General features: G+C 47.9%; 6 protein-coding genes and 1 long non-coding RNA gene across 14 annotated transcripts; 4 read left to right on the forward strand and 3 right to left on the reverse strand.

The window, feature by feature from the left end:
* Window positions 1–65,113: 65,113 nt before the first annotated feature.
* On the reverse strand, window positions 65,114–71,299 carry Syf2 (SYF2 pre-mRNA splicing factor). 2 transcript variants are annotated; one of them, XM_034504073.2, is made up of 7 exons: window positions 71,143–71,299; window positions 70,876–70,983; window positions 67,704–67,829; window positions 67,084–67,201; window positions 66,580–66,670; window positions 65,968–66,066; window positions 65,114–65,779 (listed from the first exon to the last, which is right to left on the reverse strand). In XM_034504073.2, the coding sequence occupies exons 1-7, from the start codon at window positions 71,164–71,166 to the stop codon at window positions 65,614–65,616; spliced, it is 732 nt and encodes a 243-aa protein (XP_034359964.1). In that variant the 5' UTR covers window positions 71,167–71,299; the 3' UTR covers window positions 65,114–65,613. The 2 variants fall into 2 exon arrangements, with proteins under 2 accessions (XP_034359964.1, XP_034359965.1); XM_034504074.2 differs by having other exon boundaries at window positions 70,876–70,980; window positions 71,143–71,291.
* Window positions 71,300–75,778: 4,479 nt separating this feature from the next.
* On the reverse strand, window positions 75,779–79,775 carry Rsrp1 (arginine and serine rich protein 1). 2 transcript variants are annotated; one of them, XM_034502704.1, is made up of 5 exons: window positions 79,604–79,775; window positions 78,891–79,495; window positions 77,724–77,863; window positions 76,331–76,414; window positions 75,779–76,223 (listed from the first exon to the last, which is right to left on the reverse strand). In XM_034502704.1, exons 2-5 carry the CDS (start codon window positions 79,444–79,446, stop codon window positions 76,107–76,109), a joined length of 897 nt encoding a protein of 298 aa, XP_034358595.1. In that variant the 5' UTR covers window positions 79,447–79,495; window positions 79,604–79,775; the 3' UTR covers window positions 75,779–76,106. The 2 variants fall into 2 exon arrangements, 1 of the variants encoding a protein (XP_034358595.1); XR_013110388.1 differs by lacking the exon at window positions 75,779–76,223 and having other exon boundaries at window positions 76,358–76,414; window positions 77,343–77,863; window positions 79,604–79,766.
* A 142-nt stretch (window positions 79,776–79,917) lies between these two features.
* On the forward strand, window positions 79,918–81,736 carry LOC143442320 (uncharacterized). The gene is made up of 2 exons (XR_013110389.1): window positions 79,918–80,109; window positions 80,215–81,736. It is a non-coding gene; the product is annotated as an uncharacterized LOC143442320 (long non-coding RNA).
* Window positions 81,737–86,916: 5,180 nt separating this feature from the next.
* Window positions 86,917–101,776, forward strand: Tmem50a (transmembrane protein 50A). Its single transcript, XM_034502758.2, has 7 exons — window positions 86,917–87,057; window positions 89,207–89,311; window positions 92,865–92,977; window positions 95,688–95,755; window positions 97,402–97,494; window positions 100,190–100,250; window positions 101,350–101,776. Exons 2-7 carry the CDS (start codon window positions 89,219–89,221, stop codon window positions 101,393–101,395), a joined length of 474 nt encoding a protein of 157 aa, XP_034358649.1. The 5' UTR covers window positions 86,917–87,057; window positions 89,207–89,218; the 3' UTR covers window positions 101,396–101,776.
* A 1,188-nt stretch (window positions 101,777–102,964) lies between these two features.
* Window positions 102,965–147,577, reverse strand: Rhce (Rh blood group CcEe antigens). Of its 4 annotated transcripts, none has more exons than XM_076933990.1 (11): window positions 147,313–147,577; window positions 137,863–138,076; window positions 127,868–128,054; window positions 124,427–124,619; window positions 116,854–117,016; window positions 115,062–115,225; window positions 112,973–113,110; window positions 108,757–108,881; window positions 106,799–106,878; window positions 104,553–104,626; window positions 102,965–103,179 (listed from the first exon to the last, which is right to left on the reverse strand). In XM_076933990.1, exons 3-11 carry the CDS (start codon window positions 127,954–127,956, stop codon window positions 103,153–103,155), a joined length of 1,053 nt encoding a protein of 350 aa, XP_076790105.1. In that variant the 5' UTR covers window positions 127,957–128,054; window positions 137,863–138,076; window positions 147,313–147,577; the 3' UTR covers window positions 102,965–103,152. The 4 variants fall into 4 exon arrangements, with proteins under 4 accessions (XP_076790105.1, XP_076790104.1, XP_076790103.1 ...); XM_076933989.1 differs by having other exon boundaries at window positions 137,863–138,080; XM_076933988.1 differs by lacking the exons at window positions 137,863–138,076; window positions 147,313–147,577 and adding an exon at window positions 136,411–137,011.
* Window positions 147,578–147,768: 191 nt separating this feature from the next.
* On the forward strand, window positions 147,769–208,893 carry Maco1 (macoilin 1). Of its 2 annotated transcripts, none has more exons than XM_034502346.2 (11): window positions 147,769–148,128; window positions 166,271–166,412; window positions 167,827–167,953; window positions 170,661–170,784; window positions 172,854–173,032; window positions 175,074–175,575; window positions 195,872–196,030; window positions 197,457–197,639; window positions 199,532–199,652; window positions 202,889–203,063; window positions 206,978–208,893. In XM_034502346.2, the coding sequence occupies exons 1-11, from the start codon at window positions 148,049–148,051 to the stop codon at window positions 207,178–207,180; spliced, it is 1,995 nt and encodes a 664-aa protein (XP_034358237.1). In that variant the 5' UTR covers window positions 147,769–148,048; the 3' UTR covers window positions 207,181–208,893. The 2 variants fall into 2 exon arrangements, with proteins under 2 accessions (XP_034358237.1, XP_076790102.1); XM_076933987.1 differs by lacking the exon at window positions 147,769–148,128 and adding an exon at window positions 167,247–167,510 and having other exon boundaries at window positions 166,273–166,412.
* Window positions 208,894–241,267: 32,374 nt separating this feature from the next.
* On the forward strand, window positions 241,268–263,630 carry Ldlrap1 (low density lipoprotein receptor adaptor protein 1). Of its 2 annotated transcripts, none has more exons than XM_034502206.2 (9): window positions 241,268–241,460; window positions 250,465–250,607; window positions 251,598–251,710; window positions 253,713–253,827; window positions 258,577–258,649; window positions 258,978–259,061; window positions 259,545–259,675; window positions 260,693–260,724; window positions 261,860–262,159. In XM_034502206.2, the coding sequence occupies exons 1-9, from the start codon at window positions 241,376–241,378 to the stop codon at window positions 262,005–262,007; spliced, it is 924 nt and encodes a 307-aa protein (XP_034358097.1). In that variant the 5' UTR covers window positions 241,268–241,375; the 3' UTR covers window positions 262,008–262,159. The 2 variants fall into 2 exon arrangements, with proteins under 2 accessions (XP_034358097.1, XP_034358096.1); XM_034502205.2 differs by having other exon boundaries at window positions 241,269–241,460; window positions 260,690–260,724; window positions 261,860–263,630.
* The last annotated feature ends 21,237 nt before the right edge of the window (window positions 263,631–284,867 follow it).

Below are 284,867 nucleotides of genomic sequence, written 5' to 3' on the forward strand. Positions count from 1 at the left end.
GACAGACACAGAGCTTGGCTTGCTGCTACAGCTAGCTGTGCAACGCTTGTGGGTCCCCAGTCTTCGCTGATCTTTGCTTTCCTGAGAGAGGAACAGCCGAGAGCTTCTCCTGGTCTTCTTGTTGGTCCCTCCTGCTGACTCCAGCCAAGGCTGAGGCCTGGCAGTCTCTACTAGGTCACGTCACTGCTGCTGCTATCCCAACTCTACCAAACCGGACTGCTGGTGTATCCGTGATGTGTTTGTGAGTGGATTGAGCTGCTACTAGTAGCCCGCTAACCTGTGAACTGAACTGGCAATGTCCAGACAACACAGATGGGAGTTGCTACAAAGAACCATTTTTAAACAGGTCCACTTCCCCCAGATCCTTTCTTTTCCACTGCCTCTGGTGGGTGGTGGGCTACACGGAAGGTTAAAGCGTTTAAGAACCATCATTAAAAATAGGGTTCGAAAAAACTAAAGTTGCATATTTGTGTATCGGCTTGCCTCCTCTGGGAGCCTTGTGATCATACCCATGTGCACCTGCCCTCGGTAGACTGCTGGCAATGAGACATAGCTCCTCTCTCTGTCACCCCAATTCTCAGCTACCCCTATACCTCACCTCCACATACCTGCCTCAGCCTCCACCCCTGACAGTACCCTGAACTACAGCCCTGCCACGTTGACAGAAACCATTGGTACGCCCATGATGCAGCCCCACTAAAACAGAAACCCTCTCTAAAAATGTCTGCCCTCCATAACAATGATCCATACCTCCGAGTGTGCCAATCAACACCACAGTACGTCATTTCTAGATTGTCACAGGACTTCCAGGGCTTTGGATAAGACCTTAGAAACACTTGACCTCAGTGAAACTGGACACCATGTTAGAAATCCAACTAGCTTGAGCCCACCATGCTGTAAGGAACCTCGACTAGCCATGGGCACGTGACAGGAGAGATGTCCAGGCATATCCCGTGTCGCAGCAACCCACTGAAGGGATACATTCATGAGCCAAGAGGGTACTCTCACATCCAGCCCAGACAGGCCATAGGATGACATTAGCACCGTTTCTATGAATGTAACTCCAGGAGAACTGCTCCCACAGAGCCCTGTCAATCTACAGAGCCCACCTCAGTGTGGGAAGATTATTAATGAACCGTTCTTTTCAGCCATTGAATGAGCTATATTTCTCACCAGAAAAGCTCCCAGAATTCACCAAGAGACCATTGCATCAGCCTGTTCTTGAGTCAATCAACAAACTCTGAAAGCAAGGAGAACCAAATCCAGACTGGCGGGAAGTCACACTCAAGCAACACCCCAAATCTGTGGCATTGGATCAGGAACTCTACTGGTCATGTGACAGAAGTCACAGCATTTGAAGGAGACTCTGGTATCACATTGCCTGGGTCCTAGTTTGGGGTTAACACTCACTCAACAGTCACTTTTGACAGTAAATTTGACCTCTGTTTATGGCTTCCCCACAGCAGCATAGATGGAGCCCCAAGTTAAGGTCCACACCTACATACTCCAGCATCTAGGGGGAGACCCAAGGGCCCCATGCCATTAGAGAAAGATTGCGTACAAAGGGATAGAGGAATGTCAGGAGTCTCAGATGAGGGGACAGTGACCTCTTCTCTGAGGGAATGTCAAGACTCCACAGACCCGCTCCTGGTGGCCTCTTGCAAACAGACACAGCTAAACTGAGGACGACGATGGCTGTCTGCCTTAGGGGACTGCATTCCACAAGAAGTGCACGGTGTTCTGGTCATCCAGAGGAGTTGTTGATGTTGCCATGCACCTGAGCACCTATGCTTCGGGGAACTTCAAGAAGAGAGAAGACAGAGAGTAAAACAGGTCAGAAGTAAAGCAAGTGACCTTCAGGGTTCCCAATGAGGACGTGCCCCACGAGGCAAGAGACCCCTCAGGAGCCAGGGAGGTAGGCCCAGAGTTCTAATGTCTTAAAGGTCGGAGAATGACTTCTAGCTAGATGTTAAAGGAGCCAGGCTCCTGGAGGAGGTGGCTTTTGAGTGAGCCAGAAGAGATGGACGGGGTAGCAAAATAGGAAAGCAGGATTCTGGGAGAGTAGACCTGTCTTGCTCACTTGTCCACTGGCTGTGGAAAAAGCACTTGGCACAACAATGAGGGTTGAGGTAGACCAGATGGTGATTTAGGCACAATGGTGAAAATTAAGGTAGATTAGATGGTGATTCTGACAGTTCTTTTTATTATTATTTTTACACCAGAGCCTCCAAAGAGAGACTAGAGAGGTATCCAAAACACCCCTTGTTGTACCGTGAATATCAGGAGCTAGAACTGTCTGTCTGTCTGTCTGTCTGTCTGTATCTATCTATTTATCTATCTATCTATCTATCTATCTATCTATCTATCTATTTCTGTCTCTCCGTGTGTGTGTGTGTGTGTGTGTGTGTGTGTGTACCCAGGTGAAAGTGCATGTGTGTGGAACCCAGAGTACAATTGTTATTCCCCTCAGTCTCTGCCCTCCTTGCTATTGGAGACACAGGATCTCCATGAACCCCAGGGCTCATCAACTCCACTAGACAGGCTGAGCCTCAAGCCTCAGGGAGCCCCCGGCTCTCCTCCCCCTGCGCTGGGATTATGGGTGTGTGTATCACGCCCAGCTATGTGGGCTCTCCTGCTTACAAGCCAAGCCCTTTACTAATAAAGCCATCTCCTCCTCCCACTTCCGTTTCTTGATGTGAAAACTGCCAGCCCTCCCCCCACACCCCGAGTTCAGACCACAACTCTACCACTTTCTAGCCTCATGCCAAAGTATGGAGTGTTCTCTGCCTCACTTCTCTGGGCCTCAGTTTCCCGATCTGGAAAATGGGACTGAATTAGGAAATACAACCAAGAGCCCAGGAAATAATAAGGGCACAATGAACAGCAGGAGTTCTGACCACCACCCTGCCTCCGGTTCTGTTCTCCACTTCTGAACCCCCTACCACCTTCTACTGTCCTATCAGGTGCCTCAAGCACACATACCTTCCCTGCTCCTGCCTGGCCAGCCCATTGCTTTGGGGGTGCCTAGCCAGGGGCCCACTTCTCTCCTGCCTGCCAGTGGAGACTTGGATGTTGAAATTCTTCCATTCCGCAAGGCCAGACACTTGATTATGTTATTAATTGAAGCAAGATGGTGTGCCTGGGAGATTTATTTTCTTTCCCATATCTGTGGCTATAAATGCCACTCACAGAGCTCAGAGGCCCGTGTCAGCCGGAATCAGGCTCCTGAACAGGCGTTTTGTTCCCGATCTGGCCTCCTCCGCCCCTCCTTCTCAGCGTCAGGAAGGAAGTGTGTCGTGACACACACCCCTCACCCCGATTTCCCTCGCTTCATTTGCACAAGGCAGAGAAGGGGGTGGGAAGGGTGCCGTGGAACTGGGAGGGAATTTTCCAAGAAATTTGTTTTAAGTTTCTTCCTCATCATTAAAGGGCTTGCACGTTGCTTTTTTTAGCTGCGTGAAGGAGCCAAGCTCACAGCCCCTCTCCTCTCCCCCTGCCCCAACCTTTGTTTATACAAAGCACATGCTGAAGCCATTATTTTAAATCCTCCAAACCCACAATTGTTCAGGTAGATGAAGAATTCGGCCCTTATGGACGGTGCTCACAGAAGGAACTATGGTTCATCCATGTGTGGATAACACACAGGAGGCCCAGCAGAGTCCAGAAGCTTCTGGACTCATGTGGCTCCAGCTACTCAGTCTAGAAAAGGAGCCAGCTCTAGAGGGTCTCCACTCCTGAACCCCTACCACCTTCTACTGCCCTATCGGGTGCTGGCTCAGAAGTCCACAGGACATCATGGCTGAGATTTGAACCCAGAACTCCCAACCGTCATTCTCTTTCTATTCAGAGCTAGACAGTTTGAGCTAAGATCCTAGGTGCCAGTTGTTTGCTGTGAGGCCTTACACAAGTTACTAACCCCTTCTAGACCTCATTTTCTCTCTATAAAGTGAGGACATCAGCCAGATACCCAGTTTCCACCCGTGGAGGCCGGAGAGAGCTCGGCCGGCGAAGCACTGACCTGGCAAACATGAGGCCCTGAGTTTGATCCCAGGAATCCACATGGTAGAAGGAAACAGCTGACTTCTGCACGTCGGCTTCTGACCTCCACACATATGCCATGTGTCCCGGCCAGTCGTGTGGCAACTGGACACAAGTACAGCAGTGGTTCTCAACCTTCCTAATGCTGCGACCCTTTAACATGGTTCCTCAGGGGTGGTGACCCCCAAACATAAAATTATTTTCATTGCTACTTCATAACTGTGATTTTGCTACTCTTGTGAATCGTAATGTAAATATCTGTATTTTTTTTAATGGTCATAGGCAACTGCTGTGGAAGGGTCGTTTGACCCGCAAAGTGTTCCTGACCCGCACACACACTGAGGACCGCTGAACTATAATCATCAGAGAAGAGGGAGCCTCCATTGAGAAAATGTCTCCATAAATTGGGCTGTGGGTCATCCTGTAGAGCATTGGTGACTGACAGGGGAGGGCCCAGCCCATGGTGGGAGGTGCTGTCTCTGGGCTGATTGATGGTCCTGGGTTCTATAAGAAAGCCCCTGACACATACACAATGATAAAGCTGCCTCTGTATTGAGACCGTTCTCCTGTTCCTGAAACAAGATGGTGCAATGATCACTCACACAGCATTTGCACCGTTGGGTCTCCTAAGTCACAGACCATCTAAGGAACACAGGTGGACCCATGGGTTCTGTGCAGACTCATCGCAGAAAGGATTCAGGCATCCTCAGATTCTGGTATCTGCTGGAGCCCTTGAGCCTTTCCCCATGGGTACCAAAGAACAACTACAGATTACTTCAACAGATCCAGACACCAGGCCAAATTCCTTCTGTTGACCCTAAAGAAGCTCCACCACACACTCACCGCCATACTTGTGACCAGAGTGAAAGGTGTCAGTTTCAGACGAGAAGGCCTTGGGGATGCTGCCTCTTTACACGTCTGCCTGTGGATTCCAGAGCTGCGTGGGCTCAGTCCACAGCATGGCAACCAGTGGGTGGACTCGGAACCCCTGGCAGTGCACTGGTGACACCTAGCCCTGCTGCACAGTCCCTGCTCTGGTGGTCGCCAGAGCTCTGCCATATGATTCCTGGTGGAGTCTCTCCATAGGTTAAGTAAGAAACTCTTGGGGTAGGTAAGGATGCCCTCGCCCCCTCTCTTCCTGAGTTGAGTCTTCCTAATCTATTAGTTACCATGGTATCTAATACCTTATCCATTTTCCCCTTAATATGCCCACTTCTATTGCTTGAGACAGTCAGCCAGTTCAGGGTTCAGTGAGCTGTCTCAAGAAACAGGGTGAAGAACAGCTTTCGGGGACACTCACCACAGCACAGCTGCGTTAGCAGGGTTACTCTGATATATGCACAAAGGAACACATAGCCACACAAAAAATAAAGGGAGAGAGGACTAACTTCATCAGATGTTCTTACCCAACTTTAAACAGAGCCAGAAATTTTACCCAGATTCCCAGTCTTGAAGGTATGCGTGCTTGAAATGGGCCCCGCTGTCTACATAAACAACTAAATTCTCAACAGTTTCCACTCAGAACCAGGGACATACGCATCTCGAATCTGGATTCGGCTCCAAAGCACATCTCCCCAGATTTCAGTCTCTTGTTTCTCATTTCTGTCACACAGCCCAAGTTCTAACACTGAAGACTTTTTTTTTTTATTTTAAATTTTATTTTCATTTTAGCTGTACAGGTGATTTGTCTGTATGTATGTTTGTGTACCGTGTGTGTGCAGTGCCCACAGATGTCAGAAGAGGGTGCTAGATCCCCTGGAACTGGAGTTATAAACGGTGGGGAGCCACCAGTGCCAGGAACGGATCTTGTACTCAATTGAGTTTGAAATTCAATTATCCTCAGTTCCTAAGTGCACACTGAGGATAATTGAATTTCAAACTCAATTGAGTACAAGTTGTCACACAAGCTTAAAGACTGCTGCTACCCACGAACCAGCATAACGGAACACCTAGGCTCTCGGCCCAGAACGGTGCAGAGTGACTGAGCAGACAAGAACAACATATTTCCTTTTCGTTTCCCTCGAAATTTTGTTGATTCATTCAATCTTGAGTCTGAGAACAGTCCATCCGGGACATTGTGCTATGAACACTCACCGTCTGAGACTCCACTCCTGTGGCCAGTTGCAACATCTTCATTAATTCAAGTCTGTGGTTCTGTTGTTTGCCTGTGTTTGCTTTCTGAATCATCTGACTGTCATGGGACATCTTTCTCCATCATTTTTCTTCTCGTTATCTTTATAGAGGGAACGGAGGCGATTTTGATTCCTTAATTGCATTTGATGGAAACAAGACTCACGCTGATATGAAATGAACCTGCAGCACCCCCTTCACTCAAGGGGGTACAGTGTATCCCAGACTGACCTCAAACTCATGGTGTACTTGAACCTCTCATCCTCCTGCCTCCACCTCCTGAGTACTTCAGGGATCACAGGAGAGAACCACCAGCCTGGTTTACACCATGCTGAGGATTGAACCTGGGGCTTTGTGCATGCAGGGCAAGCACTCTACTGACTGAGCTAATCCCAGCCTCAGCCTTCTTTTTATGTCTTCTGCCAATGCAGTGTTTTAGGTCACTAGATTAGCTCCATCTTGCTACTCTCACACAAACACTGTCACACACACACACACACACACACACACACACACACACACGGGAAGGGGGGGGGGAGCCAGAGACAGAGTGTGTGTTCTGGAGGTCCAAGTCTAAAGTGAGTCTGTTACAATTTGAATGGGAAATAGCCATGGACTCATGTTTGAACATTTGTTCCCCGGCTAATGGCACTGTTTTAAGAGGTTGTGAAACTTTCAGGAAGTGGAGTTTAGCTGGAGGAAGTGGGTCACTGAGGGCCGGGTCTTGAGCTTTATAACCCAGGCCACTTCCTAGTCCCTCTCTACTTCCTGATCTACCCTGAGGCACTTAGATGTGAGCAAACTCCCTGAGCCACAGCCGAGAGCTGCTCCCACCGCCAAACTTTCCCCGTCATGATGCACTGTGTCCCAGGAAATCATGAGCCGAAATAAAACCTCCTCCCTTGACTCAGACTCACACAGACAAACACAATAACTAACACAGTCTCACAGGGCTAAGATCAAGCTGTCAGCAGGACAGCAGCCTTTACTGGGAGTTTCCTTTCTAGAGTCTTCCCTGGCTTTGAAGGCCACTCACACTCCTTGGTTCATGGCTTCACTTTTCCATGTTCAAAAGCAGCAAACACCAACAAGTCTTTGGTGGACGCCTCTAGTTCTCCCCATCCATAGCCACACCTTCTATGAATGTTTCAGGGGGCCATGTGATTACCCCAAGTCACCCAGATCATTTAGAATAATCTGTCACAAGGTATTAATCACATCTTCAAATTCTCTTGTGTAAGGAAACATCCAGGTTCCACGGGGTGGAGTGTGGATGGCTTTGGAGTCCGACCTTTTGCTCAGCCCAGCGACACCCTCAGAAACTGCCAAGCCACCCAGCAACAAGGGCCCATGTCATCATGACTTCATCCTTCTGGATGCTTCCATTTTACCACTCCATCTTCTTATTTTAGTCTTTTCAACATAGCTGAAAGTCATGATGAAATCATTCTCAGGAAGAGAAAATCACCAGTTTTCGAGGGATTGAAAAAATTAGATTAATAAAATTCAATAATATATCTGAGACTTACAAAAGTGTTCAATGGTCTCATGTGCAAAAAAAAAAAAAAAAAGAAACATTTTTATGTTTGTTCTGTGCCATGGTGGCCGGCACTTTGTGCAATGATTGACACCACTTTGTAGCCTGGCTGCCTGTAATGAGCAGAACATCCTTGCCTCAGCCTCCTGAGGGATGCGATTCCAGGTGCACCCCACCACACCAGCTGAAAGAAATCCTCTGCTGTCTAGAAATGAGAAGTAAGCTAAACATAGTAGCAAACACCTTTAAGCCCAGCACTCAGGAAGCAGAGGCGGGCAGATCTCTGTGAGTTCAAGGCCAGCCTGGTCTACAGAGTGAGTTCCAGAAGGGAGGATAGACAAGAACAAACTCGCCTTGCTCTTTAGAAGACCTCAGATGAGGAATAAACGCTGTGAAATGCCAGGCCTGGCAAGCAGAGATACTCAAACAAGAGACTGAGCTAGGATCCTGGTCCAGAGGATCCCCAGCACATCTGAGGATCAGACTGGGTGAGCCCCAGCCCTGCCCACTCCTCCACGGCAGCCTGCATCTCAAACTCTGATTCTCAGGGTAAATGGGTTACAGCAAGGGAGTCAGGTTGAAGATGCTGTGTTCCTTAGAGAAAAGTAAAGTCAAATAAGAAATCCCACCTCCACTCTCCCTCACTCTTCCCCACCCCTTCCCTCCACCCCACCCTATATGAGGCTTTTCAGCTTTTGAATGCCCAAAAATGACCAGTAATTCTTAGTGGGCCAAAATAAAAACCCGGAAACCATGGGCACATCTCATGACTCTACCGTACTCAGGCCCTCCCAAGGTACCTGGACAGTTACATCTCAAAAAAATTCCCTGGGGTGACTCTGCCACAATTAGGGTATCCTGGTGATGGATCTACATGAGCAGCCTAAGGTGTTCTTCATGGGGTCTACCAGGCCATAGTGTGGGGCCCCCTAAGCTGCTTCAGATGGCCTCAAGCTCAAGCCTGGATCCTTGTCCCATGTCCTGAGTCTGGCTCTCAGCAGACCCTGACTAAATATTTGCTGAATTGATTATTTCTTTGCATGTGTGTATGAGCATGTGTGTGCACATATTCATGTGTGTAAGCATACACATGTGTTTGTGTCATATACATATCCCCGTGCAGTGCGTGATGCCACAGGACAACCTTGGCTGTTGTTCCTCAGTCACTGTCCCCCTTGGTTTTTGAGACAGCATCCCCTACCGGCCTAGATCTCAGCACGTCAGCCCAGCCATCTAGCCAGGAAGCCCCAGAGATTGACCTGTCTCTGCCTCCCCAGCACCCCCAGCACTGGGGTTACAAGCACACCTCCACTCCTGAACTTACCATTTCTAGCCCTCAATAGAGACAGCAGAATGAGGGACATCCTTAAAATACCATTAAACCAACAGACAAAAAATCTACACATCTCAAAGTGATAGAAAAAATAAGTGTCTGATATGGTCCCTCTGAGCCGAGGCATTTCCCAGGCCCTCCGCTACAAAGTGAGCCTATATCTGATTTCAGCAGGATGCCAAGATTCAGGAGGGTAGAAAATTGTCCTGGGCCCAGGCAGACAGTGACTTACTTGCATGCAACACACACACACACACACAGAGAGAGAGAGAGAGAGAGAGAGAGAGAGAGAGAGAGAGAGAGAGAGAGAGAGAGAGAGAAGGGGGCCCACTGGAGTGCAGCTGGTTCAGCCTCAATGCTACACTACCCCGTTCTCCCTTGGTACACACAAAGCCATCGTGTCCTTGAGGCTATCGTGTCCTCTGGTCCATGGGCCAGTCCTCAAGTGCTCCGAAGTTCCAGAAAGTAAAGACAGAGCACATGCAGGGTAGCTCCAGAGAGTCCTCCCTGACAGCTGAACCCACACTATGGCTCCTCCCCAGACACCCTTATCTCCTCAACCTTAGCCTTTTGCTCTTTGGGAAGGACACAGACTCTTCTCCCAAACTTGAGGGTTGCTAGGCAATTGGATGAAGGATAGGACATGGGTTCCGGAGATCCCCTTCCCTAACAGTGTCACCTTCAAACACCCTTAGGACGGAGCACAACCTTAATGAAGATTTTTCTCAATGACCTCAAGGCCAAGAGCCACAGAGGAAGGAGGGTGGGGTGGGGCTGTTCTCTCAGCATACAAGGAGTTCAGGGTCTGGATCCTGGCTCAGTCAGTAAAACGCTGGCTATCAAAGCATGGGGAACTGAGTTCAGATGCCCAGAACTTATAAAAAGATGCATAAGTGTTGGTATACTTTTGTAATTCCAGCACTGTGGCAACAGAGACAAGACGTACAGCACTGAAGGTCAGTGACCAGTTAGCAGAGAATAGTGATTTCCAGACCAATGAAACAAACACACACACACACACACACACACACACACACACACACACACACGTGGGTACACAAGCACACACAGACATACAAGTGCACACCAAAGCTGGGCCCCAAGGACACATTTCCTGGGCCCTGCTCATGTGTGGCTTGGAATGTCCTTTATATCTAGATCTTACACATCCCAAGTTCATGCTGAAACCCATCAGGAAGGTCTTTGTCACCCGTGTCCAGGGATCTATTTTCCCAATTGAGGCAGACAGGCAAAAAAATAAATAAATACAATAAAAAATAAATAACCCGCACAAGGCCACAGACTTAATACTCTTTCCATGTTTCTGGGCTTCCAGCCTAAGCTGGAGGCTTCTGGAGAAGTCACACCATCTCCCAAGCTCGTGGAGATCCAAGATCATCTGCTCCCTGGGCAGCCAGGCAATGGGACTGTTGGCCACGTGCCGTTCCAGGTCACCTGACTTGCCTCCCCACCAAGCTGCTTGCCTTGCAGAATGTCCTGTTTAATGTTTTATTTCTCCTGTTATTGATTCGGCCCCTCGCTGCCTGCCGGGTCTGACCAAGTAAGCTGGGAGCGTTTGTGTAATGTCAACTTCATCAAAAATGCAGGAGCTGGTGTTTATTCGTCTGCATACTACCTAGACGGTTTAAGTCGATGGTCGGCGGTTTCAGCGAGCCAGGGAGAGCACTGGCAGCCATGGGCTGGATGCTCTGAAGTGAGGCTGGGTTTCCAACGATCTGGGATGGGGGAGCAGCCCCTCCAGGTGGAGATGAGCTCTTTTGGTGGTAGTGGTGGTGGTTTGTGTGGCTGAGTTTTTGTTCTGTTCTTTTTCTGAGGTGAGGCTTCACTCTGGGATCTTCCGGCCTCAGCTCCCCACAGCTGGGATTGCAGACACTTGTTGCAGATCTGGCTGTGTGCTGTGTGCTTCTATTTCCAAGGGTTTTGGTTTGGGGGTTTTGTTTTGTTTTGTTTTGTTTTGTTTTGTTTTGTTTTGTTTTGTTTTGTTTTTAAAGGCCTGTATGTCTATCTATTCAAAGAAAAAAAAAAGGCAGGAAGGAGCAGGGCTGACGATGTCATCCTGGACTGTGGTTTTTCATTTTCTATTTTCTGCTCACCTGAATTAGCTCCATTCTGTGTTTCTGGTGCAATGCAGAACTGGCATAGCCCTGTGTCCCACTCTCCAAGAAATTAGGCAGAGAACCTCAAAATATTTCTCACTGGACCTCTTCCATCATCCCAGATGGGAAATTCAGCGCTTCTTAGTCCCTGAGTCACCAGAGAATCATAGCACTGTCTGGCTTATAGTAAGGGCTAAGAAATCTAATGCAATGTCCCAAGATGGCCACCAGTGTCCACACTCCCTCCTGCTGGGAGTGTGTGTACCAGCTTCCAGCCCTCTAGGGAAACCAAACTATTCCATCCTTGGTGTCCTCATACCCATAGAGGCTACACTAGTCTGCACTCTGGCTGTGAAGGCCCAGGAAGCAGAGTGCTAATGGTAACCATGGCAACAAACTCTCTTCCACCTAAGGAGTTTCCCATCTGATGGGGGCTTCCTGACAGCCAGGGCACCCCAAGGTAAGGAAATACACAGGACAGAAACAACCAAAAAAAAAAAAACCAGTTGGGCAGAAGTCCTCCAGAGTCCAATCCAGAACCCCAGAGGCCACCAGGCCAGGAAAGAGGAAAACAGCAGGCAGTGGCCTAGGAAGACCAGAGCACCAACCTGAACAGGAAGACTTCTGGACTGCACTTCCTTGATGGGTCTGGTTTATAACCTTATTTACATACCGAAAGTCACTTGAATTTGGATGGTCCAGGGATGATGAGCAAGAGGTGAGGAGAGCCTGATGGGAAAGAGAGGACTGCCAGAGGCAGATCCACTGGAAGCTCCTGGAGCCCCAGGCTCCTGTGCCACGCACGGAGGGCACTGGAGCACATCCCGGACACAAACACGGGTGCAGATGGGTGAGGGCCGATCACTCCTGCCTCGCAGACCCCACACTTCAGCTGCTGATACCAAAGCTGCTCTCAGCTTTGAGGACCTGCCAGAGACAGGATGCCTGCTGCTTCTGCTCTCCCTGCTCCTGCTACTCCCCCTCCTCCTGCTGCTCCTCCTTCTCCTGCTGCTGCTCCCCCCTGCTGCTCCTCCTCCTGCTGCTGCTCCCCCTGCTCCTGCTCCTCCACCTCCTGCTCCTCCTCTTGCTTCTGCTGCTCCTGCTGCTGCTGCTCCTGCTCCTCCTGCTGCTCCTCCTCCTGTTGCTCCCGCTGGTGACCCACTTTCTGCTGAGTTGCTCTCAGTTGACACCCCGAATCTCTCTGAGAGCTTCCAAGGGCTGTAACTGTTCTCAGAGGCATTCCTGGCTACCAAGTGTTCAAATTTGTTCTGCTTAAGTTAGCATTTCACACAGGCTTAAAGTTATCTAGTTTATTGAAGGTTGTTAATCCTGAATCAGGAATAAACACTCCCACCTGAACATTCCATATTATCTAATTACTTCATTTTTAGAAGGAGGGTGAACAAGAACCCCCAGTAGAGGCAGGAAGATAGATGGTCTCTGCCAGCCTCTTAAACCCCATCCATGTGGCACCAACTGTGAGCCTTTGACAGGAAAGGTGGCACCAAACACTTTAAACATTGTCAACATCATTTTACCAATAAGGAATCCAAGGCTCAGAGAGGTCAAGCCAATTACTAAAAGTCACACAGCCAGGACACTCAGGAAGCAGCAAGCTGACTCCAGCTCCTTCATCCTGACCACTGAGCTACACTGTCTCCCTCTCTTTAGCTGGGTTTTCAGGGGCAGGGCATCACTGTAGAAGGCCCACCTACAAGGACTTTGTGACCTAAGGATGACAGCCTGCTCTGAACACCCAGAAGGTGTTGTGTGGGACTTCTGGGGAAGTGTGAACATCTACTCATCCCAGAGAAAGTATGGCAGACCAGAGGATTCCCCTAAAGTCCAGCTTGGTAACTAAAAGCTCTTACTCGGGTGACTTACAGGAGTAAAGATGGGTGGTTACTCACAGAAACAGAGATGACTCAGATGACTACAGCACCAAAATCTCTCCCCAGCATGGATGACAACTCACTAAAGCTGCAACCTTGCATTCAGGCAGACCACGCAACAGCAGGCAGGGCTCCTTCTAGAAGCTACGCTGGATGAACGGTCTCCACCAATAGTTGGTGACTGTTCCCAGAACCTCCTGGAAGGACCTTATGAGTCTAATTGGGTTCCAGAACTTCCTAAGACTTGTGTTATTTCCTTTCTGGCTGTCATAAGCCTCTCCCCTTCTTCCCTCCTGGATGGAATGTTTCCATTGGGAAGAAATCACAGGGTGGGAGGCAGCGGGACACTGAACACAGGGGCAGGGTGTGGCTGTGAGGTAACCCTGCTTTAAATGCTACCCACTGCTCACATGCCATCTCAGGCTTGTCCTTCCACCTCCTTGGGGGCTCTGCGTCCTCATCCTGGGGAGATGAGACGCATCACGTTGTTCCTGGAGATGCATGAACAAACACGTACTCACCTCCGATAGGGAGCAGAAAACAGAACAAATTAAGGATGCCACCGAAGTCTAACTCAGCAACCCAGTGAGCTTTGCTGGGGTGACTTACAGAAGGGTGGGTGATGAGTAACTGCAAGAACAGCAATGACTCAAAGACAGATGGATCACTAAAACCCACATCAGCAGAGGGACGGCTCATAAAAGCTGCAAACCCAGAGTGTGGCATTCAGATGGCAGGCAGCGGGACACCTTACATGGTGTCCTTTTTGAGCGCCCAGTTGGTGGCTTCTCCTTTCAGGCAGCTGCTGAACTACCTGAGCCCAGGTGCTAGGGGCCCCTTGGTTTTATGGGGATGGTCTGCAGTGTGCACACTTCACAGATGGAGAAACAGCTGCAGAGAGGAGAGCTCATGTCCTCAGGACCACACCACTGGGAAAGAAGAGGGCCAAAGGTACTCAGCTTAGTTCCAGACCCACCCTACCCATCCCACCCGCTGGCCCGGGGAGCCTTCTGTCCTCCCAAGACCCCTCCCCATGTGGTCCCAAATCCTGTAGACTCTAGAGGTGGCGGCCCAGTCCTGCTGGGAGCGGATCTCAGTTGTCAGGCTCAGGGAGACTGATGGTCCTTCTCTAGCCAAGCCTGGCTCTTAGCTCTCTGCATGCTGGACCCTCACAGATCTCCCGGGCCTGGCCACTCTTCAGAAAACAAATGCAGGATGAGTGTGGAAAGAAAATCTAATTAGGCCCCATTGGAGCCCCGTCTCTCCCTCTTATTACATTAACCCCTTTGAAGTAAGGCCAGACTCATTAGAATAATTCCAGCATAGGAATTGTTTTCTGTGCTCCTGAGCTAAGAAAAATGACTTTCAAAATTGCATTTATTTGAGTCCCGTGTCCCAGTCTCTCCCAATGGGACAAAGGACATTTCAATGGCCAGAGAACTGATCCTGCCTTAGAGAAGAGCCTGTGGGATCTGGGGAACCAGCTTCCCCTTGGGTCGAGATCACTGAGGCCAGGGACGAGAGGCCTGTACAGGTCTGCGGAAGGGGTTCGTCAGGTTCCCCGCCACACACACACCAGCCATGGCCCCAAATCGGAAAGCATGCCAGGAATAGGTGGCCCCAAAATGTCTTCCTTGAACACAGAGCCCAGGGCCATTCCACATACTCTGACCCACTTGGTCAACAGAGTATGCCAGGGGCCATATTGTTTAAAATTCCCAGGTTCTTCAGAGGCTCAGCTGGCATTAAGCCCTTACCAGTCTCTAGCGACTGGGACTCTGTTTGGGGACTTGGGTTCTATGCCTACCCTATACCCTGAATCTCTGATGGAGACCTGGACAAAATAGTAGGTTACAGAAGGCAAAATTGTTCCTCCCAGGCTGGCTGACGGCTGCACACTCAGCCCTGGGGTCCTGCTGCCTTCTTGTCCCAGGATGCTTGGCTGCCTACCTTGCACCTTCCAGGATCTCCAGCTGGGCTTCAAGCTATTTCTACACATTTCCAGTTCAGGAGAACAACCGTGTGCCTTCACCAAGGGCACAAGTTGTAACCTCTGCCATGTATAGGGGCAGGGATTTGAGATGTCAGGTACCTCTCATTTGGATCTGTCTCAAGTATAACCTCCTCCAGAAAGGCCTGCCCCAGGCCTGCTCCACCCAGCGCCCACAGACCCAGCCCTCCCCTACCCCAGGTGCTTTTTAAAAATATTATTTATTTTATATAGATGAGCACACTGCAGCTGTCTTCAGACACACCAGAAAAGGGCACCTCCTCCAGAAAGGCCTGCCCCAGGCCTGCTCCACCCAGCGCCCACAGACCCAGCCCTCCCCTACCCCAGGTGCTTTTTAAAAATATTATTTATTTTATATAGATGAGCACACTGCAGCTGTCTTCAGACACACCAGAAAAGGGCATCGGATCTTATTTTAGATGGTTGTGAGCTACCATGTGGTTGCTGGGAATTGAACTCAGGACCTCTGGAAGAGCAGTCAGTGCTCTGAACTACTGAGCCATCTCCCTAGTCCCCCCAGGTGCTTTCAGTAGGTCACTCCACATCCCTGGCCATGAGGAGCCAGTGTTAGCAGCTTCATGTGACTTTGTACACTGGGTCCTATGAGTGGTACCCAAAACAAATCTTCTCAAAGACAACCAGTCCAAGTCTGAACCACCCATCCTTCCCTCACTAAAGGCAAGGTGACCTGAGGCCTGGAATGGGCACACAACTCAGAGTCCTGGTCCCCCACCCTCCTCCACCAGCTTCTTGTCCCTGCTGAGGAATCAACAGACATAGGGGTGTCCCCCCTCCCTACAGACTCTTCCGAACTTCCTGCAGGAGGAAGGAGCTGGACACAGCCAGCTGTCCCACAGGTGACTCCTCCAGAGCAGAGTCTGGATGGGTGTCTGCACATTGATGAGTCTCCAGAAGGAGCCGTGGTGTCTCCATTTAGAAACAAATGGCTGTTGCAATGGCCCTTCCTGCTCCTCAGAGTTCAGGTCACGCTGACTCACTTTACCAACCAAGGGCAAGGTCTCCATGCTCAGGGGTGACAAGCTGAGGGGAACAGCATCTCTATGGACTCTGCATCCTCACCTCCCCTTTCCCAAGATCTCAACAACTCAGCTAAATGTTTGGTTCCCAGAAAAAGATTCTACCAATGACCCTGAGATGGAGCCGGCCCAGCCTTTGCATTTGCATGCAAAGAATTCTCCTGCTGTGACATTCCATTAATGTCAAAGGCAAGCAAAAGGGCAATCTTCAGCAGGACAGATGCTGTCTGTCAGATCGCAGCTTCTTTCTTCTGTCCTGGTCCTTCGTTCACAAGGAATGAAGCCTCTGTCCACAGTGTGCCGGCAGAACCCACCTGCCTTCCCAGCAGCCTGGATTCCCTCCCTAGAACTGTTGCTTTAGACTTGCCCAAGTATGGTCTGTCTTCTGTGACCTCCTTGTCCTTCAGCGACTCCAGAAGGTATCATAGTAACTTTAGCCTCACAGAAACTTATGGTCCAGAGTGTTTCTGCCAGTTTGTAACTTTGGGAGGATGATATAATCTCTAGACCTCAGTTTCTATGTCTGTAGAATGGGCACAGGCATGGCTGTACATGAATGTATCATGATTACTGTATTAATGACATATCTCGGTGTGTGGCCAAGGAGGGGGTCAAGAAGTATTTGGGAGCGGGGAATACGGCTCAGTGGTTAACATCCTCATTGTGTGAGAGTGAAGATTCAGCTGGGAAAGATTCTTAACACCAACGTTGGGCCTTGCATGCATGTGTATCCACACTCACGTGTGTGTGTGCCCACACATATGCCCAACACATACGCATGAAAACAAAAAGGAGAGGAGAAAGGGAAAATTAGCATTTATTAAATTATTTATTATTTCCCATTACAAGGTGGGGAAACTGAGGCTCCAAGGGAAAATGTTTCCCATGAGACACCTGAGGAGTCCCTAAGATGAATGTCTCTCTCTCCGATTCTTCATTCTGGAACTTTCTGATCCTATAACACTCAGAGTTCAACCTTCATGGTGACCTTGTCAGCACAGGTGCAGAATGGACATGAGAAGAAAATAAAGTAGACGTATCACAGCCAGAGGATCCACTGAGGGCCGGGGGACGGGGGGGCTCACCTGGTTCCCGATGCCATCAAGGACACAAAACCACAAAGGAGCTGGGCATGGCGGCACACACCTGGAATCTCAGCACTCAGGAGGCTGCAACAGGAGGACCATATGTTCAATGCCAGCCTGAGAGCAGAGTGAGACCCTGATTCAAGGGTAAATTAATTAATAATAAGCAAGGTAAAGAGATGGCTTAAAACCCACATAAAAATTGGTGGAGTCTGGGCCACTAAGAAACCCCATCTCAATAACCAAGGTGGACAACACCTGGGGACAACACCAGAAGCTAGCCTCTGGCTTCCACATGCCGAGATACACACATACACTTACACATATACATATATTAGATAAACAAAAAGGCATTAGCAAAGCAGGAGGCAGGGACAAAGGGGAGGCTCTGTGACACTCAGACCCACCACGCCAGGCAGCCCCAGGCTGTCTCCAGTACCCATAGAGGACAGGCTGGTACCACAGAGGACTCAGCCCACTGCCAGCAACCCTTGGCCTCAGAGGCGGCAGCAGCTCCCAAATTCCTGGTCTCTGAGTCCAGCTTGGGAACGTTGTTCACAAAGTCCCAGAGCCAAAGTAAACGTGGGAACCCCACAGTGGAGTCTTGCCACTGGAAGGAAATCCAGTATGTCACCCAATGTGGCCCAACCCTTCCAGCAAAACCGCAGCAGCCCTGTCCCCGGCAGATGCTAATTAGATGAAGAGCTCTAAATGAAATAATAAAGAACTATTAGGGCTGGGCTGGGCAGCCATGCCAGAGGTCATTAGCGCTGAATCGCTGTCTAGAGAAGACAGCGGGCGGGACCAGAGTCAAGCCTGGAGAGCACACAGGGGAAGCCCAGGGCTCCCGCCATGTTTAAACCTGAGCTGACATGGAAGCAGCTGGTGTAGATCATCAGGGCAGTAACCCAGGAAAGTCTCCAGTGTGCCTGCTGGTCCATAAGAAAGAGGGAAAATGGCCTCAGTCTGTCTCTCTCTGTGTGCCACCCCTCCTGAATCCCCTTCCCCTCCCGTGCCTCCCAGGCAGAGCTGGGGATAACTGGTCAGACTCTCCATCCCGTGGACACCAGGCCCCGCCCAGATACACCATCCCTCATCCAATCACTGGAGAGGCAACAGGTGAGTGGGTAGAAGGTTCAGTCCCCGGCCGGGCATCTGTCTGGCTTACAATGAAAATGTCCAGAAGGGAAAAAACAACCCCTTGATGAGGAAGGGTTCAGGCAGAGAACTCAGGGTGACATACCCGGGCTTGACCTGCATCTCCCATCAAAACCACCAGTGTCTCACTGAAGGGACAAATGTGATACAGCACACATGAAAAAGAGCCCAGTGCCCCAGTTCAAACCACAGCGAGCCGGGCACGGGAGTTCAGATCTGGGGAGGTAGAGGTAGGAGAACCAGAGATTCGAGATCACGAGACCATTAAGATGGCTCAGTCAGTAAAGACCCCTGGCCTGCCAATGGCTGTCACTCAGGGTCCTTCCCTACACAGACTTGTGCATCTTAACTGTGTTGATGTTTGTATCCTGGTTTTTTGTTTTGCTTTTGTTTTATAATTTTGCATAATGTTACCTCGGGGTAAACTGAGTAAAGATACACCCAGTCTCTCCATCACGTCTTTACTACTGCATCAGAATGGTCAATCATTCCCAAGTTAGATATTTGTGTAGTCCTGGGGACAGGGCGCCGAGCCTTGTGTTACAGTTAGGCCAACCCGTGGCTAAGGTATAGCCCCAGCCCCCAGGGAATTTTTTAAAGATTTCTTTATTACATAAGTGGTTTGTTTGTATGTATGTATGTATGTATGTATGTGTGTGTGTGTGTATGTATGTGTATGTATGTATGTATGTGTGTCACACCCAGGCCTGGTACCCGAGGAGGTCAGAAGAGGAGATCAGGTTCCCTGGCTCTGACATTATGGATGAGCCACCATGTAGGTGCTGGGAACCCAACCTAGATCCTCACAAGAGAAACTAGCTGTCTTAACTGCTGAGCCATCTCCCCAGAGATTCTCCCACCACACACACACACACACACACACACACACACACACACACACACACTTTTTTATTTAAAAAGAAAGCTGAGGCTCAGTGTTTAAGAGCACTGGCTGCTCTTCCAGAGAACCTGGGTTCACTTCCCAGCTCCCACAGACAGCTCACCACCATCTGTGATCCCAGTTCCAGAAGATACAATGCCCCCTTCTGGCCTGTGATGGTACTACATGCATGTGGTATGCCTGTGGACATACAATTAAATAAACCAGTTTTTAAAGGGGGGGGGAGGGGAGGCAGGAAGCTGATAGGCTGGCTCAGTTAGTACAGTGAGTGATTTTTGTGCAAGCATGAGGGCCTGAATTTCCTCCCCACCATTCATGTAAAAAACAGAATGTGGGGGTGCATACCTGGAATCCCAGCACCAGACAGGTCAAACCTGGGACTCACTGGCCTAGCCTGTTTGTGAAGTTCAGGCCAGATACTTTGTCTCAAAAAATAAGGTGGACGAGGCCGAAGAACAACACCTAAGTTTGACCTCTGATCTCTAGATGTACATGCACACATGTACACAAACACCTGCCAGCACACATATGCATATATGTACACATGCCTATACACACACATGCACACACACACACACACACACACACACACACACCACACCACACCACCAAAATGCAAGATTAATTTACAAGGTCTGGGATGAGGCTTGAGTTTGTTTGTTTGCTTGTTTGTTTGTTTGTTTGTGAAGTCTCCACAAGAGTTGAAAAGGATCACACAATGAAATTATTTCCAAATTTAATTTGCCTGAAGGTTTAACTTCTTAATGTGAAAAATGTATCAAAAAATTCCAGTGTCTTGCGGATTCAGGCTAGAGCTTACAGCAGCCCCAGCAGAATAGGCAAGAAAGGCCTGGAAGATTGAATTAGGACCCCAGGAGTGCTGAGCTGGTCCCAGGGAGCCGCCTGCTTCTGCTAGCTCATGGTCTGGGGTGGGAGGGGGGCCTGGATGGTTCCCATTATAACCAGGAAGCGTTCAACCATGTAGGAAGCAAGGGATGCTGGTTCACAGAAGAGCTTAGCCCTTCTGCCCCACAGCGGAAAACCCCCCACCAAGCCCTCTTAGCCGAGCTTTTGAAGGTGACAAATGGTGTGTCACCAACAGAGACTGGAACTCTTCTCCACCATCTATGCAAGAGTGGGTGGGGTCGGCTGCTGAGTGTCAGTGGTGCTCCTTTAAGGCCTTTATGGATGGCAATGAGAGCTTGGATTGTTGTTTATTATTTTTCTCCTTCTCTCTCTGTAATTAACCAACTAATTATCCTCTTCAGCCTGTTAATGAGTCACTGGAGTCGCAGGAGGGAGAGGAAATATCTGGGATGCTCTGGGATGCTCTGCTGGGAGGTCTCCAGTCTCCCTTCGGTGCTGTCCACAGGCTCTGGCCACCAGGCATGGCTCCTTCACCATTCCGAGCAGACAGCTGTAAACTTGTGATCTGAGGCCAGTTCACCTCACAGCTATGTGCTGAGTAGTGTTCCAGGCAGCTTCTGGAGCCAGAGCAGTGAGGCAGAAGGCGCCCAGAAGTTCAAGGTCAGAGAAGCTGAAAAACCACAGAAGGGAGGGTCCAACCCCATTCAGAAAAGCTAGCTGCTCACGAAGTGGCCCCAGCCACAGGCACCTCCCTCCCCATCTCCCTAGATCTTTTGTCCTGGTGTTTCTGGCAGCAACATCCAGTTTGCTGGGTGGCTGCTTCCAGAGAGTCATTCACCTGAGCCTGCCACAGACTCTGTGTCTCTAGAACCTTCCACACAGAGTTCTTACTGTCACACAGTCCCTGGAGACAACATGGCTACTCCGTGAAGAGCAGTCAAGGAGAGGCTCACTCCAATCTCCAGAACTCCTCAAACCTGGTGTGTGAAACATGGAGCCGGAAGCCTCTGAGCCCCTCAGCTCTGCACAGCTCAGACCCTCGTGAAACACCCATGGCCGCAATATCATATTCTCAAAGACACATGTATGCATACACATGTGTGTAGCATGTGTTTGTGTGTGTATGCAACCTTATGTGTGTTAGCATGTGTGTAGAGAACCAAGGTCTTGCCCCCCCCCCCTTTTTTTTGAGGCAGGCTCTCTCACTGAACCTGGAACTCAACAAGTTGTCTAGACTGACTGGCTGGCCGGTTAGCGCAAGCAATCTTCCTGTGTCAGCCTGCCCAGTGCTGGGGTTATAGGTAAATCCAGCTATACCTGGTTTTACATAGATTCTGGGTATCTTAGGATTTTACTGCTATGAACAAACACCATGACCAAGGCAACTCTTATAAAGACACATTTACCTGGGGCTGGCTTACAGGTTCAGAGGTTCAGTCCGTTATCATCAAGGCAGGAGCATGGCAGCATCCAGGCAGGTGTGGTACAGGAGGAGCTGAGAGTTCTACATCTTCATCTGAAGGCTGCTAGCAGAATACTGACTTCCAGGCAGCTAGGACGACGGTCTTAAAGCCCACGCCCACAGTGACACACCTACTCCAACACCTTCAGACAGTGCCACTCCCTGGGGCGAGCATATACAAGCCATCACCCTGGGGATCCAAACTCAGGACCTCATGCTTGTGTGGCAAGCACTTTACTGACTGAGATATCTTCCCATTCCTTTCTGAGACTATTTAAGGACATGGGAGCATCTCCCAATGGCCTGTGGGTGGTTAGTGCAGACAGAAAAACTGCCAGGAGGCCTGGACCAACGGCTGCAGAGAGAAGAGAAGGGTGAACTGCAGCACTGTGCAGCGGCTCTGGCTTCCCTGAGCAGCCAGACGATAGAGGAGGGGCTGGGGTGGCCATCAAGATATTTTTGTTACCGTGAGAGCATTCCCTTGTGATGCTTAAAGCCCACAGAAATACTCTTCAGTGTCCATGGCTGTTATGAGCCATTTTCAATTAAGTAAAATATTACAAAACCCCCTACTCTGTAATCCAGGTTTCTCAGCAGAGGTGTTTGGGACACACGTCTGGATGGTCTTTCGCTATGCCCATAGAGCCTTGCTAGGCTCACTGTAAGGGGGAATCAGCCTTGAGAGACCCAGCCTGACTTCGGGAGGCAAGAATGGAAAGGTTCAAGCTCTGCCCTAGTCTAGGCATCTCCATGAAGGAACCTGTGAATACATCCCGAGGCCCAGGAAGGCTCGGGTTGGGAAGTGGGGTGGGAGGAACATCTCAGAACTGACGTTGCCCAGGCTAGCTTGAAATAGGCTGTGATAGCTCTGGGGACCTTCAGGCTTTGGGCAGGTGGCACTGTTTCACACTATTATAGCTAGAATGAGAATATAGGCTGTGGACAGGAAAGCCTGGTAGTCACCGCCTGGCTTTTCTATTCCCTGATACTTCCCTGGAGTTAACGGTGAGTCTGTCCCACTCTGGCTACCTCCCAGAGTCACAGGACCTTAGTGTGTATCGGAAGTGGAAGGGTCCCACGGTTATCAGAGAATGGACTGCCCGCATTAGAAAAGCGGATGGGACTACGCTTGGTTTCCAGCACTGTGCCCCATAGTGGCTCATCCCTGTAGCCTCCATAATTGAGAGGTGGAGGCAGGAGAATGAGAAGTTCAAAGTCATCCTTGTTATACAGTGAATTCAAAGATAGCCTGGGGTACATGAGACCTCATAAAGAAACAGGACCAGTGACCGGTCAATAGGTAAAGGTGCCTGCTGCCGAGCCTGCTGACGGAGTTCCGATCTCTAGAGTCCATGTGCTGTCTGGACACATTAACCTGAGCATCTGCAACCAACCCAGTGTCCCTGTGGGGAGATGGGAGGTGAAGACAAGGCACTCTCTACAATCCATCAAGGGAGACCAGGACAGGCACTAAAAGTTGCTCTCTGACCTCTGGACGAATGCCGTGGCACACAAATCCTGTCCACAATCACACAGATACACACAAAAGATACATTAAAAATATAAGTACATAAGTAAATAGAAGAGGAGATGCTGGTCCAGGGAAGAGGAAGATTTGGGCAGGTGGCACTGTTTCACACTATTATAGCTAGAATGCGGACGTGGGTTTGGACGTGGGAAATCCAAAGCCTCCTGGATTTCCTCCGAGGAAACCCGCAGCCTCCCGTTCCAGAGCAGGCCTAGTGTCTGCCATTCCTGCTTTGCAGGGGCACCTGACAGAGCAGTGACCACAGCAGGCTGCTGGGGGATGCTGCTGACTCCCTCCTACCATCCTGTCCTCCCCCGACCCCCAACCCCTGAACAAGCTAAAGACCGCAACAGGGCCTGCCACACACGGAGGTCAGCCCTAAGAAACCAAGACTGACCACAGAGTGGTCTGGGTGCATCAGAAAACCGGCAATGACATCTACCTGTATCCTCCGCACAAGGAAGGACCTTCTCTTAGCCAGGTGTGGTGGTCCAAAGCTGTCACAACAGCACTCAGGAGGTCACAAGTTCAAGACCAACCTGGGTGGCACAGTAAGACTGTGTGTGCATGAGTATGTGTGTGTGAGAGAGAGACAGACAGAGAGAGAGACAGACAGAGACAGAAAGACACAGAGAGAGATAGACAGAGACACAGAGACAGAGAGACAGAGAGAGAAACAAAAACTTGTGGTAGTCAGGCAGGCCAGGTTTAAAGTCCCGACTCTGCCTCTTCCAAGGTATCTTGGCCACAGGTACTTATATAACCGTTCGGTGTCTTCCTTTCCTAATGTATCAGCCAAACAGAACCTGCTATGGTCATTATAAGGATTAAATTAAATAACATGCAGAAGAGTGCTTATCCTCTCCTGTCAGCAGGTTGTTAGGCTGAGGGCATCAGGAGGGCAGAGAGAGGTTGAGGCCATTGAATCCACTCTAAACCGCAGGATCAAACAGAAAGCCTGGCCTTTAGATAAGAAGCCCATAAAATAAAAGTGAGTGAGTGAGTGAATGAGTGAGTGAATGAGTGAGTGAGTGAGTGAGTGAGTGAATGAATGAGCATGCCAACCCAAAGTGAAAATCCAGAGGTGTGATTGCCGGATCCACTATTTGCATGTCCCAAAACAATTTAAGAAAGAAACACCCAGGAGCCAACTCCACGGGGTTTCCTGAGGAATGGCTGGGAGGGCAAACTGCACATCTTGTGCTTGCCAGAGACATGGTACCGATTCTCTCTAGGCCCTTCGACCTCCAACAACCAAAGGTATCAGCTAAGGCACATACTTGTTTAACTGCTTGGATACACTCTCAGAAACAGAAGACACATTCAGAACCAAGCGTCAAAGGAAGGTTGGGGTTGAAGGGGGCTTCGTGTACGCAGAAGCCACAGAGGGGAGACTAGACACAAAGCATGGAGCCCACCCAGGGTGAGGATTTTAGTAGAAACCCGCTCTGCAAAAAGCTAAGTCCCCAGAGTCGCCCACCGGAGGCACCGTGGTGGGGACAAAGCTCCCTGGACTGCTCTCTGCTCCCTGGAGAGGATAGCCCAACAAATTGCGCCTATGGAACCTTGGCAAGAACAGGGCGAAACTCCCTCCTTAGAGTTTGTAGGGGAAGCCAACCAACCCTAATAAGAGGGTTTGAAGCCTCAATTCATTCTATGTGGGTGGTCTCAAGAATACCTAGCCAAGAATTCAGTCTAAAGTGGTCCCAAGTCGGTAATGACCACAGGCTCCTGGCATGAGGCTCTGCTAATCCTTCTGTGGGAATCCACCTCCACCTAGACGCAGAGATTGCTCCAAGAACATTTAGCTATAGCAACTCAGCTGGGCACCGTGATCAGCTAGGCAGCAGTCAGTCAGACTCTGGGCTCGCGCAGCACAGGATCTCAAAACACCTTTATCAGGCAGGGCATGGACTCAGCTAACTTTCCCCTTTTTATTCAGTCCTGGACCTCAGTCCAAGGGACAGTGCCACCCACACTCAGGGTGGGCCTTCCCACCTCAATCCAATCGAGAAACCTCAGCATAGGCACGGCCAGAAGTTTGTCTCTTAGGCCATTCTAGACCCTGTCAAGTTGACAATATTAACATTTTAGCAAGTATTTGCTACAAATACACCCCTGGGTGATATTGTAAATGCATTTGCAGACCAGTAATAGGTAAAAGCACTTGCTGCCAAACCTGGGGACCTGAGTTCGATCCCAGGCCTCACACGATGGAAGAAGAGCGCCAACTCCTGAACTTCTCTGATCTCCAAATACATGCTGACCTACACACACACACACACACACACACACTATAATGAAAAATTAAAATGTGTTTGCTACTTATCTAAATTTAACTAGATTCCTTTTTTTTTCTGGTGACTCATGGGAGTGAAGCTTCCAATCACCACACAAAAAGGTAGAAGTTTCTAGAAGCACTGGAAGAGAGGAGGACCAATGCATCTGAGTCAGTTACAACCGAGGGGTTTTCCCTCCTTTTTAGAAAAATTGTATGTGCATTGCGCTTTGACTGCATGTGTGTCTGTGTGAGGATGTCAGGTCCCCTGGAACTGGGGTCATAGACAGTTTTGAGCTGCCATGTGGGTGCTGGGAATTGAACCAGAGTCCTCTGGAAGAGCAGCCAGGGCTCTTAACTGCTGAGTCATCTCTCCAGCCCAGCATCTGTCTCATCAAGAGCAGCCAGAGAGAGTCAGCAACACTCCATGGACTGGCAGCTATAACCTGTGGGGAAAACGTACCTGGTACAGCTAGAGAAAATGCTTTTCAAACTGAGACTCAAGGAAAAGGCTTGGTCAAACAAAAGAAAACAGTGAGTTTGTCAAATTCATGCTCATTTTCAAACCAAATTACCAAGCCAGAAGTAGTGGTGCACACCTTTAATCCCAGCCCTGGGGATGCAGAGGCAGATGGATCTCTGTGAGTTTGAGGGCAGCCGTATGATCTACCTGGTGAGTTCCAGGACAGCTAGGGCTATATAGGAAGACTCTGACTCAAAAAATAAAATAAAATAAAATAAAAATACATGAATTGTCAAAGGACAGACTTGCTCAGCAGGACCAGGGTGATGCCAAGCAGCACTGAGAGGGGTAGGAGACAAGGGTCAGAGAGAGCATGGGTGCGTGGGTGTGTGGGTGCGTGGGTGTGTGGGTGCGTGGGTGCGTGGGTACATGGGTGCGTGGGTGCGTGGGTGTATGGGTGCGTGGGTGCGTGGGTGTGTGGGTGCGTGGGTGCGTGGGTGCATGAGTACGTGGGTGCATGGGTGCAGGAGTACGTGGGTGCATGGGTGCGTGGGTGCATGGGTGCATGAGTACATGGGTGCATGGGTGCGTGGGTGCATGGGTGCATGGGTGCATGGGTGTGTGGGTGCGTGGATGCATGGGTGCATGGATGTGTGGGTGTGTGGGTGCATGGGTGTGTGGGTATGTGGGTGCATGGGTATGTGGGTGCATGGGTGTGTGGATGCATGGGTGCATGGATGTGTGGGTGGGTGGGTGCATGGGTGTGTGGGTGCACAGGTACGTGGGTACATGGCTACGTGGGTGCATGGGTAGTGGGTATATAGGTGCATGGGTGTGTGGATGTGTGGGTGCATGGGTGCATGGGTATGTGGGTGGGTGGGTGCATGGGTGCATGGGTGTATAGTTGTATGGGTACATGAGTACGTGGGTGCATGGGTAGTAGGTGTGTGTGTGCATGGGTGCATGGGTGCGTGGATGCATAGGTGCGTGGCTGCATGGGTGGGTGGCAGCATGGCAGTGTGGCCGATTAGCCAAAACATTAACATTGTGTGGAACTGAAAACCAAGGAGGAATAAAAACAAATGACTAGATGTGGTATGTGTGTGAGTGTGTGTGTCTGTATGTGCCTGAGTGAGTGTGTATGTGCATGCAAGTATATGTCTGTGAGTGTGTGTGCATATGAGTGTGTCTATGTGTGTGTGTCTGTGTGTGGGTGTGGGTGTTGTAGGGGGTATCTGAATGTGTAAGTGTGTGCATGTCTGTGTGAGTGTGTGTGTGTATGTGAGTGTGTGTATGTGAGTATGTGTCTATGTGTGAGTGTGTGGTGTGGGTGTTGTAGGGAGGTATCTGAATGTGCATGTCTGTGTGTGTGTGTGTGTGTGTGTGTGTGTGAATGTGTGTCAGTATGTCTGTGTATGTCTGTCTATATGTGTATGTGTCTGTGTGTAAATGTGTCTGTGTATGTCTGTCTATATGTGTATGTGTCTGTGTGTAAATGTGTCTGTGTGTATATGTATGAGTATGTGTACATGCATATATGTGTGAGTATATGTGTGTGTATGCATGTATGTGTGTGTGTGTGAATGTATCTGTATGTCTGTGTATGTCTGTATGGATATGTATATGGATGTATGTGTCTGTGTGTAAGAGTATATGTCTATATTTCTATGTGTATATGTCTGTCTGTATATGTGTATATGTGTGAGTGTGTGTGTGTGTGTGTTTTATTGGAATTTGAACCCCAACTCTCACACAATCTGCACACACTCTCTACCACTGACTTACACCCCAGCCTTCCTTTTACTTTATTTTTTTAAATGTTTTATTTTATGTGCAAGAGTGTTTGCCCAAATGTATGTGTCCATGGGGAACAGAAGAGGACACTGAATGTCCTGAAACTGCAGTTATTGGAGGTTGTGAGCAGCCATGTGTGTGCTGGTACCTGAGCCTGGAGTAAATACTCTTAACCACTGAGCCGTCTCTCCAGGCCTCTCTTTTTACTTATAATTTGAGACCTGGTCTCACTAAGTTGCATAGGTTGATCTGAACTCACTCTATAGTCCAGGCTGGCTTTGAACTTGTGATCTTCCTGTCTCAGTCTCCCAAGTAGCTGGGCTTATGGACCTGAACTATGAGGTCTAACAAAATTTTAGAAAAATTTTATATTGGGGAGAAAAGGATAATGATTTCCTTTGTACTTTGAGTAGGTGGATACATTCCCAGTTTTTAGAATTAAATTTAAATTTGAGATGATAAGGAACAAATACATTTTTTAAAATGTTATGTTCCAAAATATCACACAGGGGTTATTTATACTAAAAATAATGAGTCACTAAAAGCTCCCCACTGAGATCGGGCACAGGGCAATCTCCTCTGACACCCCCATTCAAAAGCATACTAGAATTCCTAGCTAATGCAATAAGGCAAGAAAAGAAAAAGAATCACAGACCAAGAGGGAAGAAAGAGAGAAGTGTTTCTTCTCAAATTAGTTTAGTTTTTTATGTAGAAAATTCAAAACAATCGGTCACCAAGTAGAAAAAACCTTACAAGAGGCCAGGCATTACCCTTCTAATGCTGGGATTCTGTGCATGCCACACTATGCCCAGACCATCTGCTCCTTAAAAATAAATAAATGAATTGTGTGTGTGTACATGTGCACATGTGTGTGTAATTTTTTTTTTGTTTTAGAACAGTTGTATATTTGTAGAAAAGTTACGAGAACAGCACACAGAGTCCCTGCCCGCCCTCACCCAGATTTCCTGACCCTTGGCCTCTCACCATTAGTCTGTTACTACCCAGCAGATCCACACCTGTACTTTCACTAGTCCGCCCTCCTCATGCTCACTGTCTACTCCCAGATGCCATCCAGATCGTCCCACCGTGCTAAACGGTTTGTTCCCTTCTCCTCTGGTCTGACAGTGATAAAGGATTCAGGGACAGGACAGGACAGGACAGGAAGACTCTCCTGCCCTGTGAACTTGAGTGCTGATGACTTAACAGCAGTGTCCCAGGAGGCTAAGGAGGTGGCTCAGCAGATAAGGGTGATTCCTGCACAAGTTTGAGCCTGAGCCTGAATCCCAGGCACCCACATAAAAGCCAAGCACGGTCACATGTGCCTGTGACTTCAGAATTGGAGAGAAACAGGCAACTCCTGGGGGCTTGCTGGCCAGTTAGCCCAGCCAACATGGTGAGTTTCTGGTTCAGAGAGAGACCTGACACAAGAAAATAAAGCAGAGAGAGAATAATTGAACAGGATGCCTTCTCTAGCCTCCGAAGGAATAAGAACATGCACATACACACACACACCCTACAAGCCCTATACACTAACATACCACACACACACACTCATGCACACTAACATGCATGCACACACACTATACACACACACACCACACACATATATATTACACACATGCCACAAATATCACACACACATATCACACCACACACACACACAAGCCCTACACACTAACATACCACACATACACATGCACCCATGCACACTCAAGTGCGCACACACATACCACACCACATACCATACACACACACATACCACCCACCACACACACATCACACATACATATATTACACACACATACCACACACACCACACACATCACACATACATACCACACCACATACACACCACATACACACAAGCCCTACATACTAACACACATACACACACACACACACAGGACAGCACATACACACTCACACACATGAAAATAATGTTCTGCAGCAAGAAAAGACAAAATGTGAATGAATGCCTGTCCACACACAGGAATCTGAGGGATCAAAATAACTGTTCTTTGGCATTTTCTGCATAATCAAAACTTTAAAACTCAGGCAAAGGGTTCTAAATCTCAAGCAAAGGGTTCTGCATCTCCAAAGGCCCTGAGACCGGGTGAAACACAGCCTCTGTGCTCTAAGAACAGTGAGCAATAAACAAGATGGTCTGGCAGAGTTAAGTGAGACTTGATCCTATAACCACAGCAGGCAACACCCTTACCACACATTCCAGAGGGCCCGGCCCCTGCCATGGCTTTCCCCAGAGCTCTGGCCTGCCTTGTTATCACCCGGTGCCCACCCCAGTCCAGGCTCTGCTCTCTCCTGAACATGACATTGTCCCCTTCTCCTGAAGGCTACTTTTTCTAAAGAGGTGTTCGGAGCCCAGGTTTCTGTGGGCAGATGCCCCGGGGCACACGCACAAAGGCTTAATTGTCTGGTGCCCTGCACTGGACCAGCAGAGCAAGATTCTGCCTGATTCAACAGCCCCACATCAAAGAGATGACGTCAAAGTTCCAGCAGCCACTGAGACACAGACAAGCCCTGATGCCAAGGGCTCCCAGGAGGCTAATCCCACCCTGGAAGGTAAGAAAAGGGTGGACACAGTGAGCTAGCAGGAGTTAGGGGGCGCTACTGTGCTGGGGGCCTTGACAGCATAATTGCCTGTAGTGAGCTGCTGTTGGCCTGGGCATAGTAGTCAGAGAAGCGGTAATCAGAGTGTGCCAAGGACACACAGCCATACAAGCAACCAGCACCTTGGTTTCCCAGGCCCACATCCTATCTGCATAGGACACAGTCACCCAACAGCCACAGAGTGACCAATAGAGACACCACAAAAAGCCCTCCCCCCCCCCCCGAAACACCACCACTTAGTAGCTAGAGTCTGAGCTGACAATGGCTTTCTTGACCTTGATCTTGTGGCCTGCCAAGAGACATGTCTGATTTGTGTTACATAGTCAGTCAACAACCCCTGACTGTGACACAGACAGCAGAGAGCAGCTCGCCTGTCCCAGCTAATGGGCAATGAAATACAAGGAGATCCAGGGCTCTGAGGAACAGAGCACCCCTGGTCAGCTCCAAAGACCCAGTGACTCTGAAGAGCTGGCTATCTCAGTCTACTTTCTGTGGCTGTAACAGCATGCTCAAGACTGAGCCCATCACAGAAAACAGAGAATTCGGCTCACGGTTCTGCAGGGCCCACTTCCGGGAAGGGCCTTTCCCATATCTGACAGTGGGAAAGAAACACGGAGGCCGCACCCAGAAACTGATTTACTGATTTACAGTGTAATTCTGGAACCCAAGTGCAACTTTGATTTTTTTCAAAGTTTACTTTTAATGATGGTTCTTAAACGCTTTGACCTCCCTTGTAGCCCACCACCCGCCAGGAAGGGAAAAGAAGGGATACAGGGGAAGCGGACCTGTTTTAAAGGGTTCTTTGGCGCAACTCCCATCTGTGTTGTCTGGAAATCGGCAGTTCAGTTCACAAGTTAGCAGGCAGCGGCAGCTCAGTCCACTCACAAACTGCTCACGGATACACCGGCAGTCCAGTTCAGTAGTTAGGACAGCAACAACAGTGACACAACCTAGCAGAGACAGCCAGGCCTCAGCCTCAGCTCGAGTCAGCAGGAGAGACCCTCAGGAATGCCAGGAGAAGCTCTCGGCTGAGCCTCTCTCATGGAGAGATCCAGCTCCATGGAGTCCTATTTATACCCTCCAAACATCACTGGTGTCCTGCCTCAGCACGTGCATCCAATCAGCCTGAGCCCACAGCGGAAGCAGCAAGAAACTGCAGCACACCACCAGAGATGTTTGGTGCGTTTCTCTCTATGGCGTCCCAATAAATGCAGCTCAGCTACACAGTGTAAGGCGGCCCAACACATGTGTGTCGTTAGCAAAGAATCCTTCATCACGTGTCCTTTCATGTGTTTGCTTTAGACCCTCTCTCCTGGGTCTGCTTCAGTGAACCATTCCTACACGAGTCTGCCTTAGCCTTTCACACGTGTGTCCACTTTAATGAGACACTCCTTCACGTGTTTGCGACAGCAAAACACCATCCAACTGACTTTCCAAAGAACCCTTAAGTTTCCACTTCACCTAGGGTAAGTTCATCCTCCCTTCCCGCCCAAAATCTTCTCCAAGAATAACAATATGTGTCCACTCAGGAGGCCTCAGCCCCTGGGCCCTGTCCATCTCTTAAAGATCCCAGTTGTTCTCTTCCCAGCTGGTCTGTTTCTCTTCTATTTTATTTTTATTTTCTGAGAGTCTTGCTACACAGCCCAGGCTGGGCTTGAACTAACATCTTCCCAGCTTATCCTTCTGCATGATAAGATTATAAAAGCACATACCCTTGACTGGTGTTTCCATCACTTAATACTAGAACAATGACATTAAGTTACAGCATGAGGCAGGCGCAGATGCACACACCTAAACTCCTAGCACTTGGGAAGTAAAGACAGGAGGATCAGACATTCAAGGTCATCACTGGCTATATAGCCAGTCTGATGTCAACCTGGGCTACATGAGACCCTGTCTCAAAAACAAATCCTAAGTTTTAGGGGGGAAACATTTGACCGTTAGCACTTTTAAACAATAAGTGGGATAGAAAAGGAAGACCGAGGACTGTCTCCAGGTTTTGGTTCTTGTGTCTGGAAGAACAGAGTAACCACTTAATGAAGGAAAAGGTTGAGAGGGGGACTGGAGGAATCTGAAATTTCATGGCTACTGAGGAGAAAGGGGACATGTCAGGAGGGCAGACCTACAGGCTAGTGGGTCACCAAGGGAGCTAAGTTGTGTTATAGAGACATGACTTTGCTTCTCTGAGTATGCAGTCTCCAGTCCACTAGGGCTGCCATTGATGTCACCAGCCTGTAAGTAAGTGTCTTCAGTCAGCAAGAGAACATTCCCCTCCCTCCGTCTTGCTGCGTCCTTTAGACTTGGCTGTAAGGGGTCAGTCTTCCGGCAGGTTCCATCTAGGCCCAGCACCAGACCTCAGTGCACAGGGATGCTGGGCTGTGTGGGATCCTGAAAACAAACAATCAAACAAACAAACCACTCCTTCAGAGAGAGAAAGAGAGAGCGAGGCCTTGGGACAGGGAACGAGGCAGCCCTTCCTGCTGATATCACCTCTTTCTGGGCCTGAATCTCTGAGCTCCAGCTCCTCCTTCACAGCCTTATCCCCAGGGATGCTGAGATCACCCTTCCAGCTGAGTTCCGGATGCCCAGAGCGGGTTCCCTTTTTCCTTCAGTATCCTTCACAAGCTCACATTGCTTCTACCTTGGTTTCCCTCCTGCCGGCCAGGCAGATGGTCTAGTTGGTCAGCAGTGTGTGCTGCAAGAACGAGGAACCAAGTTCAATCCTCAAAATTCATGTTCGTGGGTCAGGGGGGAAAGTGTCATGCGTGAATCCCAGCACTGTGGAGGGCAGGCGGAAACAGAAAGGTTGCCTGGAGCTCACTGACCACCCTATTTGATAAACCTTAGGCCAATGAAAGACCCTATCTCAAAATACAAAGTAGAAGATGCCTGAGGAACACCTAAGGTTATCCACTGACCTTGACACACATGTCACAGACACTCCTACACACGTGTGCTGCACATACATGAACACGCATACACAAAGCTTATAAAAATATAGTACCCACACAGTAATAGTGGGAGAATTCAACACCCCACTCTCAACAATGGACAGATCATGGAAACAGAAACTAAACAGAGACACAGTAAAACTAACAAAAGTGATGGACCAAATGATTTTAACAGATGCCTATAGAATATTTCATCCAAAACAAAAGAATATACCTTCTTCTCAGCACCTCATGATATCTTCTCCAAAACTGACCATATAATCGGTCACAAAACCATCCTCAACTGATACAAGTAGATTGAAATAATCCCTTGCATCCTATCAGATCGCCATGGACTAAAGCTAGTCTTCAATAACAACAAAAACAACAGAAAGCCCACATACACGTGGAAGCTGAACAATGCTTTACTCAATGAAAACTTGGTCAAAGAAAAGATAAAGAAAGAATTTGAAGGCTTTTTAGAATTTAATGAAACTGAAGGCACAACATACCCAAACTTATGGGATACAATGAAAGCAGTGCTAAGAGGAAAACTCATAGCTCTGAGTGCCTCCAGAAAGAAACCGAAGAGAGCATACACTAGCCGCTTAACAGCACACCTGAAAGCTCTAGAACAAAAAGCAGCAAATACACCCAAGAGGAGCAGACGGCAGGAAATAATCATGCTTCTTTCTTTTTCTTCTTTTGTTCTTTCTTTTGTTCTTTCTTTGTTTCTTATCAAATATAGTCTAACAGGAGTCAAACTGAAAAAGGAAACTTCAGTTGAGAAAATGTCTCCATCAGATTGTCTAGTAGACCAAAGATCATTGAATATTTTATTGACAGATGAATCGCCACCCCTGAACAGCTGGAATAAGAAATCAGTCTGCTCAAGACAGTAATTCTATTCCTTTATGGCCTCTTCTTCAGCGTCTGCCTCCAAGCTCATGTTTGATTTCCTGTCCTGACTACCATTCCTGATGTACTGTATGATATAAGATGAAATAAACTCTTTCCTCTCCCCCCCCAAAAAAAGTAGTGCCCAGTTAGTCTTTATCTGTCATCTAACTATCCATATACCCATCCCTCCCTTCTTCCTTTTCTCTCCCCCCCCCCTTCCTTTTATATCTGCCCACTTATCTATTCCATGTGAGAAGACTCTGGAAATAAAATCCATTTGTAAGGCCCCAGCTTTGGAGAACCCTCCAGAGTTCTGGAGTCCATATTCTTCCTTTAGTGATGAAAAAGAAAGAGTACCCCCAACCTCACAGACAGTCCAGGGGACCTGTTTCCATGGTGATTCTAAACACCATCCAGCTGACAGGATTAACCACCCCATCAAGTCATAAATTTGTATCTCAGGTGTCCCATGATTTAATCCTGTCTTCAAAAGACGCCACATCCAAACATCAGAACAAGATTTTTTTAATCTTTAAAAAAAAAAAGTGTGTGTGTGTGTGTGTGTGTGTGTGTGTGTGTAAAAGAGACAGACAGACAGACAAGCCAAGGCCAAAAAAGGTTGAGATCTCCTGGAGCTGGGGTTACAGGTGTGAGCTGCCCAATGCCAATGCTAGGGACCACTGCTAGAGTAGCAAACGCTCTTACCCATGAAGCACCTCTCCAGCCCCCAGGATAGCACTGGGAGGACTGAGTTCCCAGTACCTGACTGACATCACTCCCCACTACTGAGCGCCTCCCACCTCTGCCTCTCTCTCCACATGCCTATTTAAAACATCAGTCCCTGTCAGCCCACTATTCCCACTGTCCCTTACTCATCATCCGTTTTGTGACCTACCTACCTACCCTCCGATGGGAGCACGACCTAGGCTGGTTCTGTTCTCCGTCATGTCTCCTGTGCTTCTGATATTCCCTTGGGACAGGAGCTGAAGGAAAGTGTGTTGAAGAGAGGAATAAACAGATGACTGGGGGCCTCCGTTCCTCCAGGTACAGCGTGTGGGTTTAGAATTACCTGGGAGATGCACTTCTGGGCTTGCCTGTGGGAATATCTTCAAAGAGTAACTAAGGAAAAGACCCGCCCCGGATGTGGGCCTGCCTATGGGAGTGTCTCCAGAGAGGAGTAACTAAGGAAAAGACCCGCCCCGGATGTGGGCCCACCATGCCACGGACGGCGCCCAGATGAAGTTAAAGAAGGAAAGCAGAGTGCAGTGGAGTTTGGTGAAAGGAGATAGAAGAAGGGACGGAGGGAGGGAGGGAAGAAGGCCAGCCGAACACCAGCATTCATCTTTCCCCACTTTGATCATCCCACTCCCACTGCCATGATCTCAGCATGTTTTCCCAACTATGAAGGATACTACTTCCCCATGCTTCGAGCTGGAACTCTTTCTCCCATATGCCGTGTGTGTTAGATATTCAGACACAGTGACTAGAAGGGGAACTAAAGTGCTGGCCAGGGCCAACCTCCACACAGCCTTTGGAACTCGGTCGCTACTACAGGATCACAAACGGAATCCATCAGCAAAGGAGACTGAGAGCTCCTGGGTGAGTAGCTGGCTATCAAAGACAACTACAGAGATCCCCAGGGAAAAATAAAAGCCATTCTAGGTGGGTAGTGTGACAGTGGGACTAACGGTACTCCCTGGAGACTTGTCACATCCCGTGCATTGGACAGAACACTTCCGTGGAACTATCCTGCCTCTTCAAGTGATGGCAAATGAAGACGGTGATGCTGGGGACAGGTGACAGCTATGCCCAGAAACCAGCTGTAAAACCAGGGTTTTACAGAACAGCAGAGCTGATTAGATGGATGGATGGGTAGATGGATGGATGGATAGATGGATGGATGGATGGATGGATGGATGGATGGATGGATAGATGGATGAGTAGATGGGTGGGTGGATGGGTGGATGGATGGGTGGATGGGTGGATGGATGGATGGATGGATGGATGGATGGATGGATGGGCTGGTGGATGGGTGGATAGGTGGGTGGATGGATGGATGGATGGATGGATGGATGGATGGGCTGGTGGATGGGTGAATGGATGTGTGGATGGGTGGATGAGTGGATGAGCTGGCAGATGGGTGGATGGATGAAAGAAAAGGTGGTGTGTGGATGAATAAATTAATACATAGGTAGGTAAATGGTTGGGATGAGTGAGTAGTTGGGACAAATATGTGGATGGGAATGAATGGGTGGCTTGATGGAAAGGCAGACAGACCAACAGGCAGACAGACCAACAGGTAAACAGATCATTCACATGACTGTGAAGACTAATGTGTTCAAATCAACAACACCAGTCAGCAAGCTAGAAATCCAGGCAGGAGCTGAGGCTGCAACCTGAGCCAGAACCCTGTTCTTTCTGGGCAACCTGAGATTTGCTCTTGAAATCTTCAACCAATCAAATGAGGCCCACCCACCTTACAGAGGGGAATTCTCCTTTCTTAAAGTCAGCTGATAACAGATCTGAAGGGCACTGGCATGACACCTAGGTTGTGTCATCAAGCAATGGGCCCCCATAGCCTCACACCCCGATTCCCCCTCATCTGCTTCCCATCCTTAGCCAGAATTAGCCAGAAAGCAAGCCTCACAGGGTCCATGTGGGAGACCGAATAGAATGAACCAGAAACAGCTGAAGACGGACCCAGGATCTGTGCTGAGCAAGCACTCCACAGGTGAGCTGTCCTCCGGTCATTTTCACTTTCCATTGTGACACAAGGACTCACTAACTTTACCAGGCTGATCTTGAACTTGTCATCCTCCCGCCTCAGCCTCCCAGGCAGCTGGTATTACACCTATACCACTTTTCCAGGCATCAGATGGAGTAACTCTCAGGAACCAGAAAAGAGACATGGATTCGCCCAGTTAGACTCTTAAGACCCTGAAAACAAAGTCCTGTTCCCCAGACAGGCTGTCCTGTCTCTGGGTGCTTTGTCTTTTTCAGGTCCATGAAATCCTTGGGAACCCGCTGTCTCTCTCCAACATATTTCTGCAATCTGTATTGTAAATCTGCTTCATTTGAAATTCACAGCTAATGACCTAGCCCTCGCATGCAGGAAACGGAGTGAGGTTCCGGCTCTTAGAGACCAGGAGTCTACTAGCCAGAACATGACAAGCATTACAAAGTATAGGCTTGCTCTAAAAGCACTTAAGACACGGTCTCTGTCAGAAATTTCCAGAATATCTTCAAATAACATCATTTATCTGCCAAGAGGCCAGAAAGAGGGGGGCGGGCAGGGAGGACAGCAGTGGGCAAAGGATAAATGAGTGTTTGATCAAATCCATACCTTCAGCTCCCCAGGGAGAGGAGTAAATATTTACTAACCCTTCTCCTCACCCTGCCCGGGTTTGTGTTGATGCCTGTGTGGACACAGGCATGCATATGAGGTGGGAAGCTCAAGAGGAGCTGTGCTGTGGACCACGGCAGGCAGCATGCCCCTGTCCACCAGCCCCATGGATGACACAGAGACTCCACCTTAATCGGACTCAATGACCCAAGAGGTAATTAGATAAAGCCAGCATCCCTGTTTTGGGGGTTGGCCCATTTAAGTGAAACCCAAAGCCGGCTCTGGGGTAAATTGGACCAGGGAGGAATCGATTAGGCCCATCCACACTTTCTCAGTTTCAATGGAGTCAAGGCTTAACCCGGTTAATTTTTGTTAAACACATTACCCAGGTACTCTCCTCTTACCAGCCCAATGATTTTGTGTCGTGCCTGAAGGATTGTAATTGGGATCCAGGGCGAAGCCCTCGGTGCAGGGTGATTGAGTAGAGGCCCTGCAGCCCACTCGTCTGCCACCTGACACTGCGCAGTACCGTACACAGCACACCCCTCCTGGACTCCTCTCAGGATTGATCGCTGAAGGTGCAGAGCAAGAAAATGAGGAAAAAGCATCCCTGGCAAGAAAAGAACCCTGTGACTTTGGACCCTGATTCTGGGACCCTCCCCAAGCTCAGAGACGGTGGGGGGGACTCTTATCAGAAGCACTGGGCATCCTAGCTCAGCCATAGGTATTGCTGGTCAGCCCATGTCACACTCATGTCCAGGGTGTGACCTCCGAGGTATTGCACAGAGAACATTGTCCAGCCTTCTGTTATGGTCTCCTCCTGACCTCAGGCCTCAGGACACTCCCAGTCATCTCTTTAGGCCGACTTCCTGCTCCTCTGTGCCCACACACACTTAGGCTTCTGTCTGCCCAACATCCACCAGGCATGTCTGTGTTCTCGTCTCCTCGCCTACTGGACAGGGTAGTTGTCTGTGCTCACAGAGAAGCGAGGACAAAACCTAGAGACTAGAGGCTTACTAACAGGAAGTGCCTGTTGGTGGTGTGTCCCTGAAGTTGGAGCAGTGGAAGCACCGTTTCCTAAATCTCTATTATTTGGAGAAAGGACCTTGGGAAGTGGGTAAAGATCTGGTCCCATAGAACTGTGGATTGCTGGGCTGTAGAGTGGGTTTGTTGTACAGTGGAGTCCTCCCTGGCATGCCATGTGATGCCCTCTGCTGTACCTGATGCAGAAAGAAAGCCCTCACCAGATGCCAAGCAGATGCCAGTGCCACGTTTCTATGCTTCCCAGTCTCAGAACCACAAGCTGCTCTTTAAAAGCCCCAGTCTCAGGCTTGTGATAGCAACAGAAAACAAAGACAACCCGACTGTTAGTGTTAACTGCGGTTGTGACAGGAGACATAGCCAGTAACGTGCAGATGGGGAGATGCTGGGACCCAGGGACAATGCTGATGAGAGAAAGTTGGCACTTTTCTTTCTTTTTTTTCTCTGTTTTTTTTTTTTTTTTTTTTTTTTTTTCGAGACAGAGTTTCTCTGTGTAGCCCTGACTGTCTTGGAACTGGAACTGGCTCTGTAGACCAGGCTGGCCTCCTAAGTGCTGGGACTAAAGATGTGTGTCACCACTGCCTAGAAGTTGGTATTTTCTTTAAGTTGTATATACTTTTACTAAAAACCTGGAAAACTTACCCAAGAGAAATGTAAACATATACACACACAAAGAGCTGTATGTGGGCATTCATAGCAATTTTATTCAGAAAATGTGTCAAAAGCAGAAACAATACAGATATCGATCAACAGATAAATGGGTAAACAAATGTGGTAGGTACACCATGGAATATTATGCAGCCACGAAGAAGAATGACATAATGATATGAAGGCGGCAGAGGCTGGACCCTCACCTTATCAAGAAGGTGGCTGCTATTGCTGGCATTCAGATCTGTTAGTTTGTTTTGCCAGGCAGATTAAAAGTCTTCTTTGGAACAGAACAAGATCAGCCCTGTGGACTGGGGAAGTCCTCAGTCAGTACAGTGCTGAAGATACATGTAGCCCAGGGATGGTGCCAGCATCGCATAAACCCAGTGAAGGCTCACTGTGCAGCTGCAATCCCAGCACTCAGAAGGCAAAGGCAGGAAGATCAAGGGTTCAAAATCATCATCAGTTATATGTGAATTTGAGGCTAGCCTGGGCTACCTGAGACTCTAAAGTAGAAATTTCTGGTTTCTTAACAACTCAGATGTGTCAAGTGATGTTTTTCTGGACGCTGTCTTGTGAGAGGGCATGGGATGCTTTGCTGAAAACAGACACTTGAGAGAGCGTGTGATGTTTAGAAAGAATAAAAATGGATCCCCACAGACAGTGCATTGTGCACCGTGCACTTCGTAGAAGGGAATCCACCAAAGAATTTCTCATGGTAGTACAGCTGTTTCTGGCTGCTTCTGCTGACTTGTGCCAATTCGGCGGAGCCTTGAGGTTTCTGCTGGATCATGCCACAGCTACCGAATTGTGTCTAGTGTTTACTGTTGAACTGGATTGCTGGTATCCTGACAATGAAGATTAGAATCGCCCCAAAGCACTACTTCCAAACAGATTCATAACCCCCTTTTCCTATTCGCCTTCTTTCTCCCCCACCTCTGGTGGGGTAGAGGGAGGTTGAAGCATTTAAGAGACCTAAATAAAGTAGATTTAGAAAAACCTAAGCCTGCAGACCCTCCTTAAAAACAAGACTCTTGACTTTGCAAGGAGGGCCTCTCCTCAGGAGCCGTCTGGGTGGGCTGCCTCCACCTTAGAAACCTGGCATCTCTTCTCTTCCTAAGCAGAACCCGAGGCTGGTGGGGCAGTGGGACCATGCTGTCCTCTGCAGCACCGCTTCTTGCAGTGAGGGTGTCATCGCTGTGGTCTCTCCCCACTGGAATTTGAGCCTGAGTTTGGGTGGGAGAAGGGAGAGCATGTGCTCAGTAAATGATCACAGCTGAAGGAAGAAACAGAGAGGTAAAGGAGGCTGGAGGAAAGGCAGGGAGAAGCACCAGTGTGGAAGGACCCTCCCACAGTAAATAACAGTGAGACCCAGAAAACCTCTCCCCCCCTCCCGCAAAAAAAAAAAAAAAAAAAAAAAAAAAACAGTCTATGATCGTAGCACTTGGGAGGAGGAGATGGGAGGATCAGAAATTCAAGCTCTGGGGCTTGCAAGATGGCTCAGGAGGTAAAGGCACTTGCCACGGAAGTCTGTCGATCTCAGTTTGATTCCTGGAACCCAAGTAAAGACAGGAAAGGAGAAATCCAACCTCATAAAGTCATCTTCTGACCTCCACATCTGCACATCTGCCCTCCAAAGCAGGGACTCTCTTTACTCCCATTTTACAGGTGAAAAGACTGAGGCCCGGAGGGCTGAGGTAACCACTCTAGTTACTAAGTGACAGAGCCACATTTGAATTCAAGGTTTGACTCCAGAATCTGTGTCCTTATTCTACAAGAAGGTTCCAGAAGAGAGTGGGGTTCTCACTGAGCAACATTTCTGTTCCCCCATGAAGGGGCTTAAGAACCGACATAAGAAAAAGGGCCATCCTTAACAATGGATGCTGGTTGCCAGAGCACTCTGTCCCTGTGCCTCAGGCTCTTGATTTGTACAGAGGGAACAAAAGCCACACCGTGTGCCTCCTGAGACCGGGAGCCTGGGAAAGCCTGGCATGCATCAAGAACCCCAAAAGTGTTTATTGGGGTCAATTTGAGGCAGGCCCTGGCTTGCTTAGGGGAATAGAAAGCACAGGCTTTCTCAAGGGAGCCAGAGGGCTCATAAGGGAAATAGAGAAACTATCCACTCGGGGGATTCTTGTTTGTTTGTTTGTTTGTTTGTTTGTTTGTTTGTTTGTTTTGAGCAAGGTTCTCATGTAGCCCGGGCTGGACTAGAGAGTCTGTGTAGAACACAAGGATATGGGGCCAGAGAGGGCCTGTGACCTGGTAGCTTGGAGAGAAACAGCCACTGTGGTAGGTGATTTACCTCTCCTCTCTGTCACCCTAGTCTACTGAGCAGAGATGAAAACCACTCATCCAGGTTGTGGTGGCCAGGGACGGAGGGCTGAGCCCCTGGAGGGTCAGGACATTGCCCTTGTAGAAACAACATAGACACGTTGTCCAGGGGCAGCTGTGAGGGCGGGTGGGGAGGTGTCATGATGTTACTTTGTAGCTGAGGAAAGCTGGCTTGTCACTGCCCGGGGTGGCTAAGTGTAAACTTTAGGAGCCACGATGAAAAGCCAGCTGTAGAGCGGTGCCAGTCATGGAGAGGCTGAGGGTAATGCAAAACACTTTTAAGCTCCAGTGAGATCCACACAGCCATCTTTGCAAAGTGGCAGTTGGCTGTTGCCTCTCCCTCTGCAAACCACGCTCGCTGGCAGGAGGAACAGGCCCTTAAGCCTTCCTCCACACAGTTCAGGAAGGCAGAAAAATAGCTATCTCAGGAGACGGTGACAGGAGGAAGATAAATGGACTCCTACTCGAGCCAGGGCACCAATCTCAGCTGATATTCCGACCCTCACCTTCAACAACACCACAGCCACTTCCAAGGAGCAAGAGCAGCCAATGTCGTTCTCTGGGCAGGCGATCAGGCCTGGCCTAGACGATCATTTACAGGTAGTCTGTGCCTCAGTTTCCCCCTGAGAAAAACAGAGATGATGATAACCCCGTCTTCACCCCCCACCCCACCCCTGTAGCTGCCGCAAGAATTCTATTCAAATAACCGAGTTTGGAGACCTAGGGATGGAGCTCTCACGGTCACTGCACAGTCCCTCCCTCATTCTGCCCAAGGTCTGCAGGTCCCAAAAGGCCAAGTCATCTAAGTTTTATAGCTGGTCAACAGGACACACACACACACACACACACACACACACACACACACACGGGGAACGTGTTGGGGTCTATGTGCACTTGTGACAAATGTACTCCATGGAGATCATCCAACAGGTGGGGAACCCTAAAAAGAAACGGAGACTAGTGAGTAAGTCTGAAGAGAGGATCTAGCTCAGGGCCAGCAAGAGGGCTCAACAGGTAAAGGCGCTTGCTGCCAAGCTACCTGAATAAGTACCGAAAACCAACACGGTGGAGGAAGAAGAGAGCCGGCTCCAGAGACCACAACCTCCTTGTCACTGGGAAAGGAAGGAAGCCAGGGACACCCTCACCCATTGGGATGGGTCTCCAGATGGTTTGCCTTTCTGACTCCCAGTCATCTGAATAGACTCACCCAGTCCTCAAACTAAAATGCCTCTCCCACCCCAGAATCCCAGGCTGTCCAGCTAGGTTCAGCCCTCGCAAAGAGCTCTGCCAAACTCTCCCAGACTCGCTCTCCTGGCACCATCCCCACCCCCGGCTCTACTAGTTCTGTCTGCGCCTGCTGCTTCTATGCCTCCATCCAGCCTGCAAGTCTCTCCCACATATACCACGTAGCAAAAAGAAGCTTCAAGCTGGATGAGGTGGCTCACACCTTTAATCCCAGCACTCAGGAGTCAGAGGCAGGTAAATCTCTGTGAGTTTGAGGCCAGCCTAGTCTACATAAAGAGTTCTAGGATGGTCTGGGCTACCTAGAAAAACCCTGTTTCAAAAACTTAAAAAAAAAAAAAAATACAGAAAGAAGAGGAAGGAGGAGGAAGAGGAGAAGGAGAAGGAGAAGGAGAAGGAGAAGGAGAAGGAGAAGGAGAAGGAGAAGGAGAAGGAGAAGAAGAAGAAGAAGAAGAAGAAGAAGAAGAAGAAGAAGAAGAAGAAGAAGAAGAAGCAGCAGCAGCTTTAAGCAATTCATTACCTCTATCTGAGAACTTGACCTTGAATTTGGACCTGATGTGAAAAGAAACAAAAAAGACTTTTTTCCTAGCCCCGCCCCTCTGGAGACATTTTATTAGCTGGTTCCTGTTCACTTTTAGGTCCCTTACCTGTGTGGGACAGCTTTCATGTATGTCCTGTGCCACTACTGGGTTCTGAGTCCATACAGATGCTGAGCCAGCAAGGAACCTTGATTGACAGCAAGGGAGAGGGAAGGCAGGATGAGCATTCTCCCAAGTCCCCAAGAACACACGGAAAGCTTGGCTCTTTCATTTTGCAGATGCAAAACACTCCTACTGTACCTCATTCAGCACTCCATGGTGGCTTCCTCCCCTACCCTCCACCTCAGTCCCCAAGCTCAGAAACGAAGAGCTGCCCAAGAAGTTGAGGTGGGACATGCTGACTGGGGAGCCCTGTCCCTGGGAAGCAGCAGTGTTGCCTGCCAAGGTCCCCAGAGACCTCTACCTCTCCTCCACTGCTGGGCGCTCAGCAGCGCCATCTTCAGGCTCCTCTTTGCAGGACAGTGGGACAGTAACCTCCTGATACATACAGCACACTGCAGGCCCACTGGATTCTCCCCACCCTGTTGTTGACTCTCTCCCCACCCACTCACGGTGCACTCTAAGTGCCTCCCCCTCCATCCACAGAGATCCTTTGAGAACAACCCCATAGTCGCCCACAGCCAGAAAGCTCAAAAGCACCGCACTGAGAGGAGGTCCCTGGGTGCTCCCAGAACAAGAAAGTCCCCACCCCTGCCCTAGGCACTTCATCACACTGTCAGGGATGGAGAGATGGCTCAGAGGAACTGAGTTCAATTCCAAGCCAGGCATCCCAAGCCAGGCCTGTCACAACTGCCTGTAACTCCAGCTCCAGGGAGTCTGTCGCCCCCTTTTGGCCTTCAACTGAACCTGCACCCACATGTACCTACCCAGACACAAATATACATAATTAAAAATAAAATCTTTAGGGCCAAGCATGGTGGTACACACCCTTAATCCACTGGAGAGGCACAGGCTGACAGATGTCTATTTGTTCAAGGTCAGCCGTGTCTCAAAATAAAGTTAAATAAAATCCTTAGATGAAAAGGACTTGAGCCCAGTTACGTGCAGCCGTTTTACTCCCAAATTCTCAGAATCACTCAAATGAGTTTCAACAGGTGAACGAAAAACAGTGTGGTTTTTCCCTCCAAGGAATTTATTTAGTAATAAAGAGAAATAGACCATGATCTGTTAACAGTATAGGGAAACCTTAAAAGCATCGTGCTAAGTGAAAGACAGTGGCAGGAGATGAGACTCCAGACTCCGTTCACACGAAGTCCCAGAACACCCACCCCCAACTAGGATGCTAGAAAGGAAAGGCAGTGGTGGCCTGGGGGTGGGAGGGAGGGATTACAACGGGCACAAAGAGCCTTTTAAGAGTGAGAGTTATTTTTTGCACACCATTTTAGACCAAGGTGATGGCGCGGTAGGTGTATGCAATGTGGTGGTTATATACTTTAAATATACACAGTTGGTTTTAAGATTTTTGCATTTGTTTATTTGGGGGCCACCTGCATGTCATGGTACACGCGTGGGGGTCAAAGGACAACTTTCAAGAGATGATTCTCTCCTTCTACCACGTGAGTTCTGGGCTGGCACCAAGCCTTTGCCCACTGAGTTGTCTCAACCACTTCCTTTTTGCTTTTTATTTCGAGGCAGGGTCTAAGTTATTCAAACAAACCTTCCAGCTCTAACTCACCCTTCTTCTATCTTAGCTGCCTGAGTAACTGGACCCCCAGACCAGAGTCTTCAGACTTGGGTATCCAGCTTGTTATAGGCCAATCACATCTCAGTAAGGTTGTGCACATTTTTAAACCTAAAAAGGTGAGGGGCAGCCTGGTCTACACAGCAAGTTCCGGGCCAGCCAGGGCTACATAGTGAGACCCTACCTCTAAAAATAAATAAATAAACTTGAACACGATTCGGCGTCCAGAAAAGCAACAGCTTCCAAGCTAAGCTGGATTTCACCGAGCCAGAAAGTAACAGCGCACACACCCACTGTCAGGAAGATTCCCAAACACAGCCAGCCTCTGTGGTATGAGTCCCAGCTTGTGGCATTTGCTGATTTCTGCGGTGTCACTGATTCCTGCCACAGCCCATTCCAAACCACTCACGTGAAGCCACTCAGCAGCTTCCAGCCCAAGACACAGCAACGCAAATGGCCTCAGAGCATCCGTCAAGGCGGAGCACAGGAAAGTCACTAGGAAGTGGTAAGTTTAGAACGCCTGTGGTCTTTTTAAGTCTGATCTAATTGTAAGCTTGTGATTTGATCCTTAATGAGGCCCGGTCACAAAGCTGCTGACGATTTAACCGTTGGGTCCCCCAACCCTGGACTGACCAGATCCCACAGGACAGAATCGAGAGCCCACAGCTGAACCAAAGCCCTCCCCTATCCTCCCTCCCCCCCAGGGTCCCACAGATGGATCAGGATAGCTAAGTGACAGAATCTGGCTTTACAGCAACAAGAAGCTGGTGGACTAATCCTGAAGAGCTGGGCCACCACACTCAGAACACAAAACCAGGTCGGTGAGACTGTTCAGTGGACAAGGACATTGCTCTGCAAACCTGGAGACCTGAGCTCTCTCTCTGGACCCACGTGAAGGAAGGCGAAAACTGATTCTCGCAAGTTGTTCCCTGACCGTCACACTGGCACCAAGATGTACGCGTGCGTGCGAGCGTGCGAGCATGCGCACGCACACGCGCACACAAAATATGAAAATAAATATCCAAAGCCAGGAGGGACGAGACAGAATAGTCTCAGTGAGCCCTAATGTACAGATCATCTATTGGTGGTATTGTTGGTGGTGGTGGTAGTGGTGGTGATGGTATTGAGATACGATCTCATGATTCACTGGCAGGCACAGAACTCACAGTGGAGAATTGCCTTGAACTCCTGATCTTCCTGTCCCTTTTCTGAGTACTGGGATCACAGGTCTGTTCCACTCTGGCTGACTTCCATGGTGTTTGCCAAGCCAGCCAGGCATGGTGTTAGGTGGTGACCAGATATTGCCCTCCCCCCCACTATGAAGTAAGCCTCAGCTACCATGAATGTTTGCTGTGGGGCGTGACAGTGCAGACTTTGACACCACCCTCTTTTCCTCTGACTGTTGCTGTGGTCTGCTACATCCACTGCAAGATTCACTCTGAGAGTTAACTGTCACTGTGTGTGACATTAAGAAGCAGGACACTGCCGGGCAGTGGTGGCATGCGCCTTTAATCCCAGCACTTGGGAGGCAGAGGCAGATGGATTTCTGAGTTCGAGGCCAGCCTGGTCTACAGAGTGAGTTCCAGGACAGCCAGGGCTACACAGAGAAACCCTGCCTCAAAGAAGAAGGAGAAGGAGAAGCAGGACCCCAGCTGGAGAGATGCCTCAGTGGGTAAGAGCACTGGCTACTCTTCCGGGGTTCAGTTCCTAGCACCCACATCTGCCTATAACTCCAGTTCCAGATCACTTCTGTCTCCATGGCACACAGACACCCATACATATTAAGAAATAACTACTTTAAAAGAAAAAAAGGTATGGGCACATATGTTATCCTGAAGTAGAGGCAGGATAAGATGTCCTAGATCACAGGGCAGTGGTGGCATGAGCCTTTAATCCAGCACTTGGGAGGCAGAGGCAAGCGGATTTCTGAGTTCAGGGCCAGCCTGGTCTACAGAGTGAGTTCCAGGACAGCCAGGGCTACACAGAGAAACCCTGTCTTGAAAAACAAAACAAAACAAAAATAGTCCTAGATTATCTTCCACTACATAATGAGTTTGAGGCTAGCCTAGGCTACATGAGACCTCACCTAGAAAGAGGAGGAGAGGAAGAGGAGGAAGAGTAGAAGGAAGGAACAGAGGAACAAAGGAACAAAGGAAAGAAAGAAAAGAGAAAGAAAGACAGCTGATTTAGGAATTTCCATCCCAGACTGCAGAGGCTCTACCCCATCCCCCAGGAGACACTGGACTTTCTTCCCAACAGTCTCCCTGGTTCTGCTTCAACAGTAAGTGAGAGCAGAAAGTTCACCTCAAACACTGTCCCAGAAGCAGTGCAGGGAATGGCTTATTGAATCTTTCCAAGCAGCTGTGTAGAAATGTGTGGTTGTTCTCCCAATGTGACACAAGAGGAAACTGAGGCACGGAGGGTTTAAGGAACACAGCCTGAAAGAGGTTAGGCTGGGTTTTAGAGCCAAGCTGGGCCTCTCTACCCTCCGGCCTGTGCAGCCCTCGACACCATCCCCCAGGACATCCCGAGAGCCGTTGAGAGCCAGGCAGCAGCATGGTCGAGTAGTGTGATTTTGATCTTGACAAGTGGCCCTTTCACAGTTGCTATTTCCCCACCATACCACAAGCGGAAATGAGAAGGGGAGAAAAAGAGAGAGAGGGACCTGGCAGGGCCTGATGTATGTGAGGCTCCATTGCACCTTGAAGACAAAATCCCATTGTCTTTTGTCTACCCAGAAATTGTGTGAGAATGGGGGTCGGGGGCAGAGCGAAGGCACGCCTAAGCCCACATGATAGAAGGTCTTGGCACATCTCTGGAGGCCTGTGCAGGGCCCTGTCAGACACCTCTTTCCCCAGGACAGAGAGCAGTAAGTACACACAGGCTCCTTACATGGGATACATCATACACAGAGTCACAGGACAGCCTTCCGAATTATCCTGGAGACTTCAAAATGTCCTAAAGGGACAAGCCAGCTAGACTTGAACTCTCTGACCCAGAGAGTCCTTGAGGACACTTTTCACTTTTATCATTCTTACATTTGTTGCTGGGTGGCACACATCTTAATCCTGCCACTTGGGAGGTGGAGGCAGGTGGATCTCTGTGAGTGAGTTCCAGGTCAGCCAAGGTTACACAGTGTGACTCTGTCTCAAAACAAAGGGCTGGAGAGCACTCCTTTGGAGGCCAAGGGCACCTGCTGCTCTTGTAGAGGACCCAGGGTCGGGTTCCAGTACCCACATAGTAGCTCACAGCTGCCTGTAACTTCAGTCCCAGGGGAGTCAGAAAAACTCTGCTGACCTCCAAAGCCACAGTGCACATGTGGTGCCCAGACATACATGGAAGCATACACATGAATTTTTTTTTTAAAAAAAAAAAAGTATTTTTAAAAACCAAACATTTATTTATTTAGCATGTGTTCTGGGAAGGGTGTGTCCAAGAACGGCTGTGTGCGTGCTGTGACACTTGTGGAGGTCAGGGGGCAGCTTGAGGAAAGTAGGTCTCTTCTCCCATGTGGGTTCCAGGACTTGAACTTGGGTCATCAAGCTTGGCAGCAGGCATTTTCTCCTCTTGAGCCAGCTCATCCACCCATGGAAAAACATTTCTTTTGTGGCCTCAAATCCCAAAACAGCACGCTTGAGACCTAACCTGCCCTGCTGAGATTCATGACCTGGGAAGCCATCTGTGGTCCTGCATGCAATGCCCATCTGGAGACTACAAGTGAGCCAGTGTCTTCATAGGCTCCCGAGAATAAACTCAACACACACACAAAGTACTCCAGGCTGCCAGCCATGGGGACTGGCGGGGGGGGGGGGGGGGGGGGTAGGACAGGTCAGCCAGACAGTGAAAGTGGAGTCAGGAGAAAGCTCACCTCTGAGGGCGGGGCCCAGCTGGTGGGAAGTTCACCGAGCATGCGTGAAGCTCTGGGTTTGATGTCGGTCACTGCATAACAAGTGTGGTGGTGGTGGTCACGTGTAGCCTCCACAGATGAGCTATGAAAGAGGAAGGATCGGAAAGTTAAAGCCATCCTCAGCTGCACAGCAGGTTCAAGGTCAGCCTGAGCTGGAGAACTGGCTCAGTAGCTAAGAGCTCTGGCTGCTCTGGCAGAGGACTAGGACTAGCTCATAACCATCCGTAAGTCCACTTTCAGGGGATTCAATACCCTCTTCTCGAGTCAGGCACCAGGAACACACACACAATGCCTACACATACACGCAGGCAAAACACTCATATGTTGCGGCCCGCTCTGTCCACAGGTCGGGGTCTAGCAAGAGAGAGAGTGGGGGGAAGAATGGAAAACAACCCAGAGGATCTGTAGTCAAGTCTCCTTTACTGTCTTCAACACACACAATTCCTACTCTTCTACACCACCACTACACCACACACTACACCACCCTACTCCACTACTACACCACACCTTTACAAGGAAATCCTGGGTATTTATAAGCACAAACAAGAGAACACAGGTGAAAACACTTTACCACATGCACCATACAGCTGGGGTCACTAAACAGCAAAACAAGCTATGTGGGATAAACAATATATTTATCAGAGTGTGCTTCAGCTGTTATAGGCTTTTGAAAACCAAGGGTATATGGTTCCAGATGGTTGCAAAGTTGATCTAGCTGCTTTCTGCTTAAAGTCAGCTCCCAACACTCATATACATCAGATTAAAAAAGATGATGGGTGCAGTGGCACACGCCCTTACTCCCAGCACTCTGGAGGCAGAGGCAGGTGGATCTCTATGAGTTCCAGGCCACCTAAAGTTACATAGTGAGACTCTGCCTCAAAAAAAAAATCTAAATAATAATAAATAAAATTAAAAACTCATCAAATTCATCAACTGTGTATTAAGATCCAGCCCGAGTGACACAGCAGGAGATCCCAAAATCCTCCTCACCGCTCTGTGATGTACAATTCTCTAAGAATCTCTGTCTTCCAAATGCCCAGCGTGAGTAACTGATATGTCAGGATCATAGCCAGGGACAGAGCAAGAATCTGAAGTAGCCAGTAGATGGCTCCAGTAGACGAATGGAGACTTAAAAGAATAAGATTGAGGTGACCAGGCTGGAGAGATGGCTCAGCAGTTAAGAGCACTGGCTACTCTTCCAGAGGTCCTGAGTTCAATTCCCAGCAACCACAGGATGGCTCACAACCATCTGTAATGGTATCTGACGTATTCTTCTGGTGTGTGTCTAAAGACAGCTACAGTGTACTCATATAAATAATAATAAATAAATAATATTAAAAAAAAAAAAAAAAAAAAAAAAAGATTGGCCGGGCGATGGTGGCGCACGCCTTTAATTCCAGCACTTGGGAGGCAGAGGCAGGCGGATTTCTGAGTTCGAGGCCAGCCTGGTCTACAGTTCCAGGACAGCCAGGGCTACACAGAGAAACCCTGTCTCGAAAAACCAAATTAATTAATTAATTAATTAATTAAAAATAAATAAATAAAAAAGATTGAGGGGACCAGCCAGACCTTGGAGCGCTTGGACAGAGCAGGAGGATATGTGTGGAAGACATGCCCTACCCCTGATCTTCAGGAGCCCTGAGGAGCCACCTCTGCTAATAGAAGCCAGACAGAAGTGGTTCTGAATGGGCAGAGCCACCTCAGCAGGGAAGAGATGTCACCAGGGGGGTAGTCAAGCAGGGCAACAGAGCCTATGAGAACTTGAGGATGCACCAGACTTGCCAGGCCTTGACTGGAAGCACAGAGGGTAGATGCAGATGGGAAAGGAAGCTTGTCACCCAGCAGCTAGATAGCTGTCGGTGGGTGGCCAAACCCTCCTACTAGCTGACAGGTAATCAATCCCCTGCCCGGGGCATCTTTGGCTGGATTTAGCAACTGAGCCTTTTAGATGCTTGTGGCTCACCTAGAACTATGGTCAGTCATCAGGCCCCACCCAGCTCCTCTCAGACATCACTAGATGAATTCAGACCCTCCAGATTTACTCTGAACTGATGGGAGAGGGGCCCTGTGTCCCACAGAAGATTTGGTACTCAAGAGCCATAAGCCACACTGGTGACAGCTCTGTGGTGGGTCAGAGTCCTTGGTGAGTCATCTGGTTAATGGCTCTAATGACAGGGCCTTAGCTCCAGCCAGGCTGGGAGAAGAGAGAGAAAGGGCCTCTTCTTTTGGGTGCTTGATCTTGACTCTTCTCTCTTGGGGGCTGGGGGAGTGTGTGTGTGTGTGTGTGTGTGTGTGTGTGTGTGTGTGTATCTGTGTCTGTGTGTCTGTGTGTCTGTATCTATGTCTGTGTGTCTGTGTCTGTGTGTGTGTCTGTATCTATGTCTGTGTGTCTGTGTGTGTCTGTGTGTCTGTGTCTGTGTGTGTCTGTGTGTCTGTGTCTGTGTTTTTGTCTGTATGTTAGAGTGTGTGTCTGTGTTTGAGGGTGTGTGAGTGAATGTGTCTGTGTGTGTGCATGCACACACACATGTGCATATGTGTGTGCACATGGTAGGCATGTTTATCAAGGCCAGAGGAGGACATAAAGTACTTTTAAATTCACAGAGATCCTCCTGTCTCTGCCTGAGTGCTGGGATTAAAGGTGTGTGCTACCATGCTTGCCTGCTGTCTTATTCTTTGAATTGGTGATATTACGTGACAATTTCATGCATGTATAGAGTGTATTCTAATTACTCTCAGTCCACACCCTTCCATCTACTCCTCATCCTTGCCTGCCTCATTTCCAATTCCTTTCTCAGAATCCCAACTCCTGGTTTTGTGGCCACTGGTCCTCTGATGGAATCACCAGAAGATCCATGACGATAGTGCAATGGTGTCTCTCTCTCTCTCTCTCTCTCTCTCTCTCTCTCTCTCTCCCTCTGAATCTAGCAGAGCAGATAGTTCTGCATGGAGGAGCAGGACCCCCAAGTCCCTCCTTTGTCTGTGCTTGGCTGTTGATGGGCCCATTCTTAGACACACCCAATGCAGGTGTGGCTGCTGCGAGTTCCAAGTTGCAAGGACTGTGTCCACCTTATTGTTCAGACCAGGTCTCGTCTTTAACCTGAGGCTCGGTGATTCAGCCAGACTGACGGTGCTCCAGAGACTCGCCTGTCTCTCCTCTCCCAGCAGTGGGGTCACATATAGAGATAGCTACTGTGTCCTGACTTTAAATGAGTGCTGAGAATATGTACTCAAGTCCTCTCGTTTGCACGGCAGACACTTTACCAACTGAGTCTTCTAGACTGTCAGGGTCCTAACTGAACAGTAACAGCAAATTATCCAAAGCCTAACGGACCTAGGGTAGGGACCAAGGGACGTGGAGACAGGCAGTCAGAGCTACTTCTTTACGGCTCACTGACTCGGGAAGGGGTCAAGCAGTCCTTGGCAGGTATGAACACCCTTTCCTCAGGTAATAAATGTGGAACCCAGGAAGCTGGGCCTGCTCTGTTTAATTGCCTGCCAGGCAAAGCCATGGCCAAGACACGGCAGCATGTGGGCACGAGGAGCCAAGGCTGTTCAGACACACATTCCCTTCTGGTTCCAGCTCTTTCCATGTGGAGAGAGGCAGAGGGACAGCCGGCACAGAGCAGAAGCTGTAATTCCATCAAAGGCCCTGGTACACACTGTAAACCACCCGACACGGCCAGAGCGGTTTGTCACCAAAGTCCCAGTGGAATTGACTCAGAAAGCTCTGTAGCAAATCCTTCCAACATGAGACTGAAACCATAAGGCTGACTCCATTGTCTGCAGCTGAGTTCCTGTTAAGGAGCAAAGCAGGAGGTATTGATCCCGAGTTCAATTGCAAAGCATGTGCTGACTGGAGCAGCCAAAGGTGTGCTGTCCGCCCTTCTAGTAAGGAATCAAATGCTCAAAATTCTGAGCAGGTTGGGGTAGGAGGAGAGACAGGCCTGAGATCAGGAGCCAAAGCCAGTTCCTGCATCATCCTGGACCTTAAAGATCAAGGCAACTGAATCTCCTTACAAAGATTGAAGTTCCCGTGACCACAACACAAAGACCAGCTAGCACTGAGTGGCATAGAACACAGAGCAAGAAAACTGGGGAAAGCTGAGAGAAAGGGATGCCCACGGTGAATGGGAGCCCAGGCCGCCTGCCCACAGCATCCAGGTCTTAGGGGATCTGTAGCTTTGGAGTCTAGAACATGTGGCGAATCCCAGGGAAGAACGAGAAGTCCCAGTGGGTAAGGATGCCTCCAGGCTTGACAACCTGAACTCAGCCCCTGCCGCCCACAGGAAACCCTGACTTCCTGTTCTCTGACTTCCATTCACATTCGAGCTATGGCACTTGCATACCCACCCAATACACACACACACACACACACACACACACACACACTAATTAATAATTAAATGTAATTTTTGATGCAAGGTCTCAGTATGTAGATATCATTGACCTTGAACTGACAGAGATCCCTGTGCCTCTGCCTCCTGTTCCCTGGAATTAAAGTTATTTGCCACCATTTCCGTTTTAAAAACTTGTTTGTTTTGGTTGGTTTTTTTTTTTTTTTTTTTAAGAGAACAAAATGGTTTCCCGAGAGATGGCTCAGCAATTAGGAGCACTGACTGCTCCTGCAGAGGCTGTGGGTTCAGTTCCCAGCAGCCACATGGCGTCTCACAATTGCCTGTAACTCCAGTTCCTGGGGATCCGACGCCCTCTCTGGCTCCTGTGGACACTACATACACATATGCATATAAACATGCATGTGTATAAACACTCATCCACATACAATAAAAAAAAAAAAATCTTAAAAAAGAAAGCAGAAGAGAGACTGGAGGAAAGGGCTCAGAGCAAAATGCTAAAACAAGCAGGGCAGTGGTGGCACATGTCTTTAATCCCAGCACTTGGGAGGCAGAGGCAGGCGAATTTCTGAGTTTGAGGCCAGCCTGGTCTACACAGAGTGAGATCCAAGACAGCCAGGACTACACAGAGAAACCCTGTCTCGAAAAACCAAAAAAAAAAAATTAAAACAAGAGAACCTGTGTTCATTTCCCAACAGCTACCTAAGCAACTGTGTGCAGCAGTATCTGCCTGTTACCCCACTGCTGGGGAAGCAGAGGGATTTCTGGGTCTTGCTGGCCAGCCAGGCTAGTTGAATCAGTGAAGTCCTGGCTCAGTGAGAGACCCCGTCTCAAAATAAAATAAGATGGAGGGCTGGAGGGACATTGCCAGTTAAGGGCACTTACTGCTCTTGCAGAGGACCCTAGTGTGAGCCCCAGCACACACATCAGATGGCTTGCAACTGCCTGCAATTCCAGCTCTAGGGAATCTGATGCCCTCAGACTTTATCCAACACCCGTGGTGGACATAAACTCACACAGGCACACACATATACAAATAAAAAGAAATCAGTAAAAAAAAAAAAAAAAAAAAAAAAGTGGGGTGGTGGGTAGGGGAGGGCAGTAGAAGAAGACACCTAACATAAGTCTCTGACCTACACATGCACACACACATGCACATACACATATATACACACATGTACGGTACGCATACATACATGCACACACACATGCACAGCACACACAGACACACATGCACAGCATACACACACATATGCAGGCTCATATATGCACATGCACTCAAGCACACGCAGGAAGCCAATCCTTTGTGTCACTGTGGACTGACAGAGGGACTTATCTCTGGAGCTCTCTCTCTGTGGGGAGGACATCACCAGGAGCACTATGGCTGTCCTCCACCTGCTCCTGTCACCAACTCTCACTCCCTCTCTAATACAAGACTCTGAGACAGCAAAGGAGGCCACCTTCAGTCCCCTGACTTTAAGATGAAGGCAGCAAGAAGCTAAAGAAATGGCCCAGTGGTTAAGAGCCTTGTTCTTGCAGACGGCCTAGGTTGAGTTCCCTGTACTCATACATTGGTTCACCACCCCCAGACACCCAACATCTTCTCCTGGCTTCCAAGGGCAGATTCATTAAAAGCAGCACACACCCGCCACATAAAATAAAAACAAACAAATTTTTAAAAGAGTTCGATTAAATGAGTCCTAATTACACAAAGGAACCTGAAGGAGAATAGATTTATGTAGGATCTAAAAAATCAATCAATCAATAAATTTTAAAAATAAAGGGTACTTCTGGATTGGCCAAATCCAGAACTGTAGAAATCCGTCTCAAGACTTTCACCAGATTGGGAGTGATGCCAACAGAGACCAGGCAGGAGTCATTACCAGTTATTTTCATGTTTCCTTCAGAAGCAATTTGCCTCTGTCTGTGAGCTGAACCTGCCTGGCCCAGCCTGCTTTCTGCAGCTGTTGGGCATGCTCCTGGACTCGGCCACCTGGCAGGCATTTGAAGACAGCTCTGACAGGAAGCAAGAATGTGAGGGGCCAGCTCCAGTCTGAGCCTCCAAGGACCTGGCCTGCTCTCAGTGTGTTCCCTCAAGTCCTACAGACAGGCGCCAAAGGGGGCATCATACACATAGAACAAAAGTAGACTGCCAAAGGCCAGACGTCCAGGCCAGCACGTTTGCAGGGAAGCCTCTCGAATAAGCAGACACCATGTGGTACCTGAGCTCTGGCAGGTTCAGGAATTTCAGAGTAGCAGACGGTGGCACCCAGGCCTCTAGAAGAAGAGCCTCAGCTCAGGGACAATAAGATGTGTGCCCAGGCAACAGCACTTGAGTCTCAGCTCCAAACCGCAGTCCCACTGTGCCCAGCAGTGACATGCATACTGTGCCGTCATGGATGGATCCTTAGACCCTGAGTGTATACTCTCAGTATCTCCTATGTTACTGATGCTCCCACATTACCCATGGTCCTCAGCTATCCAAATTGTGTCTGCAGCTCTTCTGTCCTGCAAGTCACCTAGCGTCCCACAGACCTGTCCAGCCAGCAGACATTGTGGCTATTCCCCAGTCCTTTCCTCCAGAGGTCCCTTAGTGGGGACATGTTCTCAGGAGCCCACGAAGAGGTCAGTTCAGTCAGTAAGAAACTGCCCATGGCATGCATCCTCTGAGCACAGGGCATCCTCCTTCCTGAAGATCGCATAACCAAGAACTTTCTGTACCTTGAAGGGGTCTAATTGCCTACACTTCCCACCTGTGAGCAGAAGCCCTTTACCACTATGGGCATCACCCACACAAAGAGAGCCCAGGACACTGCAGAGGCTGGGGGAGGTCTCTTTCCAGGGTGCCCACTGGCTCTTTCCCAAGGCATTGCCTGTGGATTCACCCATCAACACTCCGGAAGGTGACAATCCTTAAACAGCAGGAAGAAGAGAGTCACATGTCTGTTGGCCACGCCTTCTATTCCACTAAGAGATTTCCCAGCCCATGTCATCCCCAGGGTAGACTCAAGAGCCCAGACATAAGCCGGGACGGCCAAGTCTAAAAGCTAAGACCTGAACTTTGTCTCATTTTTTCATCTAATTTCCTTTGCATAGCCCCACCAGGACAAGTGGCAGGTGCCCCAGTTCTAAAGACAGACCTCTCACCTTTGGCCCCTGTGCCGCACGGCTCAGAGATGTTTGGTCCAAGCCCACAGCTGGCCACTGCCATGTCTTATGGAGGCTTCTGGCTCCTCTCATACAACTTAGTGGGCTAAATGGGGAACTGATTCTATATGATTAATTAATTAGGGTCCTACTAGAAAGGATAATAATACCAGAACTTAAATAAGACTGCAAAGCCTCGCAGCCAGCCTATAAAAGAAAAACCAGGCTAGCACAATTAGATCTTCAAGATGGAGGGCGCTTGCGGGTAGACAAGGCTCTGGCTACCTGGCTTGGCTCAGTCCAAGACCAACTTGAGTCCCATCCCTACAACTCACGTGATGAAAGGAAAGTGGCCACAGTTTGTCCTCTCACCTCTACACGTACCCGTGACACACGTGACTACACATACACACACGTACCCGTGACACACGTGACTACACATACACACACGTACCCATGACACACGTGACTACACATACACACACGTACCCATGACACACGTGACTACACATACACACACGTACCCATGACACACGTGACTACACATACACACACGTACCCGTGACACACGTGACTACACATACACACACGTACCCGTGACACACGTGACTACACACACACAAATTAAAAGAGGACAAATGAGGCCTTCAAGGACGGATGGATTATGTCCTAGAACTCATTCTGTAGACCAGGCTGGCCTCAAACTCTGAGATCTGCCTGCCTCTGCCTCTTAAATGCTGGGATTAAGGCGTGTGCCACTACCACTGGGTCTAGGTAACTTTTTGAAACAGTGGTGTGTGTCACTACTGCCTGACCTAGGTTACTTTTTTAAACAGTGCATGTGTGTGATATGCATGTGTGTGATATGCATGTGTGTGATATGCATGTGTGTGACATGCATGTGTGTGATATGGAGTATCTGCATGTGTGTGATATGCATGTGTGTGATATGCATGTGTGTGATATGCATGTGTGTGATATGCATGTGTGTGATATGGAGTATCTGCATGTGTGTGATATGCATGTGTGTGATATGCATGTGTGTGATATGCATGTGTGTGATATGCATGTGTGTGATATGCATGTGTGTGATATGCATGTGTGTGATATGGAGTATCTGCATGTGTGTGATATGCATGTGTGTGATATGCATGTGTGTGACATGCATGTGTGTGATATGCATGTGTGTGATATGGAGTATCTGCATGTGTGTGATATGCATGTGTGTGATATGCATGTGTGTGACATGCATGTGTGTGATATGCATGTGTGTGATATGGAGTATCTGCATGTGTGTGATATGCATGTGTGTGACATGCATGCGTGTGATATGGAGTATCTGCATGTGTGTGATATGCATGTGTATAATATGCATGTGTGTGATATGCATGTGTGTATGAGTATCTGCATGTGTGTGAGCACACACGTATGTGCCTGTGGAGCCAGACTGTTGTTAGGTGGCTTCTTCAATTGCTCTCTGCTTTATTTACTGAGGCATGGGCATGCTCTCTCAGTGAGTGTGCAGCTCATGAGGCATCTTGTCTCCCCTCCCAGCTGCTGGAATTAAAGCAGATGCCACACCCACACAACTTTTATAGGGATATGAACCCCAGTCCTGATGTGTACACAGCAAGAGCATTGTCTACTGAGTCCTCCTTAAGGGGCTGTGGATGTACTCAATGGTGGAACACTTGTCTAGTATTTTGAGGCCTAGGATTCAGTCTTCAGTATCAGCAGGGAGAGAGGGGAGGGCTTGTAGCTAGTAAAGGCTGGGCCTGCACTTTCCTTCTCTAGAGCACACATTAAAGAAGAAAAGAAGGCATGGGTGTCATGATGATGCACACCTTTAATCCCGGCACTCAAGAGGCAAAGGCAAGTAGATCTCTATGAGTTGGAGGCCAGTCTGGTCTACATAGCTACAGGATACATAATAGAGACCCTGCCTCAAAAGTACCAAAAGGAGAAGGAAGAGGAGAAGGGAAGCCAGCACTGGGGAGGCAGAAGCAGCCATATCTCTGTAAGCTCAGCACTGGGGAGGCAGAAGCAGCCATATCTCTGTAAGCTCAAGACCGGCCTGATCTACATAGTGAGATCTCCCCCAAACCAAAAGAAGAAGAAGGAAGAGGAGGAGAAGGGGGAAGAGGAGGAGGAAAAGGAGAAGAGGAAGAGAAAGAAGAAGGAGAAGATAAAGAAGAAAGGAAGAAAGGAAAGAAGGAAGGAATAAGAAAGAAAAACCTAGCCCATGGTTGTGTATCCCTGGGGCTCTCTGGTCAGCCAGTCTCATCTACTTGTCAAATTCTAGGCCAATAAGAAAACCAGTCATGGGGCTGGAGACGTGGCTCAGTGGTTAGGAGCTCTGGCTGCTCTACCAGAGGTCCTGGGTTCAATTCCCAGCACCCACATGACAGCCCACAACTGTGTGTAACTCCAATTCCAGGGGATTGAACATCTTCACATAGACACACATGTGGGGAATACACAGAAAATAAACGAACAAATAAATTTTTAAGAAAGAGAAAACCAATCATTCATAAATAAATAAATAAATAAATATCAAATCAGGTGGCACGTGAGAACCAACATCTGTGGTTTCCCTCTCGCCTCCAAATGCACATGCATGTAACTGCACACACACAGGTATTATGCATACACTAAAAACAATTGCAAAGAACTTTGCCAAATGTGGTCTCTCACATTTTATTGGCAAAATCTTTTTCTTCTACACTTTGAATCTTCAGCCTCACTTCAAGTCCTTTCACAGAAAACAGATGATTTTTTTTTTTTTGAGACCTGCTTTTACCATGTAGCCCAGGCTGGTCTTCTACCTCAGCCTCTTTCCAACTGCTAGAATTACAAGCATGCACCACTATGCTTACCTTTCTTCCCCTCCCCAGCCCCCACTTATGGACAGACCAGTATCCTCAGGCCTTGAATTTTTATTTTATTGTATTTGTTTTTTTCAAGACAGGGTTTCTCTGTGAAGCCCTGGCTGTCCTGGAACTCACTCTGTAGACCAGGCTGGCCTCGAACTTTGAGGTCTGCTTGCCTCTGCCTCCCAAGTGCTGAGATTAAAGGTATACACCACCACCACCTGAACAGGCCTGGAATTTTTAAATAAATATGAATATAATTCCAATAAAGCATTATCTTAGTTGGTTATGAATAAGCAAATAGTTATGACTGACAGATTAGAACATCTTCATCTCTGCCTGTAGTTCCATCCAATCCACTCCACCTCCATGTTAGGAATGGAAGCTCGGGCCATACTATAGCCATAGTTCTAAATCTCTACGTGCTTCTATTATAAAGAACCAGACAGTAACTGAACAGCCATTGCAGGCCACCATCCATCAAGCCACTCATGAAAGCAGCTGTAGATAAGATGCAAATGAGCCGGAGCCTGTCCCAATAAAACTTTATTGACAGAAACAAGTCATGTGCCAGAATTGGGCCAAGACTCTATGTTTTCATGAATCTACTGGATTAGGGATCACTTTCTTTAATAACTAGGGCTTTCTCTACATAAATCTCACATCATGATTCACTGGGGTCATTTTAGACACGAGGAAAGATCTAGAATAGAGATACTTGAGACAGGGGCATCTTTCAATGTCTCTTAGTCAGACCAACCCGTGACCCTACATCTGATCACAGGAAGGCTTCAAACTCACAAGATCTACGGGAGTAGCAAAATGTCCAGATTTCAGGTCTCCGTGCGCAGAGCATCTGTCCCAGTCTCCATGCGCAGAGCATCTGTCTGAATGGAGTGAGCTTGAGAACTCCTGCTTCTAACTTCAGGGCTGTGTGCAGACCGAAAACCTAAAAGTCTGCTGCCACCTAGTGGACAGATGCGGCTAGTACCTCCTCCAGCAATCCCTTGCTTTCTGAAGTGTACCCAAAAAAACCACACATCTTTTTGTCCCAGAGAAGAATCCGTTCTTAAGGCCAATCTGTCTGTCGTCTGTATACTTGGGATTCCATCACAGAACTCCAAGCTCCTTAAAAGAAACGAGGTGTCACGTTATTTACAATAACATGGCAGTGATTTTAAATCAACTTAAACCAGAAACAGACTATTTTCCACCAGGGAGAAAAACATCTTAAATATCTAAATAGAAGCAAACTGCTGCTGGCATCGCTCTCTGGCTAGTCTCCCATCACCAGATGCTCGTACCTCTTCTAAAAGGCAAATGCACGCCCTACTCCTCCAGTCCCTGCCAGCAGCCCGCCCCTGACCTGGTGCAGCCCAGGAGCTCCAGCAGGAGGGGGCTGAAGTGGGTTCCTTACAGACTTCTACACACAGAGAACAGCAGCATGGTCAAAGGACCCTATTGGCCAGTGACTGCAAATGTCTGCCTCAGAGAACAAGAAAGCAAAAGGCTCACTTTAAAACCGAGATCGTAGCCTGGGGATGGGGCTCAGTTGGTATAGTTAGCTTGCTTAGCATGAAGAAAGCCATGGGCAAGCCGGGCAGTGGTGGTGCACGCCTTTAATCCCAGCACTTGGGAGGCAGAGGCAGGTGGATTTCTGAGTTCGAGGCCAGCCTGGTCTACAGAGTGAGTTCCAGGACAGCCAGGGCTACACAGAGAAACCCTGTCTCGAAAAAAACAAAAAAAAAAAAAACAAAAAAAAAAAAAAAAGCCATGGGCAAGATCCATGCATTGCCTAAGCTGAGATCGGTGGTGGAATCTCAGCATTCCAGAGGTGGAGACAAGGAGGTGAGGAATTCAAGGTCATCTTCACCTACAGAGGGAGTTCAAGACCAGCCTAGAGTACCTGAAAATCTGTCTATGAATGAATGAAATTGTCAAAATTGGGCTGGAGAGATGGCTCAGCAGCTAAGAGCACTGACTGCTCTTCCAGAGGTCCTGAGTTCAATTCCCAGCAACCACATGATGGCTCATAACCATCTGTAATGAGATCCGATGCCCTCTTCTGATGTGTCTGAAGATAGCAATAGTGTAATCACATATAATAAATAAATCTAAAAGAAAGAAAGAAAGAAAGAAAGAAAGAAAGAAAGAAAGAAAGAAAGAAATTGTCAAAATTTCATTTTTGAGTCATATCCACATTGGCCTGAGTCTGTACTTAGTTTCTACTGTGCATCCAAAATTCCCTTCAGAGTACTTTGACTTTTCTCTCTGAACATTGCAATCTGATGTAGGCATAGTGTCCTGTGCCTGTGATGCCTCGTGGGGCTTAGACAGGAGGACCATAGGCTACATAGCAAGACATTGTCTCGAAAAGGCTCTATGCATGTGAGAGCACACATGCAGACACATATCCATACACACATCATGCACATGCCAAAAAAAGAAAAAAAGGAAAGGGAAGGAAATTATATTCTGCCAAAGGGCAATTACCCACTCCCTCTTGCCTGTCCCCACCAAGATCCAGGTCCCTAACTCTAGCCTGCACCAAATAAAGGAACACACAGCCACCCACAGCAGATGACTTAGACTCCCAGCTTGGCTGCTGCTGCAATTTTGTCAGGATGGAGAAGCATTAGAGCCACGCTACAAAGGATGGCGTGGTACCAGGAGAACAGAGATGACAGGGACCAACCGGAACAGTTTTTTGATGCCAGCAGTTTATATTTGATCTCCAGATGCGAAACAGCTGACAGCTAATTAGCTCCGCTCAGATCTCCACTGGGCCCCCGTCCTACACACATGCTGCACGCATGCCAATGTAGCCACGTGTCTGCCTGGGGTTGTGCTTTGATGGAATAAAGCTCTGGAATGAACACACTTGGAAGTCCTGAGATCTGGAGCCCTGGCACGTAGGACCTGCGTGGTATGGTCTTTCTCCATCAGGTTTGATCCCAGAGCAGGTAATGAGGTAAGATTTTGTACTGAGGGGATGATTCTGTCTGTCCTAGCGAGGGGAGTGAACGAGGCCCAGCTATGAGTTTCAGTGGAGGAGAACCTGTTAACCACCAGCCTCAGTGAGCTGAAGCTACTGGGCATATGCTGTGAAGCCAATGATGAAAACCCAGTTGCAGGGTGTTCTCTGGTGAGCTGCGTGGGAGGGGTTTGGAAAATTCTCAGAGCAGGCACTTGACTGCCCAGCAGATGTGATGGTCCCCACAGGACTGGCCACCACACCTTCCCTCTGTCTCCCTGCCTGCTGGCTCCCAAGTTCCAGTTTGGAGGGACTTCAGGAGCATAGAACCCCCTCCTCAGAGGCCTCTACAAGCTAGACAGTGTTCACAGCAACCCTGACAGTCAGTACTGCAGGGACTGGAATCTTTCGGATATAGAATCTTAAGTGAGATAACAAAACGACTCCTGAAAACCCTCTGCAGAATCCTGGCTCTCAACACGGCATCATGTAAGTTTCTGGGCCATTCTTGGTCTCCAGCTGAGGCATTTGTGCCCACCTGAAATGCCGTGATTGTCTGGGAAAGATGGTCCATGCAGGCTGCCTTCCCATGAAGGGGAATTCCACCCATGAGCCTCAACTTTGAGCTCAGCCACAAGACTGGTTCGGGATCAAGATGCTTTAGTGTCTCAAGAAGGGGGTTTGAGATGAGCCTGTAACTTCATGCTGTGAACTGGGATTGCAGTACATAGGCCCATTCAGTGGGGTTAGCAAGCCTTTCACCAGCGCACTCCACCCACCTATATAGCTCCCCAAACAGCTGCTGCTCCCTGAAAGTCAGATGCCAAAAAGCTGTCCAGGACACCCTTTTGGGAACACCCCAACCCTCTCCCTCTTCCGCTAACTCATGAGGATAATATACCCAGCCACCACAAGCTATATATTAAAGAAGAAAAAGATGGCCAATATGATTCTGCTGGGAGATGCCAAACCGGAAAGACGGAGTGGCCCTAAGCCCTCAAACCACTGAACCTGTCAATAAATCAGTCAGTAAACCAGTCAATAAACCAGTCAGTGAACCAGTCACCGACCAGCCTCCATAAACAGACCCTTTGTGGGCTCAGACAGAACCATTCCTAACCGGTCTCCTCCAGTCACCACATAGCTCAGGTTGGCCTGGAACTCATGGCAATCCTCCTGCCTCTCAATTTTAAAATTATGAGAGTATCCGCTCACAGTTTATTAATTTCTTTTTACTCTCTCTCTCTCTCTCTCTCTCTCTCTCTCTCTCTCTCTCTCTCTCTCTCTCTGTGTGTGTGTGTGTGTGTGTGTGTGTATCAGAGAACAACTTTCTGGAATTGGTTCTCTACCATGCCAGTCCTGGGACTCAAATTCAGGTTGATTCTTAGCAGAAGTTCATTTTTTCCTTGAGTACACACAGACATATTCTCTCTCTCTCTCTCTCTCTCTCTCTCTCTCTCTCTCTCTCTCTCTCTCACACACACACACACACACACTCAAATATACACACAGGTAGTCAAACTCACACAGACACAATCTCCCCCTACACTAAACATGTCTAAAACATATCTTTTTGTAAATTTAATAAGATTCTTAAAAGCTTCGATGACCCTACAAAACTAGAGAGCCCGTATCCTCCTCATGACGGACCAGGGTGACACCTGCACGTTCCTGGAGGGGAGAAGTGCGGCTACTACATCAGGTCTGAGCTGGTGAAGAGGGAGAGCAGGAAGGTCACTGCACACAATTGTCTGAAGAACTCTGAATACAACCAGGACGCAACTTTGCTCCCGTCTTTCTGACAGCCTTCACTCTTCACATGGTAATACTAATCTGTGTTTTTTTCTCCTAGCTCCTTGACTTCCCCTCTTCCTCCAGGAACGGGATTCCGGAAGCTTCCCACTAATGGTCAGGCAAATGCTTCTGCAGCAGTACCTCCCACTGAGTACACACCCATCCCTCTTCAGTGGGAATTAAGTCAGACCTGAATCGGTTCCCTTATACCCAGAGGTAGGGATATTTGGTTGGAACCCTTGCTCATCCCCTGTACAAGCTAAGAAACCCTGTTTGCTCTCCCCTCCCCCGCCCACAGAGTAAATTCCAAGCTAACAGTCTCTGCACCCGTGAGTGCCTGCCTGGCCAGGAGCTCAGCATTTTTTACCTTTCACCTTTTATTAATTATGAAAGAGTAGGCCTTATAGCTTAGGCTTGTTCCCAGCTAGCTAGTGCAAGTTTAGTATGTGTTTCCTGGCATTTGTGTACATTTTTCTGATCATGTTTTTCTGAACTGAAACAACCTTCCTCGGATCACTGCTTTCTTTCATTTGTGTATAAAAGTACACTGAAGGGCTAGAGAGATGGCCTAGTGGTTAAGAGCACCGACTGCTCTTCCAGAGGTCCCGAGTTCAATTCTCAGCAACCACATAGTGTCTTACAACCATCTGTAATGAGATCCAATGCTCTCTTCTGGTGTGTCTGAAGACAGCTAGAGTGTATCCATATACATAAAAAAATGTGTGTTACTGTCTGCCGGGCAGTGGTGGCACACACCTTTAATCCCAGCACTTGGGAGGCTGAGGCAGGTGGATTTCTGTAGGCCAGCCTGGTCTACAGAGTGAGTTCCAGGACAGCTGGGGCTACACAGAGAAACCCTGTCTCGAAAAACCAAAATAAATATATAAAAAAGTACACTGAAACTGAAGTTAGGTTGTCTATACATTAGACGGCAGTCCACCCTGTTCTTTCAGGTCCTCAGATCCCAGGTTGAGCACAGGAGCTCTGCAAAGGTTGGTGAAAGTCAACCACCACTCAGCCTTAGGTGACTTGTAACAAATACTCCCACACTTGTGTAAGTACTCACATGTTTAAATTACAGACATGGTTCGAGACTCTATTCCAAAGCATTTTATTGTTCTTTAAAAAGGGAGTGTGCACGTCTGACAGCCACAACCTCCAACTCCCTCCAACTCCAGTCCTGGGCAGGCGGTGCCAGAACTCCAGGAGCATCTGTCTGGACAGCCTCTGCTTCCTAGTCCTCACCTGGCCAGTCCCAAAGCCCAGCTGTAGCCTGTCTACTTCCTACCAACCCTCAAAGCAGCAGTGACTACACCTGTGTACATCTAAGCCCCAAGAATTCAAAGGTTATATGGTTATGCAAATTTAAAATTCATAGAAAAATAATAGTTAGGATTTATACAAATTAGATTTTTACAAAACATCACTCAATACAAGAAATACATCGTCTATCCAAGCACTAAAATGCGGACATATGCATGTGGAAAAGGTGAGAAAAGACATTTATTTCAGAATGCCCGGTGGGGAGGCAGGGGGTAAGTGTGACCAGTAAACGAACTGGTCCCACGTAGAAGTTTGAATTAGCCGAGGGCGGGTCACACGGCCGTCCCCCTCTCCAGGTTCTGCTTGATCTCGGCTGTGTACTTCCCGTAGAACCTCTCTGCCTTCTTGTTGAACTTGGCGTTCCTCTCGTTGATGTAGTCGATGTCCGCATCATCATTGTACGGGCGTCTTCGGCTGTACTTGTCTCGCTTTTCAATCCTAAGGGAAGGAAAGGAGTTATGCGTCCTGAATCCCTTCCCTAGACCTCTTTATGCTTGACCCCACAGATCGACCTGCCTCTGCCTCCCAACCCCTAGGAGTAAGGCATCCAACCACCTTCTGCTCTGAACTGCCTTCCACTCTCTCGTGACGTATGGTGCACCCCATGCTCTCTGCTGAGTACTTACTGCTTTTCCAGATCTAAAACCATTCTGTCAATTTCCTCTGAGGAAGGTACGTGTGTCCCATGGAGAAGACTGTTGGATGTCGGGAAAAAATCTTCTCCACTGAGAAGACAGCAAGAAAAATTTCCAGTCAGACAGAAGTACTCCAGTCTAATTTCAAACTATACTACCACTGGTAATGAGAGACAACACAGAAATATACTTATTACACAGGAAAGGAAAAAGGAGAAAATGCAGGCTCTCCAAGGATGAGCCAGGCTGGGTGAGCACACCTATAAGCCAGCCCTCGCACGGAGGCTCTCTCCAAGGAAAGTCAGGGCCCAAATGCTGTTCAATGACAAGAACAGTAAATAATATCATCAAGAGACGGCCATTGATAAGACTCGATTCATCAATAAATTGAGTTTGGTCAGGCAAGTTGGCAAACATATAATCGCAGCACTCAGGACAATGAGGCAGGAGGATTGCTGTGAGTTTAAGGACAGCCCAAACCACAGAATAGAAATGTCTCAAGTAAATAACTCCTTTAACTAGACTGTATTTACACATGTGTCTTTAACAATCTGCTTACACCCCACTCCCCAGAACAGCCTTGCATTCTGCCCAAGGACTTACTACTTCTGTCTCTGTCGCTCATAGCTTTCCATGTCAGGTTTGATCTGCTTGGTCAGCCGGTGATACTGGCGTAACTGGGCAGCAGCATAATCTAAACAATATGAGAAGCAGAGGGGACCTGTGTCCTTATGTGGGCATTACTTATAAAACTCAAAACGCCCACTGTCCTGCATGCACAGGGGCACTACCCTAAGCACAGCCTCTACCCAACAGGCTGCTGAGGTGGCACCTTCCTGCACCCCTCAGGAGGCAGAGGCAGGAGGACCTGAGTTTGCAGACTGCCTGGGCTACAGTAAGCCTGAAGAACAAACTGGCTAAACAACAAAGGCTACCTTTACACTAAGGACCAAGGCAGCCAGCAGACTGACAGGCAGCCTGGGGTTTTTCTTGGCCTCCTGAGTATTCCACGAATGAAGCTCAAAGGGCGTGCGTTCTCACTAAAGCAGAAGCCCTGGACCAACAGGCCCACACGGTAAAGCAGAGATCAGCCCCGGCCAGCTGTACCTGAAAACCCCAAGTCGGGATTCTTCTTCTTCTTCCTCCTCTCCCACCTCTCAGCGTCCTCCGCACTGATCTCCAGCAGCTTCACCTTCTCGTAGTCCTCCCCTCGAGCTGCACACTCCTGCAAAGACGGGTATCGCTACCCACCCTGCTACACAGCATGCACTTGCATTGTTTGGTTTTTGAGCCCAGGCTGACCTCAAACTCAAAGCAATCCTTCCACTTCAGCTCCCAAGTGCTGAACTATAGGTGTGACACAGCACGGTTAACAATTTGACCCATCGAAATACCAAGAAGCAGGCTATGGGGGCGGCTCAGGGGACCCAGGTGTTCGCTGCCAAGCTCACCACCTGAGCGCTGCATCAGGAGAACATGGAGAACTGACTCCACTACGCTGTGCTCTGCCCTCCACGCTTGAGCCCACACACATACAAAACAAAAATGTAATAAAATCAACAACAGAACGGAACAGAAGTCAGAACTTTTTGAAACGTTTTGCAGATGTTAACTCACAGAATTCCTGAAGACAAGCAAAGAAAGGTTCCCTTAGGCAAGTGGCCCCTCTACCTACAGGCTTCCAGCCTGTCCTGGCTCAATGGAGGGAGGGGTGGAGGCTTCCTAACCTTTTTCTTTTCTTCTTCCTGGAGCTCCCACTCCAAACGGGCTTTCTTGGCTTCCCAGTTTGCAGGCAACTTAAGTCTTTTGTCTTCTTCCACAACTTCCTGATGATTTAACTTACGAGCTTCATTCTAAAGCCAGAAGAGAAAAGGCCATCAGGTAAAACAGGAGAGGGACCCAAATAGACCTGTCTTATCTGCAGTGACTAAGGGACCCCGTTTATGCTGCAAGCAATAAAAACCAGCAAATGTTGGGAGGCAGAGGCAGGCGGATTTCTGAGTTCGAGACCAGCCTGGTCTATAGAGTGAGTTCCAGGACAGGAACAGACTGAGGAGATTTAACAGAGAATGAGACTGCTGTGCTGTAGAGCTGTTATTCCAGGGCCCGAGGGCTCCATCACCCCGACTGTTCTGTTGAGTGGCCCCTTGCATAAGGAGTTCAGAATAAAGGTTGGCAAAGCACCCTCACTGCACCCGCCATGGTACAGTAGCAATCACAGATTTTTTTTTTAAAACCTTATTTAAAACCTTTTTTATGAATGTATTTGTCTTTGTGTGGGCACATATACCCCATGCAGTTTGTGTGCAGGTCAGAGGTCAGCTCCCAGGCATCAGTTCTCTTCTTCCACCAAGTGGATTCTGGGAATCAAACATAGGTCCTTAGTCTTCTCATAGCAAGTGCTAAACACTCACTGAGTATCTTACTGGCCTGAAAGATGGGCTCCTTTTACCCCCCCCGCCCCTTTTTTAAAGCCTAGGTTTGGATTGGAGGCTTTTATGCCTCTTTGCCTCTAAACCGTTCATAGTCAATATTTTAGAAGGCTCCTCCATGACAAGGGAAAGGAACACCCACCGAGGAAGTAAGAGCTCTCATTCAGACAAACTTAGCACTGTGTAAAACTAGCATCTTCTGTTGTTTTGGTTTACAGCATCGACCAATGTACTCCAGGCTTCATCTCAATCACCTTACATAGTGACCACCAAGGAGCCTACAAACTCCCCAAGCACAGAAACGGCAACTGCAAGCCACCAGGGTACACTAGTGTAAGGAAAACGTAGGTTACATATTAGGTAGGCCGCAGATTGGTGACATCTGATCCAGGGAGCCAGCTTTCCAAGCTCCAGGCATGCCGTCTGTAACACTCCCTCTATAAGCCAACATTCACAAACAGTGATTTATTAACTTTTTCTGGACAGAAATATTTGTGGACTAGAGTTTTTGCTTAGCATGTGAAGACTGGCTTTGAATATTTCTTGAGTGTGTTTGTGTTGTGTATGTTCACATGTATAATATGGACACACATGTGCAGGTACACACACATGTGAATGCTAGAACTGATGTTGGGCATACTCAATTGGTCTCTGCCTTACACAGTGAAGCAAGAATGGTCACTTGACCTCAGAGGTTTGCTAGTCTGCCTGATTACTCAGCTTGCTCCAGAGGTCCTGTCTCTGTCACCACAGTGCTGGGATTAAAGGCAGGCCACCACACCCACCCAGCATTTATGTGGATTCTGGGTATCTGAACTCTGACCTTAATGCTTCTGCAGCATTAACTGCTTGATCCACTAAGCCTAGCTTTGATCCTCACCATGTAGAACAGTGGTTCTCAGCCTGTGGGTCTTGACACCAACAAGGGTCATATATCAGATAGCCTACATACCAGCTATTTACAGCAACAAAATTACAGTTATGAACCAGCAACAAAATAGTTTTCTGGTTGGGTGTCACCACAGCATGAAGAAGGTCAAGAACCACTGTCTACAATGTAAATTTTCAGAGGAGTGTTGGCTCATTTGTGTTGTTTTATATTCTTGGAGGCTCAAAGACCATTTTTTTTTTTCGAGACAGGGTTTCTCTGTGTAGCCCTGGCTGTCCTAGAACTCACTCTGTAGACCAGGCTGGCCTCGAACTCAAAAATCCACCTGCCTCTGCCTCCCAAGTGCTGGGATTAAAGGCGTGCGCCACCACTGCCCAGCTCAAAGACCATTTAAAAAAAAAAAAGTTGTTTTGAGCCAGCAAGATGGCTCAATGGGTAAGGGTGACTGCCACATAGCCGGATGACTCCAATCCCCAGAAGTCACATTATGGAAGGAGAAACAAACTCACTCCTGTAGTCCTCTGTCATCTACACAGACTCCATGACACTTGAGCACACATACATACAACACCACAAATACAACTTCTCATTTCTGTGTGCTCACACATGCCTCAGCCTCTGTAGAGCTCTGTGGAAAACCCTGTGAAGTCCGGTTCTCCTTCCACTTCTTCTTCTTTTTTTTTTTTTTTAAAGAATTTATTTATTTATTTAAATATTTATTTTATGTAAATACACTGTAGCTGTCTTCAGACACCCATATGAGGGCATCAGATCTCATTATGGATGGTTGTGAGCCACCATGTGGTTGCTGGGATTTGAACTCATGACCTTTGGAAGAGCAGTCAATGCTCTTAACCACTGAGCCATCTCACCAGCCCCTCTCCTTCCACTTCTACCTGAGTTTCAGGCATTAAACTCTGGTGGCCAGGCTTGTACAAGGGCCTCTAAACACTGAGTCATCTGGCCAACCCAAGAAACATCTTATTAATGGCTCAAGACAAAAAGCAAGTCAAACAGGCTGTAAATCTTGGCAGGTGCTAGAAGGGAGACACTAAGGATACTGCCATGCCATTTGAATTACATCCCAAGAAAACAAGCAGGTTCAGCAAAAGGGTCAGCTGGGCAAGCAGTCACATGGGGGAGTGGGAGCTGTTTTCAGAGAAAGAATGTTAATGTCCCGAGTGTCTGGGCAGCCATGCTTAGGATTTGAGTGGGTATGCAAACAAGAGATGGAAAATAAATTATACTTTTTTGAGTCTGAACTGGGAAAAGAGGGAACGTGTGTGCTCCCCGTTTTTAAGGTGAGAAAGGTCTTACTGAGTTCTTTCCTATTTCTAACTAAATATTTCCCTAGATGAAAATGAAGAATCATGCATTAAGCGGGAAAACCTAACATAAACCCAGACATGTGGGTGTGAGCGGGTGGAGCAAGCGGGTGGGGCTTTTGACACAAGTCAGAGCGATCTCAACCAGAGTCCAGACCACCGGCGGGTCTGGTCCTGCCCCGTCCAGATCTGGTGCGCCTTCCTCCTCCAGCCCCGCTCCCGGCTGGCCCGGCTGGGTGGCCCCGCCACTCACCCGCTTCAGATGCAGCTCACGGAACTTGCGCAGCCTCTGCTCTCGCTTCTGCGCCGCCAGCTCCTCGGGCGCCAAGGGCCTGTTTTCCCCGCCGTCCGCGGCTACCTGCTGTCATACCCGGCTTCAGGCTCGGCATCTGCCTACGGCCACGGCGCAGGCCTGGGCCCGACACCCCGGCTTCCCTGGTAGCCGCACCCAGATTCGCCCCATGTCCCCCCGTCCCCGCGTCTCCCAGACTAACACCTACGCGAAGCCGGTGGTACTCACCACAACTTCAGCTTCAGCCGCCATTACAGCCTTCTTTCTACTTCCGTCAACAACACTGATCACTTCCGGCGGCCGCGAGTCCCGCCCTCCGGCGTGGCGTCAGGTTTTTTTTCTCCTTTTAGTGGGAGGGGCTGACGCGAGATGTGGTCATGCGCAGGCGCGAATACCCTGGGGCAAAGGCGGGGCGAGGAAGTGCTCAGAACCTGTGTTAGAATGGAATACATGGTTGGGGACTGCGTGTCCTGCCACCAGCTCTAAAGAACCTTGTCTCTCCTGAGTCTCATCTGCATTAAGTCCCTTCCATACAGTAGATAATTTTCTGATGTTACTAACTGCTGGAGAGCAAGGCCGGCTCCATATTGTTCACTCTCATTCCAGTACCACAGTAACTACTAACGTCACTAAGATAATTCAAAAATACGACAGGGATATATGAAACGTGTACCTTTCTAATCCGTCAACTACTAATTATATGTAGAAATGAAAAAGTCATACCTTAAGTGTAAAAATATATGGGTCCAAATCAGCTGTGGTGGCACACTCCTAGGGTCCCAGCAGGTGGAGGCAGGAGAATTACCAAGTAAGAGGCTTGCCAAGGCAACACAGTGACTTCTAGGCTAGCCAGTGCTATAAGGCATGACCCTTTATTTCATTGACTATCTAAATTAAAGCTTAAGTTTAATTGACTCACAAGAAAAAACGCAAATTGTGGACAACTCTCTTTTGAGTCCCCTCCCCAGTAGAGAGCTACTTCTCAAGCTTAATAAAACTTTGCTTGCTCTTCAAAAACAAAAGTAAAAAATACAAACAAAACCCCACGAAATCTTTTTTTAAAAGTTAAATGCAAGCTATGAAAGGAAAAGTATCAGTTCAGGATCCCCCAAGACCAAGTATTTAGCACAAAGATTTATTTGCTCTAGAAGGACAGAAGGCAGGGATAAGTGACAAAGAGAATAGAAAAAGTGGGAGACAGGGAAGGGTACAGAGAGGAGAAGGAGGGCAAGAGAGAATAAGAGATATTTGTCCCCGGAGGGAGAGGGAGGGACTAAATGATGGTTTACAAAGGTAAAGGGGGAAGCCCATGTTAGGATGAAGTGTTTAATTTTTTTTTTTTTTTTTTTTTTTTTTTTGGTTTTTCGAGACAGGGTTTCTCTGTATAGCCTTGGCTGTCCTGGAACTCACTCTGTAGACCAGGCTAGCCTCAAACTCCGCCTGCCTCTGCCTCCCAAGTGCTGGGACTAAAGGCGTGCGCCACCACCGCCCGGCGAAGTGTTTAATTTTAATTGGGAATATTAATTAGAGTAGCCAAAGGAGGCTTTTGGTTGCTGGATTTCAATATTTTGATAACTGGACCTTGGTGGTCAGCTTCAGGAGGAGGAAGTGGCCATATAGTAGACTTTGATGGCCAGCTTGAAAAATGTAATCTATTGGTTTTTAGCAAGGTAGCAAGAATGAGAAGGGCAAGGCCTGCCAAAGCCATATTCACCATGCTAGACCTGGCCAGGGTCCCTTCTTTTTTTGTTGTTTTGTTTTTTCTTGTTTTTCGAGACAGGGTTTCTCTATGTAGCTCTGGCTGTCCTGGAACTCACTCTGTAGACCAGGCTGGCCTGCCTCTGCCTCCCAAGTGCTGGGATTACAGGCATGCACCACCACTGCCCGGCAACCAGAGTCCTACAAGCCGGGCATAGTGGCACTCACCTTTAACCCTGTGAGTTACAGCTCAGTCAGCTTTACCCAGTGAGTTCTAGGCCAAGTGACACATTGAGATGCCTCAAAATAAAAGCTGCTGGTCCGTGGTAGCACATGACTTTAATCCTAGCACTTGGGAGGCAAGGCAAGATGATCTCTGTGAGTTCAAGGCCAGCCTGGTCTACAGAGTTCCAGGAGCTATACAGAAAACCCTGTCTGTATTAAAGAGGAATGAGGTACTTGAGTGGAAGAGGTGGGGCAGGTGAGTAGAGTCTAAGTGGCACACAAATCAAAATCCCCACAAATCTAGTAACATGTTACTGAGAGGGAAATACTTGCCTCTCAATGAGGAAGTTACTGCCTAATTTTTATATGTATGGGTGTTTTGCCTGCATTATGTATATGCCCCACCTGCATACCTGGTGCCCACAGAGGTCAGATGAGGGTGTTGGATCCCCTGAAACTATAGTTATGATGGTCCTGAGCCACCACGAGGATTCTGGGAATGGAAATGTCTCTCATAACAGCCAGTGCTCTTACCTACGAAGCCATCTCTCCAGCCTCAAAACTTTTATTTTTGAGTGTGTGTATGCACATTTCAGTGTAGCAGCCAGGCTTTGAATTTCCTGGAACTAGTTTCAATTGGTAAACTGTGAAATGTGTGCCAGGAACCAGACTTGGGGCTTCTTACAAGAGCAGCCCACACTCAGCCACTGAGCTATCTCCATCCTGTGACTATGTCCCTGTGAGATGTCTCCTTTCTACACTTGTAGTTTTATATGTAAACTAGCACATAGTGAATGTCTTTATTGACAAATCTATCACCATCTTCAGTTGCTATCACTGTCATTCACTGAACCAACTTTCTTTTGGTCTTTGTTTCTTGAGTCTCCCTATACAGTCCTGTCTGTCCTGGAACTCACTGAAGACCATCTTGGCCTTGAACTCAGAGATCCCCCTGCTTCTGCTGTAATTAATACCTGTTCCCTCATTAGCTTCAGCTAATCTTCACTTTCTGATCAAGTTCTGGGTATGTTCTAAACCTTGCTGGATTATTTACCATCTAGGCTACATTTCCAGTTCCTCATTCTCATGTAGGTATAGTGATTAACTATTCACACCTTTAATCCCAGAACCTGAGGGATCACAAGCAAGTCTGGACATCCAAAGCTATACAGAAAACCTTGTCTTATTAACCTAGATATGAAATACAATAATTCATTGAGTAACTACCGGTTCATCAACCTATTCACTGCTACCTTAAAGAATGGCCAAAGAAAGTACTGTGACCAGAAATACACATTGAGTATTTAAATTTCTCATAGGATCAATTTTTCAAGAATGTTCTGTCCAGCTGCATGCCAGTGATCAGAAGCATGCTTGCTTCCTATATACTTTAACTAGACACGGTGGCTCGGGCCTTTACCAGCAGCACAAAGGCAACTAAGGCAGGAGTTCAAGGCCAGCCTCGTCTACAGTGAGTTTCAGGACAGCCAGAGCTATGTATATCCTCACACAAAACACAATTAAAATCCAAAAAAAATTTTTTGCCTTAGACTCGTTTGTGTGTGTGGCCTCTGAGCTGCCTCCAGAAGTGCTAAGATACTGTTACAGATGCTAGATTCAAAGAAACTCAGGACAGAGCCTGCGAGAGACAAGCATTCTACCAACTGAGCTACAAGCCCAGCCTACAGACAGCTGCTAGACACACTACAAATTGTAATGACAGGAAACAATGTTTAAATACATTGCTTGATTTGGTGAAAAATGCAGATATACAGCATGTCTTTACTGTCAATTTAACATATTTGAGGACTGACACATAGTACTTTTTCGTTTCCTGGCAAAGTTCAGAAAACCTTTTCTGCCCAGTAGGGAATATTGTTATTTCAGTAAACTCTGGACACGGCTCAGATTAGAGGGTCACATCCTCTTGCCTGATAACCCACCTTATCTTAGTAGGTTCTAACTCTAAAAGGGAGCTAAGACGGAGATTCTCAGCAAATGGCCATGACCTAACCATGCCTGTGATGGGAGCTCAATAAACTTCAAAGATCAGGCTTCCCAGCTGTCTCCGGCAAATCCTGGTGAGTTTGATTGTTAACTTCTCCTTAGTCATTATCTGGCTACTAATTCATACTTTTCCTAATGCTTTCTGAGACAGGGTTTCTCTGTATAGCCCTGGCTGTACTGGAACTCACTCTGTAGACCAGGCATTCACACTCTTTTTAAAGGAATTACTTAATGGCAAATTCCCAAACAGGGCAATGGGAACTTTTAACATGCAGCCAAGCTATTAATTTGTGAAACATAAGAATCTTTTAAGACTGGCAACTGTTTAACAGTCTCAGTGTCCTAGAACCCACTATGTAGACCAGGCTGGCCTTAAACCTCAGGGATCTACTTTGTTACTTGTCTCAAGTGTTGGAATTAAAATCATAAACCATTCCCAACTATTGTAGTCTTTTTTTTTTCTACTTTTTAAAAAATATTTATTTAATGTGAAGAGGGCATTACAGATGGTTGTGAACCACCATGTGGTTGCTGGGAACTGAACTAGTGACCTCTGGAAGAGCAGTCAGTGCTCTTAACCCAAGCCAGCTCTCCAGCCCCTATTGGAGTCTTTTTAAGGTCATTCTTTCTTCTAAAGATTTACGTGTGTGAAGTTTGCACACGTGTGTCAGTGCAGCATCCCATGGAACAAGAGGATGTTGGGTCCCCTAGAATCAGAGTTACATACAGAGTCTTCTTATGGGTGTTCCAAATACCAGCCCTGAGGGGATACACATTGAAATAAATAAATAAATAAATAAATAAGAAACAAAATAACCAGCCTCCCCAACACACCACCAAAAGTCAAAGTATGAATTCATAAACCCTGTGTTGTCTTGTTTTCAGGAAGGATTCTTCTTCAGATATATACAGTCGCATTCAATATCCATAAAAATCAAGACAAATAATAAAAAGTTTATTAACAAATATACAAAATACAAATACAACTGTTATCTTTAAAAAATTCACTTTTGTATATAAGTGATTCTGTACAATACTTACAGGTATATACAAGATTCCCACCTGTATGTAATTCTCTGGGTCATCTGTGTCCTCATATCTTCAAAAGAAACCTCAACCATGACCACGTCACCATTGAGCCTCTTTCTGTAATGGATTTTAATCACATTTACTGCTGTGATTACTCAGGCAGACGAGCTAGTGCTGGACAAAGACCCCTCGGTAAAGTGCAGCTTTAGGCAACCCCAGCCCTCAGTTTTCCTTTAGACAGGTATCCACAGTCCATAAGGACTCTTTTTCTTATCTATTTTTGGTGATCCTGTAGACTTCTCTTCAGCAGCAGCTTTAGTTGTTTTCTGCAGTGGCTTTGCTACAGAATTCTGTAAGACAAACACAAGTCAACTTCAGAAGTTAACACACACACACACAAAGCCTACATAATAATACCCCGACCCAATTTTCACAAATAATGTTTGGGATCACTTACATTTGAGCTGAAGGCTATGTTTCTTTGTGTAGAAGACTTTTCACTGGAATTTTTAGTTCCATCTTCAGTCTGCTTTTCTGAATGCTAAAGAGGAAGAGAATTTTAAACATAGCCTTAGTTTTAAAAATATTGTATTAAAAAAAAGCCCAACTGTATGCAAATGCAGCTGTAGATCCACAAACCAAATTCCACCTCTTATCAGTTAACCAGCTGACCAACAAAAACCTGTTTTCCACTTAGCAAGATTGACTTAGGCATAGTTCCCCATGAATACCTGATTCCTGTTGTAGATACAACTCATTTTGTATCATTTGTATACAGTAAAAAAAAAAATTTTTTTCTTTGTCTAAAGAACTGAGGCATTTGCAATCCATTCATCAAGGAGCACCTCTTAGGTACTTGCCTGAGCAAATACTAAACACTCCTGAGAACTTAGCAATAGACAAACCATCTTCATTATACTGTTATTAACTTTTACCTTACATTTCTATAAGCAGTTTTCTGAGACCAAGTCTCTTCTATAGATCCCTTAGCTGTCCAAGGACAGCCTCCTAAGTGCTGGGATCACAGGTGTAGGGTACTAAACCCAGTTTACAGTTTACCCCAGGTATTATGCACCCTCATACAAGTTCTCTACCAACTGAGTTACATTCCCAGCCCAAATTATTAATTTTAAGATCCAGGTTCCACATAAAAAAGTGAACTTAGAAGTACACTGCAATGTGCCAATGCACAGCCTCTGTAGCTCTGGAGAATTGTAATAAACTTATCTGCAAGTGAAGCAGGCCTCTTCTTCTGTAATCTCTCAAAACATCTGGAATATATTGCATATATTATGTCTAGATCACAGATGCCCCACCATGACAGTGCCTCTAGGCTGAACTCTCAAACTGCCTTACACAAAGAGTCTCTAGCCCAAAGTCTAGCATGCACATGGACTACCTTCATTCAACAAAGGCTAAGCTTTAGTTTGTAACCGTAAATTCTGACACTTGAACCCATGATCAATTACCAACAGATTTTCTTCATCACTGTCTGGAGACCACATTCATGATTTCTATAAGACAGAAATAAAGCAGATAAACTATACTGTATGCTGAGCACAGACTTTTGGGAAAATAATGGTGTACATGAAAACTACTACTGAGAAAACACTCCAGTCTCTAAAGACTAGAGGGAGAAATAACAATATACTGTTTTTACTTTTGTGGAAAAACAAACCAAGTGTCAAAATGAAAGAAGTTCATTGTCTCCCAGTTTACTGTGAGACTGTCTGGTATTTGTCAGATTAAAGTTTTGTTCTGGACAAATGATATAAAGACGTCCCAGAAGGGTTGTGTACGTTGACAAAGGGTAATAAAGCTGCCAGCAACAGCTTTCTGAAGGTACTTACCTCCACCTTTGGTCCACTGCTGGAAACAGCCGTTCCCTGGCTTGCTTCCTTGGCTCGGAGACTTGCTGGCAAGTCGAAGTTGGCTGTTCCTAGAGCTTTAGCCGCGTTGGCTTTTGCTATTTCTAGCAGCTCCATTCGATCTAAGGGCATTACGACATTCATTATCCTCTAAATTTCCTTCCTCAAGGCTTAACTTAACCAATTAAGTAGCTTTTCTAAAACAACATTTTCCTCTTTATATGTAAAGCAATTCTAAAAACAGAGAAACCTTGTCTCCAAAAACAAAACAAAGGCTGGGTGGTGGTGGTGGCGGCGGCAGCTCACCCCTTTAATCCCAGCACTCGGGAGGTAGAGGCAGGTGGATTTCCGAGGCCAGCCTGGTCTACAGAGTGAGTTCCAGGACAGCCACTACACAGAAAAACCCTGTCTCGAAAAACAACAACAACAAAAAAAAAAACCCCGAAAAACAAAACAAACAAAATCCCAATCTTTATAGTGAAAGAAAAAAAAGCAACTTTCCTGAATTACCTCAAACAAACAGCACTCTTTTGCCTTTAAGTGTTTGTTTCTGTAAACTAAGGCGTTTGGTAAATCTATAGCCGTTACCTATACTACTAATTTGGATACAATGTCAGCACACAAGGTCAAACTTATTTTGCAACATCAAGTTACCTTATGTTACTTGACAGAAAAAGTAGTAAAAACCTATTTTTTTTTTCAGTGTTATCATGTGGAAAAAAAAAGTGTTGACTTCAGCCAGCCAGCCAGCAGGAAAGAGTGAGGCTCCTCTTTTTTGGCCACCACAGCCATAAATGGACTCTATTACTGCACCATCACATCCGGCATGGACTTCACTCACAAGGTCAAAGGACGTATGTGAGAAATTACATTCCACCTAATCACCAACTAAAAACTCCTTTCCCTTCAAGAAATCTCAAGACTTTGGGCACCAAAATAAACACAGGCCTAGATTGTTAAGAAGTCCTGGGCTTAATCTTACGAAATCCAAGCTAAACTTCTCAACCATCTGACTCCCGGCTGACTCAGAGCGCGCTGAGGAAGTTAAACGTAGGGCGGGGCCGGGAAGGTGACTCGACGATTAGCGTCCAGAATTCAATCCCCAGGACCCACCAAGGGCACACACTTGGTCAACCTGACAAAACCCACCTTTCTCACTCAAGCGAAAAGGGGTTCTGCTCCTGCTGCGCGACCTGGTTCTGGATCTTTCCCTCCACCGGGGGCGATCCTCGGGGTACACAGTTCGGCCGAAGCCGTAGTAGCGCCGCCCTCGAGTGATCGCGTAGTACGACCTCCTGTGATGCGACCTCCCGCCGGAGCGGGACCTGCTCCGGGACCGGTAGGGCGACGGCGACTGGTAGTACCTCCGCGGCCGCTCGTACCGGCTGTCTCGGTAGTAGCGGTGGCTGCGGGACCGGGACCGGCTGCGTGAGTACGACCGCGAGTAGCGCCTGTACTTACGCTGGTGGCGCCTACGGGACCGGGATCGGGACCGTCGGCTCCTCCGCGGCCGGCTATGGCTGCGCGACGACGAGCGGCTGGAGCTGCGGGAATCGTGTCCGTAGCTGCGGGACGAAGAGCGGCTGCGGGAGCGCGACGACAGGCGGCTGGAGCGGCCCGAGCCCGAGGTGGACGGGGAGGCTTTCTCCTGCGGAGAGCCGGGCCACATGTCGTTCACGTACTTGGACATGGCGGCCGTGGACATGACTTCCTTCTCAGTACCGGGAACCGTCCGCAAACGCAACGGCTACGAACTACAACAAAGCGAAAGGGTCAATCACCGAGGCGGACGCGCGCAGGGCGCGGTGCGCGTGCGCGAAAACCAAGGGCAAGCCCGTCACCGACCGCGCGGCCCCACTCACCCTAAACTGATGAAGCGTTCGCAAGGACCGAGAGAGGCCTAGCGAGCACCTTCCTCTGTGACCAGGAACCGGAGCCGGTGAGGTTCCCGATTCCAGCGACCGGAGACTGGTGCAACCTACACTGTCGAAATCCGGACGCAAACTGAACTCCGCAGCGACGTCAGCCTCGAAAATACTAGAAGCTGGCGCGGAGCATGCGCACAGGCATCAGTGAGAAGGGGCGGGTCCTCCTCTCGTCCAATCGCCACGCGATGTTGGCTACGCCTTCGAGATACGCAAGCACGTCGAAGCTGTCACTCCACTACCAACCACGCCTCCTCCCCTCCCCACACCCCACCCCACCCCCGTCTACTTCTACATCCGGGTATTTTGAGGATTTGTTTACTTCAGGGTTTTTTATTTGTGGGGGTCCTGGTTTTGGATCTTGGAATTTTTCAGACAGGAACTAGCTATGTACCCCTGTCACGCCTCGAACTCGAGGCAATCCCCCTATCTCTCCCTCTCAGGTACCGGTAGTAAGGGTCTGCGGCACCACGCCCAACTTTGTTTTTCCTTTGTTTTTCTTTTTGTTGTTTTTTTGGTTTTTATTGTTTTTGTTTTGTTTTTTTTAGGTTGGGTTTTGTTTGGCTTCCTTCACTTTCCAGATTTTTGTTTGAAATTCGGAGAAAGGCGAGGTCGCAAACAATTCAGCGGGCTCAACAGCTGGATCAAGGACACAGAGGACAAGTCGGTCCCCTGGCGTCATCGTAGTCGGGTCCTGTGTGTCGTCCCCTCCCCTCCCTCAGCCGCAGCCCGGCTTCCCTTCTTGGTTCCTGCAGTGGAGCTTGGGAGTGGTACCCCTGGACCCCAAAGACACAGTTTTAATTTAGAAGGGCTGCTTTAACGTCCTTGTTTGAGCTAATAAAGGTAATTTGAGGTCGAGACAGGAATTCCAACGACCAACGGTTGGCCTTTGAGGAGTAATAATGATCGTTGATAGCTCGCTTTCGCGCTCTCTTTCTGGCTGTATGTGTGTGTAATATAATCTGTGTGTGCAGGAGCCCACCGAAATCAGATCGCTTGCAACTGCAGTCACAGGCCATTGTGGACCACCAAGTAGGTGGGTGTAGGTAATGCAGCAAGTGCTCTTAATAGTAAGCCATTTCCCTAGCCTGATAGATCGGTTCTAAGAAAAGTGTGATTAGCACAGGAAGTTTAAACTTATTTCCAGTGCAGATTCCAAACACTCATTGTCATAAAGCATATCTGACCTGGAAAACTGTGGGTATGTGAACACCATTGAACATTGAACGACATACCTGTTTCAATATGGGGAGTTGATGTGCTTAGAAATTAGGCAGGGTTTTACAGATGCTCTGGATTTTGGAGGGAGATGAAAGAAATAAGGACTCCTTATTCATGCCTCCTTCCCACTTCCCCAATATACAGAGAAACTGAAGAAATAAAAACCTTACAGGAACCACCAAGATGGCTCAGCAGTAAAGAATGCTTGTGGTGCACTACTGACAACTTGAGTTTGATGTCTGCCAACGTGGAAGGAGAGAACTGACTCCCAAAAGTTGTCCTCTGACTTCCAGAAGCCCTCATACACAAACTATACCACACACCAATAGTAAAAGTTCTCAACAGGAACTGGAGAAGTCGATCAGCAGTAAAGAACACTGATTCCCAGAACCCACAGGTGGGCTCACACCCATCTGGAACCTCCAGTCCCAGAATGAGCACCACTCAGCAACACACACACACACACACACACACACACACACACACACACACACACGGAGCAGATATGAGTGTAGGCAAAAATGTAACAAAATCTTAGCCCAACTGACTCGATAATGGAAGTGCCATTCAGGCCATAAAACTCAGCACTGAGACAGGAATTTTACATCCCAAAACAAAAGGAAAAGACCTATCCAAGTCCATAGTTCTTGCAAAGTCTATAGTGTTCTAACCTTGCTTTTTGCCTTCTGTAGTTCTGCTTCTGGCTAACTGTTCTTGTTAACTGAAGTATATCAACCCATGATATACGTATTTGTGCCTAAAAGATCATCCTGAGAAAGATTTGGGGTAACCCTGGGATCCCAAACACCCAGTGTAGTCAGTAGACAGCTAATAAAGATTTTCTATCGACTTAAATTGTTTTCTTTGGTGGATACCCCATAACACAAAACACCCATACTCATAAATTAAACCCGTTACAAAGGCTGTGAATAGTAGAGGTGAGAGAGAACATGAACCCCATGTGTCTCCATTTAAGGATCAGGCCTGATTTCAAAAAAGGCCCTGAGTCCCAGAAACTAAGTCATAAGACAGGCTCTAAGAACAAACAATAAAATCCAGAACAGACCATAAAACCCACTCCCAAAGAACAGCCTGAGGATAACCACAAATATGGGGAAATGTCTCAGAATGGGCCATCTGTGATGGGCCACCCTATTTCATCACATGGTTGAACATTCATGACATAGGAATGCAGACCACTGACCACCCGTGACCCTGTAGCACCCACCAGTGAAATTTTAGATTACCTGGTCCTTCTAGAGAGTTTCCTGGGTTCCCTAGAAGGCCTGCCTTTGTCTGGGGTCACCAGAATATATGCTCTTTGTTTTTGCCTACTATGTGGGGTCTTCAGTGATTTTTGGACCCTTACAGTGGGAGTGTAATCCCAGTAGCCAAGTTCTTGAGCACTGTTTTTTTTTTCTTTCTTTCTTTCTTTCTCATTTTGTGGTGGCCAGCCTGTAATCCCAGCTGAAGCAGAGGCAGGAGGATTCTCTGGATGCTTCTTAGTAGCCCGCCCCCGCCGACCTGGGACTTTCGCTGACTGTTCTCAGGAAGCCGTGTGGCACACAGAACCCCAAGTTTCACCATTTACAAATGGGAAGCAGCGTTGTAAGAACAATTAGTGAACCTGCTCATGATGCAGTCCTAGGCTTCTGTTTATGAATAGAAGAGGCTATAGAAGTCTTTGCAGACAATTCATAGTATCTCTCATGTGTGCCTGAAAAAAAATGGTGACCAGTTTTCCCAGGAATGGTGGCAGACACCCACCATTAATCCCAGCTCTTAGCAAGTGGAAATAGAAGAATCAATAGAAGTTCAAGGTCATAGCTCAAAGACAGCCCGGGTGCTATTAGACTATGTCTCTCTCTCTCTTTTTTTTTTTTCTTTTTGTTTTTTTCTTATCTTCTTTAGACTATGTCTCAAACAAAGGAATTATTAGAAGAATTCTGCATGTCAATCTTGAAACAGCGGGAAACAGGGCCTACAGAATGCTGCTGGTGTCTCTGTGTTTCTGATGTAACTGACAGGAGTTAAAGCTGCAGATGTTTCCATCCCAGGGCATCAGGAGCCAGAGATGAGACAGACTGATTAGATCTGTTCATCAGCCTCCACACAGGATCCTTGACTTCACCATGGGAACGAGCTTCTGGAGGAGCCAACTGGAAGGGGAGGTGGAGCTTATAAAAGGGAATTTAACATAGATTTAAATGTAACAAATGCTAGGTGCTCTGGAAAAGCCTGTGACAGACCAGAGAGGAAAGGAGCATTACACTGTCTTTACCAAGGCCAACATGGGGCCAAAACTGAAGTTGTTTTTTTTAACATAATCTCACTAAACTTTGCTAGTGAAGATCAGGAGCCAGATGCTGGCTGGGGTGAAAGCCTGCTAACTCAGACAGGGAGAGAAGGCACACAGCTAACCTTCCTTCTCTGCGAGCTTCCCAGAATGAATCTCCTCTCTCACCCAAAAAATTTCTTTCAGACTCAGTGTCCCTCCCATCTACTTCCTGTGTGCAGTCCTCGTCTGGCACCCTGGCTCCCTCTTACTCGATACAGTTTTTTTTTTCCCTCAATAATCCTAGTTCACTTCCTGCCAACTGGTTGCTTGCTCTGTCTTTTGACCTAAGGTTGACTTTATTTAATCCTGTTTACAATAGTCAATCAGAAAAGCCTTAGATCAAAGGTGTGCGCTAAGGCTGAGCCACATCACACCTAAAAACATGTTGTTCCAGTAAATAACACCATCTCAGGGTTCACAATGTGAGCGAATAACCTACAACAAAAGCACAGGCTGTTCTGAAAGGGATTGCAGTCCAGGCTGGTTTCACATCAACACACTGGCCGTTGTAAGTGCACTATGTCAGAAGCAGAGATGGACACATTATGACTTTCCAGTTTTTCAGAACTTGCTGAATAATAGCAAATTCAGAAACTGTGTGAGTTTCATTGGCAGCAATTTGTCAAGGACCAACTGAGCTATCTCTCCAGTCCTAAACACAGGCTTCTTTATGCCAATTATTTTTTTTCTTTTTTTTCTTGTTGAAAGAGTTATTTGTTGTTGTTGTTGTTGTTGTTGTTGTTGTTTTATGTATGTGAGTACTCACCAGAAGAGAGCATTGGATCCCAGTATAGATGGATATGAGTCACCATGTGGTTGCTGAGAATTGAACTCAGGACCTCTGGAAGAACAGTTAGTGCTCTTAACCACTGAGCCATCTCTCCAGCCCTTCATTTTTTTTATTTTTATTTTTTAAATATTTATTTATTTTATGTATATGAGTACACTGTAGCTGTCTTCAGAGACACCAGACAAGGGCATCAGATCCCATTGCAAATGGTTGTAAGCCACCATGTGGTTGCTGGGAATTGAACTCAGGACCTCAGGAAGAAGAGTCAGTGCTCCCAACCACTGAGCCATCTCTCCAACCCTACTTTTATTTTTTGACACGGGCTTTCTCTTTGTGTATCCCTGGCTGTCTGTCCTGGAACTTGTTCTATAAACCAAGCTGGCCTTGAACTCACTGAGATCCTCCTGCCTCTGGCTCGCAAGTGCTAGTTTTAAAGGCATGTGCCACCATTGCCTGGTCTTCGTGACATTCTTAACTACTAATATTAACTCTCAATCAGACAACACACAGATTGCAGTAAATCTATATATGCCTATATGTAGGTTACAGAATGCCCACAGAGGGTTAAAGAGGCCATAGCCGAGTCTAAGACGTTTGAGAGCCACTGATGAAGAGACAAGCAGAAGGCTGATAATGGGGCGGAGAACACCTCTGTGAGAATACGATAATGAAGCCCTGTTGGAGGTCTGCTGAAGCTCGTGGCCAGGCAGAGCTCCCAAGTCAAGGTGCAGGACTATTGACACCCAGGGCAGTGGAGGTGAAGGGCAGGACCTGGTCAAGATGGACAAACAGGCAGGCGGATGCATGGCAAAACCACACAGATGATTGGCAAGTCTAATAGACTACCTCAACAACAGGGGAACTGAAACATGCTTGTATATTCCAAAGAGGATTTAACTGCTAACACAAGAATGCTAGTCAGACATAGAGATGGGCAGTAGTGGCTCTGTAGGAGGACTATTTAGCCCAGAATAACTTGACCCTGAACAAATTATTGGAATGTGGCCTTTGTCATATTCCAGCTTGCCAGTAAGGCTTGTAGGATGGTTGTCGTAGGTGCAGCTCTCTTTTTGGGTACCGCAGATCAAAGCTTCCTTCATAGTCTCATGGAATACCATGCACAGGGACTGAACCCTTTCAATTGCATTGGTTTGCATAACAGAATGAGACACGTTTCCCATCAACTTGAATATTTGGTTCCCAGATGGTGGCTCCGCTTCAGGAGGCTTAGGTAGTGCAGCCTTGCAGAAAAGGAAGTATGTGACTCCGGGTAGGGCATGAGATTACAAATCCTTGCCCCATTTCAAATTCTCTAGCTCTGCCTCATGCTTGGAATTGAAGATGGAAGCCTCTAGCTTCCTGTTCAAGGCACATCCCTGGCCCCGTGATGGGCTCTCCCCTGGAGGACTATAATCCAAATGACCTCCTATAAGTTGCTTTGAGCATGATATTTTATCATGAAAACAGCAGAGTAACTAATATAGCCAGTAAAGAAGTAGAGACAACACAAAGAAGAAGGAGCTTTGGCTGTTTGTCCACGTGAACCGAGCCCTACCCTTCACCTTCATTGTCCTGGTGGCTTCAATAATAAAGCACCTTGACTTCAGAGCTTCACCCGGCCCTGAGCTCTACTCAGCGGGAACGCAGTCGCTCCAGCAGGTTAAAAATATGAATAGATATTTAAAAGTTTTCATTAAGATCTGCCTTTGGGCCTGGAGATATAGCTCAGTGGTAGAGTGTCAACTCTGCATGGGGAAGTCCAGAATAGTAACATCCTCAGCCAGGATTGAAGAAATAGATTCCCAGGTGCACACACACACACACGCGCACACACACACACACACACACACACGCACACACACACACACATACACACTGGGTTGGGGGTTGGGGACTGCCTGACCTTGACTCTCCAGCCTTGAGACATTAACCAGTCTTTAGGCAGTCACAATAAACCTTTAATCTATAGGGCTATGAAACGTGTCCATTTAAAAATAGGTCATGGAGGGGCTGGAAAGATGGCTCAGTGATTCAGAGCACCGACTGTTTTCTCCAACGTCTCAGGTTCAGTTCTCAACACCCACACGGTAGCTCACTATGTCTGTTATTCCAGTTCCAGGCACCTCTTCCGGCCTCTGCCAGCACCATGCACAGTGGTGCACAGATGTACACTCATGCAAAATAGTCATCATATAAAAAATTTAAAAATTAAATAGGTTATGGGTCTAGAACCTGGGCTGAGTAGTAGAGCCCTTGGTTCAGGCACAGCGTTGTGTGTGTGCAAGTGGGGGGCGGGGGAGGGGGGGAGAAAGAGGGGTTATTGTCTAGTTTAGAATACTAATCAGTTAATTCCCCCTTCCAACAAAAGCTACATAGACTTAACGCATCAAAGGACAACACAGGGGATTGGAGAGATGATCCCTAGTGCCTAGTTCTGCAAGGCAGTGAGCCACCCACCCACTTTCTGTGCCACTGGCTCCTGACTACCTGCCACCCACGTGGACCTGAGATTACAGCAGGACCAATCCCAGACCTATTAGTCACCGGGCTGGAAAAATGGCTCAGCAGGTAAAGCAGGTACTTGCTGTTAAGTCAAATAACCTGAGTTGATTCCTGGGATCCATATGGTGGAAAGAAGGAACTGACTTCTGGAATTTGGCTTGTCTGACCTCTACACAATGACAAAAATTTTTAAAAAGTCTAACAACAACAACAAAACCAAATAGTAAAGGTGGGCTGTTGCTCCCTTCCTCAGCCCCATCACAGAAGACAGGCTCAACCCTAGTATTTCTCATAATGACAAGAAGGGACTAGAAAAGGGAGTCCGGGTACCCGCAGACTTGTCGGCCCGGTGGGCGTGGCCCATAAGCTGCACCCTCTGGATCCGCCCTGCGCTCTGAATCCGCATGCGCACTGACTCGGAGGCGGACCGGCATAGCGACATCCGGGAGTCTGATAGCCTGTGGCTGTTTTGTTTTCTTGCAGAACTGGAGTAGACCGAGGCTACCAAACGCGCTGTGACTCCCAACTCTGGACTTGAACGTGAGTGCGGACGGGAGGGCGGAGCAGCGGGCCGGGCTCGAACTCGCGGCTTTGGCCGTGCCCCAGTTCCTGGACGCCGCCCGGGCTGAGATCGCGCGACCTGCGGGGCCGCTTCCTGTGGCGGGGACACTTCCCCAGACCTGCGGAGCTTGGCACGCTCATCCGGGACGGTGAAGCATCGGGGTCAGCCCACGCGTGACCGCGCCCTGTTCCTCCAGTCTGCAGGGCGGGTCTGCCTTTGAACATGTCAAGTAATTGTGCAGCGAAAAATGGACTCGGGTGGGGCCATTGGGTGAACCGACAATTACACATAGTGGGTTGCTTTTCTTTCCAATCATTAGATAAAAAACGAATGTATCTTCAGACCGGAACTCATCACAAAAGTATATTAGTTTTTCCCTTTAGGTTGTTTAGAGGCGGCTATAACTGAAGTCGCGTTCCTTTAGGGAGTCATGTGAGATCTGGTGTGTTCACTGTGAGCGAGTTGTATATAGTTCAGGTTTTCCCATTATCTGTGAAATAAACGATGCGTGATGTTTCTCGGGCTGGGTCTGGAGAGTTGAGCTTGTAGGAGGAGGGTTTTATGTGATTTCAGACAATTTCGGCTGGCCGTGGTAATTTGATAGCACGGTTTTTTGTTGTTGTTGGGTTTTTTGTTTTTTGGGTTTTTTTTTTTTTTTTTTTTTTGGTTTTGGTTTTAGTTTTGGTTTTTAGAGACAGGTTTTCTCTGTGTAGCCCTGGCTGTCCTGGAACTCACTCTGTAGACCAGGCTGGCCTCGAACTCAGAGATCTGCCTACCTCCGCCTCCCAAGTGCTGGGATTAAAGGCGAGCACCACCAGTGCCCAACTGACAGAACGTTCTTTATTTTAAGTGTGAATTAATTTCAGGCCTGCACTCTTTGTGGGGGATGTTGAAATAGCATCAGTAGCAGAGTTAGAGATATTAAATAAAATAAGATGGGGGTGCCCTTTTCATAGTAATGACATCCGAAGGCAGGCTTGGAGAAGGGACAAGTAATGTAGAAGAAATGAAGTAGAGAGAACGGAAACCAGTAGTTGAGCGGTTCCTCTCATAATCTGACATGACAAAACACATATGCAGGAAACACTGTAAATTCCTGAGGGAAATATTTTTCATCCAAGTCTATGCTTTTCACTTAAAACTAAAGTTTATCACGTGCTTATTTAGCAAAATCAAATAGTAACCTTAGTACGGGGCTTAAGCTTTAGACGGAAGCTGTGCAGAGCTAAGCATCTTTGGGCCCACTTAAAGGGCTGCTTAAATCAATGGTGGACTGGCCAGAATAAAATGTGCCGGCTTTGAGGAGCTGGGTACATTTTGTTAACGTTAGGGTAATCACCTCCATATTATATAAATACGCTAAAACCATCCTAGTTTTTTTTTTTTTAAACCATCCTAGTTTTGTTTCCTTGTTTTTTATCATTTTTGTCTTGTCTTTGGTTTTTTTTTCGAGACAGGGTTTCTCTGTGTAGTCCTGGCTGTCCTGGAACTCACTCTGTAGACCAGGCTGGCCTCGAACTCGGAAATCCACCTGCCTCTGCGTCCCAAGTGCTGGGATTAAAGGCGTGCACCACCATGGCCCGGCTGTCTTGTCGTTTTTTAAAATTTTATTTATTTAATGGATGAGTGCTCTGCTGAGTATACACCCGCAGGCCAGGAGAGGGCATCAGATCCCCTTATATCTATAAGCCACCATGTGGTTGCTGGGAATTGAACTCAGGACCTCTGGAAGAACAGCCAATGCTTTTAACTGCTGAGCCATCTCACCTGTCCCTTGTTTTGTCTTTTAAGACAGACTGGCCTGAAACTCACTGTGTAGCTCTGGCTGGCCCTCTGACTGAGCACAGTCCTGCCTCAGCCTGCCAATTGCTAGGATTGCAGGCGGGAGCTGCCACACCAGTCCCAGCTAAAACCATGTTTTAAATTGAAAGTATGTAGGCTCCGTCTCCAGTAGCTCACTCGCCACCAAAGCAGCATCAGAAATTCTGAAGAAGTGAGTAGGGCCGGAATAAAGAGCGTTTGTAACTTGCATTAGATTATCATCCAGCCGTTATTTTGCAGAAGCACATCCGGCTTTGAAACAAAAAAACTGAAGTACCTTATTTAACTGTGATGGTTTTGTTTTAGTGACCTGAAAAGATGTCTGGATTTCTAGAAGGCTCCAGGTGCTCAGAGTGTATGGACTGGGGGGAGAAGCGGAACACGATTGCCTCCATCGCTGCCGGCATTCTAGTAAGTCCTGGTAACACCTTGGCCCTCCGTATGTTGATGCGTGGCTGTATAGACGGTTTAGGTTGTGTGTGATGTCTTCACATGTGTCCTTTTAAAAAAATAATCAATTACCAAACTTACTTTACTCAGTGATGTTTTACTTGTGAGTTTGTTAGTAGTGTTAATAGTTGTCATAATGGAACATTTTGCATACATTTACTTATTGTATGGGTTATGTCTCCTTGACGCCATGAGTACAGAAGTTTTAAAGGGTTGAAGAGGGCCAGGTGTGTCACACACCTTTGATCCCAGCACTCTAGAGGCAAAGGAGGTGGATCTCTGAGTTTGAGGCCAGCCTGGTCTACAGAGTGAGTTCCAGGACAGCCAGGGCAAATAGTGAGGCCCTGTCTTCAAAAAGGGAAGAAAGGGTTAAAGAGACAATCAGGTCTAAACCAGTCAAGATAGATATTCCCATTTCTCAGGTTATCCAGAGTTCACATTCCCCTTAATGTTGTAGGGAGAAGTATTAGGAAGCTCACGGGTCTCCTGTAGGTCTCGGTGGCTTCGAACTCTCGCTCGTATACCCAAGGGCACCTTTGAACTCTTCCTCGTCCTGCCTCTACTTCCCAAGTGCTGGGGTTACAGTGTGTGCCACCTTGAGCTATTAAAAAAAAATGCTCACAGGGGATTTGCAGCATAAAGCTATTTAACATCACACATTCCTCGCGCCGTCGGACACACGGCTTAAGATCTTACCTGCTGCCTGTTCTCCTGTCTTTGTTTTATATTGTTTTATTTTATTTTATGTGCTTTGGTGTGAGGGTGTCAGATCTCTTGGAACTGGAGTTACAGACAGTTGTAAGCTGCCATGTGGGTGCTTGGAATCGAACCTGGGTCCTTTGGAAGAAGCAAACCATGCTCTTAACCACTGAGCCATCTTTCCAGCCCCTGCTGCCTGTTCTAAAGAGAAATACTTTTACTAGACACTGAACCCAGGACTTCACACAGAGTAGGCAAGTTCTCTGTCACTGAACCCCAGCCTGGAAGGAAGAGATTTTAAGTAAATGAATGAAACTAGAAACCCAAGTTTAAAATATATCTTTTCTGTATCTCATCTTTGATTATTATTATCTTTTTAATAATTAGTGTGTCTGTGTGAGGGTGTCAGATCCTGAGTTGTGAGTTGTGTGTGGTTGCTGGAAATTGAACCCGGGTCCTCTGGAGGAGCAGCCAGTATCCTTAACCACTGAGCCATCTCTCCAGCTCCGATTTTTATCATATTTTTAGAAAATTACCATTTTTTTCAAAGACACGACAAAATTTGATACTACCTTAGAAACTCCAATGCTTTGAAAAGCTTTAATTTTAGACTTTGAATAAAATACCTTAAATGCAGGGCTGGAGAGATGGCTCGGGGGTTAGGAACATTTGTTGCTCTTGCAGAGGACCCAAGTTCAGTTCCCAGCACCCACATGGTGTCTCACACCCTCTAATCCAGTTTCCCTGGTTCTGATGTCTTCTCCTGAACTCCACAGACACCAGGCACACACATGATACACAGATAGACACACGTGCAGGCAATAACATAAGAGAAATTTTAAATCTTGAATAAGGATTGGAGAGATGGCTCAGTGGTTAAGAGCACTGACTGCTCTTCCAGAGGTCCTGAGTTCAATTCCCAGTAACAACATGGTGGCTAACAACCATCTGTAATGGGATCCGATGCCCTCGTCTTGTGTGTCTGAAGAGAGTGACAGTGTACTCATATATATAAATATATATTAAAAAAAAAAAAAAACTCTTGAGCATAGTAAAAGGGTGACCCAGGCCACTCCTTGTGCTAGCCAATCAAAGCATCATTGATCTGTCTATAATCTGGTAAAGACAATTTGATGGTTTAAAATAACTGGCTCCTTAGCAGTTACCGTAGGAAAGGGGGCTCCTTTCACAGCCTTGTAAGCTATTGGTCAGGATTTGGTTAATGACTTCTTGTGTGTGTGTGGTGCTGGGGATGGAAGCAAGAGCTGCACACAGAGGCAGTGCTCAACTACCAAGCTACACCCATGGCTCTCAGGAGGTGATGCCAGCCTGTAGATTCCTGCTTGGGTGAGGTTTTTTTTTTTTTTTTTTAACATAGAGTTTTAATATTTCTATCCTATATATTTTCCTTCAATGAATAACCAGAAGAAAATTTAGGTAATATATAATTTTGTGTTCAAATTAAACTTAAAAATTGTATATCAGAGGGGCTGGAGAGATGGCTCAGCAGGTAAGAGTGCTGCTCTTCTTGAGGACCCAGGTTCAATTCCCAGCACCCACATGGCAGCTCATACCTGTCTGTTGTCCTGGCCCGAGCTGTTGCTCCAGTCTAGTCAGGGTCTAGCAAGAGAGAGAGTGGGGATGGAGGGAAGAGACACGAAGAATGGAGACAAGACAGAGGTTCTGATCAAGTCTCTAGTCTCGTTTATTGAGGGGAAATCCGGGGTATGTATTATACGCTTTTGCCATGTGTCTTGTAGGCGTGGATACCACGTGCGCCTTACAGCTGGGGGCACTAAACAACAAAACAAGATATGTGGGAAAAACAAGATATTTATCAGAGTGTGCTCAGCTGTTGTGGGCTGTTGAAAACAAGTCTCTTGTCAGGGTATATGGCTCAAGATGGCTACAAAGATGATAGCCACTTTCTGCTAGGAGTCGGCCCCCAACATCTGTAACTCTAGTTCCAGGGGGTCTGACACTGTCACACTAATGCATATAAAATAAAATTAAGCAAATTTAAAAAAAATCATATCCAAAACCATCAAATGGCCATACTGTAATTATCAAAAGGAGTAAGAATTGCAGACATGTTTTATGATGCCAAGATGTAGTTAAGATTCTTCCTGTGGTAACTGCTCTTACCAGGACCCATGTTACCACACCCCACATCAGCCCCATCAGAGTACTGCAGCAGGGCGTTCCCTCCATCAGCTGGGATTTGAGGTTGACCTTGAACTCAGTGCGGTCACACTTGAGTCCTGTGACCACAGTAGGTGACAGGCGTGAACGGTCCCCCGGGACTCCACTTTCCCCTTCTCTGTGAGGTGTCAGAACTTCTAGATTTGTAAAGTCTGTACCAGCAAGAGCAGGTTTAGGGTACCTAATACGTATTTTTTTAAACATTGATTTATTGTTATGTGCATGGATATTCTGCCTGCCTGTATGACTACACCACGAGCATGCAGATGCCCGCAGAGGAAGGTGTGGGATCCGGCAGGACTGGAGTTACAGATGACTGAGTCAGCATGGAGGTGCTGGGAATTGAACCCAGGTCCTTTGGAAGAGCAGTCAGAGCTCTGAACCACTGAGCCATCTCTCTAGCCTTGTGTACCTGATATTTAATCAGCTGGTGAACCACCTGAGAATCACAAGCATGAAGCTGCGGGAACGGCTTGGCGGAGGGTTGGGGGGGGGGGGCCAGAATTTGGAATTCATTTGAAGGGGTTCCTTGGTTCAAACACCCTGTAGTCATATATGTGCTATTGCTGTTGGGTCTCGCTGACGTTACCCTCTTTTGTCTGTCTGTTTTTAGTTTTTCACAGGATGGTGGATCATCATAGACGCAGCTGTAATGTACCCCAAGATGGAGCAATTCAACCACTCATATCATGCCTGTGGTGTCATAGCAACCATAGCCTTCCTCATGTAAGTGCTGGCGTCACCCCACCTACCTAGAGTGTCACAGACTAAAATGATCTGAGACATAATTTAAAATTCTGGTAGGTAAGAAGGACCCCTGGGCATGGTGATGCTCTTGGAACCTGTAGTCCCAGAGTCCCAGTACCTAGAACAGAGACAGGAAGATGGCTGCAAGTTTCAGGCTAGCCTAGTCTACTTATGAAGTCCCATGCCTGCCAAGGAACTTGATCTTAAGAAATAATACAAAGGGTCTAGAGAGATGGCTCTGGGAGAAGACCTGGGTTTGGTCCCAGCATCCTCATGGTGGCTCATAGCCTTTTATAACTCCAGCTGCAGGGGATCTCATGGCCTCCATGCAGACACCAGGCACTGGTATATACATGCAGGTATAATACCACATGCATATAAATAAGTTCAAAAGAAAGAAACAAGACATAAATCCCAGCCCTTCTGTAGGCTGAGACAGGAGGATTGCTGTGAGTTCAAGGCCAGCAAGAACACTGTCAGGAGGAGAGCTGACAGTTCTGCCTTTCTCTTTCCCTTTCTTCTGCCCACTCCCATAGTATCTCCTCAGCTCTGCTTGCTTCTGTCCTAGCAGAGTTGAAAGATTCCCCTGAGTCCTGGACGCTGTGTGCTTTCCTATAGGATTTTAACGGGGGGTGGGGGGGGGTGATACTTAGTCAGTTCACAGCCCAGCCTCTGCTGTCCGTATGGGACTTGGTGGTGGCTAAATCAGGAGCAGGCCGGAGGTGAATTGGGTGGACGGTGACTAAGCAAGATTCCATTATGGCATTGTTAAGTAACTGCAAATACAGATGAGGAACATGAGACTGATGGGGGTGCAAGAGTCAGAGGGGGAACACCAAAAAAAAAAAAAAAAAAAAAAAAAAAAAAAAGCCGGGCAGTGGAGGCACATGCCTTTAATCCCAGCACTTGGGAGGCAGAGGTAGGTGGATTTCTGAGTTTGAGGCCAGCCTGGTCTACAGAGTGAGTTCCAGGACAGCCAGGGCTACACAGAGAAACCCTGTCTTGAAAAAAAAAAAAGAAAGAAAGGAAGAAAGAAAGAAAGTAAGTCAGAGCGGAGGTGGAGACAGTCCTGGAGCGCTAAGAAAGGCTCACTGAAGCTGTGACTTGTTTTGGCCTTCGAACTGTGCAGTGATAATTCTGTCACTGTTCCTGGCGTTCCTATCCGAAGTCCTCCCCCTTTGATAAGTTGTCATGGATTCTCATCTCTTTGTCTCTTGTGCCCCATTCCAGATCACCTCAGGTTCATCCTCCATGTTGAATGAATTCCAGGGACTTTCCCTTGTTCCTGTACACATATGTTTCCCTAGTTGCAAGTGCTTCCTGTAGGGACCAGTTGTTCTTGAGACAGGCTCTCACTGTGTGACGAGGCTGGCCTGGGATTGGCTATTCTTGCACCTCAGTCTCCCAGTTGTGGGGTTACACGTGTGTCGTCACACAGACCTTTCTTTGGCATGCTGCAGTCCTTTATCTGCTAACGTTTGGCACCATTCTTATGTAAGAAGTCTGAGGGGAAAACATTTCCAGTCCTGGGTCAGTGCTACAGCTTGGGGTGAGTGGTTGAGGGGCCACTGGCCTCCTGAACACCAGGTAAGGGGGGGCTCTACCCTGAGCATCAGTGCCATCAGCAGGCAGAACATCCATTTAGTACTCAGGAGAAAAGCTAGCCCACCACCCTGCTTATGAGTACAAGTAGTTGTTGGGTTTGCTGTAGGCCAGAGGAATTGGCAAATTACAACCACACCCTCCTGTCACCGTCTGGATAATCTTCTTTCCATGGATGTCCGCATACATGAGCTTGCGTGCGTGCGTGCGTGTGTGCGAGCATTCATTCTTGTGGTGCTTGGGGCACAGTCCAAGGCCTTGAACTTGCCAGACTAGCACTCCAGCATAGCCACACCCTCATCTTCATCCCTGAGAGCTTATTGGTGAAGATGTGACAGAGGCTTTCTTGTCCATGGATCTAAAATGCTCTGTGATCTTTAAGAAAGGTTTCAGGTGCCTGGAAGACAGGCTACACGGGAGAAAATTCATCCTTACAGCCATAGACCTCTCACTTCTGCCCCAGAAGCCTTCCATTCCTGGCCCCATGTGTTGCGGCCCGAGCTGCCCCAAGTTTGGGGGCCAAAATGTTGTGGACTGCTCTGTCAGTGTTGGAACCCGCACTGCCAAAAGCCTTGGGGGCTAAACTGTTAGAGCCTGCACTGCCCCCAAGCGGCTCTAGTCCGCAGGTCGGGGTTCAGCAAGAGAGAGAGTGAGGACAGATATGGAGACCAGACAGAGTGTGATTCAATCCCATTTATTCTTCAGTCTCTCTTCCTAGTCCAAATCCCAAGTCTTGAGTTCCTAGTCCCTAGTTCCTGTTCCAAGTTGTTCTCTCTAACCTAATTCCTAGTTCCAAGTTGTACTGAACTCTTGTGTCGGCCTCTTGCCTTTTATATGTCTCACTTCTTTTTTTGTTTTGTTTTGTTTTTTTCGAGACAGGGTTTCTCTGTGTGGTTCCAGGGTATGGCTCACCTGAAGGGACTTCCTTAGCCGACCTGAGTCGTGTGGACCCGTGGCTCAGGGCTCAGGAGGCCTCACTTTGAACTTGGGCAAGCCTAGCTTCTTGAGTTTAATAATGTGATGCTATAGACACCACCTCCTCCTTGGAGGGCGAGCCCCTGATTTCTTGTTTTTCCTCCTCCTGCAGGATTAACGCAGTATCGAATGGACAAGTTCGCGGTGACAGCTACAGCGAGGGCTGTCTGGGCCAGACAGGTAAATGACACTGACTTCTTACTACAGAGCTTTCTTCCCCTGACTGAGACTTCACACGGCAGGGTGCTTGTCGGGCTTCTTGGGTTCCTGCATAGGACAGGGAGATGCTGGATTCCAAGGCATAGATTACAGCAGGCTGTGAGCACAAAACCCACCAGCGTGAGCGTCTGACCTCAGCAGTAATAATAGTCTTAAAGTGTCTGTGGGCTGCTGCAGAGCGCAGGAACTGGTAACGTGCGCAAAGCAGAGCCTCGTCACATTAAACTACCCTAGGCAAGACTGGGATATTTGGTTGTTGTCTTAGGGTTTTACTGCTGTGAGCAGACATCATAACCAAGGCAAACGCTTATAAGGACATTTAATTGGGGCTGGCTCACAGGTTCAGAGGTTCAGTCCATGATCATCAAGGTGGGAGCATGGCAGCATCCAGGCAGGCATGGTGCAGGAGGAGCTGAGAGTTCTCCATCTTCATCTGAAGGCTGCTAGCAGAAGACTGGCTTCCAGGCAGCTAGGATGAGGGTCTTAAAGCCCACGCCCACAGTGACACACCTCCTCCAACAGGGCCACACCTACTAATAGTGCCACTCCCTGGGCTGAGCTTATACAAACTGTCACAATTGTATTAGCATTTTTTGTTTGATTTTTTTTTTTTTTTTAAATGTGTGTGGATGCGCTGCTCGCAGGAGTTGTGCACCACATGTGTGCCTGGTGTCTGCAGTGGTCAGAAGAGGGTAGCAGATCCTCATGTGGGGGCTCCAGAAGAGCAGCCAGTGCTCTTAATTGCTGAGCCATCACTCCTGCCTTCTGGCTATTTAAGAAAGTTTAAGGGATAGCATTCCTGGCCTCAGACTTGCACAACAAGCACGGTTACCCACCGAAGTATCTCACTGGCCCAATCTTTATCTGAGACGGGATCCCAGATAACCCAGGCTAACTTCAAACATAGCCAAGGATGGCCCTGAATTGGAATCAATTCTTCTGCTTCAACTCCTGGAGTGTGTCACCAAGCCTAGCCCATTGTTTTTTATGTGTTTATTTTTGTGTGTGTACATGTGTCACATATGTGAGTATACATGTGTGGGGGGTTATGAGTGTGGACACACACATGCTATGGTATGCTATGGTGCCTGGATGGAGAACAGAGGACAGCTTACTGCAGTTTGGTTTCTCTTGCTACTTTTGGGCCCCGGGGAGGGAGGGGTGGGGTCCTCACCAACCCCTTTGTTTTATTTTGAGGCACCAACCCCTTTGTTTTATTTTGAGGCCGGATCTTATGTAACACAGGCCAGCCTTGAACTTCAGACCTTCCTACCTCTACCCCCAATTGTCCGGATCACAGGCCTGGACACACATTCAGCTCAGACTTTCTTTTTTTTTTTTTTTTTTTTTTTGTTTGTTTGTTTTGTTTTGTTTTGTTTTTGTTTTTGTTTTTCGAGACAGAGAAACTCTATATAGCCCTGGCTGTCCTGGAACTCACTCTGTAGACCAGGCTGGCCTCCAACTCAGAAATCCACCTGCCTCTGCCTCCCAGGTGCTGGGATTAAAGGCCTGCACCACCACTGCCCAGCCAGCTCAGACTTTCATTGGCACAGTGAAGTCAATAGGTCTGTCTGTGGAGTAGCTGTGGTAACATTGTATCTTTTCAGGAGCTCGCATCTGGCTCTTCATCGGCTTCATGTTGGCTTTCGGGTCCCTGATTGCATCCATGTGGATTCTCTTTGGAGGTTATGTTGCTAAGGGTAAGGATACATTTTACTTTCATCTCACACTAGGATTTTACATCCAAACTGGCTGTTTTAGGATGAATCTTTTACACAGCACGCATGCACACAGGCAGGCACGCAGGCACACACACAGGCACCCACGCACGCACGCACACACGCACACGCTAGCTACTGCCGTGTATTTTATTACCTAGAGACTTCTTTTATCAGTAGATAGCTTTGTGTGGTTTTCCTCCAACCCAGCTATGGGGTACGGCTCCGCACCTTGCTCTTGACTGGAGAGGAGAATCTTCATTGCTCACACATTTGGCTCTGTGACCTGAGCCAAACAAGTGAGGATTTGTCTTGGCTCAGCCCAGACTTGTAGTTCAGGGGCAGCTGCCCCACATCTCTGGCGTTAATGGGAGCAGAAGGGAAGGATGGCCATCAGAGCTTGTCACCAGCAGCCCCACCCCCACCCACAAGGAGGGCCTGCTCACCCAGTCCCAACACTGCCACTGGTCTCAAAGTTTGAGTCTGCCGTTGAATTAGCTCATCGGTTAGGTCAGCGCACTAGTGATCTGTCATCGGGTGTATGCTTGGTTACTCTGCAGCCAAGTTGTCAGGGCTGTCACACATGCAGCATATGTGCAGAGCTCTGACATCCCAGATATTTTTTTGTTTGTTTGTTTGTTTTTCGAGACAGGGTTTCTCTGTGTAGTCCTGGCTGTCCTGGAACTCACTCTGTAGATCAGGCTGGCCTCAAACTCAGAAATCCACCTGCCTCTGCCTCCCAAGTGCTGGGAGTCAAGGCCAGCCAGGTCTATAGAGTGAGTTCAAGGAAAGCCAAAACCACATAGAGAGACCCTGTCTTTAATAACCTTAAAAAGGGGGCTGGTGAGCTGGCTCAGCGGTTAAGAGCACTGAATGCTTTTCCAGAGGTCATGAGTTCAAATCCCAGCAACCACATGGTGGCTTACAACCATCTGTAATGAGATCTGATGCCCTTTTATGGGGTGTCTGAAGACAGCTACAGTGTACTTACATATAATAAATAAAAATTTAAAAAAATAACCTTAAAAAAAAAAAAGAAAAGGAAGAAAGAAGACAGAAAAAAGGAGTCCACTACATTTGGGAGCAAGCACCCTCCCACTGAGGGTTCGTTTTGGTTTTTTGAAACAGGGTTTCTCTGTGTAGCTTTGGTTGTCCTGGAACTCACCAGGCTGGCCTCCAACTCACAGAGATCCGCCTGCCTCTGCTTCCAGAGTGCTGGGATTAAAGGCGTTCGTCACCACATCCTAGCTGGGGGTTTGTTTTTATTTTGGTGTCACAACTCCTGTGTAGCCCTGGCCTCAAACTCCCCATCAATTTTCTTGCCTCTCTCAGAGTCCCAAATTCTGGGATTACAGACATTCACCACTACACCCAGGATAAATTGTTGCCATGTAACCTAGGGTGGCCGGGAATTAGAGATTCCCCTTCTCTACCTCCTGAGTGCTGAGGTTACATGGGTTTGCCACATTGTCCCGGTTTGGTCCTCATTTATTCAGTTACGACTCCTTGGTAATAGAGTGTTACCTGTTTGTACCAAGCAGTAGTTAACAATTGCATGTACTCTGTAAGACCAGTTTAAAGACCAGAGCCGGAAAGGGTCTGTGTCCCTGGCTAAAATTCCAATTTGAGGGAGCCTAGAAAACTAGGAAACATGTTTAATATTCCAGATAAAATATACCATAGCTATCACAGAACTAAAACAAGGCACTGGTACTTGGCAAAGCCTGGACTGGCTTAGTCTGGGTTGGTTGGTTGGTTGGTTGGCTGGCTTTGTTACTGTTGTCATGAGGCTAGGTCTCATTCTGTAGACCAGGCTAACTTCACAGAGATCCACCTGCCTCTGCCTAAGTGCTGGGACTAAAGAGTGAGCCACTATGCATGGAGGTGGTAATGTTTGTTAATGTGAGGTAGTAGAGTCCTCGACAAAACCTCAGGCTATTTTGAGAAGAGAAAAAGTCATCTAAGCCGCTGGGCTCTGCGTTGTCGGTTAGCAAGTGCTCCTGACAGCCTGGTCAGAGAGGCGACAAGGAGGCCCCAGCTCTGTGCTCAGAGCCCCTGCTTGGACTGCAGTGTTAGGCCAGTCACTACTGCCTTCAGCCAAGGCCTGTGTCTGTCCTGTGTCTGTCCACGTCACAGCTACCTCTTAGCATCTCCACGGCTGTCACCCCTTCAGCCCACCAGTCCCTGCTCTCCTGAAAGCACTTCCTAGCATGTTTCCTGCCTCTCCCTTTGCTTTCAGTAGGGTCCCTTACATCAGTCATCTCCAGTCCCATTCCTGACCTGCCTGCCAGGCTCTCCAGGACTCTCTCACCTCCCGGGGCCTTTGTCCTCAGTTCTTCTTGTGTCTGCCTCTCCTGGGGTCTTCCTGGCCTCTGGGTCTAATGTCTCAGTTGTTCGAGCAGCAGACGGCTCTGCTCCCTGAGGTCCCCAGCACCTTCTACACTGTTCCTCCAGGTATACCTTGCATTGCCTCCAGAAGTAGCATTTCCTGAACAAAGGGAGCTGTCACTCACTCAGCCAGTGCTGTCTGCCATGTGTCATCACATCATTTAACTTACCCATCAGCACTGCCAGAACGGTCAGTTAGGGTAGGCAAGGAAGCTAGTGTCTGCTGCTCTACCTGGACCTAACTGTTTGGAGATCTTAAACCTTTAAATATTACAATTGTTTTTTACAGAAAAGACCGTAGTGTATCCTGGAATTGCTGTATTTTTCCAGAATGCATTCATCTTTTTTGGGTAAGTTCTAATTTTCATTCTTTTTGTTTTTGTTTGTTTGTTTTGTTTTTGTTTTTTCAAGACAGGGTTTCTCTGTGTAATCCTGGCTGTCCCAGAACTCACTCTATAGACCAGGCTGGCCTCGAACTCAGAAATCCACCTGCCTCTGCCTCCCAAGTGCTGGGATTAAAGGCGTGCGCCACCACTGCCGGGCTACAAAGCCCATTTCAAATATCACCATCCTTTGGATTTTTTTTTTTTTTTTTTTTAGTTTTTTAGTATTACTGAATTCATGTGTGGCTGAGTGTGCACATGTACACACGTGCTGCTGCACAGAGGAATCGGAGGCCAACCGTTGGTTCACTCTTTCCTCGGATGTCAGGGTTCCCAGCAAATGCTGCACCTGTCGAGCCATCGCCCTGCTCCTGTCTGAATCATTTCAAACGAATCAGAAACTGACAGCAGGCATGTGATTTGTGCTTGGAGCCTCAGCATCATCGGATGGCAGAGGCAGACGGATTGCCCTAAGGCCCAGGGTAGCCTGGTTCATATCGTACGCACCTTGCCAGCCCAGGCTACGCAGTTAGACCCCTCATCTCATGAAAACAAAAAATTGAACTCATTTAAGGAGAATGAACTTGTGGTTGGGACCTCCTTGGTGTTTGGTCTGTGTGCCCACCACTGGGCAAGAATGTGACAGGGGTTATCGGATTCGAGCAGTTTAAAGACAGACACTATACTATGTCTTACTTGTCTGTATGGGCCTTGCATGCCAAGACAACCCATAAGGTGCGTAGATAGGGGCAGAGTTGCAGCTGGGCACTAGCATGCCTACCCCCAGGCCTTGGGTTCCACCACACACACATACACAGGCCTCGGGTTCTACCCCACACACACCCCTAGGTATTGGGTTCCAGCCCCTACTCACCCCCAGGTCTGGGGACGGTGACAGCAAATAGCAGTCGAACATTCTGAACAATTCGTGTCTCTAGGACAGTGAGTGTGTATAGATCTCGGGTGCTTTTTCTGCAGCTGTGTGTGTTTCTCTGTTACATGCTTCCTACTGTTCTAGAAGTTTCCCAGCCCAACAGTCATGTTGTCCTTCTTGCTCTGTCCACAGAGGGCTGGTTTTCAAGTTTGGCCGTACGGAGGACTTGTGGCAGTGAAGACCCCGCTTCTGCAGTACAGACACCCTGCGTGGGATTTCTTTCCCTGCTCTCCCGGTCTTTTGTAATACTGTTTTCTAGACTTATTTCTGAGTATAATCTCAGCTTAAAATTGTATAATGCTAGAATCATGAGAACTCCTATGTGAACTGCAACAGCCCAGTGTGGCGTGAGCCCCATCAGCTTCTACCACAGGAAAGGAAAACACTGATGTGAGTCACTTTGTCAGCTTCTATCATGGTCTAAAGAGTTGGTTATGAAGTCCTTGGTGTGAGGATTCGCTCTGGGGTCCAAAGTGTTTACTAACGCAGCCTCTTCTGTGTCCACTGTGGAATAATGTGTAAACATTTTCTTGTTATTAAAAACTATTTGGCGGTCAGAGTTCTTTCTCATTATACTTTGTATTTGGTTTATGTCATTCTCCTGGAAAATCTACATCTTCCTTTTCATGTAAATGGCCTGAGATAACCTGGGACCACAGGACACAGCTCTCTTGACCAGAAAACCATTCAAAACCTGCAAGTGAAGAGCTTCCAGTTTCCTTGTTCCCGATGAGAATACCTGTCCTGCCCAGGCTAGTGAGTAAGTGAAAGATGGCACTTTAGAGTCGGGAGTGACAGGTGCCATCCTGGCAATATAATGGTGGACTTGCTAGGCGTGCCCAGGCCAAACAGTGGAGCTGAACACGGTTAGTGGCCCAAACTTTTTGCTTACATATTTAAAAACAGAGTAGTGCAGAACTGAAAGGTTCAGATGTAGATCCTTCAATGGTTGGAGACTGCCAGGAGAACTGAGGACCCAGGATGCAGCCGGCGTAGATTACTGACCTGGTCCCCAGCTCCTCAGGTGATGGAGATGTTCCTTCCAGAGAAAGTGAGAGCGTAGAACATGCTAGAGAAGCCCAGGCTACTGCCAGCCTCCCATCCCGTCTGTGGGCATCGTGAGGGAGAACACGTGACCAGCTGTGGCACAGACCGTTCACACTTGCCATGCGTGGGAAGACGAAAGGGCACAGACTCGGCAGCCAGTGTGTTAAGTGACAATTTCTAGGACTTAGAAGTCTGGCTCCAGTGATAATCTGATAATGGCTTAAATTCTGTTGCTTCCTTTCACCTCTGAACAGATAACCTAAATTTGGCAGACCACAGGGTCTGTTAGCACCACACAGACCAGCTGCTGGGGACTCTGACAGTCTGTCCTCCACTGAGGGGAGCTCTTATGCCACCCCCAGGTCCCCACCTCACACACTACTACAAACTCTTCAGGACACAAAAGGACTGTTTTGCTGGTGTTCCCCCATGACATCACAAATCACACAGAGGGTGGAACTTGGCAGGGGTCTTGGGTGACTCCACCACTTAGAACTTAAGAGCGTGCTCCCTCACTCCCCAGCCAGCCCCGCTCTCTCCCCACAGCTCAATCTGAGGAAGGCTGAGGACCTCATAAAACCACCGGATCCAAAGCCTGCTGCAGTGACCAGAGGTGAGGGTTCTTAACTTCCCTGTAGCCAGGATTTAGCCACCTGGGCAGCGGCTTTAGTAAGTGTGAGAAGACGGAAACTGTTGTAGATAGAATTGGACCAGAACTTTAATGAGGTGTCTTCAGCCAAAAGTACTGACAGTATCTGTCATGAAAGCAAACATATTATTTAAACTTGGACGACCACTTGGAAGCCTTTCTTGTAACACAGGATGCAGACAAATGGAGCGCAAAGAAAGGGTGTCTCCTCGCTCAGCGTTGTTCTCAGATGGTTTTGCTTAGAATCCAACAGCCAAGTGAGGAAACTGTGAAGGCAAAATGTGTTTGTTTTAATATTTTACTTGATTGGTTTTTGGGGTTTTTTTTTTTTCAAGACAAGAGTTTCTCTACGTAACTCCACTTGTCCTGGGACTCACTCTGTAGACTAGGCTGGGATTAAAGGCAAGTGACACCACACCTGGTGGTCACTTTCAAAATCTTAAATTAGGAGAGATCTTACCTGTATATTTCTCTTTGTGTTTTTAAATTATTTTTACTTTTTGTTTTGTTTATCAAGATAGGGTTTCTCTGTGTAGCCCTGGCTGTCCTGGAACTCACTCTGTAGACCAGGCTGGCCTCGAACTCAGAAATCCACCTGCCTCTGCCTCCCAAGTGCTGGGACTAAAGGTGTGTGTACAATCACACCCAGCTTTAATTATTTTTAAATAAAATTTTTTTTGTGTGCATGGAGGATTTGTTTGCATGTATGTCTTGCACCGTGCACATGCACGGCTCCTGCCATGGCTATCAGAGGCGTCCAGTCCCAAGAACCAGAGTTTAAAATGGTTGTGAGCTGCCATGCAGGTTCTAGGTATCAAAACCAGGTCCTCTGGGAGAACACCAGGACTCTGGACCATTGGGCCATCCTTCCATCCTGTACTTGTTTTCCCATGTGTATACTCCTGTGTGCATGCTTGTCCGTGTGTGTACTACGTGTGTGCAGTGTCAGAAGAGGCCAGAGGTGACCCCAAAACCCTTGGAGCTGAAGTTACAGGATGTGGGTGGCAGGAACCAGTAATCGCTGGTAACACTGAAGACAGAGGCTCCATAAGAGAAGCAAATACTCTTAACTACTCTCCAACCCCCAGCACTATCCCCAAATCTGCCACTCTCTGGTACAGGCATGGGCCAGCACGCCCAGCTTCATGGATGATGGATTCCCATGGATTATTTATTTGAATACTTCCAGTGGCAGGGACTCACTACGTCCATAAGCAATAGCTCATTCTATTTGGTGTTTTCTACATGGTGCTTATGATACTGAAGGAGTCACGGCAGCCCCTTGTCTCTGGGTTTATGTGACTGGGAGCACTGGCAGCCCCTGGTCTGTTTTCCTACATTACAGTGACAAGAAATAGGTATGATGGCCACATGGTACCATCTGGGTCTGGAGACAATTCTCCAGCAGATGCCTGCCACACATTTGGAGCTAAACACACTTATTTGTGTCCCTCTGTGTCCTTGATTGGCTCTGCCATTTTGGCCAAGTGACTTAGTCTCCAATGGAACTCCATTTCCTTACCTTTAAATTTGGGGCACCTGAAGAAGGTGCCCGAGTGTACACACACACACACACACACACACACACACACACACACACACACTAAAATCTATCATGTTAATAGCTTAAAAATCTTACCTCCCAGAAAGTCTGATCATCAAAGTACTTGGCTGCATGGGGGGCCCTCCACACGTTGACACTTAGGAGACAACCTTAAACAAACAATTAAATGTTAAAATATAGAGAACTTATTTATTATCTCAAGATGTCTGAAAGAACCTGGGCGGTGGTGGTGCACATCTTTAATCCCAGCACTTGGTAGGCAGAGGCAGGGTGAGTTCAAGGCCAACCTGGTCTACAGAGTGAGTTTCAGGACAGCCAAGGCTAGCTATACATAGAGAAACCACATCTTGAAAAAAAACAAAAATAATAGATCACTGAGAGATCACTGGAATGTTCTACATAAATGACAATATCTCAACAGAAATATGCCCTCCCTGTAATTTTGAGACAGATAAACTGAAGTTCACTGGGTTCTGGTAGCTTTGTTCATTCTATAGACTTTGGTAAGGAACCAAGAAGGCAAGATTTTTTTTCCAAAGAACCAATGAGGCCACACCCAGCAGTATGCCACGGGCTTGGATCTGACAACCTTCCTCAAGGTAAATTAGAAGGGCCCTGGCAAGTTGGATGTGGTGCACACCTGCAACCCAGCACTCAGGAGGCAGAGGCAGGAGGATCACCAGTCATATTGAAACTCAGAAGGGAAGAGAAGGAGGGAGAGAGGGAGGGAGGAAATTGGAAGCTGAGGAGGAAGAGAAATGATGGATACACTTCAAAAACAAGAGCTACCATGGAGAGCGACACCCTTGCCACAGAGATCAACAGAGAACAGTTGGTTGGACCCCTGGATCTGGATTTAAAACCAGTTGTGAGCACTACATAAGTGCTGGGAACCAAACCGGGTCCTCTGCAAGAGGCACTGGTATTCTCAACTGCTGAGCCATCTCTCCAGCCCTCCAGGTCCTTAATCACCGATTCCCTGATGTCAAGAGTGAACAGCGGAAGGGAAGCTAACTGGTCTTCTCCACTCTCAAAGCACCAATCACTTTTCTGCTTGTGCTCTTTTGACACCAGCAAAACATAAAGCTCTCCAGAAAGCCAGGTATGGTGACATTTGGAATCTCAACATTCAAGCATGCCGAGGCAGGAGGTTAGAAAGTTCAAGACCAGCCTGGGATACTGAGTGAGGTACTGTCTCAGAAAAACAAAGAAAAGCAGGGAGAGAAGGGAGGAGGGACTTTCTGTGCTGAATTGAATGCTTTGTGGGCACTTGCTGACTAGAGTGTCAACTCTGGGGGGCTGGAGAATTGGTTCTGTCCCCTGTTGTCCAAAGTAACTGGTTCCTAGTAGAACCTAGATGTGCATCTGTTGAGTGACATGGTATAAGGAAGCCATTGGGGAGTGAAAGGCAGGCCTGAAGGTTTCCCTGGGCTTCTGTGCAAAGCTGGGTACAGTTACTCCCCCCGGGCTCAAGGATGCCATTTGCTACACTTAGAACTCCAAGGAGGTCCTTGCCTTCTCTGGCCTGGTTGGCAGCAGATGACCTCTGGAGGCCTTTCTAGTTCTGAAATTAAGTGATCCTTGGATTTTGTGTTGTGTCTTTTGTAGTGGGAGGTAGTGGTGACAAGGTCTCACTGTATAGCTCTGGCTTGCCTGAAATTCACTTTGTAGACCAGGCTGTCCTTGAACTCATAGAGATCTGCCTGCCTCTGCCTTCTGAGTGAATGCCCACTATGTGTTGATTCTTTGATTCTTATAATTTTTAATAAATATTTATTTTATGTATATAAGTACACTGTAGCTGTTTTCAGACACAGCAGAAGAGGGCATCAGATCCCATTACAGATGGTTGTGAGCCACCATGTGGTTGCTGGGAATTGAACTCAGGACCTCTGGGAGAGCAGTCAGCGCTCTTAACCACTGAGCCATCTCTCCAGCCTTGATTCTTTTGATTTTTAAAATCAGCATCTGAGGGGCTGAAGGGATGGCTCAACAGTTTAGAGTACTTGCTCTTCCAAAGGACACAGGTTCAACTCCCAGCACTGCCATGTTGTCTCACAACTATTTGTAGCCCCTGTTTCAGAGATCTGTCTTCCTCTTCTGGCCTCCACAGGCAGCAGACTACAAGCGTTACACAGATATACATGCAAGCAAAACACACATACAAATAAAATAAAATTTAAAAGATAATAACTTTTTAAAACCATCATTTGAGCAATTTACTTTGCTAAGCCACTACTGAGGGTGAATTCCGAAGGGGCCAGGCCTGAGCATGTGTACCAGGGCACCCTCTAGTGGTTGCATTCTGGTACTGCACTAACCTGTGAGGAGTCCAGTCACCATTCCCATGGCCACAGCGAAGCTGAGAGCCCCAATGTTAGCGACCGTCTGGCCGATAATCCTAGAATGGACAAAGCAGAGAAGCCACTCAGGTATCTGGCTGCAGGCATCGGGGACAAACATGACAGATGGCATTAAACGTTGCCAAGAAGAGCTGTAAAGAAACCAAGTGGCCTTCCCGGAACTGGCACCTCACTACCATGTTCCTGTAGAGCTCTGCAGATGTAGTTGAGACAGGAAAACAGGTCCCACAGTCCTCTTTGGCACATTAAAAATTCCCAGGCTCTGAGGATCAGCCGGAGCCTGATTGCCGGTGGGTTCAGGACTGCTGCTCACGCTTCAGCGTATTTACTAGTCAGAGGCGTTCATTGATCAGCCCTGCTTTTTTTTTTTTTTTTTTTTTTTTTTTTTGGTTTCTCCTCATATCTTATTTAGTCCAGGCTGGCCTCAAACATGCTATGTGGTAGACTCTTCCTCTATCAGGCAGAGAATGACTTTGAATCCCTGATCCTCCTGCCCCCACCTTCCAAGTTCTGGGATTGCAGACATATGCCACAACACCCAGTTTGTGTGGTGCGAAAGGCTGGAAAGCACTCTCTGGTCTAAGCCACACCCCTGCCCCTAATCAAGCCTCTTTGGGAACTTCTCTTTCTCAGTCCATCACTCCACAGGCAGGTAGGAATACAAGGAAAGAGAAGAAAGATCTCGGGGTCTACTGCGAACGATCCTTGCCTGCGCACTTCAGCTTACAAGAAAACTGCATTCCTTGCTTAGCCCCCTCTCTGAACTCCATGACAAATACAAGAACTTGGAAACACTGGGTGTGATTTTTCAATCCCTCTACCTGCAAAGTCTTTACAACCACCCACAGGGATGGCTTCATGGTCACTTTCTTTTGCTTCTTTGTGTTGGTTGGGTTTTGGGTTTTCTTTTTTTTTTTTTTTTTTTTAACTTATTTATTTTACATATATGAGTGCTTTGTCTGCATGTACACCTGCACACCAGAAGAGGGCACCAGATCACATAATAGATGGTTGTGAGCCACCATGTGGTTGCTGGGAATTGAACTCACGACCTCTGTAGGAGCACACAGTGCTCTTAACCGCTGAGCCATCTCCCCAGCCCGGGTTTTGGGTTTTCGAGACAGGGTTTTTTCTCTGTGTAGCCCTGGTTGTCCTGGAACTAGCTCTGTAGATCAAGCTGGCCTTGAACTCATGGAGATCCTCCTGCCTCTAGCCTGCTCTATTTGTGGGGCCTCTAAACTTGTGTACCTGGGCCCAAAGCCTAAGCTGCTCCTTTCTGAAATGTGCACAGGAGAACTGGAAGCTCCACTGCCCAGCGGTTAGGAACATTCCTGAAGCTGGGCATGAGTGAGGTCCAGGCCAATCTGAGCTACAGCGTAAGACTCTGTTTAGATTTTAAAAAGAAGAAAAAGCCGGGTGGTGGTGGTACACACCTTTAATCTTAGCACTTGGGAAGCAGAGGCAAGTGGATCTCTGAATTCAAGACCAGCCTGGTCTACAGAAGGAGTCCCAAGGCAGTCAGAACTACACAGAAAAAACAACTTGAAAAACAGAAAGGCCTGGCGGTGGTGGCGCACACCTTTAATCCCAGCACTTGGGAGGCAGAGGCAGGTGGATTTCTGAGTTCGAGGCCAGCCTGGTCTACAGAGTGAGTTCCAGGACAGCCAGGGCTACACAGAGAAACCCTGTCTCAAAAAACAAAACAAAACAAAAAAAAAAAAACAAAACAAAACAAAACAAAAAAAACAAAAAAAAAAAACAAAAGAAAAGAAAAAAAAAAAAGAAAAGAAAAACAGAAGAAAAAAAAAAAAAACCACCACCACCACCAACAACAACAAACAAAAGGTTCTCTGGATAAATTGGTACATTTTCTCCCAAGTTGGATGAAGGTTAAGAGAAGATGCCAAGCAACCCACCCGAGTTCCGAGTTCGGGGACTCTGTTATCTGAAGGCAGTAGTAGGTGAGTCCTCCGAGCAGACCTGGCAAACCGAAGGTGTAGTGGATCCCAGTGGGGTTCTGCAGCATGTGGTTCCAACACGCCTGGGTCCAAAATAGCATTATAAGTAGACATATAAGTAAGACCCACAGTCCCTCCCAACTCTTCCAGTCCTTGACATCAGGGGCACCAAAGGGAGTGGACACAGAGTCTTACCTAAACGTGCCCTAAAGGTATATTCACATCTCCCCAGGAAACTTTAAAATGCTCAGAAGAGGGGCCTGAAGAGATGACTCAGCAGTTGGGTGGCCCTTCTAGAGAAGGTCCTTCTAAACCTCAGCTCCCAGCACTCACGTAGTGGCACTCTCTCTGGATTCAGTGTTCTACACGTGGTGCACAAACATACTGAACCGGCTGGTTCTGTGTGTCAACTTGACATAAGCTGGAGCTATCACAGAGAAAGGAGCCTCCCTTGAGGAAATGCCTCCATGAGATCCAGCTGTATGGCATTTTGTCAATTAGTGATCAAGGGTGGGAGGGCCCACTGTGGATGGTACCATCCCTGGGCTGGCAGTTCTGGGTTCTATAAGAAAGCAGGCTGAGCAAGCCAGGGGAAGCAAGCCAGTGAGCAGCACCCCCCATGGCTTCTGCATCAGCTCCTGCCTCCAGGTTTCTACCCTGCTTGAGTTCCAGTCCTGACTTCCTTTGGTGATGAACAGCAATGTGGAAGTGTAAGCTGAATAAACCCTTTCCTCCCCAACTTGCTTCTTGGTTATGATGTTTGCAGGAATAGAAACCCTGACTAAGACACATACATACAGGCAAGACACTCATACACATAAAAATAAATGAAATCCTTATTTTAAAATGCTGAGAAAGGCTGAGGATGTATATCATTGGGAGAATGCTTGCCAACAAGATGCAAGAGCCTGGGTTCCATCCACAAGCATGAACAGGCATGCGTGTGTGCATGCGCCCGCGCGCACTCGCACACGCGCGCGCGCACACACACACACACACACACACACACGTGCATACACACACACACACACACACACACACGTGCATACACACACAGAGGATTTAATGGCTGTGGCTATGGGATGAGAACTGGGATTCTGCTATTCTGACAAACTCCCAGGTGATGCTGTCACAGTTGGAATATGACATGGCCCCCACAGACTTATGGGGTTGAATATCTGCCCCCTTCCCCCTGTTCTAGGAAATTGTAGGACCTTTAAGGGGGAGACATCTGGGAGAAGTAAGTTCCCAGAAGTTGGGTCTTACGGGTTACAAGCCTCAACTTCATGGTCCACTGAGATGTGAACAAGTAGCTGTACACACTCCTACCGCCAGAGAGCTGCTGGCAACTGCGCTGTCCCCACCATGGTGGACGATATTCCTGCAAACCACAAGCCCAAGTAAAAAATTCCCCCCCTTCTTGGTGGTACTCAGTGACAGAGCCAAGGAAAACAGCCAACACAGTTAGATGCCAGTTCTGACTGTCTCGTGATCCATTCTGAGTAGAAGGTCTGACACAGATGCCATTCATCTTTGAGACTGACAAGTCTATGTTGGGGCCGGGAGAGCGATACTGTAGAAGGCTAAGCAGTAGTCCTGGCTTTTAGTTTCCACAGCTCAGCAGCATGCCAACCGAGAATGTCTCTAGTTCTTGCCAAATGTCTCCCATAAGTGCTATCCACAAGATAACAGGAGACAAGATGTCAAGATGACAGCATCTGTCCACATGGCAGTCTGTCCCACAGCCCCCCCCCCCCCATTTTTACCCTCAACAGGTCTGAGGAGACACAGGAAATCTCCTCAGGTTCCTTATCTGCTTTCCTGTCCCCTCTGTCTCTAGAGGGAACATCCAGACCCCTGGTTATTCCAGGAGAGATCCCAGTACTTCCAAGTTCTTGAGGTGTTTGGTCTAACCCAAACCTGCTGTGATCATACCTGTTTCTCGGCTGGGCCACACTCTTCTCATCGAGCATTTGAAAGCACTGCCCCTTCATGGAATGCCTTTCCCCCTTTGCCTGGCTCAACCCACTTTCTGTCCACTGCTCATCCAAGGCCACCTCCCATCTGGGAGTGTTGGCTTTTACTCTGACCTGTCCTAGGCTAGCTTAGGTGCTCTTCTGGTGCTCATCAGTGTGTTGTGTCTATCTGGGGTAGAAGAAGAATTAAAGTGTGTGTGGTGAAGGACTGACTGAATGAACAAGCAAATGACTCATCTTCAAAGTGATAGAACCACCCAGACCTGGGTCAAGGGAGCTGAGGCACCAGGACATCAAGGGACTGGTGCTGGCTAGTTTAATGTTGACTTGACACAAGCTAGAGTCGATTTGGAGGAGAACCCTCAGCTGAGACGATGCTTGTGGGGTATTTTCTTGATTGATGACTGATGTGGGAGGCCAGACTCACTGTGGTTGGTGCCACCTCTACGTGGTCCTGGGTTCTATAAGAACAAAGGCTGAGCAAGCCATGGGAAGCAAGCCAGTGAGCAGGGCTCAGTCTACATACCAGATCCTGCCTCACATTCCTGACTTCTTCTGTGGCTGTTTGTATTCTTATGTAATTTGGGTTCCCAAAAGAGTTTGTATGGGAATCCGTATGTCCACCTATAAGACATAGAGAGATCCTGTCCCCAGTTGGTTTTGGTTAGTAAATAAAGATGTTGGCAGCCAATGGCTGGACAGGGTAGACAGAGGTGAGACTTTAGGATTTTTCTCTAGGGCATGGGACCAAGAGAAAGAGGAGGAAGGAGGGATCCGCCATGCTGGGAGAAGGAGAAAGAGGGGAAAGATGCCACATCTGAGAAAGTGCGGGACATAGAGAACATAGCGGCCATGTAGGAGCTGGGGGCAGGGAAGGCAGTGGCCCAAGAGGGCTCCCTGACTGAGTTCAGGACGGATTTAGTAAGTAATAACTCGGACTATTGGAGAGAGGTAGATTAGTCACGTGACGGTTAGGAAGTGGCCCAGCCATTGAGCTGTTTTAGACATATCAAAATAGAAAGGCTGTGTGTGCGTGTGCGTGTCTTTCGTTCGAGAACCCAGAACACTGGGGCCGGTAACAAGGAACACACTGCCGGGTGGTGGTGGCGCACACCTTTAATCCCAGCACTTGGGAGGCAGAGGCAGGCGGATTTCTGAGTTTAGGCCAGCCTGGTCTACAGAGTGAGTTCCAGGACAGCCAGGGCTACACAGAGAAACCCTGTCTCAAAAAACCAAAAACCAAACCAAACCAAAACAAAACAAAACAAGGAACACACTGCTGTCCGTAGGGATCAGTTCAAGTAATTAACCAGGTACTGCTACAGACTACCAGCTGTGAGATGAAATAAACCCTTTTCTCCCCAAGTTGTTCTTGGTCATGATATTTTATCACACAGACAGAAACAATAACTAAGACAGGACAGGAGCCCAATGGCATCTGTCACCTTCTGAACCATTTCTACTGTGTGACAACTGCTTTCATCTCAGGGTTTCAAAGTCAGAACAGATTAGAGACATTTGTTCCCACTACTGATGAAAAACAGACAGGCAGGAGAGATGGCTCAGTGGCTAAGAGCACTGGCTGCTGTTCCAGAGGACCCAGGTTCAATTCCCAACACCCACATGGCAGCTCACAACTGTCTGTAACTCCAGTACCAAGTTATCCGACACCTTCACACCGATTAAATACGTTCTTAAAAGAAAGAAAAAGCTGGGCTGTGGTGGTGCACGCCTTTAGTTAATCCCAGCATTCAGGAGGCAGAGGCAGGTGGACCTCTGTGAGTTTGACTACACAGAGAAACCCTGTCTTGAAAAACCAAAAAAACAAACAAACAAACAAACAAACAAATATAATTGAATTGGGTTTTGTTTGTTTGTTTGTTTGAGACAAGGTTTTCTGTGTAGCCCAAGCTGTACTGGAACTCGCTCTGTAGACCAGGCTGGCCTCAAACTTAAGAGGTCTGCCTGCCTCTGCCTCCCAAGTACTGGGATTAAAGGGGTGCACCATCACTGCCTAGCTATAATTTAACTTATTTAAAAATTAAAATGGTAGACAGAAATGTCTCTGGGCATGGCCAGCCTTGTCTCTGGCCTAAGAAAGTGTCCATACCTGCTGCCACACATCCACGAACCACCCAGTGACCTAGATACCTCGGGATCGAGGCAAAGCAGAGAGTGATAGCCTTTTAGTTCCTTACCGTTGGACATTTGGCTCCCCAGATGGAGACCAGCCCAGCTGTGAGGCCCAGCACCATGGCAATCCAAGGAGAAGAAATCAGGCCACTGGGGGCCCCCACGGCCACGCCCCCTGCCAGCACTGCATTGTGGATGTGAACCTGTACAACAAGAGCTTGTGAGTGGGAGCAGAGCTCAGAGAGGGCACTGTTTCACCAACAGCCTTTCAGTGCACTGGCCAGAGAGGGCGCTGTCTCACCAACAGCCTTTCAGCGCACTGGCTCTGAACAGCCTCCTAATAATCCAGGCTCGTGGATCCGGAAGTCATCCCTTCCAATCCATCGCACCTTCATCTAAAAGCTCCCTCAAGCTCAGGAAGTTGACTTCTGACTGAGCACCCTTGAGCACTTAAAAGAATAGGGTGTGATACAATGAACTGTGACCTAATCTCAACACTAAGGAGGCTATAAAAGGACTATCTTGAGTTCAAGGCCAGCCTGTGTGCTGCTGCTGCCACAAGGCTATGTCCTTTCTTTTTCTAAACTTTTTTTTTTTTTTTGGTTTTTTGAGACACGGTTTCTCTGTATAGCCCTGGCTGTCCTAGAACTCACTCTGTAGACCAGGCTGGCCTCGAACTCAGAAATCCACCTGCCTCTGCCTCCCAAGTGCTGGGATTAAAGGCGTGCGCCACCACCGCCCGGCTCTTTTTCTAAACTTTAAAAAGTTTTTTTATGTTTATTTTTCTATATAGTTGTTTGACTGCATGTCTGTGCACTGTATGCATGTGTCGTGCCTGCGGAGGCCAGAAGAGGGCGTCAGATCTCGGGTAACAGAGTACGCAGCCACCGCCTGACGCTTCAGGAGTAAGCCTTGAGTCAGCCTTTAGCCCAGGGTCTGGCTCGGATCTCAGAAGCCACTGTTACCATGTTCATTAGTAATAACTACTTACTGCTTGGCTCCCTGTGACCACACTCAGCTCCAGGACGCTGTCCCTGGCTCCTAGGTCACACCTCCACTATTGCCCTCTGTCCTGGCAGAACCAGAGGAGTCTTCAGTTCTCGGCCTTAGAGCTCTGGGCTTTTACCTGACACCCACTTCTTAGCCTTCCTCAGCAACCCTGCCTTGTCACCAGCACGTTCACTTGTGGGCACACCAACTTCCCTATGCACCGTGCTGTCATCATGGCCAGGTTCCCTCAAGCCCACCCTCCTCCATCTGTCAGCTCTTCTCGGTGCCTCTGGCTGGCTGAGCCTGCCTTTCCCCTCTCATCCATCCGTGTCACAAACTGTCTCCAAGTATACCAGTATTGGTACCAGGACCCACTCCACAGTAAGTACTGTTCATACCTTATCTATCTTCTCTATCTTCTCTCTCTCTCTCTCTCTCTCTCTCTCTCTCTCTCTTTCTCTCTTTCTCTCTCCTTACTTTCCTTCCTTCTTTCTTGTTTTTTTTTTGTTTGTTTGTTTTGTTTTGTTTGTTTTTTTCGAGACAGGGTTTCTCTGTGTAGTCCTGGCTGTCCTGGAACTCACTCTGTAGACCAGGCTGGCCTCGAACTCAGAAATCCGCCTGCCTCTGCCTCCCAAGTACTGGGATTAAAAGCCTGCGCTACCACCTCCTAGTGAAACTTCTTGAGGGAAGGCTGCCTAACCCTCTCCTGGTTTGTTCCGCTGACTCTTACTCATGGTGGCCGGCTTCAGCAACTAGTAGAAGTGGGGTCTACAGTCAGATCTGTGGATTAATACTGATTGGGTTTTTTTATGTACAGTGGTGTTTTGCCCACATATATGGCTGTCTGGGGGTGCCAGATCCCCTGGAACAGGAGTTACAGACAGTTGTGAGTTACTATGTAGGTACTGGGAATTGAACCCAGATCTTCTGGAAGAGCTGCCAGTGCTCTTAACTCCAGCCCCAATGTTGATTGATTTAAACACACACACTACCCCCCCCCCCAACAGCCTGTCCAATCTCTGGTACCCTGATGTTCCCTACATGACTATCACTGGAGCAGCCTCACCATAGGCTAGCCCTTTGGGTGAGGGCCATAAATGTAGGTGTGGTGCGCATAGACACACGTGACACACGTGCTGCCCAAGAGGCAGCCCTCCTTCTCACCATATTGATCTTTCCTTGGGGGTGACTCAGGGCTGACATGGAGGTGGCTGTCACCGTGCTGACTGCCAGGGCATAGTAGGTGTTGAAGACAGCGTTCCTTTTCTCTGTCCCTTCCAGGAGAGCAGAGTTGACACTTGGCCAGAATATCCACAAGAAGAGGGTGCCTGGAGGGTAGAGGGCCATTAGGCAGAACCAAGCCCCTGTTCTGAAATTGCAGTCTTCCAGGATACCAGATGAATGGCCTGAAGCTAGCAAGTGAAGCTGGTCACTCTGCAGGTTGGTGACTAGCCACGTCTCCCCTCTGAAGCCCCAGGCTGATGGGAAGCAGACCAGAGATCTAAGGCCCAGAGAGCTGAAATCTGCAAACACCAGGCCTCACTCTAGTCTTTGATGGCCAAATGCTTTCTTTTAACATGCAGTGCAGAGGCTGAAATGGATCAGTGCTTAAGAGCACTGGCTGCTCTTGCAGAGGACCTGGATTTTTCTCCCAGCACCCACATGGTGACTCATAACCATCTGTCATCCCAGTTCTAGGGGATCCAAAAGCCACACACATGGGGTACATTACATGCATGCAGGAGAAACAGTCATACATAAATCTATTTTTTAAAAAATATAGGGCAGGTGTGTGGTTACTCATACTTATTATCTCAGTTCTTAGGATATTAAAATAGGAAAATTACATTGAATTCAAGGCCAGCCTGAGCTACATACTAAGCTACAGGCTAGTCTAGGCAACTATATTAGATTGTCTCAAAAAAAAAAATTCTTCCTCCTGCTATATCTCACAAGGATGAACAAAAGTCATTAGTTTTGCCGGGTGGTAGTGGCACACGCCTTTAATCCCAGCACTTGGGAGGCAGAGGCAGGTGGATTTCTGAGTTCGAGGCCAGCCTGGTCTACAGAGTGAGTTCCAGGACAGCCAGGGCTACACAGAGAAACTCTGTCTCAAAAAAAACAAAAAAAAACAAAAAAAAAAAAAAAAAAAGAAAGTCATCAGTTTTGGTGGCAAGAATCTTTCCCCAGTGAGCTATCTCGCTGACCCCTAACTCCCTAGATTTTGAAAAATATAATTTTTAAAAGTGTTTTTTTGGGCTGGAGAGATGGCTCAGCAGCTAAGAGCACTGACTGCTCTTCCAGAGGTCCTGAGTTCAACCACATGGTGCTCACAACCATCTGTAACAGTGTTTTCCATGTATTACTGACTGTTTTGCCTGCATGTATGTGTATATATACCTGTATGTGAGGTCAGAGGAAGGCAAAGAACCATCTAGAACTGGAGTTATAGGTAGTTGTGAGCCACCTTGTGAGAGCAGGGAGCAGAATCCAATTCCCCTGCAAGAGCGGCCAGTGCTCTAACCACTGAACCACTGCCCCAGCCCCCTCCTCCCCCCCCCCCCCGCATTTGTTTTTCTCAATTCTTGCTTTTCTTCACAATGTCAACTTGCCGATAGGCTTCCTTACTGTTAGAGTTAAAAATATTAGATTAAAAACTTATTTAAAGTCCAGTGGAATGAGCCTCTTGGAACTTTCAATCCTCCTGCCTCAGCTTCCCCAGTACTGTAGTCCAGGGGTGCATCACCACACCCAAGTCTCCGCCGAATATTATTGGCGAGAGGTTTCCTAAAAGCAATGGCTTAATCCAAAGCTATCAGGTCAACAGCATTATTAGAAACCAAGGGCCTTTATGAAAGGGACAGGGACAGTTGAGGTCAGAGGCCAAGCTCTCAGCAGGGCTTGTGTAGAGTGTCTGGACTCTGCTCAGGTAGATTACCAGCCCTCTGGTACTTACCCAGCATGCCAAACAGACTGGAGCTTGTAGCCATTTGAACCTTTTCTGTCTGGGCGTTCTCACCCACTCTCCTGGGCAGAGACCTGGAAAGCCACCAAGCCACAGTCAGCCCAAAATAGGCGCCAAACACGTGCCCATGCATCATGACGATGTGGTCTTTTATCTGCAACAGAGCACAATGTTTCGGTGAGTGTCTGAGTCCTAGGCAAAGGGGCCGCTGCCCATGAGACAGTCCTGAGCATCCTGAGGGAGGGACGACTTGAACTCTGACCTGCCGTTCAGAGCTTATCCAGCCAGCTGGCCGGCGGTTGGCTCAGAAGAGCCAGTGGGCAGCTAAGCCTGGTGTGACAAGTGACACGGCCCATCCTGTAACAGCGTGCCACAGCTGGATAGACTCTGGGTTCACACTAATCACGCCTCATACATAGTAAGTTTAATGAGCCTTGGGCCTCACCCTTAGTGGATTTAGAGTAAAGGCTGTTTTCAGGGTCTGCTAAAAAACAACAACAAAACCACTCAGAACTGATCTGCTCTTCATCCCCACGGCTGCTGCCTTGACCAAAGCCACCTTCAGCGAGACTCCATTTCTGCCATAACTTCCAGCAGTACTTCCTGTTTCTGCCCTTGTTACTATTGGATATTCTCCAAACAGCTGTAGAACCTGCCACGTGCCTGCACAGAATCCTCCAAGGGTTTCCACTTCCCTCAAAGTGACTCTCCTCTCCATGACCAGCAGGGAGACCCTGTGAGCTCTTGCTCCCACCTCACCTCTCTTCCTTCCACACCTCCACTGCCTGCTTCCAGCCCCTCACACCTCCAGTTGGCTGGCTCCCACTACAACAGCCTGAAATTATTTGCTCGCTGGGCAGAGGGGGATGGGCAGGGAGGAGGAAGTGGTCAGCCCTTGGGAGTGAGCAACAAGCAGGGACATCTCAGTCTGCATTCTAGGATAACCAAAGGGCAAGATGTGTGAAGGGTATGAGCAAAAGACACGGGGCCTCTGGACAGAGGCAGTCACTGTACACTCTCCCAGGACTGGCTGCTGTTGCCAGACACTCTCCAGGGCTGGCCTCAGAAACTGCTTGGTGGAGCTTCCCAACTGGTGTCTGGTATCTTACCTGCCTCTCATATTTCTGCACTACCTTTCTATGGTTTACTTTCCTTTTTTCCTTTTTTCTTTTTTTTTTTTTTTTTAAGAGATGTATTTATTTTATTTATATGAGTACACTGTAGCTGTCTTCAGACACACCAGAAGAGGGCATCAGATCCCATTACAGATGGTTGTGAGCCACCATGTGGCTGCTGGGAATTGAACTCAGGACCTCTGGAAGAGAAGTCAGTGCTCTTAACCACTGAGCCATCTCTCCAGCCCTATGGTTTACTTTTCACTATAGAATTTTTCACTAACATGACACACCTTTTGCCCATTTCACTTTTTACTGGTAACTGTTCATTCTGCAGCTGAAGTTCCCGTAGTTGTATCTCCCCAGGGTCTTGAGAAGAACTGGTACGCAACAGGTACTCCCGGGAAGTTCTTCTCAAATGGGCGGATGATGCTAAGAGCCCTCACTCACGCATAAAGATGCAAGGCTACCAGCTAAGGACCAGAAAGAGCATGTCCCTGCACTTCCGGCTCACAGAAGGCTGAAGTAAGAGGATGGTGTGATTTCAGGGCCAACCTGAGCTACAAAACTGAGACCCTGCCTCAGATACACCTAAAACTGAGTTTATATATAGTTCATTCCATTGAATGCTTGCTTAACACACACAAAACCCCAGAATCAATCTCCAGCACCACTTAGACTGGTGTGGGACACACGCTTGTAATCCTGGCACTCAGAATATGGAGATGGGCAGAGCAGAAGTTCAAAACAGCCTTCATTCACAGTGAGTTCAAGAGCAGCCTGGGGAAACATGAGACTCTCTCTCTCTCTCTCTCTCTCTCTCTCTCTCTCTCTCTCTCTCTCTCTCTCTCACACACACACACACACCAATCAATTAGTCAAATATAAAAAAATTAGACCAGGTAGTGGTGCCACACGCCTTTAGTGCCAGCATTCAGGAGGCAGAGGCAGGAGGATTTCTTGAGTTTGAGACCAGCCTGGTCTACAGAGCTAGTTCCAGGACAGCCAGGACTACACAGAGAAACCCTGTCTCAAAAAAAAAAAAAAAAAAAAAAAAATTAATTCAATAATTAGAAAACAAAATAAAACATGAAAAAAATAATTTTTAATTTACATATGTGTGTGTGTGTTAGTATCTGCCCATGCTTAAAGGCCAGAAGAGGATGTCATATCCCCTGAAGCTGGAGTTATAATTGTTCATGGGCTGCCTGACAAGGGCGCTGAGGACTGAGCTCAGGTCTTCAGGGAGAGCAGCAAGTTCTCCTATCCACTGAGCCATCTCTCCAGTCCTCCAGCAACCTAGGTTTTAAGTGGGTTCCAAGGATTAAACCAGGCTTGTACAGCAAACACTCTGATGCACTGAACCATCTGGTTTTCCTTTGTTTGTTTATTTGCTATGTTTTGGGGTGGGGAGTTGTTTTATTTTTGTTTTTTCAAGATAGGGTTTCTTTGTGTCACCCTGGCTGTCCTAGAACTCCCTCTGTAGACCAGGCTGGCCTCGAACTCAGAGAGATCCGCCTGCCTCTGCCTCCCAAGCACTGGGATTAAAGACTGATGCCAGCACAGCCTGGTTTTGTTGTGTTTCTGAGACAAAATCCTTGTAGCTCAAGTTAGCTTCAAATTTGCTGTATAACCGAAGATGACCTTGAACTTCTGATCTTTCTGTCTCCACTGTCCCAGTCCTAGGATTACAGGTGTGTGGCCCAGCCTCTAGTTTTACCTTGTCTTGATGACCATGTTTTACTCTGAGGACTAAGTTCTGTCAGGCAGAGCTGGTTGGACCCGAGGCTACCATAACACATGCCCTGGCCCTCCACTCTAGAACGGGAGCAGGAGGAGTTATGGTTAGTATGGCTTACACAACTAGAATGCTAGCTGTGCCCAGCGATTGAGTTCCCATTGATTCTGAACGAAGTGCGCAGCGTCTCAACTGGGGTCCAGGGAGATGCTACGGCGGCAAAGCGTGGGTTTGCAAAAAGTGCTCCCCAAAAGGCTGTGGGAATTTGGAAGCGTGGGGCTGTCGTGGCAGCAACCCACCAGTGAGAACTTAGGGACCTGGGTGGAGAGATTTCAGAGCTCCGGGTCAGACATCCTCCATGAGATGAGAACAGGCCAATCTGCCCGCCAGTGCTCTGCTGGCATAGCGTGGATTGCTTTTTTATTATTTCACGCTACAGTTTCTTTTACAGGACCCGGGACCTAGCAGCAAAGGAAAGAGTGGGGGTGGGGGAGGAAACCTGCTCTTCAGTAAAGAGAAAGCTACTGTAGAGAGGAGTGTGCCCAACCCATGCAGGACACCTGGAGCCTCAGAGGCTCCCAGTCATTTTCTAGTCACTTTCTGAGTCTAGTTAAACCTCATGGACCTGGAGATTCTTGTACTAAGTTCTCCTCCTTCTGCCTAGAAACCACCAGGGACTCACTAAGCTGGTACAGGCGGAGCCGAGGTTTGGACCCCGGCGGACAGGCGGCAGACTCTGAAGGGCTCTCCTTCCTTCTACAGCTCTCAGTCCATGGCTCCCTGTTCTACTCTTGGCCCTGTCTTACTCCTGTCCCATCTGCCGTTGTTCTTGGACTCTTGGCAGCACCCCAACCCTCTCCTTCTTCCGCGCATGCCCAAGAGAAGTTTCGCGTGGCCTCCGCACTGACTGCAAGCCACTCTAGGGCCACAGAAGGTGACCAATGGTTTCATGGCACCTCTCCAGCCAGCTCTCCCATACTCGTGGATGATTGCCCCCCCTCCTCCCCACCCTCCTCACCCTGCAGCTGCCTTGACCCTGTGTCTCCCTGAGGACATCCAATCGAGCTGGTGGACCATCCTGTGTCCCCCTCACCCTGCCCATGAAAGAACTAGACAAAGCCTTTCCCTCTCTGCCTCAGAGTTGTGATGCTTACAGGCCATCTGTCTGTGTTGTCAGCTTTTCCAGATTATTCTAATTGCTATGTAGGCATTGGCCATCTTAAGTAAATGGAGTTTCCCTCATTCTACATCCCAACATCTGCTCCCTTTCTCTGCTCCTCCTCTCTCTTCCCCTCCCCCACACCACCCTCCTCCTCTCTCTCTAGACAAGGCCACCAACATTCTCATTCTCTCTGTCTCATTCTCTTGTCTGTCTGTTCTGTCTTTGTCTCTGTCTCTGTATGTCTCTGTCTCTCTGTCTGTCTTTGTCTCTGTATGTCTCTGTCTCTCTGTGTCTGTCTTTGTCTCTGTATGTCTCTGTCTCTCTGTGTCTGTCTTTGTCTCTGTATGTCTCTGTCTGTGTCTGTCTTTGTCTCTGTATGTCTCTGTCTCTCTGTGTCTGTCTTTGTCTCTGTCTCTGTATGTCTCTGTCTCTCTGTATCTCTCTCTTTTTCTCTGTGTGTGTCTCCTGGCTAGTCTTCTGTCAACTTGACACAGGATAAAGTCAGTTGAAAGCAGGGAACCTCAACTGAGAAAATGCCACCGTCCCTGCCAGATTGGCCTGTGCACTCTCTTGATTAATGACAGCGACAGAAGCCTTCTCTAGTGAGCATGTTCCTTATGTCATAAGGTTTTTATTGATTCTTCTCCGTAGATATTACTTCTGATTCACTGGGCTCTACTGTGCCACCCACATGGATGATAAAATACATAGATATGGCCAGGTAGTGGTGGGGGTGGGGGTGCACCCCTCTTAATCCCAGGGCTTGGGAGGCAAAGACAGGAGGGTTTCTGAGTTTGAGGCCAGTCTTGGCTACAAAGTGAGTTCTAGGACAGCCAGGGCTACACAGAACCCTGTCCCAAGTGAAAAAAGGAAGAAAGAAAGAAAGAAATTAAGAAAGAAAGAAAGAAAGAAAGAAAGAAAGAAAGAAAGAAAGGCATAAATATTCTATGGGGATTTAATGTATATTTCCAATGTTAGCTCTCTTAAAGAAGAGTCATCAGAATTAATTTTTTTCTTTGAAATATAATTTTCCTGTTATGGTATCTTTTTAATAATATGTAACCACCTATACAAAAGCATACTAATTCCATGGCTATAGAACTGTGAATTTGAACAACATATGACAATAATATCACACGGGTCACTTCTAATGTAGGACACCTCAATGCTCTAGGTAGTTGATAAAAATTTAAAGGCAGTCAATGGAATTTCATGGCATTCCTTACGTGCCTTTGCCATATTTTATGTCTGCAAACTATGGGCAAGGACCATGGTGTACAGACCAAGAAAATATAAAGAAACTATGGCAGGGGGCCCGGGGCTGGGGCTTGAGGTATGACTAGGGGACACAACTGCTGTGAATTGATGTGGGCAGGGCCAGCCCACTGTGGGTGGCACTACACCTAGGCAGGGTTATATAAGAAAGCAAGCTGAACAAGCCTCCGGTAAGCATCAAGTCTCCATGGCTTCTGCCTTAGTTCCTGCCTTGAATTCCTGCCCTAATTTGCCTTCATGATGGACTGCAGTCTGTAAACTGAAACAAGCCCCTGCCTCCCCACATTGCTTTGCTCATGGTGTTTATCACAGCAATAAAACCATAACTAAGAACTCTCTCTCTCTCTCTCTCTCTCTCTCTCTCTCTCTCTCTCTCTCTTTTGATGTGTTGTGTGTGTGTGTGTGTGTGTGTGTGTGTGTGTGTGTGTGTTCTGGTTAATGCAAACGGGCCATCACATGTCCTGTTCAGTCTCTCTACCTGATTTCCTTGAGACAAGGTCTCTCACTGAGCCAGGATGGCAGCAGCATACCACAGCAGTGTGTCTGTCTCCCCGACCCACAGTGCTGGGGTTATGGGCACATTCTCAACTGCACCTAGATTTTGCAGGAGTGCTGGGGATTTGAACTCAGATCCTCATGCTTGAGCAACCTCGCTCTTTGCCACAGAGCCATTTCCTGTCAGTGGATTAATACATGCACTCCCCTGACCACTGAGACAGTGGTACTGCCCTCCAGAGGCAAATGAAGAGGCTGAGGCACTAGGAAGTTATCCTGATTGCTATCCTGGGGACTCTGCTGGGGGCAGAGCTGGACTGCACATCAGTCTCTGACATTAACTCCAGCGCTTTTACTCCTAACAGAGGATAAGACTCCATTGCCCACAGGGCCCTGATGCTATGATGCTGTGTCATTTGGGGTAGTTCCTTCCCCTCTCTGGCCATTGGCTTTATCACCTGTGAGGTGAGAAGGCTGATCATCTCATCCTTGGGGTCGCAGCAGGGTCCAGGTTCGGGCCGAGAGACTGGGAAAGCCATCAGACTGGCACCATTATGGGCTGGCTTCAAACCTAGACTTACAGCAATCCTTCCCAGTAAGAAGGTTATGCTGGCCTTGAGATGACACACAAGATTGCTTTAAAAGAAGACACTAGCACTGGGTGCACTAGCGCACACTTTTAACCCTAGCACCCTTGAGGCAGGGACAGGTAACTGAAACTCTGTGAGTTTGAGGCCAGACTGATCTACATAGCAAGTTCCAGGCTGGCCAGGGCTACAGAGTGAGATACTATCTCAATAAAACAACAACAACAACCCCATCAACATAAAATAAGACACTTAACCTGTAACTCGCTGGACCACTGCCAGGGTAACTGTGTGTGGTGGCTATTCTTGGTTGTTGACTATGTCTAGAATGAACTGAAACCCAAGAGACTGGGTACTCCCATGGGCAATTTTCATGACTGAATCTTTTGAAATGGAAAGACTCACCTTAAGTCCCAATCTTTTGAGGTGGGAAGATCCACCTTAAATCTGGGCCACTCCTTCTAGACATGGAAGAAAAAAGCACTTGCTCTTTGTCTGCTTGGCCTCAGTCTTGCTCGAAAGCTTAGACCTTCACAGGTGCTAGAACCCACTTCGTTAGGATTCCAGTGTCTACTGAAGACCAGCTGAGGCATCCAGCCTTGTGGACTGAATGACTACTGGATTCTTGGACTTTCCACTGGGAGATAACAACTGTTGAACTAGTCAGAACACAGCCTGTAAGTCATCCTGATAAATCATATACATACACACATACACACACACACACACACACACACACGCACGCACGCACACACGCATGCACGCACACACACACACACACACACACATTCTACCATTTTTTTCTCTAGAGAACCCTGACTAGTGCATTCTGGAAATTCATCTTATGCATCCTTATAATAACCTTATGAAGGGCCTGGAGAGATGGCTCAGTGGTTAAGAGCACTGGCTGCTCTTTCAAAGTCCTGAGTTCAATTCCCAGCGACTACATGGTGGCTCATAACCATCTGTAACAGGATCTGATGCCCTCTTCTGGTGGACAGGTGTACATATAGATAGAGCGCTCAGATACATACAATAAATAAATAAATATAAACAAAGACCTCGTGACGCTCCAGGCCCTCACTTACTGTGTTTAACCTTCAGTGGAGTCTAACCACTTGCAGCTCCAGTTGGAGTAGTGTCCTACCTCCCCATCTTCCCCAAGGTCCCCCTTCTAGCCCCGGGAACTCACTTTGAAGACCATCTCATCGGCAAGTCTGATGGCACCAAAGGCCATTGCCTCTATCACCACCATCACGGCCAGCTGCACCAAGTTGACCTTCCCCAGGACGGCGCCCGCCGAGATCAGCACAGGCAAGGTGCTCATGGTAGCTATCTGGATGCTGAGAAGCGGGGTGAGGCGGGCAGTAGGAAGAGGAGTGGGGCTAGAAGAAAGGTAGAGGGGGAGAGGAAATAGAGAGGAGAGAGGATGAGGAAGAGTTCTCTCTCATAGGGCCCCGCCCACGGGAGGGCTCCTGCTCCCACCAGGGCGGCACCTGTGGTCTGAGTTTTCTTTGCACAAACCCACAGTTCAGGGATGCTCAGAGGCTCCGAGCCTCTCCTACAAACGTCACTGACTCAAAGTGACTTTTTCTTCCCCAGGGACACAGCTGCCTGAATTCCACGTGCAACCTCACACTTCCTTTCTGCTGTTGCCACTCAGATGCTCAGTAGAGGGCGCTGTGTACCTGCTGGCTCACCACTCCAACAGCTAGTTAATCTCATGGAGGATCCACCAGTAAATAAGAATGACCATATTTGTTTCCCGGAGCTGAGCCAGGGTTTAGAAGGAAGACACTGTATATGTGTATATAATACAGAAAGACTGGCAAGCACTTGAAGAGGGAACTTGTAAATCAAGGCTGGCATCATGAAGACTGTCAAATCCTTCCTCCCCTGCACAAATGTGCAGGCTCAGTATGGGGATTCGGGTAGAGAAAAACATTGGATTGGTTGGCTGGGAAGACACGGGTTTCCTTTTTTTTTTTTTTAAGGATTTATTTCATGTATTATGTGAATACACTGTAGCTGTCTTCAGACACAGGAGAAGAGGGTATCAGATCCCATTACAGATGGTTGTGAGCCACCATGTGGTTGCTGGGAATTGAACTCAGGACCTCTGGAAGAGCAGCCAGTGCTCTTAACCACTAAGCCATTTCTCCAGCCCTGACAGGGCGTTTCCTGAGACAGCTGTACCAACTGGGCTTATCATGGAGGGCATCCTGCGGAAGGTGGCACTGTGCTTTCCTTTGAAGCCTGGGGTTTAATGAAATTGGCATCCAGATGCTGTTGAGAGGCTATGGAGATGCCCAAGTTTCAAGGTCAGCCCTCCATCAGCAGGGATTGTTAGGCCAGTACTATGTTCCCCATAGTGTACGAGATGCCAGGGAGTTGGAAGGGTGGCTACTGCCTACTGATAACAGGCATGAGGTTCAGGTCCCAGCTGGCCTAGATCTAAAGCCAGAATCCAGTGGTCTGCACTCAGCCTCCCCAGAGTTCACCATTCTTCATGAGGCTCAAAGGTGTGGGGGAAGGTAAGAGAAGGACACGGGGAAGGGGTCCTGGGTGGACCAGGAGTGACTCAGTATGCGTTGTAACTCGGTGGTCACTGTGACCAGACAGGCTATGCTTACTGCTCTGACAAGCTCAGTACACAAATCACCAGGACAGCATGGGACTTTAGATCTTGCAGCAGGTTACAGCAAGAGGTGGCAATTCAGCCTGGTGGCTCACACTTTTAATCCCAGCACTCGGGAGGCAGAGGATCTCTGTGAGTTCGAGGCTAGCCTGGTCTACAGAGTGAGTTCCAGAATAGCCAGGCTATACAGCAAATGAAATTTTAAAAAAAAAAAAAAAAAAGGAAATAAAAAAAAAAAAAAAAAACAAAAAAACCAAAAGCAAACCAACAAACAACCAAAAAAGGCTGACTCAGCAATGTTGGGACTATGGGATTATGGGACTGTGGGACCCTGGATGATTCAGCCTGGGTGACTTCCTGTGTAGGATGGAGACAACACCTGGGGAGTTACAGTAAGAGCAGAATTCATGAACACTCATCAGACTCAACAAAGAAGTTGATCCATTGCCAGGACTTTCTAGGCAGAGTCTTCTAGAAGCTTTCTGAGTATATCATCAAAAATACACCTATGGAGCCAGGTGTGGCTTGGGTGACACAATGCTTTCCTGGTATACTCAAGGCCCTGAGTCTGACCTCCCAGTACCATGTAAATCATCACTCCTGTAAGCTCCACACTCAGAAGCCTGAGGCAGGAGGATCATCTTCTAAGAGGAGACAATTGAGGAACTGTCTCCATCAGATGGACCTGTGGGTATGTCTGTAGGGCATTTTCTTAGTTGTTTATTGATGTGAGAAGACCCAGCACCGAGGGAGCTTGGAGGCACCTGCTGGTATTAACCCAGATAAAAGGGGACAAGGCAGAAAGAAGCTTGCTAGCATCCTGCCCACCGGGCCTTCCCTCTGCTGCTGCGGAGTTGACCCACCCTCCTTCTGCTAACTCACTTGCTAATAGGAGAACCAGCGTTTCCAGGCTTCCGCCATTGACTAAGGACCAATCATCACCCAAGACTGAGCAAGTACCAGGTTGTCGGCCTTGTATGACAGCTACTGTGGGACTGTGCCTACTGCAGAGGTACCCAGCCTCAAGGATCAAGTAACTACCATGTTCTCTGCTCTCAGATATAAGATGTCCATTATCATTATTTAAATGTAACCTAATTCAATAAATTCTTTTTCTCTTTTTTCTTTTTGTTTTCTGAGACAGGGTTTCTCTGTGTGGCCCTAGCTGTACTGGAACTCAATTTGTAGACCTGGCTGGTCTTGAACTCAGAGGTCTGCCTTCCTCTGCCTCCTAAGTGCTGGGATTAAAGGCAAGTGCCATCACACTCAGCTCAATAAAGTCCTTTAATATAGATATATTCATCCTGTTGGTTCTGTTCCTCCAGAGAACTAAGCTGTTATCTATCCACCAATCATCTGTCACTTATTAATCTGATCTTCCCCTATATAAGTACCATCCAGGAGTACATAGATCTCTCTCACTCCCTCCCTTCACCTCTCCCTCCCTCCCTTTCTCCCTCTCTCCAAGACAGGATTTCTCTGTGTAGCCCTGGCTGTCCTGGAACTCACTCTGTCACTCTGTAGACCAGGCTGGCCTCGAACTCACAGAGTTCCTCCTACCTAGGGCTCCTGAGTGCTAGGATTAAAGGCCTGCATAAGCACCACCCGGCCACTATTCTTTGTCTTTAAGACAGTGCCTCCCTGGGTGACACTTCTGTTTCCTGTTCTGTTTTGTGTTTGTTTATTCCTTTTCTTACTTTTCCTACTAAACTCTGTCCATTGTTCATAATGACAACCCAAGTCATTAATAACAAAATAGGGAGAATCCAGAGAGAGATCCGGATCCCTGGGGACCACAGGGTTGGCATACCCATGCCCAGTAGGACCAATTAAATTAGATTTTTGTATAAGCAATGAAAATCTTGTAGAAACAGTATATCCTATGTATTTTGTATGCCATAGAGAGAGAGGGGTCGAGAGGTCATGATCTTCTAGAACCTTCCTCCTCTGCATTCGAAGAGCCCACACCCACGTGACCTGGCTCCTTGCAGTTACCTGGACAGATTGCTGATCTTGTTCCAGTGGAGGACCTGGTGCAGGAAATGCTCCAGCAAGATTGTCCCCTGCACCCCGAGGGCCAACATGAAGAGGTTGAAGGCCACACTGCTCCAGCTGTGTCTCCGAAAGGATGAGGACAGGAAACCGAAGCCCAAGGCTGCCACGAGGGTCAAATCCTGGAGGACTGGGAATGGGAAGGGGTGGAGTGGATGGGGACAAAGGGAGAAAGGGTGAGAGTTGGACACGGTGGCCACTGGAAGGGAAATCTGAGATCATTTAAGAGAACTTGGCCAAATTGCTTCTCCTCTTTGAGCCCCAACTTTCTCTTCTGAAAAATGGGCTAATGACAACTGAGCACACAGGGCTGAGGTGACACAAGTGAAAGCCGGTGATGTGGTTCAGGCAGGTATGAGCGCACAGGAAATGGTCAACCATTATGAGAAATAAACACTATGGCGTGGACAAGCACAGACTCAGGGTCCCAGTGTCATTGGCATTTAGTGAATGTAAAATTGCTCTGGGATTGTGGGCAGGGATCCACCATGGTCATACATGCTGAGGCCTCTGCAGTTGATCAGTCCAGGTGAGACGGGAAAGAGAACACAGAGGAGGCTCCATCCCTGTGGCACGAGCCAAGTCGTCTTCATAAGAAGCAGGTTAGAAAGAAATCATAAAACAAAACAAAGCTGGGTGGTGGCGGCTCATGAGAGGCAACGGGAAGGGCTGATGAGGTGGGTCAGTGTGAAAAAGTAACTGGTCTCCGGAGCCTGGGGACCTGACTTTGACCTCCTGCCCTTCATGGCGGAAAGAGTGCATGGACTCCTGAAAGTTGTCCTCTGACCTCCACATGGGTGGGCACTTACATGCCCATATGCACATAGGTGCATTTGTATGCAGGCATGCACACAAACGATCAAAGTTTAAAAGAAGAGAAAGGAAGCTGGGCAGTGGTGGTGCGCACTTCTAATCCCAGCACTCTGGAGGCAGAGGCAGGTGGATCTCTGAGTTCGAGGCCAGCCTGGTCTACAGAGTGAATTCCAGGACAGTCAGGGCTACACAGAAAAACCCTGTTTAGGGAGGAAGGAATAAAGGAAGGAAGGAGGGAGGTCAGAGGGAGGGAGGGAAAAAAGGAAGGATCAGGAAGGAAGGAAGAGAACACTTGCTCTGGACACTCCCACCTCTTCATTGGTCCTCTTCCTGCTCAGAGCCAGTCTCCAATCATGCTCAGTCCAGCAATGCAGCCACAACCCTCCGGGATCCAAGCTGTCAGGTCCCAAGGAAGCCACGCACAAGCACAAGTACTACCCAGGTGCCTATTAGCATACCAACGTGCACATTGGCCACCCGGCTCATGCAATCCCTGTGTCATCTCTGGTCTTCCCATCTCTGCTTCTTAGCTCTTGGCTCTCCCTTCCTCGGGTCTCTCGCTCTTCTGATTTCTTTTGCTTGGCTCACTTTTGGCTCTCTTGGTCTGCTTGCTCCCCCCCACCCCCACCCCCCTTAACTCTCTCCATCTCTCATCTCTCTTGTTGCACCTAAGTTCAGTCTGGATCCTTGTTGACACCTCTGGCTGTACTCTTTCTCAGATCTACAATAAAAACTCTCCCAGTGCTGTCCCAAGCATTTAAGAAGCAGAGGCACAAGCAGGCAGATCTCTGAATTCAAGACCATGCAGGCCTATGAAGGAGTGAATTCCAGGACGTCAGGGCTACACAGAGAAACACTGTCTCCAAAACCCAAACACCCCGCCCCCAAAACAACAACAAAACCTCCCCCAGATGCTCTCTTCCTCCTTTTTATTCACAGACTGACTCACCTGCTTTTGAATGGAGGCAGGAAACCTGGTCTGAGGTATTAGTTTTACATATCAAAGCAGACCTGGCCTCCAGGTTCTCCCAGCATCCCTCAGTCCCTACCTGGCATACCCTGCCCCCAACCCTGAACTTTCCAGGCCAGAGGCTGGGCTGCCTTTACCCCAGAGGCTCTTTTCTATGTAATCCAGCCTCTGTGCCCTTGGGGGCCAATGATCCCAACCAAAAGCAGCTTCCCAATAAACGTACCTTTAATATATTCTAGTCTGCCTTGAATTGGTTCATTTCACCAGCCTAGAAATAACCTATCAGTTATTACTAAGATAACCACCATGTAAATGGTGTGCTGGCCACTTCAGCCTTCGGTGTACAGGCAGAGCCCAAGAGGACTCAGCCACATGACAATCTGCTTAACTATGATTTTGGCAGTTTGTTTCCCAAATCCTAGCCAACAGAATGCCAACAGATGGAATTTCTGGTGAGACATATTTTCCCACCCTCTATGTGCAGTGAATCTCGGAGGAGATTTGGACCAGTGCAATGAAGGTACTGCTGACCAGGAACTGGCCTGTGGAGAGAGTTATTTACCAATCACCACAGGAAGAAATCACCAGCCTCAGGTCTCAGTGTTAGCTCTGCACACAAGGTGGACACTCTTATTACTGGAAAGTTCCTTTGGTGTCAGAGGACATTGGAACTCACTTCCATTGGAGAACATAGTGTCTCACCGATGTAAGCTATCAGTGGGCGATGACACCCCTGGGATGCAGGTGGCAGCCAAGGATCAAGGACAGCCCTGCAATCTGGTGCCTTAAGGACTGGCATTCAGGAGATCCCACCTTCTCCTCTGCTGTGAGAAGAAGGGTGTAGTGTGGGATCCTGTTAGTATTCTGTCTAAACTCCACCTCCACAGTTACCTGGCAACAGCCAGGTATGCTCCTCCCCACAATTACCTGGCAACCACCAGGTAGGCATGATCCACTATAAAAGGGGCTGCTTGCCCCCTCCTCAGTCTCTTACTCTCTTACCCTCTCTCTTACCTTCTTGCCTCCCCCTCCCCCACCTTCCTCTCTCTCCACGTGGTCATGGTCGGCCTCTACTTCTCTTCTCTCTTATCTTTCCACCTTCTTCTCCCCACCTCTGCCCTATCTCCTGAATAAACCTCTTCCCCCTTGGAACTGTGTGGTCTGGAGTGGTCTGTTCTGAACTGCGGTCGGACTTCTTAAAAGAACTAACATTGGTGCATTGGCTGGGAATCGAACCCGGGCCTCCCGAGTGGCAGGCAAGAATTCTGCCACTGAACCTCTGTCCTCTCCCCTAACCTTCCTCTCTCTCCACGTGGTCATGGCCAGCCTCTACTTCTCTTCTCTCTTATCCTTCCACCTTCTTCTCCCCACCTTTGCCGTATCTCCTGAATAAACCTCCTCCCCCTTGGAACCGTGTGGTCTGGAGTGGTCTGTTCTGAACTGCGGTCTGACTTCTTAAAAGAACTAACAGATCCCTTTTCCCCTGTCCATCTTCTTGGCAGTATTACGGGGTGAGGTGCGGAACATGGCATCTTTTGTGCATCCTCTCAGGATGGTCCAAATACCTCAAGAGCCAAGCCTGAAATGTGTGTGTGAAGACAGTACGATATACATTTGAGACTGAGAACTGTGGTCAACAGAAAACCATTCCCCGGGAAATATGTACAGCCTTTGGTTGCACAGTACTCTGAAACACAACCTGTCTTCTACTTTGCATCAAGTCAGTGCTGCTGCAGGTTGGGAGGGGGGCTAACAGTGTGAGTTTGTGACTTTCTTGAGGCCACTCAGCACACCTGTACCGAATAAGGCTCTGGTCTGGTACAGTGAATGCTTTTCTGTCAGGTAGGCAAGCTCTAGCTCTGGTGTGCACCTCGGTTAGGCAAAAGAATCTCAGGCAAGTCTTCTGTCCTTTTTGAGCGTAAGTTTCCCTCTCTGGAAATCATAGGATTGGGTTTGATAGTCTCTGTGCCCTTACAGCCCTGGAACATTCTGAAGAAGGGGATAGGGAGTTAGAAATTAGAGGGTGGGGGTAGGGCGAGGCATTTCCTGGCTCAGCTGCCACCTATTCCAGGAATGGGGTCTCCTGGCTCTCCGCCCCGCCCCCATTCCCTATAGGCCTTACAGGATCCCAAGGTAGAAACAGGTGCCTTAGGGTGGAAGAAGAGACAGAGGAAAACAGTTCCCAGACACTGTCACTGTTTCTGGAACCTGTGCAGTCAGTCCAGCTCTTTAGCGATAACATCTGGCTGGCCTGGGGCGCCCTCCCTTCTCCCCACCCCCACCCACAAGCCCAGCTTTTCCCATTTCTTCTCCTGAGGTTCCAGGCTCCGACTCAGTCTTCTCGGGGCTCACTCCTGCCCCTTCCTATTTCTCATCCCAGAGCTGAGTCCTGCTCAGAGGCTTGGGCACCTTCGTGGGCGGTAGCCTCAGCCCCTCACACCATCATACCAGCCGGGGCTGATAAACTGGTGGACTGCAAGGTGTTCGGAGTTTGATAAAGAGCTGAGAGGACTGGGTGGGGGAGGAATTTCACTGCGTTCTGGGAGTGAAATTTCAGGTCTTCTGGGAGGTAAGAAAGTACCTCTGAGCACAGCTGCAAAGCAATAGAGGCTGTCTCCAGCCACCGCATGACGGGGCCCACATCTCCACCTCACAATCTGACAATCACCAGTTATCTTTCCGATTTTACAGAATGTAGGAAGGGAGGCACAGAGGGCTGCTGGGACTAGCACAGGTGACACAGCTGCTGAATGGTGACAAAGAGATTCGAACTCCATATGCCCTCTTGTCTCTTGTGCCCCCTTGCTCCATATGCAGTGAGGCCTAAATTTGCTCATCAGGGTTAAGATCCGGTTCTCTCAGTCTCCCTAATCTGTAAAATGGGTGGTGACACCTGCTGACTGGCTCCTGAAAGGTCTGGTGCTGTGACAGGAGCACACACGCCGCCTGTCATATGTTAGATGTATTACTTTGGACGACAGGTCCCTCTCTGTGCCACTGTCTTTGGATAACTGCAGCTCAGCCCTTGAATTTGTCCACACGGACTTTTTCCCTTTTCCCCTTGGGGCCTGCCCACCCACTCCAGCCCCTCCTGATAGTCCAGGGAAACAAGGCATAGGGGAGAAACTCTTTAGCCTTGGGGGCCACGGCACTCTACACTGTCTCCTTCCCCAAGTCTCTGTCCCCTCCCACCCCTTCATCACAGGAGCAGTCTGGGAATAGAATAGAGCTCTTCCCCTGAGATGGAGGTACCAGGTGTGGGGTGCTGACTCATCACTGGAGAACCCCTCTTGTTTCCCCATAACCCTGCCCCCGAGGAGAGCAGGGACCAATGGTGATTTACTAAGTAAAGGTCCCAAGAGATCCCCAGTTTGTCAGTCATAGGATGGGGCTGTCTCTGGTAAACTGTTCCAGACGGCCCCCAGTGGAGCATGCCTCTGGGTGTAGATTGCTCCCACGTGTGTTCGACCTTGTAATTAGCCTTAGACAGTGGGACATCAGTAGACATTGTATAAATGCTTCCTTCCCTCCACTCTGTTCCCATTTGCTGCAGCTGCCAGGTGAAGTCTAAGATGGCCTGATGCTGCCAGCCAGCACCAGTGCTGGCCATGGGGAAATGAGGCCAGGTGGAGCCATCTTGCCTCTGCTAAACTCCTAGGTTTTGGATAGATGAGTGACCGGAAGTGAAGCTGCCAACTGAATAATACCCACTTACTGAGCCACAGAATCACAGTCCTGGGTAAATGACATGGTTGTCCCTCCCCACCACCACCCTGGCTGTCCTAGAACTCACTCTGTAGATCAGGCTGACATCGAACTCAGAGATCCACCTGCCTCTGCCTCCGGAGTGCTGGCATTAAAGGCATAGGGTACCCTACCCCACCATCACCCGGCTTGACATGGTTGCTTTTTTAAGGCACTAAAGTGGTGGATGGTTGTCACACAGCTGTAGATGAGATTCTGCTTCCTTTCAGCTGCTCACAGCCATCTCCACCTTTAGCCCAGAATGAACAAAACATTGTTGGCTTACACTGTTGGTTGCTGTGTTTATGTTTCTCTTAGAACTCCTGGAATATGGTGGTTTGAATGAGAAAGCCTCCCCATACACACGTTTGTTTGAGAATGGTTAGGAGGTGTGGCCTTGTTGGAGGAGCAGGCTTTGAGGCTTCAAAAGTCTCTTGCCATCCCTAGCACACTCATGGCCTCGTGCTTGAGGTCTGAGACTTGAGCTCCCAACTGTTCAGGCCTCTGTGCCCTCATCCCACCATCCTGGACGCTAAGTATCTGGGGCTGTAGCCTGATCAAATGCTTTCTTTCCTAAGTTGGCTTCAGCATGGAGTTTCACCACAGTAACAGAAACTGATGTACGGAGCTGTCACCCTATCACCTGTCTGCCATCATCCCTGCCGTCCTCTTTTTCACCAAGTGTAGGTGATTTTATCTCCTAAATGGGTCTTGACTCTTTGACTCCTTGCTCCTGCTCTCTCACCCCATGCCCATTTGGTGCCATTATAGACAACCCAGACATGGTCAGCAGAGTAAGACACACACTGCTGGAAGATGCCCAGGGCAGTCCTTAGAGGTTGCTGGAAGGAAGCATTAACATTTCCGGTTTATTTTTTTACCCAAAGGCTGATGGTCTTTATCTATCTATACATGTTAATTCTTTCTCTTTCTTTCATTCATTCATTCATTCTTTTTTTTTTTTTTTTTTTTTTAAACAGTGGTTTTCTGTGTAACAACCCTGGCTGTCCCGGAACTCCCTTTGTAGACAGGCTGGCCTTGAACTCACAGAGATCCACCTGCCTCTGCCTCCTGAGTGCTAGGATTAAAGGAGTATGCTATTCTGTCCTTCTTTGAAAAATTTTTTACATAATAATTCTTTCAATTCTTTTTATTTATTCTATAATAATAACTATTATTATTATTATTATTATTATTATTATTATTATTATTTGTGTGGGGTGGGTTGCATGGGATTAGAAGGAGACCATTAGAGGGCATTAGATGCCCTAGAACTGGAGCTATAAATGGGCATGGTGGGAACTAAACTTGGGTCCTCTGGCTTTTAACCCCTGTGCTACCTCTCCAGCCCTATTTATTAATTTTTTAAATTTTCTGTTGCATTACAGACCTTGTAAGAATTACACTCATTCATTCATTTGTTTATTTGGGACATACAGAATTTGAGGTCAACTTGCAGGCATCAGTTGGCCTGGGTGGTTTCCATAGCCATACCTACCAGTTAGGGGCTAAATATGACAGGGGCCATGAGACACCATGGCAGATCCATGCAACTAAAGCCCGCGTGCCTGACTGTCAGCTGGGCAGTGACATCAGAGTACCTAGTTCCTCAGCATAGCAGCCTGCTTCTCTGGGTTGTGAGGGAGCAATGGGAAGCTGTTTGGATAGTGCATGCATCTTATACTACAAGTGTTCAATAAAGACCATGTGTCCAGACCTCACCGTGCATGAAATACTCAACTTAGTGGAGAAACAGGAAGGAACGAAGTTAAAATGAACATTGGGTCGGATGTAAAAAAAAAGTGAATGAACCTGGTGGTCATGGCACAGGCCTTTAAACCCAGCCCTCTGGAGACTGAAGCAAGCAGATCTCTGAGTTCAAAGCCTACCTGGTCCACAGAATGAGTTCTAGGACAGACAGGGCTGCAGAGGGAAACCCTTTCTCAAAAAACATGCGCACTCAAGGAAAAGACATTAGAACTGTGCAGGAGCCTCTGGCTGGGCCTCTGCTTCCAGGTAACTGGCTCAGGCTGCAGCTCTATTTCGGGGTCCTCTCTCGAGGACACCCCTCAGGGACACCCCTTGAGGGGCCCATCTGTTTGTCATGAGCATTCTGTCAGCCCGGGAGAGGAGCAGCTTCAGACATGTTGAGATGTTTTGTACAGGACAAACACAAGCTACTGTGGACATGCCACTTGTTTGGGTTGCTCTAGTCACACCACACATAGAATAAACAAACCGTCACTCCACACTGCCCGGCAGCCACTCTTTTTTTGGCTTTGGCTTTGATCTCCCAAGCAGGCTTTCCAGCCCTGGAGAGGAGGCAGGGAAGAGCGGAACCGGAGTACAGAAAAGAGCCAGCAAATGGGGAAGGGGAAGAGGAAAGGGGGGGAATCGGGGAACAGGTCGTGGGGGGGGGGGGGAGCTCTTTGCTGCAGAGGACCAGTGTTTGGTTTCCAGCATCCCACTCTGGGTGGCTCACTATTGTAACACCAGTTCCCAGGGGATTCAGTGCCTCTGCCCACCCCGGGGGAGCAACATTCACATGCACCCCCACAAGGGACACATACATCTAATTCAGAATCATAAAAATAACTTTTTTTTAAAGGAAGGAGTAACAGAAACCCCACAACACAACAACCAGCATGAAAGTCGTTGCCACAAAGGAGAGAGCAGGAGAGGCAGAGAAATAGAACATTGTAACGACCATTTGCACAGGGAATTCAGGATCACAGCCAAGCAGGTGCTGTGTTCTGTGCCTGCAAATCCAGGTGGGGCTTTTGGAAGAGAGAAGTCCCAGGCTACCCCTAAAGCTCAGCCCACACTGTCTCCATGCAAATAGTGGAAGGGCAGGAACCCTTCTCCTTGGGAATAGAAAGGAGTGCCTGTGCCCTCGGGGAGCCGCGAGCCTCAGACCTCCTCTGCCCTACCATTTGACCGCTTCCCCCCAGCCCCTCACCTTGATAGTTCGCCATGAACTTGCGATCCACCTGGGCAGTGTCTTGAGAGATGACAAACCAGAAGAGGAAGATAAAAGCCGTCTGCAGCATGAAGGCCCACAGGGGTAGGCAGCAGCGGAGGGACCGTGGGTACTTAGAGCCCATCTTGTGTCTATTGCTATACCCAGGTTCTGCCAGCGGCAGGCTTCACTGGTGTCCTCCACAGCCACTCGAAGGAGCGATAGGAGAGACACCCGCCAAAGGTCTTATCTCAGGCTGCAGGGCTGGCCTAGCATGGAGGGATGTCATGGGAGGAAGAGGCAACCCTTATTCAGTAAGTTTGTTCATTCAGCCGGTCTTGGCTGGACTCCTGTTGGAAGCTTCTACTGGGCTTGGTTTTATTCAGTTTATTTTATTGGTCTTTTCTGAGCTAGGGTATCTCTGTGTATGAGGCTTGGAACTTGTTACAGACAAGCACCACCACACCTGGCTCTGTGCTCAGTTTGAAGGAAAGCATTCTCTTTGCTTGACATCCACCCATCCTTTAGACTTGTTCCTTTGGCCTACCCTGTAAGAAGGCAGGCTCTAGGGTTAGAGCAGAGCATAAACCAGGCTCAGGTTTGGGTCCCAGAAAGGGGAGAAGGGGTGTAGGTTAGGTTTCTTTTTCTTTCTTTTTCTTTTCTTTTTTTTTTTTTTTTTTTGGTTTTTTCGAGACAGGGTTTCTCTGTGTAGTTCTAGCTATCCTGGAACTCACTCTGTAGACCAGGCTGTCCTCGAACTCAGAAATCAGCCTGCCTCTGCCTCCCAAGTGCTGGGATTAAAGGCGTGTGCTACCACCGCCCGGCCTCTTTTTCTCTTTTCTTTTCTTTTCTTTTCTTTTCTTTTCTTTTCTTTTCTTTTCTTTTCTTTTCTTTCTTTCTTTCTTTCTTTCTTTCTTTCTTTCTTTCCGAGACAGGGTTTCTCTGTATAGCCCAGGCTGTCCTGGAACTCACTCTGTAGACCAGGCTGGCCTCAAACTCAGAAATCCGCCTGCCTTTGCCTCCCAAGTGCTGGGATTAAAAGCATGCGCTACCACCTCTGTGTCTTGGTTTCAATAATTGTTGCTGTGGTAACATTCTCTGCCAAAAGCAACTTAGGGGAGAGAGGAAATTTTGGTGCCCAGTTCATCACAACAGGGAAGGCAGGGCAGCTTCAAGCAGCTGGTCACAGTGTGTCTGCAGTTAGAAGAGGGCCGTGAACGCTGGCTAGTGTTCAGCTGACTTTCCTTACACAGCCCACTGTACACAATTAAGATGTGTCTCTTACGATAAGGTACATTATCAAGCTAATCCCCCACAGGCAAGACTTGAGCCCAAGCTAGTCTAGATTTTGTCAAGTTGGACATCACTATCACAGAACGGATGAATCAATGTCCCGGTTTCTCAAAATGGGAAACTGAGGCTCAGAAGTGACTTTAGATTCACAAATCTTACCTTTAAATTTTACCCCATTGTGGGTTGGGGAGATGGCTCTGTGTGTAACAGCACTTGCTGTGCAGGCATTCAGGCCAGAGTTCAAATCCCCACCATCCACAAAAAAAGCCAGGCAGGACCTCTTGGGCTTGTAATAGCAGTGCTACAGGGGATGGAGGCAGGAGAATTCCCGGGGTTTGCTGGGCAAATGAAGTTCCAGGTTCATTGAGAGATCCTGTCTTGAGGGAATAATACAAAGAGTGATTAAGTTGAACATCCGACATCCTCCTCTGTCCTCCGTGCATGAACACATGTACAAGTACATGTGAACCATACTCCACACACGGATGAGCAGAGAAATAAGCCTTACCCCATAAATCACAGAGGGCACCTGGGAGGTTCTGGGGAAGCACATTTTAAACAAATGGAAAAAAGCAGAACAGGCTGTTTAGCTGTGCTGGGGAAGCACAGAGAGCCACGCAGCTCCAGCTGCTCAGTTACAGTTAACGCCTGCCTGGTTTTGTTTTGTTTTTGATGTTATTGTTTGTTTGTTTGTTTATTTTTTAAATCGAGACAAGGTATATCTGCATAGCCCTGCTGTCCTAAAACTTGGACTGTAGACCAGGCTAGCCTCAAATGTAAGACTGACCTGCCTCTGCTTCCCACTTGTGGGGTTAAAGGCCTGTGCCACCGCTGCCCAGCTTTATGCATTTATTTGACCTTCCTTCCAAGCCTCTGAGTCCAGGCATCATCACCTCTGCTTTACTGATGAGGAAACGACTGCTTAAAGAGATGACATCACTACCAAAGTTGCACAGCTAATAAATGGCAGGGCTGGGTCCCATCCCCACCAGACAGCAGGCATGTGCTATGAACTTTGCATTTCTGCCTCCCAGGTTACCAAACCACTGTCTCTATTTCCCTAGGAGCCAAATATAGGTAACCTGTTTTTCCCTGCTGGCAGGATTCTTGGGAATCTGAAGGCACTCAAGCATGCCTGGTATAGCTTCTAGAAGGGAGGATGGGCATATGTACTGTGTGACATCCTGTTCTAGTGGCCAGGCATATTCTCTCTCTCTCTCTCTCTCTCTCTCTCTCTCTCTCTCTTTCTCTGTCTCTACTCAACTCGCCTTCCAGTGCCCTGAGTACACTCTATTCTATACTATAGGTCCTGTGACTGGTCCCTCAGGGAGAAGGGATGCCTCAGCATGGGCCCGCAGAGGCACCCCTTCCCCCACACCTGACTATGTATCCACCAAACATATCCCTCTCTCTCTTTATTTTTATAAAACACAATACCTTCTCCTCAGGGTGTATTTATTTATGTGTATGAGTGTTTGGCCTACATGTATGTTTACATACTCCATGTGTGCCAGGTGCCCTAGGAGGTAAGAAGAGGGCATTGGATCCCCCAGAACTGGAGTTAGGGATGGTTGTGAGCCTCCATGCGAGTGCTGGGAACTAAGCCTTGGGTCCTCTGGAAGAGCAGCGAGTGAGTGCCACCAACAGCAGAGTGGTCTCCCCAGCCCCTTCCTTTGTTTCTTGATGGTGACTGTGGGTAGCACCCTGATGTCCTGATGCCATGTTTTCCTCACCAGGTTGGACCCCAAAACGGGCAAAATCAACCATCCTGCCATAAGTTGCTTTGTTAGGTGTTTTACCACAGCAACAGGGAAGGAACTGGTACAGAGACAATGATTCCTCCTGTGACAGTTTCACTCTAGAATGGCAGGGTAGGGAAGTGGTGAAAGGTAGGAGGTGGGAGCTCTTAGGGAACACAGGTCAGTGGGGGCGAGGCCTTGGGGCTGTGTCTTGCAATGGGCCTCTCCTGTATTTCCTTTCCCTCTGCTTCCTGCCTACCACAAGGTGAGCATCCCTCCTGTGTGCTCCTGGTATGGTGAAGCTAGACATCGTCACAGACCCAGAATCAGCAGAGCCAATAACCATGGAGCAAAAACCCACATACCTGCAAAGCCAAAATAGCAATTCTTCCCTTCAGGTTGTTCCCCTGAGTGGTAATGGTTGAGGTCACTAATGTAGGTAATGACCATGAGGTACTAGGGCCTCCATTCTTATTCTGGAAGATTGACCACACCAAGGGTGTGAGCTTGCTCTAGGCATTGGGTATGGTCATTCAACACCTATGAGCTTTGGAGCCAAGCAGTCTGGGTTCAAATCCTGACTATGGAATTTATTAGCTGTATGACCTTGGCAAGACAATAAGTCTCTCTGTCTTTCTTTCTTTCTTTCTTTCTTTCTTTCTTTCTTTTTTTGGTAAAGTGTCAATCTCATAAAGTTGGTGTGAAGAGGAAATGAGGTAAGGGCTGGGGGTCTGCCTCATGTTTGCCTAGCATGTGTAAAGCCCTAGGTTTGACCCCCAACAGCAAAATAAAACACAAGTGTTTTCTGTATGCTTCTTTTTTTATGTATTTCTTCTTATTCACAGGATTCTACTGCACACAGTTGGAGGCCTGTTTGTCAAAGCAGTTTCCAAGCAGAAAGGTCTTTCTACAGCCTTTTAGAGTGGTGACTCGGAGTCCAGGCTGTAGGGCAGATGGCATGGGTTTGAATCCCAACTCTCTAACATCCTGTGTGAAAGTAACTGGCCAAGTGACTTCATTGGCTGTTCGTAAAACCTCCAACCTACATGACCTTGTCAGTAATAATTTCCCCTTCACCACACTGCTGTGAGAACTAGGACAGAATGTCTATAACACATAGCGCTTCAGTAGGAAGAGCTTGGGCAGGAAGATGGCTCAGCGAGGGTTGTTTGCCCTCAGACTGATGACCCAAGTTTGCTACCCCAGGACCCACATGGCAGAAGGAGAGAATCAATTCCTTCAACTTTGTCCTCTGACCCTCACTCCTTTCCAATTTCAAATAAATAAATGTAATCTAAGCGCCATGGAGAACTATGCTCCATGCCACACAGACTTCCCAGTGAGAATATGTGATGATTGATACATCCCACTGACATGCTCTGTGGGGCGTCTGGGCTGTTTCCAGTCTCAGTTCCTTTCCCATTTCCCACCAGACAGGATCTCACATAACCCAGACTGGTCTCAGATTCTCTGTAGTCAAGGCTGGCCTCAATCTCCTGATCATCCTGCCTCCACCTCCCACGTGCTCTGATTACAGGGTTGAGCCGCCATTCTTGCCACATTGTCTGGTTCTGAAAGCCATGGTGAGCTCCCTTCCTTGATAGGTTCTCTGGGAAGAAGGGTAGGCGTGCGTAAGTCAGCCGTCTGGGCTTTGCTGGGAGCCTGAGGGCACAAAGCTCATGGCAGCTGAGCCAGTGCTACCCAACAGAAGCTTCAGGGGGAGATGCTGTGTGGGAGGTGGCAAGGCCTCTTCCTGATTTGTGAAACAGGATCACTCCAGCTCTGTTCTGAGCTTAGCTGAAGCCCAAATGCAAATCCCAGCATCCCGACCTCACAGTGTGTCAGGAAGGACAGGCCTAACTTCCTCTCTGACCTGGAACCTTTGTTTTGAGTTTAAACACCTGTTATTGGTTACTTTGCTAGTCATTGTGATAACAACAAAATACCCAATAAAAGTGGTGGAAGGAAGGAAGGGAGGGAGATAGTGAGGGAAGAAGGAAGGAAGTGAGGGAGGAAGGAAGGAAGAGCCAGCTTCTTATGACAGCCCACAGTCTGTGGTATGGTCCATCATGATGGAGATACCATGATAGCAGCTTTGAGGCAGCTGGCCACATTGCATCCCCACAGTCACGAGGCAGAGAGAGCTCTCTCCTCCAGCGGAGCAAGATGCCCAAAGAAGGCCAAGAGGAAGAAGGTGGTCCCGGTCCCCGCCGTCATCAAGAAACAGGAGGCCAAGAAGGTGGTCAATCCTTTGTTCTAGAAAAGGCCCAAGAACTTCAGCATTGGGCAGGACATCCAGCCCAAAAGAGATCTAACATGCTTCGTCAAATGGCCCCCCTACACCAGGCTGCTGCGGCAAAGAGCCATCCTCTATAAACTGCTCAAAGTACCTCCTGCCATTAACCAGTTCTCCCAGGCCCTGGACAGGCAAACAGCTACTCGGCTGCTTAAGTTTGTCCACAAGTACAGGCCAGAGACAAAGCAAGAGAAGAAGCAAAGGCTACTGGCCTGTGCTGAGAAGAAAGCTGATGGCAAAGGAGACGTCCTAACTAAGAGACCACCTGTCCTCTGAGCAGGAGTCGATACAGTCACCACCGTGGTGGAGAACAAGAAGGCTCAGCTGGTGGTGATTGCCCATGATGTAGACCCCATTGAGCTGGTGGTTTTCCTGCCTGCCCTGTGTCAAAAGATGGGGGTGCCCTACTTTATCATCAAGGGAAAGGCCAGGCTGGGGTGCCTGGTCCACAGGAAGATGTGCACCACTGTTGCCTTCACACAGGTTAACTCAGAAGACAAGGGTGCTCTGGCTAAGCTGATGGACGCTATTAGGACCAATAATAATGACAGATATGACGAGATCCGCCGATCCGCCGCCACTGGGGAGGCAACGTCCTGGGTCCTAAGTCTGTGGCTCGCATTGCCAAGGTGGAAAGGCAAAGGCTAAAAAAACATGTCACTAAACTGGGTTAAATGTACACTAAGTTTTCTGTACATAAATATAGTTACAAAATTAAAAAAAAAAAAAAAAAGAGGCAGAGAGAGGAGAATACTGGTCAGCTCACTCTCTCCTTTTTATTCTGCCTGGGATGCCATGCCATGGAATGGTACTGCCCAGATTTAGGGTTGGGCTCTTTATCTCAGTTAACCAAATCTAGAAACTTCCTCATGCACAAATGGTGACTCTAAACCCCATCAAGTTGATATTCAAGATTCAGGAGTCGGCAGACTCTTGTAGCCTAGGCTGGCCCTGAACTTCTGATCCTCCTACTTCCATTAATCCTTGCTTCCATATGTACACACTAGAATAAGAGGGGGCAGTGGCAGAACCTAGGGCTTTATACATGCCAGGCAAGCGCTCTACCCACTGAGCTACAACCCAGCTCCTAAAATTCTAATTAAGAGCAAATCATCTCTCTTGTTAATCATCTGTGAGATGGCTACTGCTGACTCCCTCTGCTTCCAGAAAAGTGGTGAAGCAAGGGAGAAGGGGTGGAGTATGTTCTGGAAAGAGGCTGACATAAGTCAGCTTACTTCTGTGCTCTCTGGATCTCAAGAGACTACTTCAGGGCTTGGGGGAAGTGGGGGAACTTGGCTAAAGCCCAAGGGACTTGTGATGTGATAGTCTGAGAAGCATAAAGGAAGGACTAAGAGAAGGCAGTCCTCTTCGGGCCTGTGGCCTGTCCCTCCGCTCATGGCAAGAAGACCATCCTCTTGGGTTGACAACATGGCTCTGTGGGCACTTGCCACCAAGCCCAACAACCTGAGTTTGATAACTGTAACTAACCTATGCAGTGGAAGGAGGAAAGTACTTCTATACATGCTGTGCACAGCCCCCTCAGAAATAAATAATATGTAATAAGAATACAAGTCTTGGGGGCTGGAGACATGGCTCAGCAGTTAAGGGCACTGACTGACTTCTTCCAGAGGTCCTGAGTTCAATTCCCAGCAACCACATGGTGGCTAACAACTATCTATAATTGGATCCAATGCCCTCTTCTGGTGTGTTTGAAGACAGCTACAGTGTATTCATATACTTAAATAAATCTAAAAAAATTTACAATCCTTATCTTTTTATCCCAGACACACAGCACCAACTCTGGCTATCAGCAGCTGTGGCCGGCTCAGAGGTCGTGCCCGTTCCCTGTAGGCTGGTGCTGAACTAACTGCTCCATGAGTTAAGGTGGTCAGGAACCTCAGTCTTCTGTAAAATGGAGCTAACACCATGCCAGAAGCGGCTCCCAGATGGATTCTGGCACAGAGTAGACAGGTGACTTCAGGACATGGAGTTGTCATCTGAATATGGGGTGTTACTGGAGTTCAGAGCCCAGGCCCTGGTAAGTTCAACAGGTTAGTTGGGTCACTTATCCTCAATAAGCCAATTAGGCAGACACATTAATAGCGAAAAATCAAAAAAAAAAAAAAAAAAAAAAGCTTTATTTATCTGTTCACACTGAGGAAAGGGACAAAGCTACCCAGTGACCCCCTTCATCCCTCAACAGTTTCAAATTCAGTCCTAACAAGAAGTCCTACAGAGAGCCAGAGTGTGTAGGACATACACAGTCTAAGTCAAGCAAGGGAGTCCTGCCTATCATGGACCCAGGATTGTCTCATGTGGGGAGCAACAGTCTCAGCCCTAGGCTCTCCTACAAGGTAGTCTGTGAGCTTGTAAAAGGCAAAAGATTTATAGGATCTGAAGAGAAACCAGACTATGGGCTTGTAAAACTTCTTTGAAGCCCCTGCTCTGGCTGCCCTGAACCTCTGGCTTTTTTCTCCCAGCCCGATTCATTCCTGTGGGATTCCAACTTCTTGGGGGTCTACTGTTTTAGTAGTCTGATGAGTAAAGACAGCAACTGAGCGACCCTTTAGAATATCCTCACTCCTGCCGGGCCGGTTACAGGATGGTAACCCACACTTCCATCTGAGGGCTGTCTCTCAGCCACCACCCTGAGACTCTCTCCAACCTTTCTCTGCTTGGTTTAAGATCTCCACAGTAACTCTTGGCCACACCCTCCTACTTCTCCTAGCAACAGCACCCGGGTCTGACACCCCTGGAGCACCCTTGTTGGGAACCTGGTGGCAGGTTGCACTGTGAGCTCAGGGAACTGGTGTGTCCACAGTACTTGTGTTGTAGCTCCTCTGAATGGCTCGTCTGTCTAATCTGCAGTGGGAGCCCAGGAAAGACAAGCTGAGCAGAAGAAAGTGCGGATTCTGGGCCCCCAAATCCTTCTAGTGATAGGGAGGAAGGCTGTTCAGCATGGACGTGCCACAGTGTCTAGAACCAGGATCTAAACAACTATCTGCTCCCCTCCATCCATCATGTCTCCAACTGCCTGCACTTCCTCCGTGAACCACTCTGCAGCTGAAGTCTTGGCTACTGCAGATATTCTGTTTCTTTCCTTTCTCAGTGATGGACAAACTTGAGGGAAGCCTGGAGCTCAGAGTGTCTTATGCTGGCCATCTGGTATTACTACGTTGGAGGTTGGAGTAGAGGTGAGAGAGGCACAGAAGATCAGTCACTTGAGTGAGGGGTAGAGGTGTACACCTTTAATGCCAGCCCTGGGGAGGTTGAGGCAGGAGGAACTCAGCAGTTCAGAGGCCAGCCTGGGCTACACAATGAGACTCTGTGTTGAAAGTGGGGAAGAAAAGAAAACAAAGGACAGAGTTGGGTGTGTTTGCTTGTGCTTTAAAAAAAAAAGTACTTGGTTGGTACTTTGGAGGCTGAGACAAAGGGGCATGGAGCAAGTTCAAGGTCAGCCTGAGCTATAAAAGGAGACCTTGTTTCAGCCTTTAGGGTCCAAAACAAAAACAAATAAAGCAAAGAACAGAAAGGGTTGGGTAAGGAGGGGAGAGAAAAGAGGAAAAAGAAAAGAGAAGTTGCTTGGGCACTGGCATGATGCTGGGCTCTGAGCACTCTTCACCCTTCATCCTGAAGGCCTGAGTGTAACCAGAGGCTCAGAGGGATGCGGTAACTTGCCCAAGCTAGTAAGTGGCCAAACTGGAATTTCAAGCTTGCTCTTAAACAGCAGGAAACCTTGCCTTTTTTTTTTTTTTTTTTTTTTTTTTTTTTAAAGTGCATCTCCACAGGGTATAGATTTGATCCCCAATGGTGGACAGACAAGCTTCACCCTAGACACTTTAATGCACTTCAGAGATGCTGTAAGTGGGAGAAGAAGGGAAAGAGGGCAGAGCAAACTGGAACTGGGTTAAAGACAGAGCATGTAAGCCTGCATAGTGGCACACACCCTTAATCCTAGCACATGGAGGCAGAAGTAGATCACTGTGAGGTTGAGGCCAGTCTGGTCTATAAAGCAAGATACAGGGCAGACAGAGCTACCCAGAGAAACCCTGTGTCTAGAAAACCCTGTGTTTTGAAAAATGAAACACATACACACACACATACACACACACACACACACACCAATAAAACATAACAAAGGGCTGGAGAGATTGTTCAGTGGTTAGTGCTTAGTGCTGGCTACTCTTTCTGAGAGGACTTGGACCCACATGGAAATAGGCTGGGTAGTGGTGGCACACCTTTAATCATAGCGCTGGGAAGGCTGAGGCAGGCGGATCTCTGTGGTCCTGGTGTACAGGCCGAGTTCCTGGTCAGCCAGGGCAGCACAAGAAACCTTGTCTTAAACAAACAAACCAACCCCCAAACCAGAGCAGAAAAGGCTTGCTTGCTTGAGTGGCTTGCAAGAGGAGAGTTAAGATCTCATGCTAAAACACTGGGTTCCATCAACATTAGGTCTCCCTCTCAGGTACTGGGGGATCTTTGAAGACACTAAAAGGAACTTAAGACCTTTGGAGTGGTGTTGATTAAGATAGTGACCGCAGGCTGGGAAAGATGCATGTGGTCCCAGGGCAAACCAAGATAGCACCTAGTTACTGCGAATATAAAAAAGGAAAAGTATGCTAGATGACTAGGGCTCCAGTTACTGAGGGGATAAGGTGGCAATGCTACTTACTAGGACTTTCTGTAACCTCTTAAAGAAATCTTCATAAAGGGTTATAACCACGCGTGAAACGAAATCAAACGTCTAGTATGAGCTCTAGTCTACTTTATAGTAATGTCAGCCAAGCCAAGAAAATTGTGGGAGACATAAAATAAAATGCAACCAGTAGTCACGACCCACCAGCGGCTCGCCTCCAATGGTTACTTTCCTACACTTCCCTAGTTTTGTTTTTTGTTTCATTTATTTTTCTGTTTTTCGAGAAAGGGTTGGTAGTGTCACAGCCTTGGCTGTCTTCACTTTGTAGACCAGGCTGGTCTCGAGCTCAGCGATCCACATGCATCTATCTGCCTCTGCAGTGCTGGGATCAAAGGGGTGCACCACCACACCCGGCTTTCTTTGCTGCTTGAAAAAAAAGAAACTTATTTAGTAACTGTGTTTGTGTGGGCGCACGTGTGGGAGGCCAGGCGGCAACTTGTAGGAGTTCGTTCCGTCAGCCCACCACGTGGATTTCTGGGTTCGAACTCGGCCATCAGACTTGGCAGCAAGTGCCTTTCCCCGCTGAGCATCTCGCTTGTCTTTTGCCGTTTTGTCCGCACCTGTAAGCCAAAGAGCTAGGGGGCTGAAGGGACAAACGGTGACAGACAGACTCCGAGGCCGAGAGGCGCACGCCGAACCCTCAGCATGCGCAAACCTGCGGACGTGGAGCCCGGCCACGCCGCCGCACACGCCCCTGGCAGCCCCGCGCGGCGTCGCGCGCACCCGAGGTACCGCCCCCCCTCGTGACGCAAGCCAGGGGCGGAACGGTACAGGCCCCGCCCCACCCCCTCCGATTGGTCGGCGCGCTGTCACCACGTCGCGGGAAGCTGGCAGGGTGTGTGTGTGTATGTGTGTGGGGTTTGCTTTGTCATTCGTACCCCGGCTGACGCGGTCGGTATGGCTGCATGCTGGTCTGCCCTCAGAAGGGGCCGCGGCGCTGCTCCCGGGACGCCCTCTTACATAAGGACGCGGCTGATTGAAGCACATGTCAGCGCAAGGTCCCCACACGCAGCACACCACGCCGTTCGGTTCTCACACGCCAGGCGGGAGCCCGCGGCGCCGCACCACACGGTGTACTCCGACGTGGGCCTCCCCACAGCGAGACTCAGCCCAATAACCGCGAAGCGCACCTTCGCAACAAGGCATAATATAGGATGTTATATTTATAGGGCCTATTTATAAGCCTCTATTTAACTCTTTTCTGATAGGCCCAGCCACGCGTCTATGCCTTATCCTGATTGGTGTGTCCTTCTGTCCTTCAAAGAGGCGGGCTTAAGGGGCCGTGTTGCCTCAGCAGGCCCCGGGATTGGCCGTGAGCGGCGCGGCGGCGCCTTCGATTGGCTACGTGGGTCGTCCGTCCGGGCAAAGGAGGCGGGGCGGGCGGCTGGCTAGTGCGGGGCGGGCGGGCCCCGGAATTGTCATTTCTTTGTTTCCGAAGGCGGAGGAGGCTCGGCGCCCCCCTCCTGCCCCCCCCCCCCCCGGTGCTGGCTCCATGTCTGTGTGACCGGCCGCAGGGGTAGAATTCAGGCCCGACGCGGGGCGGGCGGGCGGCAGCGGCTGAGGTAAGAGGCGGCGGCGGCGGCGCGGCTCGGGCACCGGCCCCCCAGCGGGAGGATGAAGCGGCGGAACGCCGACTGCAGTAAGCTCCGCCGCCCCCTGAAGCGGAACCGGATCACCGAGGGTATCTACGGCAGGTGAGCGGCGGCGCCCGGCGTGGGCCAGCGGTTCCCGGGCGCCGCTCTGAAGGGGCCCGGCCCCGTTATGTAACCCCCCGACTAGGCCGCATGCCCGCGCCGGGGGCTCTCCTGAGGCGCGCCGCCCGCGGAGCGCCGGGCCAGCCAGCCGAGGGTCCGCCCCGGGCCACGGGGTGTGGCGAGGGCCAGGCGGAGGGCGCGGCGGGCGCGGGCGGGAGCCACGGGGCCGCCGTTGGCGGTGGTGTGCCGGGGGGAGGGGCGGCACCCCCGCGTCCCGGAGCCCAGAAGCCCGGGGGTCCCCAGCAGGCTGTGCGCCCGGCCCCCTACTGAACCCGGGTCACGCTGGGCTCGGGAGTTGGCTGCCCGAGGCTCGTGGACGCGTGCGACGGGGAGAGCGAGCCGCCAAAGTTAGGAGCTGCCAGGGACCCGGGACCCTCGGGCTCGGGGCGGGGCCACGCCGGCTACTCTTCTGTCCTTTGCTACCTCTCGGGATCCCTGCCTCGGCCCGGAGCGCCAAGGCTGATACCCCCAAATCATGCCCGTGTCCCCGCTCCAGACCCAGGCTTCTCTCAGTTCTGAGCAAAGATTTTGACAATTGCAAGCAGATAGATTGCTCAGAACCTTTAGCAGGGATTCTCTCCCAACTCAGGTTTGGGGCTTTTTCTTTAAATTTTTATTTATTTTTCTTTTTTAAATCCCCTGTTCATGAAGGAAAGTGGTGTCCCTTTAAGAAGAAATTGAATCCACTCTTCCTGGAGAGAAGGACAACAGGTTCATGGGGCATTTCGGTGACTGTCACAGCTTCCCCAAGCCCAATTTGTGTGTGGCAGTTATTTTCTGGGAATGCCTATTTCAGTGGCGAAGTAATTAGTTTACAAAAGAGAGTGCTCAGCGTGTGGCCAGAGGCTTTACCGGAGTCCTCTTGGCGCCTCACGGTTTAGTTCTTGCTGTGTATCTTGGAGAAATATAGGAGGTAGCTGATGACAGCCAAGTTGTAGCTAGCATAACTGTACACCTTGCACATGTGGCTGTTTACACGTGTGAAGTGGCTGCCCTCCACAGGCAGGTGACTTAGCTAAATATGAAGGGGGATTCTTTCAAAGGAATAAGAAGTCACAAATCCTAGGACAGATCCTATGTAAGGAGCCATCGATCATAGTCATTCATTCAACAAGCATGCATACCATTTGCTCAACAGTCAGTCAGAACACAGCTGTTAGTAAAACTGATGAACATGGTTGCTGAATCAGATGTAACAATAAGTAAAACAGAAAAAGCAAACCCCAAATTTTCAGCAGATTGAATGGGTGGAGGCAAGCCTGCGTACTTACTATAAATTCTTGAATGAAGGAAGGCTTTTTTTCCTTAGCCATTGAAAACATTAGAAGAACTTCCCATTAATAGCAGCGCAAGAATAGAAAATAGAAAGAGTGTGTTAAAGTTGGCAGGTTAGGACTCTGGTATTTGAATTTCTATTCACAGTCACATAAGATGAGCCCCCCTCATGACAAGATTGGAAACAGCTGTGTTGTTTGCCTGCTCTCTGGTGTGTTTTAGCTTTTTTTTTTTTCCTATTTAAACAGACACCTGGTTTATGACTTGAACCTTAGCAGCCTGGCAGTTGATTTGGAGCTCCTCTTTTAATAATCTATTGTTATCCTAATGGATTTTAGACTTTGAATTTCCTTACCCCGAAGGTTAATAGTAAATATGTCCGTCATTCAGTTTCATGTGTAAAACTTCAAAAAACTAAATGGTGCTTCAGCTCCCAATTCTGTCTGCTCTCAACTCTGTTGGGCTTTCTTTGTTAAATATTAATAAAGGAACATAAATATATGTCTACCTGTCTTTCTTGTTTGAGGCAAAGAGTATTTCATTTCTCCTGTCTCTGTTTCTTAGTGTTATGGAGTACTGCAATGGGAAAATCATGTAGTGTTTTACCCCCCATTTGTTTTTTAGGACTGTGTTGGAAAACTTCCAATATTTCTTAAGAAAACAGAATGAGTGGGCTAGTTATAAATTAGGACATTTGAGGATTCATACATATCAAATTTCTGTTGATCATCAAATTAAAGTCTGTATTCAATTCTGTTTTCATGCCATCTATTGCCTGTTTTGTTTCTGAACATCTGGCCAATTTCATCTCATTAAAAAGGAGCCCTCTCCCCAAGGGCTGTGTTGACAGTTTTGATATCCACTGTCTAGTCTACTGTTTCATAGCCTAACCTTTTTCGTGGAGTACTGTGTTCATGTTGTTTGCTCACTTCTTTGGCATATGTGACAGAGCAGCTAAGATGAAAAGCACTGGACTGGAGCCTACCAGAGACCCCGGGGTCAGACTCTAAAGTCCCAGCCTTGATGCTTTGGACCAGTCTAGAGCATCTCCTGCTTTGAAGCTCACTTCTCCCATCTCTTAAATGACCTTTGAGGACTACGTGTGTGTGTGTGTGTGTGTGTGTAGTGTGTGTATACACATATATATATATACACGTGTGCATATATATACACATATGCGTATATAAATATAGTTTGTGGAACTCCTTATAAATTCCAATGAGTTATTCAGACATTGTTTACCATATTATTGCCATTACAGTCTATTCTTTAAGATGGCATGAAAGGCTGTTAGAGTTGATCTAACCAAAACCCAATGTTGACTAATCATAACATGGGGCCACTAGCTGCTCGGTGTTGCTTAAAAACAATGGCTCTCAACCTTCCTAGTGCTGAGACCCTTCAATACAGTTTCTCATGTTGTGAACCCCTAACCATAAAGTTATTTTTGTTGCTACTTCATAACTGTAATTTTGCTACTATTATGAATCATAATGTAAATATCATGTTTTCTGACGTTGATGGTCTTAGGGCACCCCTGTAACACCCAAAGGGGTTGCAACCCACATATTGAGAACCGCTGCTTTAGAAATCCTGGTGCTTTAATCATGGGCAGCTATTACTGAGGTGATTGTCAGAGGAGATCACTCATTGTCAGTATCATAGCTCTGTTGGAATTCTGTTTGATGGCCAGGATGCTAGAGTGTTAACCTGAGGTATTAATGCTGTATATATGTACATATATACATATATATGTGTGTGTGTGTGTGTGTGTAGTGTGTTTATATACACACACATATATATAAAGTACACACACATATATAATACACATATACATGAGGAACTGTATTAAAGGGTCACAGCACTAGGAAGATTGAGAACCATTGTTTTAAAGCTAAAGCTTTAAGTAGCAAGTGGCCCCGTGTTATGATTAGTCAACTTTGGCGTTTTGGTTGGATCAAATCTAATGGCCTTTCATACCTCTTTAAAAAAATAAATATATATAATGTACATACACATATGTATATACTGTGTATATGTATTATATATGTACAGTACTACATACACAAACATATCCATCACCTAAAGATGCAAATATTTGCCGGGCGGTGGTGGCGCACGCCTTTAATCCCAGCACTTGGGAGGCAGAGGCAGGTGGATTTCTGAGTTCGAGGCCAGCCAGGGCTATACAGAGAAACCCTGTCTCGAAAAACAAAAACAAAACAAAAAACAAACAAACAAACAAAAAGATGCAAATATTCTCTGAAAATGTTATTCCAATCAAGTTAATAGTTAGGATTAAGAGGAAGGAAACAGGAATGGTGTTTTTACTAAGAGCTGCCATTAAGTGTAATTTTTAAAAAAAAATAGCTGAGCCACCACAGACTCTTAAGAGGTAGGCAGTCAGTATTCAGGTGTTAAATGGATAAATACATAAATATAAGCTAATATGTTCTGTTTATTGAAAACCTCCCTTGTGGAGCTGTGGCAGCTATAGGATAAGACATAGGTCTCCACCTTCGGGGACTCACTGTCTAGTAGGTCTTAGTAATACTCTTAATTTGTACAGTGGCTTAGAGGCTTCAGAGAACCTGGGGTTCTGTCCAAGTAAAAATATTTCTGTTGGAGCAGACTAACTTTCTGTTGTGGTTGTTCACCTGACTTCTCCCTGTGCTACTTTATGAAATAGACAGTTGCCACTGAAAGAGAGAGTGCTTTCCATCTGAAATGAGGTAGACTTGAAAATTATGAAAGCAAATTACTAACAATGAGAACTCCATGATTACTACACATGAAGTTCCTGGACTTCCTGGCTGTGAGTCCCTCCTCCTGCTGCCCTCACACGGGCAGTGCACTGGGCTTGCTGCTGAGCAGTCTCATTACAGGTGCTGGTTCTCCTGGGGAGGTGGGCTGCCTGTCGTGTGGTGTCCAACTCCGGCTCTGCATAGTTCTCCCTAGTTCTCCCCTACCACACTCCCCTCTCTTCCTTCTAAGACTTTAAAAGAGCAAGGTATTTAGGTAAAAATGTGTTAATTATAAGATGTGGACAGAAACATATTAAATTATGTTTCAAGCCTCTATATTTAAAATTGTTACTTAAAAGAGTAAAGTAGAATAAGAATTTTAATTCACATGTGCATGTCCAGTTTCAGGAAATGGTTTTCTGTCTCTGTTTCTGGTAGGTGAAGCTCTCACCTCTTCATTGTGAACTTACAACACTTCCTGTATGGGGTTCCACTTGAAGTGATGCCTGAAGCTTACAGTGCAGTTCTGGACCTGACAGCATAGGACTTTAGGACTGCCCTACATGAGACTTTCTTACCTGTTTTTCATGAATAGTCCCCTGGTCTTCCAGGCTCCTCCAGAGTGGCTGTTAGAAACCATCCCTTTCCAGTTTCCTTTCCCAGACCCTTGTCTACACAGGGCTGTCTCTGGAGGATTCATTCGGGTTGTTGTTCCTGCCTCTTTAATGATGTTTTCTAAGCCTGGCTTTAGATTCCTTTGGGCTATGTTTATTAAAGTCACTGGAGGCTGGCTGCCCTGATTGTACATGTGTTCTGCAACTGGAACTCCAGATTCCAGTGTCGCAATCTCACAGCCTGCAAGCATTTCTGTAATCTTGGTAGACATAGACTTCAACAGGCTGGACCTGTCATAAAGGCTCTGTATGTTTTAGAGGCCCATTGGGAAGGGGTGAGTGTAATGAATAAATCAGTGTTCAGATAAAAACTTAGGTTCATTATTTCTATAAACTACAGTTAAAGAGTTTGTCACATTCAAGTGTTTGTGTTTTAATTTTTTGCCTGTGGAATATTTAGAAGGAAAATAAACAACTTTCCTCTAGTTTCCAGTATGATTCTTACTGTCTTAGTTTCGGTAGGTTAGTTTTTTTAGGTGTTTTGAAAAGCCATTCAATGGCCTGGAGAGATGGCTCAGAGTTCTGGTTACTCTTGACAGAGGACCCGGGTTTGATTCTCAGTACCAACATGGTAGTTCATAACCATTTGTAACTTCAGTGCCAGGGGATCCAGTGCTCTCTCTGGCCTCTGAGCAGCAGCAGGCATATGTGGTTGTACAGACATAAGTACAGGCAAAACACCCTCCCCATAGCCCTCCTCACTCCTCCCCCCTCCCCCGCCCCCCAACAAAAGAAAAGCCCTTCAAGTTGTTGCTGCTGGGTTGAGGAGTAGAGGAGGGGACATGATTCAGTTCAGCTTATTTGCAAAACCTTTCCTGTTGTAGGAGCGGTATTCCCTTTGTTTCTGTCATGATTGCTTAGGGCCCTTCTTTTGAACCTCCACAGTCTGGAGATTGATTTAACTGTGGGTTTAGAAACTTGATACTTCTACTAATTTCTTATTCTTACTATGTACCCTCTCTGCTATGGACTTACTTGGTGTTCTCTGAACATTTCCAGAGGCTTTTTCTAGGGCCATTTCTCTCAGACTTGCCCACTGGGTTTGTGTGTCTGTGTGTCTCTCGGTGTGTGCTTTTATTTTCTAGGCTGCTAACATCTTGTGGAGTCTAGAGGATCAGGCAAAAATCTCAGCAACATAAGGCCAGCAATATGGGTTCAGAAGGTGCAGGCATCTGCCACCAAGCCCCACACAACTTGACTTCAGTCTCAGGACTCACTTGGTAGAAGGAGAGAACTAACTTCACAGTTGTCCTGTGACCTCCATCACTGTGTATGCATCACTGTGTATGCACACATACAAAATAAAATCAAACATAAACCCCCACAAACCTTGTTAGGTGAAATACTGTAATTGAGCATATATATATATATATATATATATATATATATATATTTATATAAAAAGTGAGGCATTCTATACTGATTGTTCTCTGGGCTTACTCAGTTTGGGTGTAATTATTTTACTTGGACAGTTTTCAAGAGTTGGGTTCTGAAGAAAAACTTGGCTGTGTACCAAGTGGCTCAAGTGCACACAGGCAAGAGCACGCACACCTTTGCTAGGCTTTTCGTCATGGATTTCTTCAGACCTTTAGATGACTGCTTCCTCAGGACCTTGCCTTTAGGCTCATGTGTCCTGGCAGTGGAAACTAAGACAGGCTTGACAACCTTTAGGATAATTTTTGGAGGCTCTTTAGCTTGAAAATGACCTGACATCAAGTGGGTCTCAGTTCATCAGACCTTACCTTATACTACCATCAGACACGTTATACTACCAAGGTCCTCCCATGACATTGTCTTCATTCCTTTCTAGTTTCCTAGCTGCCATTAAGGACATTATACTCACTTTGAGTGCTAGGATTATAAATTCAGAAGTGGTGTGCCCCTCACTGCCATCTCCTGTGGGAAGTCAGAGGCTTTGCATACAGTGAACTGAAGTGGTGGAACTCACCCATCTTAGAAGGTTCATGTCACTGGTGCACTGGCCTGTCCTACAGGGAGAACACTTGAACACCAGAGGGAATGAATGCCACGGTGGTGGTCAGAGCAAGAACTGCCATCTCAGGCTGGAGAGATGGCACCATGGTTAAAAGCATTGGCTGTTCTTGCACAGGACCTGTGTTGGGTCTTCAGAACCACATGGTGGCTCACAACCATCAAGTTACTCTAGTTCTAGGTGATCCGATGCCCTCTTCTGCTCTCAGTAGGTATCGGGCACACAGGTTGCATAGTTGTACACATAGACAAAAGACTCATACAGTTGTCAGTGGCAGTGCATGCCTTTAGTCCTAGCACTTGGGAGACAGAGGAAGGTGGGTCTGAAGTTCCAGGTCAGCCTGGTCTATGTAGTGAGTTCCCGGACAGCCAGGGCTATGCAGAGAAACCTTGTCTCAGAAACAAACAAATAAAAAGACTCATACACATCAAATGAAATAAATCTTTTTTTTTTTTTAAAGGATTTCTATCTCAAATGAGAGATTTTGAGACAAGGCTGTCTCACACATGATGAATTGTTTTCTGTTTTGAGTTTAGCAAGGTGCTGCTTGTGGTTTATTGCTCACCTGACTTTATTTTAAAAAGAGGTTCTGGGGCTAAGAAATGGCTCAGCGGGTGAGGGAACTGGGTGGTTCCAGAGGCCTAGGGTTCAATTCCCATCACAGTTCTAGGAGATCTGGTGGCCTTTCCTGGTTTCTATGGGCATGTACCTGGTTCACACACATACTTGCAGGCAAAGTATCCAAATACATAGAATAAAACTTTTTAAAAAGTTCTGTATTTTAAACTTTTTTTACATTTATTTTATATGTTTTCCTGCATCCCTGCATGAATACCACACATGTGCCTGCTGGCTGAGGGGACTAGAAGATGTCAGCTTCCTTGGAGCTGGAGACATGGAAGTTGTGAATCACCATGTGGTTGCTGGAAATTGAACTCAGAACTTCTGGCAGAGTAGTCAGTGTTCTTAATTAACCTCTGAGATATCTCTCTAGCCCCCCAACTCTTCTTTTTAAGTGACACTTTTCTCTGACACAATAACCATATTAGCTGGGCCTTTAGTGCATTTATTGATTCCTAGAAGTCAGGAGACCTAGGAAGGCAATTATGGGAGTTTTAGGCTAGCCAGGACTACATAGTAAAATCCTACCTCAAAAAAAAAAAAAGATGGCTATTAAACTCATTTTTTATGACAGTTACATTTTATAAAGAACCTTTAATTTTAATTATTTTCTATAATTTTATAGAGTGGTTACAATTTATCAACTGGAAATTTATTTAAGATCTGAGTTTTTATCTTGAATAAAGCATATTTATTCATTTAAAAAAAAAAAACTTGGTTCTAGCTGAGCTACATGGAGAAACTGTGTCTAAGGAAAAAAAAATCCAAAACTTTGTTCTCTTAAAAAAAAAAAAAAAAAAAAAAAAAATTGTGCTGGGCGGTGGTGGCGCACGCCTTTAATCCCAGCACTTGGGAGGCAGAGGCAGGTGGATTTCTGAGTTCGAGGCCAGCCTGGTCTACAGAGTGAGTTCCGGGACAGCCAGGACTACACAGAGAAACCCTGTCTCGAAAAACCAAAAAAAAAAAAAAAAAAAAAAAAAAAAAAAAAAAAAAAAAAAAAAAAAAAAAATTTGTATTAGATTTATTGATTTCTATGTGTATTTTGCCTGCATATGTATTTGCACCATGTGTGGGTTTGGTGCCTGCAGGGTTTAGAAAAGGACATTAGATTTCCTAAAACTAAAGTTAGAGATAATTGGGAACCACCATGTGGGTGCTGGGAACCGAACCCAGGTCCTCTGCAACAACAGTAAGATCTCTTACCACTGAGCCATCTCTCCAACCCTATATGCTCACTTTTTTTTGGTTTTTCGAGACAAGGTTTCTCTGTATAGTCCTGGCTGTCCTGGAACTCACTCTGTAGACGAGGCTGGCCTCGAACTCAGAAATCCGCCTGCCTCTGCCTCCCAAGTGCTGGGATTAAAGGCAATGCGCCACCACCACCACCGGCCTGTTCACTTTTGACATAGGTCTTTCTGGTATTCATTTTAGCCACAGCCATGCAGATTGAATAGTTTTCTGCTTTCTATACTTTTTTAGTAGTGCCCTAACCTGTTAGTTCCCTTCCTGTTATTCAGGTTTCTTTCCTGTAAAAAATAATGTTTGTCCTGCCTACTTCACAGTTAGGAAAAAATGAGATAGTTAATAGGCACAGGTTTATGAAACTGACAAGTGTGATATAAATGCAGGCAGAGTGTGATTAAGTAGATTATTGTGTCTGCGGAATAGTAGATTTACTTATAAGTAAGTGGATTGCTTCTGCTATACAATATCAACACAATTGTAAAATTATTTAAAATTTTCATTGTGTGTGTTGCTGCCTCAGTAATTTTTTTAAAAGCGGTTGTGTGTTGTATGTCACTTCTTTTCTTTTTATCCCAACCCCATATAGTTTATGCTATTAAAATTCCCTACTGTTGAAGGGTTTTAGCAGTAAGGCTATGCTCAGTGGGTAGAGGTACTTGTGTAGCCTGAGGCCCTGAGTTTAAGCACTCCCACCTGCTTAAAAGCCAGGTGTGGTCACAACTGTCTGTAACCCTAAAGCCTTGGGGTGTTGAAACAGGAGGCTTACCGGGGCTTACTGACTGCTGTGGGTTCAGTGAAAGACTCCGTCTCAAGACAGTAAGGCAGCTAGAGCGGCACACCAGGCATCCTCTGCCTCCATGTGTGCACAGGTATCTACACACATGTAACATGCATACACACATACTCCAAAGTGGTTTTGAAGCAGAAATTCTAGAATTTCAAAGTCTCTGCTTGAATTAGGTCACAGTATCCGTTCTTGATAGTTTTGTGATCTGTTCAGCTCTTCAAATGTATCATACCCCTAAACTTTTAAAAGTTTATTTTAGTGATTCTCTTTCTGTTTTATTTTATTTTTTTTGAGACAGGTCTTCACTATGTAGTTATGGCTGGCCTGGAACTTTTTATGTAGGCCACACTGGACTTAAACTCAGAGATCTGCTTGCCTCTGCCTCTTAAAGGCGTGTTGCCCCACCACCTGAGTGGGAGCTTTTTTGAGGAAGTGGAATGGTGATTATGCTATGGGCTGGAGGATGAGCAGGAATAGATGTGCTTTGGGTAGTTTACTTAGGTGGAGAAATGGGACAGCTTCTGTGGTTTTTTTTTTTTTAAAGAATTATTTATTTTATGTATATGAATACGCTGTAGCTGTCTTCATGCACACCAGAAGAGGGCATCAGATCCCATTACAGATGTTGTGAGCCACCATGTGGTTGCTGGGAATTGAACTCAAGACCTCTGGGAGAGCAGTCAGTGCTCTTAATCACTGAGCCATCTCTCCAGCCCAGCTTCAGTGTTTCTTGATGAAGCTGGTTAACAGTCTGGAGCAGAGTTGGTTATCTTTGTGGACAGTCTCTTCTGAAAAATCATGACAATCTCTTGACTCAGTTCATTTTTCTTTTTGGCAGGTATGGGTAAGTTGGGTTTTCTTTTTGAGACAGGATCTAGCTAAGTCTCCGGAATTCCCCAGGTTGGGATAAAACTTGTCATCCTCTTGCCTCAGTGATGCACTAGCTTTCTTAAGTCTGCCTGCCTGCCTGTCTTTCTCTCTCTCGGTCCGTGTGTGTGTATGTGTGTGTAACTGAATACTTGAGACTGTAATTTATTTAGAAATGTGTTTCTTGGCCTGGGGATGTTGCTCAGTTGGTAGAGTGCTTGTCTGGCATTCAGGAAGCTCTGGGCTTGATCCTTAGCACTGCATAAATCAGGCTCTGATACATGCCTGCAATCCCAACACTGAGAAGGTAGAAATGGCAGGGTGAGGGGGTACGATTGGGATGTAAAGTGAATAAATAATGGAAAAAAAGAAGGTAGAAACAGGAAGATAAGAAGTTAACATCATCCTCAGGTACATAGGAAGTTTTAGACCAGCCTATGCTAGAGATCCCATCTCAGTGTATAAATGAATATTATATAAGTGAATGTATAATTTCCTTTGCTTGTTTTTGTTTTTTGTCTTTTCGAGACAGGGTTTCTCTGTGTAGCCCTGACTGTCCTGAAACTCACTCTGTAGACCAGGCTGTCCTTGAACTCAGAGAGATTCTTAGCTGTCTCTGGAACACTAGGGTTAAAAGCATTTACTACTACACCTAGCCTAGAAATAAATATGTGATGTCTTAAGTTCCTGGAGGTGTCTTTTCCTTTCTTTGATGAGGTCTTGATAGGTTTTCCAGGTTGTTTTTGCACATGCAAGCTCTTGCCCTGGCCGTCTGAGTATCTGTGGTTACAGACATGTGCTGCTGTGCCTGCCTGTTGCTGCTGTTACTCCTCTTTTGTTAAAGATGTAGTGGTATAATGTGTGTGTCTGTGCAAGCAGTGCAGGTGCCCCTGGCGCTAGAGTTAGAGATGACTGTGAACTACCCATGTGGGTGCTGAGAAGGAGCTGCCATCCTCTTCTGGAGCAGCAAGTGCTCTTCACACTTAGCCTACTCTGCAGCCCCTCTTGTGTTTATGAAGCCAGGAGTCTTCACTAAGGCTTCACCCTAATGGCCTTTTCTAATCCCCGTTACCTCTAAGGCTCCATCTCCAACTACCATCAATAGGTGAATTTAAAGTTGAAGTTTCAACCTGAGTTCCAGAGGAGATACCATGCTATGTTGCCAGTGTTTCTGAAGTGTTAACATATGCACAAGCCAGGGAGCTGTGAAAGTACAGGGTTAGGTTAAAAAGGTCTGACTGGATGCTGAAGTCTGCTTTTCCAGAAAGTTCACATATGATACTGATACTGCTCTGCTGTAAATGAACAGCAAGACTGCAGTTACAGCTGGCCAGTGAGATACTTCAGTAAATCAGATGAAGGGGTAGACCAGTCATTCTGGCAGTGCTGCGTAACAGAGAAGGCAAAAAGGGTGGCAGGACAGATGCCATGCATTGAGAATGAAAGGTGATTCATAGTTGCCATTATGAGAAGACAAGGAAGCCTGGATTGGGACAGATGGCTACCAGCAGAACATTAGTTTGGCTAAGGAAAAGGTCAGGGACTAAGGATGGATGGCTAGCCTGTGGTAATTATGTGTACTCCAGAAAAGTAGCTAGTGACAATGGAAGGTGCACTGCTCCTGGGAGGAAGAATGTTCACCACTCCTCCTCCTAATTATAGATGGTGAATCCATAGATGGAGCATGTTACCAGTGGAGCCCTGGAGAAATGGCTGTAAAGGACACTGGTGGGACTAGAGAGAGGGAAGAATCTTGTAGTTATGCTCTAGTTTTAAAGGTTCCCCATGCCTAAGCCAAGTAATAGCATATATTTTTTTCTTAATTTCACTGGCAACTTTAATAGAAGTATATGATGCTATCAAAAGTATTATAATTTTAGAAATTATTCTGCAGTTATGCTCTAAATTTTATTCACAACATTTTATAATTATTAGCAAGTAAATGTCATTTGGAGAAACAGAATATCATCAAATTAGCCATAAGTTATATAAAGAGCCATGTATGTAAAAATGTATTCAATCATATTTTCTTCTCATGGTTGAAAAGATGTGTCTTGAAATGCCCTTGGGATGACATCACCTTTAATTTGACAGAAATCTCAGGATCTTTAGCATACTGGAGGACAGGGACTAATAAGGGTATGCTTTTTCTTCTGCCTTTTAAGGGTAAGGGGTGATGTAGTGAGGCTGAGGGCAACTGAGCCAGGCAGCTCTTGTAAACTCTTGAACTCAGAAGGCTGACACAACTTGGTAGAATTCAAGACTGGGTCTAGGGGAAAATCAGCTTTGTTAATTAGCCCATCTCTCCATTTTAAAAGAGACCTTTCTGAAAAGGGAACCTGAGGAAAGTCTAGGATGTGGCAGTGTTTACCATTCATATTTAACTTTGTCTTTACTTCTAAACTGAGATTTGGCAAAAAGTAATTGTCAAGGAATATCAAATCAAAGTTCTGAAAGTGACCCCACCCTCACCCCTGACCTGGAAATTTCAGAACTGGCAAAAAACAAAACAAAACAAAACAACAACAACAACAAAAAACAGTAATCAAAGACTATTTCTCTACTGCCTTACTTTCAGATGATTAGGATATCAGAAATTATTCAGGCTGCTGTTCTGAGGACAATGTTGTCCTGTTATTGAAGCAGTGTTACTGGCTAACTTGGGATTCTGCCATGCCTTGGGTGCCTTTGGACTGAGAGCATTTGGTAATTTGGTAGTACTGTTGGTTTTCCACCTGGGGATAATGATCACACTCATCCAGCCAGATTACAGGGACAGCTCCAAAGATGATTCTATCAGGATGTGGCTGTAGCTCAGTTACATCAGCCTGACTTAGGTCTTCCAGCACATCATACACTGAGTGTGCTGGTGCACACCTATAATTATAGCACTTGGGAACTGGAGGCAGAGATTGACAAGAAGTTCAGGGTCATCCGTGGCCATGATGTGAGTTTGAGGCCAACCTTGGACACATGAGTACATGAGACTGTTTCAGCAAACAAGCAAAACAAAACAGGGCTGAAGAGAGACCCAAGTTTGGTTCCCAGAAACTACTTTGGGCAGAACACAGCTGCCTATACCTCTAGCTCCAAGGAGTCCAATGTCCTCTTGTTCTCCGACATTGTATTCACATGCACATACCTGCACTCAAACACAGGCATATACATGGAATTAAAAGTAAAATTACAAAAACGAAACTCAAAATTTCTTATATTGAAAGACAAAGAGAGGTAGGATCCAGAACTGGGGTGTAGATTTAGGACAGGCAGTTGTGGCACAAACCTTTTTTTTTTTTTTTTTTTTTCTTTTAAGATTTATTTCTTGCCGGGCGATGGTGGCGCATGCCTTTAATCCCAGCACTTGGGAGGCAGAGGCAGGCAGATTTCTGAGTTCGAGGCCAGCGTGGTCTACAGAGGGAGTTCCAGGACAGCCAGGACTACACAGAGAAACCCTGTCTCAAAAACAAACAAACAAACAAACAAAAAAGATTTATTTCTTTTATTTATGAGTACATTGTAGCTGTCTTCAGACATACCAGAAGAAGCATCAGATCCCATCACAGATGGTCGTGAGCCACCATGTAGTTGTTGGGAATTGAACTCAGGACCTCTAGAAGAAAAGTCAGGGCTCTTAACCACTGAGCTATCTCTCCAGCCCTGTGGCACAAGTCTTTAATCCCAGTACTTGGGAGGCAGAAGCAGGCCAGCCTGGTCCTCAGAGTGAGTTCCAGGACAGCCAGGGCTACACAAAGAAACCTGTCTCAAAAAACAAACAAACAAACAAACAAACAATCAAACAAAACAACAGAGAGAGGGGAGGTAGGGAGGCAAGAGGAAAAAAGGGAGGGGAGAATATTCAGGTGTAGATTTGAGTTACCATTTGACAGATGGTTAAACAAAATATGCAGGAGAGTAGGCCGACCCAGCAGTCCTATGAGAGTCCATGGCACTGACGAATGAGTTTCTGGGTCACAGGGCTGGTTCATGTTTAAGGAACTGGAAGCCATTGAGTGTATGCTTACTAGTTTATATAACATAGAAAGATATTTTCATGCCTATTTTTGTGTGTGTGATGCTAGGGATGGACCCCAAGTTCTTCCACATGCTTTACCACCCTTCCAGCTAACCCCATGACATTTTTAAATACCTTTAAAACATGGCCAAGAGACTAGTTTTCCTTTTTTAGTGTCTAGAAACAGTTCTGGACCATAGGAAACATTTGAAGTAATTTATAATTCTAAGTATCTGTAGGACTCTTTTTTTATACTTATCGTTCATTTCTATCATCAGTTGTGAGTTTAAGGAGAGTGTAGGTTCTATCTTTTAACTGCTCAACAAAGTTGTAATGCCATGAAACTGAAGATGAGACTTCAGATGGCATGGGACTGTTTGTGTACTTGGGCTTCTTGATTTCCACATCAGACTTCCTGGCAACTTACTGCCAAACTCTCTGAAGTTGTAAGAATTAATATTAGAAGTTAACACTAGGGACCTGGAGAGATGGCTCAGTGATTGAGAACAATTACTGCTCTTGCAGGGAGTTCACTTCTCAGCATCCTCATGTCTGCTCACAACTACCGGAAACTCAGGTTTCAGAGGATGTGAGCACATCAACATAGAAATATTTGCATTGCAAAGTATATTTTAAAAATATCATCAGCTGGGCAGTGGTGTCGCACGCCTTTAATCCCAGCACTTGGGAGGCAGAGGCAGGCGGATTTCTGAGTTCGAGGCCAGCCTGGTCTACAGAGTGAGTTCCAGGACAGCCAGAGCTACACAGAAATCCTGTCTCAAAAAACCAAAACAAACAAACAAACAAAAATATCGTCAGGGGACTGGAGAGATGGCTCAGTGGATAAGAGCACTGACTGTTCCTTCGGAGGTTCTGAGTTCAGTTCCCAGCAACCACATGGTGGCTCACAACCATCTGTAATGGGATCTGATGCCCTCTTCTGGTATGTCTGAAGACAGCAGCAGTATACTCACATATATAAAATAATCTTTTTTAAAAATTATAGTCATTACTATTATTGTATGTGTGTGTGAGAGAGAAAGGGGCAGTGGTTATGTGGTTATTCCCTGCCAGTAGTCAGAGAACAACATTCTCCTTCTACTGTGAAACTCAGGGATAAGCTGTTTTTATTCTTTTTCTTCTTTTACTTCTGTGCCATTTGCTGGTCCAAGCTTGTTGGTTTTTTGTTTGTTTGTTTGTTTGTTTTTAATTTAAAGAACATCTAAAGCCAGGCAGTGGTGGCACACACCTTTAATCCCAGCACTTAGGAGGCAGAGGCAGGCAGATCTCTGAGTTCAAGGCTGGCCTGGTCTACATAGTCAATTCCAGGACAGCCAGGGCTACACAGAGAAACCCTGTTGTGAATCACACACCCCCTCCCAAAAGAGAGCAACTACATATTTTTAATATTTCATTTTGTGTCTATGAATGTTTTGCTTGCATTTATGAAAAACATGTTGGATCCCCTAGAATTGGAGTTATGTGAGCTGCCATGTGGGTGCTGGGAATTACACCCAGGTCCTTTACATAAACAAATGCTCTCAATTACTGAGCCATCTTTTCAGTCCTTGAAGGGCAATTTGTAAGTTATATGTATGTACAGAAAACTCAGCAGTGTACAATTAACCCATTTTGGTGACAATTCTTTGTCCTTTACTTTACCAATGGCAACATATCTCATCATTTCTGTTGTTATCATTGGCTCTGATAGCTTCCACCATCTCAGCCAGGGTCTTTGTCTTTGACCTAACCTGTGTCTTTCTATGACCCAGATACCCCACCTGCCTGCCTCCGATGCAACAAGGGACCTTCACCTGTGGTCACAAGGCAGGAAAACCACTAGTTCCATTGAGTCTATAATGTATCATTGCCCCCAGCTAAGCATTCCTATTTCCTACCAAGATAGTGACAGTATTGAGCCCACTCAAAAGGCAGGTGTTCTCTTATCAGGGATGTTTGTTCCTCTTGCCAGCAGCTTTCTTCTTAGCTCAGGCTGGCAGTGGCCTGCATTGTTGTTGGTCTGTATTATGGGTTGGCTCAAGCAGCTGGGAGGCTGTCTAGCCTATCTGGCTGTCCAGGGCTTGGGTGAACTACTTAACCTCAGGAGACACCAGTCAGCCTTTCGCCACTGTAGCCAGATGTGATGCAGTCCTCTGGCCCAGATTAAACGCGAGGTGTCTTGGGGAGATGTCCTGTCCAGTGCCAAAGTTCTTAGGCTTTGTCTGACCCATTATCTCCTGCCTCCAGCTGCTGCTGTTTCTTTTTAAATTTTGAGACAGGATCTCTCTACATAGACCAGGCTAGCCTTGAACTTATAGAGATTGGCCTGTACTGAGATTAAAGGGGCATGCCACCATGCCTAGCTCTTCTCTTTTTCATTCTCTGTCTGCTCCTGAGCTTTCTTGCTCTCTAGATCAGTTAACAAGGTTCTGAAGTTTTGTTTGTTTGTTTGTTGGTTTTTTGAGACAGGGTTTCTCTGTGTAGCTCTGGCTGTCCTGGAACTCACTCTGTAGACCAGGTTGGCCTCGAACTCAGAAATCTGCCTGCCTCTGCCTCCCAAGTGCTGGGATTAAAGGCGTGCGCCACCACTGTCCGGCCGTTCTGAAGTTTTATGTGTGTTTCTACCTAGCTTTTCGGGGATAGTTTTATGCTCTCTCCTGAATGGCTTATTTCCTGTGAGTGCTGAGTAGTATCACTTGGTATAGAACTCTAAAATTGGGTTTCTTTCCTCTGGTAATTTACTTTTGGTTTGTAGCTGGCTGCTAGTATCAAATTGGTCAGTGGTAATATCCCCGTGAATCTGGAGGCAAGTGTGCATTCCCTTGGGAATTATCCTGTCTACAGCGTGGAAGTTCATTTAGCTGGTTACGTTTTCATAGGTATTCACATATGATCAGTTTTTAAAGTTCAGATTTTTAGTTTAGGAGCTTTCTAGCCCAGGATTGGTGGGAACTTCCTGTGTAGCTCAGGCTGGCCTCAAACTCTTGGTTTTTCTGGCCCAGCTTTGTGCTGGGATTGTAAGTGTATGCCACTGTTCCTGGTTTAGAAATCTTTTTTTAATAGGTGAATTTGTCCTGCTCTGGAATTGATGGAATTACAAATATAGAAATGGAAGTTTATTAGTAGGTAAACTCTTCATGCGACTAATGACTGGAAAATAGAGTTTCAGATTATATGAAAGATAATTAAAAAAAACTTATTAAGCTCAGTACAGTCATTACATATGCATGCTAACTGACTTCTCAAAGCATGTGTCTATTTAACATGAATAGGAGGGAACTCAGAAGACACATTTTTATCTCGAAGTCCTGGATGTTTGAAGACTTTTCCTGTAAAAGACATTTTTGTGCCCTCGGTCTTTGGGAGTGACTGGTGTCTGTCCCATGAGTTAGCTTTGGCATAGTTTTGGGAAGTCAATTACGTTTTGTTTGGTCAGTGCACACGAATGCTGTGTAGAGAAGCAAAGGAAGAGAGAAAAGCCCAGATTTTTGAAGCATGCAGAAGTGCGTAGCAAGAATTTGCAACTCTCAAGCAGGTGTGGAGTGCGAGGAAGCAGCACACTTCAGCCATGACGTTTTCTTCTAAGGATGAACAGCTTGAAGGCTGTCATTCTGAGAGGGTTGCAGTATTTTAAAGTTAGTCACTTAACACATCTTAAAAAATGGTGAGATTCAAGTGTTTTTCTTCCATCATAAAAGGAACTGTGCACGTTTGGTTGTCATCTTGTCTTGATAGTTGTGAGGCTCCAAGTGATGGAGCCTTTTTACAATCCAGGTGGCCAGAGGTAGCTCTCTGAGAAACAGTAGATTCCTATTTCTGATTCTTAATGAATGACCTTGAATCTCTTGTTTTTGTATTTTGCAGTACATTTTTATACCTGAAATTCCTGGTAGTGTGGGCACTTGTCCTCTTGGCCGACTTTGTCCTGGAGTTCCGATTTGAATACCTGTGGCCATTCTGGCTTTTCATCAGAAGCGTCTATGATTCCTTCAGATACCAGGGACTGGTATGTTTCTATTGCATGTTCTCCAACTGTGAGGGATTTAGTTACCCTTCTAATTAAGAGAATATCTAAAGTGGCTGATACTGACCTGTTTTAAATGGATTTTATTAGGAATAAATTAGCTGTTAGCAATGGAAGTGCCTGTTTTGGGATGAGTTAATTGGGTCTGTAGATTAAAATTTGACTGATCTAAGACCACTGATGAGTGGTTCTGTTTTGTCCTCTTCTACTTGAGTGGAGAGAAGGGATTGGGTGGAAGATTACAGGAGGAAGATTACCAATGAAGGACTTATTGTTACCCTGGAGTGCTCTGGAACTAAGTTGTCATTGAATCAAAGCAGTGATTTTCATTGGTCTCAAGACTCCTTTTAAGTAATTAAACATTCTTGAGAACTCCAAAGAGCTTCCATTAGTGTAGGTTACAAAATAAGCCAGGGGTGGTGAGGCACACCTTTATTTAGTCCCAGCACCCAGGAGGCAGAAGTAGAAGGTCTCTGTGAGTTCCAGCTAGCCTGGTCTACAGAGTGAGTGTCAGGCCAGCTAGGACTACAGAGACCCTGTTCTCAATAAAAATCAATCAAATAAATAACAACTGAAAAAAACAAAAGAGAAAATAAAACAAAAAGTAAACTGTATTTACTAATTCACTAAAAATAACTATTTACCCCAAAAATCAAATAGAAAGGTGGCTCTGGTTTTTAGAGTTCTTTGTTCAGAAGGATCTCAGGGTCACTTCAGGAGTCTCTAGACCACAGGTTTTAAATTATCCAGTTAGAGCCTGGACATAGCCTGAGCTTATTCTTTTGACTTACATGTTATTTCTATTGTGTTCCATAGCTACACCTTACAACTAACTCTCCAGTCCAGGCCTGGTGCTTTGGTCAGAGCAAATCCATGCTTCCAAAAGATGGCTTCAAGCTTATGTCTTATTGGTAATGAATAGTGGTGTCCAGAGGAAGGCAGCATTATTATTACCACCAGCATATTCTTGCCAATATTTTGGTTCATCTGCATTCCAGCAAGCTTTAAGAATGAAGCTCTTTAGGAATGGTTTATGAGGAAACAGGAAGCTTTTCAGTGTTAAAGTTCTTGTTCATTCAGGTAAAACCTGCCTACAGAATCCCAATGAGTTCACTGTGGTCCAACCTCAGTTTCAGCCCAGTTCATGTCCTTGGCTTAAGAACCATGAACAAGAGCACTCTTGAATGTTGAATTAGCTACTGCTTTTTAGTATATGTGCTACTCAAGCAAGCTTATAACCACTGCCTCCCCTGGTCTGTTCTGAGTGTTTGAAATTTCCTCTTGTTAAATTGCTTTATATTCAGCAGTTTTGTTCAACAAAGCTTTTAATAGCATACTTGAAAATAACAAATTCTGAAATGTGGCTTTTAATTTGCTTTTTTTCCCCTGTCTTTAGGCCTTCTCAGTATTTTTTGTTTGTGTAGCATTCACTTCAAATATCATATGTCTCCTCTTCATTCCCATACAATGGCTTTTTTTCGCTGCTAGCACATATGTATGGGTCCAGTACGTATGGCACACAGGTGAGTCTTAATGACTTCTTAGTTAGGAATTTTAGATGCAAGTTAATGAACTATTTAGATTGATATTTTAAAGTTTCTTTTCCCAATACATCTTAATATGTTGCTTGGCTTGTGGTTGTGGTTTCTTGCTTTGTGGGGTTTTGTTTGTTCTTTGGTTGTAGGCTTGGTTCTTACTAGGTAATCCCGGTTGTCTTGTAACTGACTATGTAGGCCTGGCCAGCCTGGAACTCAAGAGCGATACTCCTGCCTTTGCCTCCTGAGTTCTGGGATTATAGGAGTACCCTACCTTGCCTTGTTCTACATGCTTGCCTATGGGTTTCCTTTTCTTTTTCTTCTTCTTTTTTTTTTTTTTTTGGGTTTTTTTTTTTTTTTTGTTTTGTTTTTTTTTTTTGTTTTTTTTTTTTTTTTTTGTTTTTCGAGACAGGGTTTCTCTGTATAGCCCTGGCTGTCCTGGAACTCACTCTGTAGACCAGGCTGGCCTCGAACTCAGAAATCCACCTGCCTCTGCCTCCCAAGTGCTGGGATTAAAGGCATGCACCACCACCGCCCGGCTGAAGATTGTAGGTTTGTGTGCTGGGATTGTAGGTTTATGCCACCACACACAACTTTTATAAACCTTCCCCATGGTGTTAAAGCCAGGGAGCTCTTAGGATACAGTCTCTAATATGGCCCCATACTTGAAAAGTTTTTAACGTAGTTATCTATTTCATAGATGGAGGAATAACATGTGTTGTTCTATTTTCAGTAATATTTTTATATTTATTTTAACTTACTAAATTAATGTACCAAGACAGACATATTTAAAAGCTCATGTTGTTTTGAGAGGTTTCCCTATGCATCTCTAGCTGGCCTAGAACTTCTGTGTAGAAACAAGCTAGCCTTGAAGTCATATGTGTCTACCTCTACTCCTTAGTGCTTGGATTACAGATTTGTGTCACCACACCCAGCTGGAAATAAAAAATTTGAAATTATTTTGAAGATTTGTAATTTTGGAAATACCTATTGCGGGTATGTTAATCTGAAAGGCAGTAGAGCTTGCCAGCTGCCTTCGCAGATTCCTGTCTTTGCTCAGGGTCTAGGCATCAGGGTGCTTAGGGTTTCCTTAGAAGCTGACTTTACACTGTCTCTGTGAACTTGGGCCTTGTCATCCATGGTCACAAATTCTCCACTATTTGTCTTTTCCTAACACTGACTGATGCAACTTGTAGATTTTATTTTTTCTGTTTTTTTAATTTTATTTTAAATAAAATAAAACAGAATATTTTATTTATTCTATTGCAAGTTGCTGTCACCTTCCTGGTGTTTTCATACTCGCTTAAATGAGCATCTGCTCCTGGAAATGAAGGTTTAAGTGCTTCTTACTATCAGAAAAACAGTATAGACCCTGGCCAGCCTGGAACTCAGAGACCTGCCTGCCTGCCTTTGCTACCCAAGTGTTGGGAGCAAAAGCCTGTTCCACCACATCTGGCCAGATCTGCATTCTTTAGAAAACTTTCTATATTGTACTGTATAACTTTATCATAATTAAACAGTTTTTTCTTAGTGAACATTTAAGTTAATCTTTGTTATTGTAAGTAGATTTACAGTGAGTTTTTTTTCTATATTTCTTCGGGGTAAGATCTAAAAATGAGATTTTTGGGTTAAAAGTACAGGTACTTAAAGTTTACTTAAAGTGTACTATTGTCTAGTTTGAGAGTAAAACTTTATCCACGACATTCCTACACTATTATCTGTCTTACTTGTTTTTTCCCAGACAGCATCTCCCTCTGTAGCCCTGGCTGTCTTGATCAGACTGGCCTTAGTGATTGGCCTGCCTCTGCCTCTTCAGTGCTGGGAGGTATCACTGCCCAGCTTTAATTTTTTTTTTTTTTTAATAATGAATTAAATTGGGGATCTGATTGTTTTGGTTATAGTTCCCTTAGTAACGTTTTGGTAAAGTTGAACATTTTTATTTATGACATAAATTTTCTTCATTTGCCCTTTTCATTTTTCTTTTCCTTTCTTTCTTTTTCTTTTCTTTTTTTTTTTTTTCTTTTTTTCTTTTTTCTTTTTTTTGAGACAGGGTCTTACTGTGTAGTCCTGGTTGGCTTGGAACTTAGCAGACCAGGCTGGCCTTGAACTAAAAAAGAAAAATCATCTACTTGCTTCTGTCTACAGAGTGCTGGGATTAAAGGTGTACACCAACCTACACAGTTTAGTTTTCCCTCTCTTGTTTGTGGTAGGGCCATTGGAATTGAACCCAAGGCTTTGTGCATGCTGCTAAGCCTGTGCTCTACCACTGGCCACACCCTCTGTAGTTTTGATTGGTTTTATTTGCTTATTGAATCCGGATCTTATTATTTGCCCAGGCTGCTCAAGCCATCCCCCTGCCTCAGTCTTTCCAGAGTTGGGACTGTTGTAGGTACACAGTACCATACCCAACTTTGGTTGTCTTTTTTTTTTAAATTGAGTTTTAGGAGCTCTTTAGTCAAGATTATGAATCTTTTGTTTGACATATGATTGTTTCCTGATAGTTGTTTACCTTTTGTTTTTGATCAGAGGTTGTTGGCTTGTTTGTCATAGAGAATCTTTGAGTTCAGAGCAGATTGCTTTTTAGTTTAGTTGAAAGTCTTAATGAAAGTTGCTATCCTTGACAGACTTTCCCAGATACCCCATCTGTTGTCAGCTACTGTATCATTGATGGTTGTCTTTCTATTGTTTCCTACAGAAAGGGGAGTGTGTTTGCCTACAGTGTCCCTCTGGATACTCTTTGTTTATATTGAAGCAGCAATTAGATTTAAAGATCTGAAAAATTTTCATGTAGATCTTTGTCGACCATTTGCTGCTCACTGGTGAGTATTACTTATTCTTTTTTTTTTTTTTTTTTTTTTTTTTTTTTTTTTTTTTTTGAGACAGGGTTTCTCTGTGTAGCCCTGGCTGTCCTGGAACTCACTCTGTAGACCAGGCTGGCCTCGAACTCAGAAATCCACCTGCCTCTGCCTCCCAAGTGCTGGGATTAAAGGCATGCGCCGCCACCACCTGGAGAGTATTACTTATTCTTAGTTTACATTTCAGTGTCCCAGCAGCTGTACAGCTGAACCTGACATTGTCTCTCAGCTTCAGCTTTCTAACCTTTCTCCCGAGGTCATGAAGGAAGTGCAGCATGTCAGGTGTTTAACTTAGTAAGTGTCTGACAAATGATTTTGATGCTGATACAAAAAAATCTATATGAGCTTTCATAGCTTCCACAGTCTTTTACAGAAGAGAAGTAACAAGGCTACTGATATTCTAAAAGGAACCGGTCTAATTATGAAATATGGTTGAAGATTGAGGTATATTTCAATTAATATTAACTAAAAGTATTAAAAAAATAAGCTTAATTTCTGTTTACATCGGTTGTGAAAAGTACAAACCTTCAAAGCATTAGATTTCCAGTATTTTTAGTTTTTACAAACAAATGAGTTAAATAAACCCTGTCACTTTAAATCTGTAATGAAACCACATTTAGACTAATCAAAAATTATGCATTTTATTATTTATAAGCCTTAATATGGGTTTGACAGTATTTGTAGAAGCTTTGGAAAAACATTAGACAATCTAATTAGCTGGAGATACTTTTACCTTCTGTCGTAGTTGTAAGGACTTGGTTTAACCTGGAAGCACAGCCCTGATAGTCCCTGATGCGTGTTTAAATGAAAGCTGACACATGCGATTTTGGAATCACTGTAACAGTGTTATGAATTAGTTTTACAAAAGCAGCTATTGTTCTTATTCTTAGACACATGAAGATTAGATTAATGTATAATTGCATAAATTTGATTCTACCTGGTTAAAAATTAAAGATGTCTTTTTGATTTTTGTTTTGTTTTGTTTTGTTTTGTTTTTTTTTTTGTTGTTGTTGTTGTTTTTTTGGGGGGGGGTTTGAGACAGGGTTTCTCTGTGTAACCCTGGCTGGCCTGGAATTTAGAGATCTGCCTGCCTGTCTCCCAGAGCTGAGATTAAAGGCATGCGCCATCATCTCCCTGTGCCTTTTTGATTTTTTTTAACATTTAGCATAGTTATTTGTGGATACCTGTAAAAATCTCTACCCTTTAGTTCTGTTTAAAAATTTTTATTGAGAATTTCATACATGTAATATATTTTCATCAAATCTAGTCCTTATTCTTTCCTCTTAAAATGCTTCCTGTGATGCCCCCCCCCACTTATCCTTTCTAGCTACATGTATTCTGTCTGTCTGTGTGTGTATGTATGTATGTATGTGAGTACACTGTCGCTGTCTTCAGACACACCAGAAGAGGGCATCAGATCCCGTTACTGATGGTTGTGAGTCACCATGTGGTTGCTGAGAATTGAATTCATGACCTCTGGAAGAGCAGTCAGTGCTCTTAACAACTGAGCCATCTCTCTATCCTACATGTATTCTTTTTAAAAATCCCACTGAATCCACCTAATGCTGCCAGTATGTACATGGGCATAGGGCCATTTACTCGAACATGGATAATTTTTCCCAGCTAGAGGTGGGACTTGATGAGCTAGCTCCTCCCTGATCTGTGCTGCAACTTTGGCTTGCTATGCAGTTATCCTCTGTGCGTTCTTGTGAGTAGTGGCTCTGTCATGTCCCTGTACCTTTAATTCTTAACATAAAAGATGTCTAAATTCTAATGCATAAGGCTTATTGTTTCCTTAAAACATTAGCTGCTGTATCTGTCAGTCTCTCCTAGAGTTAAAGAATCTCCTGCAGTGAGCTGGGAAGTGTGTTTTCCTGTGGTCCAGCAGATCTGTCTGCAGGGCTTTTCTGTTTGCATGAGTTTATTATCATCAACTAGAACTGATTTTCTAATTTTTAGTCTCAGTAGCCTATGTGTTTGCTACACATGTTGTTTTAAGCTTGCAATTATTGGCTGGACTGTCTTCCTTCTAGTATTGGGTACCCTGTGGTGACTTTGGGCTTTGGCTTCAAAAGTTATGTGAGCTACAAAATGCGGTTAAGGAAGCAGAAGGAAGTTCAGAAGGAGAACGAGTTTTACATGCAGCTTCTTCAGCAGGCCCTCCCTCCAGAGCAGCAAATGTTGCAGAAGCAGGAGAAGGAGGCTGAGGAAGGTATGTCTCTACTCTGAAGCCGTGGGCCTAGGAGGCTAGTCATATTTTGGCTCAGTAAAAGAATTTTACTGAGATTTTAGATTTTCAGTTTTACTGATATTCCTCCTTGGGCCATCCATCGTTTTGGCCATACAACACAGAATGTGTTAGCGGTATTTTGCTCTCTGAGGGCCATTGGCTTCTTATAAGGTGCTTGTTTTTCATATATTTTTATTTTATGTATATTGACTTTTTTTCCTGTATTTGTATGTATACCACATTGGTAGTCTAGAGCCCTGGAACTGGGGTTGATGGTTGTTCTGAGCCACCTTGTGGCAGTGGGAACTGAACTCAGGTCTTTGTAAGAACAACAAATGCTTTACATTGTTGAGCCATCTCACCAGTCCCTCTCTCGTTAATTTTTTTTCAAAGATTTGTTTATTTTATGTATGTGAGTATGTATACTGTCACTCTTTTCAGACACAAGAAGAGGGCATCGAATCCTGTTACAGATGGTTGTGAGCCACCATGTGGTTGCTGGGAATTAATTTGGAACCTTTGGAAGAGCAGTCTTAATTCCTGGGTCATCTCTCTAGGCCCCTATCTCATTATTTTTAATTTTTAAAAATGTAAATTGTTACAATTTTTACATTGTACATTGTTACAAATTTTAAGAAATACTTTTTGATAAAATACACCTTGACCATGATGTTATAATTGAAGCAAGTTCAAGACCAAAGTATAAACAAGATGCTGGTATGGACATGTGATGTTGCCTTCTGGCAAAAGAAGATATGGGTTGTGTTTGAAAGTTTCATGTACATGGTACAGTGGTTTATAAATGGAACCATTTCTCATGGGATTTCTCTCATGGACATTCAGCCAAGTGATACTGATTTAACCTTTTTTCAAAGATTTTATTTATTTATCCATATGAGTGGTCTATTTGCATGTATGCCTTAATGACAGAAGAGAACATCAGATTGCATTATATAGATGGTTATGAGCCACCGTGTGGTGGGTACTGGGAATTAAGCTCAGGACCTCTGGAAGAGTAGACAGTGTTCCTAAACGCTGAGACATCTCTCCAGCCCCCAGTACTAATGTCCTTTGCTTGGGAAGCTTGAGATTATGCTTTTTAGTTAATTTATATTAAAATCCTTTTTATCTGAAGCAGTGCAAAAAGAGACCACAGCACATTGAAATGTACTGCACTTACTTTCTTTTTTTACAGAAAGTTTCTTATAAGTGTCCTGGGCAATGATACAGACATACAGACATATTACTTCAACACTGGAGTCACAAAAAGATAGATGTCTGTAGCCAGAAGTCTGTCTTTTCTTTCATGTGGTTTTTTTTTTTTTTTTTTAGTAATATTATCAGGTGTCTGTTTAATGCAGTCATCTTTTGAGAAAGAGAATGGGAGAGGGAGGGAGGGAGAGAGAGGGAGAGAGGATGTGTGTGTGTGTGTGTTGGTGTGCATGTCACAGCACACATACAGAAGTGAGAGGAAGTTTGTGGAGTCATTCTCTCACACCTACTTAGGTCTTGAAGATTGAACTTGAGTCACTAGGCTTGTGGGGCAAACATTTTTACATACTGTGCCATCTCCTGGGGTAAATTTAGGCCTCTTTTTAAACAGAGCTTCTTAGGAAGGTAGCTGTTGGTGGACTACCCTGCCATAAGCCAATGTAATAAGTTCCTTTTCATAAAAAATAGGTCCTCTTACAGAAACAACCTGCTTTTGCTCTTTCTCTTACGGCAAACTTAGTTGACTTGATATATGAATTGATTATAAAATTTTAATCTTGCTTTAATGCCGTATCTTTAGTGGTTTGAAGTTCATATTATGGTGATTTTCTCAAATGTGTCTGGCCTTGCTCCTTGGAATTAGTGTAATATATATTGTACTTCCTGCTTCTAAGTTCCTGCTGTGATTAATGTAGTGAATTTCTAGGTCTGGTTAATTCATTCTACTAAGTCAATCTAGTCTCTGATTTTAAAAGCTAAATATTCCAGTATGGGTTTTTGTTTGTTTGTTGGTTTGTTTTTGGTACTGTAGCAGCCAAAGGATTGCCAGACATGGATTCCTCGATCCTTATACACCACAACGGAGGCATCCCAGCCAACAAAAAACTTTCCACAACATTGCCAGAGATAGAATATCGAGAAAAAGGGAAAGAGAAGGACAAGGATGCCAAGAAACACAACCTTGGAATAAATAACAACAACATTCTACAACCTGTAGACTCTAAGATACAAGAGATTGAGTATATGGAAAACCATATCAATAGTAAAAGATTAAACAATGATCTTGTGGGAAGTACAGAAAATCTCTTAAAAGAGGACTCATGCACTGCTTCCTCAAAAAATTACAAAAATGCCAGTGGAGTTGTGAACTCCTCGCCTCGAAGTCACAGCGCTACAAATGGAAGCATTCCTTCCTCGTCTAGTAAAAACGAGAAGAAGCAGAAGTGCACCAGCAAGGGCCCAAGTGCACACAAGGACTTAATGGAGAACTGTATTCCTAACAACCAGCTGAGCAAACCAGACGCGCTGGTAAGGTAAGTGTGTGCAGCTTCCCTTCCTCTTGAGGTGACTCCAAAAGGAACACTTCGGTGGGCCTGCTGGAGTTGTCCTGATCAATGCAGAGACTGATAGCACGTGTGTGTTTGTTTTACACGGCTTTGTAGCCACCTGTGTCAACATAGGAAAGCATTGATTTAACCTTTTCTCTATTCTGGATAAGAGGTGATGATGACAACTTCTCACCTGTCACAGATTTGCCTGCATCACCTGATTGGTGGTCCTGAAAGATGCTGTGTTCATTCTGTCTTTTTTTGTCTATCGGAAGTTCTTTTTTGTCAAAAAGACAACGAGAAGAGTTTGTGCCTTGTTGGTGCAAATTTCTCTGTGATCAAACTGACAGTATGGGAGAGGAGTAAGAAAGTTGTCCTTTTACCCTGAGCCTGTTTTATTGGTTAGTTTCTTTTTCTGTAATTAGAATTTAAATTACCCATAGATAAGTCTGGGATATTCAGGTTTGAAAAGCAGTCTCTTGGGCTGACAAGGTGGCTCATTGGGTAAAGGTGATTGCTGACATGCCTGAGGACCCTTGGTACCCACATAAGGAAGGAGAGAACAGATGCTGGCAAGTTGTCTTCTGACCTCCACACACATGACACTTGCACACACAAAATAAATTTTAAAAAGAAAAGAAAAATTTCTTGATAAAAATTTCATATGGGAACACAACACTAGATACAGATTTTAATCTGAAACATTCCTTTTCTCGACCTTAATTAAAAGAGTAACATTGTTAAGTGACACTGAGTGGCTCAAGCTTCATTTGATTAAATTGGCAAACAGGTGAGCCCTGGACTGAAGGTGTTTGGGTTTGTTGTTTGTTTGTTTGTTTCTGCTCTATGATATTGGCTCAGTTCAGTAAGTTTCTTAGATTCCACTTTATTTGTCTTATTTTAAGGCCAAGGACAATATATTCTTTTAGGAAGAGTTTTCGTCATTGTAGAAAATGTGAACCAGAGTATTGATTGGTTTTAACTTTGTGAGTGATAGCCAGATAAGAGAAATGGGGTCTATATTACCTCTCATTCCTGAAGCAGGCCTCTGTGCCACTTTGGAAGCACACCATTGGCTCTGCCACGCAGGCGTCCACTGCTTCCCCACTGTCATGCAGAGTGAACAGTCAGAAGAGAGTTCTTCCAGATGTCCTGAGGAGAGAGACCAGTTATTGTGCATCTTATTTCAGAAGGAATTTCCAAAAATTGGCTAAATGAAGCAGGTGAAACCTTTGCTGCAAGTTATTTAACATCTTTACATGATTTTAGTACCAAAACAGGTTTCCTGTGTTTGGTGTTGCAAGTGAGGTGAACTTCTCAGGCTCCCCAGCTAATTGTGATGCTAATTGGCTCCTGCTACCTGATCTACCTTTGGTATAGAAGATTGAGGACTCAAATGGCCAGTGACCTAGGGCTGTGGTATTTGTGCCCCTTGCCTGCTCCTGGGGACTGCTGCCTCCTGTTGTTACCAGTGTGGACTGTATCTTCACCTGTAGGTCCCCCAGAGTAAGTTTCTATTTTAGAGAAGTACTTGCTGTCAGTAAGTTAATAGAAAAATATATTTAAGTAGTTTTGTAAACTTCTGTGGAATTATTTTCAACTTTTAATGTACTGTGAAAATAGATTGAGTCAGGTGTGGTGGTGCACTCCCTTAATCCAGCACCAGGATCTCTGTGAGTTCAAGGTAGAGCTACACAGTGAGACCCTGTCTTAAAACAGGAAAGTAACCTAATTATCCAAAAGTGGGAGAAATGTATACAAATAGCCCTTTGATCCACCTGTCTCTGCTGGGATTAAAGATGTGTGCACCTTTTTATTTTTTATTAACTTTGGAGATAGGGTCTTTCTATGTAGCTGTAGCTGTCCTGGAACTCACTATGTAGACTAGGCTGGATTTGAATTCACAGAGATCTGCCTGCCTCTGCCTCCTGAGTGCTGGGATTAGAATGTGCCACTGCACCTGTCTTCTAATACAGTTATTGCAAAAATCATACTTTTGAGCCATATTAAAGAATTCTAGAAACTATTCACAATATGATACTCTATAAGGAAGAGAAAGCAATGTCATTAAAAACATTTTTCCCAATGTATACAAAAAAGAGATTTGAAGAGAAAAGCTAAAATGTTGACAAAAGCTACAGACAGATTTTTTTCTCTTTACTTACATACATTTCCAGAATTCTCCATAGTGAATAATAATGAAAGCATTTGAAAGGAGAAACATTTTAAAAATTTTTTTATATGCATGGTGTTTTACCTGCATGTGTGTCTGCATTAGGACCACCTGGAATGGAGTTACAGTTGTGAGCTACCATATGGCACTGGGAATTGAACCCAAGTCCTCTTAAAGAGCAACCAATGCTCTTAACGCTGAGCCATCTCTCCAGCCCAGAAAAACAGTTTTCTAAGCAAATTATCCACCTTGGTTAGAGGAGGACTTTTCACTGCTTTTCTATAGCTTGTCTGGTTTGACTTATGTATGCTTTGTCAAATGCTATTAAGGCTGCTTGTCTAAACTTGATATGCTTGAGTTGTTAGTTTATGAGTAGAGTGAGTATGTCATCTTCAGATGAACGAGCTGAACTCAGTTGTCTGTCTTAGGCTTATCATTGCTGTGATAAAACACCATGGAAAAAGCCACTTGGGGAAGACTTTATTTGCTTTTGCATCACTGTTCATCACTGAAGGAAGCCAGGACAGGAACTCAAGCAGGGCGGGAACCTGGAGGCAGGAGCTGATGCAGAGCCATGGAGGGTGCTGGCTTTCTCCCTGTTGCTTACTCCACCTGCTTCCTTACAGAACCCAGGGTGGTACCACCCACAAGGGCTGGGCCCTCTACATCAGTCACTAAGTAAATACCCTACAGGCTTGTCAGCAACCCAGTCTTTGGTTTTTGTTTGTTTGTTTGTTTTGTTTTGTTTTGTTTTTGTTTTTCGAGATAGGGTTTCTCTGTGTAGTCCTGGCTGTCCTGGAACTCACTCTGTAGACCAGGCTGGCCTTGAACTCAGAAATCCGCCTGCCTCTGCCTCCTAAGCGCTGGGATTGAAGGCGTGCGCCACCACCGCCCGACACAACCACCTGGCAGCAACCTAGTCTTATGAAGGCTTTTTTTTTCTTCTTTTTTTAAAAATGCAAATTAGTGTTTGCCACATGTTTATCTGGGTGAGGGTGTCAGATCTTGGAGTTACAGACAGTTGTGAGCTGCCATGTGGGTGCTGGGACTTGAATCCCGCCTGCCCGGGTTTAGTGCTCTTAACCACTGCTCAGTCTCTCCAGACCGGAGAGATTTTCTTATTTGAAGTTTCCTCCTTCAAATAACTACAGCTTTTGTTCAGTTGACATAGAACTAGCCAGTATAGACTATTAAGGCTCCTGATGGAGGGCCAACTGTGGACATGCACCTTTTTCAGGCATGCCACAGTTGTTCATGGTTTTGACCTGGCTCTAACTCCACAGGGATGCTCTCAATACCATTTTCAAATATTTGTACAAAAAACTGAAAGCCAGAATTACATTTACCACATAAACTAACCTGTAGTTCTTTTATAATGATAAATTAATTCCACCACAGTCTTCAGCTATCTCTTGTCAGAATCATAGTTGAAACAATTTTTGAAGATTGAATTTTATTGGGTGTCTGTGTTAACTAACAGTTAACAACTTGCAAAGAGATTTCTTGGGGATAGTTGTTGAAATAAGAATTGCTAGCACTGTGCAGGGCCAGCATGCCTGTGGGTCTTTTCTCAAGTTCCACCAGCTCTGTGGGTATGCCCTAGGATGCTCTATTCCTTACAAGACAGGAAGCCCACTGCCAGTTTTGTTACTGTTGTTGTTGTCTGTTTAAGGTTTTAGTTTTAATTTACTTAATTTATTTGAGACTGGGCTTCATTATGTAGCCTTGGTACCCATATCTTTGTAGAACAGACTGGCCTTGAACTCCTAGAAATCTACCTGCCCCTGCCTCCCAAGTGCTAGAATTGAAGCCGTTCACCACCACTGCCTGGCCTGATATTTAATTTTTAAAATGTTACATATTGTTTATTTATTAGAGAAAAGGTCTCACTTTGTCACCCTAGTTGGCCAGGAACGCCCTGCTAGCCTCAAATTCACACAAATCAACCTGCCTCTGCTTCCCGAGTCCTGAGATTAAATTTGTGTGCCACCATCGAGGTTATTTTTATTTAATTGTTTGTGTGTCTGTGCATGTGAGCACAGTGCTGGGAGAAGTGTGAGGAGAGCATTGGGTTCCTTGGAACTAGAGTTACTGGACAGTTGTGAGCCACCGAGGTATGTGTCAGGAACCGAGATCTGCACAAGAACAGTCTCCTCTGTCCACTGAGCCCTCTCCAGCCTCACACCGCTCTTCTACTTATGCGTTTTGTTGGAGCATAGCTCACTTGTTTACACAATTCCAGTGGCTGCTTTTGTGGCAGAGTTAAGTAGCTGTGACAGACTCTGTAGCTACAGAGCCACAATTACTCACCTTTTGGCCCCATTCAGAAAATGTGTTGGCCTGCTTTGTACAGCACTTGCTTGTTTTTTTTTTTTTGTTTTTTGTTTTTTTTTCTTTTAATAGATTGTGAATTTCAGAATGTCTTCATCTTTGTATCTTTATAAAAACAAGTTTCTTAGTGAATGGATATGTGTTAGCTAAGAGAGTAACCTGGGAGTAAGGAGCTGAGTGAATGAAGAAGACACTAGGTATGAGAGGTGCAGGAAACCACGCTGGGGAAATGGCTGAGTAAAGGAGTCTAGGGCAGGGGAGACTGGGGACTTGAGAATGATAAACAGTGCCTATGGACTTTTCCCAGAAAACTTGGGGATCTTGCCAAGGCCAGTCCAGAGTCCTCTTTTGGTTTGAGAAATACAGTGTCTTACTAAAGGACTCTGCTCAAACTTGATTTTGTGAATTCTTTTTGTTGTTGTTGTTTTGTTCTTTTTGTATGTATGTTTTGTTGTTTAAACAGGGTCTCTCTATATAGTTCTGGCTGTCATGGAACTTGCTATGTAGATCAAGCTGGCTGAGAACTCAGAGATAAGTTGTCTCTGCCTCCTGAATGTTGAGACTAAAGGCATGCACCATTCCTGGTGATTTTGTGAATTCTTAGCTCAGGGTATTTAAAAACAGACTTAAAATGTTAGTAGCCAAAAAATGTTTTTATTCCTAATGTGGCAAAAATCCTAGTTAAACCAGAAAGCATCGAGGTCAGTTACGTCAGCCAAGTGCTGTGCTGGGAAGGAAGAGGGTAAACCAGAGAGGAGCTTGTGAGCTCTCCGTAACATGCTAGTTCAAAAGCATGTTAAGTCTTTCTAGTGCTACAGAAGAGTTTCTGTGAAGACTTAAGAAAAGCCTCTGGGCTGGTGGCTCAGCAGTTAAAGCTTTTATTATTTTTTCAGAGGACCAGAGTTCAGTTTCTAGCCTGCAGGTTATAATTGTCTGTAACTCCAGCTCCTGGGATCCAGGGGGTGGGCATGCACATGCACACGGACGCCCACGGCTAAAGCAGCACACAAGTGGTTTATCCTAAGTCCTACACCCTCCTCATTTGCCTTCAGGACCCTGTGAGGCTGCACCATTCTTAATGGCTATAGGTCTGCTTTTCAGCATATCATAAAGATTCATTTAGTGAATGGTCTCAGATTCTTTTTCTTGGTAACCTTTCTTTTTAAGGCCAACTGTTTGGGTAGATGTACCAGTTTCCTGTGTTTCCTGTGGTCCTGTGTCTACTGCAGCATAGCTCATTGCTTCCAGGTTTTGCAGTAGGAATGAAGCCACAGTGACCAGGGGCCATGCGATGGAAAGTGTCTTCTGACTCATTTGCGATGTATATTATCTTCTTGAGAGGTGGGGGTTTTGTTTGTTTTTATTAATCTCAATTTTTAATCAGGTTGTTTTCTTTCTGTTGAGTTTTAAGAATTTTTTGTATATTTGGATCTTTTTTTCCATCTGAGACAGGGTCTCCTTTGACTATGAAACCCTCTTCAGCTTCAAAATACTAAAATTGCAGGGATATGCTGCCATACCAAGCTGGGTAATAGATTTTTATTAGACATCTTCTGCAGATATTTTGTCTCTGATGAATCATTTCTCCAGCCTCCTTCCTTTCTTTTTTTTTCAGATCATTTTATGTATATGACTGTCTTGCCTGTATGTATTATGTCCATGCACAAAGTGCATGGCTAGTGTCTGGTAAGAGTGGGAGGGCATTGGATCACCTGGAACTGGAGTTTAGGGTGGTTGTAAGCCACCATATAGGTGCTAGACATTGAGCCCAGGTCTTCTGCAGTACTTTTTTTTTTTGGTTTCTCCGTGTAGCCCTGGCTGTCCTGGAACTCCCTGTGTAGATCAGGCCAGCCTTGAACTCAGATCCACCTGCCTCTGGAGTGCTGGGGTTAAATTAAAGGCCTGTACTACCGTGCCTGGCTATGAGACTCATTTTTTTTTTAAATTATTATTTTTAATATGATAGAAATTTGCTAAAGTAGTTGAATTATAGATGATATAAAGAGTCATTAAGAAATAAATTTCCATCTGGGCAGCATGCCTTTAATCTCAGCACTCAGGAGGCAGAGGCAGTCCTCAGACCACTGAGTTTGAGGCCAGCCTAGTCTACAGAGTGAGTTCTAGAACAGCCAGGGTAACACAGAGAAACCCTGTCTTGAAAAACCATTAAGTAATTAAGTATATATCCAGATGCTATTGTATAAATAAGCTTACTTACTTATTACGTTAAATAAGTAAGTATATATCTAGAATTGCTCGACCATATGGAATTTAGAATAGTTACTCTTTACTTTTAGAAATGATCTCAGAGCCGGGCAGTGGTGGCGCACGCCTTTAATCCCAGCACTTGGGAGGCGGGAGGCAGAGGCAGGTGGATTTCTGAGTTCGAGGCCAGCCTGGTCTACAGAGTTAGTGCCAGGGCTACACAGAGAAACCCTGTCTTGAAAAACAACAACAAAAAAAGAAAAAGAAAAAGAAACGATCTCAGAGGCATGTGTGCCAGGCTTTCTGGCCCAGTCCTTATCAGTGAAGTAAATGAGCCCTGGGAATGAAGGCTGAAGTGGTGCAGGTTAGCTAACCAGAGTGGTCTTGCCAGGGCCGGGCTGACGTTTCTGGGACCCTTGAAAAATGTTGATCAACCTGTTTTATTCCTCTTTTTCCTCCTCCTCCTCTCCTTTTTGTCTTCTTCCTACCCCACCCCCATCTCTCCTCCCCACTTTCAAGACAGGGTTTCTCTGTGAAGCCCTGCATGTCCTGAAGCTCTCTTTGTAGACCAGGCTGGCCTCAAACTCACAGAGAACCATCTTGCCTCTGCCTCCTGAGTGCTGGGGTTAATGGCATACCTGCTTTATTTTTGTTCTTAATCTTGTTTTCTGTTTTTTTGTTGTTGTTTTTTAAAGATTTTTTATTTTATGAATGTGAGTATACTACCTTCAGACACACCAGAAGAGGGCATCAGATTCCATTACAGATGGTTGTGAGCCACCATGTGATTGCTGGGAATTGAACTCAGGACCTCTGGAAGAACAGTACAACTGCCACCAGAATAAGATATTTTGGTCTTAATGCTAAAATGTGTAGAAAGAATATATAATAAAGAATATATAAAACTTAAGAATTTAAGTTTTTCTTGTTCTGGGTATCTTAAAATTTCTTACTCTTTACAAAGGCACAAGGTGCTACGCCCTAGTACTGTTAGCAGAGGGAGCCGACTGTGCCCTTGAGCTTCTCTGGTTTCTGAAAGTCAGCTCTGGTGAGAGCTAGCTTAGTAATTAGTCTACTGAACCTAGAGCCACCAGCATGGGATCTGACCGTACTTGTTGAATAGCTCTAGCTAGATAACAGCAAACTAAGAGGAGGGCAAAAAAGGAGGCAAGGTCATCATTGCTTGCTCCTCCTTCTGTGTAGGAGGCTGCTGTCCTGAGTGAGCACTGCTGAGAGGCAGGGCCTGGGGACTTTGAAGATTTAGAAAGAGAAAGCCTTTAAAAGTGGGGAAAATGGAAAACTAGGTTACACTAACATGCTGACTACCTCCTTTATTCCTTTCTTTTTTCCCCTTCTTACCTTCTCACTCTTGCTGCTCACTCCACTGCGCCCCCACCCCCACCCCATCTCATCAGCCCCACCTTTATTCCTTTCTAAGTGAAAAAAATACTTATTTCATGTGCATTGGCATTTTGCTTGCATATATGTTTGTGTGAAGATGTCAGATCCTCCGAAACTGGAATTAAAGGAATTTATGGATGGCTATGTGGTTGCTGGAAATTGAACCCAGGTTATCTGGAAGAGCAGATAATGCTCTTGACCACTGAGCCATCTCTCCAGCACCTTCCTTTCTAAATTTATGGGGCCCTGTTAGTTACAGCAAAACACAATAATTTAAAACTTAGTTTCTCCTGTAATTAATTCTGTTTATTTGTTGACCTGAGATCTAGGGAAGGAGGAATGTGGAAAATGGGTCTCAGAATTTTTCCCAAATCTTTAAACAATAGATGCTGTGCTTCAAAGGGAAAGGAGTACAGAGAAACACTTCAGAAATTTCCATTAATTTATTTACACTAATGAGTGTATCTTAAGGTTTTACTGCTCTGAACAGACACCATGACCATGGCAACTCTTATAAAGGACAACACTTAATTGGTACTGGCTTACAGGTTCAGAGGTTTAGTCCATTATCATCAAGGTGGAAACATGGTAGCAACCAGGCAGGCATGGTGGAGGAGGAGTTGAGAGTTCTTCTTGTTCATCTGAAGGCTACTAGCAGAATACTGACTTCCATAACGCTAGAATGGAGGTTTGGGGAAGAAAAAAAAATCCATTGTTTTAGATACTAATAGTGGATTCAATATAGTCATGTTTGAATAGCTGTGAAACAAAATGTAGTGAAAAAGAAAATCCAAGAAGTCCCTGTTTGTGTTCCTGGAGAAGTTTTCAAAGTAGCAAAAACTGGAGGCTTGTACCCTTTTCCTGGAAGAACAAAGACCTGACTTCTTTGGAACTCTTCATCTTTTCTTACTCTTTTTAGGGAGTCAGGCCTAGATGTAGGTTGACAGTAGACGAGGCTGACTCCTAGCACTAGGAGTGGAGAAGAAAGGTCCTGGTCCAGGATGCAGCAAAGAAGCGCAGAAGGTTCTGAACTTCAGCTATAGGTCTAGGGACAAAGTAAGAGTAGAGGAGCGACAGCTGCCTGGCAGGTGGAGCCAGATGGCACTCAGTCAGGAGATGAAGCTAAACAAGCAATTGATCTAGTGTCACATGCCTTCTCAGGGGAGGGACCTTTTACTGACCACAACACTCTTCCCCCAAGGAAAGTCTTAAGAGTCCTACAGAGTACTATGGAGAAAAGGTAGAGTTTGAAGCCTGTTGTGTTTGTCATAGAAAATACTTAACATTTCCTGAGGTCATATATTTTGTAGGGTTCTTCTGCATTGTGACTTTCTGTCTTGCTTACTCTTTACAGCAGTGGTTCTCAGCCTTCCTAATGCTGGGACCTTTAATACAGCTCCTCGGGGTGTGGTGACCCCAACCATAAAATTATTTTTGTTGCTACTCCATAGTTGTAATTTTGCTACTGTTATGAATCATAATGTAAATATCTGTGTTTTCCTATGGTTTGGGGGCCCTGTGACAGGATCTTTTGCTTCCCAAAGGGGTCACTACCCACAGATGAAGGATCATTGCTTTACATCATCCTAATGCCCATAGTAATAAAATGTAAGGTCAGTGAGGGTAGAGGCTTCTTTTGCATTTGTCCTTGACAGAGCAGAGGCACTTGAACTGGAGTCTTCTAATTGATCATAATTCAGCTCAAGGCTTTGCTTTTTAAAATTTTAGTCAGTTTTCATGTAGCTCAGGCTATAACTGGGGATGATATTGAACTCCCCTTAGGCCTCCAGTTGTGGAGTGAGTGCTGTGGTCACAGGTATGTGTTTCCATGCCTAATTCTGCATATTTCAAGGAACCCAGGGTTTTCTACAAGCTGGGTAGTAACAGAGCCACATTATAGCTTCTCAAGGTCTCTGGGTTAGGAAACCTTGACAGGACCTAGGACAAGACTGTGCTGCTTGCCGGGCAGTGGTGGCGCATGCCTTTAATTCCAGCACTTGGGAAGCAGAGGCAGGCGGATTTCTGAGTTCGAGGTCAGCCTGGTCTACAGAGTGAGTTCCAGGACAGCCAGGGCTACACAGAGAAACCCTGTCTCAAAAAAGAAAAAAAAAGACTATGCTGCTTTTGGGGAAGTTGATAACAATTTTATTTAATAAAAAGGAAAAAGGGAAAGAAAGGTTTGCACTCTCTTCCCCTTTCATTCTGGATTCTAGAAAATTTTACAGTTGGGCATCTGTTTCTATTTTTTCTAGAGGCAATGTAGAAGGTGAAAGGAACCTGCAAGTTACAGAGAGAGCGCCAGGGCAGAATCCCCTGGGAGACTGCTGTCCAGCCAGCCATCTGGCAGTTGGTTATGTCTAGGGCCAGGGGATTTTGTCACAAGCCATCTCTCAGCAACAAAAGGGAGAGATCTTCCTTGTCTTCCTTCTCTGTCCTGTTGGGCCTGGCCTTCACCAGCCAAGGATCAGCCTCTGCCTTTGTGTCTGCTGGCAATAACTCAGGCTCAACTTTTCTGTCTGTCTTTCTCTCCCAGGAAGCACCCGCCCTAGGTAGGGAACATTATCTCCAAAGAGTCTGCATTTGCTTATGTGGTTTATGTTTGAATATACTTTGCCTGAATGTCAGGAATAGTCAGTGGAAGAAAATCTGATCTTGGGGAAGAGGTGTGCTCCCTACACACCAAGTGCTCTGCAGACTGACCTGCTGACCCCACTGGAACAGGCCTCTCTGTTTCCAGTGGGATGCATTAGTCATTCTTTAAAATGGCGTCTTTCCTAGCTAAGAGATAAAAATGTGTGAGGTCTTAGGATGAGGACTCTAAAAGCCAGACACTTAGAGGAGCTGGCCAGATTAGATTAAATGGGTTGGAGAAAGTGTGACTACTAAATTATTTGGAAAGTACTAAGTGGAAAAAAATAAGCAGTAGATTCATAAGTCTATTTTTAAAAGTTTAGTGGGTTTTGTTTATTTGTCTCTTTGGAAACAAACTTAATTTATATTTGTCTGGTACTATGTCTGAACAAAGTATACTTTGGCAGACCTGATTTATTTTCATTGCCTGCTCTGTCCATAATATTTTAGGCTGCTGTGGTTTTACTTGGTTGGTCTTGTTTATATTAATTCACAAGACAGATTGTGCTTATTTTTAACCATTGAAGGAATTTTAAAACTATATAAAAATATAATCATGGTAATGGGAACATGATTTATACTTAAGTAGGGCTACTTCGTCACGTGAGCACCATGCAGCATATTAGAAACTAGACAGAAATGAAGCCGAACGCGCTGTCTACCCACCGTTCCCACATCTAATAGCTGCAGCAGGACACACGTGACCTGTGCCTGGTAGGTATTCACATAAGGAGCTTGGGAGTCATAGATTCTGATGGTTTACCCTGTTCAAAAGCAGATTTTTTTTCTCATCACAGAAAGCATGCTTTAAATACGTGCATCTCCAGTTGCTGCATCAATAGATATTGCATTATAAAGACATTAAGTTTTTTATTATGTATATATGCCCATGCACATGTTAAGGTCAGGATACTTGCATGAGTTGGTTCTCTGCTAGTGTGGGTTCTAGTACTCAGACTCAAGTCATCAGGCTAGGCAGCAAGCACCTTTGTCTACTGAGTCCTCTCTTCTTGCCAGCCGGTTTTAAAAGACTTTTAATATAAACTCATGTTTAATCATATTGCTTGATGATGCTAGTATTTGGAGGTGTGTGTGTGGAGCTTTTGTGGGGGTTTTGTTTGTTTTTGGTTTTGTTTTGTTTTTTTGTTTTGTTTTGTTTTTTTGAGACACTTACACTGGGCTCTTACAGGCTGGCCTGGAACTTACTCTGTAGACCACACTAGCCTCAAACAGAGAGATCTTCTGCCCCTTCTTCCCAAGTGCTGGAATTAAAAGTGTAAGTCACTATACCCAAAAAGATGCTAGTTTGGGGCATTCATGGTTTTCTTCTTAAAGAACTTAGAAAGCTGGCACCGTGTTTCACTACGTGACCAGCTGGGTAAAAGCCTCTAGAGTACTTTCTCTATCTCTGCTTATTCTTTTTCTAATATTTATTTTTTTTTCATTAGCTTTATTATAAATCAAAACACCACAGACCAAGATTTTAGTGTGTGATGTTCCTCTATATTCTATTAGGAAAATTAATGTGTTCACCCTTTGTGTTTGTCTTAGTTCGGGTTTTATTGCTGTGTAGAGACACCATGACCAAGGCAACTCTTTTTTTTTTTTTTTTTTTAAAGATTTATTTATTTTACTTATATGTGTACACTGTAGCTGTCTTCAGACACACCAGAAGAGGGCATCAGATCCCATTACAGATAGTTGTGAGCCACCATGTGGTTGCTGGGAATTGAACTCAGGACCTTTAGGAAGAACAGTCAGTGCTCTTAACCACTGAGCCATCTCTTCAGCCCCCCAAGGCAACTCTTATACAGAAAAACATTTAATTGGGACTGACTTAAAGTTTCAAAGGTTTAGTTCATTATCATTGTGGCTGGAAGCACAATGGTTTGCAGACATGGTGCTGGAGGAGCTGAGAGTTCTTCTACATCTTGATCTGTAGGCATCAGAAGGAGACAGAATGCCACACTGGGTATAGCTTGAGTATATATGACCTCAAAGCCCACCTCCATGGCAATACCCTTACTTCAACACAGCCACATCTACTCCAAACAAGGCCACACTGCCTAATAGTGCCACTCTCTAAGGCCAGACATTTAAACACATGAGTCTGTGGAGGCCATACTTCCACAGTGTTTGACAGAAGATAGAGCAGATGTATAAGATACTTTGTAATACAGTTTTACCTAGTAATCAGGTCATCAGGATGTTGTTTAATTTTGGACATTTGCGTCTGGTAAGCAGTTGTCCTACAATGAGGCACAAGAGAGCTTCACTTTGGTATTTGCTGAGCTGTGGCTGATTGACTGTGTTGGAATAGCTTCCAGTCAGTGTAGGTCTCACATAAGGAGGGCTTTGTCTATTCATCAGGTGCATGTAATATACTTTGCCCTGACTGATTCATGCTGCCTGTGCTGTCAGTGTGGGGTGACCTGGCAGGGAAGTGGAAGTTGGTATGAAGGATTATCACTATTTCTGCTGGGGTTAGATCTTTGATTTACCTAAAACAAGTCTTATCTTCTTAAGTAAAGTACACAGGGACTACTGATGGAATTAGATACGTATCCTGAGGGGGCTCTTCATTGGCTTTTTTCACATGCCTTCTTTATAAGCACACATATTTATCCTCTCTCTTCAAGCTGAATCTAAACTCTGGCCACTAGTTGTGGGTGTGTTTGTTGCTTCTAGAGTTGAACTGGCCTGACCAGTATTCTGAGTATTGAGTACGGACATAGTATGAGAATCAGTAACACGATGTGTAAGAATTCAGTGACTCTTTAGGAATGTAGTCTCTATTTCCAACTGTATTACCAGTTCCTACGACACGTGCACATGAGCAGATTCAACACCAGAATGGCTGAAGTCCAACACCAAGCAGTGAGCGCTACATTAACCATGAGAGCATAAGGGCTCCTCTAGAAGGCACGATGACACACAGTGCTAGAGTGTGCTTGGCTTTTGTTCTTTTCATGACCAGGCCTTGAAGAATGGGTAGGATTCTCTGTTTCCACAGTACAGTTACAGGCAAGTGTCAGGAAACAGATCAGTAGCAGGGTTCATTAAGAAACCTGCCTCAGTCGCATGTCTGTGTAACTTAGACATGGTTTTCAGGCTCCCCTTTCCTTTGCCACTAGAAGCAGGCTATAATCTAGAAACATAGAGAAAGTTGCAGGTCCAGGGGTCCAGCCAGCAGCCCACAGAGACATGGTGATGCATGGCTCCTAGAGTGGCTGCAGAGCCAAGCTTTCCCTTGGTGAATTCCTATTTAAGAAAGATCACCTTGTTCCTCACAGACCTTCATCTTGTCAAAACTCACTACCCTGTGCCTTAAGCATCTCCTGTGCTCACAGGCAGGCTTTAAAAAAGCTTGAGGTAATTGACAGCACCATTAAACCTTTAAACTTCTGAGAAGTCTTTCCTGTGGTCTGTGATTCAAGGCAATCGCCAGAGAAATACAAACATTTAAATTCTGGGTCTCCCTACCTTCAGATACTTAAAATATCCTTTCCAAGTGCAGGCTGGCACTTGAGAACTGTGGGGTGTTGTTCTGCCTAAGGCTGTCATCTGCACTTCATTCCTTCAGTCAGCTTGGAGAGTCCCCTTATTAAAATGTAAATCTTTTCCTCTTTGGTTGGTTGGTTGGTTGGTTTTTTTTAAAAACAGGGTTTCTTTATGTAGCCCTGGCTGTCCTGGAACTCACTCTGTAGACCAGGCTGGCCTTGAACTCAGAAATCTGCCTGCTTCTGCCTCCCAAGTGTTGGGATTAAAGGCGTGCGCCACCACTGCCCAGTAAATCTTTTCCTCTTGAATTTAAACAATTATCAGCTTCATAAGAGCCTGGCTTCCTGGATAGGATTAGGGAATAAGTGAGATTAGGGGAATAGATAAGGATTAGAGTTGGTAAGAGGGCCTTAGTTTGGCAAATCTACTTTCTAGGTGCCCTGCAGCTTGACCTGGGGACCTGTGGGTGTACTTCTGTAGGTGAGTTCCATCTCTGCGGAGCTAGGTGAGTGCTTCAGAGCTTTGGAGTGGCTATCTGCTCGCTTGTTATGACCTGTAACTGGTTAAGAACTAGACAGAAGTACACAGAATTTACTGCCAGCCTTGTCTGTCCAGAGTGGTGATCCCACTGGGCTGGCCCACAGGAGCTGGGCAAGCAGGAAGTACATTTGCTTCCTTACTAAGCTTGTTGAGATTGTAGCACCTGTAGGAAGAGCTACTTCATTCCCTCAGAAACTCTGGTAGGACAGAGCAGGCTTAACTCTGAGAATTGGAGTCCAGAATGGTAGGGAAGTACTGTCTTCCGTCCTTTCATCCTTACTAGAATTATGTTTGAGGGTTGTAGACTAGTGCCCGTATTTGTAACTTGTTTTCTTTCTAGTGACTTGCTTCTAGTTTAGGTAGCTATTGGCAGTTGAATAGAGTCTTATGAATACATTTGAAGATGTTGCATTTGTTAGCATTCTGTCTAAACTTTGCCCCCACAGTTACCAGGTAGGTCTGGCCCACTATAAAAGGGGCTGCTTGTCCCCTCCTCTCTCTCTCTTAATCTTTTCTCTTGCCTCTTGCTTTTCCCTGTCCCCTCACGCCTTCCCTCTTCCCTTTCCTCTCTCCACGTGCTTATAGCCGGCCTCTACTCTATTCTCATATTTATTTATTCATATTCTCTCTCTCTCTCTCTCTCTCTCTCTCTCTCTCTCTCTCTCTCTCTCTCTCTCTCTCTCTCTCTCTCTCTCTCTCTCTCTCTCTGCCTATACTACTCTCTTAATTCTTAACTCCCCTCCCCATGCCCTGAGTAAACTCTATTCTATACTATACCGGTATGTGCCTGGTCCCTCAGGGAGAAGAGATTCCTCTGCATGGGCCTGCTGAGACATCCCCTTCCCCATACCTCTCCACACACCCATGGAACTTACTCTCTTTATCTCTTTATCTTTTTATAAACACATCAGCATTGGCCTCTTAACACTAATCAGAACTTTGTTCTTTGCATTAATAAATTATACATGAGTATTTTACCTAGGGAAATAATGACCTTCAGCACCAAGGGGGTTAAGTGTACCATTAAGACAAGTAATCATATCTGTTTAATAAATGTCCCTAACACCTGATTGATTGTCTCGATTCACTTTACTAATTCACATAGTTCTCCTAAAATTCTCAGCATCCATCATTCTATTAAACAGATACAACAGTTGAGCCATATCTTACAAAATTAGAAAATGGAGTTGCCAGGCCACTAGTGTGTACATGCTCAGAAGCAAACATCCAAGATCTGTGTACTCTGGTGTAGATGTGTCATACAGCAGCTGAAAATTGCTTACTTTTGCTGTTGGGGTTGAATCCAGAGCTTCCCGAATACTAGATTCTCCCACCTGGAAATAGTTTCATTTACCCTCCTTCTTTCTCTTTCTCTCGCCAAGACAGGGTCTTAATACTTACTCCCGGGTAGCCCGAAACTTAACATATAGAGCAGGCTGGCCTCAGAGATCCACCCACTTCTGACTCTAGAGAAGTGGCTTGTTTTGAAAATACAAAACAATTTGCTCTCTCATAAAACACAGGACTAAAATGTATCAGGCTTTTCCTAACTACTGTCATTAGGTCAACCAACTCTTAATTACCACTTTCCAAAGTGTGACAGTTAAGGTCAGCGTCCCTGCCTCAGAAACCTTGGGTTTCAGGATCACTACCTAATGACATCATTTGAGTGTGCTAAGAGAAATTCTCAGTAACCTTAGAAATTTATAATCTAAGCATTTCAAATACTGACAAAAGAAACTTCTACTAGCTAAAGACTTTTGGAGTTGTGCAGCAAAACCTTGGCTTAAAGCACAAGTCAAAATGTAGTGAGTAATTTCCATGAACTGCTACAAAACTTTACCTTTGAAGGCCTACTACACAGTTCAAATCTTTACTGAAATAGGCAATAAAATGATTTATAATCTCCTACTGGGTTTAACTTTTTACTGTAAGAATGAAATCTGGGGCTGGAGAGATGACTCAGCAGTTAAGAGCACTGACTGCTCTTCCAAAGGTCCTGAGTTCAATTCCCAGCAACCACATGGTGGCTCACAACCATCTATAGTGGGATCTGATGCCCTCTTCTGGTGTGTCTGAAGATAGCTACAGTGTACTCATATACATAAAATAAATCTTAAAAAAAAAAAAAAAGAAAGAAAAGAAAAAAGGAATGAAATCCACTCAGCATAGAAAAAGATCTAACAAAAAAATTTCAAAATGCAAACAACTCACATGCTTCAGATCTTGGATGTATACTTCTGAAGAAGTATACTTGAAACAATATTTTTGTAATTTCCTTCTTTTTGTTGTATAGTATTGCTGGTTTGGCTTTGACAATATTTTCAGAGAATTTCACTTTTTTTAAAGATTATTTATTTATTTTTATGTATTATTATTTATTTTATGTATTATTATTTTATGTGCACTGTCTTCAGACACACCAGAAGAGGGCATTGGATTCCATTACAGATGGTTGTGAGCCACCATTCTATCAGCTGGGAATTGAATTCAGGATCTCTGGAAGAGCAGTCAGTGCTCTTAACCACTGAACCAGCTCTCCAGCCCTTAGAATTCCACTTCTAAAAAAAAGAGCGTTGTGGAAGACCAGGGAGACGGCTCAGAGGGAAAAGACACTTGCTGCCAAGCCTGGTGACTTGAAGTAGTTGATTTCACACTGTGGAAGGAGAGCCTACTCTCAAAACTTGTCCTCTGACCTCTACATGTATGCACACATGTAAACATATACACTAAATAGATAAGTGGAAACAAACTTTTTAAAGCATTGTGTTCTGTGTTTTACAGAAATTATGTTTATACCTTTTGTTCTCAAAACTCTTTAGATCATTCTAAAACTTTACTCATAGTAAATACTGTTTTTTGAAACACAGTTTCTCTGTATAACAGAGTTCTGGATGTCCTGGACTCGCTTTGTAAAGCAGACTGACCTGAAACTCAAGAGTCTCCCTTGACTATGTCTCCTGACTTCTGGGATTCAGTGTATATACTGAAGACCCAGCTAATATGGTCATTGTGTCAGAGAAACATGTCACTTAAAGACCAGAAGCCAGGCAGTGGTGGCACATGCCTTTAATCCCAGCACTAAGGAGACAGGGGCAGGTAGATCTCTTGAGTTCTAGGCCAGCCTAATCTACAGAGGGAGTTACAGGACAGCCACTTCTGTACAGAGAAACTCTGTCTCAAAAAACCAAAACCATGACCACCAACAGCAAAACCAAAACAGAAGATTTTTAAAATGAAAGAAGGTGATAACTGCAAAATTGCTGAAATGTAGCATCTGAAAGAAGGGGCTTTTCCTTCTTTGCCTTCTTCTGTGGCAGTCAGATGTGCTGGTTGCCTGTGCTGTGGACCCAGATTCCTGTGTCTGCAGGAATCCTGATGCAGCTTAAGCTGTTGGTCAGAAGCAAATCAGCCATTTGTAAGTGTGTCAGGCCTTGAAATCCTAGAGCAAGTGGAGGAACTTTAGAGATGATGAGCTGCAGAAGAGGAGACTGCATGGCTGTGTGCAGAGTTGGCCCCAGAGCTGCTTGGAGCCCTGATGACAGAGCCTCTACCAGGCTGCACGCCTCTGTCCTCATGGAGGAGCCTGCCCTTTCACTAAACATGCAGTTCTTCTTCTGTGAGGCTGGCTTCACAAGAGCTAGAAACATGAGCATGTACTTGTTACTGGGATGGACCCTATGCAGCCTGTTTGCAGTGCAGCCCTTGGGTTACTTCAGGTGAATGCAGAACAGCATGGCTATGATCTAAATGCCGATCTTCAAGTGCACTGACCTGAAATGACCTTGGTGATAGGGACAGTGTGGTATGGTGTGGACCTGTGACCCTTCCCTAGGGAGTGAGCCCTGGCAGGAGACCAAGCAGTACTACTGGAACTCAGTCTCTAGGCTGTGCTCTCACACTGGAAGGGAACACTGCTGACAGCACCTACAGCATGACTGGGGGCTCAAGGCTCATTTTAAGTTGTCTAATGGTAGACAGGGGAAGAAAGTGTTTGGCTTTCTCTAAGAGGCCAGGGAACATTACTGAGTGAGTATTGATTTCTGTAGTAGGCCCTGAGGACTTTGTACATAATAAAACATTATGAACTTTAGTCTGTGGATCTGACAGTTCCAAGAGAGATCCCCATTGCCCTCCAGAAGCCTTGCTTCTATCAGCATGCTGGACTAGAGGCACTGAAGAGTTTTCTCAGGTTGCAGGGGTTGGTGGGGGGGGGGGGTGGTAGGGGTTAAGTGTGGCTTAGAATGAGCAAGCCTTGAGTTGTCCTTTACACCTAGGGGGATGGGGTTTCTGCATACAGAAACTCAAGCAAACTGACATTTGCTCATCTGGCTGTTTGTGTCTTGTAGAGACACTGTCTTCTCAGAACTCCACTTGTAGTGTGTGTCCTAGATCTGCTGTCAAGGTCCAGCTAACTCGGCTACTGTTTCCAGTATAGTCTTTCTCAAGCACCAAACTGAGGACTTGTCCAAGTACCGTGACTGCTCATGGCTTTGAGTCTTAAGTGTGTCAGACCCCTCCTTTAGAATGCCCTTCCTTCCCTGCTTCCCATCCTCTGCATAGCTCAGGGTGGGCTGATGGGGAAGAAAGTGGATCCTGGGGATCCTGCCTAGGGATCATAGGCTGCAAGATTTTCTTAACCCTTATTTCTTCATATGGGAAAAAATAGGAATAATCATTGCAGTTGGCCCTTAGTTCTGCTGATTAAATTAGTTCACGTTGCTATAACCTATAGAGCAGTGTGTCCAGTCACTGAGGAGTGGCCGCTGCTATTTTTCTTCCTAGTATGTGTTTAATTGTAGCCTTTCTTGTGTTACTATCTAATTATTTTAGTCATCCAATTATTGGCCCCTATTGAAATTGTAGAGCCTTCCTGTGAAGAAGAGATTTGATTTTGCACTTTTGTTCCTTTTACTGCTTGTTTATATATAGACCCCCTGTGCACATCACTTAAACTGCCGTTATTATGGGCGAGTTGGAGCAAGCAGTAAGGAATGGCACAGTAAGCTAGGTTTTAGCTCAGAGTTGTCTTAATGTCTCTTTTCTTGAGCCTTCTTGATGAGCGCTTCTACCATACCAAAAGTGTGAATGTTACTTAGCAAGGATGTTAGCAATTTCCAGAAATGGACAGAGATCCTGTTTTCTGGTAGCTCACAATGGGGGCGGGGTGGCAGCAGTGCAATCTGATCTAGGGATGTGTGAAAAAGAAAAGTCAGTGGCTGGGTCCTGAGTTTGTTGCTTTGGCAGGCTTTCCTTGCTGAGGAGGTGAGCAGTGGGAGAGTACTTTAATATTTAGCTCTTCTGTTTTTCTTTCCTCCTTTATACACAATTCAGGTAGGTACTTGTAGTGTCATAGACACTGGGGACAATCAAAAGTTAGCCCTCCTGTGAGGGCAGTCACGCCGTAGAACTGAACACATCACAGGTTGTCCAGTGGGGGCTGTTGCCAAGCCCTAGGGCCTCTCCCCGATGAAAATGCTACCTTTCTCCCTTTCCTAGGCTGGAACAAGACATTAAAAAGCTAAAGGCTGACCTGCAAGCCAGCCGGCAAGTGGAGCAAGAGCTGCGCAGTCAGATCAGCTCCCTCTCAAGCACAGAAAGAGGGATTCGCTCAGAAATGGGCCAGCTCCGGCAAGAGAACGAGCTGCTGCAGAACAAGTACGTGCACCTTACGGGTCTCGGGCAGGGCCTCCTGTGACCAGGGGAGGGCACTCGGCCCAACCTTCCTATTCATTGATGTTTGTCTCTCCGTGTTCTCACCAAATCTGTACTTGTTTCATTCCAACAAGAGTTTAGTAATAGTATCTTTGCTGTAATAATGTAGTTTAACTATAATATTAGCTACTAAGCTTTTGTGATAAACAACATTGATAAGGAGTTTTGCTATTCTTTGAAAATTGTGATCTTTTCCTGAGGATTAGGCCATATTTACTTTGACTCTCAGAACTAAAAAATGACATTGAGCTTTGGTTTTGTTTGAAGAGATAGGCAGAAGCTGGCTCTTCTGTGTGAGTTCCTTTAAACCTTTTAAATTCATGCTGGAGTTAAGTTGCTGACTAAGGTGAGGTTGTCCTTTTTAGTCTCTAAACAGTCTGTGTCTGTGGCAGTGATGCCTCTCACAGGCTTCCCCACAAAGAAGAGTCTCACTTATAGTTTCAGGAATTAACTGTACAAACATGCAAGAACCCTGGCCATCAGTGTGAGCAGCTGTGCAGGTGTTAGCGTTGGCCTCTGGGGGACAGTCTGATGGCTGGCTCTCTTCACCTTGCTCTGTGAAGCTGTAGAGAACTTAGGGCTGTGAGAGAGAAGGAAAGGCCGCAGCATGGCTGTGATTCAGAAGCCCAGTGTGGCAGAGGCTAAGCCAAGGAAATTGTCACAAGTTCAAGGACACCCTAAGCTACATGGTGAGACCCTGCCTAAGAAAACAACTGAAAAAAAAGAGGAACACAGACCTTCCCCTCCCACCAATTTTAGATTCAGTAGGACTGGTCCAATCAGTGATTCTTTTTTTGTTGTTGTTGTTTTCTTTGTTTTGTTTTGTTTTTGTTTTTCGAGACAGGGTTTCTCTGTGTAGCCCTGGCTGTCCTGGAACTCACTCTGTAGACCAGGCTGGCCTCGAACTCAGAAATCCGCCTGCCTCTGCCTCCCAAGTGCTGGGATTAAAGGCGTGCACCACCACCGCCTGGCCCAATCAGTGGTTCTTTGGTCTGGTTTTTTTTTTTTGTTTGTTTGTTTGTTTTGTTTTGTTTTCAGTGTTCTAGGGCACTAGAATTAACTCTACAGTTACCTTCTACCCTGTCCCTTAGCTTTCTGACCCATGTCTTTAACCTGCCTGCTGTGAATCACTTAACAGAGGTCAGGGCTGACTCTGAGTTACATACAGCAGGTGGTTTATTAGTGTTTAGGAACCATTAAGTAATAATGACCATGTGTTTTCTCTGGCACACCAGAAGTTAATACTTGGCTGTTGGGACCTCCCATTTACCCCTGCCTGACAGAAAGGCTGCGTGGAGGCTGTGTTTCTCAGGGCTTATAGTGAATCTGTCTAATGGAAGATTTCCTTGTCCCAACTATTTCCATATAGGTTACACAATGCTGTGCAAATGAAGCAAAAAGACAAGCAGAATATCAGCCAGCTGGAGAAGAAGCTAAAAGCTGAGCAGGAAGCCCGAAGCTTTGTAGAAAAACAGCTAATGGAGGAGAAAAAAAGGAAGAAGTTAGAAGAAGCCACAGCTGCACGGGCTGTTGCCTTTGCTGCTGCATCTAGGTATGTCCATCACTAGTGTTTGGTCAGGGTTGGCTTTCCTTGTCCCAGGATGGATGTGGGGATTTGATGCTTGGGAGGGATGGGACAGAATGGTTTGTGTGGATGGTTTGCTTTTCTGGGTTATTCATTAGTTATTTCAGCTCAGCCTGAGCCAGCTAACACTGCCCTTTAATATTTTGTCTCTCAGTGACCCCACCCGTAGGGCAGAAGAAGGGAGTACTGCACTCCACTGTCCACCTGAGCCTCCACTTACTTTCTGTGTGGTCACTAAGTGCTTTGAGATCTCCCTCTGCAGTCAGTCCTCATAAAGCTGTCAGCACTTCCAACACAGATGTGGGTGGTCTTAAGGGTCTTTAAAAAAATTTTTTAGGTCCATTTATTTAATTTTATGATCATAATTGTTTTTGCCTGCGTGTATGTCTCTGTGTATCATGTGTGCAGTAGCCATGGAAGCAAGAAGGCATTAGAGTTCCTGTGATTGGAGTGATGGATGGTTGAAAGCTTTCATGTGGGTTTGGGAACCAAGTTCTCTTACTACTGAGCCATCTCCTCAACCCCTGATTATTATTATTATTATTTAAAGATTTTATTTTATGTATGTGAGTACACTGTAGCTGTCGTCAGACACACCAAAAGAGAGAGAGTAGCAGATCCTATTACAGATGGTTGTGAGCCACCATGTGGTTGCTGAGAATTAAACTCAGAACCTCTGGAAGAGCAGTCAGTGCTCTTAACCGCTGAGCCATCTCTCCAGTCCCAACCCCTGATTATTTTAGAGGTCTTGAAGAGATAGCTCAGTTGGCACAGTGCTTAAAGTGTGAACTTAAGGACCTGAGTTGAGTCCCTGTGTAAAAAACAAAACTGGACCTGGTAGTGCCCAGCACTCGTGTGAAAAACAGGTGTGATAGGGCACATTTGTAATCCCAGTCCTGGGGAGTCCAGAACTAGCAGATTCCTGGGACTCACTGACCAGCTTCCCAGAGATGCTGTCTCAGAAAACAAGGTGGGTGGCCCTTGAGAGCACCTGAGGTTGACCTGCTAGCCTCTATAGCACACAGACAAAATACAGATTTAAAAATAGCTGGGCATGGTGGCCATGCCTTTAGTTTTTCGAGACAGGGTTTCTCTGTGTAGTCCTGGCTGTCCTGGAACTCACTCTGTAGATCAGGCTGGCCTCGAACTCAGAAATCTGCCTGCCTCTGCCTCCCAAGTGCTGGGATTAAAGGCATGTGCCACATTGAGACAAAGCAGACCCTAGAATATAAGAATGTGTAACCCTTGCAGCAAGCACACTCTGCCTGTGCGTCAGCTCTGCAGATGGAACCACCTACAGAAAGTATTTGAAAGCTGGATATGGTAAGGTATGATGGTAATAAGAGGCTGAGACAGGAGGTTTGCAAGATCAAAGGCCAGCCTGTGCTACATATTAAGAATCTCTCTCAGAAGAGCTAAATGAAGTTGGGTGGTGGTGGTGGTGGCGGCAGCAGTGCACGCCTTTAATCCCAGCACTCAGGAGGCAGAGGCGGCTAGATCTCTGAGTTGAAGCCAGCCTGGTCTACAGAGTGAGTTTCAGGACAGCCAGCACTACAGAGAAAAGCCCTTTCTTGAAACCTAAAAGGGGAGTGGGGGGAGGGGGGGAGGAAAACATTTGAAACTCTAAATTACAGCTGCTGAACACACACAGACGGTTCTTGTTGCCACCACAGCGTGACAGCACTTAGTGCCTATTAGTGATTTGGAGATGGCTTTAGGTAAAGTCTGTGCAAAAGCTGCTATTTTATCTGAGGAATTTGGGCATATGCAGATTCTGTTTCCACAGTGGTCTTCAAACCAGTCTCCCATGATAGAAGGGGACTAGAAACCTTATTTCCTGTCTTTTTTTTTTCTAAAAGGGGAGAGTGCACGGAAACCTTAAGGAGTCGGATCAGAGAGCTAGAAGCTGAGGGCAAGAAGCTCACAATGGACATGAAGGTGAAGGAGGAGCAGATCAGGGAACTGGAACTGAAGGTTCAGGTGAGGAGGGGCTGGGCAGCGATTGGTCCCTCACAGGGGCACCTCAGTGTGGTACAGCACCCTTACAGCAAGCCTCTATCTTTCATTATCTACAAGGGAAGGGGACTTAACCTTGTCCTGTTTGATACAGTCTAGTTCTAACTCAAGCTGCAAGTGTTGATGTAAAGGCGGTTTCAGAGATCAGCAGGACGGGGGGAAGGTGAACCAGTCAAAAGGATTTGGAATAGCTGGGCAAATGGGGGGAATAAAAGTAGAGCTTTAGTAACATAGGCTGGAAATGCAGAAACGATGGGGGAATAAAGTATCTCTATTTGATCCAAGTCCAAGAAGACGTCTAAGCATAAAATCAGTATACAAACTCACAGATAACCAGAAAGTGAATAAGGTAGATATACTTGGGCTGGGGGCTGCTGGGCTGCAGAAACATCTCAGCAGTCAAAGGCACTGGCTGCTCTGGCAGAGGACTGGGTTCAATTCTCAGCACCCACATGGTGACCCACAGATACCTCCTGTTCCAGAGTATCTGGCCCCTCTTCTAACCCCCACAGAGACCAAGCTCACATGTGGCACAGATAAACACACATGCAGGCAAAATATTTACACAGTAAAAAAGAGATATAAAAATTTAAAAATGAGAGGGACTGACTGACTGACACACTCACTCACTCACTCATTCACTGAGTGTGGTGGTGAACACCTTGAGTCCCAGCACTGGGGAGGCAGAGGATCTTTGTGAGTTCCAGTATAGCCAGAACTACAGAGTGAGACCCTCTCTAAAACAAGCAAAAAATATAGATATCAATGAATATTAAAAATAGCACTTTTAGTATATAAATAGCTGGTAAAAGTTACTAACATACACAGAGAAATAAAGTATACAAGCAGATCCTTTACAGAAGAGAAACAAGTGCTAAAAGTGGCTCTTCAGGACCAGTGACAGTGTGGTTTATCAGCGAGAGATTCTCACTGGCAAGCCCCATGGCCTAGTCACCCACCCATAATGAAGAGAATCGACTTGTGTGTCCTCTGACACAACAGTGTACACTGTCAAAATAGTGGCTAGAGCCATGGCTGAGTGGTTAAGAGCACTCACTGCTGTTTTGGAAGGTTTTATTTTTCAGCACCCAGATTGTGCCTTATAACTGCCTGTAACTCTAGGTCTAGAAAATCTGACCCCTCTTCTGACCTCCATGTTCCTGCAAGCACAAGGTACACACACATACATTCACACACACATTTTAAAAATCAAACACTTTTTTTTTTAATTTATATAGTATACTGTAGCTGTCTTCAGACATACCAGAAGAGGACATGGGATCCCATTACAGATCATAGGTTGCTCTTAACCCCTGAGCCATCCCTCCATCCCCCTCAAATACTTTTAATAATTAAAATTAATGTAAAAATTTAAAGTGTACTCTTACTGCCAAGAAATGACATGCATATAAAAATTAGCAATCATTCCCTCCTGTAAAATTGGCAAAGAATTTGTTTTACTTTGACATGGGGTCTTGTTATATGACCCAAGTTGGCCGCTAACTCGTAGCAGTCTTTTTGCTTCTGCCTTCCACCTGCTGATATATGATAGGTGTGGGCCACCATGCCCTGCCATAAGATTTTAAAAGATAATCTTAGTGGAAATGCTATAAGATAGTCCTCCACACTGCGGGAGTGCAGCTTCAAAGAGAAGGTCACAACACTTCTGGGGCACTCCTTTTTAGGAAGCCAGCCAAGGTACAAGACCTCATCAGTGACTAATACCATGTTCAGTGTAGTGGCCTAGGGATATAAAATAAAGAAGAAGAAAACAGTCTGTCTGTCTGTCTGTCTTTCTTTCTTTCTTTCTTTCTTTCTTTCTTTCTTTCTTTCTTTCTTTTTTTAAAGAGACTGATTTTTCTGTGTAGCCTTGGTTGTCCTAGAACTCAGTCTGTAGACCCAACTGCTGGCCTCAAGGAAATCAGTGCCTCCCTATAGCCCCCAGTGCTGGGATTAGAGGCATGTGCTGAGGCCGCCACCACCACCAGCTGGAAACAGTCTTAATAACGGGGCAGATATATTACTTAAGGTACAGTATACACAGGAACAAGGCATACCATCGAGCCATCAAGAGGTCTGTTTTCAGCCTGGTGTGGTGGCACCTGCCTGTAACCAGCACTTACAAAACTGAATAGTTAAAAATGATCTAAGTTTTAGTTTTTAAATACACTTTATCTATATTAAAGGATTATGGGTAACTTTCAAGTTTCTTTTTTTTTTTTTTTTTTTTTTTTTTTGGGGGGGTTCGAGACAGGGTTTCTCTGTGTAGCTTTGGCTGTCCTGGAACTCACTCTGTAGACCAGGCTGGCCTCGAACTCAGAAATCTGCCTGCCTCTGCCTCCCAAGTGCTGGGATTAAAGGTGTGCGCCACCACTGCCCAGCCAGATTTTGTATTTTTTAATTCTCTGAAATAAGTTTGGATTTCTATTTTTTAAAAAAAAAAAAATGTAGGCCAGCCGGGCGGTGGTGGCGCAGGCCTTTAATCCCAGCACTTGGGAGGCAGAGGCAGGCGGATTTCTGAGTTCAAGGCCAGCCTGATCTACAGAGTGAGTTCCAGGATAGCCAGAGCTACACAGAGAAACCCTGTCTTGAAAAAAAACTAAAAAGAAAAAAAATGTAGGCCTTTTTCCCATCAGCACTTAAAGGCAGAGGCAGGCAGATCTTGAGTTCAAGGCCAGCCAGAGCTACACAGTGAGTTGCAAGCCAGCCTTGTTTACATTGTGAAAACATGTTTTAGAAGGAGAAAACAAAAAAGCACCAAGTTCATTCAGTACTGACTGACGGTATTAACAACTATTAGAAATGGGCTTTTCTGCAGTTTGCCTTATCAAAATAACAAACAGTTTTGCAACTTTAAGGGCACATTTTTACAAATGTGACTATAGCATAAGGCAGTGTTTGCAAATAGCTAAGAGGAATGGTGTCTCTGCTCTAAGTCTTGCAAGAGAGATCTGGAAGCAGATGCTGCTGTTTTCCAGACATGCACTCCACACACCCCACTGGTACATTTGAGGATCTGAGTCTTGTCTGGGTATGGCATGTACATTCTCTAAGAACGAAGTGTAAACACAAGGCATCAGGGTTCTCTGTTCTAATGGCCAGGTCAATAGGACTGCAGTTTACTTTGTGAGTTGAAGCCAGTTTATATACATCGATGCTCAAACTGCCCCATAACATCACTGTCTCTACGCTGTTGACAGGAGCTTCGGAAGTACAAAGAAAACGAGAAGGACACCGAGGTATTGATGTCAGCCCTCTCCGCCATGCAAGACAAAACACAGCACCTAGAGAACAGCCTCAGTGCAGAGACAAGGATCAAGTTGGATCTGTTCTCTGCACTCGGTGATGCAAAGCGGCAGCTCGAGATTGCCCAGGGTAGGAAAGCACCAGCCCACGTGGGATGGCAGGCCCTACAGGTTACAGTGATGCATAGAGTGGATGGACCTCTCCTCAGAGCTCTGAACTAGGGGCACCTCAGAGTTGTCCTACATTGTTTCGTGCCTGACTAATGTTGAGATTCGGAGTCAAATCAGTTGATGCTACAGGAGTATTTGAGATAACATATCAAGTGCTGGACTTACAGACAAGAGAAGTTGCACAGAATTGAACTCTAGACCTGCAGCTTTACTGTGTGTACACAGCCTGTGGGGACAGAAAGGCAGGATCTAGAGCAGGCTAGGAAGGTGGGTCACATCACAGGAGCTGGTGTTTGAGCAGTGAGGAGTGGGAGCATGAGTGAGGGTCGAGAAGCCTCCTTGCCAAAGGCACAGGGCCCTCCTAAGTTGCTGCAGGCTAGGAGTGTCTTGGGCAGTGCAGCAGAGGAGTCTAGAGAACAAGCCATCCACTCAGCAGAGAATTGCTGGGACTTGCTAGTATCTCTGATAACCAATAGACACCATGGCAGGGACAGTGAGCAAGCCTTTATGGTATTTTTAAGACAGGAGAAAGAACAGTGGGGAGGAGACTGGAAGGGAAGACACATCCTTGAATGGGAAGCCTTTGAACAGAGACTGAAGCCAAGGAGTAGTGAATAAAGGCAAAGCCTGTGGGCATGGAAGAGACTCACAGGTCTGCTGGCCTAGGTGAGACAGGAATAGCAGCAGCCAGGTTCTATAGTAGTGCCAGTGGAAAAAGCTTAGACTTCATTCTAACTGGCGTGGAGGGGTGTGGGAGATTCCTCACAGAAGGTGGCATGACCTGATGAAAAGAAAATTGGATTTTTGCTCACAAAACTGATTGGTCACTTACGTGTCTAGGACACTGAGGAAACCTTTGCACTGGTTGACTGGTGCATGGAAAGGGTTCTTAAGAAGGGACTCACCAAGCAGCCAAGCTCTGGAAACTGACATCCTGGAAAGCCCAGTGTCTACTGGGGTATTGTGGCCCAGATTCTTAAGATTACCGAGCATGCTGGGAGAACTTATTTCACATAGATTATATAGCTGTGTCTACCTCAAATGCTTTCTATTCAAAGACGTGTCTTCCCTTCCCATCTACTCCCCACTGTTCTTTCTCCTGTAAATTAAAACACCTGGGAATCCAATTAAAATGAGGAAAATATTACATACTAACATTAATGCCATTTTATGAAAATAACTATTTTCAAATAATAAGAAAAGTGTCATTGTCTTATATTTATCATATTTATTTACTTTCTGACTTATAGAAAATATTTGCATTCTCCTCTGTGTTACCATTCATCTTGTGAGATTTTATACTGCACAAAGGGTTCGCCAATGGCCTCACTGTGCTTACTACAGAAGGCAGTGATGTTCTGGTGCTTTTGTGTGCTGTGGACCCTATGGAGGCTGGCTATATTTTGAGAATAACTACACTAGGGCAGGCCAGGAGAAAGGATGGCGGAGATAGGAGACTAGAGAGCACGTGGTGCAGGCAGGAGTGAGTAGCTCATGGGATGACACCTGAGAGCAGAGCATGGTGAGGAGGAGCAGGGTTTATAGGGGAACAGTCCTGACCGGGGAAAGAAAGCAACTGAGGCTGTCCAGGCCAGTGTTCTGGTAACCCTAGACCTGGAGGCCATGGAAGAAAAGAGGGGAAGTTAAAAGGGACTGTGAATGTAGCGTGCTGAAGAGCATCAGTCCCCAGGTCTTCCAGGGAAAACGGCTCTTCCAGTGGCAGCATGGGAGACAAGGAGAGTGGAGCAGAGGCCAGTTCAGAAACTGGTGTTGTCTCCTGTCGAAAAGGAAATGCAGGGTGAGGGAGGACGGTGTATGGAGAAGAGCTGAGACACTTGAAAGATCACAAGGATCAGGGTACTGGAACCAAGACAGAAGAGCAAATAGGGTCTGAGGCGGGAGGAAGAAGTGCTTTTGGTCTGGGGCACTGATCAGTAGGTGCTCCTCAGACACCCACGTGGGACACAGCTATCAGTCACTGGGAACTTCAGCCTTGCCTGGATATGTTTAGAAAATAGAGAAGCTAAGGAGTTGGTAAAAACCAACCACCTAAGAGGCTTGGGGTAGCCCAGGTGATTGACCAGAGGCTACCTTGAGAGAAAGGTGCTTGAAATGGTTTCCAGGGATCCTGCCTTGAAATTGAGCCTCTCGCCTCCTGCTGGCCCTTTTTCCTGTCAGGCTTAGCACTGAGGAATGACACCTCTGCTTAACTAGCCCTCTTTGCTGGGATCTGTACACTGGGAAAAGATCCATCTCCCCGTCATGGAAACAGCACCTGCTCTCTGGGGCCAGAGTGCTGGGCTTTCTAGCATGGCTGCACTCCACTCTAAGCCTACAAATGTTTGGGAAGACAGGAAGGTCGGTGTCAAACCTCTTGAGGTGTTTTCCTGTTACTAATTAAAGAAATCAAACTGAACTCTGTTGGAGAAAACAGTGGCTCATGTATCAAGTGCCACTAAGTACTTAATTCATCTGAAGCACATTGTGTTCAGAACATGGCTGTTTGGTGCTTACCTGAAACTTGGGAGCCCTAAGGAAGTCAGAGTCCAGTTCTTTTCTCCTGCTCATGGCTCCTGCTTTTTCACTGTCTCCCTTCAAATGTGGTCCAACTTCATAATTTAAATCCACACCTGTTCCTTCCTATGCTGTTACTAATCCTGATTACAAAATGATTCTTCATCTCCACGACACCCTTCTGAGACGTGACACCCAGCCTTCCCTCAGCGCAGACACTTGTCTCTACAGTGAGAGCTGCTCGTACACAGCCTCTTCCTCTCCCTTGGTCAAAGAGGCACAGAGCATGAGGGGAGAGTTCATGGGTTGGAACACAGTGGTCCTGGCTCCAGTGCTGATCTGTGTCTTAACAACAGATGGGCTGAACAAGATACATAATCTCTGAAGCCTTGCCTCCCCCCTGGGCTGGATGTAGGGATTTAGCAATGGGAAGTTAGGAACATAGTGTGCCTTCACAGAGCTCATAACCCAGCAGTAGATAATGGGTCCGTAACCCAAGGAAGTGGAAGAGTGCTATGGGGAGTGGAAATGCCGTGGCCAGGCCGTGTGGAGTCAGCGCCTACGTTGTACCTTTCATCCTAAAGTGGGTGGTGATAATACTCACCTCTTCTGGTTGTGAAGGTAAAGAGGGTCAGTGTCTGTAAGCACTGAGAACCACTGTGCCACACTGGGCCTTACTGCTGCTTAACTAGCCCTCTTTGCTGGGATCTGTACACTGGGAAAAGATCCATCTCCCCGTCATGGAAACAGCACCTGCTCTCTGGCTGGGTGGTGGTTAATTATAGAGATACAGAAGGAAGGGAAAACTTGGGATGTGTTAAGAATCTAGGACTCATACGTTGACATTGATCAGGAAACCTCAGCTTCAAACAGAGACATGAAGGGCTAAGTTGGCTTTTGCTGAAGCAGTCAATTGAGTTTTGGGCAGAGGTCAAGAGGGCATTGTACCAGCAAGCTGGGCACGAGTCCCAGAACGTCATCTGTTTTCTCTCAGAGAACCTGCTGTGATGGATGGAAGGTCCTGGTTCTATGTTCCTTGGTTTAACACTCAGAGCCCAGTCTTCCAGGAGGGAAGCCCAACTCAGGAGGTAGAGCTGTAAACCCCACCCCTCTGACTGCTCGGTCACTGCCTCTTTCTTGTACCCCACAAGCTTAGAGCAGCTCAGCATTTTCCATAGTTAGAAAGGAAAAATGACAAAGAGCAGCACTTTCAGCCGCAGTGCCTGACGCCCTGATGTTGGGTACCTAGCAGGAGGTTTGCCTGCTCTTCCCAGATGCTGAGCTACGCCTCCCTCCGCTCGCCTAGGCTTGTCACGGGGGCTCTCCCTCCTCACTAACGCTAGGCCTTTGATCTTGCAGGGCAAATCCTTCAGAAAGACCAGGAAATCAAGGACCTAAAACAGAAGATAGCCGAAGTTATGGCCGTCATGCCCAGCATAACATACAGTGCCGCCACCAGTCCCCTGAGCCCCGTGTCCCCCCACTACTCTTCCAAGTTTGTGGAGACCAGCCCTTCTGGACTTGATCCTAATGCCTCTGTCTACCAGCCTCTGAAGAAATGAAGGCCGACTGTGTGCTTGCCCAACATTTGGAACCAGAAGGCTTCGAAAAGCAGCGTCTCTGGCAGTCAAGATAAAAAAGTTGATAGTGTGTTTTGTGGGACTGTATATGTTGTTGTTTTGAAAGGGGGGAAGTAACATCCAAGTCTGATTAGAACCGCCCATCAGTTGTTCTTGGAAGTTTTTAGAAGACCTCACAGGACTTTGCAGTTTATTTTTCTTGGCCAACACATTAAAACCATTCTTGGATTTCAAGTAGCCAATTTTGCCTTTTTATGTATTTTTACATAGTTTCCTCTTGAAGAAAAAAAAAAAGCAGAGTTTTTTTTTTTTTGCTTTTCAACTCTATTTTGTTCTTAAATAAGCAAGAAAATTGCACGTTGTATTCACGGACGACAAGAAAAGCTTAGTTTCTGTGAGCGTGAGAGGCTGCACAGCCGAACAGCTCCTGAGTCCATAGCTGCATTAAAGATGGTTATTTCCATTACAGAGAAAAAAGAGTGGTTGCCCCTCCAAGGACCAGACAGATTGAGAGTGTCGCTTAAGCTGAGAGAGACTTAAGGGTGAGGCTGGCTTGCAAACGTGTGACCGTGTGTTTGGAGTATTGACATTTCCGTCGCTGTTAGCTCTAGAGTACATCCAGAGCAGTCTTTGCATTACCCTGTGAAAAGACATTTCAAGAGGAAACTTGATCATTTTCAACTATCTGTCCCCTCCCCCCACCCATCCCCTTTCCCTCATCTGTCTTCTGTTTGTCGAGTCCACTGCTGATCCTGTTGTCAGCTGGTAGGTGGCTGGGCTGCTGGTCACCACGCCACCACTTGGGTTTTTTTTTTTTTTTTTTTTTCCACAGGAAGCACACACACAGGGTTCTGTGCTTGCTGCCAGCCAAGCACCTTAGTAGGCAGCCTGCTGGGCGGGAGAGAGGCCTAAGGTTGCCTGATCAATCCAAGCCGTGGTCTAGGTGCCTAGGTGCGGCTCCCACGGGTCATTTGCTGCTTTCTTCACCCTCCTCACCTTGTGTTTGATGGTTTACAGATGCCTGCAGTTCCTCAGCTCTTGTGCCAAGGAGGAGTGGTTGTTGTTTTTGTTGTTGTTTTGAAGACTTAAACTCTGCACAAAGATACTGGTTCAACTGTGTATTATACATTGGTAGGAAGTCTGCTCAGACCTTTGAGAGTGTGTCAAGAATCAGGGAGCGGGAGGGCAGGGAAGAGGAGGGGCAAAGCAGAGTTGCGCTCTGAAAGCTGGGGAAATTAAGAAACCAAATCGATCGGCTTTGCTTCCATGCTGTGTGTTCTGGAAGGACATGGCTCTAAAATTTCCTGTTGATTGGCATGTATATCTCATTTAAAGCAAATTAGGTAGGACAAAGCAGTCAGTAAAATTAGAAGTATTACAGAGAATCATCCTTTCAATCACAGATCTTGTTTTGGAGTAAAACAAACTTCTAGCTTTAGCCAGGTGTGCATGTTGCTGCCATTTGCATTTTTGAGTCATTTTGTGTAAATGTCACCATGAAAGTGTTACTCAGAATTGTCATAGTTTTTTTTCCCCCCATCTTTGTGCTAAAACATGGAAAATTGTCACTGTGTTGATGAGGTTTCCCCCATTCTGCTGCCTTTGGGACACTGTTTTCGTTAAACTTGGTCTTGGCTGCATTCTTTTTTTTCCCCTGTGGGGTTCAAAAGAATAAACATTTTCTTACTGATAAAACTAGTTTCCTGCCTTTTTAACATCCCTGGAGGACACAGCGATGTAGATGCTTCTGCTGGGTCTGCGGTGGTGGCCAGTTGTTTTCAGCTCCTCTCAGCCCCAGGTCGGATGGTGGCTGCACACATGGCACTGGCCGTGAACAGGTGCAGGGTTAGAGAGATGCACCTCCAGGAGCGCCAGCTGGCTTGATTTCTAAACTTAAGACACATCCACCTCATCCACCTTCCCTACTCCTGGTCTCTGGCATCCAAGCCAAAGCCATCTTCTGTGCAATCTCCTTTCCCAAGCCTCCAGCTGGAGTGGGCCTAGGGGTAACTGCTTGAGGAGAAGAAGCAGGAGAGCAAGTTCTTTTCATGTTACCCTGCCCTCTCCCGCTTTCTAGAGTCTTCTTTGACTACTTAGTGACCAGTGCCCTGTTAGTTTTCCCCTGCTATGGATGCTTGACTGGCCTCCAAGGTGAGCACTTCCACCACAACCCCGCCACCATCCCTGCATGCTCGGCGTAAAGTTTCTGTCTGTTTTCATCTGAGAACCAGCGGCCTGTGGCCCGTGCTCTCCCATCTCGCCATTAGTACCATTGATATTGGCTCAGGTTTCTAGAGAATTCTGCTCTAGCATCTCATCTTCTATCCTTGTTGCCTCTATGGATAGGCATCCGAATCTTGGCCATTAAGGTTTGTAGGCACACCACACTGAACTACTATAAGCAGAGTCCTCCAGGAAACCCCCTGGGCTTGGCTGGCCTTTGCCTCCTCTGAAAGTGTTTCTGCTCACAGTGCTCTCGCTGGCGTGGTGGTAATGGTCTTCACTGCTAGTAATCACCAGTTGTCTTGTCTGCCTATCCTAAAGTGCCCTGATGTCCCAGGATTTCTGATTTATTACATGTTGTAAAGCGATGTTTGCCATTCTAAAGGGTTCAGTTTTTACAAGAAGGACGGACTGAGTGTGTTGTGACTGGCTGAGAACCCTCTTGGTTGACATCCTCCAAATGGCCGTTCCATCCCCCTCATCCCCCTGGCAATCCTTCCAAGAGATCCTAAAAGTGAGAAGAAACAGTTGCTGTTGCTCAAGCCTGTGGGGAGGGGCTGTCCTTGCCCCTGTCTTCCCCTTGCCCCATGCCACCCAGAACAGCTGCCATCTGATTGCTGCCTGTGACCTGGGGCTGAGGAGGATGGTAGGCCCAAGTGCAGTGAGTTGGAGGCCAGCTGTATTGTAAAATCCTGTTTCAAAGAAACATGATTCAGATTACATGGCAGGAACTAAGATGTAGAACCCAGACTGCCCCAGAGGTGAACTAGCTAAGCTTTTTTTTTTCAGGATGAACTGGGGGAAGGATGGGAGCCAGGCTCACTCATGGTTAAGGGTCTTAGACCTGAAGTACCTGGCTGGCTGGGCTGTGGTAAATGTTCCTCGGGTTCTCTCCTCACTGGTTTTTTAATCCCTGACCCTCTGTGTGCATGCACACAGACACACACCTGCACATACATGCACCTGAAAGCTTAAAGTTGAGGCCCAGAATCCTCAATGCCTTCCACCTTACTGAGAAAGAGTCAATAACTCGCTATGGTTAGAGTCGCTAGCCAGCTTCCTCTGTGCTTTTCCCTGTGCTTGCCTTCAGGGGCTGAATCTGAAGGTGTCTGCATGGTACTTGTGTGGATTCTGAGGTCCCCCAGCTCTTAGGCATTTGCCAGAGAAAGCCATCCCTGTCTAGTGGTCCTGTTCTGCTGTGGCCCACCGAGAGCCCTGTGGTCTGGCCACACCCACCACACGGTGAGCGTCAGTCCCCAGCTTTGGCACTGGCCCTGCCCTGAGCCTCTCAGAGTGTTGCTTCATGGCTCTCTAGGCCCTCTATGCAAGGTCTGACCTGACGTCATCAAGGAGTCCATCGCAGTAAGACAGGTCTGCCGGCTGTGTGTGTGACATGGACTCAGATGTGCTCAGCATCTCCGGGCCCCCACTCACAGCCTCATTGGCTCAGGCCCTCCTGCTCACCTGACTCTGCATTTTAATAAGGTCTGCTGTGTAGCCCACCCCCGAGTGACATTCCCAACCTGAAGACTCAAGGCGTTGTCCCCTCACTTCTAGTTCACGCTTTTGAAATTTTAGGACGAAGAGCTTAGCTACTGAGGGGTGAAGGAAGTGAGGATCTCTAAACCCTACTTCATGTTTGAGATAAGTGTCTTACCACGTAGCTCTGACTGGCCTGTGGAACTGGCTAAATAGACCAAAGATGTCTGCCCCCTCTGTCCCTTCCTCCAGCTGGGAGCCCAAGCTTGGAGGGTAGGGTCTTCTTTGCTAGAGAGCAATGGCTGATGAAAGCAGGTCAGCATCGCTGACTGACCCAGGTCAGGTAATCGCCAAAGCATGCGATCTGAAGTATGTGTTGTCCTATCAGAGCAACCTGTAACAGTGCCGTACTGCGGAGTTTTAGACAAGTCTAAACAGGCTGCCTCCAGGACAGGCAGAGCAGAGGGAGGCTGGTTACCATGACGTCTCCCATCTGCCTGTCCGCTTTCTGCTGAAACCTTGTGTTTCTTGTCAGATTTCCTCCACAAGTGTCTGCTTGTTCTAGCCAGGCTCAAAGATTCCTTCAACAGCTGGGTGCTCAGAGAACAAGTCAGGCTGGGAAGCCATTGTCTCCTGGGGGCTTTTCCTGTCTGTTCCACCAGGAAGGGTTCTGGCTGACATAGTCCGGGGATCTTCATTCTCCCAAGGATACCTACCACACTTTTCTTGCCTCCTTCCTTCCTCGGCTGGCTCTGAACAATTCTGCTTTCTCCTGTCTCAGCTCCTCTGCCCTTGCTTGCCATTCAAGCTCAGGCCTCCTTGGGTTGGGCTCCCTAGACCCTGGGGTTGCTGTCTGTAATACTTGTAAGCACCCAGGCTTAGACATGCCCTGTCCAAAAAGTCAAACTGTGCGTCCTTGGGAAGCTGCTCTGTCTTCTTACCTAGCAGTGCAGTCTGGAGTTGATAGGGACATGGACCTGAGGGTGACAGGACCTTTAGTGAGTTTGACTTGGAACCTGTACTTACTTTTCATTTCCTTTTACATTTATTTTCTGTGATGGGGCAGAAGGAGGTAGGCCACAGCAGAAGTGTAGAAGTCAGAGGAACGTACAGGAGGAATCCCTTCCCTCCTTCCACTGTGGCTACAAGGAGTCAACTCAAGGTACCAGGTTTGTCTACAGGCTCCTTACCTGTGGAACCATGGCTGGTCCCTAAACCTGCACCAATACATCTTAGTTCTTCCATTCCCCTCCCCACTCCCACCCCCACCCTCATTGCTCTGTCTCAATCAGAGATGGCAATTTACTCTCAGAAGTCTGTGTTGGCCCCATGCTAACTTAAATAGGTGGTTCTCTAATGCAGAGTTCATGGCAACAGCCTGAAATAAATAGTCCACTAAAACACTCCCAAGTTCCATCCCCTGTCACACAGGTTCAGGGGATAGCCCTCAAATTACATCCTGAACAAGCTCTGGGTGAGGCTGAATCCTAGGACCTCTGAGAGCCAGTGACCTGAACCACTGCCTGAAGCTATGTCCACCAGCTGCCAGCAGAGGGCACAGACCATCTCAGCCAGAGGCCCTGGCTCCTCCCCAACCACCAGCACCACTGGGCATGGGAAGCTGTTCCCTAAAGACTTTGCTATATCTGCACTGCTTTCAGAATCTGTCACTGACAAGCACCAAGTCACCTCCTAGTGGCCAGGCTCTGGATAAATGCAACTTACTGGTGGGGAAGGCTTCCCTGGCCTCCCTCCCATTAAATGAGGGACCTTTGCTCAGAATTCTTCTAGTTAAAATGGGAGGTGATTTCTGTTTTCTCCTCTGGACCCTTGTATATACCCCTCACATTTCTGACAGTAAACCTGATCACTTTTATGAGAGATGAATTTTAAAATATTTTAAATGTAATTGAAAGACAAATCAAGGGGAGATGATTCGGGGTGAAGGTGCTTGCTATACAGGCCTCAAGGACCTGCGTTTGATCCACAAATTCCATGGGAGAAGCAGAGAGTGGACTCTGGTAGACCTCTGACCTTCGTGCCTGCCATGGCACCATGCACAATAATAGGAGGGAAAGAGGAAGAAGAGGGGGGAGAAAGGAGACTCAGGAGCTTGTGCGGCCTGAGGAAAGCCCCTCTGGTCCTTAGCCCCCGGTTGTTGGTTCTCCTGGGGTGTCTGCCTGAGGGAGAAGGGTTAGGGGGTCACAGTTGTCTGAGTAATCAAGATAGATGAGGGTTTGTCCCATCACCTCAGCATTGTACTGTCCAGAGTGTTTGGGTTCAGACTGCCCAGTCCAGTCACATTGAGACACTGGAATGCTGGGGCCATCCACAGCCAAGTGGCCGGGAGCAGGCCGAGGTATTGAATCTCAGAGGAGTCCTGGCCTAGGCTCCTGTGCCTGTGGACATACTGCATACAGCACAGAATCTCAGACATTTAAAAACTGGGAGAGTCAGGTGGTAGTGGCAGATGCCTTTAATCCTTGCACTTGGAAGGCAGAGAGGTAGGCAGATCTCTGTGGGTTCGAGGACAGCCTAGTCTACTGAGCAGGTTACAGGGCAGCCAGGGCTACACAAAGAAACCCTGTCTTGAAATAACCAAAAAAAAAAAAAAAAAAAAAAAGAAGAAGAAGAAAAAGAAAGAAAAGAAAATCATCTGTTGATTGTCATCTGTCGATCTATCTGTAATCCATTTAGAGACAGGGTCTTGCCATGTAGTCCAGGCTATCCTGAAACTCTGTAACCCACAGCCTTGGCATCTCAACAACTGGGATGACAGACAGTCTTGAGCCACCATGCCTGATTCGTTTTGTTTTTGAAACTGGGTCTCTGTGTAGAGCAGGCTAGCCACAATTCCTATTCCTTCTGCCTCTGAGTGCTGGCACTGTGGGCTCATTAACCACACCTGGCCAAGGATTTGGACGTTTCTGTTCAAACACCTGGATATGCAGCCACCCCCACGTGCCCTCCCCCTAGTCTGTACTCCCTGCAGGTCATGGTTCCCACTCTCCTACATGGTGAATTACCTAGGGCCTGGCAACATGCCCTTTCCAGCCACCCAGACTTGGCTGGACTGAGCTGTTTGGTTTTTGGCAGCAGGGTTGGAAAACTGGGCATAGGGGACAGGGCTTGAGAGGGACCTTCTGTCCTGATGACTCGGGGCCTCAGAGGAGACCAATTCTGGTGGCTGGAGCAAAGGAAATCAGAGCTAGACTCAACTAGTCAGTCTCTCACTTTCCTCACCCACTGGCCTTCTCTCCAGGCCCCAGCCTCGGTTTCTCCTGGTCACATCTCTTACACTGATGTGCACTAATGTCAACCAACCCAGAATTTCTTCAAAGAAGTTCTGCGAACAACACCTGAGGTGGTAGTCTGTGTGTTTCATCATCTGAGGCTTGCTCTCCTTTTCTATCTTGCCCAGGCTAGCCTCAAATTTCTGGGTTCAAGTGATCCTCTGGCCTCAGCCTCTGAAGTAGCTGGGGATCACAGGCATACGTCACCACAACTGGCTTTATCTCAAGTTTTCCCATAATAAACCATAGGAATTATGGCCAGGAGAGCAAGCACTGTGCTGTCAGGAAGGGCGAGGAACCCAGCCAGAGAGAGATAGCAGCCAGCCACCAGAGCAGTTCGATGGGCAGGAGTCCCTGCCATGAGTCTGTGTGTTCTGGGCTGTTGAGAGTCAGAGCTGCCTTTGAGGCCCAGGTAGATGGGCATGGCTCCCCACAGGGACCACCGGCTCCATGCCATCAGGCAGGGATACTATCTCCGCCCTATTGCTGTGACCTGTACTAGCTGTGGGGTGTAACACGATTCGGGGCTGAGAGCAGAAGTGTGAAATACACCTGAGACTTGGCCTCTTACTTTCCACAAGAACAGTAGTCCCAGTTAAGAAGGGAGACAGCTGGAGGAAGGAAGTCAGAGCCAGCTCTCAGGTCTGGTGGTAAGACTGTCTTCCTGTGTCAGTAAGATCTGGGACTGCTTATTTTACGGCAAAAAGGACTTACACAGAAAAAATGCCTGCTCGGGTCCCCTGCTCCCTCTGTGTGAACGTCTCTGCCTAGTTCCTATGTTGACATCCCAGCCCCCAAGTGAGGGGTGTTCAGCAGATGATTAAGTCTGGAGCCACGCCCTTTTCTTAGGAAACCCCCGGGGGGGGGGGGGTTGGCAGAACACTGCTCTAACCAGACACCAGATCTGAGATGTTTTCCTCCTGAACTCTCCACATGTCACACATTTCAGGGGGACCCAACACTTCAGTTTCAGCTTCCTGAAGGGGACAGTCTAAAGCATACAGAGACTAGGGGCTTTTACAAAAAAGAGGGCCTCTCACAGGCAGGCTGGAGGGGCTCGTGATCCCAGCTACTGAGAGGCTGAGGCAGGGGGAAGATGCCATCTCAAGGCCTGCCTGGGCTACAGAGTGAGTTCTCAGCCAGCCCAGGCAACTTAGAGGGACCAGTGACTCAAAATAAAAAGGGAAGGACACTGGGGGTGTAAGTCCACTGGCAAAGCGTTTGCCTAGCATGTGTGAGGCTCTGGCTCCATCATTAACTGCAACAAGAGCAGCCCACTAGTGAGTGCCAGTGGGGCAGAGCTGCAGGTATAAAGTGTACTGTGCAGAGGCAGGGGCCGCAGAGTGGGGTGGGAGAGGGGCAGAGCAGATGCTGTCTGCCAGGTCGTCAGGGAACATGAGTTACCAGGTATTGACCAGGCTCAATCAGAAAGAGGAAGACAGATGTTACCTCGAGTTATAGATTGGAGAGATGGCCCAGTGGTTAAGAGCACTGGTTGTTCTCCCAGAGGATCCAAGTCCCATTCCCAGCACCTGTGTGGCAGCTTTCAGCCTCTGTAACTCCAGGGGATCTGTTGTTCTCCTCTGACTTCCATGGGTTTTCACATACATGGCATAAACACACACACACACACACACAAAATGAGGTAAATATTTTCACTCTTTTTCTGTCTGTTTGTTTTTGTTTTGTTTTTCGAGACAGGGTTTCTCTGTATAGCCCAGGCTGTCCTAGAACTCACTCTGTAGACCAGGCTGGCCTCTAACTCAGAAATCTGCCTGCCTCTGCCTCCCAAGTGCTGGGATTAAAGGCCTGTACCACCACTGCCCGGCAAATATTTTCACTCTTAAAAAAACCTTTTACTAATTTTATTTTATGTGTATGGTGTTTTGTCTGCATGTATGTCTGTGGACCTCATGTGTGCCTGGCGCTCATGGAGGCCGGGAGAGGGCACCAGAGGGCACCAGATCGCCTGGAACTGAGTTACAGTTGTGAGGTGCCCCCCCTCCCCCCATATGAGCGATGGGAATTGAACCTGGGCCCTCTGGAAGAGCAGCCAGTGCTCTTAACCACAGAACCATCTCTCCAGCGCCCTCCCAATAAAATAAATCTTTTAAAAACTAATGAGTCAGGGAAGAATGAAGCATTTGTATCACAGGTGATTTTCCTTAAAATATCCCAATTCGCAGCTATTACAGAGAACCTGAGTTTGACTGCCAGCAACTGGTGACAACATGCAGCTGTCTGTAACTCCAGTGCAGCAGATCTGGTACCCTCTCCTAGTCTCCATGGATACCAGGCATGCACTGGGTGCATAGACATACATACGTGCAAGCAAAACACTCATACAGGTAAAATTTTTAAAAATCTTTCAAAATTAAACAATAAGAATTATATAGGTTTAATTTTTTTAAAAAACCAACATGTTTCAGTGTAGAGCTAGAAAGATGGCTCAATGGTTAGGAACACTGGTTGTTGTTACAGAGGACCTGAGTTCAACGCTCAGCATCCATCTCTGGGCAGCTCCCAACCACTTGTCTCTCCAGCTCGAGGGGATCTTACGCCCTCTTCTGGCCAATGCAGATACTTACATCACACTCCCAGAGAGACATCAAATAAACTTTTAAACTCGTGTATGAGTGTATGTGTGCACATGCATGATCATGTATGTGATTGTGAGTGTGCCCATGTCACAGTGTACCGGGGGAGGTCAGAGGACAATCTTCTGTGTGTACCAGGCTAGCTGGTCCATAAGCATCTGGAGTCTCCTGCTTCCCAACCTGCTGTAGAAACTCTGGAATTATAGAGGCACACGACCCTATTTGGGCTCTGGGGATCGAACTTCATGTACAGCAATCATGTCACCCACTGGGCCATCTCCCCTGCCAGAAAGTCTTTAAAGACTTTGTCTTGAACAGTGAGTGAATTTTTTTTCTTTTTAACCAAGCTCGATCTGAGTAGCCACATTATACCGCCACCTGGTGGCAGCATACTAAAGTTACAGGTTTGATTTGCATCGGGCTGAACAAACATTGCAAAGCCCCGGTTTTTTGGACGTGACTAGAGGTATCGGAGGCAGACCTTGCTAAAGCTCACTTCCCTAAGCGAGCTTTCAAGTTCACAGCTGCTTTCTTTGTTTCTGAGCCACAGTCAGGAGCCCATCCTGGTTTCTTTCTCCCTCCTGGTCTCCTCCATCAGAGTCCTAGCCCACTCCTGCTGTGCACCAGAGCTAAGTCCCTCCTCCATCTTTCTGGCAGGCCTGGTCTAGAGAGAGCTCTGCTCAAGGGTAATGGCCCAAGGATGCCTTTGGGCTGCTCCGGGTTCTAACCGTGCCGACCACTGTACTGGCTGTGGGCCTCTGGACCACTCGGAGCCTTGGTTTTCCCACACGAAGAGAGGAACCAAGTCTGCGCTTAAATTGAACGTTCTTGTTCATTCTGTTACATGTCTGTCTTAAGGGTCTATTGCTGTTCTATCTAAGGTTCTGTTGGGGCATCATGACCAAGACAACTCTTATAAAGGAGAGCACTTAACTGGGGCTTACTGACAGTTTACAGGACTAGTCCCTGATGTGGCACACGACCCTATTTGGGCTCTGGGGATCGAACTTCATGTACGATGGAGGGAGGGGTATGGCGGCATGAAGGCAGGCACCGTGCTAGAGAACTAGCTAAGAGCTTTACATCCCAACCCACAAGCAGCAGGGTGTGGAGGGCAGGACACTGAGCCTGACTTGGGCTTTCGAAACCTGTAAACCTACCTCCAGTGACACACCAATTCCCACAAGGCCACACCTCCTAATCCTTCCCTGGCAGCTCAACTGGGGACCAAGCATGAGCCCATGGCAGCTTTCTCATTCAAACCACTAAATCTCTCTCCCTACAAGATTAGGTGGGGTGGTGGAAGAAACCCTGACAGGGAGCACCAGAGCCAGGGAGCACAGGAGGCTGGGAGCACCGGAGGCAAGCACCATGCAGGACTCTGCTCTAAAAGGCCCTCTGTCTGAAATGTGCCCCACCTCCCTCACATCTGCCTCTGGGTCCCCTTGCTGCTCCCAACCCTCCAGACCATCTCAGAACCCCTTACTTAGAGCCCAAAGGACTAAGGGCTAAGCGAAGTCTACCCACCAGCCTAGCATTTACAGAGCACTGGAATGAATCACCAGGGAAGGGAAGCCGTGTACCTGGGTGTCCCTAACCTTGGCAACCACCAGAGATGCCCTGAAATCTGGAACACCAGCCTTTCAGCCACTGCTGGTGCCAGGATCCTGGGTAACCCTGGACAAGTCACACACTCATTTGAGCCTTGACTTGCTCACCTGTGAAAGGGGACAGAGACTGCCTCTCCAGACAGTGGCTGCAGAGTAGAGGGCCGAGCGTGCCAGTTGTCTCCCTCTCCTGCATCCTTGGAGACATTTGAAGGAGCTGCTTCCCATGTCATGAGAGTCCATGAGGCACCACACTGGCTGTGGGCCACCAGCAGTGAATACTGTGCTATCACTACCTCCTCCAGCGAAGCAACATCCAAGTGAGGTCACCATGGTAACCCAGACAATGTGACCAAAATTTTAAAGTGCTCAGTATGTTCCAGGCTATCACCTCCTGGGGGATGAGAAGGAAGGAGGCCTCAATCCCACTCCTTGATAGTTTCCACTGGGGCCTGGAACCTTCTGGAAAGAAGGGATCATGTGGGTAGAGGGTGGGACCAGAGAGGAGCTAGAAATGGCCTTGGGGACTCTGAAACAAGACCTAGGCAGAAATTCACTGGCTTCTAATACCAGCTTAGGCGCCATCTTGCTCTGCAGCCCCTGATTGCTTTCTTGCCTCTCTGGGCCTCCAGGAAAACCTCACCCAAGAGTATTTCTTCAAGGACCAGAGAGGTAGCAACTACAGTCAGCAAGGCCAAGGGACTTGGCAGCATGTTTCCATCTGGGTCATCCTCTGATCTGAGGTAGAAAATGGGCCTTTGCACCCAGCATAGTAAAAGATACTGTTGAGCTGGGCCTGGAGTTGTAAACCCTTCTATTTGGAAGGCTGAAGCAGGAGGATTCCTAGTTGGAGGTTTATTTGGGCTATAGGGCCTGGACACCTTAGACCATGGCTCAAAATAATAAGTATGAAGTGGACCAGGCAACCCCACCTGGTGGAGCCCCTGTGGCCTCTTGGACTGAGGCTCCTCTCTTGCCCCTCTCCCTCCCTCCTCTCATGGTCTGGTTTAGTGTGCCAGCCAACCATGTTCAACCTAGACTCCTCCTCAGCCTGCTTTCTCCCTATGTGTACAATAAAAACCATCCCCAGGTCGATCGGAAGTTCAAAGTCATCTTTGACTAGATAATGACTTCGAGGCTAGCCTGGGCTACGTGTGAACTATCTCAAAAAATTAAGTAACTGAAATTTAAAAGTAAAGAGTGAAAAAGAGGGCCAGTGTAGCTTAGTGGAAGGGCACGTGGGGCTATCTCAGCCCCAGCACCATGGCAACAACCACAACAAATGGGCACCAGCAGCTTACTTTGTACACCCATTTAGTATCCTAGCCTCGGCACTGCCCCTGACTCCATATTCCAGGTCATGGGACCCTGAATGTGGTGGGTCTGGGTGCCCATGGTACAGGCAGTTCTGAGGAGCTAGGAGCAGAGATGGGAGCAGGCTGCTGCCCCAGCCTTGACTCTTCCTCCCACTGCCCTGGTTGCCCTCTCACAGTAGGGCCACAGAGTCACATAGATCCCTCTGGTCCCCTACAGCTCCTACTGCCTTTCCTGCTGGGTCAGTGCTCCACCCCACAGCCAGCCCCAGGCAGGCCTTTCTGAGACAGAATGAGGCCAGGTCTGCCAAGTGATGGGCAGAGTTAATTACCAGCCACTGCCACTGGCAGCCCTTTGCTTCCGTCCTAGGTCTGCCAGGGACTGGAGTTAGCCTGGCTAGCTGGAAGGATGGCGCAGGCACAGAGATGACGCTCCCAGGACACTAGACTTCTAGGAGCCCAGGGCAACCCTGAACTGAACAGTCAGTATGTAGGAACTCTGGTCTTTGCCTTTGCCTGTGCTTCTTGGAGCTTCAGTTTTTCCATCTGTAGGATGGGTAGATAACACTGATGCCTGCATCCTGGCTTGCTGCAGCAACCGGGTCAGGAGCAGACACGGCCTCATTTTGTAGCTTTCTGTGCACTCCTGTGAAGTCTGAGTCTCTGGAAACCAATTCCTAACAAGAGCAAGGGGAAGCGAGACAAGGAAAGAAAAGGCCACTAGGGGGCGCACTAATGAGCAAGCTACAACGAGGCTGCAAAGCTACCCTGGGGCTCCACTCTGCTAGAAACAATGAAAAACAGTCCATGATAAAACGGAAAATCTCATCAGTGACATCAGTGACATTTACCCCAAAGACCGTTCGTTACCCAGCGAACAGCAACAGAATGTGGTCGGTCCCTGCAGTGGGATATTATTAACCCATAAAAGTGACTGGAACACACTACAACACAGATAAACCATGAATCATCATACCCAGACAGAAAGCCAGTCACAGTAGGCCACGTAGTACGTCACTCTCTTTACCTGAGCTGTCTGGTACAGGCGAACCCACAGACACAGAACGTGTACCGACAGTCACCAGCAGATGGTGGGAGAACGGAACTCTGCAAAGGGCTTCTATCCAGGGTGCAGGAAGTAATGGGGTGTGGTGGTTTGAATAGGAGTTGTCCCTATAGCTGCCGCTGTTTGAGTGCTTGGCCACAGGGAGTGGCGCTGTCAAGAGGTGTGGTCTTATTGGAGTAGGTGTGTCACTGCATAGGTGGCCTTTGAGGTCTTCTATATGTTCAAGCTAAACCCAGTATGACACACAGTCTCCTATAGATCTCTGGCCCTTTGCACCGTGTCTGCCTGGTCGCTGCCATGTTCCTGCCAAGATGATAATGGACTGAACCTCTGAACCTGTAAGCCAGCCCCAATGAAATGTTGTCCTTATAAGACTTGCCATGATCAGTGGTGTCTCTTCACAGCAATGGAAACCATAAGACACGGGAAATGATAATAAAATATTGTGAATATACTCAAAGCCAGTGAATTAAGTAATTAAAACAGGAAGGTGCTCGGGGATGGCCAAGTGGATAAGAGCACTAGCTATATAAACACGCGAGGATCTGAGTTCGGATACCGGGATCCATGCTGGTTGGGGGTGGGGATAGCGGAGGCCCAAGTCTTTGATCCCAGCACTCAGGAGGCAGAGGCAGGCAGATCTCTGAGTTCGAGGATAAGCTGGTCCACAGAGTGAGTTCTAGGACAGCCAGGGCTACACAGAGAAACCCTGTATCAAACAAACAAAACAACAAAAAAGCTGGGTGTGGCTACATGCACCTGTCACCTCAGTGCAGGGCAGGGGCAGATGGGCTCAGTAAGATTCTCTGACCAGCCAGCCTAGCTGAAGAACGGCCTCTTCCAGGTTCAGTAAGAGACTGTCTCTAGAGACTAGGATGGAAAATGAGAAAGTGGGGAGGGGGAGAAAGAGGGAGGTAGTGAGAGAGAGAGACCCCATTTCTCGTTTCTTGACACTATCCATGGGCCTCTACCACAGCAATTTACAGATAAAAGTAAAAATAAAATATTTTTTCAAAATCCTCGCCGGGCGGTGTTGGCGCACGCCTTTAATCCCAGCACTTGGGAGGCAGAGGCAGGCAGATTTCTGAGTTTGAGGCCAGCCTGGTCTACCGAGTGAGTTCCAGGACAACCAAAGGCTATACAGAGAAACTCTGTCTTGAAAAACAAAACAAAAAACAAACAAACAAACAAACAAACAAACAAAAATCCTCAGGATTAAACACACACACACACACACACACACACACACACACACACACACACACGGAGCTGGAGTGTTTACCATTCTTGCGAGAGGACCCAGGTTCAATTCCTAGCATCTGCATGGTGGCTCATAACCACCTAACTCTGCTTCTAGGAGGTCCAGCGCCCTCTTCTGGCCTCTGTGGGCATCTGCACACATGCAAGGCATATAAACTCATGCAGGCACATCATACACTTAAAGATAATAAATAAATCTTAAAAGAAAAAAGCAACAACAAAAAGCCCAATAGTGGCTAACACTCCCCACCCTCACCCTCACCCTCACTCCCACCCCCACCCCCACCCGAGTTGCCTATCTTTCTCAGACTATGTGAACAATCCTATGCATCATTTCTTCTGAACCAGTCTGTCACCTGGCCCAGGTCACCCTTTCAGGTGAAGTGATGTTTGGCTACTCGGTGGCCCTAGGTCCAGAAAGGCCAGCGACGGCAGCTGAGTACCCGAAATTCCCTGTAGCCATTGTATAAGTTGGGCCTTGAGTGTGAGCACTGGGTCTGGAGCCTGCAGGAAACTGGCTCACATTCAGCCTGGGCAGGGGTACCTCGGACCCCCCAGGCCTGTGTCCTGCTGTGCCCAGGACTCACCCAACCCCTTCCTAGGAGGATAGCTGGGCGAGAGTGAAAGGGTTTGTCACACTGAGGCCGAGTAGAGCTGGACCAACACCCCAGGATCCTCTCGGCTATGGGGTGTCTTCCTTTGTGATGGCAAAACGGGACAGTCAGGGGCTCTGGGTCTTCTAGAGATCCTAGCAGCAGATACTGGCATGTGCTATGGGCATACAGAAGGCCTTAAGGTTGTTGGACCTGGAAAGACAGAGCCAGGCAGGGAGGGTCCCAGCCAAGGTTCCGTGACACTTCCTGTTTTTAATCATTCAGTTCTGGCAGACAATTGTCACCACAAAACCACAAGACCAAATTCACCGGCTTCCCTTGGCAGGTGTCTGTCCATCTCAGTGCCTCTCTCTAGATCCTGCCCCTCCCCTTCTTCTCTCCAGACCTCGATGTCTAGAGCCCCGCTGGGTCCCTATCTGTGTCCTTTTCTAAGGCTCTGCAGCTGTGCATGTACCAAACACCTCCTGTACACAAACCCCTACAGTGAGTACACAGGCCCTGCCCTCAGAGCAGCGTATGGTCTTGTAGGGGGCCAGATGTCTGAGGATCCAGTTAAGAACCCACATACAGCTGGTGTGGTGGCACTCGCCTTTAACCCCAGCACTTGAGAGGCAGAGGCAGACAGATCTCTGTGAGTTCGAGGCCATCTTGGTCTACATAAGAAGTTTGAAGTCAGTCAGTGTCACTTTCTCAAGAAATAAAACCGGAGCATCATGACTGGGTCACTGTGCATCGGCTAGCCTGCACTGAGCGCTCAGAAGGTGCCTGTGAGGAAGCCCCATCTGCAGTCTCCCTCCCTGGAGTAACTCCCGGCTAACTGTGGAAAGGAGGGCCATGTGCTGCGGGCTGTGTGTACATTCTGTATGTGTGCACTTGTGCATTTTGCACAGTGCAGTGCAAGACAGGGAGAGTGACCTGGTACTAGTGGTGAAGAAGACACTGATGTTCCCCACGCCACACACACACAGTCACACACACAGTCACACACACACAGACAAAGTCTCACACACATACAGTCTCTCTCACACACACAGTCACACATACAGATACAGACACACACACATGGAGACACAGACACAGTCACACAAGACACATACATAAATACACAGACACACACATATACACAGTCACACATACACAGTCACACACACATATACAGTCTCTCTCACACACACAGAGTCACACATACAGATACAGACCCACCATGAGCAGGCCTGAGAGACCTTGTTTACCACAATCAGACCAAGTGATAGGATCTAGGTGGAGTTACCCACCTTGGTTGCCCAGGACACAGAAGCAGACCTGCCCCTGGGCTTGCCTTGAGACATCTCCGGCCGTGACCTGGAACTATGGATTCCATAGTGAATGATGGATTATCCCACCCATCTGAAACCAGGAGGGGTTGTGGGTTGGGTCTTCCCCTTTAAATTGAGAGCTGAACATTAAAGCTTTGAGCCTTGATCAGAGAACTTTGTCTTGGCTTCATCTCTTCTCACCCTCCGTCCCCTTTCATTCCCAGCCCCGCTTTCAGGTGAACCCAGTTGACTTGTGGCCGCAGGCGGCTACACAGACAGACACACACACACGGAGACACAGACACAGTCACACAAGACACATACAGAGACACACAGACACATACACACACACAGCCTGGATTTTCTGCCTGCAACTGCAGTGGGTCTCCACAACACTGACTAGAGACATAGGAATGGCTCCACCACAGAAAGCACCCTGTCTACAAAAACCACTAACAGGGAGAAAGGACTGGTGAATTGTGCTTCTAATAATATGCGTTTGTTCTTGTTCTGGTTGCATGTGTATATGTGCATGTGTGTGTGTGTGTGTGTGTGTGCGTGTGTGTGTGTGTGTGTGTGTGTGTGTGTGAGTGTGGACATAGATCAATCTTTCCTGACATTTTCCAGGCCCTGTCCCCCTGTCCCTTGGTATTTTATTGTTTTGTGTTTTTTTGATACATAGTTACCTGCTAGGACCTGGGGCTCCCAGTTAGGCTAGACTGGCAGGCCCAGAGGCCCCCTCCTCCTACACCTCCCCTCACTGGGTAGACAGGTATACATTGCCATCCCAGGCTTTCACACGTGAGCTCTTCGGATTGAACTCAGATCCTGGCACTTGTCTGGCAAGCCCTTTACAGGCTAAGCTATCTCCCTTGCCCAGGTAACCCAGGCTGATCTTGAACTTTCTCTGTGGCCTAGTGTGACTTACACTTCTTGTCTTCCTGTTTTAGCTCCCCCAGGAGTGGGATTACTGGCGTGGGCCACCGCATCATTTATATGGTGCTAGAGATGGAACTGGGGGTTCTGTGTGTGCTGAGGTGGCATTCCTTTAACTGAACCCCAGTCCCCGTCCAGAGTATAACCTCTTGGTGTGCAAGCAGATTTTTTTCCACTTTGATCTATCCCTTTGTCTTGACCACGCTTTTTTCTCCCGTCAGCTTCCCTGGGGCTACACAATCCACCCTGCAATTTCATTTATTTAAAGCCCTTTCTGGTGCTGCAGAGACGGCTCAGCAGTTAGGCTGGGCTGCTCTTCCAGAGGACCTGGTTTCTGCGTCCACCTGTAATTCCGGATCCAATGGATCCAACGCCCTCTTGTGGCCTCCTTGGGTACTCCATAGTGCACATACACACAGGCAAATATTTATATCCACAACAATAAATAAACCTTTAAAAACCACCTATTCCTTTGACAAGGAAACGAAGAGGCCACTCTCTACAGAGTGCTGTCCCGTGAGCTTAACAGTCACCATCGTCATCAGAACCCAGGTGATGATAGGCAAGACACCCTTGAGGTCTGCTCTGTTGATGCTCTCTCTCAGAAGGAGGGATGGTAAGGGCCTCTGAACTTCAGCCACGCCCTCCTGCCTCTCCCAGCCAGCTACAGATGATAATTTGATCATTTTAAAGGGCCTCATGATAAGCAGGTGTAACTTTAATTTTTTTAAAGTCTACTTTTAATGATGGTTCTTAACTGCCTTTTAACCTCCCTTTTAGCCCACCTCCCGCCAGAGGAAGAGAAAAAGAAAGGACATGGGGGTTGGGGAGGGAAGTGGACCTGTTTAGAAAGGTTCTTTGGAACAACTCCCATCTGTGGTGTCTGGAAATCGGCAGTTCAGTTCACAGGTCAGCAGCGGCAGCTCGATCTACTTGCAAACACCTCACGGGTACACCAGCAGTCCAGTTCCGACAAGTTGGGATAGCAAACACAAATCAACAGTAGTGGCACGACCTAGCAGAGACAGCCAGGCCTCAGCCTTGACCCAAGTCAGCAGGGAGGACCAGCAGGAATGCCAGGAGAAGGTCTCAGGCTGTGCCTCTCTCCATGAAACTAAGATCAGCGAAGACTCGAGACCAAGTGTTGCACAGCTAGCCTAGCCAGGCCTCCATCACTGTCTGCCAAATCCTTTTTATCCTCCCTGCAAACATCACATGTCCTCCTTGGGTCTCACCCAACATGTGCATCTGTCTCAGCTGACATCACTCTGCCAATCAGCTTGAGTCTGAGGAAGTGGCAAGAAACTGCAGCACACCACCAGAAGGTTTTTGGTGCTTTTCTCTCTATGTCTAACAAAGGGAGCCCAACTATGCAATGTAAGGTGGACCAATACATGCCTGTCGTTAGCAAAGAATCCCTCATCATGTGTCCTTTCACATGTTTGCTTTAGCAGAACATTCTCTCTCCCATGTCTGCTTCAGTGAAACCTTCCTTTACGTGTCTGTCCCAACACAACTGACTTTCCAAAGAACTCTTAAGCCTCCACTTCAGGCAGGATACAGTATACAAAGGGTTAACTGGAGGGAAGATACCATCTTGTTTTGTTTTTGTTTGTTTTTTGTTTTTTGAGACAGGGTTTCTCTGTGTAGCCCTGGCTGTCCTGGAACTCACTCTGTAGACCAGGCTAGCCTCGAACTCAGAAATCCGCCTGCCTCTGCCTCCCAAGTGCTGAGATTAAAGACGTGCGCCCACCCCTGCCCAGCAGAAGATACCATCTAAGCAACTGCAGAGATGTCATCCATGCTGGGGTTTGGTTTTCCTGCAGTGCTCTGGGGTCCCCCACGCTCCTGTAAGTAATCAGTCATCCCTGCCCTGTAAGCAAGCCCAGTATTCCTTTTCGTTCCCCAAACTGGACTTTGGTGGGATGTTACTTGGTTTGTTGGTAGTGGTCGATAAGAAAGGGGTAGACATCTGTGTCTATGTCCTAAGGACAAGTTCCTGCCACCAACAGTTTCCCTTTTCTGCCTCACCCTACTCACAGATCACCCACCTTAAGTCACCCTGGTTCTCTGGTCTGTGTACCAAGGCAGGGCCTCTGTAGCTCACCATGTAGCCAAAGCTGCCTTCAAACTTCAGAGATTCCTCCTGCCTCCACTCTTCAAGTGGTGAGATTACAGGCATGCGTCACCATGCCTGGCCCCAGGTCCCCTCTAGGTGACTGCTGAGGCAGTTTCTTACCTCACACCTCACACCTCACATCTCACACCTCACACCTCACACCTCACACCTCACACCCAACCCTTGACTCTCTTCAAGCACCTCTGGCCTCCGAACAAGGCTGTCCAAATCATGAGTCCCAGATGGTGGCCCAGAAGCTCTGAGGGCCACTCCTCAGGCCACCTGACCAGCAAAGCAACATTACTGCTGGTGACCAAGGAAACCCCTGCTGTCCCACCCTGCCTGGCCCCTGCCCACTCCCACATTCTACATCCTAGCTCCCTCCATCCTACCCTGCTCAGAGGTCCGGGACATTCCTCTAGGGGCCTGCCTATCCCTATTGCTCCAACTAGGCCTTGTCTCAGGTCTCCTTCAGGCTCCTGTTTCCACAGCACCCTGCAAGGGGTGTGGCTGGTGCCCAGGATGACTGGGAATTGCTGTTTTAGAATTATCAAATATAAAGGCTCAGAGACCCCAGGCCATCAGAGCCACTGACTTTGGGAGGCCCAGCTGAGCCTGGCTGCCAGCTAGAAGCTGAGGCTGGGCTTCAGTACCGCCCTTCCCCCCACTCCCACCCCTCCACCCCAGACTCAGTCAACTCAAAGCCAGCCTCCCTCACACCCAGCCCCTCCCCCACCTTCTCAGAGCTACGGTCTTGAGAAAAGACAGGTGGGTACATGTGGCACATTCCTGGAGAGAATAGGCCCATTTCTGAGGCAAGCAGACTCCCTGTGTTAATGCCTTTCTGTGGCTCAGAAACTAGGACCTGTGGGACTTTAGCTGTTATGGGGATACCATTGGTGGGCCCATGCCAAGGCGTGCCCCTGAGTAACTACACCATATAACAGGCCTGGCAAAAAAGAGGTTTATTGTGGGAAGGGAGAGGAGTGAGGACCTGGGAAGGGGAGAGGCAGATAAGTGGGCATGTAGACAGACAGACAGACAGACAGACAGACGACAGACAGACAGGAGCAGAGCCAGGAGGGCAGAGAACAGATAGAGCAGATGTGGAACAAACTGAGAGAGGGGGAGGGGAAGGAGCTGAGGATGGGGGAGGGATGGAGGGAGGTGGGGGGAGAGAGAGCTGCTGAGTGCCCTGTGGCCCTTGGGTCCTCTTACAATGCAAAATGTACCTGTAACATCTGGCTGGTGATGATGAGGGCAGGTCACTGGAACGGCCTGTAAGCTAAACCTTGCCATCACTTGCTTAACCAGTATCACACTCCAGAAACGACTTAGTCTCTTCTCATGGCAATCTTGCTATTTTTGTGGAAAAGAAAGTATTCAAAGATATAAGAGGTGATTTTTTTTCCCCCTCAAGACAATACTAAATAGCTTCTGGTCCAAGCAATAGGCTAAGTGTCTGTGAGCGAGGGCACCAGGGAGGGGCAAGGTGACTCCAGTGGCCCAGGTCCTGTGTGTTAGAGGAACTGAGGTGTCAAGCCCTGGAAACAGATCCCTTGGGGCTGGAGTTACAGACAGTTGTGGTGTCCACATGGATGCTGGAAACCGAATCCCGGCCTTCTGGACGTGCAGCCACTTCTGGAAGCGGCTTTTGGCTTTAGGCTCTTCCCATCCATTTCCTTGTTTCTGCAAAACCGAAGAGGAGTCTGTCTGCAACCCAGATGGGCTGCTGAGATGGCATAGCAGGTAAAGGGACTTGCTGCCTGGTCACCTGGGTTCAATCCCAGGCTCCACGTGGCAGAAGGAGAGCACTGAGCCGGCGCCTTCCATTCTCCTTTGAGCTCTGTGCATGCCTGCACAGACACACACACACACACACACACACACACACACACACACACAAATAAATAAATGCAATAAAATTTAAAAAACAAACAAACAACCCAGACCTACCCTCAAGAGGGAAGGAGGGAGAAGGAAGGGCCTTCCTTGCATGATTGAGCCAACACCAAGTCTTTGCCTCCCACTGTGAATAGAAGAGATGAGGCCACTCTGGGGCCAGCCCTCAGTTCCTCTTTTCCTCCCTGCTGGCTAATTAAACAACAGCTCAATATTAAATGGAAGTCACAGCAAGGAAGGATTCTAGGTCTCCGTGTGGTGCCCAAGTGCCTTTTAGGCCTAAAATGCTTGCCCAGGATGGTCTGAGAGAGAGAGAGGCTCAGCTGGACAGAGTGGATCACTGCTGTAATGCCGGCACTCGGAAGGCTGAGGCAGGAGGATCAGAAGTTGAAAGTCATCTTGAAAGGTATCCTCAGCTATAATCAAGTTAAAAGTCAGCCTGGGCTACAAAATAGGATCTTGTATTAAACAAACACTCAAAGTAGGGAAGAGAGAGGGGCCTGATACTCTCTAAGCTGCTGTCGGGTCACTGCTGGGTGCGTTCCTTTTGGTCCCCTGTGATGGAGAGAAAAGGAAGGAAAAAAAGCGCAGAGATGTCTAGGGTCCAACCAACCTCTGTGGAATGAACGAACGAATGAATGAATGAATGGCCACTGGGTGGCCGTGGCCACAAAAGCAATTTCTCATGCAATTAAAAGAAAGGGACAGAAGTGAGGTCGTGGGACATCGGAGACGCAGCAACTGCGAGCCACACAGAAGCCAACTGCTCGGCCATACAGAAGGTGTACTCCGAGACACACAGCAACTCTGAGCTGTACAGAAGGCAACCACTCGGCAGCCAGCTCAGCCCTCAGAGGAAAAGGGCAAAGGTCACCACTGAGTCTCCCTCCCCCTCCCCATTGCATGGGCTTGTCTGGAGGACAGCGGGGTTTGCCCAAGGTCTCCCTGGCTGGCCATTAGAAGCGGAAGGAGGCAAGGAAACCCGAGCAGAGGATTTGGAACCAGAATGGGTTTGAGGGGGAAACAGATGGGAGGCCAGCAAGGGAACTTCGGGCCACAGGAAAAAGAGAGCACAGACAATGGATGGAAATGACCTAAGGAATCCCACAGGGGGGTCGTTTGGATTCGACTCAGGCCTCAAAGCCTGTAGGCCCACTGCTCACATCCACAGACCTGGGGTGACAGGAAATGGCTGGTGAATCCCTGTAGTCTGGGCACAGGACTTCTGGAACCACCAAGTTCTGGCCTGAAGTGCCTGTAAAAAACTAAAGATAGATAAGACAGCAGGGAGGGGCTGTGGTCCAGGCTCCACCATCCATTCTTCCCACATCCCCCACATCCCCCCTCTCTCTCCTCTTCCTCTCGGGTCTGGGTCGTGGCAGGGGACAGCTAGACCCCGCCATTGTAACAAAGACCCAATGTAACTTTTTTTTTAACCTATTTTTTAATGGTGGTTCTTTAATTAGATTTATTTATTTATATATGAATACACTGTCTCTGTCTCCAGGCACACCAGAGAAGAGGGCATCAGATCCCATTACAGAGGGTTGTGAGCCACCATGTGGTTGCTGGGAATTGAACTCAGGACCTCTGGAAGAACAGTCAGTGCTCTTAACCGCTGAGCCATCTCTCCAGCCCTAATGATGATGGTTCTTTTTTTTTTTTTTTTTTTTTTTTTTGGTTTTTCGAGACAGGGTTTCTCTGTGTAGCTCTGGTTGTCCTGGAACTCACTCTGTAGACCAGGCTAGCCTCGAACTCAGAAATTTGCCTGTCTCTGCCTCCCAAGTGCTGGGATTAAAGGCGTGCACCACCACCGCCCGGCCCTAATGATGGTTCTTAAACCCTTTAACCTCCCTTTTCGCCCACTGCTCACCAGAGGTAGTGGGAAAGAAATGATGGGGGTTGGGGGGTGAGTGGACCTGTTTAGAAAGGTTTTGGGGGGCAACTCCTGTCTGTGTTGTCTGGAAATCGACAGTTCAGCTCACAGGTCAGCAGGCAGTGGCAGCAGCTCGATCCACTGGCAAACACTTCACAGATACACCAGCAGTCCAGTTCAGTAGAGTCAGGATAGCAAACAGGAATCAGTAGCTGTGGTAGGATCTAGCAGAGGCACCCAGGCCTCAGCCTCAACTCAAGTCAGCAGGAGGGACCAGGAGGAAGGCCAGGAGAAGTTCTCAGCTGTGCCTCTCTCAGTGAAGCAAAGACCAGCGAAGAAACAGACCAACAAGCGTTGCACAGTTAGCTCTATAAGCAAGCCAAGCTCCGCCTCCGTCACTGTCTGTCAAGTCCTTTTTATACTCCCTGCAAACACCATGTGTCCTCCACGGGTCTTACTTCAGCATGTGCATCTCTCTCAGCTGACATCACTCTGCCAATCAGCCTGAGCCCATGGGAACAGCAAGAAACTGTAACACACCACCAGAAGGTTGTTGGCAAGTTTCTCTCTATGGAGTCCTGGGAAATGCAGTTCAACTACACAACATAAGGCAGACCCGTACATTTGTGTTGTTAGCAAAGAATCCTTCATCACGTGTCCTTTCATGTGCTTGCATTAACAAAGCATCCTTTCTCCTGTGTCTGCTTCAGCTAAATGTTCCTTCATGGTTTTGTTATGTTTTGTTTAGAAGCTGGGAGACAAGACACCCTGCGATCTATACAGCCTCAGGCCGGGTGTAAATGCAGTCTTTTACACTTGGGAAGAAGGCCCTTGCAGGTGGGCGGGCAATCTCTCTGCTGGCTCCGCCTCCATCTCTTGCCACTGCATCTCAGACTTGCTAGTCACGTCATTCTGAGTCATGCAGAATTAAAAATGTAAATGATTAGCGTGAGTTTTGCCATTAACCTTTGTAGTGTGACGTGCTAGTATTAGATGCAAATGTCGGAGCCCAGCCCTCATGGGTGGAATCCCAACACTGCAGTTTGCATTTTGTGCAGCAGACAGAGGATGCTGGGAGGGTAACGGGAAGAGTCTGGTGCCTCTGGTGCCGGGCAGTTAGTTCATTATCAGCCTACTTAAACACAGTACAGATTTGGAAAAGTGTTTCCAGGCAACAATCATTCCAATTCCAGGTGCACAATAAAGTCTAAGGTGTGACCACTGAAAAACTCCTTTGCAAAGTGCATGTGACCAAAAGGACGGGTCTCAGAGCTTAAGGGCCTCTGGATCTGATGTGGTCTCTGACAGAGACAGCAGAGAGGTCAGCAGGCCATAAAATATATATGATATCTCCCCTAAGGGTGGGTTCTATTGACTGAGAGCCAAAGATAAAGGCCTAGGGAGGGAGAGTCTGAGATAGACATTCTGGGGGGTTTGGGTGAGGTCTGCCTCTATAGACAGCACAGGTGACTAGGTCATTAAAGACTTCTACTAGAAGCCTTCTGGGCAGAAAACTGGTATTCATTTCCTCCTTTGAGGAGACACCCTTTCATGACTAACATTCCTGGTTTCCCTAGTGATCTGTGGGCACAAGGACCTTTGTGTCCCCAACAATCCAGGAGTATAAAGGGGCTGGATCTTGTCAGGCAGGCAAGTGATCACCTCTGTGTGACCCTTGCTGTGCTGAGTGCCAGGGTATGGAAGGCATCCTGCCCTCAACCGGAGCCCACTCCTGTCACACACACAGGGGTGCAGGAGCTGGGAGCAGGTACTAGAGCTTGGTATTGGTACTGGAGCTAAGTAGAGCAGTTGACTGCTAGAGCCAGGAGCTCATAAGAGTAGAATGGGGGTGGGGGTGGGGGGACAGGGAAGGGAGGAACAGGGATCCAGATGTAAAATGAACACATAAATAAATAAATGAAAAAAATCAAGTAATATTGAAAACAGAGAGAGAGAGAGAGAAAGAGAGAGAGAAAGAAAGAGAATAGAGAATATTCCAGACACACAAGCTAGCTTTTAACCTTTTTGTTTGTTTGTTTGTTTGTTTTTGTTTTTCGAGACAGGGTTTCTCTGTGTAGTCCTAGCTGTCCTGGAACTCACTCTGTAGACCAGGCTGGCCTCGAACTCAGAAATCCGCCTGCCTCTGCCTCCCAAGTGCTGGGATTAAAGGTGTGCACCACCACGCCCGGCGCTTTTAAACTTTTAGCAACTTGAAGCTAGTCATGGTGACTGGGTGGGTGCCACGGGAACCATCAAGCTCTGTGTAAGCTGAAGACCCCATGGAGGGAGGGGTTACAGAGTTCAACAAGGTTAAATGATTGGCTCAAACTTCATGACCACAGGTTTAGAATGTCACAAATTCCAAGCCAAATTTCCTTTTAAAAGCCATTCATGAGTCAGGCGTGATGGCACACTTTTATCCCAGCACTCAGGAGGCGGAGGAAGGCAGATCTCTGAATTCGAGGCCAGCCTGGTCTACAGAATGAGTTCCAGGACAGCCAGGGCTACACAGAGAAACTGTCCCCTACTCCAAAACCCCAAATAAACAAACAGACAACCCCCAAAACAACAACAAACCTACTACCTCCCACTAATACCAAAACCAACCCCATAACAGCATTTTGGTTTTCGTTTTGGTTTTTTGCTTTGCTACAACCTGCCTACCTGCGTTCCCACCTGTGGACTTGGTGAATGTCTTGATTAATGACTTCCTTTGTTTTGCAACTAATAAACTCTCATGTAATGGCTCCCACAGAGGATATTATCCTGGGTCACAGTCACTCACATTTGGCTCAAAGTAAACTGTCTCAGTCCCTTTGAGGGGAGAGCTGTGCTTTGGGCCAGCACTCCACGCCTGCGTGGTATGTGTTTTTTTTCCAGAGTGGGGTTTTCAGTGCTATCCACGAGAGTGCTCCAGCCACTAACATTACCACCAGGAAGCAGCTGGAGACCGCAGACTGCACACCCCGTACAAATGGGGTGTGCCAACCACATGCTTCCTAGGAAACCTCCAGACAAGTCAGACCCTCCAAGGAGCCCCTGCCCTCTATCTAGCAGAGATCCAGAAGAGAATGGCCCAGCCCTACGGCATGATATGGACACATGTGGACACTTCTCAGGTCTCTCCTGGGGCTGTTCACGCCATCTCTTGACACATTGTACAGGTGAGGCCAGTGAATCTTAGCAGGCCAGCCACTGGCCAGCCACAGCTGGGATAAACACTGTGCTGACTCCAGAGCTCAAGCTTGGGGTCCCCCTCCATGGGTCACATGCCTGAGGGTACATAGAGGATGAAGCAGGTAACACTGAGGAGGGCAGGGGCAGGGACAGCACTGGGAAAGGTTTCCCAGGGGTGATGATGTTCCATCAAGACTTGAAGGAAGAATAGTTTTGTCTGCCAGTTGAAGGGCAAAGTCGAAGAAGGCTCTGCAGGTAGGAGAAGTAGACCAGGAGGACTGAGAAAACACAGAAAGTGGGGGGGTAGTTGGGGGTGGTGGAGTGGGGGTGGATGGGGAGGTGGAGTGGGGGTGGGCAGTGCAGGGCCGCTCAATTTCAGTTTTTGGTAGTCAGGAACCAAAAGAGAAAAAGATTATGGGATTGGAATGAGAAGTTTCTAGAAAACCAGGCTAAAAGACTTGGTATTTAAACTCTCAGGTCCAGTCTGTGGCCCCTAAGAAAGCCACTCTGATAATAAATTCGCTCAGAACATTGTCAGGGCACAAGGAGAGGAGGTTCTGTTGGTAAGGTGGTCGCCACGCAAGCGTGAGGTCCTGAGTTCAATCCCCAGCACTGTATAAGGAGCCAGGCATGGCAGTTCTTACCTGTCATTCCAGTGCTGGGATAGAAGCTGGAAGCTGCCTGGAGCTCCCTGGCTAGCCAGTCTAGCCAGATCAGTGAACTCCAGGCTCAGGGAGAGAGTCTTTCTCAAAAACTAAGGTGGAGGCCTGAAGAGATGACGTATGAAATAAGGGCACTTACAGTCAAGCCCAAAGATCTGAGTTCAAACCCCAGGACCACATGGACCATATGGAGCAGAGAACCAACTCCTCCATATACACACCTATCTCCGCACATAAAAAAAAAAAATACACAGATAAAAAAATTTAATAACATTTTAAAGATATTGATGAAGACCCCTGACATCAACCGTGTGAACACACAAACACAAAACAATTGACTTTTTTTTTTGTGGCCATTTATTTCTGGAACTTGAATGTGTAGTTCTTGAGCACAAACTCTGTAACTACAGCGCTGTTCTGCAGAAGCCTGGGGACTTTGCAATGTGGAAAGTTCCTAGAAATCAAGCTATAGTTGAGGTAGGGAGCAAGCAAGGGCGCGGAGGCCCTCCATCCTGTACAGGTCAGCCATCTGTGGAGAAGGCGTGGTCTGTGGAAAGGGCGTGGTCTGTGGAGAGGGCGTGGTCTGTGGAGAAGGCGTGGTCTGTGGGAGGTTTCTAGCTGGGCTTGGGGGCGCACACTTTTAGTACGAGTACTAGTAAGGCAGAGGCAGGAGGATCTCTGTGAGTTCAAGGCTAGCCTGGTCTGCAGAGATAGAGTTCCAGGACAACCAGTGTTACATAAAGAGACCCACTTTCAAAACAACACCCCCCTCACACAAAATAAAACAAAAAGGGAAAAGAAAAAGAAAAAAGCAAAGAAAGAATGCTTCTAATCATTATAGATGGATTTTCTTTTTAACCTTTATTGTCTGTGCACTGGTGTTTTGCCTGTATTTATGTCTATACGAGATGTCAGATCTTGGAGTTACAGACAGTTGTGAGCTGCCATGTGGATGTTGGAATTTGAACCTGGGTCCTCTGGGTTCAAATTCCAGCCCCGTAGAAGGATATTTTTAAAAAATACAAGGAAAATTAATTGGCGGGGAAGGACCCCCCCCCAGCCTAATGTTTTTAATATGAGATTTGATATATATCTGCAGGTGTTCCCCTGGCTTGATTCTCAGATGTGCAAGGCTCTCTTGATCAGAGCCGCGTGCTTAGAACAGCTTTAGCTTAGTCAGCCTAAGCAAAGAGCTTGCTCAGAAGAGGCAGGTGGCCTGCCCAAGCTTGCACAGCTGGTGACAGCTGGTGGGAGAGGGTACTGAGCCCCAAAGCCTTGCTGAACCTCCCGGAAACTTGCTTTTTCTTCCTCTTTCCACAAAGTCAAGGGCCTTGCAGATGGCAATGGCTAGTGAGTGTGGTATATGTGAGTGTGTTGTGTGTGTGTTGTATGTGGTGTGTGTTGTGTGTGTGTTGTATGTGGTGTGTGTTGTGTGTGTGTTGTATGTGGTGTGTGGTGTGTGTGTGTTGTATGTGGTGTGTGTCGTGTGTGTGTTGTGGTGTGTGAGTGTGTTGTGTGTGTTGTATGTGTTGTGTGTGTGTTGTGGTGTGTGTGGTGTGTGTGTTGTGTATGCGTTGTGTGTGTTGTGTGTTGTGTGTGTGTGTTGTGTGTTGTATGTGTGTGTGGTGTGTGTGTGCGGTGCATGGGTAGGTGTTGGAGCCAATTTAAGACAAACTGGGAACTGCTTGCTCAGTGTCCTCCTGCAAGGGGGTGGCAGAGGCAGGCAAGCAGCCTCCTGTCTCCTGATACCAGCCAGTGCTCAGAGGTCGCCAGGGAGAGCCAGAGAAGGAGGGCAGAAAGAGGCAGGGGACTCATCAGTGGCTGGCAATTACACAGTGCTTTGTCATTCTTAATTAGCTCAGTGGCTCTGCAGCCTGAGATCTCCCAGGGCTGTCCTCCTTGAGCTGGGAGGATGCAGCTGCAGTTCACTGGGGACAGCAGGTGGGGTGGCATGGGCAGGGCTGCTCAGGAGTACCTCTCCAGATTCCTCAGAGCCTGCCATTTCTCCAGGGGCAGAGAGCCCCCGTCTATAAGATACACCAGAGACACTAGAAAAACAGGAAGCATGACCTTGGCTGGGTTGTGGGCACTTCCAGATGCTCTCCAGATGCTCCCCAGATGTTCCCCCAGATGCTCCCCAGATGCTCCCCAGGTTCTTTCCAGCGGTTCCACAGGACCCTGGGAACACGAGGATGTCCAGTCTCTTACTGGAGACCTTTACAGCTGTTGTTGGGAACTGCCCACAGGCTCAGTGTCACTACAAACTTCATATGACTATGTCATTGTTGGCTGGGCTCATGCTTCATGCCAGGCACTGGCTGATCACTCACAATGCATGAACCCCAAAAGCCTCTCAAAGCCCTTGAAGGTGGCCACGAGCCCATTATACAGACAGGAAAACTAGGGCATCAATTAGATTAGAAGACACATACATAAATGGAAAATTTGTTTGCAGAAACCAGGCATGTAGAACTCCAAGGTGCATATGTGTATGTGCATATGTGTATGTGTGTGCAAGCATATGTAAATATGTATGTGTACAAATGTGTATATTTGTACACATGTATGCATGTGTTAGGGTAAGAAAAATGGTATAAGTAGCTAAAGTTTAAGTATTGAAGAGGCCACTTAGATCCTGTCATATGGGTGAGGAAGCCAAGAAAGGCTGGAACTTTCTAGAAAAGAAAGCATTGTAAGCAGGGAGGGTGGGCCAGATGAACAGGTTAGCAGGCAGGTTAAAGGTTAGAACTGTGTAAGGACAGGTTTCTCCAGGACTGCTGGCTCTCCCATCACTCAGATCCCCTCGGGGAGGTGGTCTCTACTCAATCAGCAGAACTCTGGTAGCTGTGGTGAGGCCAGCCTGCTCAAGGCTCAGGCTAGTTCCTGTCTCCAGAGCACTCCCTTCCCCAGAGCCACAAGAGCCCTCTGTTTCATCTTCTTCATTCATGGGGCAAGGAGAGTGGATTTAGTGTGCACACGGGTAGCACTTAGACAGCTAACATAGATAACACAACCAGAATACACCACAGCCAACACCATGAGGTACGACCCCCCCACTTCCTCTGTTCCTGTGTGTGGCTTAGAAACAGCCAACATGTTCCTCACAGATCTGTGAGGTTCCGGCACCTTCAGGTCCAAGACCAAGTGCAGGTGACTCCTGCCTCCTGAGTACCCACCTCAGGTGCTGCCCTCCATGGGCTCTGCAAGGCAGAGGGGCTTTTGTAACTCACACCATGCACTAGAGCATTTTCCTTCTGGACACACTTTCCTTCAGGAAAAACTGCCTGTCAATGGATTCTGGGGAGACATAAGTGTCTGACCCTACGACCCATGGCACCAGTTAGATGCTTTTGAGAAAACTGAGGCCCAAGGTATTTAAATCCCCCCCCCCCAAGGTCGAAGGTCAAGCTCATGCCAGTCTCTTCTAGGCTAATCTGCTCTGTTCAGGTGACAAAGGAACAGCAGGAGGAGCCTGACTCAGGGAAGCAGAAAGATTAAAGTTTTTATTACATTTTACTTATTCATTTTCCTGGGGGGCGGGCAGTGAGTGCAGAATACTGTGTGACTGTGGCGGTCAGAGCACAACTTTGAAAAGTGGATTCTTTTCTTCTACTCCGTTCCAGGATTGGGCAGGGCTCTGGCTTCTCACCCAGGCTTCTAGCTCAGTCTCTACACAGAGAGACTAATGGTCCAGCCAGCTTGACTTCTGTTCTCTCACCAGGGCCCTGGAGAAAACTCAAGAGGAGAAAAGAAACCATTTGACTAAAACCAGAAGCTGCCCATTCCTGCTGGGATCAGCTGATTCCCACATCATAGATTTTTATTTTGTTGTTACTAAGGGACTAACGGTCATTGCAGAAGTGTTCGTAAAATTAGATCAGATAAGAGAAAAAAACAAAACAAAACAAACGAACAGGAGGGTGGGGTATGGTAGTGCATGCCTTTAAACCCAGTACTTAGGAAGCAGAGGCATGTGGATCTCTATGAGTTTGAAGCCAGCCTAGTCTACGTAGCAAGTTCAAGGACAGCCAGTAGTACGTAGTGAGACTGTGCCTCAAAAATAAATAAATTAAATAAATTAATTAATTAAAGCAAAACAACCCCCTCAAAGCCCCACCCAGAGGTCTGGGGCTATATCTAGTAAGATGCTTGTCCTTGCCTGTGTGAGACTCCATGGTCAATGCATGGCACCACACACACCTGGCATGAGTGGCATGTCCCTGTAAATTTTAGCAATGAACGAAGGAAGATCAAGGTCATCTTCGCTGGGCTACATAGTGAATCAGAAGCCCCCAAACAGAGAAAACCACCTTAAAACCTCGTCTTGAATACTGAATATGGTTCCCAGCCCCTCTCCTGTAGTTTTAAGCACTCCAGTACTGCATGTGGTTTCCTAGAGCCCTGGCTGCTAGTCCTAGCCTGCTGTGTGACCTTGGGCAAGCTCCTGCTCCTCTCTGAGCCTCTGCCTCCTCACCTGTGAAATGAAGCTTTGGGCACAGCGACTCAGTGGCGGCTCCTTGCAGCTCTGACCTTCTGTCTCTACTTCTCTTTCTGTGCGCAGCAGAAGGGCCCCCAGCAGTCTGCCCCTCTGCAGGTGATACATGCCTGACAACTCCCAGCAAGTCATCTCCGGAAGGACACAAAGCTGCTCAACAGTCTTTTCTGCCCACACACAGTTCCCAGGCAGGTCTGATTACCCGGTCCATATGTCTCCCCGGCCATCCAGACACCACCGCTGCTGCTCATGGCCCTGGTGACTGTTTTCCCTCCAGGCTCCAAAAATCTCTCTGCTGGTCTAGGTTCTAGCTGACCCTGGACAAGAAAGCTGGGAGTTCAGCTGTCACCTCTCTACTCACTTCCAGAGCCTTCTGAGGAGACCGATGACCAACAAACCTGATATGGTAGAAACCTGAAGAGGTCAGGAGAAGGAAAGAGCAGCCCTCCCCGCTGACAGCCCTCCAACTCCCGGCATGGCATACCGTTGTGTCCTTGAGGTCATGCCCTCTGATGCATGAGGGGGGGGGGATAACGGAGAACAGGATTATAATGTTCCAAGTTTAAAGCTGTGGGAACCCATGGAGAGAAATCTAAACCAGAGAGAGTGATCCAGGAGAACTTCCTAGAAGTGTGGGTGGCTTTTTGAGAGCAGGATTTATCTCCTTTAACCCCAGCCACACAGGAAAGCCCCATGGAAAAGGACTTATTGCTTCCTTTACAGATGAAGCGCATAAGGGCCAGACCACGCCCCCCGTCAGACCACGCCCCCACCCCCACCAGGACAACTGAGTTCCCACTGGGGCATCAGTCTCTGACTCTCAGGGAACCGCAGGTGTGTCTCCTGCTGTAAAGGAGGCTGTAGCTGGCTGTACCGTCCACTCAAGCTGAGCTCTTGGACTAGACAGGAGGTTTAGAAAGACTGGAATGTGAGCCAGGCGTCCCTGTGCAGCCAGAGCAGACAACATGTCTGTCTCCCAGCCAGGATAGATCTGCTGGCTTCTGAAACTACCCAGAGTTCACAGCTGCGCTGCTTAAGCAACGCTTCTGGAAGCCAGGTAGCCAGGTAGCGAGCACCGGCCTCCTTTGGGCACAGGCTGAACCAAAGGTTATATATATATATATTATAATATATAATATATTATATATGAATATATATTATATATATATAATTCTTTGTCATTTGGGTTTTTTGAGGCCAAGTTTTACTCTATATCCCAGGATGCCTTGGAACTTGCAGGAATCCTCCTGCTTCAGCTCCCTGAGTGCTGTGATTACCGGTCTGAGCCGTCGCTCCTGGCTCTAGAGTTATCAGCTTCCTGGAGCGGGAGCAGGTGTGCTGTCTCAGAAGCAGGCTGGAGCAGGGCTACACACAGAGCGCCTGCCCAAGCATGGTCGGTGGGTGTACTACAGATAGGGTCACGTTTCATTTGACAGATATGACTCAGAGCAGGGAAGGACAGCCTGGGTCACACAGCAAGCTTGAGTCTGAGTCTCAAGCAAGAGCTCGGTTAAGGCTGCCATGTCCCTGAGACTATGAGGACAGCTAAGAAAGCTGCTAAGGGCATCTACCAATACACTCCCCTTCCCAGCAAAATTCGCGGCCTTCATTCCCTCGTTCAAAGACTCCCATTGCTTTGGTGAGCCCCTCCCTCATATTTATTTAAATTAATTATCTACATTTATTTTGTATATATATACAATGGGGGAGGGCACGTGGGTGCCACTGTTAGCTCCTGGAGGTCGGAGAACAATTTGCGGGAGTTGGTTCTCCTCTTCCACCGTGTTGTCTCCGGGATCATCATCAAGCTTGGCAAGTGCCTTTATCCACTCGACCATCTCGTTCCCATCTACCATTTTTCTTTTTTTTCTTTTTGAACAAGACCTTTAACGTTCTACCCCTCACTTTTCCCATCTGTGAAATGGTATCCAGGTGCCTTTTAGCCGAGCTATCAAGAAGGCATGGGATCCCGTAGCTTGGGGACGGGGAAGAGCGCTGGGCTCGGAGCCTTGGTGGGTTCAGAGCCTAGGAATACAACACGTGCAGCCTCGGAGCCGGTCCAGGTCGGGGAGGGGCGGGGTCACGCTTTGGGGGCGTATCCGGGGCGTGTGTGGGCGTAGCCCTCTGGTCCCGCCCCTAGACGTCGCTGGGAGGGCGGGGGAGGAGCGCTGCGGGCGCGCGCCGCCTGGCCCGGCGGAAAGTTTTCCTGGAGGAGTTTTGGCGGCGGCAGCGGCGGCGGCGGCGGCGGCAACCGGAGCGGGCCATGGACGCGCTCAAGTCGGCGGGGCGCGCGCTCATCCGGAGCCCCAGTCTGGCCAAGCAGAGCTGGGCGGGCGGCCGGCACCGCAGTGAGTTTGTGCGCCCCGGGTCGGGCCTCCGCGGAGCTCGGGGTCAAGGTGGACAGGGTGGCTTCGTCCCGCCCCGCGCGGCCGGGCCCCGGGGGTCATGTCCGGCAGCGTCTGGGGCGGGTCAGCGGGGAGCGGGCGGAACTCAGGGTCTTCAGGTGCGTCGCGAAAGGGACGTCTAGAACCTCTCTACCCACTCCAGCACAACCCATGGGGTCCCCTCTGGACGCTGAGTCCCGCAGGTCCCTGCCCCGAGGGGCGATCCCAGCCCGGGTGCCATCCAAGGTTCCGCGTCCTCCCCTCTGGACGCATCCAGGTGGCGAGGCTGGAGTCCGGGCTGTTTTCAAACCCTGTTTTCCTCTGTAACTTCCCTTGGGGGCTGGTCCAAGTCTCTGGGCACCTAGGCAAAAGGCAGATTCAGACTCGCTGCCGCTTCTCCCGGGAGTCTGGAAGGGCGGAGAGGAGCCTCCCCCAGCCACCTCTCGGGTTACTTTCTGAGAGCCGTCACCTGGCACCCTCCCCTGAGGCCTGAGAAACCTAACTCAGGTCCCTCCCTTTTCATTCGTATGGGATCACCCAGGCCTTCCCTTCCTGACTGGAAACCAAAGCACCTGAACTCCCAGCACACCCTCACCTGCCACCCGCCTGGGGCCCTCCACCTCTCCCACTAACAGTAACCCCATCCCCGCCCCCAGCTTCTTGCCAGCACCTTCCCTTGCCAGGCTCCACCAGGGGAGCCCGAGTTCCCTGGTCCCTGGAGCGCCAGCGTGTCTGGGCCTCAGGAGCCCGCCCTGCCCCCCCCCCCTCTTTCCCACTGTGGTGTTCCAGCTGTGGGCTCCTCCTAGCCCTGACTGGCATCGGGAACGTGTGCTGGTGCCTACTGGTGGGGGTGGGGTCAGAGGCCCCTTGGGCAGGGCATGTACCATCTTCCACACTTAGAACCAAAATAGCCCTTCAAAAATTCGTGGGATGTTGACCAGGGCTTCTGAGCGTGACCTTCCCTCCAGTGGATGAACCCTGTGGTTTTCTCCTGGGACAAGAGGGAGAAGGGTGGGTGGGGAAGCGTTCTGAAGGGGAGGGAGCCAGGAAGCAGAGATGAATCTAGGGAGCAGGGTACATTTTGGATGATGAGAAGTTTTCCTGCCCGCTCTAGTCTAAGGTAGGTCACTTGTTCTTAATGAATCTGTTTCCTAGCCTGGAAAATAGGAATAAAATTCCTGTGGGGCTGGGGATATGTGTGTTATGTTTGGTACGGTGCTTGCTAAGAGTTCGGTTCTAGTATCAGCACTAAACAAAGCAGGTGTAGCGGTACATGTCTGTACTCCCCGAACTAGGGAGTTGGAAGCCTAAGAATCAGAAGTTCGAGGTCAGGAGGTGGTGTCAGATAGTGAGTTTGAGGCCAGTCTGGGATAGGTGTTAGTTAAGATGTTGCTAATCTATTTAACAGGTTGGTGATAAGGTCTCATGTTGCCCAGGCTGGCCTGGGAGTTGCTATATAGACCAGGTGTGCTTTGAGCCTCTGTCTCCCCCAGTGCTGGGATTAAAGGTGTGCACCATTTGTGTGTGTGTGTGATATATATATATATATATCCATATCCTCCGGGCTCAACCTGATTCTTACCAGGTTTGCCAGCTCTGAGGTGGGAGTCTCTGCCTGTCTGTACCCTGGAGGGATGCAGAGCTCTCCTCTCTCCCTGCTCCTCCCAAAGCCCTGTGCTCAGAATGAGCTTCCCAGAAGCCTGGCCTATCTTTGGTTAAGTGTTGAGTTGGTAATCTTACTTTGCCAGGAAGAGTATTGCTTGTGTGGAGCTTCTGTGGGAGTGTCAGTGTGTGGTTTTACTTGCCTAGCGGTAGTCCCAATGCATGCATACTCCAGCTTTTGTCTCTGGTATTTGTATTCTGTTAGCTCATTGGCTCCTGGGAGGTGACAAAGCTTGGAATTCTTATCTTCACACCCATTTTAGAGATAGGACCGGGAAGTGAAGTCCGTAACTCTAGCCACAGAGCATGGCTGGAGGCAGCACTTCCCCAGCCCAGGGATCTTAGCTGTATACTTGGGTTTTCTGGCTGCTGGGGAGCAGGCCCTACCCCAGGTTTGGCTAGCTGCCCTCCAGGACCAGTGTAGATACAGGTTAGAGAGGAAAGCCCTGGGTGTGTCCAGCATGAGAAGTTAGGACCTAGCCAACCCTTGGGTCTAGCTTTCAAGATCAAAGGCCAGAGCCTACTGGATGGGGAAAGAGACTTGTCCTCAAGCAGGAGGACCTGAGTTCGATTCCTGGGCTCCACTTGCAGGAAAGAGAAAACTGATTCCCAGCAGTTGTGACCTCCATCCATGTACATGGTCTCCTCTCCTCAATGGACATACTAAATATTTAAAGAAAGAAAGAGAGAGAAAGAAAGAGAAGCAAAGCTCAGAGGACAGCTGGGGGATTCTGGGTAGTATCAGCCCCTGCTGAGAAAGAGAAGCACGGAGGGGAGCTGCAGCTTTCCTGAGCAGACCTGCTGGCCTTCCCACTGACCTGGAAAGAGGACTCCTCATGGTCACTTCCCCATCTCTGTGGGAACCATAGAGATCTTTGTTGTGTTTTTATGAGACAGGGTTTCTCAGGGTAGCCCTGGCTGTCCTGGAACTCACTCTGTAGGCCAGGCTGGTCTCAAACTCAGGAATCCCCCTGCCTCTGCCTCTAGAGTTCTGGGATCAAAAGAGTATTCCACCACCCCAGTGGTCAAAAGATTGTATCTTAGCTCTTGGCCAAGAATTTTCCCCAGCTCAGCGGTATTCTTCCTAAAGGTCCTGGGGTCACTGTGACCATCATTCCTTAATGGGTTGTGCTAGACTGTCAGAGACTGCCCCCCCAAAAAAGATAAATATAAGGTACTTGATCCAGTAAAGTGACTCTAGATGGGGGCCTACTCATATTGACCTGTAGGCATGTAAATACGGCTGGGCATGCAGAGGCAGGTGGATCTTTGAGTTCCAGGTCAGCCTGGTCTATAAGCCAGTTGCAGGACAGCCAGAGCCACATAATAGAAATAACTTGTCTCAAAACCAAACAAAACAGAATGTCCATACCTTCAGCAATGATAGAAGCACTGAGTCTGAGTGTGTCCCCTGATAGTGTGTAGTGTGACTTTGGTTCTCAGTTCTCGTGGAAGAAGGGACAAGGGAGAGAAGGCCACAGACAGTTGGTGGGGGTAGGGGTGGGACCAGCATAGAATGCTAGCCATAAGATAAAACCACAGAGGGGCAGCTTTTTCAGATAGTAGTGACTGTGCTAGTCTAGAAGTAGCCGTGGAGACGTGGGAGGCTTTCCCAGGACAGCTGAGAAGGGAAGGAAGCCCCAGTAGTTGATGGTGGGGCAGCCCAGGGGACTTAGTTCAGAGGTGCCTCGGGGTAGAGTCAACACTAAGCTGTCTTGTTCCTGAATGGCTGGAGGATGTTATAGATAGAGACCAGAGCTGCCTAGTTTGCACTGCACTACAGAACACGAGGTACCTCCAGGAGCCAGACTGCAGGTGCTGGTGTCAGTGACGAAGTGGTCTGCACAGAAGGGACCAGAGTACTAGGCCCTGGCAGCTATGTCTCATGAGAAGGTGACCTGGAAGACACAGGTAAGCTTAGGGAGGGAAAAGGCAGGAAGAACATTTGACCTGTAGAACCGCAGTTCTGGGGGAACATTGAACGAGAGGCTCCTCTCAGTCTGGTTACCGAGGGAGGGACAGGATGTTTGAGGAGTCAGTCACCCGATGTTGACAGAGGTCAGATGCTCTCTTTGGGTGCCTTGACATGTGTCACCCCTGCCTTGCATGGGAAGGGGTTGGTGGTTGTGGGGTCTCTTCGCTGCCGCTGAGGGCCCCTTGTTTGTATTTCTTGCCTGTGCTGTGACATAGTGACTTCCCATAGAGCTCAGTAAGGTGCCGTGTGTGCTTTAAAGCCCTTTGTGCTTGGGGGTGGCAGTGACAGTGGCTGGTACTCAGGTGTGTGCCAGGCAGGGTCACGTGCAGGCTCATCTGCCCGCACGACAGCGCCGTGGAGTGGGTACTGTTACCCACTTCAAAGCAAGGAAACTGAGGCTTGGGGAGGCTGAGGGACTGAATCTCCTTTCCTTGCCCAAGAGAACAGTGTGTGTAGGCATGAGGAAGCTCTGAGTGGGGAAACAATCAGTTACTCATTTTTTTTGTGTTTTTGGTTTTTTTGAGACAGGGTCTCTCTGTGTAGCCCTGGCTGTCCTGGAACTCACTCTGTAGACCAGGCTGGCCTCAAACTCAGAAATCCACCTGCCTCTGCTTCCCAAGTGCTGGGATTAAAGGCGTGCGCCACCACTGCCCAGCCAGTTACTCATTTTTAAGAACAATCTTGGTGGCTTTAACTTCTGCAACTGGCTTAGTCTTTTTTTTTTTTTTTTTTGGAGGGGTGGGGTGTTGAGGCAGGGTTTCTCTGTGTAGCCCTGACTGTCCTGGAATTCGGAGATCCACTTGCATGCATCTGCATTTGGAAACTTTCTGCCATGGAGGTCCTAAAAGCCCCACCGAATTTGTCCGAGGTGACCATGTTCCTGGCAGGGCAGAAGTTAGATCCCCTTCTCAGACATTCCTGAAGCTCCCTAGGTACCTTCACCGGGCTTGGGACCCAGGCTGGGGCCCTGGGCAAGCCTCATCCTCACAGCACCTGTGGATTGGCTACAGCTCTGATGTTCAGACACCACCCAGCCAGGTCCTCTAGGCAGTGAGGAGCAGGGCAAGATGCCCATGTAGTCCTAACTCTTCTTGGGGCCTTAACAAGGAGGGAGCATGTGGTGCCAGCTGAAGCTAGACTAGACATGTGGTCTGTCCCCAACTAATTCCCACAGCAGGTCATCTGTAAAATTACAAAATGAAAATAGCCGTAGTCATTATCCACTACAGGGCTGAAAATAACTCAGACAGGAATAAGGCTTCGGGTGCAGGTCTGTGTTTGCCCAGGGGCCTCTGGGATCTCTGCTTGGGAAGGGGTGCAGTCATGGCTCCTTGCTGTTTGTGGTGTCTGGTGGTAGGAGACCACACTGATCTGTCTGTTTGCCTCAGAACACTTTCTTGGGGAAGTTGTGGCTGCCAGAGGCCTCAGTGAAAAGCAAGTCACGTGCCCAGAAGCACAGGAGAGGAGACTGTCCTGCAAAGACAGGCGGGCAGACACAGCAAGAGTAGCTCTCAGCCCAGAGGCCGGTCCAGTCCCGGGTACTGCAGCCTGAGGAGCAGACTGGAGGGCAGGGCCTTTGAAGCAAGGCAGGCAGAGCTCGCTGCTGGGCGGTTGGCGCTGCTGCTGTGGGCGGGCTCTGTAAGGCAGCAGCAGCAGGAGCCAGGATTGGGAGAGCCTGCATAGACCTGCCCCAGGGCCTGGCCTCAGCGTCCCAGCTGATCATACCTTGTCTTGTTACTTCACCACAGTTTAAACAGCCCCGTGGGTCCCGGAAGGTTGCTTTCTCTATTTCTTTTTTTTTTTTTATCCTTGAGACAGTCTTACTTTGTAGCCCTAGCCGGCCTGCAGCTATGTCACCTTGTAGACCAGGCTAGCCCCAAACCCAGTGCCACCATATCCTCCCTATAATTATTTTTTTAGATTTTTAAAATTTTTATTTTTTAATAATGTGTGCATGCACATGAGTGCAGGTTCCCACAGAAGCCAGAGAGAGGTCTTGGATCTGCCTCAGGCTGGAGTTAGAAGGAGTTGTGAGCTCTCTTTCTCTCTCTCTCTCTCTTTTTTTTTTTTTTTTTTTTTTTTTTTGGTTCTTTTTTTTTCAAGACAGGGTTTCTCTGTGTAGCCCTGGCTGTCCTGGAACTCACTTGGTAGACCAGGCTGGCCTTGAACTCAGAAATCCGCCTGCCTCTGCCTCCCAAGTGCTGGGATTAAAGGCGTGCGCCACCACCGCCTGGCGAGTTGTGAGCTCTCGAACCAGACCCACTCAGCGCCATCATCATCCTCATTGTCATTCTCCTCTTCCTCCTCCTTGTCCTCATCATCGCTCTTAACTGCTGAGTCGTCTCTCAGCCCTCATTTTTTTTTTTTTTATTTAAAACAATCTGATGTATGCCAGGTTGGCCTCTGACTGGCTGTAGAGTCAAGGATGACATTAAACATCTGATCCTCCTGCCTCTACTTCCCAAGTACCCATTACAGCATGTGCCACCATACCTGGTTTATGCAGAGCTGGGGATGGAGCCCAGTGCCTGCTAAGCAAGCACTCGACCAATAAACAACACCCCCCCCCAGATTCCTTGCCCCCATTTTATAGATGAGGAAACTGAGGCTCATGGAGATCTCACTCAGGGTCACTCAGAGTATCAAACTAAGGGCCTCGAGGTAGCTGCCTGCTTCTGATTAGGCGAGCGGCTGGGCATGTGGATGGCTGCACAGCTCTGGCTGGCCTGGAACTCACTATGTATATCAGGTTGGCAAATTCACAGAGATCCTCCTGCCTCTGCTTCCTAAGTGCTGGGATTCAAGGTTTGTTTCTGAGCCAAGATCTCAAGGTGTAGTTTAGGCTGGCCTCTAGTTTAGAATCTTCCTGCCTCTTCACGAGGTTACAGGAGGGCGCTGCTGTCCTGCGCTTGGAAGGAGCATTTGGATACTGAGAAAGTAGAAGTTAAGCCAGGCGGTGGTGGCGCACGCCTTTAATCCCAGCACTTGGGAGGCAGAGGCAGGCGGATTTCTGAGTTCGAGGCCAGCCTGGTCTATAGAGTGAGTTCCAGGACAGCCAGGGCTACACAGAGAAACCCTGTCTCGAAAAACCAAAAAAAAAAAAAAAAAAAAACCAGAAAGTAGAAGTTGCAGTAGGAGGTGGGAGCTTGTAGGGGCGGGGCAAGTGCACTCATGCACAAACGGGTGCGTGCTTGGAGAGGAGGGAGGAGCTTTCAAATACCCAGCTATCACCGTGGGCATTTCTTCTGACTTGCTTTGTGATCCTGCACAGGACTTGCTTCAGTTGTATCGTCTGCCAAGCTTGGACGGAGAGTCTCTGAGGCTGGTCCTGGAAGCCAGTGTAGGAGGAGGCGGCGGAACCATAGAGAAAGAAAGGGTCAGATCAGGGAAGGAGGGAAGTAGAAACATGTCAAGCATTTGAGGTCGAGGACGAGAGAATGTTTTGACAGCAAAGAGATCACCAATGACCTTGGCAAGCTTTGGCCCTTTGGAATGAAGAGAGCGGAAGTGGCTTTGGACAGAGGCCAGGAAAGGGCTGAGCTGCAGGAAATGGGAGAATGGGACCCAGAGATAGGGGAAGGATGTTTGCCTTAAGGCAGGGATGGATAATGAGAAAAGGCCACTCGTGATTGATTAGTATTGCCTGCCTGTGGCCATAGTAGAGAAAGAGGGAGGCATTGCTGTCTGCTAGCAATGTCTGTCAAGGACACAGGCACTGGGCATGGGTGGGTCTCTGGTTGGAAGTGATGGCTGGATCCCTTGTCTATGAAGGAGTGGCAGCACTGGTTATTAGGAATTACCTAAGGACCTCTCTATGACCTTGGACTAATATGGAGGCGGTTTGCGTTCTGGCAAGTTCTGTGGACTCCAGTTCCCCAGCTGTAGACCTGCACAAAAGGCCTGCAAGGCCACTGTCCCTGGACTGTTGTTTGAAATAGCGCCTCTGCATGTCCTGGAGATATCACCATGAGCCTTGGTTTCTTCCAGAGCAGGGAGTTGCTCCAGAGTCCTCATTGCCTGACATAGAACTAGAGTCACCATGGGGACTCTGTGCTCCCTTTTGGAGGGTCTAATGGATCGGATGTTGTGTTGGGCTTTAGGGTCATCTGAGTTGGGGCTCAGCCTCATGTTTGGAGATGAGGCCCAGAGAGCGATGTGTCAAACATAGTTGAGCTTGAGGATGTTCAGGACATCCCTGCACTCAGTTCCTGCTTCCTTCAGTCTGAGAGGAGGGTAATGCTTGCAGGTCTCCTCCTGCCCCCACCCACCAACATACAGTGTTTGTGGGGGACAGTGTCTTGCTCAACACATATTGTGAGCTGTGAGCCCCTTGGATGAAGTGACAGAGCTCCTGGACCCCAAGGCTCTGGGAATGGCTACGGAAGGCTACAGGGAATCCAGAGGGGGCAGGGTCATGGCCATGTCCCTTGACCCCAGGATTCTGCCCACTCCTGACAGTACAGGAATGTCCTAAGCCTGTGTCATGGCCTTTCCCTCATAGCTGGCCGGAAGGCAAAGGGCTTCTGTGTGGGATGGGCACAGTCACATGAGTAGCTCCTATGGGTGAAGTATCTGTGGGGTGACAGGAGGGGCTCTAACAGGGCTGTGCGCTCACCCTCAGTGACATCGCTCTCTTAAGTAAGCTTGGCTCTATTTCCTGCTGTGTGATGGGCGCCCTTAGCCTCAGTTCAACGAGGAATTGGGTGATGGCCAAACCTTTCCTTGGGGTCCTTACTCCCGCTTGACCTCAGCAATCCTTCCTGCATGGGGGCCAGGTGGGTCCCCTCCCAACTCTCCCCTGCCCTCTCTCTGAACCTAGACTCACCCCTCCTTTTTGGTGACATCTAACCCTAGCCCCTCTCCTTGGGTTACTGTCTCTTTGCTGGTGCTCACTCGCAGACCACCCATCTCTAAACAAGTGTGTGGCTGGGACGCACCAGCCCGTGGTGACTACCTGTATTCTCCATGGTAGCTGTTGGCCCAGGCCTTCAGCTCCTGACCCTCAGTTGCTCTATAATTCCCTTCTCAAAGAATCAGAATGAGGGCTCAGGGAGGAGGCGGGATCATGTGCCCTCAGCACTGACATTGAATTTGGGTTCAGGAGATGGCCTAGCCCGAGTCTCAGTTTGATTTCCCGGTCTTCGAGCCGCTGTCTGTGGTGTGGGTGCTCCTAAGGCTGGGTGGGGGGTCAGTGCCTGTGAAGCTGCTGCTGGGAGGTACTGATCAAAGTGAGGATGGGGGCACCCCGGGGCCCTTTGTAAGCATGCTGAGGAGGTGGGTGCTGAGAACCAGGCCTGCTCAGCACACTGAGGGATGCCTGTCCTGTCCTAGAGTTGCCAGAGAACTGGACAGACACTCGGGAGACACTGCTGGAGGGCATGGTTTTCAGCCTCAAGTACCTTGGCATGACACTGGTGGAGCGGCCCAAGGGTGAGGAGCTGTCCGCAGCTGCTGTCAAGAGGATCGTGGCCACAGTGAGTGTCCCAGACTGCAGGCCAGGAGCCCGTGACAGCTCCCCTTGCCCCAGTTGCCCTTGTCCCCAGGTAGGATCTGTATGACATGATTTTGAGCCCGGCCCACCGTGATTCTCCTGTGGCCAGCTCATGGGTATTGCCTTTGTATTTGGGAGATGGTCCGCATCCGCCTTTCAGCCCATCCTGAAGCTTGACTGCTTCCAGCCCTGAGTCCCCCGCACCAGGCCCTGGTGACTCACTAGCTCCAAGGAGGGAAGGAAGTTGTTCCCTTTTACCATGTCCCCAGTGCTTGGCCACGAAGCTCAACAGAGTCTCTTCTCCCTACCTGTGAGTGAGTGTGGGCCCTTTAAGTTAGCTCCCTCGGGTGGCCATGACCTGTAGCTCAGGCCCTGGCATGAGGGTGGAGCTGGGTCCCCAGGTCATGGTGCTGGGCTGTGGCAGCACCTCAGTGATCTGTCTGGAGTCATTCCTCCCCCACTACATGTCCTCCGGCCAGTCCAGCTCTTCCCCTAGGAGTCCAGTCTTCCTGGACAGGGAGGTGTCGGTCCCCTCCTGTGAGGGCCAGTGCTCACCAGCCATACAGCTCATGGCTGAGGGAAAGTCAACTGAGGAACTGAAGCGGAGACCACGGAGGAATGAAGCTCCCCAGCTTTCTCCTCGTGGCTTGCTCAGCCTGCTGTCTCAAACAGTCCAGGACCACCTACCTACCCAGGGGCAGCACCCCCCCCACCCCCCCCAGGGCTCTCCCACATCAATCACCAGTCAAGGAATTGCTCCTGCAGACTTGTCTCTACAGGCCAGTCTGATGGAGGTGGTTTTTAAATTGAGGTTCCCCTCCTCCCAGGTGATCTTTGCTTGTGTCAAGTTTACAAAAGCTAGTCAGCACCAGGGTGCCAGTCGAGAGTCCTCCCCAGGCCCCAGCTAGTCGTCTGTGCAGTGAGATGCAACCCATCAGACGACAGCCCTCTTCTCACCCCTGTGTGCCCCTAGGCCAAGGCAAGCGGGAAGAAGCTGCAGAAGGTAACACTCAAGGTGTCGCCCCGGGGGATCATCCTGACCGACAGCCTCACTAGCCAGCTCATCGAGAACGTGTCCATTTACAGGTACGCTGTGCAGGGACTGGCTCGTGTCTAGTCTGCCACTCAGGGGATGTTCGGAGTGTCCTGTCTGAAACTAGACTTTCCAGCTTTCTCTCTGGGCCCCGGGAACCTGAATTCCCCTCATCTGTAAAATGGGCTGGGGGCAGGTCCTGCCATCCTGTGCGGTTATGTAGTGCCACTGAGAAACCCAGAGCGCCCAGGGAGGCTGGGGTAGTGGGCACAGCTGTTCCCTAACCAGCTGAAGCCTGCTCAGAGGACCTGTGCTGAGTCAGGCTGGGAGCACACAGCTGTGAAACCTGCCTGGTCTTTCCGCCTTGAACACAGGGCTCAGTCCCGGTTGTCTGGCTCAGTGTCCCAGTGAGGCCTCATGTAGGATCTGGAGCAGTAATGGAGATGTTTCCTCCCTGGTCCCAAGGGAGGTAGGGTCTAGCTCCAGAGGCTTCAGGCTACCCAACTCCTTTTTCAGCTGGTCAGGTATAGGGGTACAAGACTGGGGAGAAGCAGCCCAAACTCATGTTATCCATGGAGAAGCTTGAGGCCCAGAGACGGAGAGGCCTGAGACTGTACCATGAGGTAGAGGCTCCGATGGGACTAGTTCACCGACTAGAGCTCGGTTTTCCCAGGTCCCAGGACAGGGTGGGGCAGGCACTGGTGTGCTGGAGTGCTTCCCGAGGGCCAGGCTGCTGCCTTTACCCCACTGTCTCCCTGAGCCAACACTTGCAAGTGCCAGCTTAGCCCTGTGCCCTGGGCACTTCCAGACCAGAACGGAGTGGAGGGAAGGTCATAGGAGACAGTGCTTCCCCAGAAAGAAAATAAGGAGAGTGTGCCAGTGGGAAGCCCAGGAGGACCTCCCAGTGGTGGTAGCTCCTTATAGGATCCAGCTGATGGCTTTCCAGAAGTGAGGGATGGTTAGCAGGAGGCCAGATGCCCAGGATGGAAACGCTTGGGGCATGGCACCCACTTCTCCCCTCCTGGACATGATCAGTGGTTTTATCACCACTCCAGGTGTACTAAAATCTCTGGGACTGTGTTGGTGACTGGTGAATCTACTGAGCTGCCCCACCCCTGAGCCAGCAACCCCTCCCCTAACTGTGGTTCTCAGAATAAATAGAAGAAGGGGAAGAGATGAGGGCTGTGGAGCTGAGGTGGTAGGTAGAGAGGCTGGGAGCTGGTGCGTCTCCCCGTACCCCCTCGGGCTCCTGGGTGGGTCATCTCCACATCTCCCCAGCCCCAGTCTCAGCCCTGGCTCCACCCCTGGCCTCCTGGGAGATGGTCCTGGATTGGTGTCTGGTTGGTGTAGGCCAGTAGTTCTCAACCCGTGGGTCAAGACCTCTTTGTGGGGAGGGGCCGACCGACCATCTCACAGGAGTCGCCTAAGAGCGCTGGAAAACAGATATTTACAGTATAATTCATAACAGTAGCAAAATCACAGTTATGAAGTAGCAACAAATATAATTTTCTGGTTGGAGTCACCGCAGCGCAGCGTGAGGAACTGTGTTAAAGAGTTGCAGCATCAGGAAAGCTGAGAGCTGATGTAGGGGTCGTGGGAGGCAGGGTGGGGTCTTGCTGCTCCTTTCAGCCCGTGGAACCGACCCTTCAAGATTGTGGTTCTGAGTTTACACCCGGGCTCTATCAACAGCATTGTGTCCCAGACCCCTGGCTCAGACATTAAACAAGGAAGAATCTATAGGGTCCCATGGTGCCTTGGCTGGCGTGCAGTTTGGTTCAGATGTTCCTGTGAGGGGTGTGACTCAGTGTGTCCTGGGGAGAAAGAAGGCAAAGAGACTTCCTTCATTTTGTATTCCCATCTCCCCTGTGTGGCCCGAGTCTCTCCCTGAAGCTGGCTCAGGATGCCAAGGCCCGATCCACAGGGGCTTGCCCTTGTGGAGACCGGGCAGCAGGCTCTCTGGGACCCAGGAGAGGCACATCCAGATGTGGTCACATGCACATCCAGATGTGATGAGGTGCCATGCAGGCCTGGTGATGCTTCTTGCCTGCTTTCCAGGATTTCCTACTGCACTGCAGACAAGATGCACGACAAGGTGTTCGCATACATCGCCCAGAGCCAGCAGAACGAGAGCCTGGAGTGTCACGCCTTCCTCTGCACCAAGCGGAAAGTGGTCAGTGTGAGGGCCAGGCCCAGAGGACTGGTAACAGGGACTTAAAAAAACAGAAGGAAATCCCCAGGAATCTCAATTGGGCATGAGAGGACAGAGGGTTGGAGTCGGGCTGTGACTGGCTGACCATCTGGCTGTGGGCAGTAGCTAGCCCATGTCCCCTGGAGTCACCTGGACGTATTCCTCTCAGTGATTGGATGGGTTTGAGGCTGTGACGGTCATGAAGTAGTTTGGGACTACAGGCCTTGTAGGGATTAGCTTTTGGAGGTAGGAAACGGAGGGTCCTGATAAAAGGTAAAACGGAGAATCCGTTGGGCTGGGTTTTCTGGGGTCACACTTGGGAGGCAGATGGCCCCTTTCCAGCACCCCTCTGTGTTCATTGTGGAGCTGGGCTTCCAAGTGTTTTCCTGTAGTCTCCAGGGCAGTTCCATAAGGTAGAAGTGGTTAGGGTCCCTGTTGCTTTTCCTTTAGCCTTTTAATTACAGTAAAACCCACCCCAGAGCTAGCTTGCTCATGACACAGCCAGCCGGGTGCAAAACGAAGCTCTGAGCCCACAGTCCTTCTCCTCTGACCTGAGAGGCTGAGAGCTTCCTGTCTGCACCCCGGTGGCCATATCTGATGGGGCTAAGTGACCACCAGCCTGCTCTGTGACTAGGGAGGAGCCAGCGCTGTTCTGACCTTGTTGACACTGTTTGCTGGGGCTTTGAGGGCCGAGTGTGAGAAGGCTCCTGCTGCCTCAGCATCTGTATCTGCTGACAGCTCGGACCTGATCCCCAGGCCCATGCTTCTCAGAGATGAGACCCTTTCCCTCACATCGGGAACTCCAGTCTCTGGGACCCCATGTTCCTAACATCAGATGAGTCTCTAAAGGTTGCAGGAACAAATGACAGCAAGCAGTGACTCAAACCGGCATACCTTCGTCTTCCTTCCAGTCCTGGGAAGAGGCAGGCTGGAGTAGGAGAGTGGGCTTGCACTTCTTCAGCAGTTCTGAAGAGAACCATGCCTCACAATCCTACTTTCTAAAGCACCTTCATGATCTAACAACAATCCTTGGGCCCAGCCTCCATTTTCAGAGGCAGCTGTGTTCCAGTCTGTCTTAGTCATTGTGACGAGATACTATGGCCAAGGCAACCCTTATAAAAGGAAACATTTAACTGGGAACTTACTTACAGTTCAGTTTAGTCTATTATCATTGTAGCAGGAAGCAGGCAGCATGCAGGCCCTAGAACAGTAGCTGGGAGCTACCTCTGGATGCAGAGAGAGCAACATTGGGCCTTGTGTGGGCTTTTGACTTCCTCCAACAAAGCCACGCCTCCTAATCCTTCTCAGACAGTGCTGCTCCTGGTGACTGAGCCTGTGGGTGCTGGTGACTGAGCCTGTGGGTGCTGGTGACTGAGCCTGTGGGTGCTGGCCGGCCTTAGTTCGACCACCACAGTGCACATTCTCCATACCTTTGAGGCCCCTGTGGTGACAATGGCCACTGGATAACCCAGATTTACCTCCCTCTCCCCCATTTTAACACCCTTAGCCTAATCCCACCTGTGAGGCTCTGTTGCTGCATGCAGGACACCCAGAAGAATGGGAACAGCCGATGTGCAGTGTGACTGTGGGTGAACCCTGCCTTTCTCTGGCCTGCTTATTTATCGACATAATGAGAAGGTCACCTCAGTGTCCCTTAGGGTTGTTCCAAATGCCCCATTTCTTTTACATGCCTTATTTCCTTGTAGGCTCCATGCTACCAGCCATCCACCTGGGGTCCTGCAGGGACCTGAGCAGTGGTGGCTTCTCCTATGACTGCCTGGTTCCCACAGATGGCAGGCAACTTTGGTACGAATGAGGCCACATTGACTTAAAAATGTAAACTTACTGGGTCCCCATTGTTTGCTTCTTCCTCCCCACTGAGCCGAGCTCTCCAGGCACTCATGGGAGGGGCTTTAGCAACGGAAAGCAGCTCTCTCCAAGGTGCATTCTTGGAGTGAGGCGGAACAGGCCCAGGCCTAGCCATTTAGAGGGAAGCCTGGGCCAGAGGACAATACACAGCCTGCCCCAAGTTGGCGGGCATTGTTGACAAAGCCAGAAGCTAGCTATCTCATGGCTGTGCCTAACAGCTGCTCAGATTGGGGGCAGGGCTCTTGCTGGACACCCAGCTGTTTGTTTGTCTGCAAGGCCTGGCTGTGATCTGCCTTCCACCCATTTATACCGTTTGTCACCCAGGGTTCCCAAGCCACTCTGGAGTGGCATAGTTACCTCCCAGGGTTTCAAGACCTTAGCTGTACTCCAAGGCTATAGCTCTGAGGGCCAATGGTGTGGATGACCTGTAGGCCTAAGAGTCCCTGATTATCTGAAGGAGATGCGGGGATGAGTTGGTACCCTTGGCTCCAATCTGTGGACGAGGCTCTGCAGAGTCTGTGGAGGAAGGATTGGGTTTGACAGAGTCCAGGGCTTGGCTCTAGGGTAGAAGTTTTCGGACCTGGGGTTAGGGAGCGGTCCGGAGATGGAAGCCGTAAAGGATGAGTTGAGTAGTGACCAGGAGTGTGCCAGGCTGAGGGGGGAGATGTGAGGAAGGAATGCAGCTAGCTTAGGGATTGGATGTGCAAAAGCACAACCTTGATGTGGTATCCTGGGCCTGAGGGCACCATCAGATAGCCAGGCAGGGGCAAGGTGCAGAACCCGGGGTACAAACGTGGCCCTCATGGAACTTTTACCTCGATTTGTTGGCTAAGCAAGAAGCTTGGACAAAGGGGTTCCTTCGGGGTCCCTCACAGCCCAGCCCAAGGCCTCCCTTTTCTGGTCTTGTTTGGGCGTGACCAGAACATCACTACAAGGAAGTGGTGTGCTCAGGTGAGAAGCAAGGAAATGGTTCGGTGTGCTCAGGTGAGAAGCCTCCACTCAGCAAACGCTTGGCCTCTACATTCAGAAGGGGAGGAGTTTGGGTTCCCCATGTGGGCATAGGCTTGGACACCCCAGTTCTGTCTGATTGAGGGGACAGAGCTATTTCCTCCACGTAGACCTTAGTATACTGAAGTGATCTTTGTGCAAAAGTCAACGCGGGAGCCAGGTAGGTCCTGGCAGGGCTGACAGTGTGCACAGGGCGTGCTGTAGGCTGCATACTGGCTCCCTCTGACTAACTGATAAGACCTGCTTATGGGGAACAAGGTAGGGCAGTTAGACCAAGTGCAAGCTTCTAGGTAATAAGACAGAGAGACCCACAGCAGAGGTCCCAAGAGGGCAGCACAGTGGCCTGGGGAATACAGGTCTTCCCTCTGGGTGTCCCTGTGACTCATCACTGGGGGTCCCTAGGGAAGCAGGTCACCCTCAGGCCTCCCCCGCCCAGCCTTGTGGCTACATGCCATCATTGCTTCGCTTCTCAGCTCTGGTCACACGGTTACTGTGACTTACTGTACCGGGCAGAGGGGCAGGAACGCAAATGAACCAGATTTATGTAAACAGCATAAACCCCTGTCCTCAGGTTACTGCAGCAGACGTAGTGGCGGTTCTGTAGCCCTGCCTCAGGGGTGACCAGCCCTTGCTCCAGAGCATAGTGATCTGGCCTGGGCTGGTGATTAGCCCATATTTTTAGTTCATAGGCAATTCTCAATGGTAACTGGGTCTATTAAACTCGATTCAGACGTGACAGCTTAAATTGTAAACAGCTGCGAAGAGTTTCATACTTAATTACCGCATTTAAGTTTTTACCATAAAGCATCCGGACTTCCATCAAAAATGTAAATGACGGAGACATTCAAATGAGACTTCGTGATGTTTAATTGGCGCGCAGATCAGTCAGTTTGGAGATTTTGAATTTTTTTTTTAAAGAGTTTTGAAGGCTGTGGCCACAGATTTGTTTCTCCATTAAATCGAGTTGTCTGGTGGAGGCTGCCTAAGACCAAGCTTGTTCTGTGATTGAAGGAGTGGTGCCCTTCCCTGCATTCCCAGTGCTGAGTTGGTTACCACAGGGTGGGGCTGACAGGACCTGTTAGCAGACCTGTGCCACAGTCAGGACTTCAGACACCATCGCTGTCACCCGAGGGCTCTGTCTGAGCTGTGGCTCTCCTCTAGCTGGTAGTAAACATTCACATTGGGAAGTAAGCCTGTGAGCTAGAGACACTTCATCAGCAGATTCCAGAGGGATGTGGGCGGGGCTGTAGATCCCTGTGCTGGTGACAGAGGTAACCAAGGCACCCACTCATAGGCTGGTCACGTGCTAGGTGGCTTTTGTTCTTACTGTCACCAACATCTTGATTCTGCTACCTCCTACCTTGCTGGGGTGTCGGTTTTCAGCGGCTGGCACCCCCAATGTTCTGTAACCCTGAGTAGTGGGACCTCCACTGTTCATTAGTGGTTCATTCGGGCATGGCTAGGCCCTTTGACTTCTGGCGTCTGCTCCAAGAGTTCTGTGAGTATAGGGAATCCTCAGATAACCCAGGAGGACTTCCCAGAAGTAGCCCTCACAGTTGGTTTAGGTGTGCCTGAAGGGAAGGAGGAGGGGGGTGGTGAGCAGCCATTGTTGGAGGGACTGGACAGGAGATGCTTCATTAGGTTTCAGCTGCCTCTCCTGGGTGTAGCTTCATTATGCCCCAGGCTGCTGTGGGAAATGGGAGAGCTAGGCCCCTGCCCCCTTCCCTAAGCCTTCCAGAACCCGGCATGGGGTGGGAAACCACCCCCCCCCCCCAACCCACCAGCCCTCCAGTTCATACTTGCTTTTGCTGGCTGACAGTACACCCATCCCCACCCCCATTTCCTGTTTTTCAGGCTCAAGCTGTCACCCTGACTGTAGCCCAAGCCTTCAAAGTTGCCTTTGAGTTTTGGCAGGTGTCCAAGGAAGGTGAGTCTTCCTCCAGGGCACTGTAAGTGAGCAGAGACAGGTACCAGCCAAAAGTCAGACCTGGGCTGACCCCACCCTCGTCCCCTACTGGGCTTGTGGTTTTGAACAGATCTTGTTACTTCTCTAAGCCTCAGTTTCCCTATCTGGACAAAGGCCATCTTCCCCCTTCTTTAGAGTGTTTGGGTTTAGGTGGACTCTGGAAGGTGTTGCTCCTCCTTGATGGAGACCTCCTGCCTCTGAGCATGCTCAGCCTGCCTTCCCCCAGTGGTTAATGGAGGTGGTGTCTGCTGTGAGCCCTGCCTCAGCAGCTCCTGCCTTGATCCCACAGAGAAAGAGAAGAGGGAGAAAGCCAACCAGGAAGGAGGAGACATCCCAGGGACCCGATGTGACGGCACCCCCTCATTGAAAACCTGTGAGTCTTGTCACTGAGCGTGCCTTCTACCCAGGCCTTCCCTCCTTGCCCCTTGCTGTTTCCTGTTCTGTTAACAGCATATGTGCCTTGTTCGTAGCTAAGAAGGTTTCTGCGTGCTCATGCACTTACCCAGGTGTGCCCCTATGTATATGTGTAAATGTATGTGCGCTCCTGTCGGCTCAGAGCTGGGTAGACATCCCAGCCTGCTTGGTGTGCCTTTCAGCATTCAACTTCTGTTGGGAATTTGCAGGTTCCAGGTCTGCCCTCTGGGGTCACAGGTTCTCTCTGGTGGGCAACTGCCCTGTAGCGCCAGGGGGAAGAGGGTCAGAGTGGGGCTCCAGGTGATCAGGGTCTTACAAGGACAAGTCCGAGTCCAAGAGCAAGCCAGGACCATTATAGTGCAGGGGCACCGGAATGTGTGCAGAAGACGCTAGAGGGGAAGTATCTCCTTTCCTCCTGACGTCCCCAACTGACTCCTCGTAGTGGTTGCCACCGGGAACCTGCTGGATTTGGAAGAGGTGGCTAAGGCCCCGCTGTCCACAGTCAGCGCTAATACCAACAAGATGGACGAGACACCTCGGCCTCAAGTCTTAGGCAACAACAGCGTGGTCTGGGTGAGTAGCTCTGTGTCCCGGGCATGGTTTTGGGATCTAGTGACCTTAGCCAGGTGTCGAACAAGCCTGGAGTGGTTCCCGGGTCCAGGCCCTGAGACCACGACTTATAGCCCTCTGGGAGGACCAGACCCAGCACAACATCGCCCAGGCTCTGGGTGGAGTGGCTGAACAATGTCCCCTCTGAAGCCAAGGTTGTGTCCTCAGCAGGCCTGGTTCCCAGCACAGCCGTCTCCTCACAGTCCTCTGAATCGGAGTGTCTGTGGCTCTCCCCACTGTGAGCAGCAAAGGCTCCCTTGTTCTGGCATGGCAGGTTTGTGCCTGGCACCCCTCCCATCTCAGCTGTCCGAGTACACAGCCCTGCCGCTAGCTCTCAGGACCCATGGCCAGCGCCTGACCTCTATGTCAGCTTTTTCATTCCCTCAATGAGGACACCAACCGTCTACAGCATCTCCCAGAGGAACCTGAATGGCCTTTAATTTCAATTTTCATTTGGGTGGTCGGTTTCAGACTGCATTATTCCAGTGCCCCATAGACAGTGCTAATGTTAGCACCCTCAGCAGCACATGTGACTGACCAATGGGACCCTGCTCCAGCATCTGCGGAGTCCTTGCTCCACCTGGTCCTGGATGGCCTTCTGGGCCAAGAGCTGCTGTGGAATGACACCCTGTGACTGTCATGGTTCCTGCCTGGCCTTTCCTTTTCTTCCTTTCTTTCTGCCTGTTTTTTTTTTTTTGTTTGTTTGTTTGTTTGTTTGTTTTTTTGTTTTTTTGAGACAAGGTCTCTCTACATAGCTCTGGCCTTAAACTCAGAAATCTGCCTGTTTCTACCTCCTGAGTACTGGGATTAAACGTATGAGCCATGGCCCCAATTTTGAGTCCGTGGATTGGGCCTGAAGCCTGCCCGTGCTAGTTCTTAGAGACATCTTCCCCACACACACACAGGTCCTGGGTCCCTGTGGCGTCCCTGGGGACCACGACCCCACTCAGAGTTCTTACTTCTTGCTTTGTTTCCAAGGAGCTGGATGATGGCCTGGATGAAGCATTTTCAAGGTAACACTCTGAGGGCTTGTGGTGGCTGTGGGCCTTGGGCTGGGCCTGGCTATTCTTCACCCCTGGGCTTTAGGCTTCTGCACAACAGTTCTTGGGTTCCTCAGGGACAGGGAGCTTACTACCTAGGAACAAAAACCTTGCAGGGTGTCTGATGTGTGAAAATGCTTTTGCAGTTCAGTCAGAATGCAGGCACAGCTTGAAAAGGCTGTAGGTGAGAACTGGCTTCCTCAGTTCTTCTGGTTCCTAGTACTGAGTTCTGGGTCCCCAAGCCTCCCTTGTCCTCTTTTAGATGTCCAGGACCTTCATAGCCTCCTCTCTCAGGGCTTTGCCTAGGTTGGTACCTTTGCCCTCAATCTTCCCTCCTCCCTGCCAGCTCTTGCTGCAACCAGGGGCCGACCAGCAGGTGAGGCCCTTACCAAGGTTGCTTGCTCGGGAGCCTTCTCCTACATTTCCAGCTTCTCGGGCTGATTCTTCCCACATTTGTAAAAACAAAAAAAAAAAAAAAAAAAAACCAGCTTCATCTGCTTTTCTGGAATGTTTGGTTGTCACAGGTCCATACTATCAATTTCAAAAATCAAATCACTGTGTATTATAGTCCTTTGGCCCAGACCAGCCCCATGTCTGCTGACCCTGACCGTGAACATCCCTGGGATCTGTCAGCTCACAGCCTTGGCCCTGGGAACTGTGCATTTGCTCAGAGCTATCAGAGGCCTCCTTCCAGATGTTTATATACCCCATGACCCCCTCCTGAGGACAGAGCTACCTTGCACTGACCTCTCCAGGTTCCTCTGGACAGTAAGGCAGACAGAACAAACAAACCAGTAATGTCACCTTGTGTGACTGTCAAGCACAAGCTGACCCCGCTCATGCCAAGTCTTCTCATGGCTGAACATTTCCTGCCTACGACTGGCTCAGTTGATATCCTGGCTTCTGTGAGAGAAGTCAGGCCCGCTCCAGTCCTCTGACTCTCCTGTGCACCCTGTTGTCAGGGCTCTACCTCTCCTGCTGATCTTTGAGTCTGGCCATTTCCCCACTCACAGCCTCCCTTCTGGCTCAGTGCTGGTCAGGCTAGCCCTGTCCATAGCTCCTGCCAGCCCCTCACCCGATGCTTGGCTTACACAGCTTTGCCTTCCAGGCTGGCACAGTCACGGACAAACCCTCAAGTCCTGGACACTGGACTGTCAGCACAGGACATCCACTATGCACAGTGCTTATCGCCCACCGACTGGGACAAGCCTGACAGCAGTGGCATCGATCCAGATGACGACGTCTTCAGCTTCTGAAGGCCCGAGGCTGGCAGTGCACTACTGGCCTAGACATGTGATGGACCACAAGCCACCTGCAGCAGGGCTGCCAGCTCCAGGAGCCATCAGCTGCCTGTGGCCAGTGGCATCAGAGCCCGCAGATTCGAGTTGCACAGTCACGCAGGGAGAGTAGGTAGAAAGATGCCTGAGGTATCCGGTTGGTGACTCCTGGTTTATGCTCGGAAACCAGGTTTGATTCAGGCGCTTATGGTGTGTGCAGGGCGCGGCCTGGCCTCTCTCCTGGAGCCAGGACAATGACCAAAGCGTTGCTTGTTCCTTTTCTTTGGGGCATCCTCACTCCTGAAGCAGTTAAGAGCCTGTTGTTCTTTGTGTACTGGACATGGCTTTCAGGAAAGGTGGGGTCCTCAAGCCCGGCCTCCTCAGGGCCGAGTAGCTGAGGCTCTCAGAGGCAGCCCCTGACCAAAGACACATTTAACTCTGCACTTTAACTCTCACGTAATGGCCATGGTTCGAGGCCCGTGATGGTGCTGTGGGAGTAGAGCTGCCTCCTGCCCTCCCTCCACAAGAGGGTCCCAGTTCCTGATGTGGCCCATACAGTGCTAGGACCTAGTATACCAGCTACCCACGACTCCCAGAGTCACCACAACCATGGGGATCACCTCTGTGGCTCCTGGGAGCCTCCCAACAGACAAAGCTGGGCCTGCTCTTCTGTTTTGTCTATCCTTGTATGTGCTCCATTTTCTGCCTCCCCATAATTCCTGGGATGATACCAAAGTCCAGCACTAGGTTGTAGCAGGTTGTTTTGCACCCATTTTACAGATAAAGAAACTGAGGCAACACGTGTGTGTTGGGGGGTGGAGTTGAGAATAGAACCCAGATCTGATACCAAAGCTGCCGTCTGCTGCCACCTCGCAGCCCACGCCTCTTTCTCTTTGGCTTTGTTGTCCTCCCAGGAACCAGAACGCCCCAGCTATTTTCTGACCAAAATGTGTTTCATAACAAACCATCTGGTGCCTTTCCACACGGCGCTGGCGCAGGCCGCCATGCCCTGCTAGCTGCCACGCTGCTGACTTCTGGACAGATGTGTTTTGAAGTCTGTTCATTCCACCGGTGAAACGAAATCCTGCTCTAGAAACACCTCGCTGTCGTTTCCTGACCTGCAGCCCTAGTTGTCCCTCAACCCTAGCTGTGGTCGTGCGGCCCAGTGGTGAGCTTCCCGTAGTCTCTCTTTTCTTTCTTCACTGGTCCTGTGGGCTCTGGCATCCTGAACCTCAGCCAAACCACAAACATCTTTCCTTCACAAGGAGCCCCCAGTGGCTGGGCTTGTGAAAGCAGGTCTCAGTATCCCCAGGAAAAACACATTCTTCCTGAATGCTGAGTCACAAATGCTTGCCTTGGGGAGGGGACTTGGAGAATTCTTGCTGGAATAAAGGTTGCCAGCTCCCTTTCCCCAGCCAGCTCCAGGCCCCTGCTCCCAGCCCAGGTGGCCAGGGTCCAGGCGCGAGGGGACGGCCGTGGTGTTGGGTGGTGCTGTAGTCTTGCTGACAGGTTGACTGCTTCCTGTGGCTGCTGCCGATGCTGCTGTGTGAAGCTGGAAAGGCAGTTCTGAGTAGGAAACAATAAATGCTCCCTTTCTGAGTATGAGCACCTCCTGGGGTATTGCTGGTGACAAAGGGCCGGGTGGCAGCCTCTGCCCTCCATGTTGGGAGCAGTGGTGTGTCAAGAGGCTGGGGCAGGCGGCTGCCCTAGAATGGAAGGTGATGGCTGGTCCCCTGTTGGAGGTCCAGGAGGTACCTTCCTTTGCACACTGCCATTGTGTGATTAGGTCACTGTTGGGTGATGCAGGCCACGCCAGTGGGCCTGTGCTAAGCACTCACTGTTTCTAACCGTGTGTTCTGGTCAGCCTCTGAGCCCCTGAGACATGAGTCTGAGAGTGTGCCCATGTATACCCCTGCCCAGGGACGGTGCTCTTCCCGTGACTCCCCAGTGAGTCAGACTTGCAGGTTTTTTCTGCTACTCGTTGTTCTGGACCTGGGCTCACAGCTCTGGAGCATGGTCCACATGAATTCAAGATATGTGGCTAAGTGTGAAGGGGACAGAGGCAGAGGGTGGGAAAGTTCCAAAGTCCAGCTACTGCCGTGTGTCAGTTACCTGTTTCTCTGAGCCTCAGTTTTCCTGTCTGTAAACAAGGTACAGCAGTCTCCTGTGCCTATGTTCCTGGGGTTTTATGAGACTGCTGACTATTGTCACATTATTGGTACTACATATCCAGTGGCTCAAAGGTTTTTCTCAGAGCAAAAGGTCATTTGGATCGAATGTGTACAGTCCTGACAGACTCTCAGACAGTGACTGACTACCACTCAGTGTACTTCCTGTGTGCCAGCTGACTTACAGAAGCCAGCTGAGCCCAGATACCTACTACTGAGGGCTTCGTGCTTAGATGGGAGGGCAGTCCTCCCCTGAGTGCCTGGTAAGGCCATAGCCCCTGCTTACATCCCTAACCCTCGCCCCGCCGCTGCCGCCGTGTAGGGATTTCCCAAGAGATGGCTCTGATCCAGCCGCTCATGTCCTGCCCAGACTCATAGTGACCATTCCAGCAAAGCCACATTCTTCAAGTTCCACGGGCTTCTATCTGGGGACTCCCCAGCCACTTCTCCTTCCTGTGGCTTGTGGGGGTCTTCATCCCATTCAATAGGCTTATTTCAAGTATGCAGAGGCAGAGCCTTCTGATGTCAGCCGACGAGCAGATTCCCTGCGAGGCCCCGTGAATCAGAGCGGACTACAGAATTCTTTCTTTTTTCCCCCATAATTTAAATGGACACCCAACAAGCTCATCTTTCAGTTTAAATTTGGCCAAGGCCTTTAGTCTCTGGATGTTTCAGATTATGGATCCCGCCGCTCAGCTGCCTGCTCGTTCATGCATAACGTATGTAGTGAAAGAACAAAGCCGCCTTTCAGACTTGATGTGACCTTCAGCTTCTCTGGGTAGATGTTGGGCTGGCTCTCCAGGAGACGCTGTCACAATTACACCTTGCAAAGGGCTTCCCAGCTTCTGGGCCTGGGACACAGGCTGGAGCCTGGGTTTTCTTCCCTTTCCCTGGCCTGCTTGGTTATCAGGAAGGGCTACTGGCCATGTCAGGACCCTTGTGCCCAACCTTGGCGTGCTCAGTCTGCCATGGCACACTAGGAGGTGGGGAGTAGTAGGTGGTCTTAGAACTATATTCTTTGACAGTTTTATAGATGTAAACGATGTCTTGACCCCCGGCTCAACCCTCCCCCCAGGAATCCCAACACATTCCCTTTGCCACCTTTCCTTTTTCCTTTTTTGTAGCTCAGAGTCCAGTTAGTACTGCCTGTTGGGATGGTGACTGCTCCTGCTGGCTTGATCTTGTGTAGGTAGCTAGGGCTGTGGTAAGTTCTTGACTGTGCTGTCTATATCCCATCTAAGAGACAGTGCGCCTCCTCTTCCCGGTGTTCCCTGATCCTTGGGAGAAAGGTTGACAGGGACACCCTATATAGGGCGAAGCCACTTGTGTCAGCACTGACCCATTAGGAGTCTGCAGTAACGGCTGCCCGCTGCAGAGAGAAGCCAAGGGTAAGAACAGCGCTGGTCTATGGGTCCAGACATGAGGGTCCTGTAGCAAAACAACAGTGGGAAGTTCCTCATGAGGCCCGTGACTGTTCTAACCATGGGGTTTTGACCCCATCAGGTTTGTGGTACCAGGCCTGAGTTCCTGTAGAGTAGGTCTTGAATGCAAAAGAGGTTGGTGGTCTCCATAACCTTTGTGCCATTATTGCACGAGTGGGTGTATCGTGCATGGTAGGTCAGTATTGTAGCGTGGAGGATTGGGTGCTGGCTAAGACGACTGATGTATTTTCTCCCTCCACTGGCCTGCGTGGCTTCTGATAGCACTGAAAGCTAGTCAACACTGAGGAAGCTTTTGAGTCATTCAGTTGGATGTCTGTCATAACACCCAAAGTGTGTCTTCTGCAGTAGAATCTTACCATCTAATTTTGGTGACCTCTGGGACTTCCCTGACCAATAAGTTGTAGGGAGATAGATATCTTCTGTTGTCTCACTTCTATGGGATATCTGAGAGACAGGAAAGACAAGCAAGCTGACCTGAAGCTTACATTCAGGAAGAGGTAAGCCTGGCATTTGAACCCCAGGGGATCTGAATCCAAAGCCTGCTTCTGCCACTGCAAACCAGCGGCAGTAGGGAGCTTAGAGCGCCTTGGGAGCTGACTCCACGGTTAGCATCGGCAGGTGCCCACTGCACAGATCCATTGGCTGGACCTATCCTGTGTCTACCCAGCTGGCTGCCCCCTTTGGGCTGCTGCTCTGGACATGCCCACCATGGGACTCTGCAGAGCCATGTGCCCATTACATCGGGCCCTATCTTTTCCCTGCCATCTTGAGGATGTCAAGTAGCGTCTGCCTCTGTGAGGACCATAGAGGTTACCACAGATCCCCTGTGTTCAGTGTCCTGGCGTGGCCCTCCCTCTGCAGGTCACTAAGACACCCAGAGAACATGATCTTGCTCACTGGGTACTCCTGGGGCCCTCTCAGAGTCACAGCCTTAACCAAATGCCAGCATAATACTGCTGGGCAGCTTGGAGCTTCCAGCCTGGACAGAAGTGGGCTGGGACACAAGGCCTAACATGCTGTTAGGCAATGATTAACACGCTTCTGCCAATCACCAGCTTGGCCTTGTCTGGATCACAAGAGGCCTCTGCTCTCGACCCTTAATAGTCCAAGGGGCGGGGACATGGTTTCCAGAAGTCACTGGTCATGCAGGCTTGCCTATGCCAGTGTGACATTGGGGGACAGAGTTGGGGGTTGTTGCACGGGATGCAGATGGGCTGCCATGTAAGGAGTGGTCCAGCTGGACCTCAGGAGGGTAGAAAGGTTGAAGATGCTCTTGATGGCATGGTAGCTCTGCTGTTGGGAGCCCTGTCTAAGCCACTCCATGACTGGGTGCCCAGGCACTACCTGGCTCCTGTGGCTATGACTGAATTGTGGCAGAAGTAGAAAGTTTCTGAGAGCCTTCTGAAGAGGTCAGGAGCCCCAGGTCACAGGTAGTGCAGGTGCAGGTCATCAAGGCCCGGGTTCCACTTCCCAGCAGGCACTAGTTGTGGTGTGCTGGGTCTTCCTTACTCCCAGAGGGCAGCCCTGCAACTCCTGTGCTGCTTTGTTGAAACTCTGATGTTTAACTCTGCATCCTGACCAAAGATGTTGCTTTCCAAAATGTTCTCAAATAAAGGTTCTAGAATCTGTCTGTGTAGTGTGTGTGCAGCACCTATGTGCAGGTCAGGAATCGACTGGAGTCTGTCCTCTCTGTTCACCTTTACATGGGTTCCAGGGATTGACGTCATGCCATTGGACTTAAGGAGAAGCACTCTTATCCGCTGAGCCATTTCACAGCCCGTCCTAGACTTACTGCCAGGAGATGCCTTTTGTTTATAGTTTGGAATGAGATCCTCGGTGAACATAGGACTTCCTCTAGAGTTGAGACACATGCTAAGATAATGACCCTTGTCCAGAAGCCACTTGAGATCTTAATGGAGGGCCCAGAGCTGTAGGAAGTAAGACAGGCGGTTGGGGGAGGGCCCTGGGAAAGCATCAGTGTGCAGGAGCTTCAGCTTGTAGCCTTCTCAGGGACCCAGTAATGTCTGCGGCTCAAAGATGCCAATCCAGGTACCTGGGTAGCAGTGAGCAGTTGCCACACAGAGTGAGTGGGGTGCTTTGAACCCCAGATCTGGTATTTGGCCGCTGCACACATGACTCAAGTAGCCTGTTTTCTTGTTTGGAGGATAGGATGCTAGCAGTCGGTGTGAGGGTTCATGAAAAGCCACATAGTTGCACCCTGATTTAGTCTCTCAGCTCTGCCAGAATCTTGTTTTGTGGCTGTCACTGTTGGCTGGTTTACAGATGGTTTAGGACACTCTGGGGAGGGCAGGGTAAGAACCACTCAAAATATCAGAACTGAGGAGTAGATCTGTCCTGTGAACATTTATGTCACCCCAATATAAGTACTGCGCCCCCCTCTCCAAATGTGTGCCTGTAGGAAAGATGAGCTGGTTGTCCTGAAGACATTCCTGTCTGGATATTTCAGGTAGAAGATGCATAAAGAGCCATCTGCTTAAAAAGCTGTGGGAGGGTAGGGTGTGTGTACCCCTCAGGGCTCAGAGTGGGACAAGGATGGAGTAGCTGCTGTCAGCCAGCTGTCCACCCTTCGGTCTTCACGGTGCAGATTTGGGAGAGGCCAATCTAAGCTTCAGACAAGGGATGGATGGCAGGAGAAGGTGTGCAGGTGTCCAGTCCTTGAGATATAGGGGACCACAACAGCAGCGGGGAGGGGTCTCCCAGGCAGCAGGAAGACACTTCCCTGGGAGTGAGGCGCTCAAGGAAGACCTGGGTGCTGGGGTCATGCCGAGTATTGACATGCATTCTGTATCACTCTTCATGATTGTCAGGGAAACCCTGAATCTCAACGGTGAAATGTTTTTAACACTGGGCTAAGGCATACAAGCCGGGCCTGCCTCTGGCAGTCTCTGAGGCAGGCTGGGGTCGGGGTTATTCACTCAGGACACCATGATGGAACATCTGCCCCGTGCTGCATATTTTAGGGGCTTGGAATATGGTGGCCAACCTAGTGACAGCAGCCCCTAATCCACAGGTAGAGTTTGCATTCTATGAGGGAATGGGGTTATAGACTCTGCTTGCAAACAGGCACTATGGTGTCTTCACTGAAGGCCGCAGGGGGAGGGAGGATGGGAGGCCAGGACTCCACAGGGGCGAGGAGAGCTGCTAACTGGGTGTTTGGGGGGGGGGGGGGGAGACGCCAGATAGAGAATGGGTGGAGGTGTGGGGCAGGAGATGGAGAGGGTAAAGGAGATGCCTGGACATGGAGATAAAGCAGACCCGTGGGGGCCAGGGGTCACTTTAAACTGGTCTTTGCAAGGCTCTGGGCAAGGTTGAAACTCTGGGTGCACAGACAGCCAGGGAGCTCTGCCCAGGGCCCAACAGGAGGGAGCTCTGAGCTTGCAAATGAGCAGACACAAGGTGACAGGTTGTCACAGTTTCTCCTGTTTTCTAGCTATTCAGTCCGGGAGAAAGTCAGGCACATGACAAGGTGTTTGTCTTGGTGTCCCTCCCCAGTCTGTGAGTCTGGGTGTGGCTGGGGTCTGAGAGAAGTCAAGGTGTGCCCTGTGATGTGGAGACCCGATGGTCCTCAGTCCCAGCAGCCTGCTGGCGAGGCTGTGATAGAGGTATTTCAGATGACATTTTTCAGTCAGGAAAGCAAGTGCTTGGCTCTCTGTGGTATAGTCATGTGAACCTGAATGGGGCACATGGATGTGAGCTGGGGCACAGATAGGCATGCATGTTTGTGTCTGTGAGCATCTCTTGTCCGGAGGAGCAGCATCAGGGATCTGTTTCTGGGATGCACACTCCTCAGACTTGTCCTTTTGGTCTTTTGAGTGTGTCACTGTATAGCCTTGGCTGCCTTGGAACTCAGAGAACAGCTTGCCTCTCTCTATCTCCTGATTGCTAATAGAGACATGTACCACTCTTCCAACTGCAGCTGTTGTGTCTTCTTTAGGCTGAAGTAGGGGCTCCTGGGACCCTGGCAGGCAAGGACTTTGGGAAGACTTGGGGGCTAGCCCCTTGCGAGTCTGACAGCTGAAACATAGAGGCCCAGATCCTGGTCCCCAGATGCAAAGTCTTAAAACCAGAGGCTGGCAACCCCTATACCCCCAGTTCCCAGGTCATAGCAGGCCCCTCCCCTCCCAGCTGGGAAGACTGAAGGTTTCCAACCCTAAGTGAATCTACAGGATAGCCAGGACTTCAGCACTGTAGCAAAACCAGTTAGAAGCCAAAGAGTCCTGGGTTCCTATCTATTCCTGTCCCTTGTCCCATAACCTTACTCAAACAGTGGCTCAGTGTTCTTCCCTGCAGAATGGGAACCCACCTCATACTTTAAATGTGGAGATTGGGCTGGAAAGATGGCTCGGTGGTTAAGAGTACTGACTATTCTGCCAGAGGTCCTGAGTTCAGTTCTCAGCAACCACATGGTGGCTCACAACCATCTGTAATGGGATCTGATGCCCTCTTCTGGTGTGTCAGTGACAGTGTACCCACATACATGAAATAAATAAATCTTTAAAAAAAATAAAAAGCATGGAGATTGAGGTGAGTGTCTGAGTGTGCCAGGCCCTGCGCTTTCCACAAGTCTCCTCATCCAGTCTCTAGGCCCATCCTCTAAAGTGGAACTGTTTCCAAACCACATAGGACCAGAGAGGTGAAGGTACTTGGCCCAAGTCACTCAGCGGGAAAGGGCCAGGCAAGGCAGCCTTGAGATGCTGAATCGTTGGAGGCATTAGATCACGGACGGCCATTAGAACTCAGAGAGATGAAGTGGCCTGGATCACCCAGGCAAGAAAGGGTGATGTCCAAGAGGAGGTCAGATGTAACTACACACCAGTCTCTTGTGGCCTGGCGGCTTCCTCACTACCAGCTAGCCTGCCATTAAAAGCTGAGAAAGCTTCAGATTGGGAAGAACCCAAGAAGGACTAGGCCTTCTTCTTCAGATGCCCGCCTAGTTAACAGTTCTGTGCGGGGTCGTGGGATGCCTGGTGTGATATGGAGCAGGCTGCATACCCTTGGACATAGGCATCAGGGAGCTGGGAGACTTGTGGCTATAGCCGAGAGAAAAAGGGAGGCTGGTCCAGAGGAGGCCTCAGCTGAGCCACAGTGTCTGGCCTTGTCCTTGTGAGGGTAGTGGTCAGACCCCACCCACTGAGCCCCCAGCAGCAGGGTCCCTCACCCTATACCACCATTGTCTGAGATCAGGAGAGAGCGTGTCCCGAGTGCCGTTTTATCGCTATAAGTTTGTCGATTCAGCTCATTACGCTTAATTAGAATTATTTAATTAGAATCTTAATAAAAGAGTAAAGCAGGAAGGAGGCTGGGAGCGGAGGTGAGGAGATCCGTGCTGAGCCTGTGAAGTAGACACAGCTGGAGAAGTGCGGCGTGGAGGGGCTGCCAGGACCTGCTTGCAGGAGCATCTATAGCAGGTGGGGCCACCACGGCTCAGGAGCCTGACACTGGAGAGGGGAGGAGAGTGGTCTGGACTGGGCCTCATCTGTTCTTTAACAGATGCCAAGTCCTGGGCTAGGGGAGTGGGTATGTGGTACGGGGCCCCATTTCCTGTCATGGAGAGACACAGAGTTCCCAGACTAGAGGAGATGCTTACAGAGAGAACAGACTAGAAGTCAGATGTTTATACAGATGGTGTGGGAGGCAGAATCATTGCCGCCCAGAGGTGAGGTACCTGCCCTGGCTGGGGTTCACGTAGGGATAACTACACAGAAACCTGAATGCTGAGTTGTAGGTAGACAAAAGGTGGCTTGGGGGAGGTCTGCGTGTGTGTTGTGTGTGTGTGTGTGGGGGGGTGATAGAAAATGAAGCGTCACTTCAATCGGGGGAGGGGCAGAACACAGTACAGGGCCAAAGCCAGGTGATGGTCTGGGCCCCAGAGCAGGTTAGCTGTGATAAGTTACCTTAAGCTTTGTCACCGTTGGAGCCTCTTTTTCCTCATCGATGGGTGAGGGTAACAATGGATCCACCTCACACGGCTCTTGCAAGGAGGGGCTGAGCTGATGCCTGCATAGCACGTGGGCTAGAACTTGGCAGTGGTCAGGAGCATGAGCTATGACGTTCGTGTGGAGATGTCCCTTTAAGCGGTCAGTTACACAAGTCTGATGCACAGAGTTACCAGCCTGGAAGTCTGAAGCTCAGAGATGCCAGGAGAAGCTGTAAGCGTGTGGGAGCCACCCAAGCAGGTGTGGCAGCGAGGCTGCTGCCTGTCCCCTCTATGTGGTTCATCGCCTTTGGCCTTTGGGGGGAAACAATTTACAGCATAGCTTCAGGGCAGATCCCAGAGACCAAGCCAACAAAGCTGGAGAGGAAGACCTGGTTGCATGGTTAGCAGAATCCCCCTGCCCCTCTCTCCTGGGCACAGAAGCAGTTGGTGGTCCATGCTTCCCTTCAGGAAGCCGGTTCTAATAGGCTCCTGCCAGAGTTTATTTCAAGCTATAGAGAGGACATCCTCCCAAATGGGTAGGGTACAGGAAGTCAATCCTTCTAAAACAAGGAGAGTTGGCTTCAGGGCCACTTGACTGAAACCATCCTGGCTGGAGATCAGCAGAAATGAGAGAAAACTCCTAGCAGGCCTGTGGGGTACCAGGAGCCCACCTCCCTCTGGGTCTCAGAGTTTCTGTTTCTTGCAGCCAAATGTACCCCACACAGCACAAGGCCACAAAATAAGAGAAGGGCCAAGGCTGCCCTGCCGTCTGCATGTGTACAGCTGGCAGAAGAGGGAGAAGCTCTGAGCTCAGCCGCCGCTGGAATTTGTCCCGGAGAGGGATCTGACTCTGTATTGGGCTTTCCACAAACCGCTCCAGTGGCAGAAAAAGACAGGAGAATTTTTAGCCTAGTTATATAAAGTGTTTCTCGGCCCCAGGCACAGACTGGCGCTAAGGATTGAGGATTTGAACTAATTCATGCTCTCTCTCTCTCTCTCTCTCTCTCTCTCTCTCTCTCTCTCTCTCTCTTTCTCCATCTCTATCTCTATCTCTATCTCTCTCTGTCTCTCAGTGTCTCTGTCTCTCTCTCCTGGTGTCACAGAAGCAGCACCTGCCTTCAGAAGCCTCCTGTTGCCCATGGGCTGTATGGACTGGGCACTGTGCCCTCAGGCCCTCTGACCTTGATGGTGTTTTTCCCCTTCCAGATGGCCACAGGCCACCATTTAATTAATGGAGTAACTGTAATTTAATTAGCTGTTTCAACACTCACTCCACACTTCAAGCCATTAGACCCACATTCCTTGGATGTGCCCTGGGCTTTTCCTGCCTTCTGACCTGACTAGACCAGACAGACAGATCTTTGATTTCTCCATCTCCCTAACTTCCAAAGTCAACTTTCTGGGTGGAAAACAAAGGAAATTACTGAAGAGACATCAAGTTGCTCATGGGCTCTACTGGAAAAGCTGGCTCAAGGGGAAGGTGGTTTCAGGAAAGGCTGTGGCTCCCGGTGTGGACAAGGTGCCTTATGGGAAACCATGGCTTCTGTTGCTGTAAGGGATGGGGTGCTCACTGGGCAACCTGGCACAGCTACCGACCATCAATAAGCCATTTCAGCCGTGCCCTGTGTGTCACCTGTGCCTGTGTAACTGAGGTAGGGACAGGTGTGCTTCTGGCTGGCCCGGTGGGACAACTGTCTGGCTCCCTCCCTTTTAAGAGTCGTCAGATAAGAAAGGGGACTGAAAGCTAAGAGGTAAAAAGAATTTCCCAGGGAAACAAACCCAGAAAACCGGGCAACTTCATCTCTGCATGGTGCTATCATTTGACAGAGGTGGTCTCTGCTTAATCTTGGCCCTTAAATTCCAAGAGCTGTTACTGGCTTTCAACCCTTTAGTAGATTGGAAAAGGGTTCTGTGTTTTTGTCTGTCATTGTCTTCAGGCTTTGTGGGCAAGGTGACAACAGGACAATGTTGTAACCGTTGGTCGTTGCAAGACAGGCTTCTGGAGGGGACACCTATCAACTTCAGAGCCCAGCAGAGGCAGGCAAGGCCTGCCTGGTACCAACCACTGTGGGCCTGCGTGGTGTGGGTTTCAGCACAAGAGGGGACCCTTATAGAGCCAGTGGCAGCAGCAGCATGCCAGTTACTCACCAGAAGCAAGGGTGTGGCAGGAATATGTGTTTCCTGTTGCCTCAGGGTGTGGTGGTAGTTTCAGGATGCTGGCTCCCGCCCACAGTTGAGGTAGTAGAGCCCACTGCGGTAAACTTGGGTCCACTGTGCTGAGTTCTGAGGCCCACTCAACCCACAACTGAACATGCTCACAGAGCCTCCTGTCGGTGGCAAAGGTCTCCTCCATCAGACTGGCAATCCCTGAACTTGAGGCCATCTCCCCTCTCACTAGAGTTTCCTAAAGGTTAATTGAAGCCAGTAGCGTTCACTGGCTACTGAGGATTCTGAGCAGCTGTCTCCTTCCTCCGAGTGTAGGGAAGCCATGGGGAGCACTCTAGGATCAGACATGAAGGGTGGGGCCGGTAGAGCTGGGAGGAACCGGTTTATCCTGAAGGAGGTTGAGAGAGGAGTTAAGGACTTGCTGAGGTAATCCTCTAGGGGAGCCATCCCCTCGACAGGCTCTTCCAGCCAGGAGGACTGGGGTAACGATGAGGTGTGACCTGAGGAATGTAGTGCCCAGAGCCAGCAGAGGGCTAGCCCTGCTGGCCCAGGCTCAGCCCCAGTATGTGGCTGCCAACCCCGCCCCTTGGAGGGTCCAGCCCCGCCCCTTGGAGGGTCCAGCGCTGTTCTGCCTGGAGGTTTTGAGTACTTGGCCTTGCTCCTGGCCATTGTCTCATCCTACAGAGGCTGACGGATGTGCACAGCTGGGTGGAGGTTCTCAGCAAAATCCAGATGCCTCACTACAGACCTGAGACATAGAGCTGGGCTCTGGGTTCTAGTCCTGGTCTCTACTGGGTGGCTCTAGGCCCAGCACTATCTCCTCTATGGGCCTTAGTTTTCCTATCTGTCCAGTGGGAGGGTGTCTTTATTCTTCCCTCAGACACTGACTGAGGCTCCCTTGGTCTTCTGACTTTAGTATTTGCATGGTTTGATTCTGTATACTTATCCTCTTTTTTTTTTTTTTTTTTTTTTTTTTTTTGGTTTTTCGAGACAGGGTTTCTCTGTGTAGCCCTGGCTGTCCTGGAACTCACTCTGTAGACCAGGCTGGCCTCAAACTCAGAAATCCACCTGCCTCTGCCTCCCAAGTGCTGGGATTAAAGGTGTGCGCCACCACCGCCCGGCTTTTTTTTTTTTTTTTTTTTTTTTTCATTTTAATCATAATTATTTTATTTTTTTTTTTGTGTGTGTATTTATGGGTGTGCATGCCACGTGAGTGTGGATGACTGCAGAGGCCAGAAGAGGGCATCAGATCCGCTGGGGTGGGACTTCTGTGAATCTCCTGACAAGGATGCTGGGAACTGAACTAGTGTCCTCTGGAAGAGAAGCAAACACTTGGCCACGGAGCCATTGCTCTGTAGTCTTGCCAGTCTCTTTAGAGGCAGAGCTCACAAACCTGCTCACAGGGCCTGGCTAGGAAAGGGGGCTTCGTTTCATGCTCATTGGCATTTCCACAGCTCTGCTGGTCTTTAAGTTGCAGCTGTCTTTTTTGACTACTTTATTGGGTTCTTATGTCTACCAGCCTTTCAATCTGTATTCCACCCTAACCCCTTCCAACCCCCTAACACTAGGTAAGAGAGAAAGGGGGTTAGAGGGGAAAGGGGGTGAAGGTCTCTCTAAAGAACCAACTTCCTGCTGGTTAGGGATATTGGGTTCTTTAGGGCAAGTCCGGTCTTCTTCATCAGAATATCCAACAATCAGGCAGTCCAGCAACCCAACAATAGCAAAAGCAGCAGCAAGCACAAAAGCAGGGACCAGCAGCTGTCCCAGGCTCTCTTGGGGCTCTCCACTTTATACCCTCTCAAGAGTCCCCAGAATTCCAAATACGCCAACTATCTGCAGCTGGCAAAAATCACGCCCCTTCTAGAGCACGAGACAAATCATAGTTAGCAGCTGTGGACAATCTGAAGCAGCCCCGTATCCCAACCCTTGGACCAGAACAAAAACATAATCACATAACATAACTGGGGTTTTAAAGAAACTAAAATTCTCGCTGCATTAAGTAAACACAAGTTCCTAACCTGTACCATCTCTCCCGTTAACAGCCTCCTTAATCTTCTTGCAAGGCAGATTTGCCGGCAGTAAATTCCACTATTTTAATCTTTTTCAGAAATCCTTATTTCTTCACTTTGTGTATATGCCTGTGTGATGTGCGTGTGGTACACACGTTTGTGTGTGTGACTGTGGCTGCACACCCGTGATGTGAGAGTCTGGAGGTCAGAGGTCAGTCTTCCTCTTACCTTGTTTGAAACTGGGATTCTTTTTGTCCTTGACCACTGCGTATGCCAGGCTGGCAGGCCTACAAGCTCTGTGGCTTTCTCCTCTCACTGTAGTGGTGCTGGGGTCACAGAAGGTGCTTTACATGGGTTCCGAGGACTCAAACTTGGGTCCTCACATTTGTGTGCCAAGCAGTTTACCCATCATGCATCTGTCTCCTCAGCCCATTTTTCGTATTTAAGGGCAAATTCATGGGGTGCAGAATTCTTGGTTGGTGGGGCCTTTTCTTTGATCATGTTAAATACACACACACACACACACACACACACACACACGCACGCACGCACGCACACACACACACACACACACACACACACACACCACTGACATTCTCTGCTTGTTTGCACGGTGTTTTGTTTTTCAAGACAGGGTTTCTCTGTGTAGCCCTGACTGTCTTGAAACTCACTCTGTACACCAGGCTGATCTCCAACTCAGAGATCCACCTGCCTCTCTCTGCCTCCCCAGTGCTGGGATTAAAGGTGTGTGCCACCACTGCCCTGAAGTTTGCACAGTTTTCCTTTGGCTGCTTTAGGGATGGTTTCCTTCATCTTTGGTTTGCTGTCGTTTGAAGTCAATGTGACAGATGTAGTCTGCTGTTTTGCTTTGCTTGGCCTTTTCTTGGCTTTTCTCTGGCGTCTCACATCACCGTGGGAGAAACTCACAGTGATGACTTTAAGTGTTGTTTCTGGTCCTTTCTCTTGATCTTTGTCTCCTGGTATCCCTTCCACCCGTGTGACACCTTCTGTAGTCAACGCACCACAGACATTAGAAGCCCCCCATAGCATCCTTCATCTCTGTTACTCACTTCAGTAGCCAAACACTATCTTGTTTTCTGTGTGTTCATCTGTCCTGGGCTTGTGATGGAAATGCAACCATACACTCTGTGGTGCTGCTCTCACTTAACGCAGCACCTCCTAGGATCATTATGGATGCCTCCTCTCTTTGCTCTGGTTTAGCCCCACTAGCTGCCAGGACCCCTGCTATGCCCAGTGTCAGCATGGCAGCTCACTTCAGAACATGTGTGTACTCTCTGGGGTACTGTGGTATCCTGGCCCTCACAGTTTACCTATGTTACTCTTTTGCTGCTTCTCTCTCCCTACTCCTACTTGAAGCTACCAGCCGGTGGCTCCTGCTGTTAAGGCCCCATGCTTCCCTGGATGATGAGAGTCCTTTAGGGTGGGTGTGAGGAAGCTGTATGAGCTCAGCGCCTTCCTATGACCCCGATGACTCTCAGCACATGGCAGGCCCCAGACTGTCTGTTGCCCTTCCAGCATAACAGTTCTCTATTCTCTTCTTACACTTCTCTCTTCTTAGGCTGCCCAGGGGAGGAGACTGTCTCCCATACCAGATAGCATCCTGAGGAAGGAAATGAATTTGCTTTTTCTATTTAAAAAAAAACCCTATTTTTAGATTTATTTACTTTATTTTATGTGTATGAATGTTTTTGCTTGTATGCATGTCTCTGTACTATGTGTGTACCTGGAAACTAGAGTCACAGATGGTTGTGAGCTGCCATTTTGGTGCTGGGAATCAAACCTGGATCCACTTCAAGAAGAAATGCTCTTAACTGCTGCTCTGTCTTTCGAGATCCTCATGTGGTTTTCTTGATACCTTTATTCCTGGGACTGGCTGGAAGGAAAATGTAGTGAGAATTTTGGTTTCTTTGAAAAACACAGAAATACTCTGGGAACATGTTTTCATTTTGATCCCAGATATGGGATACAGGATACACTTCAAATTGTCCACAGTGGCTGACTATGATTTGCCTCATGCTCTAGCAGGGGTGTGATTTTGCCAGCTGCAGGTAGTTTCTGAGATTGTGTGACCTTTGGAATTCTGGGGACACTTCAGAGGGTATATAAATGCTAGGGCCCTGAGAGGCAGGGTGGGTTGTTGGTTGGTTGCAATTAGTTAAGCAGTTGTGTGTAAAGAAACTAGAAGAAGAAATTAGATATTCTGCCTGTGAAGTTCAAACTTGCCTCAAGTAGTAGCAGGAAGTAGTTTAAAGATGACCGGCTTTCCTCTCTATCCTTCTTTCTCTCCTTTTTAGGATGTTGAAAGGGTGGAAGGAAAGGGGTAGAGACAGGTAGAATGTGGCTCTGAATTCCATTTCCCACCTTGGGCTGTCCAAGTGCCCACTGCACATAGGGTGGGAAAGGTGAAGGGGGCACAGAACCAGCGGATCCACAGGATCTCCGGATCTCCATCCAGCTGTGAGGTCCCTTAGACAGTATTCAGTGAAACACTGTGTGCATAAATAGCTCCAGCCCCACCCCCAATAGACCTTGGGGAGTGGGAAGGGGTGTGTCAGGTGAAAGAACATTGCCTGAGGCTACAGTACTGGGGATGCCTCGTTTGCATGGGGATGCCTCATTTGCATGGGGAGGCATTCCAAATCCTTGCAGGGCAGGAGAAAGGGAGTGGGAACCTGTAGTTTTGCCAAAGACTACGAAACATTTCTTAGGTAGAGGATGTGGGGCTCCCCAGATAAGGTCATGTGGAGAAGAGGAAGCCCCGCTGGAAAAGAGATTCTTCCCTTTTGTGCACAGCTCAGGGAGCTGTTCGGTCAGGGTAGACTATGACCTTAACAGCAGCAAGGTTTCCCAACAGTGGAAGAAAGAAGAACCAACCAAGTAGCCATCGTCTGGCTACAGGAATCTTTAGTTTCACATCTCTGAGGAATCTCGGTGTCTTGCCCCAGTCTTTTGAAAATGCGGGGGGGTGGGGGGCAATGGCTCCTTCAGTGAACTCTAGAAGGAGCATCTGGCCGTTTGAGCTTCCGGCTGCCCCAGTTTGGCGGCTTAGCAATGTTCTTGCGCTGGGCATGAAACCCAGGGCTTTGCACATATTCAACTACTGAGCCACACCCAATCTGTATAAATACTTCACTGTGCTTCTGCATCCTCATTATCCATTCAAGAAGCAAAGGGACACCCTGTCTCCTGTGTCCCATAATCCCAACCAGTAGTCCCAACATTACTTCAGAATGACTATGAGTGACTGGCTTCTCCAGGGCAAACCAGGAGGAAGGAACAGTAGATCCCAATACCACATAGCAAGGAGTGTGTATAGGGTGTGTGTGTGTGTATGTGATGGTGGTCCCATTAGCTCTTGCAAATCACTTCATCTCTGCTTCTCCGTATCTCATAGATGCAAGAGAAAATGGTGCCAGTGGTTTGCCTCATAGATAGAGGTTTGCATCTTGCTCAGAGAGGTGAGGTGACTTGCCTGAGATCACACAGCAGGTGTGCAGGGAAACTGGGATTTGATCCTGTGTCCGGGGTTGAATTTTCACTATTGCAGGTTGGCTTGGTCTTTGGACCTATTCAGCACCCTTGTGCTTCAGGATCCCAGTGGGCCGAAATTGGGGTCTTTGTCCTGCTCCACCTCACAGTTTCCTCACCAGCCTCCAGCATGAGGTGTGGACAAGTGATTTTGGAAATAAAGGTCTGACTGGCAGGAGAGCTGTGGACTTTGATGTTGGCAAGCCTGGTCCTCATCCCTATCCCACCCTTGCTCTGTCTGCTGTGGGGCTCTGGGTCAGACTCTGCCTGACAGTCTCCTCATTTGTCAAATACCTGCTGTACTGGCTAGTTTTCTGTCAACTTGATACAAGGTAGAGTCATCCGAGAGGAAGGAACCTCGGTTGAGAAAATGCCTCCATGAGATCCAGCTGTAGGCAAGACTGTTGGGCATCTGTGATTGATAGGGGAGGGGCCCAGCCCATTGTGGGTGGGGTGAAGCCATCCTTGGGCTGATGGTCCTGGGTTCTATAAGGAAGCAGGCTGAGCAAGCCATGGGAACAAGCCAGTAGGTAGCACCCGTCCTTGGCTTCTGCAATAGCTTGTGCCTCCAGGTTCCTGTCCTGTTTGAATTCCTGTTCTGACTTCCGTTGATGTTGACCAGTGATGTGGAAGTGTGAGCTGAATAAGCCCTTTCCTCCTCAGATGGCTTTTGACATCTAGGCTCTTTACCTCCAGTCACAGCTCTTTCCTGTATACCTGGCCACTGTCTTTCGAGGCGTGTGGGTAGTGTCATTCCCAGGGAATTCTCAGGTGGCATGGACAGTCTGCAGAGGCCTGGACTTCTGAAGACTGGTCCTGCCTGACTCACTGTCCTGGGCCCCTCTGACCTGGGCAGGCGTTTCCTGCAGCTGTGCTGGAGGCTTCCCAAGGGCCTCGTGCCATGTGCAGGGTGCATGTGTGTTTGCACAGTGTATTTGTGTGTGTGCTTGTAGTGTGTGTATATACACATGTGTGTGTGTGTATGTGTATGGCTGTATTTGTATGTGTGTGTTTATGTGTGTGCATGTGTGTGCATATGTGTATATACATGTGTAGACATGTATGTGCATGTGTATATGTGTATATGTGTCTGCACATGTGTCTGTGTGTATATGTGTATGCATGTGTGTGTATGTGTATATGCATTCATGTGTGTGTTTGTGCATGTGTGTGTATTTTCACAGTGCATATTGAGCCAGGTGAGGGAATCACTAGAGTGTCTGTGGCTTGTCACCATGGACTTCTGCCTCACTGCTGTGCTGGGCACTGCTCACACTCCAGGCCTGAGTGTCTGAGAGTCTCAACAGGAAAGCCAGAACTCAGACTCCTCAACTAGATTCAGATCTGTATCTCTGTGCTCAGGCTGAACTGAGCCCTGCCTGGTTCCGGGCTGCAACCCCAGTCTGGCCTGCACTGACCTTAGCCTCAGCACCAACTGTGACTCAGATCACAGTCCGAGCCTGAGGTCTGACCCCATCTTTAGGCCGAGCCCTTTACTGTACACGGTGATCTAATCCTGAACCCCAGCCGAAGCTTGACTGATCAGAAATTCTCATGAGCCACCTTTCACCTCAGCTTGACCTCTGACCTAGCCTGAGTCTGACAAATTTCCAGACAAAAAAGCAACACTTAACTTTAGACCTGACCCAGCAGAAGCCCCAGATTTGTGCTGGTGCTGGGGCAGAAGCAGGGCACTAGGCAGGGCAGGGGAAGCTGTGCACACTCATGGAGTGGGGGGAAGAGAGTGGACGTGGGTATCTGGGGGGCAGGCACCCCAGCTGTAATTCAGGGAGATGAAGCAAGCCTCCTGGGAGGACTCCAGATTCTGAGGTCTCTACATGGCTCAAACAGGCTCCACTGGGTATTAGTAACGTTTTGGGATGAGTTAGATGGCTTCACTGACATTCTGTGTCCCCCACCACCAGCCCCCAGCTTGTGACAGCATCATTTTGAGAGAGGGTCTCAGTATGTAACTTTAGATGCCTGGCCTGAAACTCACTGTGTAGCCCAGGCTGCCTTGAACTATGAGGTCTTTCTTGCTCAGCTTCAAGTCCATGCCATCACACTGGACTCGACCTACCAACCTTTCTTTTTAAATTTAGTGTGTGTGTGTTTGTGTGTGTGTATACGTACGTACATACGTATGTACATGTGCCTGCCAAGCTATGTACTATGGTGGACTTTCTTGTTTCTGTGCTGTGTGCCACAGGCTGGCTGGCCTGTGAGCTTCTGTTTAATTTTTCCATGTCTGCCTCCCCGTTGCTGCAGGAGCGCTGGGATCACTGCTGAGCACATGGCTTCCAGCTTTTTACATGGGTTCTGGAGAGCAGACTCATGTCATCAGGCCTGCACAGAAAGTGCCTTTACTCACTGGGCTTGCATTTCTGTCTGTCTTTCTTCCTGCCTGTCTGTCTGTTGTCTTCCTTTCTTTCTGTCTTTCTTTTTAGTCTGTTCTTTCTTCTTGTTTGTCTGTTTTCCTTCCTGCCTGTCTGTCTGTCTTCCTTTCCTTTTCCTCTTTCTTTCTTTCTTTCTTTCTTTCTTTCTTTCTTTCTTTTTCTTTCATCTTTGTTCTTTCTCCTTTCTCCCTGCCTTCTTTCCTTTCTCTCCATTTTCTTTTTCTTCCTCCTCCTTCCTCCTCTCCCTCGTTCCCTCTTCACAGTACTGGGGGTTGTGCCCAGCACCTTGTCTGTGCTGAACACATGTTCTACCCCTGAGCCACACCCCAGCTCCATTTCTACATCTTAAACCGATGAATCCTGCCGTCCTCTCAGACATAAGGTCATGAGAATGCCATGCCCCGCTTGGCCTTTGGTCTTTGGGGACACACCCTCCTCCTCTGCATCCTCACGGTGAACCGCCATTTCCTGAGGAATGTTTCCCAAGCTCCTCGTGGTGGATGTAAGACTCAGCATGCCCCTCCCCGTCTACGAAGGGACTTGGTGCCCCAGGTCTGGAGACATTGTCACACGATAGGGTTTCCTGTGTCTAATGAGTGCTTAGTGAATGTTGGGGTAAAAATGAAAGGTTCACCCACCTCCTAACCCAGGACAAGTCTGGGGGCTACAGTGGCGCTCTAGCGTCCGCTCGCACCTGCCACACCGGCCCTGGACCTGTAACTCGCCTTTGCTCCCACCTGGTCACCACCTTCTGCTGCCTCAGAGACCGAGTGTAGGGGGCTTGCACACGGACCCGGCTTCAAGTTCGGCCTCGTGTACCTGAAGCTCATTGGGAACACGAATGTAGATGTGTGTCTATAGTCACCATCTTGGCCACAGAAGCAGAGCCATGAGGTGTCCATGGTCACTCTTGTACCACAGGTCATCAGCATGACCACAGCTGCAACAGAGTTGGGAGCCAGACACACCTCAGGCTCTGGGTCGAGGCCCTGCCCTGTACTGTCAACTGGAAAAAAAAAAAAAAAAAAAAAAAAAAAAAAAAAAAAAAAGGAAACAAAAACCCCAGGTCAGAATTAAATGATTTCTATAACAGTATCTAGTTTATAGATACAGACAGCGGGGCTTCTCCGCTTTCCTGACTGCGTAGGCTGAGTTCCACGGGTCAGCACCCTCTGTAACTGTTCTGTTGTTCAGCCTCGTTCTGCCTCTTCAGAGAACACTGGGTCACTGTGGAGGCCCAGATCTCTGTGGTGTAGACCCCAAAGTCTGGCTTTTCTAGACCCGCCTCTCACCAAAGCTACTCCTGCCATGAGGGAAGGACCTGAACCTTCCGTGTTCCCTGCACACCCATTGCTGTGAACAAAACGCATGGCCAGGTCAAGAGGCCAGAAGGGAAGAATAATTTCCAAAGCTGAAGCTAAAACGCATGGCCAGGTCAAGAGGCCAGAAGGGAAGAATAATTTCCAAAGCTGAAGCTTTGTGCAAGGCAGGATGACCAGGGAGAACCGCTCCTAGAAGCCTTTCCTTAGGAAAGGCAAAACCGCTCAAAGGTCTATTAATAGCCCCAAAGAACAAACAACAGGCAAGGTGAATGTTAATGTTAACAGGAAGCAGTGGGGCGGGCTGGGGGGGCCCCGAGGATGCTGGGTCCAGATGGAGAAAGGCTACTTCTGTTGGCTCTGTGCATGAGCCCCAGAGATTGTTGCTACCCGAGGGGCTCCCCAACTCTAGCTCCAGGGCTCTCCTGTCCTTTGAACCTATCAAACCTGTTGGTGTCTCGTGCTCTCCATGCCTGTGGCTGTCTGTCCTCTTCTCTCTCCACTCCTCGGAGAGAGCTTTTCCAAAATGATCTGATCTAAAAATGTCCACGCCGCCACTTAAAAAAAAAAAAATCTCTGCAACCTGCACCTGAACTCCCGATCCTCATTTCTTAGTCCAGAGAGGCAGGATTACTGATGACCCCCAGACTCCACCAACAGCCCCCGCCCCCACTTGTTTGTTTGTCTATTCATTTGATTTACATTGGGATCACAACCCCCCAATCTCATCTCTTGAATTTCTCATCCCCACGGTCAACAGTGTTAAAAACACTTTGAAATTACTTACCAATAGGGGGCAGTGGTGGTGCATACCTTTAATCCCAGCACTCAGGAGCCAGTGGAATGCTACAGGCAGATTTCTTGTGAGTTCTAGGCCAGCCTGGTTGTTTATAATGAAACTGTTGTAGCTGCAGCATCCTCACACACAGAGAGAGAGACAGTAAAAGAAACTCCAAAATGTTATAGCGCATCACCTGCCTATCAAAGGATCAGCCCCAGTGCCGGCTTCCTCCACTAGGGAATCTGTGCATCACGGAGTGTTAGACATGACGGCAGCAAGGAAGTAGTCTCTTGCCAGTGTGATTTTTAGAAATCCTGAAGCAGAATTCCGAAGAGAGCGTCTCTCGTGCAGTGTGATTCAGCGGGCCTCAGACTGGGTCCGGCTGCCTTTTAAGATTATTCCAGTAACTACACAAAACCATCTCATTTTGTGACCAGAGGCGCAATAGCAGCCAACTGTGACATTCTCGGGGGTCTCTGAAGGGGAGCCGGTGTGGAGGAGCAATCAACCAGCAAGAAAACCAAGCAAGCTGCTCAGTCCAGTTCTATTCAGTCCTTCCACTGAGTGTTACCCCCCAGCCCCTGAACCCATGCTATCACCGGGGCTCCTCTCCTACACCCTCTGTTACCTCCCAGCCCTGCCTACCCACAATGCACCATTCCCACCTGTTCACCCCTCAGCTTCTCCTTACAAGACTCTTCCTCACTCTCTTAACCCAACGCTCTGTGGAAACCCAATATCCTTCTTTCATGTTTTCCTGCTCACTTGTCCATCCTGCCACCCAGCCAACCTTCCTTCTGTCTGTCCATCCCGCCACCCAGCCGTATGTCTGTCCATGTCTTGACCCTTGTTTCTAATCTTTCTAGAGCACACCCCATGGTTATGACTTCTTCAGTTATTTCTTTAAACTATATAATTTATTGTTGTGTGTATGAAAATGTGTGTACCTGGACGATATGCCTTCGTGGGTGCATGTGCTAAAGTATGTATGTGGAGGTCACAGGGCAGTTTTGCAGTTTGTTCTTGGCTTCTATCCCTGAGTGGGTTCCAGGGACCAAGTTCTGGTTGTGA

Source organism: Arvicanthis niloticus, chromosome 5, assembly GCF_011762505.2.
Source record: "Arvicanthis niloticus isolate mArvNil1 chromosome 5, mArvNil1.pat.X, whole genome shotgun sequence".
Lineage (NCBI taxonomy): Eukaryota > Metazoa > Chordata > Mammalia > Rodentia > Muridae > Arvicanthis > Arvicanthis niloticus.

Coding starts and splice junctions, on each gene's coding strand:
- Rhce (XM_076933988.1), bottom strand. CDS start 136,555: ATGGGCTCTAAGTACCCACGGTCCCTCCGCTGCTGCCTACCCCTGTGG. Junction 115,226..116,853: donor CAGTCTGTTTGGCATGCTGG/GTAAGTACCAGA, acceptor TCTACCCTCCAG/GCACCCTCTTCTTGTGGATA. Junction 103,180..104,552: donor ATGATCAGACTTTCTGGGAG/GTAAGATTTTTA, acceptor TTGCCTTCACAG/TTTCCTCACTTGGCTGTTGG.
- Syf2 (XM_034504073.2), bottom strand. CDS start 71,166: ATGGCGGCTGAAGCTGAAGTTGTG. Junction 70,984..71,142: donor CGGCTGAAGCTGAAGTTGTG/GTGAGTACCACC, acceptor CGGGTATGACAG/CAGGTAGCCGCGGACGGCGG. Junction 67,202..67,703: donor AGGAAGAAGAAAAGAAAAAG/GTTAGGAAGCCT, acceptor CCGTCTTTGCAG/GAGTGTGCAGCTCGAGGGGA.
- Ldlrap1 (XM_034502205.2), top strand. CDS start 241,376: ATGGACGCGCTCAAGTCGGCGGGGCGCGCGCTCATCCGGAGCCCCAGT. Junction 253,828..258,576: donor TCTGCACCAAGCGGAAAGTG/GTCAGTGTGAGG, acceptor CCTGTTTTTCAG/GCTCAAGCTGTCACCCTGAC. Junction 260,725..261,859: donor CTGGATGAAGCATTTTCAAG/GTAACACTCTGA, acceptor TTTGCCTTCCAG/GCTGGCACAGTCACGGACAA.
- Tmem50a (XM_034502758.2), top strand. CDS start 89,219: ATGTCTGGATTTCTAGAAGGCTCCAGGTGCTCAGAGTGTATGGACTGG. Junction 89,312..92,864: donor CCATCGCTGCCGGCATTCTA/GTAAGTCCTGGT, acceptor GTCTGTTTTTAG/TTTTTCACAGGATGGTGGAT. Junction 95,756..97,401: donor GGGCTGTCTGGGCCAGACAG/GTAAATGACACT, acceptor GTATCTTTTCAG/GAGCTCGCATCTGGCTCTTC.
- Rsrp1 (XM_034502704.1), bottom strand. CDS start 79,446: ATGTCCACGGCCGCCATGTCCAAGTACGTGAACGACATGTGGCCCGGC. Junction 77,864..78,890: donor TTTTCGCTTGAGTGAGAAAG/GTGGGTTTTGTC, acceptor TAATGCCCTTAG/ATCGAATGGAGCTGCTAGAA. Junction 76,224..76,330: donor ACATAGCCTTCAGCTCAAAT/GTAAGTGATCCC, acceptor TTTGTCTTACAG/AATTCTGTAGCAAAGCCACT.
- Maco1 (XM_034502346.2), top strand. CDS start 148,049: ATGAAGCGGCGGAACGCCGACTGCAGTAAGCTCCGCCGCCCCCTGAAG. Junction 199,653..202,888: donor AACTGGAACTGAAGGTTCAG/GTGAGGAGGGGC, acceptor CGCTGTTGACAG/GAGCTTCGGAAGTACAAAGA. Junction 203,064..206,977: donor GCAGCTCGAGATTGCCCAGG/GTAGGAAAGCAC, acceptor TTGATCTTGCAG/GGCAAATCCTTCAGAAAGAC.